The sequence below is a fragment of the Tachyglossus aculeatus genome, chromosome 15 (genome assembly GCF_015852505.1).
Source record: "Tachyglossus aculeatus isolate mTacAcu1 chromosome 15, mTacAcu1.pri, whole genome shotgun sequence".
NCBI lineage: Eukaryota > Metazoa > Chordata > Mammalia > Monotremata > Tachyglossidae > Tachyglossus > Tachyglossus aculeatus.
This window is the reverse complement of record NC_052080.1, coordinates 26,566,478-26,813,664: the sequence shown is the minus strand read 5'-3', so window position 1 is coordinate 26,813,664 and position 247,187 is coordinate 26,566,478. Positions and strand designations below refer to the sequence as shown.

Below are 247,187 nucleotides of genomic sequence, written 5' to 3'. Positions count from 1 at the left end.
ACAAATACCATCATTATTATTATTACCCCAGCCCTTAGAACAGCGCTTGGCACATAGTAAACGCTTAACAAATACCATCATTATTATTATTATTACTACCCCAGCCCTTAGAACAGTGCTTGACACATAGTAAGCGCTTAACAAATACCATCATTATTATTATTATTACTACCCCAGCGCTTAAAACAGTGCTTGGCACATAGTATGTGCTTAACAAACACCATTATTATTATTATTACTACCCTAGCGCTTAGAACAGTGCTTGGCACATAGTAAATGCTTAACAAATACCATCATTATTATTATTACTCCAGCCCTTAGAACAGTGCTTGGCACATAGTAAACACTTAACAAATACCATCATCATCATTATTATTACCCCAGCCCTTAGAACAGTGCTTGGCACATAGTAAGCGCTTAACAAATACCATCATTATTATTATTATTACCCCAGCCCTTAGAACAGTGCTTGGCACATAGTAAGCGCTTAACAAATACCATTATTATTATTATTATTACCCCAGCGCTTGGAACAGTGCTTGGCACATAGTAAGCGCTTAACAAATACCATCATTATTATTATTATTACCCCAGCGCTTAGAACAGCGCTTGGCCCATAGTAAGCCCTTAACAAATACCATCATTATTATTATTATTATTACCCCAGCGCTTAGAACAGTGCTTGGCCCATAGTAAGTGCTTAACAAATACTACCATTATTATTGTTATTATTGCCCCAGCGCTTAGAACAGTGCTTGGCACATAGTAAGCACTTAACAAATACCATTATTATTATTATTATTATTACCGCGGGTCCGTGGGGTGGAGGGACGCGTGGGGCCCGAGTTGGGGGGAGGAAGTCTGAGCCTCTCCCCTCCCCCGGCCGGCCAGATGCGGGGCTCCCCCTCCACTGCTTCTTTGCAGAGAAGAGCACTACTGAAAATGCAAACGAAGTTCATTTAAGTTTAATACTAATGAGACGGCCGTCCGGCTCCCTTCAGCGGATCGCAGCTGTCCCCATCCCCAGCGGCCCCGCGGCGGAGGCGGCCTCGGCCTTGGCCTTTCTGGGGCCGATTATTTACGGTTTCCCACAGTCTGACACCTTTCCTTTTAAAGAGGCAGAGCCAGGCCCTCGGTTGACCGCTGCAGCCCAGGCCCTCGATCACAGGCGCACCCCCTCTCCAGCTCTGGGACCCCCTCATCCCTGTCCCCCATACATACACACCTTCTCGATCCCCTTTCCCACCAAGTCACCCCCTTTCCCTTCCCAAGTTTGGCAACCAGGAAAGGGGCCGAGAGCCGCCCCGACGATCCAAGGGAGAACCGAGTGGAGCCGGGGAATGGCCAGGATGGGAAGGGAAAGAGAAATGGAGGCAGAAGAGGGGAAAGGGGAGGATGTGAACCACCTAGGGAGTCGTTGGACCGGAAAGAAGAAGAGGCACCTGCTGAGACCTCAGTACTAATTGGAAACCTGATGGCGCTGACCCCAACCCTGCCACCGTCTTGTCCCTTCGCCCCTCCCTCATTGTCCCCGTCCGGCTTTCCCTCCCCCGTCACTTGAGTTAGTGAGTGCTTCCAGTGGGCAGAACACTGTTCTAATCGCTTGGGAGAGTCCATTACAACAGAGTTGGAAGATCAATTCTTGGCCCATAACTAGCTTACGGTCGGGAGAGACAAAGAGAGAGAGAGACAGGGAGAGTGAGAGACAGACATTAATATAAGTGAATGAATTACAGATATGTTCATGAGTGTTGTGGGGTTGAGGGTGGGGTGAGATGAATACAGATCACAAGTGCAGATGACACAGAAGGGACCCAGCACTGTCCCTGTCCTGTCCCTTCCTCTTACCCAGCACTAACTCCCTTTCCCCCGCCTGCACTGCCAACGCCCTGCAGAACACTAATCTGGCCTGTGGCCTTCAGGAGGGCTTCAGAGGTCTTCAGAGGTCGAGGACTGCTGAGAGACAGTGGCAGCAGTCGGACCAGCCTGGCTTGCGGCAGTCAGGAATAAGGGCTGCTTTTTCTGAAGAACCAAGAGCTGATCGAAAGCTAACCCAGACACCATGGGGAACAAATCCAACCGAGTACCAAACAGTGCCTGGAGGTCATGGGGAGGGTGGGAACAGGCCTGTCCCTGTCGGCATGGACCGGTGGACAGAGTCTCACCAGCCGTAGTGGCATCTCCCAACAGTTGGGAGCCCAATGGACCACCCGTTAAGGCGGAAACCAGTCTTCTGTCTCACTCGCTCCTCATCCTCCCCAAAAAATGGCTGGGCCCTCTGGCCCTGCTCCCCCCCTCAAATTCCTGGGGTGGCCGTCGGGAGAGGCAGCCTGGTCAAGTGGTCAGCCCCCTCAGTCCATGTGCCCAGCCCTGGAGAAAAGAAGGGAAGAGCATTGACTTTCTAAGAAGACAGCAGGAAGCGAGGCAGTGATCCCACACTCATCAACAGACCCACTTCCCCGTTCTGCCACCTGTCAGCCAACCCGGCTGTGCCGAGTCCCTCTCCCCTTCCCAACGGGAGGTGAAGCCCAGAACTAATTCAATTCTCAGTAGCAACGTGGACCGCGATGCCCAACAATCGGGTGGAACTGCAGTCCAAACTTGATCCTGCCTTCTCCTCCGCACAGCAACGGGATCCTCCTCCTAGGGCCTAGAAACACCTATTGTTCCTCTCTGGGGAGTGAGGAACAGCCGTAGATAACGATAATAATTGCGGTATTTGTTATGCCCTATGTGCCAAACATTGTTCTAATCAGGTCCCACAAGGGGCTCAGAGTGTCAGTATTGAATCACCATTTTGCAGATGAGGGAAGTGAAACAGAGAGAAGGTAAGTGGCTTGGCCAAGGTAATGCAGCAGGTAAGTGGCCGAGTCAGGATTAGAATCAATCAATCAATCAGTCGTATTTATTGAGCGCTTACTATGTGCAGAGCACTGTACTAAGCGCTTGGGAAGTACAAATTTGCAACACATAGAGACAGTCCCTACCCAACAGTGGGCTCACAGTCTAAAAGGGGGAGACAGAGAACAGAACCAAACATACCAACAAAATAAAATAAATAGGATAGAAATGTACAAGTAAAATAAATAAATAAATAAATAGAGTAATAAATATGTACAACCATATATACATATATACAGGTGCTGTGGGGAAGGGAAGGAGGTAAGATGGGGGGATGGAGAGGGGGACGAGGGGGAGAGGAAGGAAGGGGCTCAGTCTGGGAAGGCCTCCTGGAGGAGGTGATCTCTCAGCAGGGCCTTGAAGGGAGGAAGAGAGCTAGCTTGGCGGATGGGCAGAGGGAGGGCATTCCAGGCCCGGGGGATGACGTGGGCCGGGGGTCGATGGTGGGGCAGGCGAGAACGAGGCCTAACGGTGAGGAGATTAGCGGCAGAGGAGCGGAGGGTGCGGGCTGGGCTGGAGAAGGAGAGAAGGGAGGTGAGGGAGGAGGGGGCGAGGGGATGGACAGCCTTGAAGCCCAGGGTGAGGAGTTTCTGCCTGATGCGCAGATTGATTGGTAGCCACTGGAGATTTTTGAGGAGGGGAGTGATATGCCCAGAGCGTTTCTGGACAAAGATAATCCGGGCAGCGGCATGAAGTATGGATTGAAGTGGAGAGAGACACGAGGATGGGAGATCAGAGAGAAGGCTGGTGCAGTAGTCCAGACGGGATAGGATGAGAGCTCTAGTCCTCTAGTCCCAGCCCCAGGTTCCTTTCACTAGGCCATGCAGTAATCATAGATTAGACAGGCAGAGGAGGCCCAGGCTGTCCCCAAGGCTCCAGGGTGCTCCCTTGCCCCAACAAACGGGTGGGAGATCAGGCTGCCCAAGGGCTCCTGATGCTCAGCCGATCCCGGGAGGGGTGGGAGCAGAGGACAGGGATTTCTTAAGGGCGCAGACCAAAGAGAGAGCTAGAGGGTCAGATGAAGCTTTATATATACACACATATATACATATATGCATAGAGAGAGAGAGAGAGAGAGAGAGAGCATTTATTAAGCACTTACTATGTGCAATGCACTGTTCTCAGCACTGGGGAGGTTACAAGGTGATCAGGTTGTCCCATAGGGGACTCGCAGTCTTCATCCCCATTTTACGGATGAGGGAACTGAGGCCCAGAGAAGTGACTTGCCCAGAGTCACACAGCTGACAAGTGGCAGAGCCGGGGTTTGAACCCACGACCTCTGACTCCAAAGCCCGGGCTCTTTCCACTGTGCCACGATTCAGTAAAAATGAAAACCGGACCGGTGAGGGGCAACGAGGGCAGTACCTGGATTCGGTTTGACGGCAGAGGAATGGACCAGATGACCTCACTGGACTGGCCAAGGGTCAGGCTGGCTAATGCCCCCGATTGGGAAGGGCTTTGGCAGCCCCCACCCCCCAAAAAAATGCCTCAGGGGGTATGCAAATGGCTCGGCTTATCCCCCACCCGGGAAAGGAAAGTCGGGGAGAAACCTCGCCTGGCCCCCACGCAGAACCAGTAGAAAGCAGCCGACTGAGGGAGGAGGGGGGTGGCTGCACCTCCCCCACCTGGAAAATCTTCCCCCCACGCGCTTCCAGCTGCTCCTGCTCTCTTCCCAGCCCCTCCCCTCCTCCACCAGGGCCGCTCAAAGTGCCAGCCCCATTGATGAGGACATCAATGCCAAGATGAAAGGAAGAATCAGCATGAGCGAGGGCAGGCCTAGGTGGGTGGGGGAGAGGGAGTGGGCGGACAGTCAGTGCCCAAGGCCCTGGATTTTACCCTGTGTCAGCTCAGGGAAACCACCCACTGAGCACGGGTGACCCCAGTCCCCTTATCCACCTCCTGCTCCCGGGGGGATGGACGGTGGGGAGTGGGCTATAATATATAATAACTGTGGCATTCGTTAAGCGCTTACTATGTGCCCGATGCTGTACTAAGCGCTAGGGTAGATGCAAACAAATCAGGTTGGACACCGTCCCTGTCCCATGTGGGACTCACAGTCTCACTCCCCATTTCACAAATGACTGAGGCCCAGAGAAGTGAAGTAACTTGCCCAAGGTCACAGCGCAGATAAGTGGCAGAGCCTGGATTCAAACCCATTAACCTTTTTACTTCCAGACCTGGGCTCTATGTTCTATGCCATGGTGCTTCTCTAATGAGCTAATGAGAAGCTGGGGGTTTGTTTCTCCTTAGCCAGGGGCTGGAGTGGGCCCGAGCCTGCCTATCTGACTCCTCCAGAGCTGTAAGCCCTCCCTGCAATCCCCACTTATCACCAACTCTGTCCCACAGGGAGCCTCTCACACTCCTCCCCAAAACCAGCTGCTCACAGAAGATGCTCATTACATACTGTGGCTGTATTACAGAGCTAAGGGCCTTCCCCAGCAGCTGGAAACCCAACCTGACGTTTGGAACCAGGTGGCCAGAGGTAGCTGATCTGAGCCCCTGCATCAACTTTCTTCCAGAAGCTGTGGGCAGAGATTAGAGGGGAGAGTGGGGCTGGCAGGAGGAGGAGAAGGGAGTAAAGGGAAAGCCAAGGGCCACAGGTCAGGGATTGGGCAGCCCCAACCCTGAAAAGATCCATGTCGCGGGGACCTCAGGGATTTTATTCAAATCTCCCTGCCGAGCCAAGGTTATAGGGCCGGGAAAGTCACTTCTGTAGGAACTTGCGGAGGACCCGTGGGGAAGTGATGGGCAGCGAGCAGGCGTTGTTTTCCCAGATGTAGGCCGTGGCCTCTCCTTCCCACTGGCTAAGCGACGTCAGGAAGGGAAGCTGGCGGAACAGAAAACCGGAGGATTTGCTGTTGGCCTGGATCAGCACCTGGGCGACCGGGGAGACAGAGAGAGTGGGGGTTAGTGTGGGGGAGAGCTGGAGGGGGTCAGTGAGGAGGGGTCCTCAGATCCGGAGAGCATTGGGGAATGGGCAGTGGTCTGAGGAGTCAGGTCAGGTCAGGGAGATGGAGGTGGCAGATGGAGCACAGGATGGAGGGGTGGCACTTTCCCTCTCCAGCCCTCCCCTCCTGCCCCCTTAGCCCTGCATTAATGCCGAGTGATTAATTGCCCATTCAGGTCGGATCGCAGCTTCATTAGTCATTGCTCTCCCTGCGGTCGGGTCTGGGGCCGGGAGCACAGCGCGCTACCGGATAACGAAGCTCTCGGCCCACCAGAGTGAGGGATGGGGACGATGGGGGGTCTGGGGCCGGGGAGGGAGAGGGGGCAGGGGGCTCCAGACTCACCTGATTGGGCACAAATACAGAGTGGACGGTGCGGAGAAGAGCCTGGGTATCCTGAGCCCGTGGGTCCCCACAGATGACCACCTGGTGGGAATTAGGGGAGAGCGGGGGGAGGGGGGGTTGATCAGCTCCCTCCTTGAGGCTGCCACAGTGGAGACCCCCTCTCTGCCCCAGCTTCTTCCCATTTCTCACCACCCAGCACCCACCTCTGCCCACCTGCTTGAGTGACTGTTGGTAGGCAGCCAGGACCCGGACCATCTCGGGCAGCGCCACGGGGGCCCGGAGGAGCCGGCCCGAAAAAGCCGCCAGCAACTGGGCACACTTGTCCTTCCAGTCTCTATGATCCGAGAAGCCCACTAGCCGCAGAAGGTTGCTGGCGGACACCGAGTTGGTGCTGGGTTCCGCCCCATCCTGGTCTGCGGGGAGGGAGGAGAGGGGAAGCCCCGGACCCTCAGGTTGAGGCCTCACCCCTTCTGATCAGCCCACCGGGGAGGGGGCATGGGTGTCTCTGGGTCTCCTCCTTCTACCCTTTGACTTCTTTCTTCCCAGAGCTGCCCCTGCCATCCCGCGCCATCCCCTGTCCTCTCAGTCATTAAAGGGAAAGTTGGGACACCCGTGGCGGGTGGAGGGCCCCTCTGAACCATCCCCTCTGGATCTTCTCACTACCACAACTCCCTCCCCGGTACCACCCGCAGGCCCCCGGCCTCCTGGCTGACCATCCTTGAAGCACAGGGGCAGGTAGGGGTCCTCGGGGTCACTGCAGAAGTAGCCTCCACTCTGCGGGTCCCAGAAGAGCCGGTCCTGTGTGCTCTGCAGCTGCAGGGCCCACTCCAGCCATGCTATGTCCCCCGAGGCCTCGTACACATCCAGCAGCGCCTGGATCACGCACGCGTAATCCTCCGGGAAGCCCCAGATGGGCTGGGAGCTGTGGGACCAGACAGGGGGTCCGCTGACGGAGGAACACCCCCAGGATCCTCCCCCCTGGAGTCCCCCAGGGAGAAGAGAGGAGGAGTGGGGAGAGGAGAAAGGAAAGAGAGAGGGGAAGGCTGGTCCCCAGGCTGTTCCGGATCCCCAGAGTTTGGAAGGCCAAGGGGGCTTCATCATCATCATCATCATCAATCGTATTTATTGAGCGCTTACTGTGTGCAGAGCACTGTACTAAGCACTTGGGAAGTACAAATTGGCAACATTAGAGAGAGTCCCTACCCAACAGTGGGCTCACAGTCTAAAAGGGGGAGACAAAATCAAACATACTAACAAAATAAAATAAATAGAATAGATATGTACAAGTAAAATAAATAAATAGAGTAATAAATATGTACAAACATATATACATATATACAGGTGCTGTGGGGAAGGGAAGGAGGTAAGATGGGGGATGGAGAGGGGGACGAGGGGGAGAGGAAGGAAGGGGCTCAGTCTGGGAAGGCCTCCTGGAGGAGGTGAGCTCTCAGTAGGGCCTTGAAGGGAGGAAGAGAGCTAGCTTGGCGGATGGGCAGAGGGAGGGCATTCCAGGCCCGGGGGATGACGTGGGCCGGGGGTCGATGGCGGGACAGGCGAGAATGAGGTACGGTGAGGAGATTAGCAGCAGAGGAGCGGAGGGTGTGGGGTGGGCTGTAGAAGGAGAGAAGGGAGGTGAGGTAGGAGGGGGTGAGGTGATGGACAGCCTTGAAGCCCAGGGTGAGGAGTTTCTGTCTGATGTGCAGATTGATTGGTAGCCACTGGAGAGTTTTGAGGAGGGCTTCATTTGCCCTGCTGGTCTTCAGCTTAGACAGGAGGGCCGGCAGGAGCCCAGGCCCCGCAATGGGCTCTGAGCCAAGCCCAGGAGCAGCCGAGGGGTCCCGGGGAGCCCACCCACCTTGCCTCTACGGCCTGGTCGTGGCCCACGTAGCAGCAGCGCAGCAGCCGGCCGCTGGCGGGGTCTGAGAGGTGTCGCTGCAGGAAAGTGGCGCCATTGATGGCCCGCTGAACCAGGTCCTCCTGGCCCAGAATGGCCCCCGCCTGCGCAAAGCCAGAGATCATGAGTCCTGCCGGGGAGCGGGGGAGAGAGAAGGCGGGGGTCCGATCAGCTGGGTCACGGCCCCATCCAGCCAGCCAGCCTCCAACTCGGGTCCCACCCCCGCACACTTCTCTGATCCCTTGCCCCCTGACTCCTGAGTAGCCCCGCTGCCCTCTGACCTTGGATTTGGGTATGGGGGGGGCGTGGCTCCCCGCTCCTTACTGAGAAGCTTCCACGCTGGAAGCTTCCTTAGCTTCCACGCTGAGAAGCAGCGTGGCTCAGTGGACAGAACACGGGCTTTGGAGTCAGAGGTCATCATCATCATCATCATCATCATCAATCGTATTTATTGAGCGCTTACTGTGTGCAGTGCACTGTACTAAGAGCTTGGGAAGTAGTGCTTTGCACATAGTAAGCACTTAACAAATGCCATTAGTATAGAGACAGTCCCTACCCAGCAGTGGGCTCACAGTCTAAAAGGGGGAGACAGAGAACAAAACCAAACATACTAACAAAATAAAATAAATAAAATAGATATGTACAAGTAAAATAAATAGAGTAATAAATATGTACAAACATATATACATATATACAGGTGCTGTGGGGAAGGGAAGGAGGTAAGATGGGGGGATGGAGAGGGGGTCCATGGGTCATGGAGCGAGGTCATGGGTTCAAATCCCGGCTCCACCAACTGTCAGCTGACTTGCCCAAAGTTAATCAATCAATCAATCGTATTTATTGAGCGCTTACTGTGTGCAGAGCACTGTACTAAGCAGCTTGGGAAGTACAAGTTGGCAACATATAGGGACAGTCCCTACCCAACAGTGGGCTCACAGTCTAGTTAAGTGACTTTAACTTCTCTGTGCCTCAGTTACCTCATCTATTAAATGGGGATTAAAACTGTGAACCCCCCGTGGGACAACCTGATCACCTTGTAACCTCCCCGGAGCTTAGAACAGTGCTTTGCATGTTGTAAGCGCTTAACAAATACCATCGTTGTTATTACTGACCGTTCCAGGCGGCCAGCATCTTGGTGTCCAGACGAGGCCGTGGCCGCTGGCTCCGGACTTCAAACAGGCACTTCTGCCCCGTGGCCAGCAAGGCCTGGAGGGGCTCCACGGCCAGGCCGAAGCGGGCGGCGGTCAGCTCCAGGGAGTAATGAGCAGTCAGCACGTTCTGCCCCTGCAGCTCCCCGTTAAGATCCTGAGACAGAATTGGGTTTCAGCTCCAGACCGGCCCACCCCTTGCAAACTCCCCCTCCCTCCTGGCCCGCCCTCGCCCTTCAATCAATCAATCAATCAATCGTATTTACTGAGCGCTTACTGTGTGCAGAGCACTGGACTAAGCGCTTGGGAAGTCCAAGTTGGCAACGTATAGAGACAGTCCCTACCCAACAGTGGGCTCACAGTCGAAAAGGGGGAGACAGAGAACAAAACCAAACGTATTAACAAAATAAAATAAATAGAATAGATATGTACAAGTAAAATAAATAAATAAATAGAGTAGCAAATATGTACAAACATATATCCATATATACAGGTGCTGTGGGGAAGGGAAGGAGGTAAGATGGGGGGATGGAGGGGGGACGAGGGGGAGAGGAAGGAGCGGGCTCAGTCTGGGAAGGCCTCCTGGAGGAGGTGAGCTCTCAGCAGGGCCTTGAAGGGAGGAAGAGAGCTAGCTTGGCTCCCCACCTTTACAATCAGTCAATCAATCAATCGTATTTATTGAGCGCTTACTGTGTGCAGAGCACTGTACTAAGCGCTTGGGAAGTACAAGTTGGCAACATATAGAGATGGTCCCTACCCAACAGTGGGCTCACAGTCTAGAAGGGGGAGACAGAGAACAAAACCAAACGTATTAACAAAATAAAATAAATAGAATAGATATGTACAAGTAAAATAAATGAATAAATAGAGTAATAAATGTATACAAATATATATATAGGTGCTGTGGGGAAGGGAAGGAGGGAAGACGGGGGGATGGAGAGGGGGACGAAGGGGAGAGGAAGGAGGGGGCTCAGTCTGGGAAGGCCTCCTGGAGGAGGTGAGCTCTCAGTAGGGTCTTCACCTGAGTAGGGCTAACATTTCCCGCTTCCTTCACTCCATAGTGGTGACCAATGATCTGGCCCAGAGTCAGGGGCTCGGTGGCATCCCCTACGGGCTCCGGCAGCAGCCGCTGGATCTCGGCCGCTGACCACACATAGAAGGCCCCTTCCTTACGCTGCGAGCTCCCTGCATCCGGGAACGAATCGGCGTCCTCTGCGCTAAAGAAGCCTCCAGACTGCGGAGGAGAGAGGGGCGAGGGGGCACCGGTCAGACTCGAGGAGAGAGAGAGATAGAGAGAGAGAGGGTGTACGCGAGGTGGGCAGCATGGAAGAGTTCAGGACAGCTGCACAGCTGCTTGGGTTGGGGGCCAGGAGAGCCAGGGGTCAGCATGATAGACAGAACCCCCTACACTTTTCATGGATGGCTTGGAGTCCCCAGCCCCCATGGCTGACCTCCACTATGCTCACCTTGTGGCTTAGATCCCTGGAGACATAGAGCAGGATGCCTTGGGCGACATCTGCGAAGAACTGGTCACCGGAGACCTGGGACGGGGGTGAAGCAAGGGGACGCATCAGGGCCTCGGTGTTCTGGAGTTGCAGGGCTTTGGGGACCAAGGGCCTGGAGCTGGGGGTCAGGGGTCAAGGGTCATGGTACCTGGAAAGCCTTGGCGTAGACCACGGCAAGCTGTCCCTGGTCGGACAGCATCTTCTCAAAGTGGGGCACGTTCCAGCCTTGGTCGGTGGAGTAGTGGTGGAAGCCCTGTGGGTCAAGGCCCCAGGCCAGGTCACTGTCCATCACCCACCCCCCAGCCCCAAGCCACCCCCGAGAGAATGGCCACAGGTCTCCTCTCCATCCACCACTTTCCCCGGGCCCCACCTGTCCGATGTGGTCCCGGATCCCGCCGTGGGCCACCATCTTGAGAGTGTGCAGGGCCATGTGCAGGGCCTGGGACCCCTCGGACAAGCCGCGGCGCTGGGCCCAGTAGCTCAGGAGGAAGGTGATGTTCACTGTGGGAAGGGGTCGGAGGGTCGGGGCCCGGCCCAGCGAGGGGGGTGCACCCGAGCGGGACGGGCCGGCAGTCCGAGCTGCCGGATCACTGACCTGGGCTGGGGAACTTGGGGGCGTTCCCAAAACCCCCGTACTCCTCGTCGTAGGCATCGGCCAGCTGGCGGAAGCAGTGGTCAGACACCTCTTCGGCCGGGGGCGGCTCCCCTCTGGCCCCGGCTGCCATTTTCAACCTAGCCTGAAGGGCCTCTGTGAGATGCTGGGCGTTCTCCAAGAGCGACGTCCGATTGTGCTTCCACTGGGGGACGACAGCCAGGGGACCTGAGTCCCGGGCCGGGATGCCTGGGACCCTCCAGCCCTTCCCTGGGGTCCGCCCGGATCCCGGCCTCTCCCAGGTCCCCTTACCCACCTGCTCCAAGACACGCAGCAGGATGGTTCGGAAGCCTATGTGGGACACGCCATCTTCGGGGGGGAAGTATGTGCCTCCCAAAAAGGGCTGGAGGCTGGGGGTCAGCCACACACTCATGGGCCAGCCCCCCCCGTTGCTGGTGGTCTGGAGGGGAGGGAAGAGCTTAGAACAGTGTTCAGTGCTTAGAACAGTGCTTGGCACATAGTAAGCGCTTAACAAATGCCATCATTATTATTATTAAGAGGAAGATGGGCAGGAGGGAGATGGAGGGGAGGAGGGAAAGGGAAAAGGGGGAAGAGGGTGGCCCTATTTCTCTCCATACCCCTGGCCTCCCACCACACAGCTGCCTCATCTATACGAGCTTGGCCACCACCCTCTTGACCAGCGGTGACTCCCAGTCCCTGTTTCCCGGGCTGCCACCGCCGCTCTGACCTGCACAAAGGCCATGTACACCTTGTCCACATCTGGGCGCTCCTCCCGGTCCACTTTGATGCTGACGAAGTGGTCGCTGAGGATGCGGCCGATCGCCGGGCACCGGAAACACTCTTCCTCCATCACGTGGCACCAGTGGCAGGAGGAGTAGCCGACTGCGCGGCCGGGGAGAAGTGGGGGACAGGCGGCGGCTGACCGCAGGGAAACCCCAGGCCCGCCAACCTCTTCTCCCCGACCCCCAGGGATTGGTGGACGCATGGAAGAGAGACCCCAGACCTCCCATCTGAGGAGGCGGCGACGGCAGCAGGGTGGGGAAGGAGGCCTCGATTTACCTGAGAGGAAGATCACCTTGTTTTCTTTCTTCGCCTTGTCAAAGGCCTCCTGACCCCACGGGAACCTGGGACAGAGAAGACTCCTGGGGGCTGACCCACCCAGGCCCGAAGGCCTCGGGCTGGGGTGGGGAGGGCCGTTGGCCCAGCGGTTGGGGAAATCCGGGCTACAGGGGGGCTACAGGGGGGCGAGAGGAGGGCTACGGGAGCCCACGGAGGGCCCAGCCAGCCGCTCACCAGTCCACCAGACTGTAGGCAAGCTGCAACAGGAAAGGTGACTTCTCGCGGCCCAGGCGGTTGGGGGGGCGGGGGCCTCTGGGCGACTGACCGCTCCCTTTGGTGGCCATGGTGGAAGGACCGCTCCTTCAGATATACGCTCCTGAGAGAGACGGGAATGAGAAACAAGGACCGGTCAACCCCTCAGGGTCTCTGTCGGAATCAATTGAGAGCCGGTGGGGATGCTCGTGTGCCCATGTGCGTGTCCGCTGTCGAGCTTCGGATGCCAGGTGGTGGGAAACGATGCAGCCCCTCCTCCTCAGATCCCTTCCCAATCCCCTCTCCTTCTCCACAATTTCCTCCTTCTATCTCCCAGGCCCCTCCCTCTTTATCCTAGCCCCCCCCACCCATCAGCTCCCTTCCCTATTACTCTATAGCTTCTCCATTCCACTACCCCAGCCCTCTTTTTTTAAAAATAGTAATTCTTAAGCGCCTACTCTGAACCAAGCACTGTTCTAAGTGCTGGGGTACATACAACTTAATCAGGTTAATCTCCCACAGAGGGCTCACAGTCTAACTAGAAAGGAAAAGGATTTAATCCCCATTTTAATAATAATAATAATTATGGTATTTGTTAAGTGTTTACTATATGCCAAGCACTGTTCTAAGTGCTGGGATAGATACAAGGTAATCAGGTTGTCCCACGTGGGGTTTACAGTCTTAATCCCCATTTTAATAATAATAATAATAATTATGGTATTCGTTAAGTGTTTACTATATGCCAAGCACTGTTCTAAGTGCTGAGATAGATACAAGGTAATCAGGTTGTCCCACGTGGGGTTTACAGTCTTAATCCCCATTTTAATAATAATAATAATAATTATGGTATTTGTTAAGTGTTTACTATATGCCAAGCACTGTTCTAAGTGCTGGGATAGATACAAGGTAATCAGGTTGTCCCACGTGGGGTTTACAGTCTTAATCCCCATTTTAGTAATAATAATAATTATGGTATTTGTTAAGTGCTTACTATATGCCAAGCACTGTTCTAAGTGCTGGGATAGATACAAGGTAATCAGGTTGTCCCACGTGGGGTTTACAGTCTTAATCCCCATTTTAATAATAATAATTATTATTATGGTATTTGTTAAGTGCTTACTATATGCCAAGCACTGTTCTAAGTGCTGGGATAGATACAAGGTAATCAGGCTGTCCCATGTGGGGTTTACAGTCTTAATCCCCATTTTAATACTAATAATAATAATTATGGTATTTCTTAAGTGCTTACTATATGCCAAGCACTGTTCTAAGTGTTGGGATAGATACAAGGTAATCAGGCTGTCCCATGTGGGGTTTACAGTCTTAATCCCCATTTTACAGATGAGGTAACCAAAGCCCAGAGAATAATAATGATAGCATTTATTAAGCGCTTACTATGCGCAAAGCACTGTTCCAAGCGCCGGGTAGGTTACAAGGTGATCAGGTTGTCCCACAGGGGGCTCGCAGTCTTAATCCCCATTTTACAGATGAGGTAACTGAGGCACAGAGAAGTGAAGTGACTTGCCCAAAGTCACACAACTGACAAGTGGCGGAGCTGGGATTTGAACCCATGACCTCTGACTCCAAAGCGCGGGCTGTTTCCACTGAGCCGCGCTACTTCTCAGCGTGAAGTTGAAGGGTGAAGAGAAGTTAAGCGACTTGCCCAAGGTCACCCAGCAGACACGTGGCAGAGTTGGGATGAGAACCCAGCTCCTCTAACTTCCATGTTCATGCCCCCTCCCCCTGAGACCACCCTGCCATCCTCCTTGATCCCAAATCCAGCAAGACCTCCTCCCAAACCATTGGCCGGTCCACTCTCCTGACTCCCACTAAAACTGGGAGAGCACTCACCTTCCTCAGCCCCCCACTGAGGCTCCGGCATCTGGTCCCCTTGGCCTTCTCTCCGGATCCCCAGCCTCTTGTCCAGCTCGGGAGGTGGGGAAGGGGAGTGAGATTGTGATGTGGAGCCGCCTCACAATGGATGGAACGTGCCCTGGCCCCTATTCTCCCTGAGCACAGCTACCCCTCAGGCCCCCCGCACCCCGAATGAAGTGGAGGGTGAGGCGGGTTGGTGGGGGGCCTTCCTCCTGGAAGGCAGAGGGAAGGGGGGCACTCCATGGTCTAACCAGAGTGGGATTCGGACGTATGGATGAGAAGGGGGCAGGCGACACATACAGTGATGCTGTCCAGGACAAGGAGAGAATTGAGTGACCCCGGGGTCGTGTGTGTGTATAGCGGTGGGCTGGCGCGGAGAAAGCAGAAATCCAGACACATCCAAAGGAGTGGACAGACCCAGAAAAATGGGAAGACAGAAGACAGAACCCAACAGAGAAGAAGGGGATGGGCGGGGCGGCGAGTCTTCTCATTGTCAGCTGTGTGACTTTGGGCAAGTCACTTGGGGACGAGGCCAATAATTATAATGATGGCATTTATTAAGTGCTTACTATGTGCAAAGCACTGTTCTAAGCGCTGGGGAGGTTACAATTAGATCAGGTTGTCCCACGGGGGGCTCACAGTCTTAATCCCCATTTTCCAGAAGAGGGAACTGAGGCACAGAGAAGTTAAGTGACTTGCCCAAAGTCACACAGCTAATTGGCAGAGTCGGAATTCGAACCCATGACCCCTGACTCCAAAGCCCGTGCTCTTTCCACTGAGCCACGCTGCTTCTTTAAGGAGGAGAAGTGAAGGGGATATGGCAGGGCAAGTCTCCCCCTGCTTTCCCCCTACCCTATTTTGCGGAGGAGTTTGGCGGAGCCCGACCAGAACGCTGTCGGTGGCTGTTGTTCTAGACTGTGAGCCCATTGTTGGGTAGGGTCCGTCTCTATATGTTGCCGATTTGTACTTCCCAAGCGCTTAGTACAGTACTCTGCACGCAGTAAGTGCTCAATAAATACTATTGAATGAATGAATGGACACACTACAGTGGGCGGGCTGCACCCCAGGCCTGTCCCTGCTTCGTCCATGTGAAGGCTCGGCTGTGTCCTGACCTATTCTCCCAGGACGCCGGTCCTCACTGACTAGTGACTTACTTCGAAGCCTCGGGACGGCACCGCCGTCTACAGAGAGAGTCATGCGGGAAAAGGGGACGGAGCGACCCCCGTCCCATGAGTACAGGGATCGGAGGCGGGGGTCCTCTGGAGGAGAAGCAGCGTGGCTCAGTGGAAAGAGCATGGGCTTTGGAGTCAGAAGTCATGGGTTCAAATCCTGGCTCCGCCCATTGTCAGCTGTGTGACTTTGGGCAAGTCACTTAACATGTACCTCATCTGGAAAATGGGGATTAATAATAATAATGATGGCATTTAAGCACTTACTGTTCTAAGCGCTGAGGAAGTTACAAGGTGAACAGGTTGTCCCACGGGGGGGGCTCACAGTCTTAATCCCCCTTTTCCAGCTGAGGGAACTGAGGCACAGAGACTTGCCCAAAGTCACGCAGCTGACAATTGGCAGAGCTAGGATTTGAACCCATGACCTCTCACTCCAAAGCCCGTGCCCTTTCCACTGAGCCATGCTGATTAAGACTATGAGCCCCATGTGGGACCACCTGATTAGCTTGTAGCTCCCCCAGCGCTTAGAACAGTGCTTGGCACATAGTAAGCGCTTAACAAATACCCAAATTATTATTATTATTATTATTAGCCTTTGTCTAGACACTCGGCCCAAGCCGGTGGTGTAGACGCGGGCCTGGTTGAAAGAGGGTTGATCGCCGGTCTCCGAGCGCCCTCCCGTGGCGACGACTGGGAGTGCAGACGGGGGGGAGTGGGGCGCGGCGGGGGGTCTTTAGGGGGGCACGGGCACCTGGAAAGGAGAGCACCACATAGCTCGTGGGGTCAGGGTAGAGCTCAATAAAGAATTTTCCTGACTAACCTCCCATTCCAGTTCACCTTGTGCACCACTGACTCTCCCGACTTGATTCCTGGTGATGTTTTCCCTCCTGCTCCCGCGCTAGAAACACACCGTGCATCTGCCATGTGGGACAACCTAATTGCCTTGTATCTACCCCAGCGCTTAGAACAGTGCTTGGCACTTAGTAAGCGCTTAATACCAACATTATTATTAGTAGTAGTAGGTGAACTTCTCTGCCTGTTAACTCTTAATGTAGCTCTTCGTACAGCGCTCTGCCCTTGGTAGGCCTCTAGTATCGCGCTGGGCCCACAGTAAGCGTCCAGAACATAGCAGCTACCCCAGCGCTGAGCACAGTGCTAGGCACACAGTAAACGCTGAATCAGTTTCACAGTTGATGAATGTGAGTCAGCCCGTCCCGTGGGCTTTTCATGTCAAAGGGCTGAGGCGTAACGTGGCAGTGGGCGTCCGCCCTGTCCCCTTCGGTGGGGGTGTGAGGGAGGCAGCTGTCCGGTAAGAAAGGCACAGCTATCCTCGCGGAGCACTGTTTATTATAGGCCTGTCAGTCAGTTTCGTCTTCAGGCTCCTCTGTGGCCACCCCCGCCGCCAGAACCGCCTTCCCCAGTGGGAAGCCTTGTCCGCGGGACCCAGCTGGGCGACTGAGGGCAGAGAGGTTGTAGCCAGGAGGGATTCTGGTCTGCTCCGAAGCAGCCGGGGGCCTCCGGTGACCCCGAGAGGACGTTCAACCCCTGCGGAGGAGGGGATGAGCCAGGTGTCCAGTGAACGGGAGCGGGCTGAGCCCCGGGGCGAGGCGCTGGGGAGTTTTGAGCCTTCCCCTTGCGGGTATCGCAGCCTTGGTTCTCCTCTGGCCCATACGGAGCCAGAGCCGGGCTGCCCAGGCAGTGTCCAGCACGAGGTCCCGGCCGCCTCTCCCTCACCTGGGGTTGAGTATGCCGGGATTCAGCCCAAGGGCAGGAGTCCTCTTCCTTCCCCAAACCCCACGGTAGGCCCAGAGGGCAGTGGCTGCCCTGGTGGAGGGCCCGCTGCCCGGGGGAGGGCCTGTGGCAGCGTGGAGAAGGGCGATAGACAAGATGCCCTTGAGCCGGGGTGGTGGGCTAGGCCGTGGGGAGAGGGGCTCTCAGAGGAAAGGGTTCAGGCCTGTCTGGGGCGCCGGGGGAGGTGGGGCCCCGGGTCCGGCGGTGGGGAGCAGGGGCTGGGGCAAGGCCTGGACCAGAGAAGGGAAGACGCCTGTGGAAGCCGGGAGGGCGCCCTGGAGAGGGACGCTGCTGAGCGGGAGAGGGAGCGAGGTGCTGTAAGTCATGGAGCCGGCGGGGTCCCCAGGGGCCAGGCTGGGGCCGGGGGACCCCGTCCGCAGTTGGTTCAGGGTAGGCCTGCCCGGCTCGCCCAAGCTGAAAGGGTTGGTGGGAGCCGGCATGCTGGGCCCTGTTGGGGAAGGAAGAGGAGCGTTGATGGAGGGTGAAGCCCCGGGCCTGTGGCCAGACGAGCAATAGAACGGGGGCGCAGGGGCGCGACTGGATGGAGAGAGCTGGGACTCGGGGGCGCGGAGATGGGGAAGGGGCACGGGGGTGGGCGGGAGATGGGGACTGGGTGGCCTGGGACCCTGGAGACTGGCGGCCCCCTTACCGGACAGAAATGGGTTTCGGGTCTTCGGGGTTTGCAGAGCCACCACAAGTGAGTCCAGGTTGACCAGGGAGGAAGCCGAGGATCCCAGGAAAGACTCCGGTGTCCGGCCCGATTGGGGGCCGCTGCCTGGCTGGGCCAGGGCGCTGGCCAGACCCGCTACGTCAAAGGCCCCGGGCTCCTCCCGGCCGTTCTGCTTGGGACCAGGAACTAGGTCCCCGAACAGGTCCAGATCTGAGGCAGGGAGAGGGCCGGAGGGGGTGGGGGAGAGGGGGTGTCACAGGCCGGGCAGGGCAGGTGCCGGGGTTCAGATCCCGACACTCCCCAGTCCCTCCTCCCCTTGGCTCGTTGTCCCTCTCTCTGTGAACCTGGGCTTCTGCCACCCGATTCTCAGTCCCCAGCGGGCCTGTTTCCGGGGCCGGATTAGCCGGTCACCACCGTTAGTGTGGGGGGCGAGGGGGTAGACTGGAAGCCCACTGTGGGCAGGGATTGTCTCTCTTTGTTGCTGTATTGTACTTTCCAAGCACTTCGTACAGTGCTGTGCACGGTACAGTAGGTGCTGAAGAAGCAGTGTGGCTTAGTGGAAAGATCACAGGCTTGGGAGTCAGAGGATGTGAGTTCTGATCTCAGCTCTGCCACTTATCTGCTTTGTGGCCTTGGGTAAATCACTTAACTTCTCTGTGCCTCAGTTACCTCATCTGTAAAATGAGGATTAAGACTGTGAGCCCCTTATGGGACAACGTGCATCTACTCCAGCACTTAGAACAGTGCTTGGCACATAGGACTGTGTGCTCTGCACACCGTAAGTGCTCAATAAATACGATTGAATGAATAGTAAGCACTTAACAAATGCCGTCATCGTTATGATTATTATTAATACTAATAATAGATAAGATTGAATGAATGAAAAATGAATGACACATTCCCACCCAAATCCCGTGGGTTCGGACTGGAATTAGCATCCGAACCCGGAGGTGAGGACCTGGATGGGTTAAGTCAGTCTGATTTCTAGTCCTTCCAACCCACCCGGGAGCAGGGGGACGGAGGAAGGGGAGTGAGTTGGGTCGGGGGCACATTCAGCTCCTCTGCCGGGGGAGCTTCAGGGTCAGCAGGAGGCCCGGGGTCGAGGTACGGGCTCCAGTGCACCATGCCCTGGGCCTCCCCAAAAAAGGAGATGCCCAAGGACTGCAGCTGTTGGCTGCTGGCCAGGACATTGGCTCCGCAGGGCAGACCCCTCGGTATACCGCGCTCAAGCTTACCCACAGGACTACCAGGACGCCCCGTGCTTTCCGGCCTCTCCCCGAGCTCTGTCAGGTCGGGAAGTTTGGTAAATAAGTCAGTGCCACCTGAGGGGTGGGAGAGAAGGGAAGCAGGGGGAGCAGAGAGACCGGGCCAAGGGGGTTAAGAGAGGAAAGAGGTGATTGGAGCAGGTAGGCAGGTGGGAGATGGGGGGGAGCCAGGGAAGAAATGGGGGGGGGGGTGCAGTTGAGGTGGGGAAGAGGAAAGACAGAAAGAGGGGAAGCGGGAAAACGAGCCACCCACCCTACTCCTATCCCAAGCAGGGGGGTGATCTCCCCCTGTCCCCACAGGACAGGTGACCAGAACTGGGATTTCCCCCACACTTTCCGCTCCATCCAAGCTGCTACCATGTTAATCCAAGCACTTAGCCTGTCCACCTTGATTACTGAATCAGTCATATTTATTGAGCACTTACAGTGAGCACTGCACTAAGCATTTGAGTGAGTACGGTATAACAGAGTTGATAGACATGTTTCCATCAGCCTCCTCACTGATCTCTCTGCCTCCTGCCTCTCCGCACTCCAGTCCATACTTCTCACTGCTGCCTGGATCGTTTTTCTACAAAACGATTCAGTCCACACTTCCCAACTCCTCATAAACCTCCAGCAGTTGCCCAGCCACCGGAGAAGGGGCTGAGAAGCAGCATGGTCTAGTGGATAAAGTCCAGGCCTGGAAATCGGAAGGACCTGGGTTCTAATCCTAACGCCACCACATGTCTGGTGTCTGACCTTGGGCAAGTCACTTCACGTCTTTGGGCCTCAGTTACTTCATCTATAAAGTGGGGATTAAGACTGTGAGCCCCATGTGGGACAGGGGCTGTGTCCAACCTGATTACCTTATATCTACCCCAGCACTTATTACAGTGCCTGGGATATCATAAGCACTAGACAAATACCATAAAGAAAATACACCTCATTAGAGAGAAACTCTTTACCATAGGCTTTAAAGCACTCTATCACCTTGCCTCCTCCTACCTTACTTTCCTGATTTCCTACTCTGATCCAGCCTGCACAGTTTGCTCCTCTAATGCTAATCTACTCACTCTACCTCTATCTCATTTCTCCCAGCACCAACCTCTCACCCACATCCTGCCTCTGCTCTGGAATACCCTCTCTCTTCGTTTTCCACAGATAGTCACTTTTCCCACCTTCAAATCCTTGTTAAAAGCACAGTTCCTTCCAGAAGTCATCCCCAACTAGACCAATCGATCAATCATATTTATTGAGAGAGCTCACTATGTGTAGTAAGTGCTTGGGAGACTACAACGTTACACTATAACGTGGAGGCACGTTCCCTGTCCACAACTAGCTTACAGTCTAGAGGGGCAGACAGACATTAATGTAAATAAATAAATTACTCATATGTACAAAAGCGCTGTGGGGCTGAGGGAGAGGTGAATGAAGGGAGCAAATACAGGTGGCAAGGTCAACTTAGAAGGGAGTGGGAGAAGGAGAAATGAGGGATTAGTCAGGGAAGCCCTCTTGGAGGAGTTGTGCCTTTGATAAGGCTTTGAAGATGGGGAGAGTAACTGTCTGTGAGATATCAATCAATCAATCATATTTACTGTGTTCAGGGCACTACACTAAGTGCTTGGGAGAATACAACACAACAGTATAAGAGACACATTCCCTGCCTACAACGAGTTTACAGTCAGAGCGGGAGACAGACTAATATAAATACAAAAATTACAGATATGTACATCAGTGCTGTGGGGCTGGAGGGGGTGATGAGTGGTGAATAAAAGGAGCAAGTCAGGATGACACAGAAAGGAGTGGGAGAGGAGGAAACGAGGGTTTAGTCAGGGAAGGCCTCTTGGAGGAGATGTGCCTTCCGTAGCGCACAGAGGGTGGACATGAAGAGGGAGGGTGTTTCAGGCTAAAGGCAGGATATAGGCGAGAGGTCAGCAGTATCACAGACAAGATCGAGGTGAGGTGAGTAGATTGGCATTAGAGTAGTGAAGTGTGTGGGCTGGTTTTTAGTAGAACAGTGAGGTAAGGTAGGAGGAGGGGTGGTGAGGTGATTGAGTGCTTTAAAGCCAATGGCAAGGAGTTTCTGTTTGATGCGGAGGTGGATGGGCAACCACTGGAGGTTCTTGAGGAGTGAGGTAATGTTTCCATATCGTTTTCATAGAAAGATGATTGGGGCAGCAGAGTGTAGTGTGGACTGGAGTAGGGCGAGACAGGAGGCAGGGAGGTCAGCAAGGAGACCGATAGAATAATCAAGATGGGATAGGACACGTGCTTGGATTAACGTGGCAGCAATTTGGATGGAGAGAAAAGGGTGAATTTTAGCAATATTGTGAAGGTTGAACCAGTACGATTTGGGATGTTGTGGAGGTTGAATGTGTGGGTTGAATGAGAGAGATGGGTTGAGGATAACGCGGAGGTTACAGGCTTGTGAGACAGAAAGGAATGTGATGCTCTCTACAATAACCCTCATTTCCTCTTATTCCACTCCCATCTGTGTCACCCTTGCACTTTGATTTGCATCCTTTATTCTCCCCTCCCTCAGCCCCACAACACGTATATAAATATCCCAAATTGTTTATATTTTAATGTCTGTCTCCCCCTCTAGAGTGGAAGCGCACTGTGGGTAGGGAACATGTCTACCAACTCTGTTAAACTGTACTCTCCCAAGTGCTCTGCACACAGTAAGTAGGATGGATGGATTGATTAATTGATTGGGGTGAGCTTTGTCCTTGTTCTGGCAGGGGCAGGACCCACAACTTACCAGGTGGGGAGGAGGGGTCCATCGCGGGACCCCAGAGGTCAGCTCTTGTACTTGAGGGCTTGTGCAGAGGGGAGGCTTTGGCCCAAGGGTCTGAGGGCAGGACACAGGGACGGCTCCAGGGCTCCGAGGAGGAGAGGGCAGGGGCCAGGCCCCAGGGCTCCCCCGAGGTCTGGCTGCCGGACAGGGCCATGTGGTTCAGGGGGCCCCTGGCCGAGGCTGGAGCCCAGGGATCAGTTGTCGGGCCCCAGGAACAGCCACTGGGCTCCAGAGTGGCCTTGAAACCTGGAATGACAGGAACATGGGTGTGACGCCAGGGTCTCGGAAGTTTGGGGGGGGGGGGTCAAAGTGCCCAGATCTCAAAGGAGAAGGGGTAAAAATGCCCAGATCATGGAAGAGGGGCACCCTCAGGACGGCATTGCCCTGTAACTCCCACAAATCTAGTGTCTAGAGGTTATAAGGGCTCAGGGTCCCAGAGTCCCCCAACCCGGGGACCCCAGTAGAAAGGACTCCCCACTGGCAGCAGAGCCGGGGGGCTGGAGAATAATGATAATAATAATAATAATAATAATAATGGTATTTGTTAAGCTCTTACTATGGGCCAGAACTGTATTAAGCTCCGGGGTGGATATGAGAAAATCAGGTTGGACAGAGTCCCTGTCCCTCATGGGGCTCAGAGTCTTAATCCCCATTTAACAGATGAGATAATGGAGGCCCAGAGAAGTGAAGTGACTTGCCCAGGGTCACAAAGCAGATAAGTGGCAGAGGCAGGATTAGAATCCAGGTCCTTCCGACTCCCAGGCCCGGACTCTATCCATCAAGCCAGGGAGCAGGCCGAGTGAGGTGAAGCCTGGGCTGGGAATGCGGTGGGACCTACCTGGGATGTCCCAGGGGTCAGCCGAGGTGTGCGTGGAGGGCGGGGCTGGTGGTGGACCAAAGACGTCCACCAGGTCCAGGATGGAGGACTGCAGGGGACAAAGAAGAGGATTAGCATGCCAATTTGGGAGGTGGGAGATGAGGAGATTCCCCCCCGGGAGGTGGGATCAGGGTCATTCTGTCATGGTGTTCAGCTGTCCCCAGCCTCTTCCCCTGGCCCCCAGCTCCCGGACGCCCACCGTCGCCCACCTGGTTGATCTTCAGCTCCTCCTCCTCCTCCTCCTCCTCCTCCTGGTCCCGGCATCCCCGGCTGGCACCATTTGGGAAAGGGGAGTCCTCATCTTGCCAGGCCCTCACTTCCTGCATCCAAGGGGGCAGGGAGGGAGGGTGAGGGTTGTGAGGGGAAAGAAGCCAGCCTAGAAGTCAGAGCCACCTCAGGAGGCGGGAGGGGGACTGAACTAAGCCCCTGCTGGGGCGGACTGGGGAGTCAGGCCCCGCCAGGGCCTGCAGTCGGGACGAGAGGCTGGGGGCCCGCTGCAGCGATGAGAGGAGCCAGCGGAGACACCGAGGAAAGCAGACAGCAGAAGAACCCTTGGGCACCTCCAGAAGCAGCAGCTGAAGCCAGCGTCCCAGCCCAAGCCCACGCTCTGTTTCGGTGCTCCAGTACCTTCTCGTGCTCCCGCTGGCTGAGGCGCAGTGCCAGCTGCAGCTGCAAATCCTCATCCCTGCTGGAGGCTGGAGGGACCGGCTGCTCCCGGTGGAGGAAAAGTGGGTGACGGAGGGGCTTCCGGGCCCCGGCCTAGGTCTGGTGGGGATTCTAGCTCGGGGGCATTTCCAGTCCCCCAGCAAGCACTCTAAGGCAGCCCCAAACTCATTGGGATAGTGATCTAAGCGTATCTCTCCCTGCCCACCCCCCCACTACTCTCCAGGGCATCTTACTGGTCTGGCAGGGATTCTAGCTCAGAGGTATTTTGCCCTATGAACCCCCCAGCCCCTGGCTGTCCAAGGCAGCCCAAGGCCTGCACTCAAGTTGCCTGCTGAGGGCATAGGAGGGGTTGGGCAGACCTAACCTGGGGAAATGCCTCACTAGGTTCTGCCTGATTGGGACCAGCCTGGTCTGCAGGAGAGAAGGAGCAGGGCAAGGGCCTTAAGTTGGGGTGGGGATGGGGGGCATAGGGCTCCAGGGTAGTCTGTAAACCGGAAATGACAGCACCGTGGGCCCGCTGCCACCCGGGCTGGGGAGATGATGCTCGGGTTTTAAAGAGGGATCCTTGGGCTGGTGTGTACTGCGGCTCCCACAGAGCTGGTGTGCAGCAGTGGTGAGGACCCAAAGGCCCAGTTTCTCCTGTCCCAGAGAATCTCCGGCAGACAGGACTCCTCTAGGTAGGGAAGGGCCTTGGGGGCTGGAGGAGGGGAAAAGCAGGTGGAATGAGGGTGAGAAGCCTGGGAGCCCCCATAGTCTAATGGTTAAGGGATCCACTTTTATCCCTTACTCGTAGAGGGTTTCCACTGGTTCTGAAGCCTTTCCGGGCTCCCCGGCACTCTGCCTGGGTTTCAGGAGGAGGAGGGGATTCCTAACAGGAGCAAACACGGTGGTGGCCCTCAGGAAGCTGTGGGGCAGCCCAAGGACAGCTGACACGCCAGTTGCCCAAGAGCCTGGAAGCAGGGAGGGAGTCCAGCCTCAGCCTGCCGGGGCTGCTCTGGGGGCTCGGGGTGTCTTTCCCTCTCAGGCAAGACCAAATAGCCAGTGGTCCGAGCCCAAGGGTGATGGGTGAGCCCAAGGTGCAGTCGGGGATTCAAGACCCGTGACACAGACCTAGGCCGGGTCCCTGATTAAGTTCAGGCAGGTAGCCTCTGGGCCAGTGCCCAGCATGGCCCAGTAGCCCCTGCCCTGGGGCCCCACCCCTCCTGGAGACCGGCCCCACCCTCACGACTGACCCCAATACCTTCTCAGCCTCCTCCCTGCTCATGGCCAAGGCCAACTGCAGCTGCAGCTCCTCCTCTCCGGTAGTCTGGGGTCTGGCTTGCTCCAGGTCAGAGGTCAAGCGCGGGGACGAAGATGTGGCTGGAACACGATGGGGGAAGGGATGAAATGCCTAGTTGCAGGGTGCGGGGGGCTTGTGGTACCGTGGGAGATGGGAGAGGGCAGGGGCTGAAGGGGATTCCCCTCTCAGCCAGAGAAACGAAAGGGAGAGGAAAGTCACTTAAGTTTGTTTGTGTGTATGAGCGGCGAGGTCTCTAGGCAGCAAGGGCCCGCTCCTTGTTCCCCTCCATTCGGGCCTCAACTCAGTAGCTTCAGACCATGCCCCCTCACTGGACTGAATTGGACAGATGAGGGGAGTAAAAGGTCTCGGCATCCCCCCTCGAGTCCCCCCAGTCTCCCCCTTCCCTGAGCACCTTCCCACCTCCCACCATGCCAAGACCCCAACTCACAGTTGTAGGAGGACGGGGACCCCCGGAGCCTGCCGAACTCATCCCCGTAACGGGAGGGCCGGCGGCCAGTGCCCAGCTGAGAGCTGCCGATGGCGGCTCCTTCCAGGGCGAGGCGCTCCTTGGTCTTGAGGGCGTGGGTCCGCTCTCGCTTCAGCCGCTCCTCGTCCTTGAGGAGTCCCACCACCTGCCTGACCTTCTCGCGCACGTTGACGCCCTGGTCTTTGCCGTCACGGTCCACGTACTGGAAGTCCTTGAGCGTCTGGATGGTGAACAGGTTCTCGCGGCTCTGGTGGGCCACCTTGTCCGAGCCCGTCTTGAGGAGATAGTCCAGTAGCGTCAGGGCCTTGTATACGTGCCGCCAGTTCTTGCCGCTGTCATTCAGCCGGCGCCAGATCATGCCCATGACCTCGGCAAAGGCCACCGTGTTAAAAGTCAAATCAGCAATTTCCGACATGAGGGAGCTGGGTGGACCCCAGGGGTCATTGCTGGTGGCTTCCCGCACCTTGATCTCCGCCTCAGAGTAATTGTGCACAAGATTCTTCACCTGGCGCCGCAGCGCCGAGGTGGTCGTCATGGCCCCTGACAGAGACGAAAATCCGTTGGTTACAGGGGGCCTGGGCTGAGGGTCACAGCGGACCCACGCACCACTTCGCCCTCCAGGCGAGTCTGCGGGAGAGAGTGGATCCCAGGCTTGATTCCCACCCTCTGATGACCCCGACCAGCCAGCTGGGATCCAACCCACCAATCTCCCATAGCACCAGGCCTGGGGTTGCCTCAGGGTGGGAGGCCTGTGTCCCAGGGGGGAGAAAACATCCTTAATCGACCGTGCTAGCCAACTGGCTGATCAACCCTGGCCACAATGCCCCCCGATCCTCAAACTTCTTCTTCTCCCTCCCCCCAACAACAAATGGGAGGTCTAAAATGCTAGGAGGGCACAGCCAATGCCAGCCTGGCAAGTTCCTTTCTGCCCGCCACCCAACCTCTTTCCCACCACCATGACCCCTCTTTGCTCCACACTGATGCCAGCCTGTCACCAGCTGCTGCCAACCTGTCACCAGTTGCTGCCTGCTTCTCCTCAGAAGTTGGGGCAGAGAAGCTGGAGGAAGCTGGACAGGCAGGGCAGGGCAGGGCAGGGGTCAGCCCTTCAGCATCAACAGTGTCTTCCTTCCTCCTCACCTTTCCACCCCACTTAGCCCCATACCCAGTTCTCCTCACCACTCCTAGGGAATCTCTGCGGGAACCTTGCTCTCCACTCGTCTCTGTGGCCCTGCCAGGCACCTGGGCGAGCCTCTCGTCCCCAGGCTCCAGTTGCCAGAGGGCTCGTAGGTGAGGCAGCCTGAGTGCCCTTGGGGCCCGGGTCCGGGGGAGGGAGTTCCAAACAGCCCAGATGAAGCTGTCTGCAGACTGGTGGCCAGATCGGAGGTTCTGGGACGGGTGGATCCCTCTGTTCCTTTTCCTCCTTCCCTCGAAGGTGACTCAGAGGTGGCCTGCCCTGGACTCCCAACCGGATGGCCGGGAGGGCGGATGGAGGAATCCGGATGGGAGAGAATTTCACATCCAGCCCGCCCCCAAACACACTCAACCCCCAGCACCTTGCATTCAAACCAGCAAAACCAGTCGGGCACCATAAACACAAATCTGGGAGCAGCCCAACCCCGAATGGGGACACCCTTCCCCGTCTTTTCCCCCTTCAATCTCCCCTTCACCACAGGCCCAAGCCATCGGTCCATACCACCAGGCCACTCCACCGGCCCTTGCCAAACGAGGGGTTTGATCCCAGGCTGAGTGGCTAATATGCTCTGTGATTCCTCTCCCTAAGCCTCTAAGTCTATGGCAGCCAGACGGGAGAGGGTGGGCACAGTCAATGGCAGGGGACCCTCCCACTCTTCCCCCAGACTTGTGCCCCCACGCAAGAGGTAAAAGTAGATCAGAGGGCTCCTCAAAGCCCCTGAACAACTCTAGGAAAAAATAAAGAGAGAGAGAGAGAGAGAGAGAGAGAGAGAGAGAGAGAGAGAGAGAGAGATGTGGAGAGAAAAGTGAACAGGAAGGAGAGAGGCTGGAAGAGAGGTGACAGAGAGAGAGCTGAGGGATGGAGGAAGGGAGTCATCTGGGAGTACTGCCAGTGGTTTTAAAAGCAAAGAGGTTTTTTTTATCGAACACAATATCCCCGGGAATAAAGAGGAGGGAAACAGAAACCGGGCAATGGATAAGGCAGCAGCGGCCGCACTAGACAGCTTGGTATGGAATTACTGCAGTGACCTTGAGACCGAGCTGTCAGGCGAGGAGAAGGGCACAGGGAAGCTGGGGCTTGGGCTCCTTGGGGGTAGAGAGAGGTGGTGAAAAGTGGGGTGGGAGTAGGAAAGATAGGAAGGGGAGGAAAAGGAATAGATAACTGGACAGGGCAGTGCAAAGTCCAGAATGGAAGAGAATCGAGGAAAGTGAGCGAGGCTGGAGGCCCAAGGGGGAGAAAGATGGGGAAGTGTGGGGGAGCAGGGGGCAAAGGAGCATTCCTCACAGTGACCCCTACAAAGGCCTGGGAACTGAGGGAGATAGAGGCTGAACATCAGGCGTGGGGACTCAAGACCTCTGGATGCCCATGAGAGGCATAGTCCAGACCCACTCCCTCCCCTTGAGCTGCCAAGGTCAGGAGGGGCCGGGAGAAGCCAGTCAGGCCCAGTGCGGTCCTGTGCTCTTGCTTACCTAGAAGCATCCATCCAGACCCCTCCTGAACCCCCACTCTCTGCTAAATTCCCCTCTCCCTGACCCGAGAAAGGGCCTCCTTCTCCTTTGCCAGAAACCCCCCAGTTTGTCCAGTGGAGACCACTGGATAGGGTCTAACGAAGATGGAGCCTGTGCTGAGAGAGAGGGAGGGAGAGAGGGGAGAGAAGGGGCAAGCTGGCATCCAGCCTTACCCGAGGGACCCTTGCTTGGGTGGGAAGCAATGGAGGCAGGGAGCAAAGAAGGGGGCAGAGGCCCCCAGCTCCCAACCAGTACCTGCGCCTTGCAAGGGGAAGGGGCACAGGAACCAACCACCACAGAGTGGGTGACCCTTGGCCTGGGCCCCAAGTGGCCGTCCTTCCATGCTGGAGGGAAGCGCTGCCTCGGCTACCTGGCCAGAGATGCTCTGACCTCCTGTCCTTCCCTCCGTCCCATCCTGGGCCCCTCCTGCCCATCCTCGCACCCCTGCCTCTCACCTTTCTGCTTGGGGAGGGAGGGAGAGCTAGTTTGGGGGATCCCCACCCCGACCCCCGTGCCCCTGTGGGAGGTGACGCATCTTACCTCTCTTTCCTCTGGGCCCGCAGCGTGAGGCTCTGCTCCAGGCCCAACTCCGGCTGCGTTACGGCTTCCTCGGTCCCTCCGGGGCAGACCCTCCTGGATCCCGCATCATGGTTGGGGGCAGGAGAGGAGAAGGAACTGGCTCCCGGGAGTCCTGAGATTGGGTGGGCGGCGGCAGGAACAGGAACAGCAACAGCAGCAGCAGCAGCAGCAGCCCCGGGCATCGGGCACCCGCACCGGCGCGCCGCACCGCACCGGTGGGTAAAGTTGCTCAGCTGGCTAGGCAGGTCTGCCTTGGCAGCAGCAGCAGCAGCAGCAGCTCAGTAATAGGACACAGGAGGAATCGGCCAGGCTCGTTAACCCGTTCCTGCCCGGCGGGCTGTTGAAAACCTTTGATTTTTGATGCCTGTTGTCCCAACAGCGGCACAGACTGTCTCCTTCCCTGCCTCCCTCCCTCATAATAGTGATAACCAAAATAATTATGGTATTTGTGAAGCGCTTACTCTGTGCCAAGCACTGTATTAAGAGCTGGGGTAGTTACAAGATGATCAGGACAGGCATAGTCCTTATTCCACATGGGGCTCACTATCTAAGTGGTATTTGCTTAGTGCTTATTATGGGCCAGGCACTGTGCAAAGCACTGAGACAGATAACAAGCAAATCAGGTTGGACACAGTCCATGTCCCACATGGCTCACAGTCTGAGGCACAGAGAAGTGAAGTGACATGCCCAAGGCCACACAGCTGACCAGTGTCAGAGCTGGGATTAGAATGCAGATCCTTCTGACTTCCAAGCCCGTTCTCTAACCATCAAGCCACTTGGGAGGCAGAACATTTTACAAATGAGGAAACTGAGGCACAGAGAAGATAAGTGTCTTACCCAAGGCCACACAGCAGGCAAGTGGCAGAACAGGGATAAGAACCAGGTCCTCTGACTTTCAATCCTGCGCTCTTTCCATTAGGCCTTGCTATTCCTTCCCTGCCACCCAATCGGCCCTACCTGCCTCTTACCTTCTCCCACTTCCTGCCAGCAACAGTGAGTGTCTCCTCGTCTCCCCCTTCACTTAAAGAATTTGGTGGGGAGCGCTAATTACCTACTCATCCCCACTCTGCAGGCCACTTGATCCTTGGGACAGAAAACCAAGTAATTGTTATGGTGGGGGAGGATGATGGTAATAGTTTAGTATTTCAGCTCTGTTCCTTTTGGCTAGGGTCTCCTGTCTCTTGGTCTTGGATTCTCTGGCTAGCTGGGAGAAAGTTGGAGTACTCCACTTCCTTTCTTAAGGGAGGCCATTCCTAAAGACATTCACTAGCTGGCAATTGAGGCAGGCTGGGGCCTGGTGCCTGGTTTGAAAGGCAGGAGTTGCTTAATTTGGAAGCCAAGTGGTGCAGGCTTGAGCCTTTGACTTTCAGCCTCATCATGGTTTCTTTCCGACTGCTTTTAGCGAGTCCTCCCTGAGCCCAGTCCCTGCTTCAGCTCCAAGGGGAAGAGCCAGGGAGAGGGCAGTTAGGCAGGGAGAGGGAAAGGATCCAGATCTGGGGGTCAAGCCTGCTGGATTTTATTCCAAAATAGTTATCTGGTCTGGGACAGGGCCTCCCACCCTTTCTGAACTTCAGTTTTCTGGCTGTAAAACTGTGGGGAGGGTGGATGTGGGGGTGGCTTGACACCTTTTCATGGCCTTTCATAAAGGCTGAAAGAAGAAACCTCCAGGCAAACATACTGCTAGAAAGCCAGAACTAGATGAGGACAGGAACCCAGGGCTTGGGGAGGCCCAGGAGCATTCAGAAAGTCTCCAGGGCCGGTGGCCTGAGGAGAGCGATTCCTACCTGGGACCTCTCGTTTCACGATTGCAAAGTCTCCGAGTCCTACCCAGAGGTCCCACCCCCAACCTAGGACTCCTGTTCTCACACCTTGAGGAGGCCCTGAAAACTGCTGTTTATTATTATTATTAACAGTGATGCCAGCAATATTATAATAATAATGTTGATAATAATCACACCTAGAAATTACATGGCAACTTTCTTCCCATGAACTCAAGGCTTTTCCCAGACATCATTTCATTCCACAGTGGTTGCATGAAGGAGGGAAGGAGGGAGAAAGGGGGGAAGAGAGAGGAGCACAGGCCAGGAACTGAGGCCCAAAACAGGGAGATGACTTGGCCCAGCCCACTGGGCCGGACAGAGCTGATGGGGGAGGTGGAGGAGAATGGGGCAGCACTCTCAAAAGACCAGGGTAATGGGGCCGGGAGGAAGATGTAGAGTTGCCTGTCGCCTTGCTGTTTTGGGAAATACAGACTGAGTTAGTTGAGAGCCCTGAAACCCTGGCAGCGTTATTAGTCTGTGTGTACTGGACAACAAGTCACAGACTCTAGAATAGAGTGGAGTGGAGAGGAAGGGAATGGAAGGCACTCGCCTCAAGTTGTTCAGGCTCAAAATCCTTCTTCACACACTCGATGTAATTTCTGAAGCCGTGGGCATTGATCCTTCATCTTCATCATTATTTGGTAACTGCCTACTATGTGGGGTACTATGCTGGACGCCTCGCAGAACAATTCTAATCTACACATGCAGAGTGCTGGGCTTAGTGTCAACTGCATGTAGAGCACTGTACTGGATTGCCTATTAAATGTAGAGCACCATAATGAGTACTCGGGGAGCATAGCGCTGTACTGGGAAACTGAGCATTCTCAATCGCAAAATGAAAACAGGAAGTCCCACAGCCCTGGCCTTAATTATATCGGGCTGGGAAGACTGGAGGAAGGGGCCAGGTAAGAGAATACTGAGTGACTCCTTCTCGAGTCACCCTTTTCAATCTCTCACCCACCCAGCAATCTTTCTATAAACGAGTTTTTCTGCTTGTCATCCCTGACATCATTCCCCCAGAGGCCTCTTCGTCCCCCTGTTTATGCATGGAGGAGGAGGGACTGCTGGTGGACCTCATGAGCTCAGAGAGGGTTGTGGAAGATGGGAGGATCCCACCAGGAACCTGACTGCAGAGAGAAAGAAAAAAGGAGGTGGGATAGAGAGAAAGATAATGGGGAGAGATGGGGGAAGATGGTGGGGGGGGAGGGAAAGGGGGAGGAGAGAGGGAGGAAGGAGGAGGGAGGAAAAGGGAGCGAGGGGGAAGGGAATGGGAGGGAAAGGGCAAAGAAAGAAAGGAGGGAAAGGAAGGAGGGAAAGGGGGAATGGGAAAGGGGGGAGGAAAAGGAAGAGGGAAAAGGAGGGGAGAAAAGGAGGGAGAAGTGCAGTATGCACAGTAGAAGCCGCAAGTTTATTTCTTTAAAAAGGTCTACTCAGAGTCAGAGGGCAGGTAGACTGGCAGGCAGGCAGAGAGAGGGTGGCAGCAGCTACTGCTGCCTGGCCGCTTTCCTCCTGATCTCTTCAGCCAGGAGCACCAAGTTATTCACCAGGGACTCCACCAGCCCGTAGACCTGAGAAGAGAAGAGAAAATGGCCACATCAAAGACGGACAACCGATATGGCCTGGGTACGAGGGGAATTAGCAGGGCTGCTGCCAGCCAGAGACACTCCACTGTGCTCCTGGGTAAGGGCTGCAGCCCAGACCACCTAGAACTTCCAAAGAATTGCTCTGCAAAGACGAAATGCTCACTTCTCCCTGATCCCTTTGGACCTCGGCCCAGGCAGGCGGAGACTTGGGAGGGCAAAGGGAAGCATGGAGAGGATAAAAGGCTGGGCAGCAGCCTGGACTACTTGGCTTCTCAGTCCCACCACTTCACTCCGGGGATGCAAAGGGGAAAAGACCCCTTTTCCAACCACAGGAGGAGGGGTTCCCTGAATGCCTCAGAACAGTTGAATCGGAAGATACTTCTGCAAACCTCGGCCCCCAGCAGGCCCACTCCTAACTCATTCCAGATCAACGGGAAAGGAGAGACAGCTCAGCCACCCTCTCCCTTAATTCACTCCAGTGTGGACCAACCCTCTGAAGTGGTGCCAGCACTCGCTGAGGATTTTCTTGGCTGAGATGCCCCCTCTCAAGCTAGACCACTCCCTGACCTTACTTAGCCTGCCCACCCTAGATTTGCTTTCCAACCTTCCTTGCCAGAAGACAATTTGCCTGGCTCACCGGGAGAAGACAAGTCCAGCAGAGGGATGGGAAGGCCCTGGGCAGAGGGAGGGAGAGAGGAGGGGAGGACAAGCAGAAGGAGACAAGGAGAACGGAGAAGCCCTTGGTGGCAGTAGGAAGCCCACCCTGCCTTCCGGCTTTACCTCCATGTAAAGCCTCTGTTGGTATTTCTTTTGCACCAGAGGGTCCACTGGCTCCAGGGGTGAGCTCACGTGCTCCGGGGTGATGACCCTTTCCTCCACAGGCATTTTCTCCTTTAACTCCCGGCTTAGGGATCTGGTATACCTTTTTTCTTCCTTTGCTTTAAGCTTCTTGCTGTTTGCTCGCTCCTGCTCAGATAGATGGGGAGAGGCTCCCAGGCCCCCGAGAAAGAACAGAACTCAGCATGGACGGTCTAATAGAGTCATCCAAGCCAGGGGCTTCAGCAACCCCCATCCCCACTTCCCCCCAAAGCAGTGGTACCTGACACCCCTCACACCCTATACAGCTGAGATCTCCTCAGCTCTGCTCTCATCCCATCGCATACCTCTTTCCCTGGTTTTGCCGTTCCCTTTCTGTCCTCTTTGTCCTTGCCAGTGGGGGTTCTCTTCTCTGGAGTCCCAGCTTTCCGCTCCTCTTTGCCACCTTTCCCTGATGCCTTTGAGTCAACTAGAGGAGAAAGCGACCCGGTGACCCCAAGCCCCCAGGGCTGCTTTGCTGGAGAGCACAGCATCAGCTCTGGACCAGCTCTGGACTAGCTCTTGTTGAAAAGCAGAGGGTCAGTTCTGGACCAGTTCTGGACCAGGTCTGACCCAGATCTCGGCAGGGGATCTTCTCTCCAGTGCAGCTGAGGTTGTCCGTTCATTTGATAAGAAATGTCTCTGAACCTGCATTGCGTGCTGAAGAGAGAGAAGCCACTTTCTACGTCAGGATGGCACAGCTGTCCTTGGGCTCAAAAGGGATCGATCACAAAGGAAAGAGCCCAGCCCCATCACTCACACGCACACACTCTCTCTCTCTCGCTTTCTCTCTCTCACATATGACCCTGGGGAGGAAGGAAATCTAAAGCTGCTTACTCAGAAACCTACTCTCAACATCTTCATCTAAGGACCCCGTATCCTCCTTTTGCCATCCCATTTTGATATTACATTTGCACTTGGAGAAACAGTAGAGTTATGCATGAACTTAGCATTCATTCATATGTTCATTCATTTATTCCTTAGTACTTACTGAAGGGCCACTGGATGCCTACAACTGTACTAGGAACTATGGAAAACAATAAAAGCCAAAGGAAAGTATGGTCCCTGACCTTAAGGAGCTTTTAGTCTAATAGGAGACAAAGGATGACCTCAAACACAGAACTGGGGAAAGAAAACCCCTACATTATAGACGGGATGCAGAGGAAATAGGAGACGAGCAGAATAAAGTTCCAGGACAGATGTACCCATACGCATTTATGTATTGCTGGGAAGGATTCATGGAAAATGTGGACCAGGATCCTTGACCAAATTCTGAAGAATGGTGGGAGGTTTGGTGAAGAAGAGGTGGTAGAGCATGCCAGGTTGGGGTGGAGCATAAGCCAAAATGCAGGGTGGAAAGCACTTATTGGGGGGACACAGTGAGCAAATGAGGCTGAGGGGGATGGCATCAGCAACTGTGGAGAGGGAAGGGGCCAGGAGAGAGAACTGGGGCCGAGCCCAGCTTCGGGATTTTCTCTAAAGCAGGGAGGTGACATGTTAGGACCAGCACTGACTGGTCTTGCCCCTTTGGGCAAGATGGACTGATTCAAGGAAGAGTCAGGCAGCAGAAGCCAAGCCTGGAGGCCGTCGTGTGCAGGAGCAGGGAGGTCTTGGTCCTGGAAAGTGGCCGAGGCCTAAAGTGATAGGGTTGGCCAAATGGGTGCAGCCAGCTCCACCAGCCAAAAGCGGCTCCACAGGGAATCCCCTTGGGAAAAGCTGGGAGGGAGGGAGAGGAAAGGCCGGGCATGAGGTAGGTGTGTTGGAAGGCATCTGACCTGGTTCCTCTGGCACTGCCAACTCTGCCATGAAAGTGTCCTTCTCCGGCATGCCCAGCAATGACCTCAGCCAGAGGTCCCGGCTCACCAGACCGTCTATCACCTCCCGCCAAAGCTGGAGACTGGAGGGAAACACCACATCCTCAGTGAGTGCGGGCCAGAGTGGGTGCAGTAGATATTCTTGCCTCCTTCCATCTCCTGAGCCTGGAGCCTGGCCACTGGCCCCATCTGTGCCCTGCAGTAGGGTCTTTCTGCTTTGGCCCCTCTAATTACCCTACGTTGTCACTCCTCCACTGCTCGAAAGAGCCGAAGGGGAAAAGGCTCCAGGGCCGCCTGAAGGGACCCCTCCAAAGGGGTCAGCGGGGCCCCGGCAGGTGACAGTTGCAGGGGCAGAGGGGCAGCCCAGCAGGCCCCTTCCTGAAACAAGCACTGTCATAGCCTGTAGCAAGGGAGAGACCCAGGGAGTCTTGGGCCTGAGTGGGGCTTGGGGAGAAGGGTCAGGGCTCTATCTCTGTGTCTCCTCTGGGCAGGTCGGGGGGTCATACCACATCTGGTGCAGCAGGTCCCACTGTGCCGGCTTCTGCTCCAAGCACAGCTCTAGGGCTCCCTTGTTGAGCCTCTTCAGGGCATCCTCGCGCTGATCCTCGGAGGACAGTCCCATTATCGCCTGATGTACACAGAACCACCATGAGTGCCGATGCCCCGGCGGGAGTGCAGATGCACGGAGGAACAAGCCGGCAGAACAGCTTGCGGGGCCGGCAGACCAGGGTGGCTAAACTGCCCCTCGCTGAGGCGGCTACCTGCCAAGCTTGGAACGGACTGGGGGAGGCTCCTGAAGAAGTAGGAGCTCACTCCCTGAGCTACATAATCAGCCAGGAGCCGCAGCAGGGCCTGGCAGCCTCCCTCTGGCAACCTGTGGCCAAGAGCAATGGGCTGACCCCTGCCACATAGGATTCCTAAACCACCCAGGAGCCTAATCTACTCCAGCAAGATTGATTTTGGACCATAGGTTCGTTCCCTGGCAGCTGCTGGGGAGTGGGGCCCAAGGTGGCACCACTCCTGCAGATGGGGACGTGGTTGAGGGGAGGGAATTAGGACTCTCGGGGCCTCCGTGCAGGGAGCTGGGAGGCTCGGGCACCATGGCTTGGTGGAGAGAGCGTGGCTTGGGAGTCAGAAGGACCTGGGTTCTAATCCTGACTCTGCCACGTGCTGTGTGATCTTGGGCAAGTCACTTAACTTTTCTGGGCCTCAGTTACCTCATCTGTAAAGTGGGGATTAAGAGTGTGAGCCACATATGGGACAGGGACTGAGTCCAAGCTGATAAACTGTATCTATCTCAGTGCTTAAAACACTGCTTGGCACATAGTAAGCACTTAACAAATACCATAATGATTATTATTATTATTATTAGCAGTGGCTTCCCTCTCCACCCCCAAATTCTCAGAAGACTGGCACCTGCTTGAAATCCTCAAAGCACAGGTTCCACTTAAGATGGGTGAGCTCCTCCTCCTCTCCTGTGCTCTTTGGGATCTCTCCCTCTGAAAAGCTCTTTGTCACCACTGTCTCCTCCCCGATGAAGGAACTCCTATGGCAGTGGACAATACTCTCAGAGTTCCTCTGCCAGTGGGCATCAACCAAGGAGCTCCTCTGCCAGTGGACTTCGGCCAAGGAGCTCCTCTGCCAGTGGACGTCTCCCAAGGAGGTCCTCTGCCAGTCAGTGAAGCCCACGGAGCTCCTCTGTAGGCGGATATTGTCCACAGAGCTCCTCTGCTGCTGCACGATCTCTTCCTCCAGACTCTTCTGGGGGACGATTTCTCCGAACGAGCTCTTCTGGAAGGAGAGCTCTTCTTCCTTAGAGCTTGCCTGGCCCGGGGGCTCCTCTTCCACTACCACTTCCTCCTCCTTGAGGGGTAGTGCCATGTACTGGTTCCAGAGTTCATGGAGGTCTCTCACCACCTGGTACTGATAGTGCAACTGTGGGAGCAGGAGCAGAAGGAAGCAAATGCAGAGACGAGGCCCCGGTTGTTGGAGTAACAACCAATGTTGCCCGAAACCTGTGCCTTCCGCGTTTTGACTCCTCCCAGCATCCTGCTCCCCAGACTGACCCCCTCACCACCTGACCCACAGGGGAGAATGCCTGGTTGGCCCTAATACCTGAGGGTTCTTGTAGCAGAACACATCTTCCTCAGTGAGATAGGCATCCACTGGGGATGGGGCTCGCTCAGGGGACCAGATGCCCCCCAGCAGTTCATTCAGCATCTCTTGCACAATGACGGTGGCCTCCTGGGTGGCCAGCTTGGCCTGGATTGGGCAAAAAAGCATCATCATAGTCTGCACAGTCCTCTGGCACCTGGGCCCACCTGGCCAAAAGTCATCCCTTCTCCAGCCCAGCCCGCATCCTCCGCTCCTCTGCCGCTAACCTCCTCACTGTGCCTCGTTCTCGCCTGTCCCACTGTTGACTCCCAGCCCACGTCCTCCCCCTGGCCTGGAATGCCCTCCCTCCACACATCCATCAAGCTAGCTCTCTTCCTCCCTTCAAAGCCCTACTGAGAACTCACCTCCTCCAGGAGGCCTTCCCAGACTGAGCCCCCTCCTTCCTTTCCCCCTCCTCCCCTTCCCCATCCCCCCGTCTTACCTCCTTCCCCTCCCCAAAGCACCTGTATATATGTATATATGTTTGTATATATTTATTATTCTATTTATTTTACTTGTACATATTTATTCTACTTATTTTATTTTGTTAATATGTTTTGTTTTGTTGTCTGTCTCCCCCTTCTAGACTGTGAGCCCACTGTTGGGTAGGGACTGTCTCTATATGTTGCCAACTTGTACTTCCCAAGCGCTTAGTAGAGTGCTCTGCACACAGTAAGCGCTCAATAAATACGATTGACTGAATGAATGAATCTCTGCTCAGTAACCCAAAAAGTGCCCAGGCCTCACTGTGAACCCCAGAGCCCCCGGGTTGGGCCGATGGGTGGCCAAGAGCTGTGTGGCAAGGTTGAGAGGGGGGCTTGGGGCTCACACAAGTTTTTCAGCCCACAAACCTCAGCCGGCATCCATCCACATCAGTGCCCTGCCATTAGTGGGAGCATCAGCTGCCTAACGAGAAACATCACCTCCTTCTAGCCCCAGCAGGGGCCTTCTCCATTTTCATTCAAACATTTCCTTTCTCTCATCTAGTTTCCTTTAAATTCAGTCCAATTTCTTTTTCAGGTTCAGGTGGAGCAGGTCCACATTGCCATACTTCCAGGTACCCGTCCTGTCCCCACTCTCCATCCATTCTCCTCCCCCTCATTCCATCCCCACCCTGCACTATCCCAGGGCAGGGCGATTGGAGCTTTTGGCCAAACAGGAGTGGTGATGGCTCATCTTGGAACATCCAAGCTTGTCCCTGAGCCGGGGAGAAGCAGATGTCAGGAAGAATGTTAGGGCAGTTGCCATGCTCCTAGTCATCACGGTCTTGTCCCGTTCCTAGAGCTCCATTCCTGGCCACTATTCTCCTGGGCACCATAATCCTGGACATCACACTCCCAGGCAGCCCACTCCCGGCCATCATGCCCCCAGTGCCGCACTCCAGAGCCCGCTCCCGTCCCCTCACCTCCAGCATCTCTCGGGCCTCAAACATAAGATCCTGGTATAGAGCAATCCCCCAGAGAGTGACCTGCAGTACAGCACCTCCCAACAGAGTGGGGTGGGTCCTAAACTCCCAAGACTCCTGGAAAATGCCGGCATTCGGAGACTTGAAGAGGAAGAGGAAGTCCTTGGTTTCTCCGGGCAGAATAACCCCTGAAAGGGAGAGATAGGCAGAGTCCAGGGACACTGGGCCCATAATTAGTTCCTTGGCCAAAGCCAGTGCTCCTCAATCCCCAATCTTTGCCTAATCACTAGAAATGCCATCCATCTTCCTTCCAGGCACTCTGCTGCCACCCCTCTGAGCTTGGAGACCACATTCTCGTTCAGCAGAGACTAATGGACTTTGGGAAAGAAAATTGCCTCTTTCCCCCGTTAAAGTGGAAGCTCCTTGTGGGCAGGGGCTGTGTCTTTTTGCTTCTTTTGACCTTTCCCGAAGTACAAAGCACACTCAATAAATACCACTACTCCTATTACAACAACTACTAATAATAATCTTTGGAGTCAGAAGTCATGGGTTCAAATCCCAGCTCCGCCACTTGTCAGCTGTGTGACTTTGGGCAAGTCAGTTAACTTCTCTGTGCCACAGTTACCTCATCTGTAAAATGGGGATTAGGACTGTGAGCCCCCCATGGGACAACCTGATCACCCTGTAGCCACCAAATGCTTAGAACAGTGCTTTGCACATAGTAAGCACTTAATAAATGTCATTATTATTATTATTATTAATAATAATAATAATCACATTCATGAAGTACTTGCCAAGCACTGTGGCCTATACTGGGATAAGGAAATACAAAATAATCAGATTAGAAGCAGTCTCTGCCCTACAAGGGGCTCACGGTCTTATAGGGAGGGAGTGACCGAAACCTCCCATTGTCACTGATGAGTTAACTGACACACCTGTGAAGAAGGTGACTAGCCCAAGGTCCTCCAGCATGCCGGTGGCAGACCCGGGACTAGAACTCGGGTCTCCTGATTCCAGCCTTGTGCTCCTTCCACTGGGCATACCGCCTATTCCTCCTCCCCTGCCTTCACAAGGCCTGGTGATAACCAGACCACGGCTTTCCCCATGGGTCTGGCCCAGAAGACGCACATAGCTCTACCTGACTTACCAGCCCTGGTGTTGAAATAAAACCGCTGCTGGTCGCTGTCCCTGAGGTTCTCGAATCTGTTGGGCTGGGACAGCCGCAGCCAGTCATACCACACAGCCGCAGTGCCATCGTTACTCACCGTCAGGGAAGAGGTCACTTTCTCACCAGCCAGGGCCTCGAAGGTGATCCGAGAAGCAATGCCAATCTGACCCTTAAAGGGGCAAAGAGAAAGCTCTTGCCACCACCCTCAGATGGCCTGGCAGTCCTGGGGGAGATGCTGCTAGGACAGCCCTCCAAGGGATTGAGTGTTGGGGGGTGGATCCGTGTGCTGGAAATTGGCTGCGTGCGGGCTCAACTGCCACCCGGGACAAGACAAGGGGACGAGAGGGAATGCAGCGGAGACAAATCGGGTTCTAAGGAAGGACTTTCTGACTCACACACTGGGACCAGGCCAATGGCCTCATTTCTCAGCCCACCGCCTCTTCAAGGGACCCCAAGTCACCTTGCCCGCGGTGCTGTTGACCCAGCGGGCCGGCTTCCCACAGAACCTTAAGGAAGGTCCAATCACGGGCACGGGAGTCACATCCTCGTGGGACTCCACAGGGTCTCTGGAAGGCAAAGGCAAACCAATCACGTTCTTTCTACGACTGCTACAATGTCACAACTCCTCCTCTAGGAAATGGGGAGCGGGGAAGTGGCCAGCCCCACTCTGACTCCAAAAGACTCAAGCCGATCTCCACCGGATCCCATCACGAGCCAGTGTTTCTGGAGGGAGGTTCTCAGGGTCGAACGATGGAAAACTCATCCTATATCCAAGTCCCCTCGGTATGGTCATCAATAGGATGGATGATAAAAATAGGAATGGTATCTTACTTGGCCTGGAATGGCCAGAAAAGTACCAGTGGGGTGCAAAGCAGGAGTCCTGAATGGACTCAACGCAGGGGCCGGGAGGGAAGATGAGCCAGCTGGCAAGATTGGAATGAGGCTGAATGCAGCAGGGGAAGTCTGCGCTGGGAATATCTTCCCCCCCACACCCACCCACTCCCATCAAAGCACTTACGAGCACACTCCTCCACAGGCGTCTCCATTGTCTTTTTCACACTCTGAGAAGCACTGTGTGGAAACTGATGAGAAAGACTGCCCTCTGCCAATCACTTCCAGCCTATCGATGTCCTTAACTCACGACAAGGAAGGGAAACATGAGCTTATCTGGAGAATCTTAACAAATCCATTTCTCAGTGCTGAGAAGGGCCAGGGCTCGAGGGGCTCTGGGGCCTTACCGGCTGGTGAAAATCGAGCTCTGCTAGGATCTGTCGCAGCTCCTGGCGACGGTAGGTCAAGAAGAGACTCTTATCCCACGAGTACCGGAACGAAGGCTCCTGCAGATTCTGCGATCCTGGAGAGCAAGCCATGCCCTCAGGGCTTGCGAACCAAACCCAGTTCTACCTACATCCCTGCCAGCCTCTCCTTCAAAGCCTCCATTTCTCCCCACATCACACTTCACACCTGCACGAGCACAGGCCATGATGATGATGGTACTTGTTAAGGGCTTACTGTGTGCAAAACACTGTTCTAAGTGAGGAAGAAGGCAGCCTCAGAGTCAGTAGGACAGTATTGGGGCTAAGATCCCCAAGACTCTGAATGCATGACACTACCTGGGTCAACTGACTCCAAGACCTTTCCCTCACTGGTGGTTTAAAGCTTCTGGGTGGCTGTCGGATGGTCTCTGACATCTCGTGCAAACAGACACTTACCGAGGACCGTCTGCCTCAGGACTGTCTCTCTCACCTGCCTCTGCCTGGATACTCAGGGGTTTCCCCACATGAGTGACTGGCTCTGGGTAACCCCGTTCCTTCTGAGTCTGCGTAATCACCATGCCTGTAAGTTCATCGCCAATATACTCAGGCTGGTTCCAGAATTCACTGCCCACGCGGTAGCCCTGGCAAAGAAGACAGATAATTACACCTTCCTTTGCAATTTGCCCCGGAGTTGGGAGGACAGAGATCAGAGAGTGCCCTGTTTGGTTATTCAGCATCCCTGGAAAGAAACAGGATGACAGGACTGGCTTTTTTCAGCAGGACACGCCTCCACCCCACTGTGGGCTTTGTTTTCCCCAAACCCCACAGTTTCTGGTCTGGAGTGGTGCTAGTGGTGGCCTAGAGCCCTACAGTCAGAGATGGTGCCCTTCTCATATTCCACTGTTCTAAGCCTTCACTTTCCACACCAGCCTGGAAGCATTAGGTGGCTCTCAATCCTCTGGATAAAGACGATGCACAGTTGTATCCCCCCGCTGACTGCTCCAGTCCCCAGTAGCTACATCCTTGCAGAGTTAAGCCAAGAGGCGGTCCCCAAAGGCTGAGAGGTCATCTTGTGGCAGAGATGGGCATGGGCCACCAGTCACGTTTGTGGCTAAAGGTGCCCCAGCCCAGCAGCTGGACCACCTGAGAATGGGGAGTGAAAGATTCAGAAAGGGCTTCTCACCTTTCCTGGATGCAGAGCAGGAAGGCAGCGGTCAATCAAGTCACGTTCTTCCTGGACACGTCTGTGATCCTCCGATATGGTCAGCAACAGCTCATTGGCTGGCTTTCCCAAGCGCTCTGGAGATTAACAAAATAGAGTCGCCCATCCTCCACCTCAGACTCTCGCTCCCCTCACCCCTCACAACCAGGCAAGACAGAAAACCGGCAACCTGAAGCTGACATGACCCTGAGAACTCGTGCCAAACTCACCAGAGCTGCCAGGTCTCGGCGATGGAGATTACCAGCTTGGTCAAACCTGGGCTCAGGGATTCGGGAGGGAAGCTGTGGGGCAGTGGGATTTTGGGAGAGCTCAAGGGATTGAGAGGGAAGCCCAAGAGGATGGGGGCAATGAGGCTCCGAAGTAGACCGCGGCTTGGGCCTGAAACCCTTCCCATTTTACGTACTACACAGGGCGTCCTGCTGCTTCCTCCTCAAAGCCATGTTGCGCTGCCAGTTCTGCAGAGCCCTGTGTTGAGTTGGGAGCGACCGGAACTCGGCCTTCTTCCCCCTTTTCGAGCTCATCTTCTCCGGGGTCAGGATTAGGCTGCCCAATGATGGGGGCTCAGAGATCATTTCTGCCAGCTGGGAAATGTAACAGAGGGAGGGGCTGGGCTTGCTAGCTGAGCTCACTTCAAGGATGACACTTGGCTAGGGACTGCCAGACACTGACTCTCTCCCGTCAGCCGCTGAGCCCGGAGTGGGGCTCTGGCTGGTTTCTGGTGGAGCGTGAAATATGGAGGCCTGACTCCATTCCATCTAGGGCGACTCCCCCTTGCTGCCTTCCCTCCTTCCCTTCCGAGGGTCCCTGCCCTAAAGGATTCAGAGGCCAATGGGAAAATGCACTTCTCAAGCTGGCCGCAGGCCAGATGTGTCTGGAGTTGAGCCTGACTTGTTGCCCTCCGCAGCAGGTTATCGAAGAGCAGCATTGGTCCCTTTGGGTGACAACTCGCACAACACACCTTTGTGTTTCCTCTGGCCAATGCTATTCTCTTGAAGTCCTGGAGACTTCCCAAAATGTTGTGGGGCTGGATCTGTCCGCTGCTGCTGCCGCTGTTGAAACTGGAAACTTCTGGCCCTGAAAGAAAGGAGAGCTGGCCCCAACCCCGCTGGACCCACGGCCGGGACAGCTGAGGGATGCGGACCCCAGCGGGCTTGCTGACATCGGACTCAAGGCCGACGCTCAAGAATGAGGAACCGGGAAGGAGAGGTCAGGCTGGAACTTGCCAGAATAAGCGGGAGGCTTGGTGGAGGCATCCAAAGCAGTAGGATAAGCCACTAAGTAGTGGGTCTTCCTTCCAGCCTCTTGGGGTCGGGGCTTCCGGATGAGAACTTGGCGAGTGACAGGAGCTTTCTCCTCCCCTGCACAAGGGCGTGGAGCGTGCAGCTGGGGAAATGCAATAAAAACTCCGGCTGAGGCCCAAATTGACGGGACTCCGCTCCTCCGGTCAGATCCCCTCCTGTAGGATTCCCTCTGGAACCTCCTGAGGCCAGAGAGGACACTGCCTCAAATCTGTCCTTCTGACCCTCCCAGGCAATGCGGGACACAAGAGCTGGGCTTCAGGGAAGCTCAGAGAGGGAAGAAAAGCAAGCCTTGGACAATATGCAGGTGGAAAGCCTGGTGCCCCCTACCCACCCGGGGAAGCAGCGGCAGTGGGGACAGTAGTGGCAGCAGCAAGAGCTCATCAGGGAGGATGGGGATCTGGGAATTAGAGATCCTAATAGCCTGAAAACAGTTCTTAAAACCCCTTAGTCTCTGCATGATTTCAAGCAACTGCTTCCTCATTGGGAAAACGGAGCGAATGTCTGCCTCTTTATCTCTTCACTAGGCTAGCGGGAGAAGGAATGAATGCGTAAAAACGCTTAAAGAATCATCCTCTAAATTTGAAAGATGCCACTGAGCATATACCTTACCTTTGCAAAGTCAAAGAAAAACTATTCTGGTCCAAATGAACTAGGCATGGAAGAAAAATGCCAGCCCTGCCTACAATGAGCTGGGGGGCAAGGCCCAGCCATGGGGCATGCTGCCCAGTTTTTCACCCACCTTTTTCAAGTCCTCCTCTTTAATGGCCAGCGCCTCGATTTCATCTCCTTGCAGGATGTTGCTGATGGGCTCAGGTACTTCTGGGATGGGCGGTGTGGGCAGCTCGGACACCTTGGTCCGCTTCTTCTCTGAAACACAAGAAAACATGCTGTGTCCTTGCCTGCTGCTGAGAGCTTTGCAGACACCAGACAGAATCATCAAGGGAGATCCGGTCCCACCCCCTGGGGAGCAGGTACGGCTCGGGCGGACAAAGTCGACACCCAGGCAACCCGCCTGGGGAAGGCGGGGGTTCGAGTACAGCAAACAAATTCTTCAAAGTTTCATTTTATTCCGACTGCTGATCTCTTTCTTTCACTCAAAGAAACCACTGCCCAAGAGAGACTGGGTGCGACGCTGTCTTTCTAACATCATTTAGCTCCTTCAACTCGCCTGCGCTTTCTCTGGCTTTGTCTGTGTTCTCTCCACAGGCCAGTATCACCTCCCTGCCCAGAGTACCTTTCTGCTGCTTTCTAATTAATGATGTGGTAGCAAACCAGCAAGGCCTGCAGCTTTGATCTAGGCCTCGGACTTAACGGATCTGAGAAGCAGTCTCCGTTACAAGGGGGCTTGTTAGTAGCTGATCCCACACAAGGTTGGAGGTAATCTCTAACTCCCAGGTACGGGTGGCCATTCATAGACGTCCCATCCCTTAAAAACCAAATAGAAGCAGAACTGATGGCCTGTGATAAAAACAATGAAAGCTGTAAAGAACATCTCCATTAAACTGTTAGTAGTGGAAAGAGCATGGGCTCAGGAGTCAGAGGATGTGGATTCTAACCCCAGCTCTGCCACATCTACTGTGTGACCTTGGGCTCAGTTACCTCGTCTGTAAAATGGGGATGAAGACTGTGAGCCCCATGAGGTACAGGGGACTCTGTCCAACCTGATTACCTTGCATCTACCCCAGTGCTTAGAACAGCACTTGACACATAATAAGCGCTCAACAAATACAATTATTATTATTAGATCTTTAAAGGAACCCTATTCTCAGCACTTCAAGAAAAGTGCTCGTGACTCAAACACCATTTGAGTAATCTAATTTTTCCCTGTGTGAAAACAAAAATCTGTACTAATTTATTCACAGTTCAATTTCCCAAAACTTAAATTGGGAAGGGTCTCACAGGGTCCTGTGCCCGGTTTTAGATCCAGAAGCCTTTAAAGGGCCCATTTACCAGATAATTTGACTTAGAAATGGCAAAGAAAAAAAAGTAGCCTGAGAAACTAGACAGGCAACTCCTAAATTCACTGCTTCCAGATACAGAGCACAGAGCTAGATCAGTTGACCTTGGCCTCCTGCTTGGTCACAGACAGGCCAAAAGAACTGTGGCACTGCAGAAGGGCCAATGCCATGATGGGGTAAGAATGAAGGGGGAATGAGGTGAGACATTGTCCCCCCAAATTTGGGCCCGTGGTCTGATCCCCCACATCTCATTGTAAAATGGAGGATGGCTGGAAGCTAGAGCAGCAAAGAGCTCCAGGCAATGGCTCTCTCCTGGCCTTGTCTTTGGGGAAAAATGGGGCCTTCTGGTGTCACCTGGAAATATATATATTTACACACATATACACACACATTCATTTGCACATCTTCCAGACCCTGTATGTCTCTGCCTCTCATCCTTCCCCCAACCTCATCCACTGGAAAGCCCCGCACCCCAACCTCCCCCTAAGCTTTCCCCAGGCTTGCCCCCATGGTCCTGGGTTGGTTTGGGGAACAGTTAAGGTGCTGGGGTCTTGTACAAACTCCTTCAGATGAAGTGAGTCAGTAGAACACCTAGTCAGTTGACCCCAAATGGCCAGAGACTATCAATTCCATGGGGGCAGGTTTGCGGGGGGTTCCCCTAGATCCTCAATGTGGACCCACACAAGACACCCCACACCCAATGCCCTTCCCCAACATCTTGAGCTCCTATGACTCGCCATGCCTCGTCTCCAAATTTGAGTTTCCTTAGAGGTTCTCTGCACCATGGATCACCTCGGGACACCTTGTTCTACTGACCCCCAGGTCCTCTCGGGACACTCCTTCTCTAGGGCCTTCGGGGGACCCCCCCCCCCCCGAACCCCACATCCCCCAGGATCTCCCCTTCCCCCTCCAGATCCTCCTAGAGGCTCCCCTCTCCCTTCCCCAGCCGCCCCAGTCATTCATTCACTCAATCGTATTGATTGAGCGCTTACTTGTGTGCAGAGCACTGTACTGAGCACTTGGGAAAGTACAATTCAGTAATAAAGAGAGACAATCCCTGCCCACAACAAGCTCACAGTCTAAAGGTGGGGGGGGGGGGGGGAGATAAACATCAATACAAGTAAACAAACATCAATCTAAATAAATAAAATGACAGATCTTATTATCATTTATCAGATTTATCATTTTATCATCATCACGTGAGAAGCAGCTTAGTGGAAAGAGCACAGGCTTTGAAGTCAGAGGTCGTGGACTCATTCATTCAATCGAATTTATTGAGCTCTTACTGTGCGCAGAGCACTTTACTAAGCGCTTGGGAAGTACAAATCGGCAACATATAAAGGCGGTCCCTACCCAACAGCGGGCTCTCAGTCTAGAAGTCTCTAATCCCGGCTCTGCCACTTTTCAGCTGTGTGACTTTGGGCAAGTCTATTAACTTCTCTGTGCCTCAGTTATCTTATCTGTAAAATGGGGATTAAGACTGTGAGCCCCACGTGGGACAATCTGATGACTCTGTATTTACCCCAGCACTTAGAATAGTGCGTGTCACATAGTAAGCGCTTAACAAATACCATCATTATTATTACTATTAGAAGCAGTGTGGCTCAGTGGAAAGAGCCCTGGCTTTGGAGTCAGAGGTCATGGATTCAAATCCCGGCTCCGCCAATTGCCAGCTGTGTGACTTTGGGCAAATCATTTAACTTCTTGGGGCCTCAGTTCCCTCATCTGCAAAATGGGGATTAAGACGGTGTGCCCCCCGTGGGACAACCTGATCACCTTGTAATCTACCCAGCGTTTAGAACAGTGCTTAGCACATAGTAAGTGCTTAATAAATGCCATTATTATTATTATTATTTAGTGCAGTGCCTGGAACACAGTAAGTGCTTAACAAATACCATCATTATTATTAGATATATACATGTGAGTGCTGCGGGGCTGGGAGAGCAAAGCGAGCGAGTCAGGGTGACGCGGATGGGAGTGGGAGATGAGGACAAGTGGGGCTTAGTCTGGGAAGGCCTCTTGGAGGAGATGGACCTTCAGGATGGCTTTGAAGGTGGTCGGGGGGAAGAGTCACTGTCTGGTGGATTGGAGGAGGGACAGAGGCTGGGGTCAGCGGTGAGACAGGCGAGATGGAGGCCCCTTCAGGGGCTGTCCTCGGGGATTCTCCTCAGAGCTAAGGGCCGTGCTTACCCGGGGGGGTTTTGGTTCGGGAGTCCCTTTTGATCAGCTTCATGGTGCCCCGGCTATGGCTGCTACTCCACCCCAAGAAGGCCTCGCAGGCGGTGCCCGGCAGAGGCCGTCACCATAGCAACTGGCCAGCAGGCCAAACTTCCACAGCGGCGGTTGAGGTCGCCACAGCCGGGAAAGGCTTGCAACCTGGGGGGGATGTCGTCACCAGTTCATTCATTCACTCAATCGCCTGTATTGAGCGCTTACTGTGGGCAGAGCACTGGACCAAGTGCTTGGGAAGGACAAGTCGGCCACAGATGGAGCTGGTCCCTACCCGACAACGGGCTCACAGTCTAGAAGGGGGAGACAGACAGCAAAACAAAACATGGAGGCAGGTGTCACAACCGTCAGAATAAATAGAATTATAGCTATATGCACATCATTAATAGAGTAGTAAATATGTACAAATAAAATAGAGTAATAAATCTGAAAGTGCTGTGGGGAGGGAAGGAGGTAGGGCCGGGGGGGGATGGGGAGGAGGAGAGGAAAAGGGGGGCTCAGTCGGGGAAGGCCTCCTGGAGGAGGGGAGCTCTCAGTAAGGCTTTGAAGGGAGGAAGGGAGCTAGTTTGGCGGATGTGTGGCGGGAGGGCGTTCCAGGCCAGGGGAAGGACGTGGGCCGGGGGTCGACAGGTGAGAACGAGGCACGGAGAGGAGGTTAGCGGCGGCAGAGGAGGGGAGGGTGCGGGCTGGGCTGGAGAAGGAGAGAAAGGAGGTGAGGTAGGAGTGGGTGAGGTGATGGAGAGCTTTAGGAGGTGACTTTGTGTGACATCATCCTCGAGGTCACTTAATACCCACCGCCTCGCTGGTAATGACCGAGCCATAGGTCATCACAGGGTGTCAGGACGGAGGGCACCGTCCCCTGTAGGCACTGGGCCGCCACCTGGAGAGTACCACCTTGTAACCTCCCCAGCTCTTAGAACGGTGCTTTGCACATAGTAAGCGCTTAATAAATGCCATCATCATCATTATTATTACCAACCGCTCACCACCATTACCCAGAGAGCCCGTAGGATGCAGCCAGCCCTACTGCACCAAGCCTTGCAAGGACCAAAACCTGGGCAGGGCCCGCGCCAGCAAAACCCCGTGCTCCACATGCCACCTATCACCGAGGTCATCCGGTTCCTCATTCCGGGAATATTCCCGACCCATCAGGGGCACAATCTGGAGTTCTGCCCCAGGCCACCTCTCCCTCAGCCCCAAGCCCACCCACACAGGGGCTTCTAAAATCCTTCCAGCATTGTCACCCTCCAGCTCTTCTCGTCTTGCGGGGCGGGGAATGGACCTCCAGCCTCCTGCGGCTAAAGCCACTGGCGGCTGCTAGCAAGCCCACATGGAACCCATCTCCAGCCGGGACACAGCAGGCCACACCCACAGAACGGTCAGAGGCAGCAGCTGGGGTGTTCTGAGGACACCGACATAAATTATTGCTCAACATCTTTATTTACCCCCAACAGCGGCCAGGGACAGCGGATGGCAGAGGCGTTACACTTTCCAGACACCAAACAACCCCCTTTCAACAAAACACATGTCGCTCCACCAGCCCTACTCCCACCCTCCCAAGTCCCAGGCCTGCCCAGGCCCCCGAGACCACCCGCCAAGAGGCCCGAGGGCCCCCAGGGCTAATACTCAGCCCAGAAGCAAACACCCCCTTGCACGCAGGTGAGCTGGGGAGATGAATATCTCTTGGTTCTGGCCAGGATCCCAGAAGCCAGGGAATGGACATAACAATGGATGCACAAGACCTGGGATGGGGAGAGGGGGAGCAGGGATGAGTTTGTCTGATGACACCCCATGAAAGTGGAGAGGGGTGGCTCGACGCTTAGGGGCACCCAACTCATTAAACAAAATGCCGAGAAGCAGGAGAAACCCCAGGCTGAGCAGGATATAGAATCCACCACTCTTCTCATGGATCAATCTCTCGGTGCAGGCAGAATGGAAAAAAGACCCTGCCGCCCACAAGGCAAATCCACTGGTAGATTCTACTTGTTCCCACTCTTCCCTGGCAGCCAAAGAGGTTTGGATTTTCACTGCCATTTCTGATGGTGCCAATAATCAAACTGGTTCAGTTGGGCCTCTCCGAAGCCCGCACTTTGGCCTGGAGTAGCAATGCCCTCAGCCGTCCCTGCTGAGTTGCAGACCACCACAAGCCTCCAGCCAAACGGCAGGGCCCAGGAACAGAAAACAGACAATGCCCATGCCTTGTGGCATCACTGGAGCATTAAACACACAGCTGCATTGGCCTGTGTTGCTACAAGTTTGGCCAGCCATGCCCACTCAGGCCCTCCAAACAATGCATGGGCCCGACTCGCTCCGGGCTGGGATTGCCCCCAAAGCACAGGCCTTAGGCCTCGGGGAGGAGAGCCCTCAGCATCTTCTCTCACTCTCACCACCACCCTGCTTCTGAAGAGACGTGGCATAAACAGCCAGGCCCCTCCCCAGAGGGAATTGAATTTCGGAAGGCTATGCCTCACTCTTGAGCCCCACACTGGGGTGGTCTGGGCCCTGGCCCCAGGATTGCTGGAGCTGATCGAGGAGAGGCAGCAGCAGAGAATCCAGCACAGCCAGGCCTTCCCAGGAACACCTCAACCCCCTGGGGAGGAAACAAAGGCATAGCATGAAGACCACCCACCCACCAGCCCTCCCACACCCAATGCCCCCACCCACCCACCAGCCCTCCCACACCCAATGCCCACCAAGCCTCCACTGATGCTCTCAAGATTCCCCCCTCCAAACCCCAACCTCCACCATCATCCTGACCTTCCCAACATCCCCGACCCCCATACCTTTCATCCAGGATCAGCAGCCCCTGGGCCTGCATCTGTTTCACTTCTTCGCAAGCTCCAAAAGCATCCCATAGGGTTAACTGGGGATCAAAGCGCAGCCAGTGCTAGGGAGGGGAAGAAGAAGTCGGCTTGAGTCGCGGGTCAGAGCCACCCACATTCATGGCAGGGTTTACTGTTGCATGGGTTTTGCGTAGAGTGCTGTGTGCGCTGCTATGGCACAGTGCCCGGCTACACTGGGAAGCTGAGTCTAGAGTTGGGGGAACAGAGCAGACTTAGCTCTACGCGGGAGGAGCAGGCAGACTGAGCCCTGAATACTGTTGGCTCGCTCCATTCCCCTAAGCCTAATACCACCAGCCAATCCCATTGGAATGATGCTACCCGCTTTGTGCTCTTAATTAGTACCATGGAGTTAAACAAAATCTAGTTTCCCACAGGAACAATGGGAAGGTGCCCCCAGTGTAACTGGTGGAAAAAAACCATATAGAACAATGACTGTGGGAAACAAAACTAACAATGCAAGAAAACCATGTCAACCAGAGTAATCTGGCATAGTCCTGGGAGGGAGGGAAGGAGGAGGCTTCACCATCCTACATTCAAATTCCACAGGAGGTGGCCTAAGTGTTATTAACAGGGTCAGTTGTGAACAAATGGCAGGAAACTTAGATCCCTCAAGTGTACCCCAAGATGGGGTTCTGATCCCCACCACGGAAGTCCCGGGTGAGACGGGTGCTCTGGTACCCGCTGAATGTTGTGCCGAGTGCTGGCACACAACCATTTTGGCCCAGCCCACGGCTGACATGTCCATTCAGGCCGAGGGCACGGAAGAACCGGGGAACCTCTTAGGAGTCACGCAACATCCTCTGTAACTGCCACCACAGCTGTGGCCTCCTCCAAGTCTAGCCATAAAGGTCCAGGGCTCCAGGCCAAACCTGGTCCTGGCTCAGGAATCACAGCTGGAGGAGGCAGCAGACAGAAGAGGCTCAACAGTGGCCAGGCATCTAGGAGGACGAGATCAGGTGAAATGGGCTGCGGGGCTCCCACCAATCATCATCATCAATCGTATTTATTGAGCGCTTACTATGTGCAGAGCACTGTACTAAGCACTTGGGAAGTACAAATTGGCAACATATAGAGACAGTCCCTACCCAACAGTGGGCTCACAGTCTAAAAGACAATGACACTGCTGCATGACCAATGACACTGGCCCCTAGACCACAGTGGATACGGGCTTGGCTTGGATCTGACCCAGGACAGCCAAGGACCCCAAAGGGGTTGACAAACTCATCCTTACCTGGTGAGTGAGTCCCACATCTGTGCGCAGCCCCAAAAACAAAACTTCCTCCAACCTGAAACAGAGAGCCCGATAAATTGCCCCAGAGAAGCCTAGGCTGAATCCCTGAGCTGGAAGCCCAGTCACCAGCCTGAAGGGCCTCACCCCACCCCAGAGCCCCCCCCAGCCCATGCTCCCGGGTCGGGGGTGAGGGGACACTCACAGCTCCAACTTGCTGAGGGGCACACGTTTCCGGGTGCCATGACCAAACGCCAGCACCTCTCTCATCCAGTTGTCGGGCTCCAGGGTCTGGATCCGAGCCTCCCTGCGGTCCCGCCCCGCCCCCTGAGGAACAAACCGGCCGTGGGCCCCTAGGACAGAGCAACTGGGTAGCACCGAAACACCCTCTGGCCCCGCCAGTCTCACCCCTGCCCCCCACTTCTGAAACCCTGGCCAGAAGACTCACCCGGACCGACTCCGATGTACTGACCACCCTGCCAGTAGGCCCAATTGTGACTACTCAGAGCACCCTGTGAGGGAGGAAGGGAGGGATGGAGTTGAAGAGGGAGGGAGCCTCTTCAAAAGCCATCTCCACCATGATTGGGTCAGCCCATTAGCCGCACTGAGCGCTTGTCTGATTTATTTAGCAATCATTCATTTATTTATGCATTATTTGTTTATTTTTATTACCACCAATTGAATCTTTCCCTTGTTGCCATGCCTACTGTCTGCCCCATCAGATTATAAACTTCTCAAGGACAGCAACCTAGTCTTCTATTATTACTGCACCCAATACAGTGCCCTGCATTCAGGCAGTGCCCAGTACAGCACTCTGCTTACAGCAGGCGCTCAATAAATGCTGATGAAAACATGAGAAGGAACCAAGGACCAGCCAGAGGAGGAGGTAGCTCTTGAGGGGAGAATAAGGAAATAAATAGGGTAGTTCAGAGGGCCTGGACCTCGACCACTGTGGAGAGGGGATTGGGGGTGGTGAGAGAAGGGGTCACTGAAGTACCTGGCAGTTGTGGGCTGCTGGGCTGGTACAGCCATGACCTAATAATGGCTAGCACATGGGACTGGGAGTCAGAAGGACCTGGCTTCCAATCTCAGTTCCTCCACTTGTCTGCTATGACCTTGGGCATATCCCTTAACTTCTCTATGCCTCAATTATCTCATCTGTAAAATAGGGATTAAGACTGTGAGACCCAGGTGGGACATGGACTGTGTCCAAATTGATTAGTTTGCAGCTATCCCAGCCCTCAGAACACAAAGAAAGCACTTAATACCATTAAAAAAAAAGAAAAGAAAAAGCCCAGCAGCTGTGACACCCCCCCCCACACACCCGCCCCCACCACAACACACCTGTTCTTTCTGGGGCAATACCTCTTCTTTTCTCTCTGCCCTACCCACCGCCACCTGCCCAGGTCTCCAGGTCTCCCTGCCAGATTCCCACATTTGCTCTCTGCCCAACTCACATTCCTGGCAAAATTGGAGACTTCATACTGGCGGAATTTCGCCTCCTGTAGGGCCTCCCGGGCTGTCTGGTACATCTCGGCGCTGACTTCGGGGGCTGGGGCCGGCAGGTCACCTCGCTGCACCTGGCGGAAAAGGGCAGTGCCCCGCTCCAGGGAGAGCTGGTAGAGGGAGAGGTGGTCATCACAGCACTGGAGCAGGTGTGTCAGCTGCCGCTGCCAGGCCACCACTGTCTGTTCTGGAAGTCCGAACATCAAGTCCAGCGATGTGCGGCCGGGGAACAGCCTCCGGGCCTCCTCCAGGGTCTGCAGGGCTTCGGCGGCCGTGTGGGTCCTCCCCAGGAGCCGCAGCTCGGCGTCGTCCAACGACTGACAGACAAGGGAGACGTAGTGGGAGGCCGGGGAGAGGCAGGGTGAGGGTAAGGGGGTAGGGAGAGGCAGTGGCAGGGGTGGGGAGAAGCAGCATGAAGGAGGGCAGGGTTGGGGCGAGAGGATGGAGAAGGTGTGGAGTGGCTGAGGAAAGGCTGGCCTGCAGGCAGCAGAGATGAGGCCCGGGAAGAGAAGATGGGAGTGGAGATAAGGGCAAAGAGGAGGAAAAGTCTACTGACCTGGACGCCAACAGACAGCCGGTTCACCCCCGAGGCCCGGAAGGCCTCCAGTCGCGAGGCTGCGGCGGAGGTGGGGTTCGCTTCCAGAGTGACCTCTGCGTCGGCCGGCACGTGAGCGGCCCGGGACACCGCTTCCAGGACGGCGGACACAGTGTGTGGACTGGCCAGACTGGGGGTGCCCCCTCCGAAGAACACCGAGGTGACCCTGCCGGTCGGGAGACAGACCGGGGACACGTGGGTCGGGGCTGGACTACCTCAATGAGCCGACGGCCCACCCTGGACCTTACGGTGTGCCTGGCTGTTAGGAAGGTAGACTAGACCTCCCGGAAGTCCCCCCAACCAGCCCAGCCTCCGTGACTCCCCACGTACCTCTTGACCTGGCTGAGGCGGAGTAGGGTCTGGGCCTCCCTGACCAGACAGCCCCTCATGGCCGCCTCATCCACACCCCGCGGGATGTACTTGTTGAAGTTGCAGTAACTGCAGCGCTTCTCGCAAAACGGCCACTGGAGACGAAGGGGCAGGTCCCGAAGGGACACAGCTCGTGAAGTGTCATTCATTCAATTGTATTTATTGAGCCCTTACTGCGTGCAGAGCACTGTACTAAGCGTCAAGACCCCTTTTCTCCAACCAGGGCCGGCTTGGGCCCCCGCCTTTCCCACCCAGCCCAGAGGTCTCTCCTTCCCAAACACCCCAGTGAGATGTTAAAGACGGGGATCGAATAATAATAATAATGGTATTTGTTAAGCTCTTATTATGTGCCAAGCACTGTTCTAAGCACTGGGGTAGATACAATAATAATAATGATGGTATTTAAGCGCTCACTATGTGCCAAGCATTGTTCTAAGGACTGGGGTAATAATAATAATAACATGGCATTTGTTAAGCGCTTACTATGTGCAAAGCACTGTTCTAAGCACTGGGGGGGTTACAAGGTGATCACGTTGTCCCACGTGGGGTCCACAGTCTTAATCCCCATTTTACAGGTTAGGTAACTGAGGCTCAGAGAAGTTAAGTGACTTGCCCAAGGTCACACAAGCAGACATGTGGGGGAGCTGGGATTAGAACCCATTCATTCATTCATTCATTCAATCGTATTCATTGAGCGCTTACTGTGTGCAGAGCACTGGACTAAGCGCTTGGGAAGTCCAAGTTGGCAACACCTAGAGACGGTCCCTACCCAACAGCAGGCTCACAGTCTAGAAGGGGGAGGCAGACAGAACAAAACATATTAACAAAAGAAAATAAATAAAATAAATTTGTACAAATAAAATAGAGTAATAAATCCGGACAAACGTGGCTCAGTGGAAAGAGCACGGGCTTTGGAGTCAGAGGTTCTGGGTTTGAATCCCGGCTCCGCTGCATGTCTGCTGTGTGACATTGGGCAAGTCACTTAACTTCTCTGAGCCTCAGTTCCCTCATCTGTAAAATGAGGATTAAGACTGTGAGCCCCACATGGGACAACCTGATCACCTTGTATCCCCCCAGCGCTTAGAACAGTGCTTTGCACATAGTAAGCGCTTAACAAATGTCATTATTATTATTATTATATACAGGGGCTGTGAGGAGAGGCGTGGGATACTGTCCCACGTGGGGCTCCCAGTCTCAATCCCCATTTGGCAGATGAGGAAGCTGAGGCCCAGAGAAGCGAACTGAGTCGCCCCAAGTCACACAGCTGACAAGGGGCGGAGTCGGGCCTAGAACCCACGACCTCTGACTGCCAAACGCGTGCTTATTCCCCCTTTTAGACTGTGAGTCCGCCGTTGGGTAGGGACTGCCTCTATATGTTGCCAACTTGGACTTCCCACAGTAAGCGCTCAATAAATACGATTGATGATTGATTGATTGATTAAACCACACCCCTTCCCTAAACGCAGTTGCCCTCCACCCCCCTGGAAGTCCGGCCCGGTGTCTTGGGGATTTGCACCCCAATTTGCAGGGCAGGGAGGGCCCCCCACCCACTCACGTGCACGTAGAGGGTGGCGCTGGAGTGGGCCCGGCCTGCAGACTGGGCCGTGGGGGTCTCCGGGCAGGTGGCATGGGCCACCCCCTCTGCCAAGCCCCGTCGCCCCCGGGCTACCAGGGCCCAGCAGCGGGCCGGGAGCCCCGAGGGGGCCAGGGCTGCAGGACGGATGGCGACCTCCCCTCCCGGCTCCTTCCCCGCCCCTTCTTCGTCCCGCCCCCCGGCCAAAGGGCAGTCTGGCCCCACCCTCCACCCAAACCGCATGGGACTCTGCTGACAGCGGATTTCATATCCTCGCCCCCTCAAGGGAGGAGAGAAAAGATATGTCCTCGCGTTTGTCAGTGCTTTGCACCTAGTAAGCGCTTCATAAACGCCATTATTATTATTATTGTCCTCAACCAGCCCTCCTCAGGCTTTGCGATGTGGAGCACAGCCATTCCACGCAATTTGCAATACGCATGGCCAATAATACGGCTTTGCACCTAGTAAGCGCTTAGTAAACGCCATTATTATTATTATTGTCCTCAACCAGCCCTCCTCAGGCTTTGCGATGTGGAGCACAGCCATTGCACGCAATCTGCAATACGCATGGCCAATAATACAGCTTTGCACATAATAAGCGCTTAATAAACCCCCCACCTTACCTCCTTCCCTTCCCCACAGCACCTGTATATATGTATATATGTTTGTACATATTTATTACTCTATTTATTTATTTATTTATTTTACTTGTACATATCTATTCTATTTTATTTTGTTAGTATGTTTGGTTTTGTTCTCTGTCTCCCCCCCTGTGAGGGATGGAACCCAGTGAAGTTTCCTCATGAGACCCCAGGAGGGAAGGCAGAAGCTATCTCCCCGGGCCAGGCCGGGTTACACCAGATACGACAAACCGGAAGGAGATAAAGGGAAAATAAAACAGCCACATTGCAGGACCTGTTTACAAAAAAACAGGACGCGGCTAACCGAAAAACAGGATGCAGGTTAAACCGCAAGGCCACTGTCAGCCTTGTACGTGAGCGCGTGTTGGGTGCTAGCTGCCGCGATTAAATTGTACGCCCTAAGTATCCAGACAATGGAGAAAGGGGATAGTCGGTGGGAGGAAGAGGATGCGTTAGGGCTATAAAAATCGGCTTCGTACAATCAACAAGCGCACTCCCCGGCTGATGCTGTTTGAGCGACGGGGGTAGTGCCCTTTCTCATGAGAAAGAATAAAGACTCTTTCTGATCCTGCCCCGGACTCTGATTTGGTGGGTAGAGGGAGCCGCTATCGCACACACCCTTTTAGACTGTGAGCCCACTGTTGGGTAGGGACTGTCTCTGTATGTTGCCAACTTGTGCTTCCCAAGCGCTTAGTACAGTGCTCTGCACACAGTAAGCGCTCAATAAATACGATTGATGATGATAAACGCCATTATTATTATTATTATTATTGTTGTCCTCAACCAGCCCTCCTCAGGCTTTGCATTGTGGAGCACAGCCATTCCATGCAATTTGCAATACGCATGGCCAATAAGCACGGCTTTGCACATAGTAAGCCCTTAATAAATGCCATTATTATTATTGTTGTTGTCCTCAACCAGCCCTCCTCAGGCTTTGCATTGTGGAGCACAGCCATTCCACGCAATTTGCAATACGCATGGCCAATAATACGGCTTTGCACAAAGTAAGTGCTTAGTAAATGCCATTATTATTATTATTGTCCTCAACCAACCCTCCTCGGGCTTTGCGATGTGGAGCACAGCCATTCCACGCAATTTGCAATATCCATGGCCAATAACACGGCTTTGCACATAGTAAGCGCTTAATAAACACCATTATTATTATTATTATTATTATTATTGTCCCAAACCAGCCCTCCTCAGGCTTTGCGATTTGGAGCGCAGCTATTCCATGCAATTTGCAATACACATGGCCAATAATACAGCTTTGCACATAGTAAGCGCTTAATAAGCGCCATTATTATTATTATTGTCCTCAACCAGCCCTCCTCAGGCTTTGCGATGTGGAGCACAGCCATTCCACGCAATTTGCAATACGCATGGCCAATAATACTGCTTTGCACATAGTAAGTGCTTAGTAAACGCCATTATTATTATTATTGTCCTCAACCAGCCCTCCTCAGGCTTTGCGATGTGGAGCACAGCCATTCCATGCAATTTGCAATACGCATGGCCAATAATACGGCTTTGCACCTAGTAAGCGCTTAATAAACGCATTATTATTATTATTATTATTATTATTATTATTATCCTCAACCAGCCCTCCTCAGGCTTTGCGTTGTGGAGCACAGCCATTCCACGCAATTTGCAATACGCATGGCCAATAACACGGCTTTGCACATAGTAAGCGCTTAATAAACACCATTATTATTATTATTATTGTTGTCCCGAACCAGCCCTCCTCAGACTTTGCGATTTGGAGCACAGCCATTCCACACAATTTGCAATATGCATGGCCAATAATACAGCTTTGCACACAGTAAGCGCTTAATAAACACTATTATTATTATTATTATTGTCCCGAACCAGCCCTCCTCAGGCTTTGCGATTTGGAGCACAGCCATTCCATGCAATTTGCAATACGCATGGCCAATAACACGGCTTTGCACATAGTAAGCACTTAATAAACGCCATTGTTATTATTATTGTCCTAAACCAGCCCCTCCTCAGGCTTTGCGATGTGGAGCACAGCCATTCCACGCAATTTGCAATGCGCATGGCCAATAATACGGCTTTGCACCTAGTAAGTGCTTCATAAACACCATTATTATCATTATTGTCCTCAACCAGCCCTCCTCAGGCTTTGCGATGTGGAGCACAGCCATTCAATGCAATTTGCAATACGCATGGCCAATAATATGGCTTTGCACCTAGTAAGCGCTTAATAAACGCCATTATTATTATTATTGTCCTGAACCAGCCCTCCTCAGGCTTTGCGATTTGGAGCACAGCCATTCCACGCAATTTGCAATACGCATGGCCAATAATATGGCTTTGCACATAATAAGCGCTTAATAAACGCCATTATTATTATTATTGTCCTCAACCAGCCCTCCTCAGGCTTTGCGATTTGGAGCACAGCCATTCCACGCAATTTGCAATACGCATGGCCAATGATATGGCGTTTTCAGGGACAATGTGTGGATCTGAAAGCCGGATGGTGAAAAAACAGGAGAGAAAGAACATCGGTGCTTTTGAAATGTGGTGTTGGAGAAGGCATTTGTGATTACCGTGGACTTCTCGAGGCAAGACAAACAAATGGATCTTCGGGCAAATTAGCCCAAAGTGGTCTTTAGAAGGCCAAATGACTCGACTTAGCATATTAGCATATATTAGCATTAGCAAATATTAGCATATTTGGGGCACATAATCATGAGGACTAATTCTCTGGAGAAAACACACACATGCAAGGAAAAGTTCAGGGAAAACGAGGAAGAGGCAGACCAGCAGCTAGATGCAAGCACTTAGTACAGTGCTCTGCACACAGTAAGCGCTCAATAAATATGATTGAATTAATGAATGATAGAGACCATAACAACGATAACAGAAGAACCATTAGAAATGTTGCAGATCGTGGGAGAGGACAGGATGTTGTGGAGAAAGTGTACCCGTGGAGTCGCTATGAATCGGAAACAACTCGATAGCACTTGATAATAATAATGAAAATAATTCCATGTTCGTGCTTTTGCAGACTTCAATCCTGACCTCCCCCAGCTACTAACTGTCCACGCTGAAGAATCCTCACCCTTCGCATCTGCAAGTTTCTCCACCCTTCATCTCTTCTTTCTTTCTGCCCTTCCTAAAGCACAGCCACCAGAACCAGGCATGGCCTATGGATGCGGGGAGAGGACAGTCTGGTGTCAGTCATTCAATCCTCAATCAATCAACCAATCATATTTATTGAGTCCTTACTCTGTGCAGAGCTCTGTACTAAGCGCTCAGGAGAGTACGCTACAATACAATGCCCTATCTGCCAGCTCCAGTCCGGAACTGATAAGACCTTATGTCCGGCATTTCTATTTCCAGCGCCCAGCCTTCTTCCACCTCAAGTTCTGCTGCCAACTCTCGTGCCTGTATTCACAGGACCCTGGAAGGGGGATAAAAGGACCTTGGAGCAAAGGGGGTGAGGGGTCAGGGGACTCCTCAGCAACACTAAATTTTGTGGATTTCTGTAATAATAATAATTGTGGTATTAGTTAAGCGCTTATGATGTGCCAGGCACCATACTAAGCACTGGCTGGATCCAAATCGGGTTGGACGCAGTCCCTGTCCCACTTGGGGCTCACAGTCTTAATCTCCATTTTACAGATGAGGGCACTGAGGCACAGAGAAGTTAAGCAGCCTGCCCAAGTCACACAGCAGACAAGTGGTGGAACCAAGACTAGAACCCAGGTCCTTCTGACTCCGAGGCCAGTGTTCTGTCCATTAGGCCATGTTGCTTCTCTGTGACATTATGTGGCATAAACTGCATCATCATTGCTGTTGCTGGAATGGAGAGGGGAAGGGAAGTAGACCACCCCTCTATAACCTGAGGCTAACTGGACAGATCTGTGTAGATTCCATCCAAGCGTTCTCAACCTCTACTCCGAGGGCCCAGCCTAGCACATTTTGCCTGGGACTGGTCCCAAATTTAGGATTCACCTTCACCCGGGGTGGGGAGGGAGTCTCCCAGGCCATCCCCTCTCCGGGAGGGAAGGAAGTCAGGGGATCTCCCCCCAACACACAATCGCTTCAGAAACCTCAGCAGCTAGTCCGAGGGGAAGCCCACCAGATAGATGTGAGAGCAAGCATCTTCCCAGTAAAGACAGGAGTGAGGGTGCAGGAGGTTAGGTTGATGCAGAGTTCACACCAAAGGAAAACCTTTAGGTAGGACCCCTCCAGTGACTGCGGGAGGGAGGGGCAGCGTTTATCTTGGGCCAGGAAGCCCAGGATCGGGGAGCACTGTGTTTCACACGTGGTTCTACGGTCAGCTCCACTGCCCTTTCCTGCTGCCTGACAAGAGCTGAAGGGAATGGATTTCTGGCCACAGGCCAAACCTGTTAGGGCTTAGCTAAACTGGGCAGGGGGCATGCCAGGCACATCCATCGCTTGGCACCGGGTCCTTCAATCCTCCAGGTTCTCCACCCCATCCCCTAGGGGCTGGGGCACAGACCCCTCTCTGGTTCCCAGGAGAATGGGCAGAAGTTTGAAGGGGAGAAGTGAGGAATGGCTGCCTGGAGAACCTACTGACCCCTCTGCTTCCACTCTGTGCTCTAGGAAGACCAACAAAATGGACCCCAGCCACTCCCCTTCACAGCTACCCCTGTTCCTACAAAGGTCTGACAAGTATAGGAGTGTCCCAGCCTGGCCTGGAGTTTTGAGTAAGGCCTGGGCTGGGGTGGGCTGGATGGGGGTGAGAGGGCGAGTTGGGGGAGATCTTTTCGCTTCCATCTCCCCTCCAGGTCCCCCAGCGGGCTTAGGTAGTTTCCTAGGGGATCCCGCCCTCTTCCCTGCCCCTCCGGCCCCTGTGCTGACCCAAGACAGGGGAAGCAGCATAGCCTAGTGGATAGAGTACAAGCTTGGGAATCAGGAGTTTGGATTCTAATCCTACCTCTGCCATGTGTCTGGTGTGTAACCTTGGGCAAGTCACAACTTCTATGCCTCAGTTCCTTCATCTGTAAAATGGGGGGTTAAGACTATGAGCCCCATGTGGTACGTGGTCTGTGTCCACCTTGATTAGCTTGCAGTAGAGAAGCAGCGTGGCTCAGTGGAAAGAGCCCGGGCTCTGGAGTCAGAGGTCATGAGTTCAAATTTGGGCTCCGCCAAGTGTCAGCTGTGTGACTTTGGGCAAGTCACAACTCTGTGCCTCAGTTACCTCATCTGTAAAATGGGGATGAAGACTGTGAGCCCCCCGTGGGACAACCTGATCACCTTGTGACCTCCCCAGCGCTTAGAACAGTGCCTGGCAATAGTAAGCGCTTAGCAAATACCATTGAAAAAAAAAGACTTCTTATTTCTTCCAGTCCTCTGAGATGCCTGTTCTCTAATCTGCTTTTGTGGTCAGAGCCTCCGGTAACTAACCCAGGGCCTGTGGGAGACCCCGTGGAGGACGCTGCCTGTCTCCTCCCATCTGGTTGGCAGGCCACAGCACCACACCCCTGACCCTCCAGGCTGGAAATGAACAGGATTCTGACCCCCTCCATGGAGGTGACCCTTCACCCAGAATCCATCCATCCTCCCTTCTCCCTGCTACACACCATTTTCTCCAGTCTTCAAGGAAGCATCCCCCTCCCTCCCTCCTTCAGCCCATGGCTTCTAAGGGAGGTCGCAGAGCTGGCCCCAGACAGCTCTTCAGGACAGTGAGACAGAGAAACTCGGGGCCACGCCTGTAAAACCAGAGGCCTACCCCCATCACCCCCATCAATGCATTTCTTCGCCCACCCCATCCCAAAATGTCAATAAATCCTGCAACAGGAGCTAAGCGATGCATGTTCCACTATGCTTTTCCACTTGTCTGCTGTGTGACCCTGGGCAAATCACTTAACTTCTCTGTGCCTCAGTTCCCTCACCTGTAAAATGGGGATTAAGACCGTGAGCCCCATATGGGATGGGGGACTGTGACCAATCTGATTAGCTTGTATCCACTCCAGTGCCTAGAACAGTGCTTGACACATAGTAAGCGCTTAACAAATACTATTATTATTATTATTATGTTCTTCCTCGGGTGAGAGAAAGGAAGGAGGAGGGGGACAAGTCGGAGGTCCTACAGCTAACCCCCTGCAGAGTTCGACTCCCACACCCACACTGAATCCTTCAGACACAAATCACCTTGTGCCCAGGGCAAGAGCCAGGTAACCAAGGAAACACAGCCCCAAGGAAGGGGACTTTCAGCAAGCTCCAAGACCGAAGTCTATATGATAATATAAATCCCATTTCCGAGGGGGCAGAGGGGCTTCCCTGGGGTCCTGGGAGGAGGGAGGAGCTGAGGACCAAGGACCACCTCTGGAGTAGCCTTTTCCTTCCCCCTCACTGGCTTCACAGCTTCAGGAGTTGTTCCATCTGCTCTCGTAGCTTGAACTTTTGGATCTGAAGGTGGGGGCGGGTGGAGAGGGAGGGAAGGGGACCGGGATGAGGAGGAATTGAGGTTGGAGGAGAGAAAGACAAGAAGATTAGAGGCTGCAGGAGTGGGCCAGAATCCCACCCGGCTGGATCCTACTCTCTTCAACCGGCCCCCAGTTCCTCTCCTGATTTGGGGCCTCTTATGCCTTGGGGAGCCACCGAGTGGGGGTTTCAGGGCCAGCCCCTGGCCCAGAGGAGGAGCCTGAGCTGCTTGGAGTCCCTAACCCCAGATCAGGATCTCAAAGCTTCCTCCACCACCCTACTTCCTCCCTCCTTTTTCCTGCAACGCGCGTCCCCACGCCCTCCCTCTTTGACTAATTCTCACCTTTCCGGAGACAGTGAGGGGGTAGTTTTCCACAAACACAATGTAACGGGGGATCTTGAAGTGGGAAATCTGTGGATCAGAACCCAGAGCCCAGAGGCTGGGGGTCAGGATCGGAGGGGAGTGGCTGACCCATGGCCCAAAATATACCCACCTGCAACCGGGGTACTTCTGCCTCAGCCCGGTCTGGGCTTCCTCTTAATAACAATAATAATAATAATAATAATAATAATAATAATAATGGTACTTGTTAAGCACTTACTATGTGCAAAGCACTGTCCTCTTCACCCCCAGTTCCCTGGCCTGGTCGCTCCTCCCCTCCCCACCCTCACCCACTGCAGGAATCAGAATCCCGGCAACCCGTGGACGAGCAAAGCTGGCAGTGGGTGGTCCAGCTTGTAGGGATTTGGGGGGTCAAAAGAAAAAGAGGGTGGTGGGAAGGGGAAGAGAGGAGGTGAATGCAGCCATTCCACCGTTGGGAGAGAGCAAGGGGCCCTACCTTCCCTTTGCAGAAAGCTTTAATCTCCTCGGCTGTACTCTGCTGCCCTTCTTTCAGGCGGAGGCAGGCACAGATTTCCTCTCCCATCCGTTGGTCCTTCACCCCGACCACCTGTGGGGGAATGAGGCCAGCCCAGGCCATCCGGGCCCCAACCCACCCTCAGTCAGCCCCCGGGCTGCCTCCCAACCCTCTCTGCGGTCGCGTTCCAGTCCGGCCTCCAGGCCTCCCCCTGTGCCCTCACAACCCCGAGGGCTCACCTGCACCTCCCGCACCTGAGGGTGCCGATGCAGGAAGTCTTCCAGCTCCACAGGGTAGATGTTCTCGCCTCCACGTATGATCATGTCCTTGTAGCGGCCCACGATCTTGCAGAACCCGTGCTCATCCAAGATGGCCATATCCCTGCAACGCCCTCTCCCCACTCAGAGGTGCCCCCCGGACCAGCCCAGAGCCACCCCCTCCCCTCGTCTTTCTCACAGGCTCCCACAGAGTCCGGCCTCCCCACCTCCCCACCCCAACTCTGTGCTTCCTTTGTCCTCCCACTCTCCTTCCACAGGCCAGGCCCTCACTCACCCAGTCCGGTACCACCCATCCTCAGTGATCGTCTCTTGGGTTTTCTGGGGGTCACCCCAGTAGCCGAGCATGACGCAGTAACCCCGGGTTTGCAGTTCTCCCGGCGTGCCCAGCGGCAGCACCTTGTCCGTCTCTGAGTCCACCACCCGAGCCTGGGGCAGGGTTGTGTCAGAGGATGGGCGGGGGCTGGGAGACCCCTACCTCGCCGGGGGTGAAGGGAAGCCTGAGTGGGTGGTCCTGGATGGTTGGGGGGAAGGGAAGGCCTGAAGGAGTGGTCCTGGGAAGTCGGGGTGGTCCCAGGGAAACGGGAGGGGTCCAGGGAAGCTCCCACGCCGGGATTTTGGAGGAGGGATGGGCTCCTGTGGTGGGGCTCTTTCCTAGGGGTTGGAAGGGGGCAGGTCTAACTCTCCTCCTCTTCAGGAGGGTAGATCCCTCCCGCCCCTGCCCGGCCCTTGAGAAGGCAGGTGGGTGAGAGGGGAAGGAGCAGCCAGTGCCGGTCTTCAAGGGAAGGGAAGAGGTGGGCGCTGAGGAGGAGAGAGGAGGGGGATGGGAAGGTGGAAATTTTGAGTAGGGAGGATGGGGAGGATGGGAAGTGGATGGGGATGGTGGCGTTGAGACATGCGGTGTCACTGATGGTGGTATAACGCCCCCTTGTGGTTTCGACACGACTCTCCCGGGGGCAATCGGAAGCAACGTGCGACTCAGAATGGGGGTCGCGGATCAATCAATCAATCAATCAATCGATCGTATTTATTGAGCGCTTACTGTGTGCAGAGCCCTGTACTAAGCACTTGGGAAGTCCAAGTTGGCAACATATAGAGACAGTCCCTACCCAACAGTGGGCTCACAGTCTAGAAGATGCCCGGGGCACCTCGTCCCTCCGTGAGGGAAGGGAGCCCTTGGAGAGGGGACCCTAGGGAGCGGGAGGAGAGGGGCAGGCAGATGTTAGCAGCAGTCAATGGCTCGAATTCCCTGCCCCTGTCTCGTCTCTGCCAATTGTCAGCTGTGTGACTTTGAGCAAGTCACTTCACTTCTCTGTGCCTCAGTTACCTCATCTGTAAAGTGGGGATTAAGTCTGTGAGCCCCACGTGGGACAACCTGATCACCTTGTAACCTCCCCAGCGCTTAGAACAGTGCTTTGCACATAGTAAGCGCTTAACAAATGCCATTATTATTATTATTAAAAGCCTGCAAAGAAAGGAGTTGAGCAGGGGCAGTGAAAAGGAGATGAAAGGCAGTGAGGGATCTACCTAGACGTCCCCAGGCCTCTGACTAGGGGACGGTGATGGTATTAAAGCAACAGCAGAACTCCCCTCTCTGACAAAGGCAGTTAGTCAGCCTCTGGCCTGGCCACGCCAGAAGGGAGGGACTACCCACATCTGCAGGAGAGGGAAGCCGCTAATATACTGTCCCACCCCCACCCCTACTCAAACCTCCAATGGTTATCTAGTCTTCTCAGCATGAAGCAGAAACTCCTGACCATGCCTTTAAGGTACTCAATCAGCTCTCTCCCCTTGGATTTACCTTCACTCCTCTCCTACTGTACCCCAGCTCATCTTGTGCCTCTTTCTTGTCTCTCCTGCTTCTGATCTGGTGCTCACAGCCTCTTTTCTGTCTGGCGGTCCCTCTGCTAGACTATATCTCTCCTTATCGTCAGAACACTTCTGAAATGGCAATTTCTCCACGAGACCTTCCACGATTAACTTCTCCTCTCTCTTGGTTTTTTCCTCTCCAACACTTTGCACCAACTCGCATTTAGGTGCATGCAGTCAACTAGAGCATTTTGGTACTTCTCTTTTCACTTAACCACTCACTGACCTCCCTGGCCACTCTCCACTTCTTCCATATGTATATAATTTGAGGCTGTCTCCCCAGTCGATTGTAAGTTCTTTGAGGGTGGGATCATATCTATTAATTCTACTGTACTCTCCCAAGTGCTTAGGACAGGGTCTGCACCCAGTGGAAGCTCAATAAAGACTACTGATGGATTGACTTTCCCCTCCATGGACACAGGGCTGCCCTTTCTTCTCTATAGCTATAACCCTATCTTTTCCCCTGCAGACTCTATGCCCAAGTGCTTTTTACTCTCCAGTTTGATCAGATTCCACTAACTGGTCCCAATTAGAAGTAGGACTATCTGGCCTACAACTCTTAGGCCTGCTATCCTTACCGAGTGGGGAGACTTTGCTCCAAAGGTTGAAAAAATCTTCACTGAAGGAGCAGAAGGCAGAAAAGGAAATTGAGCAGACAGAGCTAGAAGAGGCCAACGTCAACTTGAGGCTGTACGACCACAGATGCCATGAGCAAAAAGCAGAGAGATCAGTGCCCTGCCAGGAGGTTTAAACCATGGCAGGCTCCGGAGCAAGCCTAAGGCAACATTCACGTGGCTTTCATCATCAGCCATTCCGTGTCCACATCCGTCACCCAGGCGGCAAGTGAAAGAAGGTTTTCTGCCTTACAGACAAGCAGAGCCAGGATCTGAAAAAGACTCTCTGAAAAACTGTTGAGTGGTTTCCTGCATAGGGGTAAAGTGGGAAAAACAGCTGGAAGGTTACAGGGAAAGAGAAAAGGGCAGAAACGGGTGACCGTGACAGAAGAGGGAGAGATGTCAGTGTCAGGGACAAAGAGGAGACACATGCATATGCAGAGGTGACAAGGGTCAGAGATGAGAGGAGAGATGACCGTGAGAGTAACACAGGGAGAGATGTGAAGGTTTCTGAAAGGGACAGAGGGAAGAGATTCTAGTCTTATGCTCCTCATCTGGGCAAAGATTCCAAAAGCAGCATTGTAGGTTAGTGGATAGAGCATGAGCTCAGTAGGACCTGGGTTCTGATCCTGGCTCCACCACTTGGCTGCTGGGTGATCTTAGGCAAGTCACTTCACTTCTCTGTGCCTCAGTTCCCTCATCTGTAAAATGGGGATAAAGACCGTGAGCCCCCCGTGGGACAACCTGATCACCATGTAACCTCCCCAGCGCTTAGAACAGTGCTTTGCACATAGTAAGTGCTTAATAAATGCCATCATTATTATTGTTGTTGTTATTTAGTGTAGTGCCTGGAACACAGTAAGTGCTTAACAAATACCATTTTAAAAAAAGAGAGAGGAAGGTGGGTGTCCAGGAGTCAGCTAGGGGTACTGGAAACATAACACATTTCCATCACTCCACGTGAGGAGGATGTGATGGAAAAGTTAAGGAATGTTCTTCCCCAACATGAGGCTACTCTGGTAGAACAAGATCCCCAAGTTGGCCTGAGGAGACGTGGGACGGGAAGATTCAGCCGGGCACAAGCACAGGATGTCAGGAGAGGTGTGACACTACTCTTAAGCTTCCCAGCTTCCGCCTCTAATTGTGCTGCTCCGCACAAGACTGCGTGTCTCTCTGTGGTGGTGCAGCTTTACAAATGCGCGGAAAACATCAATGAGTAGCAAGGGTGCACGGAATTCTGCTAGGACCGGATAAAACAGTACCTTAGGAATATAGGATACATGTCTGTCTTCAAACCGAATAACCACCCCAGACCATTCTTGCCCACTTAGTCGATGGATACAACAACGCAATCTTCCCACAATCCCAAATTCTTCAGGAGCACAGCCCCACCATTCTAGCTAATCTGACCACACTGACCTCTCCCAGCTTTGCCCTGAGAAGGGTCTGTCGCCAAAGTAGGGGTGATGTTGCAGGAGCAACTTGGAGCCCCTACCCAACACCTGGCCCCAAGTTCTTGGCCCCAAGCTTTGGTCAGGCCTGCCTTACCCCCCGCCCCAAGTCTACCTTGTCCAACCTCATTTTGTTGGGCAGTGGCAAAGGAAGCCATGGGCCTGGCTAAGCAGGAAAGATTTCCTCTCTGAAGGACCGATTGAGTGGGATGAAGTTGGGCATCATGGGTGGGGCAAGGATGAGCAGATGTACTTTTGAGGAGGGGGCGGGATGAGGGTGGGGGACCTGAAGGGGGCAAGAAGAAAGAACAAGACAGGGAGAAGCTGGGAAGGAATTGAGAGGGACCTGGAGAGGAGAACTGGAGCGGGGAACTGAAGAGAGGAACTGGAGAGGAGCACATTGTGGAGGGAGCAGTCTGGGAGCTTTCTAAGGTGGAAAGAGACAACTCAGTGAGTGTTGCCATCTAGGGCTCAGGGTCCAGGGTCTCGGGTCTGACCTTGAAACCTGTTCACTCTCTAGGAAGCCTCTGGGTGGGCTGAGGACTAGGGTGCTGCCACTTCACTGTGAAGGGGCCAGGGGTCTCCTCTCAGGGCAGAGGACCTGATTGGGGGCAATGGGGGGTCTCACCTCAGTGTGCGGCAGGATCCTACCCACAAATTCGGTCTTCTGCTTCAAGTTATCTTGGGGAAAACCCATGAAGGTCACTGGACTGTTCTCCGTGGTGCCATACGCAACCTGCACGGGACAGGAGAGTCACGGATTGTCGGGGATGGGGTGGGGGGGTTGGGGGAGAGTCAGGAAGCATCAGTAAGGACTGGATGAATGGTTTGAGGAAAGGTGAAACTGGAGAGACCCCAGCACCAAACCAGTTCTCCTCTGGCTCCCTTCCCTCACTCCACTCCTACTACCCACCCCATCCCCAAACCCTCACACACAACGATAATAATAACAGTATTTGTTAAGCACTTACTACGTGCCAAGCACTGTTCTACACGCTGGAGTAGATACAAGGTAATCAGGTTGTCCCACGTGGGGCTCACAGTCTTAATCCCCATTTTACAGATGAACTGAGGCACAGAGAAGTTGAGTGACTTGCCCAAAATCACACAGCTGACAAGGGGCAGAGCCGGGATTAGAACCCACGACCTCTGACTCCCAAACCCGAGGTCTTTCCACTAAACCATACACACATTACCTCCCCGCAGCCCGTCCTCCCCAACAAAGCTCGTTGGCAAAAACTCCCGGAGTCAAGCAGAGGGGCCGGGGCAGCTCTGGAAAAGGGTCAGGGTTCCAGGTTTATGTAGCGTGGCTCAGTGGAAAGAAGTTGGGCTTGGGAATCAGAGGTCATGGGTTCTAACCCCGGCTCCGCCCCTTGTCAGCTGTGTGACTTTGGGCAAGTCACTTAACTTCTCTGCACCTCAGTTACCTCATCTGTAAAAGGGGGATTAAGACTGTGAGCCCCATGTGGGACAACCTGATTACCCTGTATCTCCCCCAGCGCTTGGAACAGTCCTTGGCACACAGTAAGCGCTTAACAAATACCAAATTATTAAGGGGGGGAGAGTGTGTGTATGTGTGTGTGTGTGTGGCAGGGCGTTCTCCGTTAATATTAATCTGCTTCCATTAGACAGTAAGAGGGACCAAACCCCTAGACTATAAAAACCAGAGATTCTTTGCCCTACCACGCCAACCGCTCCTCCCCCAGGACTTCCCGATCCGCCAGGCCAGCGGCGAGGCCAGAGAGCGAAAACATCAACAGCAGGGCCAACCAGGCACAAACAGCGGCCGGATGGGTATGTTCCGCGCGCTGTGTTTACCCCATGACCGCAGGGCCGGGGGTAGGGACGTGGGGCATGGGAGGAGGCGGCGGGGGAGGAGCGGGGCATCAGATCCCCCCCACACACACACCTAAGGCCCGAGGCCCGGACTGCGGGACTCCTGGGTCCCCTCTGGTCCCCACCCGACGGTGGCAGGGAAGACACCAGGCTCCTTGTCCGATGGAGGGTGGTTCTGGCACGGAGTGGACACAGCCAGGGCCTGGCCAGGTCGCTGGAGGACATTCCCTCTCCCTCTCAGCCCGCTCCTCCCTAGGGGGCCTGCCCAGCGGCCGGAGTCGTGGTCACCTCTCCCGAGTCCCTCCCTCCCACCCCCCAATCCTCTCCCCTCCCCCCGGACCTACCGCTCTCCCACCCTCAGGAATCCAGACGACACCACGGTGGACAGGAGGAATTATTAATAATAATAATAATGGTATTTGTTAAGGGCTTACTAGTACAGGCACTGTACTAAGCGCTGGGGTGGAAACAAGCAAATTGGGTTGAACACAGTCCCCATCCCACGCGGGACTCGAAGTCTCAATCCCCATTTGACAGATGAGGGAACTGAGGCCCAGAGAAGTGACTTGCCTAAGGTCACATAGCAGACAAGTGGAGGATCTGGATTAGAACCCATGACTCCCAAGCCCGTGCTCTATCTACTGTGGATGCGGGGAGTTTCCTGTCCAGCGTCCAGAGAGCTGACCCCGGCCGGCCCAGTTTAACCCCTCTAGCACTGGCCGAGGCGGGCCGGGAGAAGGAGATGGAGATCTCCATCTCCTTTTCCATCCCCGACGGACGAGCCCCCACCGAACCCCGACCGGTGGGCGGTCGGGCACCGAGCTGATACAAAGCGAGATACGGGTGTTATCTCCGCTGTAACGCTCAGCGGATACGCCTAACTCTGCCGGGTTGCGGTACGGAGAACCAGAGCCGGTTTCTGCACATTTAGGGAAGATTTACATGTGTGGGTGTGGATTTGTACAAGCAACTGCGGGGGCATACATGTGTGGGAAGGTGCGTGTTTGGATGTGGGTTTGTACAAGCCACTGTGGGGGGAAGGTGTGTGTTTGTGTGTGGGTTTATGATGGCATTTATTAAGCGCTTACTATGTGCAAAGCACTGTTCTAAGCACTGGGGAGGTTACAAGGTGATCAGGTTGTCCCACAAGGGGCTCACAGTGTTAATCCCCATTTTACAGATGAGGGAACTGAGGCACAGAGAAGTTAAGTGACTTGCCCAAATTCACACAGCTGAGTTAGCGGAGCCGGGATTTGAACTCATGACCTCTGACTCCAAAGCCCGGGCTCTTTCCACTGAGCCATGCCGGGTTTGTACAATCGACTGTGAGTACATATATGTGTGGAAATGTGCGTGTTTGTTTGTGGGGGGGTTAGGTTTGTACAAACGACTGTGGGTGCATATATGTGCGGGAAGGTGCGTGTTTGTGTGAGCGGGTGGGTGTGCAAGCGACTGTGGCTGCATATATGTGTGGGAGGGTGTGTGTTTGTGTGTGGGGGTCCGTCCACACCAACCCCAGAGCCGCTCTCACGCTTAGTCTGAGCCGCACAAGGGCCCCATTAAGAAGAAGCGAGGCCGAGGCAGGGCCGGTCAAGCAGCCAGGCCGTCCAGGCCGTCCCTGGCTCTCCGCCCCGCCTGGCCGTCTCCAAGGCGGCCGGGGGGTCCACGGCTTCCGGGGGACGAGGCTCCCGGGCCGGGGTGCAGGCTGCGGGTCAACCCTGGCCCGAACCGACGTCGAACGGATTGTCAGCTGTGTGACTTTGGGCAAGTCACTTCACTTCTCTGGGCCTCAGTTACCTCATCTGTAAAATGGGGATTGAGACTGTGAGCCCCGTGTGGGACAACCTGATCACCTCGTATCCGCCCCAGCGCTTCGAACAGTGCTTTGCACATAGTAAGCACTTAACAAGTAACATTATTTTTATTATTATTATTATTATTGGCCCGGGCCCCTGGCGTCTGGGCCCCCGGCATCCAGCCCGGGACTCCCGGGATTTGGCTGGGCCTTCCTCACTTCCCCCAAACCCTGGGCCAACACCAGTGGGAAGATGTCGGGCTTGGGAGTCCAAGGTCATGGGTTCTAATCCCGGCTCCGCCACACGTCTGCTGTGTGCCCTTGGGCGAGTCACTTCCCTGATCCTCAGTTCCCTCATCTGGAAAATGGGGATGAAGATGTGAGCCCCATTTGGGACAACCTGATCCCCTCCCCCAGTACTTAGAACGGTGCTTCGCACCTAGTAAGCGCTTAACAAATGCCATCTATTATTATTATTATTATTGTTATGATTAGTAACCCGGCTGCCCCCCGCCCTGAGGCCGGCCACAAGGCGAGGCTCTCTGGGCCCGGCCCTCGTCGCCCAGCTGCCCGGGGCGGCCGGCCCGGCCGGGGGTGCCCCCTGGGCCCCGGGCTGGAGGGGGTTAAGCCTTTCCTGCCCGGCCCCGGACGGTGCACGTAGGGAGCTGGCTCAGCCCGCCGTCTGCGGTCGGGGCGTCCGCCGCGGCCCCGGCATATAAGGGGCGAAGGGCGCCGCCGCCACAGGCGGGGGCACCACCAAGCAGGACTCGGCTCCCACGGCTTCTGCGTCCCGGCCCCCGCCATGGCCCGCCCGGTCCTCCTGCTGGGCCTGGCCCTGCTCGCCGGGCTGCTGCCCGCCCTGCCCGCCTGCCCCCCGGCCTGCCACTGCCACGGCGGGGACCTGCAGCACGTCATCTGCGACAACGTGGGCCTGCGCCGCCTGCCCAAGGTGTCCGAGAAGACGCGGCTGCTGAACGCTCAGCGCAACCACTTCCCCGTGCTGCCGGCCGGGGGGTTCCGGCCCGCCAAGGGGCTCGTGTCCCTGCACCTGCAGCACTGCCGGGTGCGGGAGGTGGCGGCGGGCGCCTTCCGAGGCCTCAAGAGCCTCGTCTACCTGTACCTGTCGCACAACGCCATCAGCGTGCTGCGTGCCGGCGCCTTCGACGACCTGACGGAGCTCACCTACCTCTACCTGGACCACAACGAGGTGGGCGAGCTGCCGCGCGGCCTGCTGGCCCCGCTGGCCAACCTGTTCATCCTGCAGCTGGGCTCCAACAAGCTGCGGGAGCTCCAGGCCGGGGCCTTCCAGGGCGCCAAGGACCTGCGCTGGCTCTACCTGACCGACAACGCGCTGGGCGCCATCCAGCCCGCCGCCCTGGCCGACGTGGAGAACCTCGCCGTCCTGCACCTGGACCGGAACCAGCTGGTCACCTACCCGGCCGCCGCGCTGGCCAAACTGCGCGTGGTGGAGGAGCTCAAGCTATCGCACAACCCGCTCAAGGCCATCCCGGACAGGGCATTCCAGTCTTTCGGCCGCTACCTGGAGACCCTCTCTCTGGACCACGCCAACCTGGAGAAGGTGGGAGCTTCCCTCGTCCCCCATGGCCCACCCAAAGAGACAAAGGATGGCTGCGGCCCCACTCTCTCCGGTGGGACCTTCTCTGCCCCTCCGCCGGCCTTGGTGACTCGGGCCGGCTACCCGAACCTGCCCACCTCCGCCCTTCTCCCTCCCTCCCTTCCCGGGTTTTTCCTTTCCTCCGGTGACACCTCCCTCCATAAAGAGAGGCTTGTTTATTGACGGAGCCTCCGCAGGGCTCTGGCCCAGACGGTCCCACAAAGAGTCCCTGTTCCCAACCGAGGGAGGGGGGGAAAGAGAGGCAGGGGGTGGGATGGGGCTCTGATGGAGATAATACGACAGGAAAAGCCCAAAGGCAGCCTGATTCGAGGGTCTGGAAAGGGATCTGATTAGAGAGCCCTCCCCAACAGCCACCTCCACCACAAGTCAGGACCCTCTAGAGAAGCTCCCTGAGGGTGGGAATCCTCTCTGCCCCTGGTCCCGGAAGACCCCAAACACACCTACTCGGCCTCTCCCGCTGGTGCTTGGGTGAGCGGGATGTGGGCCTGCCCACCCACGGGCCCGGGCTGGATGGGCCAGGTCCTTCTCCTCCGGCCAAGCAGAGACTTGGGGCTGAGGCCACCGGCAGTGAAGGAGGGGAGGGGGAGAAAGAGGAGGAGCTGGGGAGAGAGCAGATTGGCACTTTTCAGAGGAGTCCCTGGGGCTGCCACCCCTCTGGCTCGGCTGTGCCCACCTTGCGCGCCGCCTCGGCCCTGCCCTACCGCCCCCACCACGAATCGGGGTCGCATTCCCTTCCAGACCCTGGCGCCCTACCCAGGGGGCACGGTTGTGTTGCCAGGAGCTCGGACACTTGGAGATGCCCGGGTGGTAGGCTCGGGGCCAGCTGAGGGCCTGGGTGGTGCCTATGCCAGGCCAGAATTTAAAGGAATATGGGAAGGGGGGTGGGGAACTCTTGTCCCAGAATCTTCCCTCCCCAACCTCCACACCCCACCCCGACCTGGGGAGAAATGTCCTGGATCCCGGCTGCAGGGACCCACAAGTTACCTGGGGCAGGGTCCCCGCCAGGACCATGGATGTCCACCTTGGAACAACCGGGTGAGCCAGAAGCCACGGGGAGGTGGACCAGAGTTCCCAGGTCGGAGCACCAGGGAACTTTAGGCCACCTCAGGGACCCCGATTTCCCTATCTGGGGACCATGCAGCCTCTCAGCCCTGGAAGACCTTGCCCTCAACCCAGGCTGCAGAAAATACCTACCGGGCAGCTGGGCAGTCTCCGTTGGCCCCCCTGGCACCCAAAATCTACGGTGCCCTGGGTCCCTGCTCCCTGCCCCTTGGGCAGCAGGGTCTGGAGGGGCCTAGGGGCTGGGCGAGACCGAGTGACGTCCCCGGTTCTAGGACAGACCCCATCCAAAGCGTGGCACTGCCCACCCATCTCCCTGCCCCTGGCCCCTCATGCAGCACCCCGACTCTACCAAAGTAATAATAATAATGGTATCTGTTAAGCACTTACTAAGTGCCGAGCACTGCTCTAAGCGCTGAGGCAGATACAAAGAAATCAGGTTATCCCACATGGAAGTTAAGTGGCTTGCCCAAGGTCACACAGCAGACAAGTGGAGGAGTCAGGATCAAAACCCACGTCCTCTGCCTCACGAGCCCGTGCTCTTTCCACTAAGCCGTGCAAAATACACCCCCACAAGCCCTTCCTCTCGACTCCATCCCCAGGGTCGCCTGGGGTGGCAGGGGGAGAGGAAATGAAAGTAGGAGGGGGGAGGAGAATAGGAAGGGCATGGGTGTGGCGAGGGGAGGAGGGAGAAGGGGTTGGGGGAGGCGGGTTGGAGAGGGAGAGGATCCACTGTGGCTCCCTCGTGTCAGTTTTCAGACGGCGCCTTCCTGGGGGTGACTGCGCTGAAACACGCACATCTGGACCACAACCGGTTGAGCGAGCTCCCGGCCAGCTTCCCCTTCGACAAGCTGGAGACGCTCACCCTCAACGACAACCCCTGGAAATGCACCTGTCAGCTGCGGGGTCTCCGAAAGTAAGGCCCGGGGCTCCCCTCCGGGCCCCCTTCTCCCTTCTCCGAAGAGAAGACTCCCTTTCCCCGTTCCGCGCCCCCCCCGCGCCTCCTGTTCCGGCCAGGGACCAGGCCTGGGTTGGGGGAGCAAGGGGCGGAGAGGGTCCTGGTGCCCTCTCTCTGCCCCCAGAGAAGGAAGGACGGAGCCTCCGCCACCGGACGGAAGCCCAAGCAGGCCCCGGAAGCAGAGTGGCTCAGTGGAAAGATCCCGGGCTTGGGAGCCAGGGGTCATGGGTTCTAATCCTGACTCCGCCACTTGTCAGCCGTGTGACTTCGGGCAAGTCACTTCACTGGGCCTCAGTTTCTTCATCTGGAAAATGGGGATTAAGGCTGTGAGCCCCATGTGGGACAATCTTGATTACCCTGTATCCCCCCAGTGCTTAGAACAGTGCTGGGCACATAGTAAGCGCTTAACAAATACCAATATTATTATTATTATTACTACAACCCGCCTGCCTCCCCTCTACCCGCAGGTGGCTGGAGGCCAAGCCCTCGCGCCCCGGAGCCACCTGTGCGTCTCCGGCCAAGGTCCGAGGCCAGAGCATCGGCAACACCGCAGCCCTGCGCGGCTGCAGGTCCCCTTCCAAGCGGTCCAGGAAGGGCGGTCGCCATTAAGCAGGTGAGGGGGCTGGGGCGGGCTCTCCATCCTGACCCTCTCCCCTCGACCTGGGGACGGGGCCCCGGACAGGCCTGGATGGCTGCAAGCAGCGATCGGAGGAGACGTTTTTTCGTGACGCCTCTCTGGGCTCCTCTTCCGGGATGGCCTCCCTTCCTCTCTCCGGCTTTCCTCCCTCCCCACACGCCCTGACCCGCATCCTCTTCCTCCGGCAGGTCCGGCTCTACCCGGTCCAGGTGACCGGCCCTCGCCTCCGCCGGAGCCACTACTGATTCCTCCGGCTGCCGTCCCCCCCGGCCTCCTGCGCCCCAAGCACACTCAGCTATTTCCCGCGAGGAGCCCCACGGGCCGTCCCCAGCCTCCCCCGCCCGGGGAGGGGTTGCGGGGTTTTGGGGGGGTGGAGGGGGTCTTCGCTTTCTATCGCCTCCCCACACCGCCACAGGGAGGCCCTCCTTTTCGGGCACTGACGCTGCGAGCCGGAGTCAGCGCCCGAGCCAGCCCAGCCCAACAGGGACAGGAGGCCCCCAGAGTCCAGTGGCTCCGGGCCCATTCCTGCTCTCCCCCCAAATTAGAAAGGGGGCTTCACTCTCTCCCCCACCCCCACACTCTCACCAGGGCTGGGCTTCGCTGGCCAGCTCTGCCCACGGCCGTCCGGCGGTGGCTGGACACGCGGTCCAGCTGTGTACGTATGTGGGGGGTTTATACAGAATTGCTATTTTACTCTTCCTCCTCCGTCCCCGTGGGTTGCTTCCGCCACCGGCTGCCTCTCGCCGCGGCCCCTCCCTCCCTCCCCTCTCGGATTCGGGGATCCCAGTCGGTCCCCACATTCTGCAGGGCGAGAGGCCCCACCTGACAACCCCCCGCTATTAGTGGGAGGACGGGGCTTTCTGCAAACTCGGGGGCCCTTACCCTACACCCCGAGACTCACCACCATCTCGCTCATGTTCATCTTGCTGATGATGGCCTTGAGGAGCTCCGGGGGTGCTGGGGATCCCGCAATCATCCCTGGATCAGAAAGGGAGCCTGTGAGCACCCTCTCCCCTCCTGGTCTAGCCTTCCCCTCCTCTAACCCTCCTTCCCCCTCTCTATCCCTCCTCCTGGGAGGAGGGATGGAGACTCAGGGAGCCCTGGAAGTTGGAGGCTTTCCTATCAGCCTCGGGTCTGGCCCGGCCTGGAACTACCTAGCATGGAGGGGAAAGGGCTCCAAAAGGAGACTAGATCCCACCATTTCAGCTGCTCCCATAGGCCCCAGAGGGCGTGAACACAGCCAGAGTCATGCGGGTCCCCACTCAGAATGACACCACCGGTGCCCCCCAACTGTCCTTCCGAACCTCAAAGTCCGGGGTGAGCACAGCCCAGACCCGAGCGTGAAGCCGGCGACGGGACCTCGAATGTGCCAACCGTCTTTCACGGCAGCTTCCACTTGAGCGTGGCAGCGTGGGAGGCTTCTGCGTGGCATCGGGGCAGAGCAGGCTGGGTCAAACCACCCCACCCGGGGGAACCCCGACGCCGCTCACCGCCTCGCAAGGTGGAGAGGTCAAAGGAGGAGAAGTCAGGCTGGTTCAGCATGTCCACAAACATGGTTGGAGTCCCGTAGATAAACGTGGCCCTGTTGGGGCACGGCGGGGGAATCTCCGGGTCACAAGCAGGGAGGAGATAGACGGCCTACACCCCATCCCTCTCCTCCCAGCCACACCTTACCCACCCGGCACTACGGACCCTAGGGCACCATGCCCGGTGCCCCCTCTCCTCTGGACCTTGGTCTGGGGAGGGGGGCACCGTAAACACTAGGCAGGGGTGGGTACGGCGGGGTGCCCAACAGGTGCCCACCTCTCCCGGGTGATCGCCTCGAGCGCCTTCTTGCCCTGGAAGCTCGGAGAGGAAATGATCAGCGTGGTGCCAAGCACGATGGACATCACAGTTCCCCCGACCGAGCCCAGACAATGATACAAGGGACAGGGCAGGACCATCCGAGGCTCCTGGGGGCCAGACACAGAGACTCGAGGTAAGGGCCGGCCAGGAACGATGGGGGCCCGGGGGTCAGCGAGGGTCGGCCTTCCCCTCTGATTCTCCCCTTCCGCCCAGGGACCGCCGGCTGCCCCCGCCAGTTGTTTCCGCGACTCACCCCCGTGTGCAGGTTCAGACGTCTACCGAAGTTGTTGGCGTTGTTAACGATGTTGTGGTGGGACAAGGTGGCTCCCTTGGGGCTGCCGGTTGTTCCCTGAAAACACAAGGAACAATCCCAGCCTGGAAACCTTGGTTCCCCGCCACCATCCCACAGCCAGCCTGGTACCCTCCTTCCCCCCATCCTCCCCCACAGCCCAGCCTGGCACTTTCCTCATCCTTTGTCTCCCCAACACAGCTCAGCCTGGCATCCCTTGTCACATCTGAGTGGCCGAGCTAAGGACACAGATCCAGGTACTGCCATAGGAGCCACCTTTTATGTCTTCTCCCAAGCCTCTCCCCTCCATCAGAGCCCTCACAGAGTCCCCGGTGGAACCGATCCGGGGGACAATAGAGCCCAGCGGGCCAGAACCAGATGCCCTCATACCGAAGTGAACTGGATGTTGATGGGATCCTGACAGGACAGTGAGGACTGGACTTCTCTGAGCCGGGCCAGGGAGCTGCTGGCTCCAGCCTGCAGGACCTCATTCATCTGCAGGGCCCCGGGCTGCTGGGAGTCTAGGGTGATGACGGTCGTCAGTTCTGGGAGCCTGGGATGGAGGAAAGGATGGGAAATGTCTCCAAGACTCCAGGAAGCAAGGGGCAGCCTGGGAGACACTGCAGAGTGCAATCCAGGAGACGGCCTGGGGCAATAATAATAACAGTAATAATAATGATGGCATTTATTAAGCGCTTACTATGTGCAAAGCACTGTTCTAAGCGCTGGAAGGCTTAGACAAGGCCTACAGCTCCGCTCCTAGGGGAGACAAGCAATGGGATGCAGGAGGGGAGCCATGGTGAGGTTGGGGATGGGCATCTGGGGACACACAGAATAATAATGATGACATTTATTAAGCGCTTACTATGTGCAAAGCACTGTTCTAAGCGCTGGGGAGGTGACAAGGTGATCAGGTTGTCCCACGGGGGGCTCACAGTCAATCCCCATTTTACAGATGAGGTAACTGAGGCCCAGAGAAGTTAAGTGACTTGCCCAAAGTCACACAGAAGAGCCCTGCATACCCACTGTCTGACCGGTCTAGCCTGCAATAGCCCACAGCAGATTTGCGGGTCAGACTGGCGAAGAAAACTCTCTTTGCGGATGGGGGCCAGCGCAGGGCAGGCACTAAATGTTGGTCCCAGACAGGTCTTCATAGTTGGGGGGTGAGCAGCTGGCCTGGAACAGAAGGCCAGAATGGGGGGCTTCCTTACCTCTGGCTCTTCAACGCTCCTGGGCTCGCCCCCTGAAGCTCCGGGCAGACCTGCTGCAGGATCTCGAAGTAACGCTGTGTTTTGAAGCAGCTGGGGAACACCAGGGCCTTGCAGCCCACCTGTGGGAGGAGCACCCCCAACATCTCCGATGAGAGCTCCATTGTGTGGGCCACGGAAGGGCAGTTTCCCCATCTCCTTGGTGATGGCCAAAGCCCTACCCATCATCTGAACACCCCAACTCTTCTGGACCCCCAATTCCCTACAGCCCAATCCGTACCTCCTTCCCCATTCCCTAGGCCATGGCTAAGCCTGGGAGACAGGCAGGCAGAGATGTTGAGGGGAAGCTGAGGGACCCAGGGCATCTGAGGCTATGCAGACCCCAGACCTAAGTCCTGTCCCCTCCCTGGGTGTGGGTCTTGTTCCTCCAACCACCCACTCCCTGAGCCGCACCTTCTTAAGCACAAACTCCAGCTCCTGGGCCTGGTACCCTGGATTCACAGACACCTGGCAAGATGGGGAAATACACGGGGGTCAGACACCCAACCAGGAAGGGAGGGTCACTGGAGTCATGGAAACCCGGCGGGATGGGGCCGTGGGGGCTGGGTCACAGAAACTCGGGCAAGGCGGGGGTGTCACGGGAAGGTCGTGGACAGCCGGATGGGGTGTGTGTTTTTGGGTGGTGGGTCATGGGTGAGTCCCAAACACCTGGAAGGATTGCAGGGGGTATCACAGACACCCAGGCAGTCGGGGAGGGTTCAGAGAGTGAACCTGGGACACAAGACCATGGGGGAGTTAAGGACACCCGGGCAGGATGGCATCACGGCGGGGTCACAGACCCAGAGGGATCGCCCCTGGCTCAGCTGGACCTGGGCCAAGGCCACCTCTGTATCCAGGCCCACAGAGGTCAGAGCCCTCAGCGCAGAATTCCTACTCTGGCCCTGCCTCCTCCCAGAACCCACCCCACCGACACACAACACCCTGGGTTTCTTCCCAAGGCCCTGCCTTCTCCTCACCATTACGATGCCAGCCTGAGCAGTAGCTAGTTGCATGAGGATCCAGTCATAGGAGTTGGGACCCCATAGGCCCAATCGGTCTCCCTTGCTGAGCCCCAACTCCAGGAGCCCTGCGGCTGCATGATCAACCTGCAGCACAGACAAGGAACGAGTTTTAGGGGAGGGTTCCGGAGTCAGAGGCTGAAGTGGGGGCACAGGGTTATTCAGGATCAGAGGTCGGGCCTACCTCCTGCTTGAGCTGCATGAATGTCTTCCTGACGCCTTCTTGCATAACCACCACGGCCTCTCGGTCCGGGAATCTCTGGGCAGTATCGTCCAGGCACTGGCCCACCGTCTTGGAGAGGAGTTGGGAAGTGGTGGCTCCCTGGACGTAGCTGAGACCCCCTGGAGGGGGGGCCAGGCAGGCCTCGGGATCTGCAGCAGCCTGGCTGAGGGAGGGACATGTCCTGATCGGAAGAAAACACATTAGTCCCTAAGCCTCTTCAGCCGCGGAGACCGCCTGGGTACCCCCCACACACACCCACCAACCTCTGGGTTCAACAGCCACAGAAAACAGAGGGGTGGGAGGATGGTTCTTCACCTTCCTTCTCCACTCTCAAAGCTTCCATAAAGCTTTCATCCAAGCTCCCGCCCCTCCAATGTCCCAGTGAGATTGGAACGGCATTGCCTGGGACTTCTGGACCTCTGGACTCCAGACCAGGGTGGGGATCAGGACGTCCGATTTTAGGGGCCACTCCTATGCTCTCTGCACCACAACTGGCCCCTGATCCCCAGACTGGTACAGCCCAGTACAGTTCAGCACACAACCAGAATTCTACTTGGCTCTCCACATACAAGAGGAGCCCTGTACAGTGCTCTGTCCACAAAATAAATCCATCGATCAGTTGTATTTATTGAATGCTTACTGTGTGCCAAGCACTGTACTGAGCATTTGGGAAAGTACAATACAGTAGAGTTGGTAGGCATGAACCCTACCTGCAAGGAGCTTACAGTCTACAGGAGACATCCCGTACAGTGTGAAGCCAACAGGTCAGTTAATCATATTTATTGAGCGCTTACCGTGTGCAGAGTACCGTACCAATGCTCTGCAGATAACCTGAGTGTCTAAGTGCTCACTGACCGACTGTTCTGCCCAGCTCCTGATGTTTTATCCCCAGTGCCACTTAAATTCAGCCCTGACATGTATGTGGCTGAGAAACAAGGATGGGTGGAGCGAGAGAGCTCCAGGACGTGGAACCGGTTCAATCTTGTGCAGCTGGTGAGGGGTGGAGGGGGAGGAAGGGGAGAAGCAAGAGGTGTTTTGGAATTGGCCCAGGAGAGGGAAGGAGGAAGGAGAGAAGAACTGAAGGAGGAAGGAAGGGGGTATAGGAAGAAAGGAAGTACAGGGGGTACAGTAAGCCAGCCGCAGGGCTGGGAGGACAGTCTAGTAGCCCCAGGACCCTTCTCTTTAGGGTCTCCAAAGAACAGGGAACGAATCTTGCCCCTGGCTCACCTCGGGGACCAGTATCTGGGCTGCCTCATTGGATCTATCTGGTGACTGACCTTTAGATCTTTCGTCTCAGCAGCTGTCCTCTAGGACTTTCACATGGCTGTTCCCAGATGGGAGGACAGGGAGTGGCAGGGTAGGGCGAGCAAACAGAAGACAAAAGGAAGATGTCGGCTGGAACTTTCCACTCAGTTCCCCTCAGACCCCAGGAACTGGCCAGGCGTGTGGCAGGGGCTTCGGGGGGAGAGATGGAGCAATGGGGAGGTTAGGAACAGCCAGACGAGCAAGGGAAAGGAAGACTGGAAAGAGGAACAGAGGGGAGGAGGAGGCATAGGGTTGTCAGCCTACTGCCCTTCCCCTGACTGGTTGCAGTTGGGAGGGGGGCGTGGAGACCCTAGATGAGAGCCCCTAAACTATTCCTGCAGAGACAACTCCTCTCCAACCTTCAGGAACAGGGGTGGGGGCAGTTGGGAGAGCGGAGAAGCATAAGGGGAAGGGAGGGAAGGAGGGGAGCAGAGGGAGCAGAGGCAAATTCCATCTTCCCTTCTTCAAGGAAGTCAGAGGCCTGGGTTGACCCTGCCTTCCTGAATCAGGAAGCCTCAGGAGAAAGTTTAACTTTTGAGAAAAGTTTAACTTTTCTGTCCTAATCCTCCTCGACCTCTCAGCTGCCTTTGACACTGTGGACCACCCCCTTCTCAACACGCTATCTGACCTTGGCTTCACAGACTCCGTCCTCTCCTGGTTCTCCTCTTACCTCTCCGGTCGTTCTTTCTCAGTCTCTTTTGCAGGCTCCTCCTCCCCCTCCCATCCTCTTACTGTGGGGGTTCCCCAAGGTTCAGTGCTTGGTCCCCTTCTGTTCTCGATCTACACGCACTCCCTTGGTGACCTCATTTGCTCCCACGGCTTCAACTATCATCTCTACGCTGATGACACCCAGATCTACATCTCTGCCCCTGCTCTCTCCCCCTCCCTCCAGGCTCGCATCTCCTCCTGCCTTCAGGACATCTCCATCTGGATGTCTGCCCGCCACCTAAAGCTCAACATGTCGAAGACTGAACTCCTTGTCTTCCCTCCCAAACCTTGCACTCTCCCTGACTTTCCCATCTCTGTTGACGGCACTACCATCCTTCCCGTCTCACAAGCCCGCAACCTTGGTGTCATCCTCGACTCCGCTCTCTCATTCACCCCTCACATCCAAGCCGTCACCAAAACCTGCCGGTCTCAGCTCCGCAACATTGCCAAGATCCGCCCTTTCCTCTCCATCCCAACCGCTACCCTGCTCATTCAAGCTCTCATCCTATCCCGTCTGGACTACTGCATCTGTCTTCTCTCTGATCTCCCATCCTCGTGTCTCTTCCCACTTCAATCCATACTTCATGCCACTGCCCGGATTGTCTTTGTCCAGAAACGCTCTGGGCATATCACTCCCCTCCTCAAAAATCTCCAGTGGTTACCAATCAATCTGCGCATCAGGCAGAAACTCCTCACCCTGGGCTTCAAGGCTGTCCATCCATCACCTCGCCCCCTCCTACCTCACCTCCCTTCTCTCCTTCTACAGCCCAGCCCGCACCCTCCGCTCCTCGGCCACTAATCTCCTCACCGTACCTCGCTCTCGCCTGTCCCGCCATCGACCCCCGGCCCACGTCATCCCCCGGGCCTGGAATGCCCTCCCTCTGCCCCTCCGCCAAGCTAGCTCTCTTCCTCCCTTCAAGGCCCTGCTGAGAGCTCCCCTCCTCCAGGAGGCCTTCCCAGACTGAGCCCCTTCCTTCCTCTCCCCCTCGTCCCCCTCTCCATCCCCCCCATTTAACCTCCTTCCCTTCCCCACGGCACCTGTATATATGTATATATGTTTGTACATATTTATTACTCTATTTATTTATTTATTTATTTTATTTGTACATATCTATTCTATTTATTTTATTTTGTTAGTATGTTTGGTTTTGTTCTCTGTCTCCCCCTTTTAGACTGTGAGCCCACTGTTGGGTAGGGACTGTCTCTATATGTTGCCAATTTGTACTTCCCAAGCGCTTAGTACAGTGCTCTGCACATAGTAAGCGCTCAATAAATACGATTGATGATTGATGATGACACGGAGGGAAATTCGGAAGTGGGAGGCTCAGAGGGACCTAAATGGGAGAGCAAGACAGAAAAGGAGGAGACAGAGGAGAGAACAGGATAGAAGGGGATGAGGTAGAAGAGAGGGAGGAGGACATGGACAAATACCATGTTAAAATAGGTGAGGAGGGGCAGAGGAAAGAGCAGGACAGAAGGGGAGGAGACAGAGGAGGGAGAAGGACAGAAGAGGACCCTGCCGTCACTGCCCACCTGGCAATGCCAGCCTGGCATTACCCACTGAGCATTACCTTCCCGGCTCACCCATCCCGCACTCCCCTCCAGCATGGCCTATCTGACACTGCAGAGAAAATGCAATGGAGGTTGGAGTTGGGTGAGAGGTGAGGAGGGAGTGGAGACCCTCCTGCTGGCTCCCAAGTGTAGCCACCCCTGCCGTCCCCACACAGCGTGGCTCAGTGGAAAGAGCCCGGGCTTGGGAGTCAGAGGTCATGGGTTCTAATCCCGGCTCCGCCACTTGTCAGCTGTGTGACTTTGGGCAAGTCACTTAACTTCTCTGAGCCTCTGTTACCTCATCTGTAAAATGGGGATTAAGACTGTGAGCCCCCCATGGGACAACCTAATCACCTTGTAGCCCCCCCCAGCGCTTAGAACAGTGCTTCGCACATAGTAAGCACTTAACAAATGCCATTATTATTATTATTATTGTTACCAGGGAGTGCAGACGCTCCTGGGGTCTCCAAAGTGTCTATGCCTATACCGACACCATACCAATTAGTATAGATGCCCCTGGTGACCCCACACCAGGATGCGTAGATGCCCTTGCTGGCTGCAGATGGGAGGTGCCCCTGCCAGCTCCACTCTAAGTAGTGTAGACGCCCCTGCTGGCTCTACACCAGCGAGTTTAGATGCCCCTGACAACCCCACCTGAAAAAGTTCAGATGCTCTGCCGGCCCCACCCCAGGGAGTGTAGACACCTTTAAGGGCCACACACCAGGAAGTGTAGACGTCCCTACAGGCCCTACACCAGCGAGTGTAGACAGCCCTACAGGCCCCAAACCAGGTTCCTCTTTGCTCCACAGGAGCCAGCAGCCCGAAGGGCCAACCCCGAGTCCTTTGAAGGTGCAGACTTGAGTAGCCCCGAAAGTGGTGGGGGGCCCTGAGGACCGTTGGCTCAGACCAGCTTGGGGGGAAAGAGCGAGAGAGAGAAGCTGGGGCCTGTGGGGAGAAGGGGACCCGGGCGTCAGGGGCGTCTAGTGCTTGGCTCCAGCTCCGGACACCTCTGGCCTGCTTCTGTCCGGCCGGCCGCTCAGTGGAAGACTAGACTGTGAGCCCGTTGATGGGCAGGGACCGTCTCTATATGTTGTACTTCCCAAACGCTTAGTACAGTGCTCTGCACAGTAAGTGCTCAATAAATACGATCGAATGAATGAATGGAAGTGGGGCTGGATAGGAGACCGCGATGCTCCTGAGGGCTCCAAAGTGTCTAAGCCCATACCGACACCACACCGATTAGTATAGATGCCCCTGGTGACCCCACACCAGGGCGCGTAGATGCCCTTGCTGGCTGCATCATCATCATCATCATCAATCGTATTTAATGAGCGCTTACTATGTGCAGAGCACTGTACTAAGCGCTTGGGAAGTACAAATTGGCAACATATAGAGACAGTCCCTACCCAACAGTGGGCTCACAGTCTAAAAGGGGGGCTGCAGAGGGGAGGTGCCTGCCAGCTCCACTCTAAGTAGTGTAGACGCCCCTGCTGGCTCTACACCGGCGAGTTTAGACACCCCTGCCAACCCCACCTGAAAGAGTTTAGATGCTCTGCAGGCCCCACCCCAGGGAGTGCAGACACCTCTACGGGCCACACACCAGGAAGTGTAGACGTCCCTACAGGCCCTACACTCGCTGGTTCCCTCCCCCCTGTCCTCTTCCAGGGGGACAACGGCCCGGTTTTTGTTTTACCTAGAGGACGGGGGCAACTCTGAAGGATGTGTCCGGGCCCCCCACCCCCGGCAGCCCCCCACACCGGCGCCAACCCCCGGTACCTGAGGGGTCGGTGGCCCCGGAGCCCCAATCGCCCCCAGCCCCGGGACCCCAGGGTCCCCGCGGGCGGCCGCCCGAGCCATCGAAGCAGCGCCCCGGCCATGGGCTCCGTTCCTCTCGGCGTCCAGAACGTAGCCCCGGAGGGAACTTAAACGGTGGCCCTGGGGAGGGGCCTGCGGGGCGGTGGGGGGGCAGGGCATTAAGAGGGAGGGGCCTGCGGCCTCCACCTATAGGGGCCTTCCAGAGGACCCCGCCCCTCTCTTCTCCCCCCTCCCCAACTCGGGTTTCCCGTTATTGGGGGGTCGGACGGGATGGTTGCTGGTGGGGACACTACCTTTCGAAAGTGTTTGCATTGATTCCGGCCCCCGGGCGACCCCTCCCCACCCCCCTATTCTGTCCAGGACCGGTCCAACAGGGTCGAGAGACAGGCCAGGTCCAGGCGGGCAAGGGGCATCATCCTCTAAACCGTAAGCCCGTTGGTAGGTAGGGACCGTCTCTATATGTTGCCGGTTTGTACTTCCCGAGCGCTTAGTACAGTGCTCAATAAATACGATTGAAGGAATGAATCTTCGAGCCTGGAGGCTGGGAGCGCAGGGGATGCAGCCTGCGGGAGAGAGGGGAGGGGGAGAGAAAGGAATGGGACGGAGGATGGAGAGAGGGGGAAATGTGCATAGTTAAACTTTCTCCCCTGCACGCCCCTGACCCCACTCTGGGTCCTTCTGTTAGATTCGTGCGCATAGGGAGTTCACGTGCCTCTCCTTTCCCTGTGGGCTCCGTCGGTGGTTTTCCCGCCCCCGGTTCCCCTTCTCTCCCTCGCCCCACCGTTCCCGTCCCTCCTCCGGGTCTCAGGCACCAGGCCCTGGCTTGGCCCAGGGGTGGGGAAGGGGAGAGCAGTGGCCGGAGGAGCCGGTGGAAGAGGAAGGGGTGGACACAGAGGCCATTGTCTCTCCCCACTTCAGTCCATACTTCAATCTGCAGCCCGGATTATCTTTCTACAAAAACGTTCTGAGCATGTCACCCCACTCCTCAAAAATCCCCAGTGATTGCCTATCAATCTTCATATCAAGCAGAAATTTCTCACTACTGGCTTCAAAGCTCTCCATCACCTTGACCCCTCCTACCTCACCTCTCTTCTCTCCTTCTACACTACCATCCTTCCCGTCTCACAAGCCCGCAACCTTGGTGTCATCCTCGACTCCGCTCTCTCGTTCACCCCTCACATCCAAGCCGTCACCAAAACCAGCCGGTCTCAGCTCCGCAACATTGCCAAGATCCGCCCTTTCCTCTCCATCCAAACTGCTAACCTGCTCGTTCAAGCTCTTGTCCTATCCCGTCTGGACTACTGCATCAGCCTCCTCTCTGATCTCCCATCCTTGTGTCTCTTCCCACTTCAATCCATACTTCACGCCGCTGCCCGGATTGTCTTTGTCCAGAAACACTCTGGGCATGTTACTCCCCTCCTCAAAAATCTCCAGTGGCTACCAATCAATCTGCGCATCAGGCAGAAACTCCTCACCCTGGGCTTCAAGGCTGTCCATCACCTCGCCCCCTCCTACCTCACCTCCCTTCTCTCCTTCTCCAGCCCAGCCTGCACCATCCGCCGCTAATCTCCTCACCGTACCTCGCTCTCGCCTGTCCCGCCATCGACCCCCGGCCCACTTCATCCCCCGGGCCTGGAATGCCCTCCTTCTGCCCATCCGCCAAGCTAGCTCTCTTCCTCCCTTCAAGGCCCTACTGAGAGCTCACCTCCTCCAGGAGGCCTTCCCAGACTGAGCCCCTCCTTCCTCTCCCCCTCACCCCCCTCTCCATCCCCCCGTCTTACCTCTCTCCCTTCCCCACAGCACCTGTATATATGTATATATGTTTGTACATATTTATTACTCTATTTATTTATTTTACTTGTCTATACTATTCATTTTATTTTGTTAATAAAATATTTTATATTTTGTTCTCTGTCTCCCCCTTCTAGACTGTGAGCCCACTGTTGGGTAAAGACCGTCTCTATATGTTGCCAGCTTATACTTCCCAAGTGCTTAGTACAGTGCTCTGCACACAGTAAGCGCTCAATAAATACGATCGATTGATTGATTCTACAACCCATCCCGCACAGTCAGCTCCTCTGGTGCGGCTAATCTTCTCACTGGGCCTCGTTCACGCCTATCCCGCCATAGACCCCGGCCCATGTCCTCCCCTTAGCCTGGAACGCCCTACCTCCTCAAATCCGCCAAACAACCACACTTCCCCCCTTCAAAGCCCTACCGAGGACTCACCTCCTCCAGGAGGCCTTCCCAGACTAAGCCCCCCTTTTCCTCAGCTCCCCTCCCCTCCCCTTCGCTCCTACTCACTCCCTTTGCTCTACTCCTCCGCTCCTCGGCACTTGTGTTTATATGTACATATCTCTAATTCTATTTATTTATATTGATGCCTGTTTACTTGTTTTGCTGTCTGTCTAGGCTGTGAGGCCGGTGTGGGCAGGGACTGTCTCTATTGCTGAGTTGTACTTTCCAAGTGCTTAGTACAGTGCTCTGCACACAGTAAGTGCTCAATTAATACGACTGAATGAATGAATGAATTGAAAGTCGGGGGAGGAAGAATGGGGGGTGGAGAGGTAGTGCATAAGGAGAAAGGACGCTGAACCTCTAGCCTTCACCCTTCACTCTTTGCTCCAGACCGTGCTAAAAGGGAGAGAGCATGCCCCAGAGCAGTTTCACTTGAGAGGACAGGAAAAACGACTCCAGCTGGTCATCTTGCTCCGCCACCCTCCGTGACCTGAGGCCTGTGTCCGGCAGAACACAGGATTTTGGGCCAAGTGGGGTGGGGGGGAAGCAGGACAGAAGCACTTCTCCCACTGAGAAGCGAACAGTCCCCAAAACACAAACTGCCCAAGACCCCCAGATTCCCCGTGGAGGTGTCAAACCTCAGGCAACTCGGGACAGGACCTGGCAAGGCAATTTGGACTGAACTCAGCCGGGAGGTCAGAGGGCGGAGGGATCGGAACTTCTAACGTGCCACAGATTCTTCCTGCGTTGCAGTGAATGTGAAACCCGGGGGTGGGGGATGTGTTGGAAAATAATTTACGTAAGGACAAAGGGCACTCAAAGCTAATTTGCCCAAAAATCTGCTGGATACCTGATTTGGCCAGGGTGGACCCCAGCCTCTGCCTGACTTCTGTCCAGCAGAGTTGGAACCACAGCAACCTAGCTAAAAGGGAGAGGAGGTGGAGAGGAGGCTAAAAGGGAGGTGCAGGAAGTGCAGAGGAGAGTGGAGTGTTGGCTCTGAACCAAATAGAGACAGACGTGGAAGACCTTTCATCTCTCAACCATTTCCCTGCTCTCTTCAGTTCTGAGGGGTCCCGACGGAGCCCCCGAATCCCACCCCCTGTCTCTAAATAGGACATTGTCGCCTTTGGCTGTAGCTACCCTGGGCTGGAGGTGACTACAACAAGGAACAGGCAGCAGGCATAAGGAAGCAGTGAGTCCTAGTGAAAAGGGCACAGGACAAGTCACTTGGCTTCTCCGTCCCTCAGTTTCCTCATCTGTAAAATGGGGATTCAATACTTTATTCTCCCTCCTACTTAGACTGTGAGCCTCTGGAGGGACAAAGACCGTGTCTGACCTGGTTATCCCGCATCTACCCCCGACAATTAGTACAGCGCTGGCCAAATGGTAAGTGCTTAACAAATAGTATTATTATTATTATATTATTATTATTATTATTTGACCATCCCAGCCCCCATCTACCCCTGAGCCTAGCTTGGGCACGGTCAGCTGGAGGAGACTGACCAGGGTCAAGCTAGGGAGCAGAGGCCTCAATCTGCCTTCATTGTCCCAGTCAGTCAACAGGGTTTACCCAATAGTTACTCCTGCCCAAGGCTGAGCCATTCCAGAGCCCTTGTAAGGAGCCCAAGGTTTTTCTCTCAGTCCGCTGGAGAGTGGCCTCCAACTTTCCTGGGCCTAGTCCCAGGGGTTCTGGTTTGACTCCGAATCTATGTCCAATACCTCCCAGCCCTGGCCCCCTTCCCACCAGTGACCCTTCCTGCAGAGATTGATGGCCCTTCGGAAGAGGAGGGGGAGAGAAAAAAGGAAGGAAGAAGAGGGAAAGAAAGCAACGGGGGGAAGGAAGGAGGGAATGAGGTTAGGCTGGAAGGAAGCCGTGGAGGAGGAGGAGATGAGGCAAGAGGTGGGGAGAAGGTGATTGGGAGGGGGACGGGAGCAGTAGCTCCTTCTCCTGAGGACTACATGGCAGGAGATCAGCAGTGGGAAAAAGTTGGGTGAGGAGAGCCCACTGTTGGGTAGGGACTGTCTCTATATGTTGCCAACTTGTACTTCCCAAGCGCTTGGTACAGTGCTTTGCACACAGTAAGCGCTCAATAAATACGATTGATTGATTGAGAGAAGTATGACTTCCTGTGGTGGACTGGGGGTGGGGAAACTGAGAACAGATGTCCTGGGAAAGAGGAGGAATCCTGATCCCAAGCCCAGAATATGCCCAGGTAGGCTGCCCTGGGGGGACTTCCCCAAACCAAAGATGGGGGACATTTGGTTGGGGCCCCATGTCTGTGGTGGTCTGCTTAAAGTTTTGCAGGGAGACCCCAGAACAAGAGGTCCAGAATCCCCTGGGGTGGACCTGATTTTGTAACTCTCTGACCTTCTGGCTGCCTGGTCCAAGAGGCCACGGCGGGTCAACACCGGTCAGCCGACCTGCGGCTTAGCCTCAAGAAGCTCCTGTAGTCTCATCGAGGCAGTGGGGTCCTGCCGCAGCCCTGCCCACAGCTGGTTTAGTGTCCATGGGGCTGGGCTAGAGGAGAAGGTGTCCCCCGTCCTGGTGTCCCCTGTCTCCTGCCAGGAAGGAGGAAAAGAAAACAGCCTTGCCACCATTTCCATGTCAGAATAAACTGAACCGAACAATCCGACCTTCCTTAATAATGATGGCATTTGTTAAGCGCTTAACTCTGTGCCAATGTACTAAGCGCTGGGGTGGATCCAAGCGCATCGGGTTGGACACAGTCCCTGTCCCACGTGGGGCTCACAGTCTCAATCCTCATTTTACAGACGAGGTCACTGAGGCCCAGAGAAGCAAAGTGACTTGCCCAAGGCCACGCAGCAGAGAAGTGGCGGAGCTGGAATTAGAACCCATGACTTTCTGACACCCAGGCCCGGGTTCTAACCACTATGCAATGCTGCTTCTCATAAGTTTCCTTGCCCTGAAACTGATAGAAACGAACCGCGAACACCAGTGTGGGGGTAGAAAGCACATTGTGGCTTAGTGGCAAGAGCCCGGGCTTGGGAGTCAGAGGTCATGGGTTCTAATCCTGCCTCCGCCACTTGTCTGCTGGATGACCTCGGGCAAGTCTTCTATTTATTTTCTTTTGTTAATATGTTTTGTTGCCTGTCTCCTCCTCCTAGACTGTGAGCCCGCTGTTGGGTAGGGACCGTCTCTATACATTGCCAATTTGTACTTCCCAAGTGCTTAGTACAGTGCTCTGCACACAGTAAGTGCTCAATAAATACAATTGAATGAAAGTCACTTCACTTCTCTGTGCCTCAGTGGCCTCATCTGTAAAATGGAGATTAAGACTGTGAGCCCATATGGGACAACCTGATCACCCGGCACTTAGAACAGTGCTTCTCACACAGTAAGCGCTTAACAAATGCCATTTTTTATAGCATTTATTAAGTGCTTACTATGTGTAAAGCACTGTTCTAAGCGCTGCGGGGAGGTTACATGGTGATCAGGTTGTCCCACGGGGGGCTCGCAGTCTTAACCCCCATTTTACAGATGAGGGAACTGAGGCACAGAGAAGTTAAGTGACAACCAAAGTCACACAGCTGGTAATTGGCAGAGCTGGGATTTGAACACATGACCTCTGACTCCAAAGCCATTATTATCATTATTACTATCACAATAAGCGGAACCGAATGATCCGACCTTCCTTGCCCTGAAACTGATGGAAATGAACCGAGAACACCATTGTGGGGGTAATAATAATAATAATGATGGCATTTATTAAGCGCTTACTATGTGCAAAGCACTGTTCTAAGCGCTGGGGAGGTTACAAAGTGATCAGGTTGTCCCATGGGGGGCTCACAGTCTTCATCCCCATTTTAATAATAATAATAATAATAACGTTGGCATTTGTTAAGCGCTTACTATGTGCAAAGCACTGTTCTAAGCACTGGGGGGCGGGGTTACAAAGTGATCAGGTTGTCCCATGTGGGGTTCACAGTCTTAATCCCCATTTTACAGATGAGGTAACTGAGGCTCAGAGAAGTTAAGTGACTTGCCCAAGGTCACACAGCAGACATGTGGTGGAGTCGGAATTCGAACCCATGACCTCTGACTCCAAAGCCCGTGCTCTTTCCACTGAGCCACGCTGCTTCTCTACTGAGGCACAGAGAAGTTAAGTGACTTAATAATAATAATAATGATGATGGCGTTTGTTAAGCGCTTACTATGTGCAAAGCACTGTTCTAAGCGCTGGGGAGGTTACAAGGTGATCAGGTTGCCCCACGGGGGGCTCACAGTCTTCATCCCCATTTTCCAGATGAGGTAACTGGGGCCCAGAGAAGTGAAGTGACTCGCCCAAAGTCACCCAGCTGACAATTGGCGGAGCAGGGATTTGAACCCATGACCTCTGACTCCAAAGCCCGGGCTCTTTCCACTGAGCCACGCATGCCAAATTCGGGGGGAGGTGGCTCCCCTCCCCGGGTTTGCCCAAGCGGCCATAATAATAATAATAATGATGGCATTTATTAAACGCTTACTATGTGCAAAGCACTGTTCTAAGCGCTGGGGAATTTACAAGGTGACCAGGTTGTCCCACGTGGGGCTCACCGTCTTAGTCCCCATTTTACAGAGGAGGTAACTGAGGCCCAGAGAAGTGAAGTGAATTGCCCAAAGTCACACAGCTGACAAGTGGCAGAGCCGGGATTTGAACCGACGAACTCTGACTTCAAAGCCCGGGCTCTTTCCGCTGGGCCACGCTGCTTCCCAACTTCCCACGCGCTTAGTAATAGCATTTATTAAGCGCTTACTATGTGCAAAGCACTGTTCTAAGCGCTGGGGAGGTTACAAGGTGATCAGGTTGTCCCACGGGGGGCTCACAGTCTTAATCGGTGCTCACAGTCTCACAGTCTGTGCCTCAGTTACCTCATCTGTAAAATGGGGATTAAGACTGTGAGCCCCATGAGGGGCAACCTGATCACCTTGTATCCTTCCCAGTGCTTAGAACAGTGCTTTGCACATAGTAAGCGCTTAATAAATGCCATTATTATTATTATTATTATTATTATTAATCCCCATTTTTTTACAGCTGAGGTAACAGGCCCAGAGAAGTTAAGTGACTTGCCCAAAGTCACACAGCTGACAATTGGTGGAGCCGGGATCAGAACCCCTGAGCGCCGTACCAACTTGGGGGAGAAAAGGGCACATTTTCCGAGCCGCCGCCAGGCGACACGAAGGTCCTCCCGGCCCGTTGGGGGCGCGGCAGGTCCCCGCCGCCTCGTGGGCCGCGCCCGGGGAGGGGGCGCTCTGGCCCGCGCGGGCTCGCTGGCCGCGCGCGGGGGGCGCTCTGGCCCGCGCGGGCTCGTTGGCCCCGGAGGGAGACGTGGCCGAGGAAGGGGCGGAAGGCTTCTGGGGGGAGGTGGGCCTTGTCCGTCCATCCATCCATCCATCCACCCATCCATCCGCCCGCCATGGCCAAGAGCGGGGCCCGGGGGCCCAGCCTGCGGGACAAGATGGATGGCAACGAGCTGGACTTGAGCCTGAGCGACCTGAACGAGGTGCCCGTCAAGGAGCTGGTCAGTGCCCGGGTGATGGGGGGGCAACATCTAGACGACCCTACATGCTTGTCTGCCCCCCCCCATCTTACCTCCTTCCCTTCCCCACAGCACCTGTATATATGTTTGCCCATATTTATTACTCTATTTTACTTAATAATAATGATGATGGCATTTATTAAGCGCTCACTATGTGCAAAGCACTGTTCTAAGCGCTGGGGAGGTTCCAAGGTGATCAGGTTGTCCCGCGGGGGGCTCACGGTCTTAACCCCCCATTTTACAGAGGAGGGAACTGAGGCGCAGAGAAGTTAAGTGACTTGCCCAGAGTCACACAGCTGACAATGGGCCGAGCCGGGATTTGAACACATGACCTCTGACTCCAAAGCCCGGGCTCTTTCCCCTGAGCCACACTGCTTCTCTGTACATATCTATTCTATTTTGTTAGTATGTTTGGTTTTGTTCTCTGTCTCCCCCTTTTAGACTGTGAGCCCGCTGTTGGGTAGGGACTGTCTCTATATATGTTGCCAATTTGTACTTCCCAAGCGCTTAGTACAGTGCTCTGCACACAGTAAGCGCTCAATAAACACGATTGATTGATTAGTATAGTGCTCTGCACACAGTAATCGCTCAATAACTACGATTGAATGAATCAATGAATGAATGGGTCGATCAGCCCCGGCCGGACCCCACCCGGGAAGGGGCCGCAAGCCCCTGTCGTGCTGGGCCTTCTCCCTTGGAAAATCTCGTTTATTCGTCCACTTAATAATGGCATTTATTAAGCGCTTACTACGTGCAAAAGCCCTGTTCAAAGCGCACATCTTTGTGACCTTGGGCGAGTCATTTAACTTGTCTGGGCCTCAGTTCCCTGTTCTGGAAAATGGGGATGAAGACCGGGAGCCCCGCGTGAGACAACCTGATTACCTTGTATAATAATAATAATAATAATGGTAGCATTTATAAATGGGGATGAAGACCGGGAGCCCCGCGTGGGACAACCTGATTACCTTGTATAATACTAATAATAATGGCAGCATTTATTAAGCGCTATGTGCAAATTGCTGTTCTAATAATAATAATGGCATTTATCAAGTGCTTACTATGTACAAAGCACTGGGGAGGTTACAAGGTGATAGGTTGTCCCGCGGGGGGCTCACAGTCTTCATCCCCATTTTACAGATGAGGGAACTGAGGTACAGAGAAGTTAAGTGACTTGACCAAAGTCACACAGCCAGCAACTGCCTATTTACCCCAGCGCTTAGAATAGTGCTTGGCACATAGTAGGCGCTTAACAAAAACCATGATTATTATTATCATTCAGCCATTCAGTGGTATTTATTGAGCGCTTACTGTATGCAGAACACTGTACCAAACGCCTGGAAGAGCACAATATAACAATAAACAGACACATTCCTTGCCCACAGCGAACCCCTGCAAAGCCCAGGGCAAGGGCCAGGGCGGCTGAGAGCAGCCGAGAAGCACGGCTCTGCCCAAGCCCCCTTACCGTCCTGATGGGGGTCAAACCAGGACCAGGAGAGTGTCAGTGGGAACAGGCCCTGGGTATCCCCAGCTTGGAGCATGGAGCAGAGCTAGAGCCCACCCGGGACCTCAGACCATTCTGGAGAGCATGGCTCCCAAAGTATGGGGAGGGAGCGTGGGCTGGACCCTCTCAAATCTGGACTTTCTTACCTCAAAGTCTTCCTGAAGTCTCCTTCCATCTGGCGTAACGGGTGGCTTGGGCCGCTGCTCCTTACCACTGTCCCCTGCCACGCTGGCGCTCTGTTCCCACACCTGACCCGTGGCCTTCCTTCCTTTGGTCATCTCACCACTGGATGAACAGGTATCAGAACATAGGCGGCACACGCCTGAGTTTAAATCCTTTCTGCTCTCTTTCAGGCGGCCCTTCCGAAGGCTACCATCTTGGACCTGTCTTGTAACAAGCTCGCTTCCCTGCCGGTAAGAGCCCCACCCCTGGAGGCAATTAGTTGCCTGGCCACCCAACTCCCAATCAGGTTCACAGTGTGAGTGCCAGGTGGGCATTGTGTGGGTTTTCTTCCTCCACCACGGTGGCCACCCAAGCACATGGAGGCCATTAGCCTGCAGGCTGGGGGTGGGGGAACCAAGTGGGAGGATGCCTGGGTTGGGCCCTGCCTCCTCCTGCTGAGGTGGTGTCCATGGTGGGCTTTCCTAGCTCACCAGAAGAGGAGTTTATGAGATGCTCTGATGTCCCTGTTGGAAAGGGCTGCTAAGCAGCCCAGAGTCAGAGTCCCAGAGAGTACAGGGCGGATGTGGTGCCAGGAGCTCCCAGCAGTGGTGGTCTGAGGTGCCAGTGTCCTGTCCTGTTTTGGGGGCAGTCAGAGTTCTGTGGCCTGGTGCACCTGGTGAAGCTCGACCTAAGTAAGAACAAGCTCCAGCAGCTGCCCTCGGATTTCGGCCGCCTGGTCAACCTCCAGCACCTGGACCTCCTCAGTAACAAGCTGGTTACACTACCCGTCAGCTTTGCGCAGCTCAAGGTAACTGTGCCTGGGGGGGGGAGGGGGGTGTCCTTCTTTGGTCAAGGGTTGGCAGAGGCCTGGGGTTGGAGGGCCCCTTGGGCTCATCCGAGCCCAGAGGATGCTCCCTATCAGCCGGTCCACGCCAGGGGACAACACTGTGAACTTGGGGTGGGGGACTTAGAGACTCAGGCTCTCCATTCGTTTCCTCTACAGAGCCTGAAGTGGCTGGACCTGAAGGACAACCCCCTGGATCCCGTGCTGGCTAAAGTGGCCGGAGACTGCTTGGACGAGAAGCAGTGCAAGCAGAGTGCCGTCCGGGTAGGGGCCGGCCCCCGTTTCAGCCTGGGACGTCACCGGGGCCAGTGGGACCACGGCCTCCCAGCCTCGCTCATCCCAGCTCTCTGACAAGACCGGGAAGCGTCCAGTCAGGAATGGCTTCTGCCCAGTTCGCTCCCCGAGCCGCCTCTTCCTTCCCCCCGGCAGGTGCTGCAGCACATGAAGGCGGTGCAGGCTGACCAGGACCAGGAGAAGCAGCGCCGGCTGCAAGCGGAGCGAGGTAGGATCCACTCCTTCCCCTCTCCACGCCCAGACCACAGGCCTTCCCCACACCGTGTCCGTCAAGCCAGGGATCTGTACCCCAGCAGGGCCGACTTGCCGGGGAGGGTGGATTCCACATTTTGTCCATCCCCGGGGCCTCCCCACCCAAAGCAGCCAGGGTGGATATGTCTCTGCCAACAGGGCTGGCACCTCAGGGGGCAAGGCCCCACTGGCTTGGGGGTGGGAGCAGGGAGAGTTTAGAGAGGGGAGAGTGCCCACGGGGGCCCGTGCTGCTCCCCAGAGAGCGAGAAGAAGCGGGAGGCCCGTCAGCGAGCTCGGGAGGCTCAGGAGCGGGAGCGACGCAAGAAGGAGAAGGTGGAAGAGAAGGAGCGGCGGAGGCGGGAGTATGACGCCATGAAAGCCACCAAGCGGGAGCCCGAGAAGAAAGTCAAGAAGGAGCCGACCGAGACCCGACCGAGTGAGTGTGGGGGAAGGATCCGGGTCGGCGGCAGCAGGGTGTTGCTTAGAGTCCCCCAGGCTCCAGGAAGTGGGGAGTGGCTCAGGGCTTGGGGTGGCGAGTCCTGAGGGGCGGGCACCAGGGGGTACCAGGCAGCGCCAGGGATGGGCAGCTCAGGTCTGGGCCCAGGGACTCAACCGAACCGCCCCCATCTTTTCTAGAGCCTGCACCCGCCCCACGCCCGCCACGGCCTCCTCCCCCGCGGCCGTCCTGGCCCTGGGCCCTCCTGAAGGTCCTGCTGCTGGTGCTGCTGGGCGCCGCGGCGGCGCTGGCCCTGTGCCGGGGGACGGACCTTCAGCGCCAACCCCTCTGCATCAGCATGAGCACCGTCTTTGAGGAGGCCCTCCACGGCCTGCGCAGCCACGGTGTCCTGCAGCGGGTCCTGCAGCCCAGTGGCTCGCAGCAGTGACCGGGTCACCGGCCTCGGGGGAGCCAGGACGCCTGGGAATTGGCTGTGGGGTCGGCCCCCTCCGCCCCTGAAGCCCCTCACCTCGGCGGTCTGCAGGGTCCTGGCGGGCTTAGGGGGCCAACACTATTCCTTAGAGGGGTGGTGAGCTGGGCGGGGATGTACAGGCAGGGCTTGGGGAGGGGCCGGCAAGGGAGAAGTCCTTACCCTCAACCCACTCACAGGGCCGAGCAGGATAAAAGCTAGGTAGATTTCTGCTAAATGGGGAAGCCGTGCCCACTCTGCTGGTTTACACTTGAGAATCTTTGCCCTCAGTGACTGACACGATGGAGGGGGGAAGAGGAAGGTCCCCAACAGCTCCAGTCAAGATGAGCCCCTGGAGACTCAATTGCATCCCAGGGCTCAGCCTTGGCACTAACCAAGAGGGCACAGCTGCCAGCCTGAGCCCTGCTCCTGCCCTAGAACTCCCCTTCTCCAGCTGGAGCATCTGCTGCAGCGGCCCTGGCCAGCCTGAGCAACAGGGTCCCAACGTCCCCCTTCCATCCTGACCCGAGATGCGGGAAACACACTAAGAGCGAGATGCTGTGGGCACAATGAGATGGCACAAAATAGCTTGGTAGGGAGCAGGTTGTGCTGCTCTCCATCATCATCTCTGGCTAGGGGTTCCCAACTCCCACTGCAGACCCAAAGGGCCCTTTCCTGAAGCTGCCCCATAGTGAGCCCCTGCACCCTGGAGGCTCAAACCCTCACCTGGCTGGTAGCACAGGCAACACACCAAGCAGCAAGATCAAAATTTTATCACAGGAAGCCAGGCCCACTCTGGTGGGAGTTTACAGAGACCTTCCCGGGCCCCGGCCCACAACAGTCCACCTCGCCCCCATGGTCCTCACCCTAGCTGTCCGCGGACTCTTATTAAATGACTTGTAGTAAACCAATGAGCAGATCCTTGGGTCTACGGATTTCGTAGGGTTGGGGAGGGGGTGGCCACCGGTAGCAATGCGCCGCTATCTGCCTGTCCCCGCTTCCTCGGCTGGCCTGTCACTCCAGAATGTCCAGAGAGAGGTCAGGGTGCAGGGAGGTCATCTGAAGGTAGACGCGCCGGGATAACTCGGGGCCCAGGCAGCGGGCCGTGGCCGTGACCCCTACCCCTCGGCGCACCTGGATGCCAGCCAGCAGCTGCTGGCGTTCCTGGGTGGAGCTGCAGTTGCTGTAAGCCTAAGGGGGAGGGGAAGGACGACCCCCATCAGCCCACCACTCTCCAGGCCGGAGCCCAGAGCTGCCCGGTCCTGGCCCCGGGCTGATCCGGTGGGGCCCCGCGCTTACCTGAAGCAGGAGTCGGGGGGAGGGGTACGCAGCGACAATCGCGCTGGCCATGTCCAGGCTGACCCGGTTCAACTGCTGCAGCTGCCGCCTCCAGACCTGGCCGAGCCCAGTACCGGCCCGGTCCACCTTGACGCCTCCAGCCCAGGTGCTCTCCAGATAGAAGGAGAAACCCGTGCAGTCCCTCAGGCGCCTGGAGCGAGATGGGAAGACAGTCAGCAGAGCTGTACGCTCTGGGGCCCAGTGGCACAGATGGGCCGCCTAGATAACCGAAGGAGCGACTGGGGGGAAGGAAGAGAAGATGTGAAGTTGGGCTGGGGGGCCGGGGAACAGAATGGCCACGCCACACTCACTTGTAGGGGGCTTCAGCCACAGCCTTGGTGAACATGCAGGCGTAGTCAGCCAGCTCCTGCCAGCTCTCCAGGAGGCGGACCTGGACCTGGCCTTGCGCCTGCAGCTGCAGCTCCACCAAGGCCTGTGAGACCCAATGGCATGGGTGAGGTCGCCTGGCAAGCTGCAGGCCAGGCTGGCAGGAAGCCCAGGCTGCTCTTGGCCTCAGATGGGGCAGCTGCCCTTCCCGGCCTCATTCCCCTCCTCCCTCACGAGGTGTGGCTGGAGGCTGCCCCTCCTCACCTCTTCCACGGCCACTCGAGACAGGGAGGGGGCAGATGGGTCTTCCCGGGCCCCTCGCGGCCTCCGCCTTGCCTGGGTCGGAGCGCGGCTCCGAGGGCCTGGCTGTCGTCTGTGATGGGGAAGGGTGGGAAGGGAGCTCAGGATGGAGGAGAGTGACAGGGGAAGCTCTAAACCCCGGCTACCTCTGGGCAGGGCCCCAGACACCACCTCCAGCCTCCCACCTGTCCCGGGACACCCATGGGGCAAAAAGCCAAACCTGCAGAGCTTCTCCACGCCCACGACCGCCAGCGACAGAACTTTTCCCGGGGTCCTCACCATGGCATCGGCCACAAAGCTCTGGAGCGAGCCCTTCCCTTCCCTGTGGCCACTCTGCAGCACGGAGAGGAGGCCATGGTTAACCCTTTCACCCCAGTCCCAAGGACCTTCTCCTCAGGCAACCCAGTCAATAGAAGGAATTTATCGAGGGCTTACTGTGTACAGACCCCTGAACTAAACCCCCCCCCAACCCCGGGCCTATCTCGTCCCTTCCCAGGGGCCACAGTTCACCCTTTCAGTTCAGTCCCAAGAATCCTCTCCCCAACCGGCACACCTGCTCTGGGCTGTGGACCAACAGCATGAATTCTTCAGCCGGCAGGACGACCAGGACACCGGGCTCCTCGGTCCAACCGCCCTCTGCGACCTGCCACGGGACAAACAGCTGCCTCTCACTGCCCCAGGAAGACCTGGGCAATTCCACTTTACCTGTCTGACTCCCCCTGTGCAGCAAGACTCTTCCTTTCCAAAGGGAAACCCCAATCCCCAGGCACCCGGCATCCGTGATATGGAGCAGCCTGGGGCTCGGCCTGGACCCTGCAAAGATGCAGTTAGGTAGCCCGCGGAGCCCTAATATATGAGGAAACAAACGGTCCCATCAAGGCAGATGGGCGAAGGGGCACGGTACCCCTAGGCCTGTCCAACAGGGGTGTGGAGAGGGTGTCACGTTGTGCCCATTTGGGGCTAGTCAGGAAACGCTTCCTAACGGTGTGAAGCTTGGGTGTGTGGAGAGCGGGCAGATCATACAGGGAGGCAGTGCCTGCACTCCCAGCACAGCTCAGGCCAAAGAGTACCGGAAAGATGCAGGTCACAGAAGGAATGAAGTGAGTAGAGGGTGAGAGGCAGTGGGGAGGAGGAGGATGGAGAGGAGATTTAACAGAAGTCCCTCAGTGGCTTTGGAAAGTCAGGCCACAGGTAACTCACCAAAAGAAAAGAGAACGGGAAAAAACATCAGGGACATTCGGGGAACCCAATGAGGAAGTCTCCTTTCCCACACTGTGGGGTTCTGGGAGCCCTTCAGATGGAAATAGAGAACAAGAAGGGTCCCAGTGGGCAAGGGAGGGTGGGGGACCAGCAACAGGAAAAGCACGGTCACCTAGCAACGCCTCAGAGGGCTCACCTGGCCCAGCGCTGCTCTCCTCTTCCACGCCATGCTGCAGGGGATGGCCTGGCCCTCAATCTCACAGGCACATTCCATGGACTGCAAAGCGCTGAGGATCTGCCCGCCCCCTTCAAGCTGTAAAAGAGCTAAGGAAGAACGCATGAAAGCACAGTCGAGGCTGCAGCTGAGTTTGGGGCTGTGAGGGACAGGGGAGCTGTACCTGGGTCTAGCAGCACAGCGATGTGTTTAAGACACTCCTCCGGCCGCTGGGCTTTCAGAGACTGGGCCAGGGCCTTCCTCCGCTCCCGCTCCTGGGCTTCTTCCTGCCGCTTCAGCCTGGCCCTTCCTGCCACGTCTGGACCGCGCTTGACCCTCTTTGGCAGAGACGGGCACGCGGACCCCATCTCTAGGGACGACGACGGGCCTCTTTCGGCCGGGAAGGCAGACGGACGGCCTGCAAGGTGCCCAGTTGGGCCCTCGGCGTCATCCTCGCTTCCAGGCGAGCTAACCCTGGAAGGGAAAGCCGGCGCCTGGGGATGGCACTGCCCCTCGGTTCCGGCCGATGTGTCCCTACTGCCGGAGGTCTGCGGGGCTCCTCTGGTTTGGGAGCCCAGTGAGGACTGCGGTGTCTGCCGCTGCGCCTCGGGCAGGGGCCTGGGGGAAGTTCCCCGGCCCCAAACTTTGCCCTTGACTCTCTCGGCGAGAGGTATCAATTCCTCTTCAACCTCCTCCTCTTCGCTCCCACTACTAACTAAGACCAGCTCTTTAGAGAGGGCGATTTCTGCTGGGTCCTGAAGATCTGCTGGCCCAGCAGCGGTGGCTTTCGGCCTGAATGGAGGATGAGGATCCTCTGAGTCAGAGCTACTGAGCACCACCACCTTCTTCACTTCTTCACTCAGGAGCGCCGCGCTTTTTTCCGAAGGTGGCGGCGGTTGCTTCAGGAAGGTAAACGTGGGTGGCTCCTCCTCTGAGTCGCTCTCTCTGGAGGTGGGGGGAGGTTTCCGCGACCTCCTGGACCGAAGTTGCTTCGCCATTGTTTGCTGGGGAGGGAACACAACCGGTACGAGGAGGTGAGGTCGAGCGCCCTGCTTGCCTCTAAGCATTGTGAACCGTTTCGGCTGGTTCTGGGTAAAGTGTCACCAGGTTGAGCAGCGGGGCACTGTGGAGGAAGCACAGGCCTGAGGGTCTGAAGGACCTAGTTTCCCTTGCCCTTTCTGCTGTATGACCTTGGGCAAGTCACTTCACTGTGCCTCAGCTGTAAAATGGGGATTAATAATAATACTAATAACGGTATTTGTTAAGCTCTTACTATGTGCCAAGCACTGTTCTAAGCCCTGGGGTAGATAGATGGTAATCAGGTTGTCCCACATGGGGCTCACAGTCTTAATCCCCATTTTGCAGATGAGGTAACTGAGACACAGAGAAGTTAACTGACTTGCCCAAAGTCACACAGCTGACAAATGGCGGAACCGGGATTAGAACCCACGATCTCTGACTCCCAAACCCGGGCTCTTTCCACCAAGCCTAAAGAAGATTAAGATTAGAGAAGCAGCGTGGTTTAGTGGAAAGAGCATGGGCTTGGGAGTCAGAGGTCATGAGTTCTAATCCCTGCTCCGCCACTTGTCAGCTGCGTGACCTTGGGCAAGTCACTTCACTTCTCTGGGCCTCAGCTACCTGATCTGTAAAATGGGGATGAAGACTGTGAGCCCCACGTGGGACAACCTGATAATCTTGTATCCTCCCCAGCGCTTAGAACAGTGCTTTGCACATAGTAAGCGCTTAATAAATGCCATTATTATTATTATTAACAAATATCATAATTAACTAAGACTGTGAACCCCATGAGGGGCATGGACTGGGTCCAATCTGATTAACGTACATCTACCAGTGCCTGGCACTTAGTAAGCGCTTAACAAATACCATTATCAATTAATTAATTAAGACTGTGAGCCCCAAGAGCGGCATGGATTGGGTCCAATCTGATAAACGTACATGTACCCCATCTCTGAGTACAGTGCCTGGCACGTACTTAGTGCTTAACAAATACCATTATCAATTAAGACTGTGAGCCCCAAAAGGGGCATGGACTGGGTCCAATCTGATTAACGTACATCTACCCCATCTCTGAGTACAGCACCTGGCACATAGTAAGCGCTTAATAAATACCATTATCAATTAATTAAGACTGTGTGCCCCATTAGGGGCATGGACTGGGTCCAATCTGATTAACGTACACCTACCCCATCTCCGAATACAGCGCCTGGCACGTAGTCAGTGCTTAACAAATACCATTATCAATTAATTAAGATTGTGAGCCCCAGGAGGGGCATGGACTGGCTCCAATTCATTCAGTCGTATTTATTGAGCGCTTACTGTGTGCAGAACACTGTAATAAGCAACTGCAAAGTACAATAATGATAATAATGGCATTTATTAAACGCTCACTATGTGCAAAGCACAGTTCTAAGCACTGGGGAGGTTACAAGGTGATCAGGTTGTCCCACGGGGGGCTCACAGTCTTAGTCCCCATTTTACAGATGAGGGAACTGAGGCCCAGAGAAGTGAAGTAACTTGCCCAAAGTCACACGGCTGGCAATTGGCAGAGCCGGGCTTTGAACTCATGACCCCGGACTCTTTCCACTGAGCCTCGCTGCTTCTCTAGGCGGCAACATACAGAGAAGCAGCGTGGCTCAGTAGAAAGTGCACGGGCTTTGGAGTCAGAGATCATGGGTTCAAATCTCAACTCCACCAATTGTCAGCTGTGTGACTTTGGGTAAATCACTTCACTTCTCTGTGCCTCAGTTACCTCAACTGGAAAACGGGGATTAAGATTGTGAGCCCCCCTGTGGGACAACCTGATCACCTTGTAACCTCCCCAGCGCTTAGAACAGTGCTTTGCACATAGTAAGTGCTTAATAAATACCATCATTATTATTATTAGAGACGGTCCCTACCCAACAACGGGCTCCCAGTCTAATCTTGTACATCCCAAGCGCTTAGTACAGTGCTCTGCACACAGTTAGCGCTCAACAAATGCGACTGAATGAATGACTAATCTGATTAGCGTCCATCTACCCCATCTCCGAGTACAGTGCCTGGCACGTAGTGAGCGCTTAACAACTACCAAAGTTTGTGTGACTTTGGGCAAGTCACTTAACTTCTCTGGGCCACAGTTCCCTCATCTGTAAAAAGGGGGATGAAGACTGTGAGCCCCCCTGGGGCCAACCTGATCACCTTGTAACCTCCCCAGCGCTTGGAACAGTGCTTTGCACATAGTAAGCGCTCAATAAATACCATCATTATTATTATTAGAGACAGTCCCTACCCGACAACGGGCTCCCAGTCTAATCTTGTACTTCCCAAGCGCTTAGTACAGTGCTCTGCACACAGTTAGCGCTCAACAAATACGATTGAATGACTAATCTGATTAGCGTCCATCTACCCCATCTCCGAGTACAGTGCCTGGCACGTAGTGAGCGCTTAACAACTCCCAAAGTCTGTGTGACTTTGGGCAAGCCACTTAACTTCTCTGGGCCTCAGTTCCCTCATCAGTAAAAATGGGGATTAAGACTGTGAGCCCCCTGTGGGACAACTTGATCACCTTGTAACCTCCCCAGCGCTTGGAACAGTGCTTGGCACATAGTAAGCGCTTAATAAATGCCATCATTATTATGATTATTATCATAAAACCCCCAAAGAGAGAGGTAGAAAGATGGGGAGGGACTCCGTGATGGAGCCGCTCACCTCCGTGCTGGGCACTTTGGTGTCGGGGGAGGATGGGCCTGTGGGCAGCGGAGAGCGGTTCGGGGGTTTAGTACAGTGCTCTGCACACAGTAGGCGTTCAGTAAATACGATTGATTGATTGATCGATTGATCACGACGCCCCCGGGCCTTGCCACCGTCGTAAGGCCCCCTCACCTCAGGCCCGCCGCCTCAGGCCCGGGCTCGGCTGAGGAGAGGCCGCCCCCGGGGCACCGGAAGTCCCGCCCACCCCGCCGGAAGTGCTCCCCTCCCAACCTGGGCAGCCATGGCGACGCTGGCGCGACGAGGCCTAATGGCGGCCCGGCAGGCGGGTAAAAGGCTCCTGAGAGGAAGACGGAGCGGACCCAGGGAGGGCGGGCAGACAGGGGGAAACATGGCGCATTACATTCACCCTCAGTTGTTAATAGTAATAATGATTTTTCTTAAGCGCTCACTAGGTGCCAAGCACTGTCCTAAGCGCTGGCACCTGGGGCTCACAGTCTTAACCCCCATTTTCCAGATGAGGGAACTGAGGCACAGAGAATCGTAATAATGTTGGCGCCTGGGGCTCACAGTCTTAACCCCCGTTTTCCAGATGAGGGAACCGAGGCACAGAGAATCGTGATAATGTTGGCACCTGGGGCTCACAGTCTTAACCCCCATTTTCCAGATGAGGGAACTGAGGCACAGAGAATCGTGATAATGTTGGCACCTGGGGCTCACAGTCTTAACCCCCATTTTCCAGATGAGGGAGCTGAGGCACAGGGAATCGTAATAATGTTGGTATTAAGCGCTTACTGTGTGCCAAGCACTGTTTTAAGCGCTGGCACCTGGGGCTCACAGTCTTAACCCCCATTTTCCAGATGAGGGAACTGAGGCACAGAGAATCGTAATAATGTTGGTATTAAGCGCTCACTATGTGCCAAGCACTGTTCTAAGCGCTGGCACGTGGGGCGCGCAGTCTTAAGCCCCATTTTCCAGATGAGGGAACTGAGGCACAGAGAATCGTAATAATGTTGGTATTAAGCGCTTACTATGTGCCAAGCACTGTTCTAAGCGCTGGCACCTGGGGCTCACAGTCTTAACCCCCATTATCCAGGTGAGGGAACTGAGGCACAGAGAATCGTAATAATGTTGGTATTAAGCGCTTACTGTGTGCCAAGCACTGTTCTAAGCGCTGGCACCTGGGGCTCACAGTCTTAATCTCCATTTTCCAGATGAGGGAACTGAGGCACAGAGAATCATAAAAATGTTGGTATTTGTTAAGCACTTACTACGTGCCAAGCACTGTTCTAAGCGCTGGCACGTGGGGCTCACAGTCTTAATCCCCATTTACCAGGTGAGGGAACTGAGGCGCAGAGAATCATAATAATGCTGGTATTTCTTAAGCGCTTACTAGGTGCCAAGCACTGTTCTAAGCGCTGGCACGTGGGGCTGACAGTCTTAATCCCCATTTTCCAGATGAGGCAACTGAGGCACAGAGAGTAGTAATAATGTAGGTATTTCTTAAGCACTTACTATGTCCCAAGCACTGTTGTAAGCGCTGGCACGTGGGGCTCACAGTCTTAATCCCCATTTTCCAGATGAGGCAACTGAGGCACAGGGAATCATAATAATGCTGGTATTTGTTAAGCGCTTACTATGTGCCAAGCACTGTTCTAAGCACTGGGACAGATCCAAGGTGATCAGGTTGTCCCACGTGGGGCTCACAGTCTTAACCCCCATTTTCCAGATGAGGGAACTGAGGCACAGAGAATCATAATATTGTTGGTATTTGTTAAGTGCTTACTATGTGCCAAGCACTGTTCTAGGCTCTGGGATAGATCCAAGGTGATCAGGTCGTCCCACTTGGGGCTCACAGTCTTAATCCCCACTTTACAGATGAGGTAACCGAAGCACAGATAAGTTAAGCGACTTGCCCAAAGTCCCACAGCTGACAAGTGGCCGAGCAGGGATTAGAACCCACGACCTCTGATTCCCAAGCCCGTGCTCTTTCCGCTAAGCCACGCTGCTTCTCTAATTGTTGCTTTATTACGGTATTTGTTAGGCTCTTACCATGTGCCAGGCACACTGTACTAAGTGCAGGGGTCGATACAAGCAAATCAGGGTGGGCACAGCCCATGTCCCACATGGGGATCACAGTCTTAATCCCCACTTTACAGACGAGATAACTGAGGGAGAGAGAAGTGAAGCGACTTGACCAAGGTCACACAGCAGACAGTCGGCAGAGCCGGAGTCTTTCTGAGTCCCAGGCCTGTGTTCTTAACCTGCTTCTCAGAGTGGGGCTAGGCTACAATGGGACCATCAGAGGATGTTGAGATCACGCTGCGTTGGGAGCGGATAGATTCTCCAGGGGCGGGGGGCATGGACGAATGCTTCGGGAGTTTCCTTTGTTATCCCAAGAGCCAACCTAGTGGGATAGGGGGCCGGCCTCTTTGAATGGATTTCCTGAACTTCTTACGTCCCGTCCCCTCTCTCCATCGCCCCGCAGGGCTCATCCCGCCCCCGGCCTCGGTTTTGGCCGTGAGATTTGCATCCAAGAAGACGGGTGGAAGTTCCAAGAACCGTGGAGGAAAAGCTCGAGGCAAACACTTTGGCTTCAAAAAGTTGGATGGTGCGTCTCACCCCATGCTCCCGGGGACTCCACCCACCCGTCTGGTCCATTCCCAGGGAACGAGGGGGTACCTGGGCATCAAAGAGGTGGTCACACCTGCACTTCACTCTGGACACCAGCAAGGCCTGGGAAGGCTTGGAAGCTCGGGGCAAACCGGAGCCAGAGCCCAGTGAGCGGGATTGGAGCCGAACGGGGGGGGAAACGGAGGGGTACCCGGGGATTCAGGCTGAGGCTTCCCTAGCCCTTCATAGTAGCCATGCCCTCCACTGGGCCCAGACCACCCTCTCCCTCCCATTTCAGGTCAGTACGTCCACGCCGGCAACATCATCGCAACTCAGCGCACTTTTCGCTGGCACCCGGGAGCCCACGTGAGTCTCAGCCACCCGGCCTGGTGGGAGGGTGGCCCCACGCCTCTCTGCCCGTGGGCTCTGGGGAGCCTCGGTCTCCAGAGTCCCTCCTGGGTGGGCCCAGCCCACTGGGGTGTCCTCCCCTTGGTCCCCACTCGGACATCAGAGAGCCAAAGGCAGGAAAAGGCCAGAACCCTGGCCGAGACCCCAGGTTCACACCGTCCACCCCTGCCTCTGTCCTTGGGGCACCAGGACTGGCCTCTGGTGGCCGTGGGTACTCGGGGCTCAAGCGGGGCCCCCGGCTGACCTGTGTGTGTCCTGTGGATTCCAGGTGGGGCTGGGCAAGAACAAGAGCCTCTTTGCGCTGGAGGAAGGGACCGTGCGCTACACCAAAGAAGTGTACGTGCCCTCCCCCAGCAACACCGAGGCTGGGGACATCATCCGCCAGCTCCCCCAGGGCGCCGTGCTCTACAAGACCTTCGTCCACGTTGTTCCCGCCCAACCGGTGGGCACCTTCAAGCTGGTGACCATGCTCTGACGCTGTGGGCCGGGCATGAGTACCCACAGTTGGACCCTTGGACCCTGGGACGGGTTGGCGGGCTGAACGCCTGCAGTAAAGCCGGAATAAAGGAGATTCCACACAGTGGCACGAGTCAGGGATGGAGGGAGGGGATGGTTTCTGCACTCCTGCCTCGCTCCTGGAGGGGAGCAGAGGCACCTGGGCCAGGGGGCAGGGGAAGAGGGGTCCCAGGGCCCCCCAAGCTCTGTTGGAGGGAGGACAGGAACGGAGATCTGCCTGCAAAGTCCCAAGACCTCTTCCCAGGAGGTGTGGGGGGGGGGGGGCGGGGGGCAGCCGTCCGTGTGACTCCCATCCCCCTCGTCCGCCACACCCTCGTGATTGGACCGACGATGGCCAGGGGTAGGGATGGTGTGCTTGGAATGTCGGGGCGGGAGGGGGGTGTGCAGCTGCATAAGATGTCGCTGAGGTGGGGGACTGTTGGCTTCCTCTGCACCCAGCAAGGTGGGCCAGGGCCTACCTGGACAGACAACAAGCAAGGCTGCAACGTCTTCTCATCGTGGTTTATGTGTAAAGCCGGAGCCCCTTAAGGTGGGCTAAACCCGTGGGGTCCCACAGGCAGGCCCCCCAACCCCTGGCCTCTCCTCTTCTCGGTGGTCCTGGAGCTGCGGTGTTTCTTCCAGGGGTTGGAGCAGTTGATGAGGCTGGGGCCTGGGTCATCTCCACCCCATAGTTGCCTCAGGCCTAGAGTTCCTGGGTGCCCATTCCAGGGACTCTCCCGATTTGCCGTGGAGCTTAAGTGGGTCTCGGCTCCTGCAACCCGGCTTCCCCACTTAGACTGTAAGCCCCTTATGGGACAAGGCTTGTGTCCGACGTGATTATCTTATATCTACCCAGGTAGTTAGAAAAATATGGTACTTAGCACGTCTTAAGTGCTCAACAAATACCATTATTATTATTCCTGCCCTGCTCCCGGCTGACCTAGCGCTTCCCCTTTCCCACTGGGGCCGGAGGAGCAGAGTCGACAGCCCAGCTCCCAGTAACAGTCAGGGCTTGAGGTGGATGGGGCTGAGCCAGAGGGCAGCAACAGCAGCGGGCAGGAGGGGGAACTGGTCTTGCAGTGCTGGGCATTCCACCCCCGGGGAAGAGCCGGGTGAGGCCAGGGCCCCTACACCGCTGTGTTTCTGGGCCCTGGGAAGGCAACCGCACCCTGGCCCCCGACTTCAGCTCTCAGGGACTCTTCGTAGGTGGGGGGCATCTAGAGGCGAGAGAGAGCAGGGTGTGAACAACCCCAGGGGAATCATCCTGAGCAGCACCAAGACCTGTGGCAACCCTCCCCGCCCCCTTCACCTCCCCCAGCTTTGAAGAGTGGATCGGAGTTCTTGTCTCCACAGTCCCTCCTCTGGGTTTCCCGCTCCCTCTTCTCCCACAGCAGGAACAGTGGGCACGGGGTGGCCCTGTGTGCCTTCTCATAGGGGCGCAGAGAAGGGTCCTCTGCCCTCGTAAAGAGCAGAGGGCGGAAGAGTAAATGGGGAAGTGGCAGGGGATGCCATATACGTGCAGCACAGGAGGGGCAGAGAGGGGACTGGCCTAGCCTGAATCCACCCAGAGACCCTGGGCTAAGCGACAGATCTGGGGAGAATAGAGCCTGGGGGAGGGGAGGGGCAGGAGGTGTCACCTCTCCACGGGCCCACAGCCCAAAGCGCCGGGCTATTAGTTGGTGGATGTGCTGCTGGCGGTCCTTCTTGCGAATGCTCTCGTAGCTGGGCAGACGAGGGGGCTGCCACGGGCGGAGCTGGTAGCCATGAGGCGGCCCCACGCAGAACGGCTCATTGCCCTGGAAACAACCCCGAGACCAGCAGGGCGTCCTGGTCACCTAAGGGAACCTGCCCTGCCTGGGTTCCCCCAGTGGCTCAGGGCCCTCTGTTCTCCCACTCCTGGGGCCCTTATTCTGCCCCCCCCCCTTCACCCAGGGCCCTGACCAGTGCACTCACCTCCCCTCGGGGGGTCTCTGCAGTTCTGTCCGCGAGCTGGGCCCCAGTGTGGGACCCCCCCCAAATTCTGGTGGTGGCTGAAGTAGGGAGGGGGGCAGTCCTGTGGGGAGAGGGAGAATACCCAGGGTGAGAGCGTAGGCGGTGGACAGTTGACTAGTTTCCACAGGTCAGAGTCCAGTCTTAACTCTCATCCTCACCCAAAAGATTGCACCCTGCCCCCCCAAGCCTTCCCCGGCCTGTCTTATGGTTAGAAAGAAGGCCCCCACCAAGGGGAAGGGAATAGGGGATAGAGAAGAGGACCACGGTAGAGGTGTAAGAGACAACTAACTCCAGAAGCCTGGGCTCTGACCCTCCCCGCACCACGACTTTCATACTCATCTGAAGTCCCCAGCCCCACAACGGAAACCAGAGCCCTCCCTATGCTTCAGTCTGGGTTGGGACCCCAAAAGTCCAGGCCATTCCCCCCGCATCTGGGTGCCCGGAGGGGTGTGGGGGTGGCTTCATTTCCTGGTTAGCCTGGAGGCCCAACTGGGTGAGTCTACAATTCTCCCCAGCTGGAGAAGTCCCAAAATGAGGACCTCCAGGTGCACCCAGATCTGACTCCCACTTAACTATGGCTCCTTTCAACACCAAGAGCACCAACCCTGCACCGCCCCCATACTTGCCAGATCCTCTACATCAGGCCAGGAGGGGGTTGGGACTGGGCTAGTTGGAGGTTGGATGCACCTGAATGGGATGGCTTTGGGCACTGGCTGTTTGACTTCTCCCTCAAATTCCCCCTGTGATGCAGGCTAACTGAATTCCCAGTGGGGCTTGCTCCTGTCCCCCAGTCTTGGCTCCCCAAGGTAGGCTCTCCCCTCCTGCCTGGAGTGAGGCAGAAACTTCTGCAGCTGGGTCTGGGGTGGAGCTGGGCCATCCGGACAACCCCGGAGAGACAAGCAGTGAGGTCCCAGAAAGGGGAGGAGGAGGAGGATGTGGTGATAGAGGAGGCCAGGAATGTCCTCTGAGTTAACCCACACACTGGGCCTCGCTCTCTCTCTCCTACCTCGGTCCCCCCTTCACATTTGCCAGACAACAGCTCTCCCCATGTTCAAAGCCATGTAAGGCACATATCCTCCAGGAGGCCTTCCCCGATTAATTCTTCATCTTCCCCTATCTCCCCACTATATTACCTCAAGCGCTTATTTGCCATCTACATACTTGTGTACTCACAACCGAGGCATTTCTATATATCTTGAGTTTGCCACTCCATTTCTTGAGTAGTAACTTACGTACATACCCGCTCTTCCTTTTCCTCCTATCTTAAAGAATTTTAGTATCTGTCTCCTCTGCTTGATTATAAGCTATTAATTACTGTTCTCTCCCAACTGAGCGGTACAATGTTTCGCATTCAGTAGGCACTCAATAAATACTATCGCTTAATGGGTGTCCAGGGATTACAGGTCGGGACTCCTCGGGCCCCTGAGAGTTGGGGTAGGGAGCAGGGAGGAACTGGTTGCTGGGAAATGGGATGAAGGCAAACTCTCCCCGGGGCTCTCCCACTTCGAGCCACGTGAACTCCACAACTGGCATCATCATCAGGGGTACTTATTGAGCACTTAGTACGTGCACAGTACTGTACTACGTGCCTGGGTGAGTACAACACAGTTAGCAGAAAAGTTCTCTGCCCACAAAAAGATTAAAACCTAGCTAGAGGCAAAGAATGTCTCTAATTTTAGTGGTCCTCTCCCTGCCATCAACCACTTCCTACATTCCTCCTGCTCAGCCCCATCTCCCTCCAGCCCTTTGGGCTTGGAGGGGGGGGGGAGGGTGTGTGGAGGGGGAAGATGATACTCACATACTGACTGGGGTTCTGGAAGAAGCGGCAGGAGCACAGGAGTTGGCAGCACTGCGGGTCGCGCTGGTACAGGAGCAGAAGGAGCAGCAGGATGGCCACAATGAACACAAATAAGGAAACTACTGGAAAGCAAGGAACAGTCAGCAGCCGCAAGGGCCTCCTCAGGGCCCGAGGACCATGGCCCCGAGCTGACCCAAGCTGCTCCAGGGTTGCCCCTCTCCCCTTCCTCCGGCTCAGGATCTGCTTGCAACTGGGATCCCTAGGTGACAGACCTTGGCCAGACCCACCTCTCTCCCTTCTCTCTACCCCCCACCCCGCCAGCTGCTGCTCCTGACTGAGTCTGTCAGGGCCAGCCCAATGCCCTGGCCCAGACCAGTCCCATCCAGCCCCATCCAGCAGTAGCCATCTGATTTCCGGGACAGGGCTGAGCCCAGAGTTCTGCCTGTGGACACAGTTTGGTAGGCAGCAGGTGGAAAGGAGAGGGAAAGGGAAGGGAATGTAAGGAAGGAGAGGGAGGGGAGAGAGAGGGTAGGAAGGAGAGGCCTGGGGGGTCCATGCAGGGAGCCAAGGTGACAGAGATGGGCACCCCCTTACCGGACCCTAAACACAGCAGCCGGGTCTCACTTGTCCAACCCCGACAAGCCACCCCCAAGATGTCACCTTGCCAGCCCCCCCACCCAGGGAAAAAGCTGCAGAGACCCAGAATCTCAGAGGAGGCGGGGAAGGGAGGCAACCGGGGATTCCGGGACGACGATCCCCGCGGCTGCACCGAGCGGCCCACTGAAGAGAGAAGCAGGCACTCACCCGTGGCGATGACGATGGCCAGGATACTGCCGTCCATGAAGGCCCCGGGGCTGGCTGCAGAGGGGGGAGAGCTGGGAGGGGGCATGGGCCTTTCCTCCCACTTGCCAGCACGCTGGGTGGAAGAGGGGGCAGGGCCAGGCCCGTTCCCAGCCCAGAAGCTACAGCATCGACTATAGCAGATGGCTCCGGCCTACGCGCGGACTACCTTGGGCTTTGGTCGCCAGGCGTGGGGCTACCTGGGGCCCCCTCCTCCTGCTGCCCTCGGGGCGTCGCCTTTAAGAAGACCTGGGGGACTGCAGAAGCTGGGTTCGGTGCTCTCGGGTCTGCCCAGACTGGCCACGGCCCCAACTCCCAAAGGAAGCAACGTGGACCCTGCTTCACGTGGCCCCCTGCAGATCGAACCTCCGCCTGAAGGCCTCCTCTGCCCGCCTGGGCCACGCGGGACCCGGCCAAGGTAGCAGCTCCACAGCCTTCCCAGTTCTCCTGGGACTGGATCTTTGCCCCCTTGCTTCCCCCATCTCCCCCGCCCCACAGTATCCACGGTCCCTCCCCCAGCCCATTGGCCGGCGTCTCAGCCCCTATTGGCCCCAAGCGGACAGGAGGCCGGCTAACCCGACGGAGCGCGGGGCCTGCCGTCGCCTAGGAGATGGAGCACGCGGTGCAGATACAAAAGCAGCGGGCCCGACCTCCCATGGCCTATACTTTCTTTTTCCAATGAGATAATCGTACCGCCCGGCGCAGCCATTGCAAAAGCCCCCACGGGCCCCCCTCCCACCACTGGTCACTTCTGTCACATCGGGGGTCTGGAGAGGGACCTCAGGGCCAGCTTCCGCAGCCTCCACCCGCCAGGGGTTCGACTCCTCCTGGCCCCCGGCCCTGCGCCGGGCAGAGAGCCCTGGCTCTGGGTCCCAAGTCCAGTGGGAGTGGAAGAGGTGGAGTCCAAGGCCTCAAGGGAGGGAGAGGGCGAGCAAGCCCGCAGGCTCGTCAGCCCATGGGCCAAACGCCCTCTGGCCCGACCCTGGGGGCTCAGCTCAGGCTGGGGTCCGCCAGGAGTAGGGGCTTGAGGGAGAAGGCTGTCATCTAGGTGCTTATCAGCTTCAGCTGCCTCCAACCTGGTGGGGAGGTTTCAACATCCCTAGCAGAACGGGGCCAGAGGGGTGGGGCTTAGGACAGGAAACCAAGGACTCGGCCCTCCTAGCCCCCACCACTGACATCAGGGAGGACACAGATTCTCAGCTCTAGAGATAAAGATATATTTCTGCTTTTGCATATTCAAGAACTAAACCCCCTTCTCCAGTGCACAGGGGTCACGTCCCAGCCTCTCGCCGCTGTCGTGGCCCCTTTTAATGCCAAATGGACCATCTGCGGGGCTCGGGCCCCTGCCCCCAGCTCTGCCACCCAGGGACTGGCAAGACCCAGGGACCGGCCGAGGACGGCACCCGCATTTTTGCCTACTGCCCCGGACCACTAATGGGGTTGAGAGGGCACTCAGGGCCACGCTGCCCGCCCCGAAAGATCCTCGAGGACACTCACCTGATGCTGAAGGGACATGTTGGGATGAGATTGCCATGGAGGAGGGGTGAGATACCACCCCCGCTCCTGTCCTCTATTCTGGTGAGTGGGTGGTGTCACGGGAGGGAGACGCAAGGACCCCTTGTGCACCTCTCCATGCCCTCCCTTCTCAAGCAGCTGTGACAGCTCCCGGGGCCAGGGTCACGACCGGAGCCCGCGGTCCCCCAGATTCCACTGTCTGTTCTGCACCTCCTCCCCCAACTCCTGAGCCAGGCCCAGGGTCCCTGTGGGCTGATCTGCCTGGATCTCGCCCTTCTTCCCCAACCTCCCCAGTCAAACCAGGGACAGCTCGGGGAGGGTCTGGGGGTGGTGGCTTCGGGGTGGGCACCGTAGCCCTAGCCCGGTGTCCGGTATGCCCAACTTCAAGGAACAGGGGCAGACTCTGCCGGTGCACCCCCGGTGCCCGCTGGTTTGGCCTTCAGCTCCAGAGAGCCGTGGCCTCCGGCCGCCCACTCCTGAGCCCAGGCTTCAGCCCGCCAGAACCCAGCGGAGCCTAATCAGCTCTGGAGGCAGAAAGCCCCCGTCGCCCGTCCGTTCCCGCGCCATCCGTCTCTAAGGTGCTACACCCCGGGGCTCCGGGCCCCGCCCCCTGCTACCTGAGCCGGCCATCGGCTTTGACCGGACCCAGTTCGGACTTGGGGTCAGGGGACAGGGAGCTCCAACGGGTCCGGCTGCAGGGCTCCAGGGCGGGGCAGCCGGAGACGTCTGGGCCACACACGCCGGCCACCGACCAAAAGCCACCCAAGCTGCTGTCCGTCCAGTCCTCCAGAGCGGGACCGGCCAGCTCCGCCCGCCGCCGGGCAGCTTCCTCCGCCGGGCCGGGCCGGGGCAGGTTCAGGACGCTGTTCAGGCCTTGGAAGCTCTGCTCCATGTACTCGCTGTTAGGGGGGCCGGCGTGCAACCACCTCCCGTCATCTGGTGGGGAGGGTCTTCCTTCAGTTCCCACGCCAGCTGGGGAGCCCTCCACTCCCCGGCCCCCACCCCGGGGGTGCCACCCCCGTCCTCGTCCACTGCCAGGTTCCTGCCTGAGCTCAGGATGGGTGAGTCTCTCCATCTGCAAGTCCATCTCTCACCCCCTCCTCTCCCAAAAGCTGGGGAGGGAACCCCACTCCACCCCCCAGCAACAGGGAACTTTGTCGTCTCCCAGCCTGTCTCCGCAAACGTCTCCCAGCCTGTCTCCGCAAACGGAATCGGGTATCAGGGTGGGCCTTGAGCTGGGATTGGTCTCACAGAGGAGCCGAGGCGTAGCCTGACGGCAGCCCCTTGGAACCACAGAGCCAAGGAATAGGCGAACGACCTGGAGGCAAGCCTGCTTGGCCGCAGGGTGGGGGAGAGGGGAGCCCGGTTACCTTTCCTGAGAGGTAGTCTGTGGTTGAAAGTGAGAGGCAGCACCAGGAACTGCGTCTCGCCCAGGGGCTCCCAGAACTGCAGCAGGCGGACGGTCCAGGTCCCTGGCCGCAGGGGCCGGCGCAGGGGCGGCTTGTACTGCGTGAACTCGGCCTCCGTGTCCACCGTGATATCGTAGGAGGTGGCGATGACGTAGGCCGGATCGATCCAGACCAGTGTGACGGTCAGGTTGGGGCCCCGGGCCCAGTGCTGCACGGCCATCAGCTCGTCCAATGGTCCCAGCAGCCCCCCAAAGTTCCGGAATATCCGCTCCTTGGGGTCCCACTCGGTGCCCACCTGCCGGGAAGGAGGCGTTGGCATAGGTAGGCCGTGACCCTGCTGGGCAGCCCCACCCATGATACCACCAGGACTCCCAAACATCCACCTTACCCCCATCACACGGGCTGGGACCCCCTCAAACCCACATGAACACTCCCAGCATTCCTCGAACCCACAAGGCCTGAAGTTTTGAAGGGTGGGGGGGGAGAGAGAGAGAGATGACACAAAAAGCCGATCAGAGACCCCAGGAGAAACTCGAGAGACAAGTCTGAGGGATCCTGAGGAGAGGCACCCTTTATGTGATCACTAGGCGTCCTCTCCCAGGGAGGGAAGTCCTCTCCCAGGGAGAAAAGCCCTCTCCCAGGATCCGCCCCCGATCCGACCCAGGGCAATGGCCAGAGCTGGACAGACATGGCCCCCACAGCCAACAATCCGCCTGAACCAGGTGGATCCCCCCGTCCCCGGCTGTGCCCAGCTAGGGGCCTTGCCCACTCCACCCACCTCCAAGCTCTGCAGCCGGTTGGCCTGGCCGTTGTGCCCTGTTAGCTTCCTGGCTCCCTGGGGCATCAGCCACATCTCCAGGGATTCAGCCTGTCCCGACCCAAAGTGCTGCACCTCCTGGGTCACCAGGTAGCCCTGGAAACGGTCATCGTAGAAATACAGGTGCACTCTGGATGGAAAGTCCCGAGGCTCAAACCTAGGAGAGTTGGGGGAGACGAAAGGCTGTCAAGATTGGGCAGTGAGGGGAGTGGGGGGCCAGAGAGGAGGCAAGGGAAGTGAGGAGGAAAATGCCGGGGGTAAGGAGGGGCGAGGAAGAGCCAAAAAGGGGATGGGTGGGGGCAAAGAGATCACTGGGCCGGGAGGAGAGGGCCAGAGTCCCACCTGCAGAGCTGATCGGCAGGCTGGGGGCCAGGGCTGGTAAGGTGGCGCAGGCCAAGGCGGACGAAGGAAGTATAGGCAGTGAGGGCGACATCGCTGAGGCCCCCAAGCCCCTCTGCCCGGTCATAGACGTTCTCCCAATACGCCTTGAGGGCTGGCGTGCCGGGGGGGTAACTGCCGTACAGGTGAGAGTCCAGAATCTCCAGCACCTCCTGGTTCACCGTAGATTCGAACTTCCGGGCAAAGAAGGTGGGTCTGGACAGTTGCTGGAAGCAAGGGATGGATCCAGAGCACGGAGATAGCAGAGCACTGTACTAGGCTCCCTCTGGGGGCACAGTGCCTGGAGTCTACTGGGTCCAGAGCATTGTGCCGGGTGCCTATTGAGTGCTGCGCACTGTACCAGGTGTGTGCTGTGTGCAGGGGACTGTACTGGGTGCTACAGTGGGCCTCCACTAGGTATGCAGAGCACTCTACTGGGCGTCCACTGCGGGCAGAGCTGGTGGGGGGCGGGGGGGAGGAGCAAGGGGCGGAAGGGACAGAGGGAGGGGGCCGCTCACCTGCAACCGCAGAAAATCCTGTGGCTTGAAGTCATTGGGGGAGCAGCCGCACCAGTCCACAATGTGCTTGTACTGGCACTTGCAGCCCAGCTTGCGGTTCCAGTTGGTCACACGCAGGTTGTTGTCCACCAGCGTGTCACAGGCGTGGCTGTTCTCCAGGACCGTGTGGAAGAAGGACTGGGGCGGGAGGAGCGTGCAAGAGGGAAGACGAGTGAGCCACTGAGCCCGGACCCCCAGCTCCGTCCTCCCCTGCCCCCCGCCCCACCCCCCCTGGGGCCCCACCTCCGCCGGGAGGAGGGTGTAGGTGTAGAACTGGCGCAGCTGGGCCACGAGGGGGTCGCGGGTGTAGACCACATACTCCACGAAGCTGCGCGTCAGGGAGAACCAGTCGGAGCCCCCGTCCACCACGATGCCTTCGGGGATCTGCCGCTCCCCCAGACGCCACATGTGAGAGTCACATTCGTGGAACAGCCGGTCCAGGCCCTGTTTCTTGATGAACCTGTGGGGCGCGGGGGCGGGGCTCAGACTAGGAGCGTGGGGTCCTCCTCGGCACGGGGCCGGGACCCCCCCCAAGACACCACCAGATTCGCCCCCCGGCTGCCGTTCGGAGAGAGCAACGGCGGATGGAGGGAACAACGGCAGATGGGGTGCTGACGAGCCCATCTCCCCTGGGGAGAGGTCTGGTGGGGAGAGGGAGAGAGGACTTCCACGTCCTCACATTCCCAATGTCGGGGCCCTGCTTCACCTGCTGTTGTCCCGACCGTGTGACTTGAGGAAGTTCTTGTCTCGGTGCCTGGTCAGGAATGTTACCAGCTCATCATTGGTCCTGGGGGAGGAGAGACACACGTGGAAATTGGGGGGTGGGGATGGTCCTCTAGAACTCAAGAGTGGTCTGCTCCATACCTGGTGGGGTAATCAGTAGCGCTGAGGTTGATGTAATAGTCCCAGGCCCAGCCAGGGGCCTCCAGCAGGTCTCTCATGCTGCGCAGGTACATCTTCAGGAGGCTGGCCCCACCCCAGATGGTGACCATGCGCCAGGGGGTCACCCGCACGTTGGGATAGGCCTGGGCCAGCTCCACCACCTCCCGGTGCAGGTAGTTGGAGCGCTGCAGGGGGACAGAGATGAAGGGGGACATGTCCAACTACACTCCTCCAGAAGCCTCCCCACTCCCAGGGGCCTGGTCCAGGCCTGGGAACCAAGGCCCGATCCCACCACCCCCTGGCATTGACCTATCAGCCCCTCCCACCCAGACCACCCAGCACTCGCGGCCACCCCCGCCTGCACCACCGGTAAGTTTGCCCTGGATCTCCCCGCCAGACCGTACGACGTTGGGGTTGGCTGTGGCCGCGGCCATGACTGTGGGACTCTGAACAGCTCAGCCTGAGACACTCTGGCTCTATTTCCCACTGACCTCATCCAAGTGTTTCATCTTTCCATCACCACCTACTTCCTACCTTCTTAAATTGTGAGTTTTTGGGGGGGGACCAGGGACCCGATCTAAATATCAGCCCTGAATTTTCTCCCAGTGCGCTGTACAGTGGTCTGCATATCAAAGGCCCTCGGTAAACATCACTGAATTAATGAGCCTTAAATTCCTTGAGGGCAGGGTCCGTGTGTCTTGCTAAAGTTGTACTCTCCCAAACATTCGGTGCAGCGCCTAGCATGCAGCAGAGGCTTATACGTGGCCAGCTGAAAATGATGATGGAAGCGGTCCATCTCTCCTCCCACTCCCCATCCTTGTCCCCGCCCATCGTCCCGCTCCCCACCTTTGCCCACCCAGCCCGCACGCCCACCCACGGCACCTTGTCCACATGGATGTAAAAGTAGTGCTGCTGATGGTAGACGGCCTTGAGGAGGCGTTTGAGCTGGCGCGCAGCCCGGCCGTGCACGACCAGCATGTAGGCGATGCGCACGGGTGGCCCCTTGGGAGACGGCAGCTCCTGGGCCCGGCTCTCATCCCACTGGATGACCGGGCCCGTCTTCCCTGTGGGCAGAGTACAGCTCTCAGCCAGATCCTGGTCCCGGGTCACAAACGGGCAGCCAATCTGCCCCCAGGGACTGCATGTCGCATGCGTGGGTGTGGAGGTGTGGGTGTGCAGTCATGCGAGAGTGTGTGGGGATTCTAATGCCTCGAGGGACAACATCAGAGGGGACAAGCAGGGCGAACTTGGGGCTGGGGCCAAGGGTAACCCAGACCCCCAGAACTACAGCCTGAATCCCCCAAACCAACAGTCCTGTAGTCTCATTTGCTCCCCTGCCTCCAGGTCAGAACCTGGAACCAAACGTAAAATCCAGATCCACACACGTGCCCTCCAGGGTTCACCTTCCCCTAGCCGGGGTGGGGAATCCCTCTGACTGCTAGCACTTCAACCTCTTCCTCTGCTAAGCCCTGAATTGGAGTCTTTTCCTCGCCCCCACCCTGCCCCACCTATACCCACCCACCCACCACCAACCCCACGAGCCAGCAGCTGCTGCTTTGGGCAGAAGTGCCATGTGGTAGGGATCCTGCCCGGACACTCACCGGAGAGTTGACAGTGACGGGGCACCGCCCGGGGCATGAGGCCCCCCGCCTGGTGCAGACACACCACATTGGCAATCTCCTGCTGGCACTGCTTGGTGCTGGCCCGGGCCAGGGCCGAGAGGGCGTCTTTGCCCACGATCTCGCACTTGGGGGTGAAGCCGCTCTCGGTGGGCAGCGGGGCCCCCTCCACGCTACCCGTGTCCCCGTGCTGGAAGCCGCCCGCCAGCTGCGCGGCCCTGGCGCTGAGGTTCCGGCGGGCGGACGGCTCTGGTGCGGGCACAGAGGGGCGCCGCCCAACTCGGTGCTGGCTGGTCACCGCCCTCGCCAGCTTGGCCACGTGAACGCCGGGGTGTTCGGTGCGGCCCCGCCAGCGTCCGTGCTTCCGGCCCGCCCCGCCCCTGCGCCCGGCCGAGCTGTCCGGGTCCTTGGAGCCCAGGCCGGGGTCTGGCAGACGCGGCTTCCACTGGCGCCCCTTCTGCAAAGGAAAGCGGGCACCGGTCCGATCCTACCCACAAGCCACTGCGACAGGGTCAGTTTTTTTCTTTTAATGGCATTTATTAAGCGCTTACTATGTGCAAAGCACTGTTCTAAGCGCTGGGGAGGTTACAAGGTGATCAGGTTGTCCCACGGAGGGCTCACAATCTTAATCCCCATTTTCCAGGTGAGGTAACTGAGGCCCAGAGAAGTTAAGTGACTTGCCCAAAGTCACACAGCTGACAAGTGGCGGAGCCGGGATTTGAACCCATGACCTCTGACTCCAAAGCCCATGCCCTTTCCACTGAGCCATGCTGCTTGCCCCTCCTGCCCAGTTACCTCCTGCCCAGAAGTCCTGCATCTCAACCTGAGCACTCAGCCAAGCCTGTGGCCCAATCCTTGCAAGAGACTTTGTCCTTCTAAGCCACCAGTCCCCGGCTCAGCCTCTTCAAAAACACCAGCCCTCACGCTTTCAAAGCTTAGCCCCCTCCTTAGGAGGCCAGAGTGGGAGGGTTTAGGACACCCCGGCCTACAATACTAAGGAGCCAACACCCTCAAAGAAGACTAGCACAGCCACTTGGAATGGACAGAAAATTGGAGGCATCTGGTTGACAAAGCAAGATTTGGTGACCCTCCAACACTTGTATGGCAGGCGCCATTCCCTTGCCCCCAAAGGCCTCTGCATGCAGAGGTCAGAGCCAAATTGGCTGGGACCCCCGGGCTTGGGTCTGAAAGACTGGGTTCGAGGTGGGAGGTCAAGGAGCAGAAGCCCAGGCCCCGGTGTCTGGTTTGACCTCCTCGGCCCCCACCCTCTAAGCCCGCACTGGTCACTCAACCTGCAGAGGGAATGGGATAACCCGCCCTTCGCCGGTCAGGAGCCTGGAGTCCGGCTCTCCACATTGGGTGTGCCCCCTCTGTCCAGAGGCTTCTCATCTGCCCATCACCTCCCAGTTGCGTGGTCAAGAGTCCACTCCCTCTCCCGTAAGCTCCCACCCCACCACCAGTCACGGCAGGAACGTCCTCCCTAGAGAGCCGGGAAAGTGGACACTCTCCCCTGGAGGATCACTAGCCAAGCGAGAGGGCCTGCCCCAACCAGCCCTCCTAGGGGATGGGTTGGGGGGGGCGGAGCACAGCATCCTCCGCCTCACCACCCTGGCAGGCACGTGGGCACCTCCTTCCCCGGGTCCAGGGGCAGCCACTCAGCCTTGCCCCCAATCAATCAATCGTATTTACTGAGCGCTTACTATGGGCAGAGCACTGGACTAAGCGCTTGGGAAGTACAAGTTGGCAACGTATAGAGACAGTCCCTACCCAACAGTGGGCTCACAGTCGAAAAGCCCCCAGACTTACACAAGTCCGGCCCCCGGTTCCACGCCCCTGGGCCCACTTTCTCCCCACCTCCCTCCCTCCCTCCAGCCTCTCTGCAGCAAGGCTCCCTGTTCCTTCCCACCTGTAACCTGACCTTCCCGTTTCCCACCGGCTCCCACCTCCCTCGCCTCTTCTCCCAGTTCATCAGGCCCACCGCCTGGGCCGCCAAGATCTCCCCCTCTCCTGCCCCCATCCTTCTTCAGCCGTCGTCTAGGGGGTCTGGTCTCCCCCGACAAGGCCCCACGCCTTCCTGGGTATCGCTCCTTAATAATAATAATAATGATGATGGCACTCCCGACCTTCACCTCCCCCGGCTCCTCCTCCTCCTCCTCCTCCAGGCTGCTGAAGCTCCACACCACCAGGCCCTGCAGCAGCAGGATGGCCAAGGCCGTGGCGATGACCAGCCTGTAGCGCCGGGCCAGCTTCGGCAGCCGCGCACTCGCCATCTTCGCGCGCCCCCGCGCCGCTCCCGACGCCGCGCGCCGCGGCACCCCGGCCGCGGGGGCGCGCGCGCAGGGGAGCGCGTCGAGGGGGCGGGGCCGTCTCAGGCCCCGCCCCCCTCGCGGCGACAGCCAATGGCGGCCCCCGCCCCTCCAGGCCCCGCCCCCCGAGGGCCGTGAGGGGAGCCGAGGGCGGGAGGCCCTGTCATCATCAATCGTATTTATTGAGCGCTTACTGTGTGCGGAGCACTGTACTAAGCGCTCAATAAAATCAAATGTCATCAAATATTTATTTTATTTGTACAGATTTATTCTATTTCTTTTATTTGGTTAATATGTTCCCCAGACTGAGCCCCTTCCTTCCTCTCCCCCTCGTCCCCCTCTCCATCCCCCCCATCTCACCTCCTTCCCTTCCCCACAGCACCTGGATATATGGATATATGTTTGTACATATTTATTTTACTTGTACATATCATCATCATCATCAATCGTATTTATTGAGCGCTTACTATGCGCAGAGCACTGTACTAAGCGCTTGGGAAGTACAAATTGGCAACATATATAAATATCTATTCTATTTATTTTATTTTGGTAGTATGTTGGGCTTTGTTCTCTGTCTCCCCCTTTTAGACTGTGAGCCCGCTGTTGGGTAAGGACTGTGTCTATATGTTGCCAATTTGTACTTCCCAAGCGCTTAGTACAGTGCTCTGCACATAGTAAGCGCTCAATAAATACGATTGATGATGATGATGATGTTTTGTTTTGTCCCCTGTCTCCCCCTTCTAGCCTGTGAGCCCGCTGTTGGGTAGGGACCGTCTCTAGATGTTGCCAGCTTGGACTTCCCAAGCGCTTAGAACAGTGCTCCGCGCACAGTAAGCGCTCAATAAATACGATTGAAAAAAAAACCCCTCAATTCAACCGTATTTCCCGAGCGCAAAGCATTGTCCCAAGCGCTTCGGAGAGAGCCGCCCGGTAATAATGACGGCATTTTTATTATCACTTCTCCGGGCCTTAGTGACCTCATCTGTAAAATGGGGATTAAGCGCTCAATGAATACGATTGAATGAATGAATGAGAAGCAGCGTGGCTCAGTGACAAGAGCCCGGGTTTTGGAGTCAGAGGTCATGGGTTCAAATCCCGGCTCCGCCAATTGCCAGCTGTGTGACTTTGGGCAAGTCACTTCTCTGTGCCTCAGTTACCTCATCTGTAAAATGGGGATTAAGACTGTGAGCCCCACGTGGGGCAACTTGATCACCTTGTATCCCCCCCACCCAGCGCTTAGAACAGTGCTGTGCACATAGTAAGCGCTTAACAAATGCTATTACTACTACTAAAATGGAGATGAAGACTGTGAGTCCCCTGTGGGACAACCTGATTACCTTGTATCCTCCCCAGCGCTTAGAACAGTGCTTTGCACATATCAAGCGCTTAATAAATGCCATCATTATTATTATTACTACTGAGAAGCAGTGTGGTTCAGTGGAAAGAGCCCAGGCTTTGGAGTCAGAGATCATGGGTTCACCCCGGCTCCGCCAATTGTCAGCTGTGTGACTTTGGGCAAGTCACTTCACTTCTCTGGGCCTCAGTTACCTCATCTATAAAATGGGGACTAGAACTGTGAGCCCCACGTGGGACAAGCTGATTACCCTGTCTTTACCCGGGTGCTTGGCACATAGTAAGGGCTTAACAAATACCATCATTATTATTATTAGAGTGGAAAGAGCGTGGGACTGGGAACCAGAGGACCTGGGTTCTAATCCTGTCTCTGTCAAGTGTCTGCTGTGTGACCTTGGGCAAGTCTTTTCACTTCCCTCTAGTCTGTAAGCTTGTTGTGGGCGGGGAATATGTCTGTTATATTGTTATATTGTACTCTCCCAAGCGCTTAGTAAAGTGCTCTGCACACGATAAATGCAAGATAACTACATTTGACTGACTTCACTTCTCTAGACCTCAGTTACCTTATCTGTAAAATGGGGATTACTCAGTCATTCATTCAATCATATTTTTTGACTGCTTACTGTGTGCAAAGCACTGTACTAAGCACTTGGGAGAGTACAATTGCAGAGAAGCAGCGTGGCTCAGTGGAAAGAGCCTGGGTTTTGGAGTCAGAGGTCATGGGTTCAAACCCCGGCTCCGCCAACTGTCAGCTGTGTGACTTTGGGCAGGTTACTTAACTTCTCTGTGCCTCAGTTCGCTCATCTGTAAAATGGGGATGAAACTGTGAGCCTCCCGTGGGACAACCTGATCACCTTGCAACCTCCCCAGCGCTTAGAACAGTGCTTTGCACATAGTAAGAGCTTAATAAATGCCATTATTATTATTACAATATAACAATAAACAGACACATACCCTGCCTACAACGAGCTCACAGTCTAGAGGGGGAGACAGACATTATGACTAAATAAATAAATTACAGATATGTGCATAAGTGCTGAGGAGAGAGGGCATTCCAGGCCAGAGGCAGGATGTGGGTGAGAGATCGGCGGCGAGAAAGACGAGGTGGAGGTACAGTGAGAAGGTTAGCACTAGAGGTTTGAGGTGACGGGAGGACATCCAAGTAGAGATGTCTTGAAGGCAGGAAGAAATGCGAGACTGCAGAGATGGAGAAATATCAGGTTTGGAGATAGAGATTTTGGTGTCATCCGCATAGAAGTGATAATTGTAGCCATTCATTCAATCATATTTATTGAGCGCCTACTGTGTGCGGAGCCACGCGAGCAAATGAGTTCTCCAAGGAAGTGGGTGTAGATGGAGAATAGAACGTGGCTCAGTGGAAAGAGCCCGGGCTCTGGAGTCAGAGGTCATGGGTTCAAATCCCGGCTCTGCCAATTGTCAGCTGTGTGACTTTGGGCAAGTCACTTAACTTCTCTGTGCCTCAGTTCCTTCATCTGTAAAATGGGGATTAAGGCTGTGAGCCCCCCTTGGGACAACTTGATCACTTTGTAACATCCCCAGTGCTTAGAACAGTGCTTTGCACATATTAAGCGCTTAATAAATGCCACTTAAAAAAAAGGGGGACCCGCAACTGTTAAATTGTTATATTGTACTCTCCCAAGCACTTAATACAGTGCTCTGCACACTGTAAGTGCTCAATAAATATGATTGACTGACTGACCTTAAGTCAGCTGCCTAGCACAGAGCAAGCTGCAAATCTGACGTGGCCTGCCTGTCTGAAGGTAGCCTGGGAGATGTCATAGGAACAAAAAAGTCTGTATACCATTCCCCTTGAGAAAGAGGAAGCAGAGTGGAGTGGGTGGGGTGGGGGAGAGAGCGTTAAGGTGGGTAAAAGCCAAGGAACCACAAGACGGGAGTCTTGGTATCCCTCAAAGCTAAGGACTGTTTCTCTTACTTCTGCTAAATGTTCCCAAGACTTCAGCACAGCAGGAGCCCAGCAACAGCAGGCCTAGGTGCCCAGGACAGTGCTCTGCACACAGTATAATGTTCTGCCCAACTCACTGCAATAGGAGAGAAGCCCAAAAAGCCAAACTCCACAACCTGCCATCCCCCTCCATCCTCATTCTTTTTTTTCTTAATAATAATAATAATAATGGCATTTATTAAGCGCTTACTATGTGCAAAGCACTGTTCTAAGCGCTGGGGAGGTTACAAGGTGATCAGGTTGTCCCACAGGGGACTCACAGTCTTAATCCCCATTTACAGATGAGGTAACTGAGGCCCAGAGAAGTTAAGTGACTTGCCCAAAGTCACACAGCTGGCAATTGGCAGGGCCGGGATTCAAACCCATGACCTCCGACTCCAAAACCCGTGCTCTTTCCACTGAGCCATGCTGCTTCTTTTTAATGGTACTTAGTAGGTGCTTACTATGTGTCGGGCACTGTCTAAACACTGGGGTACATCAGGATGCCCACAGTCCCTGTCACTTATGAGGCTCACAGTCTTAATCCCATTTTACAGATGAGGTAACAGGCACAGAGAAGCTAAGTGATTTGCTTAAGGTCACACAGCAGACACGTGGGGGAGCTGGGAATAGAACCCAGGTTCGCTGAATCTCAGGTCCGGGCTCTTTCCACTAGCCATGCTGCTGCCCCTTCTCCTCCAGATTGTAGAATCCACCTGGATTAAGATTCAAGCCCAAATCCACCTAAGGTGCAGCAGCCTTCTCGTAAGGAAGTTGCTCCCAAGCCTGTTGGAGAGCTGGGGGCGACTGGACCTTCTTTATGGGTCAGCATCTCTGCAGGTTCAAGTTGAGCTGGCAGGAGTGATCAGCCTCCACTCGGACTTCGATCCAAGACAAAGTGAGGGAGGCAGCATGTCTTCTCACTCTCGTCCCTCTCTCTACCCCTCTGGCACAGAAGGGGGTGGCAGGACCTTATCCGGGTTGAGACGGAAGGTACTTTGACTCCCATTACCCAACGCCTTTATAGTTAGAGGACAAACTCCCTTTCTGGGTTGGAGTGACCCCCTGGGCTGGGCCAATGATTCCGCTCTCTCACTCTCAGTATCCCAGAGGAGGAAGTGGAGAGATCAAGGGTGGGAGGGGTGGCCTAAGGGTACCTCAAGAGCTGACTGGTGTCGGCCCCCTGGGCCCTGGTACCCTAGAAAACCGGGGAACAACCCCATCACACCCCAGAATAGCAGAACAAAGTCATTCAGCCAGTCCAAGCAGCAAGCAGTGTATTTGGCTGTCTGTGAGGGGAGGGGAAACAGGCCAGGGGATGGGGGGAATGGAGCCATGTTGGGGGTGGGAACAGGGGAACGGGAACAAGAAGGTTGTGGGGGGCGTGGGACATTAGGGAAGGGGGCTGAGGGAATGAGCAGGGGCTCACTCCTGCCTCTGGGTGCTATCTTTGGGGCAGCAGAGGCCGCTGGGCAACCTGGAAGGGGCAAGAAGGGGAGGCCAGTCTCCTCTGGGCCTGTCAAAAACTGCTTGAGGTGAGGGGCGGGTTAGGTCTGATGCCGCCGGACTCCCAGGCCGGAGAGGCTGGAGGCCGCGTGAATGAGAGAGGAAGCCAGGGAGTTATGGCAGGGTGTGGGCGCTGGACACTCCAGCGGCTGTAGGGTCTGGCAGGCTGTCTGTCTGGCTCCAGTGCCGGATCTCGGTGTAGCCCGTATCGGGGCTCTCGGCGCCGGCATCAGTTCCGACCGATTCGGGGCCCTTGGAGAGGCTGGTCAATGTGAGCTCGGCCCCCACACCTTGCGGCAGGGTCTGGAACAGAGTGGGGTATTCAGAGCGGGAGATGGGGATGGAAACGGTTGGGGGGGTGGCTAATGGCCTGGAGACAGGCGCCCAGGGGAGCAGGAACCACGGAAGGGACAGCTCTCCGTCCCCTCCCCTCCCCTCTCACTGCCCATTTTGGAGGAGTCCCTTATTCTGCATTCCAGCTTGCAACACATCCTGGGAGTGGCAGGTTGCCAATGGCTTTGCTGCACTGGCCAGTTTAGCCAGTCCACAGGTACCCGCAGGGCACTAATCAGTCTAGTCAGCCCACAGTCTCCAGCGGGGGACTGGTCAGTCTAGCCAGTCCATAGGCGCCTGCAGGGCATTGGACAGTCTAGCCAGCCCACTGGCACCCGTAAGGCACCCGATCAGTCTAGGTAGTCCACAGGTGCCCTCAGGGCAACAATCAGTCTCGCCAGCTAACGGGCACCCACAGATCACTGATCCTAAATGCCTAGTTCACGGTTCTGTCCTCAGCAGGCGGTCCTCATCTTCTCCTTCCTTCCCCTCCTCTTTCTCCTTCCCCTCGACACTTCTTTCTCCTTCTCCTAAAGAGTCGAAGGAGAGAGGAGGGGGCTACAGCGTAGTCTCCGGCCCCAGGTTTCCGTGGTTGGGTGGGCTCGTGGCCGGCCGGCCAGCCTGCCGGGGAACAGCATTCTCCCTTGGCTGGGGTTGATGCGACCTCTCCCCCAGTCTGGATGAGGTCTTCGGCCTTGGGAACTTCCTGAGAGAACATCAGCTGCTTCCTAGCGCCTCGGAGCCGCCAGGGCCTCTGAAAAGCCCAACCTTGGCGGCCCCGCACCCTTTTTCCTCTTCTGGCGTCAGGACAGGAGGGAGGAGGAAGAGAAGGGAAGGGCAGAGATTGGAGGGGGAAGGGAGAGGAGGGAAAAGGAGGAGGTCGTGCAGCAGATAAGTCCCAAGAGGCTCCACTTTCCTGACTCCCCCTGCCTCCGGAGATCTCGAAACAGCTCGGGGGTGTGTATGTGTGTGTGTGTGTGCGCCCTGAAAAGTTGCCCTTCCCCACATTGGGACCCGAGGCCGGGAGGGAGCCTTGAACCCTGGGCTTCGAAGCCCCATCCTCACGGCTCACAACCCACTCAAACAGACCTCAGTTCTGGGTCTGCAGGGTGCCATCCCCTGACCCCGCCTGAGGCAGGGGTTCGCTAATCATGTGGGCAAGCCACTTCACTTCTCTGTGCCTCAGTGACCTCATCTGTAAAAATAGGGATGAAGACTGTGAGCCCCACTTGGGACAACCTGATTACCTTGTATCTACCCCAGAGCTTAGAACGGGGCTTGGCACATAGTAAGCGCTTAACAAATACCATCATTATTATTATTAATTATTATTATTATGTGTCTTGGTCCCCTGATCCTTCTCCCTGAACAAAATGGCATGGAGAGTCCCCAGGTGCGCCCCAATCAGGCAGACCCCACCGCAGTGTTTCGGATTTGGCAGGTTCCTTTCTCCCAAGGAGCTCAGAACCCCTGCCCATCTTCACCTCAGTGTCCTGGAGGGATGTGAGGTGCTACAGGAGAAGGGCGTCACTCCATCTTATTGTGGAAAATGAGGCCCAGAGAAGGGGAGCCACCCATCACCCCCCCTCACCCCAGAGCACCCCAGAAACCTCCCCGCACAGGAAAACTTTGGGGCATCCCACTTACAGAATGTGTGAAGTGACTCCACAAGCTCCCTGTGGGCTCCGCGGCCTTCACTCCTAGGCTGGCTGAGAGAAACCAAGAAAGGAGCTAGTCAGAGCCCGGACTCGGAAAGGAGCGTGGGAAGAGGCGGGTGGGGCTCTCCGAGGCTCCCCGAAAGGAGGGAGGATCCCAAAAGGAAGAGGGAGGTCCAAGGGATGCAGAGTGGGAATCTAAGACGGGGTGGGGGGGGGGGGGTCTAAGAAGAAGGGAATTGGGGTCGGGGGGGGAGATTTCCGATTCAGAATCTCTCATCCCCATCGTCCTTCCACAAGGCACGACAAGCGGGATTAAACCGTGAGAGGATTTGGGGTCCCAACCCTGTTCCTGACCACTGGGAAGGGGTCATCACTTGTGGAAAAAAGTCCTGCCCTTCCTTTCACGGTGGTCAAGGAAAATGGAATCGATTTCACTGTTGTTGTTGTTTTTTTTGTCCAGAAATAATAATGGACAAAGCTTCGCCCGTCAGCGTCTAGGCCTTGTCCCCAGTCTTGGCCCCCAAGAGACCCCCGCCTCTGTCCCCAGCCTTGGCAGGCCCAACCCCAGTCCACAGGCCCCACAGGGTCATCCCAGTCTCACCTCTATTCCGGTTCTGGGCGAGGGTGACCAGCACGGTCACCGCCACACCCGCCAGCAGAAAAAGCCCCACAAAGCACGGAGTCAGGATTCGGAGGTTTGGGCCCTGAGACCTGGGAGCAGAGAGAGAATCCACCCGGCGGGACCCGCTGATCAGCACCGGTGTCACGGGGCGAACAGCCAGAGTCAGGCCTCGGCTGGAATCGGTCAATTTCGGCGTCCGGGATGGTGTCCGCCCAAGGAAAGGATGCGGAGTCGGGGGGCGACTGCTCCGACCCCCGGGAAGGGAGAGGGGAGAGGGGAAATAAATAAAGGCGAGGGTGGATATGGGAGAGGGGAGATGGCGAGGGTGCCCGGGAGAGGAATTAAGAAATAAGGTGAGGGGTGGGGGTACGAGGGAGGGAGAACATAAGGGCAAGGTGGGGGGAGTTCCCAGAAAGGGGAAGGGGAGGGAAAGGAGGTCTGGTCAGCACCTGGGCATGGGGTCGCTGGATCCAAGAGGAACTCGGGGCTCTTCCTTTGAAGTGACCCCCCGGGAAGCGGTAGAGTGTGCAGTTGGGTGGTCTCGGGTGGGCTTGGTCAACTCTGTTTTGGTCCCCCTGTGAGTGGGCGTGATGTGGTGTATCCTGCCCTTGCCGGGATTGGGGTCTCCAGGTTGGGAGGGGGAAAACGCTGTGGAGCAGAGGAGGAAAGCTAAGGAATTTGCTATTCCTGCTTCTCTGGAAGCAAGTTTCTCAGGAATCAGCTGGCTTGTTCGGGTGAGCTTGAGTCAAAGCACTTAGCACAGTGCTCTGCACACAGTAAGCGCTCTATGAATACTGAATTCTCACTGTGCCTCGGTGTCACCTGTCTCGCCACCAACCCCTAAACCACGTCCTGCCTCTGTCCTGGAACACCCTCCCTCCTCTAATCCGACAGCCACTCTTTCCTGCTTCCAAGCCTTATTGAAGGCACGTCTCCTCCAAGAGGCCTTCCCAGACTGAGCCCCACTTTTCCTCATCTCCCACTCCCTTCTACATCACCCTGACTTGCTCCCTTTGCTCTTCCCCTCTCCCAACCCTAAAGCACTCCTGTTCATATTTGTAATTTTATCGCTCCCTTTGCTCTTCTCCTCTCCCAACACCAAAGCACTTGTGTACATAGCTGTAACTTGATTTTACTTGCATTGATGTCTGTTTCCCCCACGCTAGACTGTGAGTTCGTTGTGGGCAGGGAATGTCACTGTTTACTGTCGTACTTTTCCAAGCGCTTAGTACAGTGCTCTGCACCCAGTAAGCGCTCAATAAATACGATTGATTGATTGAAACTGTTAGTTTCCCTGCCTCTCTGTCCCCTGTCTAACACTCTTTAAATTTCTGGAAGCATAACATCGTGTTGTCTACTCGTAGTTTATGTTCCCAAGTGCCCACAATAGGCACTCATTACAGCGCCCTGAATCGCCTCTGGTGGTGTATTTTCAGGGAATGCACGACGCCGGGCACACGAGGGCCGCAGGGCACAATTCTGGTAGAGGAAGGAGCGGCTTGTCCTCATCCGATCCGCCTGGCAGAGCCCAGGGAATCTCCGCAGGCCTCGCCGGAGACCACGACTTTCCCCGAAAGGGGAAGGCCGACAAAGGCTCTGAGGGGGTCCCGCCCTGGTGTCCAGCCCCCAGCCCCCAGCCTTACCTGATAAAACTGTCACGGTTACACGCAGCGTGTCATCGAAACCAAACTTTTCCACCCCGCACAGATAATGGCCAGCGTCCTGCATGGTGAGCTGCTTCATGGTGACAGTGAAGGCGCGGTCCTGATGGCTGTCTCTGATAGACATCAGGCCTTCGGTCGCCTCAACCTCTGACCCCGAGGTCTTCACCGACTGGGTGCAGAGGGTCAGAAAGACCCCGCCCACCCGGCACCAGTATTTGGGGGCGCTCTGCATCCCGTCTTTGTACATGCAGCGCACGGTCAGAGACCCCCCTTCCTGACCCTCGGCCTCCTCGGGGCCGGACAGGGCCTGTCCGCCTGCAACAGACCGGGAGAGAGGGGAGGTTAGCGGCTACCCCCAGCCAGTCCTCTGCCAGAGTTGGGGGTCGCAATCCATCTCTGCTGCCGTCCCCCACCCCCTCCCGTTCGTCCGGGAAGCAAATCCTGTCTGGATTTACGCAGGTTTCTGGCAAGGGTGGGGACTGGAGAGGGGATTGAGAGCTATTGGGATGGGTTGGGGGGGTGGGACTCCCGGGGAGGGGGTGGGGGGCGCGCAGGAAAGATGTTCTCAGGAATGGGCAGGGCCGGGTCTCTCGCGGTGGGGGACGAGGGGAAGGGGGGAAGGGGGAAGAGGAGAGGTTGGCCCCAGGATCAGGTGTGGGAAAAGGAAGTAGAATTATAGGATCTCTCCCAAATAATCACTCTTCCCCCCTTCAAAGCCCTACTGAAGGCACACCACCTCCAAGAGGCCTTCCCAGAGTAAGCCCCCTTTTTCTTCAGCTCCCTCTCCCTTTGCTCTTCTCCCCATCTCTCCACCCCACAGCACTTAGGTATGTACGTTTATATCTATAATTCTATTTATTTATATTGATGCTTGTTTACTTGCTTTGATGTGTGTCTCCTCCCCGCCCCCCCATACTGTAAGCCCAATGTGGGAAGGGATCGTCTCTCTTTATTGCTGAATTGTACTTTCCAAGAGCATAGTACAGTGCTCTGCATGCAGTAAGCACTCAATAAATAAGATTGAATGAATGAATGAATCTGGATTTCCGGATAACGCCTCGGGACCATCCAGCAGACAGGAATGGGGAGAGAATCGTCCTTCCACTGTCCTTCTCCTCTCTCTCCTCTCCCTCCCCTCACCTCGAGAAACTTTGCCAAGGTCACCAGTCTCTCCCCTGGGGGTCCCCAAACATCCTGGGGGAGGAGGGAACTCTAGAACTGGGGGTAACAGGGATGCAGATGGGGTTGTAGGAATAAGAGAGGGTATAAGTGGTGTCGGGATTGGGGGTTGGGAAAGTCAGGGAAATGGAAAGGGCAGGGGTTAGGGGCGGCCCAGTATCCCAGCAGAGATTCCTGTCTCACCTGGGAAAAGGATGCAGCCCCAAAAGAGGAGCCTCACTGCCCCGGTGCTTCCCATGATGCCACGAGCAGAGCAAGACTGAGGAAGGTCGCTCCGGTGTTCTGGCCTTCCGTAGCGGGGGTCGGGGGGCTGGTTGTCTGGGAAGCCCTCCACCCGGTTGCGACGCTTCCTCAGGGCAGAGGGGAGGGGGAGACTGAGGACGGGTAGGGGACGTGTCTCTAGCTCGGGTCCAGATGCCGCTTCGCTCTAGTCCAGCCTCCGCGAGGACCGGAAAGGGGCAGGCAGGCTACCGACGGGCAGTGTGGACGCTGACCCTGCCTTTATGCTGCTGAAGGCCCTCGGGGGAGATCCACAGACACTACGGCCCGCAGAGACCAGGAAACGGGTCACCTAGGGGCTGGGCCCGGGAGCCGGACCCGGGGGATGGAAAGGGGCTGGACCAGGACGCAGGGCAAGCAGAGTAAATCCCTAAGGGGTCTGGGAGAGCAGAGGGCCTGCAATGAGCAGATTCGAGTTGGGGGTTGTGGAGAACCAGGCCCGATGAGGTGAGCCGTCTAGAATATCTCAACCATTAGAGTGTGGGAGGGCAGGGACGGCATTGTCTACATTTTTTTCCTTGTTCCCTAGGTCCTAACTTGGCACTCTGCACAAGGTAGGTTCCCACTACAGGACTCAGCATAAAGTAGGCACCCAGGATAGCGCTCTGCCCACAGTAAAGGCTCAGTAAATACGGGGGAAAACGGCAGCGGTGGAATAGCTGTGATGGACGTGGAAGGAAGTCCACGTGAATCCCGTTTGGGAGAAATTAACACGGATTCCAAACGGGAAATCCCACAACAGAGCGAACCTCGACAGGAGGCTGAAGGTTGGCGGAACCTGGTGTGGGAATCTCAGGGCTCTTATCCAGGTGCATTATAGATAGCTTTACAATTGAATTATATTTTATCTACAATGTATTTACAATTATCTCTATGTAGATACATTATCTGGGCGTTCAATGACACAGAGACTTTGTTCTACCTGTTTGCCGCTCCTCCCCCGACCTCAGTCCAGCTCAATCTGCGGAGAGAGAGCTCCTTGCTCCATGCCCTTCTCGGCTGCTGGAGAGGCGGAGCAGGCAGAGAGTCGCACTTTTGCCAAGGCCCCCAGCAGCCCGGCCCTGGCGGGGATCTCCGGTCTCCCTTCCCACGCCTCCCTCCAGCAGCCCGGCCCTCTCGGAGACCACTCTGGTGCAGCCGCAGGGTCCGGAAGAGGGGGTCAAGATGGAACTGACCTAGCTCCTCCTGCAGCCTCTTGTGGACCGGAGGCTGCCCTTTCCTCCCTCTCCCTCCCCTGGCCGTGTGGAAGGCCAAAGGAAGCGGAGTGGGGGATGGACTGGGGGGCCACAGGATCCAGCGACCTCCCCTCCAGCCCCTCCCCACCTCAGAGAACACACGTGAGGTGGGGGGAGGGAGGGTGTCACACCCTCACCCTTTGGCCCAGTACAAGCCTGGGCTGTTGCCCCCCAACAGAACAATTGCAAATGTCCCTGTCCTCGGCCCCTGTTCCTGCTTCCCAGAGACCCCAGGAACAAAGGTTCTTCCTGTAGCAAATACTTCCTCCCCTGCTCCAAATAGTCTTTCAGCTATACCAGAACCGTGGAAGAATGCAAGCCCCATTCCACCCCCCTGGGACTCTTCCAGACTCTCTCCACTGCAGGGACGCCCAGAGCTCTCCACCCCAGCTCTGAGCCTCGACAAACTCAGCACGCTGAGATTGGAAGCAGCTGAGGCTAAAATCATGACAGATGATCCCCGACGTCTTTCCCAATCTTCTGCAGTCTCTTTCAATCTCCTGACTCGGTGGTTCTTTTAGTGTCTATTGCCACCCACTCCCTCACAACAACTCCCAGACTGTAAACTCCTTGAGGGCAGGGATTTTGTCTACTAACTTTATTGCACTCTCCCAAATGCTTAATACAGTGTTCCGAATATAGCAGGTAATGCAGAAACTCAGAAATGCAGAAGAGAAGTAAAGGCAGTGTATTACGTAAACAGCTCCTCTGCCGTGACCACACATGGGAAGGGATTTGCTTGGTTCACCATGACTTACTGCTCCCAGAGCCAGTCCGTTTGATTCCTTCTGGCATGGGTGGGAAGGGATGAGTGGGAGAGGAGAAGGGAGGGAAAGGCGAGAGGGAGGAAGGGGGAGGAGGGAAAGAAGGCTGGCACTAAGAATGGGTAAAAAAAATACCACACAGGTGACACAGAAGTAACCTTGACCACCTCCTCCCCGGCCTCCTCCCCACCCCGGATCCCAGCACTTATTCCTCTTCTGCAGGATCCCGTACTGCAGCACGGGCATGCGTGACCTGGGCTGGGGGGGACGGGGTGGCCTTGGTGGCAGGGACAGGGCAGTAGGGGTCCCGGGGTTCAGAGGGAGAGACCCGTCCTCCCCGGGGTGGCAGGCCTACTTGTAGGAAGCTTCAGTTGTTCATGATCCACCAGGAGGCTGAAACAGAGGAGAGGACGGGGATGGGGGGTCTCGAGACTTGTGTCAACTCCAATGCCCGTTGTCCCTGGCACCTTGCTCCCTGCCACCCACCCCCAACCTTCTGGATCTTCTCACATTCCCCGTCTGCTAGCTGGGCCCCGCTCGGAAGCTTTTCCTACTCTGGTCAGACCAAGGATCGCCCACCAGGGCTGGGGGCTACAGAAGACTGGTGGAAGGGCAGGTAGGGAGGTGGAAAAACAGCTAGAGAGGAGGTGAGAATGCACGGTAAAGAGAGGTAGAGCTATCCTGGGTGGGGTGGAACCCATGAACGGGGAAGCTGAAGGTTGTATAAAGAGGAGGGGAAGCAGCAAAAATGGGGTGTCAGGGGCAAGTCAGGGTGTTGGAGAGAAAGGAATGCAGACAGGGGGCAGAGAGTTGGTAGTGGGACAGGAGACAGGGAGTCTGGAGACAGAGAGTTGGTGTCTAAATAATAATAATAATAATAATAATAATAATACTAACTGAGGTATTTATTAAGCGCTTACTGTGTGCCAGGCACTGGACTAAGCGCTGAGGTGGATACAAGTAAATTGGGTTGGACACAGTCTCTGTCCCACATGGGGCTCACAGTCTCGAACCCCATTTTACAGATGAGGTAAGAGGCACAGAGAAGTCAAGTGACTTGCCCAGGGTCACACAGCAGACAAGCGGCAGAGCCGGGATTAGAACCCACGACCTTCTGACTCGTAGGCCCGTGCTCTATCCACTATGCCCTGCTGCTTCTCTGAAGCCAGAACCGACCCACCTGGGAAGAGCATGGTGGTCAGGATCTCCGGAGTCCGCAGGAGGTCAATGAGGATCCTCTGGAATGCCTTGCTGCAGTTGGTCCGTGAGTGACTGGATGAGCAGGTGACAGGGAGGTGGGGTGGGGGGCGGGCCTCACCTCGGGAAGTGCGGGCCCAGAGCATCCGCGGAGAAGGAAAGTCACCTCCTCCCAGCGGGAAGGCCCAGGAAACGGCCTCAATGCCCAAGCCCCCGACCCACCCCTACCCCCGGCTCCCCTGCGCTGAGAGCGCCGAGGCCAAGGCCCCACCTGCTCCAGGAGGATGCGTCCTGCCAGAACTCGTAGAGGAGGAAGCTGGACTCATCCGCCAGCCTCTGGGTTGACACTCTGGAGGTAGAAAAACAAATGGTGTGTTGGTTCAGGCCAGGAGCTTGGAGGAGGAGGAGGGACTCAGTCTGCGCCCCCTCTCACTCCAGGACCATTGTGTCCCCTCCTGCATCCCTGTGAACACGCACACCACTTCTGAGCTATAGGACCCGGTGGGAGGAGCCAAGCCGGAGGAAAGCTGGGTTCTGGAAATAAGCACACTGGACCGAAAAGCAGCCAGTGCCATGTCTGGACTGGACTGACCGGACGGCCACAGACTGCCATCGAGGTACAAGCCGGGCGACTGGTCATTCTCTCTCCCCCACCTGAAACCTGCCAAACCCTGCCTCCAAGCAGAGATCGCCACGCCTCCGGCCACACTCCGGGTGGGCCCAGCCAGGGGACTTACTGCAGGCAGCGGCTTTGGGCCGCGGTGATGTCAGTGTAGCAGCGCAGGGCCTGATGAAACTGCTTCAAACCCGCTGGGGCCACCGAGATCCTCCTCTGGACAACCAGGATGAGCTTCGGAGAGAGAGGCATAGAGACTCTGACTCGGGGGCCCAATCCAGTCTGGGCTCAAAGAGAAACACGTCCAGGGCCAAGGTGGTACTGCCCAACCCCTCTGGATCCTGGCATCCCAGAGGGTGGAGATGGGGAGGGGCCTCAATCTAGAGAAACCAGACAGCAAAGGTGGGTTTTCTTGAGAGGGGCTGAGAATCTCCTGAAGCTGTGCCCCCCGCCCCCAACTCATTGCCACTCTGTACTAGAGGGGTTTGGAGTCCTCCCTCTCTGACCGGACAGGACCCTAATGCATCAGCCCTTACCAACTCTGGTCAGGTTCTCTGACGGCTACAGCCGAGCGTCCGTGGAAAGGTTCGGGGGCCTGGACAATGACCAGTTTGCCCTCACCTGGACCCAAGCTCTGGGTCACTCGACGCTTCCGCTTCCCTAGACTAGGCCCTTGGGTGTAGACGTGCCTGCTAGCCACCCGGGAATGACAAAGGTGGATTGGGGGTGGAGCCTTCCCCGTCTTACTCGGCTCTTCCTTTTCCCCAGGGTCTTCAAGGAAAGGATTGGGTTGGGAAACAATTTACCAGATTTGTCTCTTTGCAAAGAGCTTCCCCTTTCGGCAGCTCCAACCTCCGGCTCTGCAATCGAAACCCAAAACAACGGCCAGTTATACACGGGGGTTCCATTCGACAGCAAACGGTGCTTATTTCCCACCCTCGAAAACACAAGCCAGTCCTGGAGCTGGGCCCCAGTTTCTTATCATTCATTCACTCAAATTTATTGAGCACTTACTGTGTGCAGAGCACTGTACTAAGCACTTGGGAAAGTACAGTACAACAATAAACAGACACATTCCCTGCCCACAACAAGCTTACAGTCTAGAGGGTGAGCTCTTCTTGCCCAACCTCACCCAGTTGGCTATCCCCACTCCCGGCCTGAGGCCATTATCATCAACCATATTTGCTGAGCTTCTACTGCATGCAAAGCACTGTACTAGGTGCCTACTGTGTACAGAAATAATAATAATAATGGCATTTATTAAGCGCTTACTATGTGCAAAGCACTGTTCTAAGCTCTGGGGAGGTTACAAGGTGATCAGGTTGTCCCATGGGGGGCTCACAGTCTTAATCCCCATTTTCCAGATGAGGTAACTGAGGCCCAGAGAAGTTAAGTGACTTGCCCAAAGTCACGCAGCTGACAGTTGGCAGAGCCGGGATTTGAGCCCATGATCTCTGACTCCAAAGCCCGGGCTCTTTCCACTGAGCCACGCTGCTTCTCATAGGTACCAGGCACCTACTGGGTGCAAAGTGCTGTACTGGGTACTCCTCTGGGCAGTGCACTGTGTTGGGTGCCTCGTGTGCACAGAGACGTACGGGCTACGGACTACCAAGTATCCTACAGTGAGCTGGAGTCCTTGTGGCTGAAGTCGAACCCTCCTTGAGCTCTGGGAGCTATGGGGCAGCCCCTCCCCACCAAACACACTCAGGACTTCGGGACTCCAGTTTCCAGCTGTTCAGAACCGAGCACAGAGGCCTGGACCGCAAGGGATCTGGACACACTGACCTGACACACCAACTCTGTTTGAGCTGCTTGGTTTAATGTTTTTAATTAGGATTAATTTCTTCGTTTCTTTTGAGGTTTTTTTTAAAGGCACCTTTTGTGTGGAAGTGCGGTCTCCACTCAGAATGCGAAGCCCCGGTGCCTGAATTGTCAGTCCTGAATCTACCCAAGCATACCAGCACAGGGCCCAACAAAAAGTCATCGTCACGATGGTCCATCATGGTGGGTTTTCATCACGTTCCCCCCGATTCCCACCATCACCACCACCACCATAATAACGGTACTGGCGCAAATGGCTTTGGGGTCCTACCAACATTCCCTTTAAACAGAGAAGCGGCATGGCCTAGTGGATAGGGCACGGAACCGGGAATCAGAAGGACCTGGGTTCTAATCCCACTTTCTTCCATTTTCCTGGTGTGTGACCTTAGGCAAGTCACTTCACTTATCTGTGCCTCAGTTCTCTCATCTATAAAATGGGATTACGACTGAGCCCTATGTAGGACATGGGCTGTGACTGACTTGGTTAATTTGTATCTACCCTAGAGCTTAGTACAGTGCCTGGCATACAGTAAGCGCTTAACAATACTATATTAAAATAAGGACGGATCCCAGACACCCGAGGGGTCTGCCTGACCTCTTGGAAATCACAAGGGTGCTGGGCTGGGAGGAGTGGGACCTCGGCCAAGGGGACTCAACGCGGGAATCCCCGCTGACCAGTCCCTTCCCGTCAGTGGCCTGCGAGCCTATGGCCCCACCTTCCACTCCAACTGGTCAATCAGCCGCTGTAGACGGAGGATCTGAGATGTCCACTGGCAACCGCCGTCCACAGAGGCCCCTGCAGCCCAGACAGGGGCAGCGAGGAGGTTGTTGATCCCTGGGTTCTGGGGGCAAGCTCTCCTCATTCCGGCCCACCTACAATGCCCCTTGCCAAGGAAAGGGGTGAGGCAGCGGCGCTGGACTCGCCTGGTTGGGTGGCGACCCAGTGTTCATCCCCAGCGTCCAAGGGATCTACCCTATTCCCGCCCTCTCTCCCTCAAGAGAAAAGCAGGGAAGTGAACCAGGTCTCCCCAACTCCCCCTGACACCTGCCAGCGAGGTCTTGGAGGAAGGGGCTGTGGGGCCCGGGCGGACGGTCTTCTGGGCTCGGCTCTCACTCCTCCTGCCAGGCCTCGGGCTGCTCGGGGCTGCCGGTGTCCCCACGTCCGCCCTGCAGGGGAACAGCCGGGTCCCTCAACTTCCCATCCCTCCCAAACCCTGACCCCTCCGGGGGGCTGTGGCGATCCGCCCCCAGCCCCGCGCTCCCCCTACCTCCCGCGGCCAGCCTGGCTCTCCACGCAATCGGAGGCGCACTCCAGAGACAGGTGCAAGGACTGTAGCTGGCTCGCCGTCTCCCGCAGCAAGAACCGGGTCATGAACTGGTTCACCTTGGGAGCCCACTCATATTCCTGGAGGGGCAGAGGAGGACAGGACTGGGCGGAAAGGGGCAAGGCAGCTGCCCAGCAGGAGGACACAAGCCAGTCTTGGCTTCTAAACTTGGGTTTTAATCCCGGCTCCACCGCTTGTTTGCCGTGTGACCTTGGACAAATCACTTCACTCGTCTGGGCTTCAGTTACCTCATCTGTAAAATGGGGATTGAGACTGAGAGCCACACGTAAGGCAGGGACTGTGTCCGACCCGATTTGCTTGTATCCATCCCAGGGCTTAGTATAGTGCCTGGCACATAGTAAGCCCTTAACAAATACCACAGTTATTATTATTAAGTCTTCTCCAAGATTGCCCAGTGATTCCATGGTGAGTGCTCTTAACAGAGGGAGAGAAATCCAGTGGATGGAAAAGAAGAAAAAAAATCCCTGGTCAAGGGAGGGGGAAGTAGGTCAAGAAATCTGGAGTCGGTTCAACTTCCGCGGACTGGCCTGCGGTCGTGAGAGACATCACGACCTACCCTGCCACCGACGAGATTAGTTGGCATCCTGGCCCTCCATGAGGTTGACAAGAGGCTGCTATTGCCTTTGAATCTCTGGCCAGAGAGTTCTGGCCAGGAAGACTAGAGCCAGGCACTGCTGCCCTACCTCACTGCACGTGGCAGACGTGGCCCTGAGTCACCTCCTCCACGACCCCGTGACCTGGAGTCTGGCTGGTTGGACACACTAAAGTGCCAATGGTTGGTCAAGACGGCAGGAGGGTGGATCTCCTGCAAGTGGCACTAGGCTGGTTGGCAGGGAGGGAGGGACGGAAGGGTCAGTCTCCCCAACTTGGCGTTTCACTGATTGACCGGGAAGGGAGGGGAGGGTTCCATGCACAATCGTTTCACTGATTGACAGTAAGGGACAGTAAAGCAGATGGTGTTTCACTGATTGACCAGAAGGTTATGGCGGGTTCCCTGCAGGTGGAATCTCAGTGACTGAATTGGGGGAAAGGAACATGTCTACAAACTCTGTTATATTGTATTCTCCCCCCGGACTGAGGCCCAAGCACTTAGTACAGTTCCTTGCACATGGTAAGTGCTCAATAAATATGATTGATTTATCTGACAGGAGGGACGGGTCCCCTGTACTTGGAGTTTCCCGGATTAACCCGAAGGACGGGGTGAATCTCCTGCATGTACTGTTTCGCTGAACCCTCGGAGGGAACTGAGGGGCTTTGCTAAATAAAGGCTGGGAAAAAAAATCTGAGCCCCAACACTGACCCCGTGGCTCCATGGGCACACAACACAAAGAGATTCAACATTCGTAGCCCTTAGAAGTCACCTCGCTTTTCTGTTCCTCAGTTACGTCATGGGAACTGGGACTGGACGAAGACAGGACGTGACCAGGGAAATGGGAATCAGTCAGGGAAGGGTGCTTATAGGGAGGAGAGGTTTCAGAAGTCTTTGGCAGTGGCCTGGCAGATATGTGGTGTCTGGGGCCCAGGGGAGTGAGTCTCAAGTAGGAAGAAGGGTGGGCACAGGGAGTTGAAGCCGGGGTAGTCTAAAGCAAGAGACAAGTTAGGAGGTTGCTTAGGTATACGGGAAAAGTAAGTGACTAAGTCGAATGGAGACAGCGGGGCAGGAGCCTGGAAGATCAGAGTGGGTGGCTAACAGTTTCTACTTGAGGTGGAGGGACCCAGTGTTTGAGGTGGGGGTGGAGCGTGTCCCCCAGCTTGGAGGGACTCCCAGCCCTGCTCCGCTTACCAGTTTGGTGGCATCCATGGCAGTGAGGACCGCCACGTTCAGCGCCTCCAGGGCCGAGAGGACGGATCTGAACTCCCCCAGGTGCTGAGAGAAATAATCTGCAGAGAGAGTGGGGAGAAGGCAGTTCCTCCCCTCTACCCCCCACCCCCGGCTGTCCCAGCCCTGGCCTGGGTCCCTCCCACTGGACTGAGGCCCATGTCCACCCCCACACTCCCCATGACATCACCTGCAATACGAATGATCAAAGCCCGCAGAGCTGGAGAGACCCTAAGGTGGCTACCCAAAATGGCATGGAAGGTTGGGACCCAGGAACCCAGGCTTCCTCGGCTGCTGGCCAGCCCCCGTCCGCTCAGCTCCCGCCCTGAGAATCTGCACCAAGACCTGTTCTTCTGCTGGGACCAGGCCCCAAGTGAGACCAGCGGGGCCACATCTCCCCTGACAAACAAATCCCCTCTCAGGTCTGGCTTGTGGAGGAGTCAGGGTCAGGCGGCGTTTGAGGGTGAAGCCCAGACCTCTCCCCGTCTTCAAAGCTGGAGCTACTGGGAAGCCCTGAGGGGCTGCCACCTCCCGCCACGACCCTCCTGGAGAGCAGGGTTCAAATCACAATCTGTGCAGCAACTTACCACAGAACTTCTCTGTTTCCAGACTGCTGGGGAGGAGAAAGGGAGGGGAAGAGACCACTAAGTGGGGTGGGGGTAGGGCTGGGCTGCACCCAGAAAACCACGGCTGCGGAACTAGCAGGGACCCTGCCGAGTGGCGGTTTTCCTCCTTCCCTCCAAGCGTCTCCACCCCACAGGCTTCTCCCTCTCCAGACCTTAAGCCACAAGTGCCTTCGCCTCCATCAGTCACAACTGGCACAAAACAAGGGTCCCAGGCAACCACCATCGGGGGTTTCTGACCCTGCAATTCGTCTGGCATTTGCGTTTCCCCCAGGAGAGCCCACGTGACCGATCTCATTTTGATCAATCAATCAATGGTATTTATTAAGCGCTTACTGTGTGCAAAGCACTGTACTAAGTGCTTGCATGGTTTACTTTCGCAACATCCCTGGGAAGGAAGGAGCACAGTGGAATCCTATCCCCTTTTTACAGATGAGCAAACTGAGGCCTAGAGAGGTTAGGTGACTCGTCCTAGGTCACTTAACAGCCAGTGACAGAGGTGGCGGGGGAGAGGGGGAGGGATGAAAGGAGCCTGAACCCTACTGCCCCATGGCTTCGCAGGGCGGGGAAAGGGAGAGAGAGGAGAATCTGTGCTCCACAGGAAGCTCCCTGCTCACACTTCCTGAAGCTGCATCTGTTCTTGAGCATTAATGAACTTAATTAGCCCCACGCTGGGAAGGAGGAAGATGATTTGACACTTCGCTCCTAGCAGACTGAGAGAAGGGCAGGAGGATGTCCAACATGCCGGGGCCTTTTCCTCCCTCCCCGGCTCCCTTGGGATGCGCGGCGGTCAGTGAGGTGCAGTGACAGAGGTCACCTGCCAGGTTGGTAGCCATTAAGGAGACCAGTTAGGTGTAAGGGTCCCCGTGGACCCCCGGAGACTTTCAGGGTAGGGACCCGCAGGGCTAGGGGGTGTTTCTGCTAGCCCTCAGGCCCTCGCCTGTCCCCATCCCCTTTCCTCCCCGACGGGCCCGGCCACCCCCTCCTTACTCTGGGCTTTGCTGAAGGACTCCGCTGAACAGCTCCCGCAACTCCTCAGAGCTGAGAATCCCATCCGCAAAATAGTTCTGGAACTCGTCGAAGGACAGCTTCCCGTCATCTGTGGGGTGACGGTGATCAGGAAGAGGGCTTGCGGGGAGGGGGGCAATGTTTTCTTTTGGGGAGGACCCCATCCGGGGGTGGCCGGCAGCTGGGCAGAGGCTGGTAGGGGGAATCTATCAATGGGTGATACTTATTGAGCGCTTATTTTGCATAAAGCATTACATTAAGCATTTAGGAGAGAATACCATCCAATAGAGTTGGTAGATGTGAGGCACATTTCCTGCAAGAAGCCTTCCCTGACTAATCCCTCCTTTCCTCTTCTCCCACTCCCTTCTGCATCACCCTGACTTGCTCCCTTTCTTCATCCCCAACTCTCAACTCCACAGCACTTAGGTATATAATCTGCAGTTTATTTCTTTATATTAATGTCTGTCTCCCCCCTACATTGTCAGCTCGTTGTGCTCTCCCAAGCGCTTAAGGCAGTGCTCTGCATACAGTAAGGGCTCAATACATAGGACTGACGGAGTGAGAAGAGCTGCAGCCTCTGCCCAGGATCCAGCTCTAGGCTGTGGGTGCCCAGCTCAGCTGTCAGACTCGGCTCCGTCTTTGGGGGGGCAGGGGTGGGCCGGGGATTGGGGCGCCCTCCCGGAAAAGGGAGAAACTGGTCCCCGGGGCGGGAGGGGCGGGGGTCTTGGGAATACTCACCGTCCTTGTCCGCCCGGCGGAAAATCTGAAAGGGGAAATAGAAAGAGTTTGACCCCCGTGTGCCGGCCGCCCCCCCAGAGCGTTCCCAGCTGGCTGCCCTTTGCCGGCCATCCCAGGCACACCAGTCCTCCCCGGGGGTCAGAACATGAGGTAGGGACAGAGGCTAGTTGGCTAGCAGTCCCCGCTGCTGCTGCCCACTCTAATATCCTCTTCTGGGTGGGGAGAACTCCCTCGTTCCTTCTCCCCCCAACCCCACCAGGTCCCAATGGCCATGAGCAGGCCACTCGCCCTTCCCTCAATCAATCAATCAATCAATCGTATTTATTGAGTGCTTACTATGTGCAGAGCACTGTTCTAAGCGCTTGGGAAGTACAAATTGGCAACACATAGAGACAGTCCCTACCCAACAGTGGGCTCACAGTCTAAAAGACTGTGGGGGTCTGTTGGGGTCCCTCCCAGTATCCGGGGGACCCAAGGGCACTGGGCCTGGTCCCTCCACAACCGCTAGACTCCCGGGCTCCCCTACCTTCTCCTCCCAGGTTTCTACAGACATCAATAGGTGGGATCGTCACCCAGGTCTCTGGATTTACCACACGCTAGCTTGGTGCCCGACTGAAGGGGGGTAGGGCGGCGGGCACCACCGGGCAGCGATTGTGAAGCACGCTCCTACACCGATCCGAGCCCGGCCGGGGACGGGGGGAGGGATGTGGGGAAAGAGTTTCTCTGGGCTTGAGGCTATGACAGACGCAGGGGCTGTAACCGGAGAACCGGCTTCAAGGGCAGTTGGTAGGCACCGGTGCGTGGCAGCCTCCGGGCAGGGCAGGGCAGACAGAGGGTGGATGGAGGGGGCAGGGGAGGGCAGGGTTGGCAGAAGGAGCAGAGCAGGTCAGGGCAGAGTGACCCAAGGCGACAGAGCAGGACAGGGCAAGCTGGGCAGGGCAGGGAGGGCAGAGCAAGCAAAGTCAAGCACAGCTGGACAGGGCAGGGCAAGGCAGGGCAGGGCACCACCTGACCGGCAGAAGACAAACTGAGCCCCTAATTTCACCATCTGCCGGCTGCAGAACCCAGACTCTGCTGTACTCAGTAGTTGCTTAATAAATACTGTTGCCACCAACTAGCTGTAGGAATAGTAGTAGCAATACTAGTAGTGATAGTATATAATAAGCACCCATTTGGGGCAGTGCACTGTACTACGTGCTGGGGACTTGGGAACAGGAATTTGGATTTGCACACTTTAGTCACCCCTCTCGCAGCACTTATGTGCAAATCCATGATTATTTATATTCATGTCTGCCTCCCCCTCTAGGACTGTAAACTTGATGAAGGTGGGGAATGCTAAGCACTTAGTACAGTGCTCTGCACATAGTAAGTGCTCAATAAATACGATTGAATGAATGAAAGAGTCTACCAACTCTGTTATATTGTGCTCTGCACTAAGTAAACACTGAATAAATATGATTGACTGATTCTCAGAGAAACTCCCCGGGGGTGGAGGTCATATTTGGAACTCCTTCCCCCTTCACATCCTGCAGACCATTTCCTCAAAACCCTCCTGAAATCACAATGCCTTCAGGAAGCCTTCCCTGATTAGTCTCATCACCCCCCACCCTAAATTCTCCTCCTACTGCCACTCCAGCACTTCAATGTCTCCTAAGCACTAGTGTACTCATGTCCTCTTCCCCTATAGCACTTCTGGCCATATCTTTATGCTCCACCGGTTTCCCCTAATAATAATAATAATAGTAATATTTATGGTGTTTGTTAAGCACTCACTATCTTCCAGGCAATGTACCAAGCACTGGGGTGGATAAAAGCAAATCGGGTTAGACACAGTCCCTGTCCCACGAGGGGGTCACAGCCTTAATCCCCATTTTACAGATGAGGGAACTGAGGCTCAGAGAAGTGAAGTGACTTGCCTAAGGTCGCAAAGCAGACAAGTGGCAGAGCTGGGATTAGAACCCATGACCTTCTGACTCTAGCCACTATACCATGCTGTAATTTATCTCAATGTTTAGACTGGAGGGTAGGGATTGTGTCTACTAACCCTATTGACTTTAGTGTGTAGTGCTGTGCACACTAGGTGCACAATCAATACCACTGACTGATTGTGTAATTGGCAAGCACTATGAAAATATTTCCGGAGAGAGCAATCTTAGCTTAGTTTGGCCCAGAGCCCAGCAACCATTCATTGTGGTCTGAGTTCAGGGGTGTCCCCTACCCCTGCCACTGCTGCCCAGCAGCCCCCTGAGCCGACCCCAGGCAGACCCCTGTCAGACCTCCAGCTGAGCCAGCAGCCTGGCGTGGGACAGAGAATGCAGTGTGGCTCAGTGGAAAAAGCCCGGGCTTGGGAGTCAGAGGTCATGGGTTCTAATCCCGACTCTGTCACTTGTCAGCCGTGTGACTTTGGGCAAGTCACTTCACTTCTCCTTGCCATAGTTCCTTCACCTGTAAAATGGGGATTAAGACTGTGAGCCCCATGTGGGACAACCTGATCACCTTGTATCCCCCCTGGCGCTTAGAACAGTGCTTTGCACATAGTAAGCCCTTAATAAATGCCATTATGATTATTATTACTATTATTAGGCTGCCAGCCCCTCTCCCAGCTCTGAGCCTAGGGTCAGTATTGCAGTTTCTGCCTTCTCCTTTGTGCCGAACCACCAGCCCTCCCGGTTGTCCTGCCGAGGAGGAGGGCTGTTTTCCCCCATTTCCTGGGCGTTAGGGAACCTGAGGCCCAGAGAGGTCAGGATCCTGGCTCAGGTGACCCAGTCTGCATGCAGGGGCAGGGGCAGGGGCAGGACCTGGCTATCCCGCCTGATCGTTGCCTTTCCTTTCCCTCGCAGCTACCGGCTCCCAGGCCACCTTCCTGTGTGCTCCAGATGGCACAGCGTCTCAGTGACTAAGGCCCCCCCCCCACCAGCTGGCCCCTTTGTTGTGCCCAGGACTGGTGCCAGCCAGGCTCCCAGCCCCTCCTCTGGGCACCCCCCTGAGAACGCTTCCGCCAGCAGGGACTAGACAGGCAATGCCTCCTGACTCCTGCTGGGCATCCGCTGGCCCTGCCAGAGGCAGGACTCACTTCTTCTCCTCCCCAGGGTGTAGGAGGTGTGCGGGGGCTGTGGACCACAGGTCTTCTGAAGCTCTTTTCTCTTCCCTCAACCCCCTGGGCTGCCTGTGTTCCCGCAGCTCCACTGAATTGGAACTGGAGGCATGGGGCTGACTGCGCTAGGCTCAGTCCCATCCCTAACTCCCCCTTCCCTCTCCCAAGAGGGGCAAAGTTTCCAACAGCTGCTGCAAACCCACCTATCCCCCAGGATCCCTGAAAACTCACATGCACCCGGCAGCCCCCCTACCCCTACCCCACTGATGCCAGCTTCCCCACTCCAAGCTTCCCCACTTTTTTCTTTTTATGGCATTCGTTAAGTCCTTATTGCGTGCCAGGCACTGTATGAACTGCTGGGGTAGATACAAGAAAACTGGGTCAGAGACAACCCCCGATCCACATGGGGCTAACAGTCTTAATCCCTATTGTACAGATGAGGTACCTGAGGTACAGAGAAGTCAAGTGACTTACCCAAGGTCACAGAACACAGTGAGTGGTAGAGCTGGGATTCAAATCCAGCAGCGTGGCTCAATGGAAAGAGCCCGGTTTTGGGAGCCAGAGGTCATGGGTTCAAATCCCGGCTCTGCCACTTGTCAGATGTGTGACTTTGGGCAAGTCACTTAACTTCTCTGGGCCTCAGTTCCCTCATCTGTAAAATGGGGATTAAGACTGTGAGCCCCCCATGGGACAACCTGATTGCTGCCTTGTATTTTCTCCAACACTTAGAACAGTGCTTAGCACATGGTAAGTGCTTAACAAATGCTATTATTATTATTATTATTATTATTATTATTATTATTATCATCATCCTAGACCCACACTCTTTTCACCTGGCTGCACTGCTTCTCTGTCCGGGGAGGTCACTCAGGGCCTTCGGATATGGTAATGCACAAGACCCCTGGGACATTTGGCCTGGGGCCTGGAACCAGGGCTTCATCCTGGTGATCCAATCAATCATTCAATCATATTTATTTAGCTCTTACTGTATGCAGAGCACTGTACTATGCGGTTGGGAGAGTACAATAGAATAGAGTTGGTAGACACATTCCCTGCACACAGTGAACTTTCAGTCTAGAGGGGGAGAAAGACATTAACATAAATAATTACTAATATGTACAAAGTGCTGCGGGGATGCAGGGGAGAGGGGGGTGGCGGGAATGATCCGTAAGCACTGAATAAACACTATCGTATGAAGCCCACTGCGGGACAGGGACTGTGTTTGACCCAACTGATTTGTACCTATCCCAGCGTTTAGAACAGTGTTTGACGGATAGTAAGTGCTTAACAAGTTCCATAAAACAAACAAAAAAGCTCCTCAAAATTGTAAGCTCATTGTGGGCAGGGAATGTTTCTGTTTACTGTTCTAATGTACTCTCCCAAGTGCTTAGTACAGTGCTCTGCACACAGTAAGGGCTTTAAAATGTGACAATGGATGAATAAAGGGAGAAAGTCAGGGGGATGTAGAAGGGAGTGGAAGAAAGGAAAAGAGGGCTTAGTCAGGAAAGGCCTCTTGGAGGAGATGTGTCTTCAATCCACTAGTTGGTATGCCCTGTGAGGGCAGGGATTGTGTCTACCGATTCTAATGTATTCTTTCAAACAATCTGTCAAGTGCTCTGTTTCTCAGTAGGTATTCATTAAATAAATGAGTGATTTTCCCACCCCCTGCCAGGAGCTGTTGGGGGGAACAGAGTGCCTGATGGCTGAGAGACCATGCCCGTGCAGGATGGGGGGGCAGAGGGAAGGACAGGAGAAGTGGGTGAGGAGGGAGCTGTAGTGTGGATCAAGTGCTGTAATGTGCAGCCTGGCCCAGCCCCACCTGGGAGGGAAAGGGGCCAGGGTAAGGACACTCACTGCAAGATGAGCTGGGAGAAGTGGGGAGGAGAGGGGATAGAAAGAGCTGGGAGGAGAATGTGGGGAAGGGGACAGGGGAGATCCAGAACACAGCAGAGGTGAGGGGACGAAAAGGGGAAGGAGAAGCAGGGGGCACAGAGAGGCGGGGGCCTGGGAGGAGTGGGGGTGGGTCTGCGGCAAGAGGCACAGAGGGGAATGCAAACCAGAAACAGAGGGAAAGGAAGCAGCGTGGCTCAGAGGAGAGCGCACAGGCTTTGAAGTCAGAGGTCATGGGTTCAAATCCCGGCTCCGCCAACTGTCAGCTGTGTGACTTTGGGCAAGTCACTTCACTTCTCTGGGCCTCAGTTACCTCATCTGTCAAATGGGGATTAAGACTGTGAGCCCCCCCCCCGTAGGCCAACCTGACCACCTTGTAACCTCCCCATCGCTTAGAACAGTGCTTTGCACATAGTAAGTGCTTAATAAATGCCATCATTTATTAAGTGCTTACCAATTAATATTTATTATTTATTAATTATTACTAATTATTAATAAATGCCATCATTTATTATTATTAAAGGAAGTCCAGAGGGAAAAGGGGAACCAAGGGGAAACCCAGCTCAGTAAGTCCTGGGGGTAGGGAATGAAGCTGACTCTTCCCAGTACTGGATTTTCCTACCCCTAGGAAAGCCTCTGAGCTGGAGAGACAGGAGAGAAGAGGGGAACTCCTGACTAGCCTAATCCGTTCCCTGGGCTCCCCCAGCAAGGCTGGCACAATCCCTCTCACCTGGCTCAGCACCGGGTCAGGAGACGGGTCATCCCAGAATGGGAGAAAAGGGCCAGTTCCTCAGTGGCAGCAGGAGCGGGGCTGGAAACCCAGACGCAGTGCCGGGCAAAGAGCTCAAGGCTCAGCAAATCCAAGTTTGGCCTCCTGGCTATTTAATGCAGAGCTGTGCGCTGGGCATCTATCAGGAGCAGGGTACTGTTCTGGGCACCTGCTGTGGGCAGAGCACCACCGTGGGTACTGCGGAACTTTTAAAAGAGGTGAGAGGACCTGCCTTCGGGGACCTTATTTTTCAGAGCCCTGCGTCCTTTCCTCGGCAGTATGGGGAGGATGAGGTGGAAGGGAACCTGGAATTAGTGGGGAGGAGGGGAAGAAGAGGGAGAGGAGGGAAAGAGGAGGAAGAGAAGGGCATAGAGAGAAAAAGAAAGAGAACGAGTAGGAAAGAGACAGGGGGCATAGGATAGAGGGAAGGAGGAAGAGGAGCAAATGGGCTCTGCAAGAAGAGGCTGAGATGGCTCCGTCCTCACACCCCTCTTCTCCCTTCCCAAGTAGAAGAACGCCTCCTCCTCCTCCTCTTCTTCTCCAGCCGTCCCTATCTCCTGGCCACGATCCATTACAAGCCAGCCACTGCCCACTCGGGTTTGCCCCCTCCTGACAGAAGGGTGAAGGGAATGAGGGACTTCTCCCCTCTGACCCGAGCCTATCCTGCTCATCGCCCTGGGGGGTTCTAAGACAATTCATTCAATCGTATTTATTGAGCGCTTACTCTGTGTAGAGCACTGTACTAAGCGCTTAGCACTGGACTAATAGCAGGGACAATAGCAGGGGCTGACACCGCCCCCCCCATCCCTCAGGCCAAACCTCCAATGCGGGCACACCCCCATGCCTACCCCCAAACTTTGCCCAAAGTGAGGGGAGCCTGCCCAAGGGGCACCCGCTTTGCCCCAACCCCCCAATCTCTCCCCCGAAGTTTCCGAGTTTCTCAGGTTCTTCCTACCCCCCGCCCCCATTCATTCATTCAATCGTATTTATTGAGCGCTTAATGTATGCAGGGCACTGTACTAAGCGCTTGGGAAGTGCAACAGAGAAGCAGCGTGGCTCATTGGAAAGAGCCTGGGATTTGGAGTCAGGGGTCATGGGTTCAAACCCAGCTCTGCCAATTGTCAGCTGTGTGACTTTGGGCAAGTCGCTTCACTTCTCCGTGCCTCAGTTCCCTCATCTGTAAAACGGGGATTAAGACTGTGAGCCCCCCCCCCCCCGTGGGACAACCTGATCACCTTGCAACCTCCCCAGCGCTTAGTATTATTATTATTATTACAACGGATAATAATCGTTATCGCGGAGGGACGGGGGAAGGAGCGATTTACTCACGTCCTGGAAGAGGGTGAGGCCTGCGGGCGGAGGGGGAGGAGGAGGAGAAGGGGGCGGCGGGGAGCTGAGGCGGGCTGGAGGCTTGGCACTGAGCAGGCACATAGTAAGCAGCTGGGCACAGGACATTGTCTTCGCCCCTGCACCCGACCTGGGCGAGCGGGGTCCGGGGAAAGAAGAGGGGGAGCGGGGAGAGGAGGAAGGAATTTGGTCCCCGAGGGCCGAGGGCCGCCGGCAGCGGGCACCCCGGCTTCAGCGCAGCCTGCCAGGGATAAGTTGGGCAGAGGATGCGGGCTCCGCCCATCACTGCCAGGGCAACGGCTGGGCACTCGCCGTCGCCTCCGCCCTCTGGCGGCCGGCCCTCCGCACTGCAGGCTCCGCCTAGGGCGGGCAGGACAGCTGGGCACTCGCCGTCGCCCTCTGGCGGCCGGCCCACCGCACTGCAGGTTCTGCCTAGGACAGCAGAGGGACAGTTGGGCATTCGCCGTCGCCCTCTGGCGGCTGGTCCTCCGCACTGCAGGCTCCACCTAGGGCGGGCAGAGGGACGGTTGGGCATTCGCCTCCGCCCTCTGGCGGCCGGCCCTCCGCACTGCAGGCTCCGCCTAGGGCGGGCAGGACAGCTGGGCACTCGCCGTCGCCCTCTGGCGGCCGGCCCACCGCACTGCAGGTTCTGCCTAGGACAGCAGAGGGACAGTTGGGCATTCGCCGTCGCCCTCTGGCGGCCGACCCTCCGCACTGCAGGCTCCACCTAGGGCGGGCAGAGGGAAGGTTGGGCATTCGCCTCCGCCCTCTGGCGGCCGGCCCTCCGCACTGCAGGCTCCACCTAGGGCGGGCAGGACAGCTGGGCACTCGCCGTCGCCCTCTGGCGGCCGGCCCACCGCACTGCAGGTTCTGCCTAGGACAGCAGAGGGACAGTTGGGCATTCGCCGTCGCCCTCTGGCGGCCGGCCCTCCGCACTGCAGGCTCCACCTAGGGCGGGCAGAGGGACGGTTGGGCATTCGCCGTCGCCCTCTGGCGGCCGACCCTCCACACTACAGGCTCCAACTAGGGCTGGCAGAGGGACAGTTGGGCATTTGGCGTCGCCCTCTGGCGGCCGGCCCTCCGCACTGCAGGCTCCGCCTAGGGCGGGCAGAGGGGCGGTTGGGCATTCGCCGTCGCCCTCTGGCTGCTGGCCCACCGCACTGCAGGTTCTGCCTAGGACGGCAGAGGGACAGTTGGGCATTCGCCGTCGCCCTCCGGCGGCCGGTCCTCCGCACTGCAGGCTCCGCCTAGGGCGGGCTGAGGGACGGTTGGGCATTCGGGGTCGCCCTCTGGCGGCCGACCCTCCGCACTGCAGGCTCCGCCTAGGGCGGGCAGAGGGACATTTGGGCATTCGGCGTCGCCCTCTGGCGGCCGGCCCTCCGCACTGCAGGCTCCGCCTAGGGCGGGCAGAGGGACGGTTGGGCATTCGGCGTCGCCCTCTGGCGGCCGGCCCTTCGCACTGCAGGCTCCGCTTTGGGCGGGCAGAGGGACGGTTGGGCATTCGGCGTCGCCCTCTGGCGGCCGGCCCACTGCACTGCAGGTTCTGCCTAGGACGGCAGAGGGACAGTTGGGCATTCGCCGTCGCCCTCTGGCGGCCGGCCCTTCGCACTGCAGGCTCCGCCTAGGGAGGGCAGAGGGACGGCTGGGCATTCGCCGTCGCCCTCTGGCGGCCGGCCCTCCGCACTGCAGGCCCCACCTAGGGCGGGCAGAGGGATGGTTGGGCATTCGCCGTCGCCCTCTGGCGGCCGACCCTCCGCACTGCAGGCTCCACCTAGGGCGGGCAGAGGGACGGTTGGGCATTTAGCGTCGCCCTCTGGCGGCCGGCCCATCTCACTGCAGGCTCTGCCTTGGACAGGCAGAGGGACGGTTGGGCATTCGCCGTCGCCCTCTGGCGGCCGACCCTCCGCACTACAGGCTGCGCCTAGGGCGGGCAGAGGGACGGTTGGGCATTCGCCGTCGCCCTCTGGCGGCCGGCCCACCGCACTGCAGGTTCTGCCTAGGACGGCAGAGGGACAGTTGGGCATTCGCCGTCGCCCTCCGGCGGCCAGTCCTCCGCACTGCAGGCTCCGCCTAGGGCGGGCAAAGGGACGGTTGGGCATTCTCCGTCGCCCTCTGGCGGCCGGCCCTCCGCACTGCAGGCTCCGCCTAGGGCGGGCAAAGGGACATTTGGGCATTCGGCGTCGCCCTCTGGCGGCCGGCCCTCCGCACTGCAGGCTCCGCCTAGGGCGGGCAAAGGGACGGTTGGGCATTCTCCGTCGCCCTCTGGCGGCCGGCCCTCCGCACTGCAGGCTCCACCTAAGGCGGGCAGAGGGACGGTTGGGCATTCGCCGTCGCCCTCTGGCGGCCGGCCCTCCGCACTGCAGGCTCCGCCTAGGGCGGGCAGAGGGACGGTTGGGCATTTAGCGTCGCCCTCTGGCGGCCGACCCTCCGCACTGCAGGCTCCACCTAGGGCGGGCAGGACAGCTGGGCACTAGCCGTCGCCCTCTGGCGGCCGGCCCTCCGCCCTACAGGCTCCTCCTAGGACGGGCAGAGGGACGGTTGGGCATTGATTCATTCAATCGTATGTATTGAGCGCTTACTGTGTGCAGAGCACTGTACTGAGCGTTTGGGAAGGGCAAGTCGGCAACATAGATGGTCCCTACCCAACAACGGGCTCACGGTCTAGAAGGGGGAGACAGACAGCAAAACAAAAGATAAATAGAATAGTAAATATGTACAAGTAAAATAAATAGAGTAATATATCTGTACAGAGTAATATATCTGTACGAAAGTAATATATCTGAACAAACGCATTCGCCGTCTCCCTCTGGCGGCCGGCCCTCCGCACTGCAGGCTCCACCTAGGGCGGGCAGGACAGCTGGGCACTCGCCGTCGCCCTCTGGTGGCCGACCCTCCGCACTACAGGCTCCGCCTAGGGCGGGCAGAGGGACGGTTGGGCATTCATTCATTCATTCATTCATTCAATCGTATTTATTGAGCGCTTACTGTGTGCAGAGCACTGTCCTAAGCGCTTGGGAAATACGAGTCGGCAACATAGAGAGACGGTCCCTACCCAACAACGGGCTCACGGTCTAGAAGGGGGAGACAGACAGCAAAACAAAAAAAAATAGAATAGTAAATATTGGGTAGGGACTGTCTCTATATGTTGCTGACTTGTACTTCCCAAGCGCTTAGTACAGTGCTCTGCACACAGTAAGCGCTCAATAAATACGATTGATTGATTGATGTACAAGTAAAATAAATAGAGTAATATATCTGTACAAAAGTAATATATCTGTACAAACGCATTCGCCGTCTCCCTCTGGCGGCCGGCCCTCCGCAATGCAGGCTCCACCTAGGGCGGGCAGAAGGACAGCTGTGCACTCGCCGTCGCCCTCTGGCGGCCGGCCCTCCGCACTGCAGGCTCTGCCTAGGAAGGGCAGAGGGACGGTTGGGCATTCATTCATTCATTCATTCATTCATTCATTCATTCAATCGTATTTATTGAGCGCTTACTGTGTGCAGAGCACTGTACTAAGCGCTTGGGAAGGACAAGTCTGCAACACAGAGAGACGGTCCCTACCCAACAATGGGCTCACAGTCTAGAAGGGGGAGACAGACAGCAAAACAAAACATGTGAACAGGTGTCATCAGGATAAATAGAAGCAAAGCTAGATGCACATCATTAACAAAATAAAATAAATAGAATAGTAAATATGTAAAAGTAAATAAATAGGGTAATATAGCTGTACAAAAGTAATCTATGTATGTACAAACGCATTCGCCTTCGCCCTCTGGCGGCCGGCCCACCTCACGGCAGGGCGGAGCATGACTGGTTCATTCATTCAATCGTATTTATTGAGCGCTTACTGTGTGCAGAGCCCTGGACTAAGCGCTTCATTCATTCATTCATTCAATCGTATTTATTATCAGTCAATCAATCAATCGTATTTATTGAGCACTTACTGTGTGCAGAGCACTGTACTAAGCGCTTGGGAAGTACAAGTTGGCAACATACAGAGACAGTCCCTACCCAACAGTGGGCTCATAGCCTAAACGGGGGAGACAGTGAACAAAACCAAACATACTAACAAAATAAAATAAATAGAATTGAGATGTACAAGTAAAATAAATAAATAAATAGGGGAAGAAGGGGGAGACAGACAACAAAACAAAACGTAGTAACAAAGTAAAATAAATAGAATATATACAAGTAAAATAAGTAGAGAAATACGTACAAACATATGTACATATATACAGGTGCTGTGGGGAGGGGAAGGGGAGAGGAAGGAGGGGGCTCAGTCTGGGAAGGCCTCCTGGAGGAGGCCAACTTGTATTTCCCAAGCGCTTTGTCCAGGGCTCTGCACACAGTAAGGGCTCAATAAATACGATTGAATGAATTAATGAATAGGAAGGAGGGGGCTCAATCTGGGAAGGCCTCCTGGTAGTTCCCAATCCCTTAGTCCAGTGCTCTGCACACAGTAAGCGCTCAATAAATACAATTGAATGAATGAATGAATGAGGTGAGCTCTCAGACAGACAGGGAGAGAAATATATAGAGAGAGAAAGAGAGAGAGAGAGAGAGAGAGAGAGAGAGAGAGCTTGAGAAGCAGCATGTCTCAGTGGAAGGAGCCCGGGCTTTGGAGTCAGAGGTCATGGATTCAAATCCCAGCTCCGCCATCTGCACACAGTAAGCGCTCAGTAAATACGATGGAATGCATTTGTCAGCTGTGTGACTTTGGGCAAGTCACTTAACTCCTCTGTGCCTCAGTTAGCTCATCTGTAAAATGGGGATGAAGATTGTGAAGCCCCCCCACAGGGCAACCTGATCACCTCGTAACCTCCTCAGCGCTTAGAACAGTACTTTGCACATAATAAATGCTTAATAAATGCCATCATTATTATTATTATGGATTCAAATCCCAGCTCCGCCATCTACACACAGTAAGTGCTCAATAAATACGATTGAATGAATCTGTCAGCTGTGTGACTTTGGGCAAGTTACTTAACTCCTCTGTGCCTCAGTTAGCTCATCTGTAAAATGGGGATGAAGATTGTGAGACCCCCACAGGGCAACCTGATCACCTTGTAACCTCCCCAGCGCTTAGAACAGTGCTTTGCACATGTTAAGTGCTTAATAAATGCCATTATTATTATTATGGATTCAAATCCCAGCTCCGCCATCTGCACACAGTAAGCGCTCAGTAAATACGATTGAATAAATCTGTCAGCTGTGTGACTTTGGGCAAGTCGCTTAACTCCTCTGTGCCTCAGCTAATCTGTAAAATGGGGATGAAGACTGTGAGCCCCCCGCGGGGCAACCTGATCACCTTGCAACCTCCCCAGCGCTTAGAACAGTGCTTTGCACATAGTAAGCGCTTAATAAATGCCATTCTTATTATTTCCAGCGCTTAGAATAGTGCTTTGCATGTAGTAAGTGCTTAATAAGCACCATCATTATTATTATTATTACAAATCGGCAACATATAGAGACGGTCCCTACCCAACAAGGGGCTCACAGTCTAGAAGGGGGAGACAGACAACAAAACGTGTAGACAGGCATCAAAATCATCAGAACAAATAGAATTATAGCTATATGCACATCATTAATAGAATAGTCAATATGTACAAGTAAAATTGTAATAAATCTGTACAAATATATACAAGTGCTGTGGGGAGGGGAAGGAGGTAGGGCAGGGGGGATGGGGAGGAGGAGAGGAAAAAGGGGGCTCAGTCTGGGAAGGCCTCCTGGAGGAGGGGAGCTCTCAGTTGGGCTTTGAAGGGAGGAAGAGAGCTAGCTTGGCGGATGTGTGGAGGGATTGGGGGCATTCCAGGACAGAAGGACGTGGGATGGGGGTCGACGGCGGGATAGGCAAGAAGGAGACTGCTTGGGAAACAGCTGGGCCCTGGCGGGTTGGGAAAACAGGCCGGCTTTATAGCCAAGCCCGGGAAGGGGGAAGGGGGAAGCGAGGATGGGGACAGGGTTGGCTCTGTTCAGCTCCACCTCTATTTCCTGTTCCCTAACCACAGCCTGCACCCGTTCTTCCTCCCAGCTGTCTTACTGAGAGAAGCAGTGTGGCTCGGTGGGAAGAGCCCGAGCTTGGGAGTCGGAGGTCAGGGGTTCTAATCCCGGCTCCGCCACTTGTCAGCTGCGTGACTCTGGGCAAGTCACTTCACTTCTCTGGGCCTCAGTTCCCTCATCTGGAAAATGGGGATGAAGGCTGTGAGCCCCACGTGGGACAGCCTTGATTACCTTGTATTCCCCCCCGTGCTTAGAACAGTGCTCGGCACATAGTAATCGCTTAATAAAAACCAACATTATTATTATTATTAGTTGTTGCCAACTTGTACTTCCCAAGCGCTTAGTACAGTGCTCTGCACACAGTAAGCGCTCAATAAATACGATTGATTGATTGATTATTACTGTGCAGCAATAATATAATGTTATATTATTATTAAGCAGCATGGCTCAGTGGAAAGAGCACGGGCTTTGGAGTCAGAGGTCATGGGTTTGAATCCCTACTCCGCCACATGTCTGCTGTGTGACCTTGGGCAAGTCACTTAACTTCTCTGAGCCTCAGTTACCTCATCTGTAAAATGGGGATTAAGACTGTGAGCCCCACGTGGGACTTGATCACCTTGTATCCCCCCCCCAGCACTCAGAACAGTGCTCTGCACATAGTAAGCGCTTAACAAATGCTATTATTATTATTATAATATTATTATTACTGTGCAGCAGCCGGGCAGCAGGGCTCAGGAGGACCGGGTAAGAGAGTGGATGGCTCAGTGCAACTCCTCATCACTACTGCAAAACAACTCTAGAGCTCAGAAGCAGCATGGCTCAGTGGAAAGAGCCCGGGCTTTGGAGTCAGACGTCATGGGTTCAAATCCCAGCTCCGCCAATTGTCAGCTGGGTGACTTTGGGCCAGTCACTTCACTTCTCTGGGCCTCAGTTCCCTCATCTGGAAAATGGGGATTAAGACTGTGAGCCCCCCGTGGGACAACCTGATCACCTTGTAACCTCCCCAGCGCTTAGAACGGTGCTCTGCACATAGTAACCGCACAATTAATGCCATTATTATTTTACTTTTTCCAAACGCTTCTTCCCCAGCGTCCCTACCAGCCTCAGGAGGGGTTGGACCCTCCTTCATGCAGGCCTTCATTCATTCATTCAATCGTACTTACTGAGCGCTTACTGTGTGCAGAGCACTGTACTAAGTGCTTGGGAAGTCCAAGTTGGCAACATCTAGAGACGGTCCCTACCCAACAGTGGGCTCACAGTCTAGAAGACTGTGAGACACGCCCTACAGAAGGGTGTGACAGAAACGAGGCACTGCCCCCCGGGGTCCTGTGGAAATGTTTATTAAACATAAGCACAATACAATACAGAGGTCATTAAATGGCAAATGAAAGTGCGTAGATTGAGTGGAACTGACTCTTCAAAGGCCGTGGGGAAAGCGGGACGGAGGGGGGAAGGGGAGAGAGGGCAGCGGGTACCCCCCCATCTTGGAAAGCACCAATCACACCTTCAACTTCTAGCTTCCACCACCCTTGGCTGTTGACAAGGGAGGGAAGACACCCCTCTTCCAAAGCTGGTTTCTAGCTCAGTGGTGCCTACTCTCCTACGATTGCTCCAGTGCCCTGTGGGGCAAGACAGCACAGGCAACGTAGCTCCCAGCCCAAAGGGTATTCATTCCTGGGACGCGGAATTGGGGTCACACTCACCTCTAAAGAAGGGGAGCAAGACGGTCAGCTCCTTGAGGGCAGGGACCACATCTACTTACTCTACTCTATTTTTCTAAGTGCTCAGTTCAGTGCTCTGCCCAGGGACGGCTCTCAATGAATACCATTAAATGATCGAATAAGCAGTCGACTCCTTCTTAAAGGTTTTGCCTTCCAGGACCGGGCTCGGTCTCTATCCCCGAGTGGAAGGACGGGGTCCTGGGTCTGCCAGCTAAAGCATTCTCATTTCGACTCTTTCTGGTTCCCACTCCCCCGCATCTCTTCTGACTATCCACACTTCCCCCGGCACATCTCTCTCCCACTTTCGGCCTCCTCCAATTCGATGCCAGCCTTACTCCCTTTGGCCTCCCTTCCCCCAGCCCCACCCAAAAAATAAGTGCTCGGTGACATCCCGCAGCCCACGTTCTCCACCTCTCAGTCCCCCCGACCCAGTGGCGAGGCAAGAGGAAGCTCCACCCTCTGACTTTTCCAGACTTGTGCTCGCCACGTCTGGGGCCTCAGCCCAACAGAGAGAAGGGAGAGTGGTGTGGGAGGAGTCTGCCAGCCTCAGTGGCCGGGGAAATGCTCCAGGAGGCTGCAGAACTCCCCCTGCCCCACCAAATTCTCTGACGCTGGCCCCGAAGGACAGCAGGGGAGAACCACGGGCAAACGGCCCTGCTCCCCACCACTCCCACGGCTGCTGGCGTTGGTACCCAGCCTGGCCCCAGCCACCAATGGAACCAGGAGGCATGCCCGCTGCTAACCAAAATAAATAAATAATAGTACAATGCTCCCGCCCACACATACACACCCACTCCATTAAAGCTTTGCAACGAGAAACCTTAAGATGGAAGTGCTCTATCTATGCAATTAGGATCTGAATTCTGCCCTGAACCAGACAGACGAAAGGCGGGGGGGAGGGGAAATAAATTAAGCAACTTCTGTCAGCAGGGGAGTCCCCCCGCTGAGCCCTGGGGTCCCAGACCTCTTCTGCGGGGTTGGGGGAGGTGGGAAGGGCACCCTGAAACAAGCCAGGCTCTTCCTACCCACACTGGCCCAGGGAGCTGGCCCTGTGCCTGAGCTATCAGTGCCCGTTCGGCCCCCTGCCCACCCTGAAACAGGACAACCTTACGCTTCCTGGAGCGGCCCCTGCCCCGAGGCCCAGCAGGCTGCCGGAGCCTGTCAGAAATCCAAGTGGGTGAAATCCCCAAAGTCACAGTCGAAGAGTTCTCGGACGCCCTCCCCGTCCTCCAGGCTGAAGTGGTAGTTTGGGGCCTGGGGCGGGGACAGACTGATGAACTCGTCGGGCAGGAGGTTGAAGTCTTCCTGCGCCTGTTCCAGGAGGCCGTCCACGGACACCAGCGGGGACAGGGCCTCCTCCTCCTCCTCCCCCGCTTCGGATCTCAGGGGCGCGGCAGGGCTCTGCTCAGACAGGAAGGGCTCTGGGGGCACAAAGAGGGAGGGGGTCTGATGGAAGGCCCCAAGAGGGAGAGGGCAGGGCAAGGCTGGGGGCTAAGAGGACAGAGAAAGGGACTGGGCACCAGAAAACGTGGGCTCCGGATCTATCTCCACCACTGGCCTGCTGTTGGGCCTGAGGTAAATCATTTGACCTCTCTGGGACCCCGTTTCCACCTCTGTAAAATGAGGATAAAGTACCTGCTCGCCCTCCCTCTTAAACTAAGCCCTGTGTCTAACCTGATTATCTTGTTTCTAAGCTGGCACTGAGCGAAGGGTTCAGCCCACAGTAAGCGTTTAATCCATCCCCCAATTATCGTAGTTAGGATGCCCAACTCCTACCGTAACGATTGTTGTGAGGACTCTCCGACGGCTGGCGTGCAGAGCTCGGCCCCAGCCCCCGCCCCAGGTGCCCCTCAGGAGGGGAGGCCCTCGTTCCCCCTCTGAGGGCCTGCCTGTGGAGGGACCCGGGCCCTGGAGGGAACCGGTTTGGGGTGGAGCTGGGGGGGCGTGAGGAGGGAGGGGGCGGGGTGCCGCAGCAAGGGAACAGGCGAGGCGTCCCAGTGGCCTCCGGGAACCACCCGCCCGCCGCGGGCACCCCGCACCTTGGACACTGGTCAGCAGCGGCAGGCCCGCGTCCCGCGGGGGCGTCAGGAGCCCGGAGGCTGCGGTGGCAGCGGTGGGGGCCTCGTCGGGAGCAGCTCTGAAGGGGCTCTTCACGGGGCTGCAGACCCCCGAGCTGTCCTCGGGGCATAGGAACACGTCAATGGGCCCTCTGGTGCTCTTCAGGGAGATATGCATGGCCTGTGGGGGGTGGGAAGCGGTGGGAAGCTGCAGGGGTGCCCGGCACCAGACTGTCCTGGACCGCGGTGCCCATGTCAGTCGCGGCGAAGAACCAACCCTCTGGAGCAGAGCTTCATCCCCAGGGGCAAGAAGAGGACAGGCTGGACCGCCCTCCCCCTCCCACAGCTCTGGGTTAGGAAGCAGATTTGCCCCCACAGGGGACACTGCAACCCACGACGACAACGGCTGAGGAATCCCCGGAAAGACCCCTGAGACCCGACGCCACCCCTCCCTGTTGGAGCCAAATCTCCCGGCATATAAGCGTCTACCGGGCCTGGCCAGGACTCTGCGCCAGCTCATCTCCCCGGACCCCCGACGGGTGGGTGCCCTTGCCCGTCCCTCCAGCGCCCCACAGGCAGTCACCTCGGCGGGATCCGCCACCTGCAGCTGGGTCTCCGGAGGAGCCTTGATGACCATCACCATCTGCTCCGCGGGGTCGGCCACGCTGCGCAGATCCTGGCAGGTCACGTAGGCCAAGGTGCCGGCGGGGTCAAGGATCGTGCCCCGGGGGCAGAGGGCCGAAGGCTTCCCTTTCCGCCTCCCACCCCACGGCGCTTCCGACGGTCCCTCCCTAGTCCTGAGGACCCCCCGCCCAAACCGCGTCAACCCGACGGCTCTCGGGCCAGGCGGGTGCCGAGTTGCGTCACTTCCCTCATCAGTAAAATGGGGATTAAGACTGTGAGCCCCACGTGGGACACGGACTGTGTCTAACCTGATTAGCTTCTATCTACTCCAGCGATTAGTAGAGTGCTTGGCACAGAGTAAGGGCTTAACAAATACCATTGAAGAAAAAAGGTGACACTCTGTGTGCTATCCTCCCCTTCCCATACCACTGGGTTGCTTGCTCTTTCAGTCCCCTTCTCCCCGCCTCTGTGCCCAAGGAGGATATTTTTGATTGTCAGCATCTTCGGTGAGCAGCTTGAGTTGCACGGTGCACGCCTGGATCAGGTTATCCAGCTGTTGCTCCGTCTCCTCGAGTTTCTGTAAGTCCCTGGACAGATCCTGGTACTCGCTGGGGCGGGGGCTGATGGACACGGGCTGCTTCCCCCTGCGGAGAGAAGCCGGGGGAGAGGCTGGGCCGCCCTGCTCCTGGCCAGACCACAGCGGGGCTCGCCCGGGTCCTCGGCCCACCCCGCTTCAGTCCCGTGTGTCTGCCAGTCCCTGCCGTCTGAAGAACTGATGGGAGGCCTCGAGCAGCCCACCCCCCGGCCTCTGCCCGGCCCCAGTCCCTGCTCCTCCTCCCCGGGGCCGGCTCGCCCCCCGACACGCTCCTCCCAGGGCCGGCAGACAGTGACCCATTAAGGGCCCGGGTTTGAGACAGTTGGAGTGGCCCGGGTGGCCGCCACCCGCGTGCGGCGACTTGTGGTCTCTCTGGAGGGGGCGGTCCACGGGCCTGCTACCTACAGCCACTGGATGTGGTTCTTGGACTTCTTGGTGATGAGGTGGACGCCCTCCAGGACATTGGTGATGTCGTAGATGCGCCGCTTCTGCACCTTGAGGATGTCGGCCGCCCAGTTGAGGTCCACCACCCCATCAGGGGACCGGCTCAGCAGCTCCAGGAAGCGCTTGGTGGTCAGGTTCAGCGACGTCTCGTAGCGAGACTTCTCCCCGGGGGACTTGGCACCTGGGGGCCGGCGGCGACTGGCGGTTAACGTTCCAGTTGGGTGGCCCAACTCGGCCCCCGAAGGGCACCCACCCAGCCCTGGGGAAGTTGAGGCCGACAGATTCCCCCGGCGGTCTGGGTATGGGATTCCCCTAAGCCCCCTCCCCTCCCGACGTGGGGCCGGGGGCCACGGGACCATCCGTGCGCAGCCCGGAGGAACTGAGCATAGGGGTGGCGGGAGAGCTGGGGGTTGGAGGCCAAGCCAGCTCCTTTTGAGGGGGCCTTCGTCCCCGCCCTCTCAGAGAGACAGCAGCTTCTCTCCCGCCTCTGACGTTTCTCCCTCACGAGACGACAAGGGATGTTGGCGGGAGACAGGAAGGACCTGCTGGGCGAGTGCAGCACTGCCCCCGCCAATGGCGCCAACCACAGCGCTTCCTTCCCGGCCCGCCCGGCTCCTGCCTGAGGCACCCCAATCACCCGCCCCACTCCCAGGCCAAACGGGCTCTGGAGTCTCCTCCCGGACCCTCGCGATTGCTGGGGTACAGAGAAGAAAAAGCCCCTCCCCACACCTGCCCGCCCTGTGCCAGACGCAGCTATCAGGGTTCAACGGCCCCAGTGGGTGGGTGGGGGCATCAGAGTGGATCCGGCCTTGGAGGTGGGAAACCCAGGGAGACCCAGAGCCAGGTGTCTGCTCGGGAGAGACCTTCCCGGCTGGGAGAACTGCATCCCGGTGAGAGAGGGGACTCCAGGAAAGTGGGGATAAATATAGCTGAGTGACTGATTGATTGACTGGGGAGACAATGAACGCCACCTGCTCCGTCCTCATCCTTCCTCTTGCTATCTGTCTCATACTTTAGATGCAGGCCCCCTTATCGCAGGGACCGCATCAATAAGCAGTAGTTATTGAGCCCTGACTGTGTGCAGGGCACTGTAGGAGAGCACTTTTTTTCATATTAACGTCTGTCTCCCCCTCTGGACCATAATTTCGTTGTGGGCAGGGAACATTTGTTACACTGGACTCTCTCAAGCGCTTAGTACGGTGCTTTGCATGCGGCGAGCGCTCAATAAATACGACTGAATGAAAGTACAACACAACAGAGTTGGTAGAAACGTTCCCTGCCCACAAGGAGCTTCCGGTCCAGAGTGGGAGACGGACATGAACATAAATAAATTACGGATACGTGCCTAAGTGCTGCGGGGCAAATATCAAGCGCTCAAAGGGTACGGATGACCTGCTTCTACCATATTCTTCCAAGATCTCAATACGGTGCTTCATTCCTAGAATTCCCAATGACTGACTGGGCCCCCAAACAGCAGATGCCCCGGGCAGGGACGGAGGAGCAGAGTGGTGGTCCGTCCCGCGGCACCCTGGTGGGAGAAGGCCAGAGGGTCAAGGAGGGTCGGGGCTGGCCAGCGGTGTTGTATACCTTTGCCGGTGCGCTTAGCTCGCCCTCGGGCTGGCTGGCCGGCCTCCGCGAGGTACTGGTGATCCCTTTCCAGATCCAACTTCCTCTTCACCTGTGGCGGAGAGAAGAAGGGTCCCCTGTGAGAGGGGAGACGGAGAGGTCCCTCCAGGCCCTGCTCCCCGGGCAGGGGGGTGGTGGCCAGGCCCTCTGAGAGGGGAGATGGTCCCGGCTGGACTCGGGGATGCCCAAGCTCGGATCCTACTCGGTCATCTGGTTGAACCGTGCCTCGGTTTCCCAGCCTCTGCCGCGGGCTGGGCCTGACCCACCCCCTCCGAAGCAGTCCTCGGAATTACCGGAATTACCAGGCTCCGACTCCTGGTGCCCAGCTTGAGGATGGGGGCCTCACGTCTCCCCCAACCCCTCTGGCTCGCTCCTCCCGGAAGGCAGAGGGGAACAAAGCCAACCAGGAGGAAGGGGAAGCATCGGCAGGAAGACAGGCTGAGAAGATGAGGGCATTCCGGGCAGGGAAGAGAAAGAAGGCCAAGAGGGGCTGTGACCAAAGTGAAGGAAGAGGTTGGAGAGAATTCTGAATTGTTGTTTACTAACCCTCAGCACCAGGGTGAAGCTTGAAGATGGCAAAAGTGAAAACGTTTCCTCACTCAGCAGGTGGCAAAGTGCATGGAACTCCCTACCGCAGGAAGTTGCGCAGCCGCAAAGAGCAGTAGGGGAAGCAACATGGCTTTAGTGGGTGGAACACGGGCTTGGGTTCTAATCACGGCTCCACCACATGTCTGCTGTGTGTCCTTGAGCAAGGCGCTTCACTTCTCTGTACCTCAGTTTCCTCATCTGGAAAATGGGATTAAGAGTGTGAGCCCCACGTGGGGCAGGTACTGTGTCCAACCCGATTAACCTGTATCTAACCCAGTGCTTAGAATAGTGCTTGGTACATAGTAAGTGCTTAACAAGTACTATAATTATTATTATTATTAAGAGCAGTTTAGATCCACACACGACTCCACCATCTGCCCTGGATCACCGTGGGGGGAGAGTCGGGTTGGGTGATGCGTGCCCAGCTCTGGGCTGGGTGGACTGCCAGCCAGTCAATTGTATTTATTGGGCGCTTACCGTGTGCAGAGCAGCACAGTAAGCACTTGGGCGAGCACCATACAACAGACACAGTCCTACTCAAAGGTCAACTGCCGGGAGGTCAGGGATGGGCTTCCCCGGTGGCCCGGCCAGAGGGAGAATTTCCACGGCAACGCAACAGGCCTGCATTCACAGCAGATCTCGGCCCTTCGTAACAGGGTTTAGTGACGTGTTTGGTGGCAGCTCACCACGGCCTCCCTGCCGCTGCTCACCGCTCAGTGGAAGACAGAGGATGGATTGATCAGATTAGGGACGGGACCGCTCCCCTCTGGAGGTGGCAGGGGGATGGACTCCCAGCGGGAAATAAAGAGCTTCAGGCTGGGAGCCCCCAGGGAACAGATGCCCTCTCCCCTGGGGTGGGCAGGATCCGGAGTGCCCCCTGCCCACGCAGCGTCTCTGGGAGAGAGGAGCCTCCCCATCCCCAACCTGATGCAAAAAACGGAATGACGGGAGCTTGGGGCTCCTGACAACCGATGTCGGGCGGCAGGGCTGACCGATCCTGACCAAGGATGGGGGCAGGACACTCTCAGGTCCATTTATTGACCAGAGACACGTCTAGGTTGGGGTACTGCCTGCTCAGAGGGGCGGCTTTCACTCCCACGCTGAGCTCCACAGAGAGAAGCAGCCGCCGACTCCATCCGCTCCCCTCACCTGCGTCGAGCCAGCGGGAGGGGAGACCCCACAGCTCGTGTCCCACCCGGAGGGAAGGAGAGAGGCCAACCCCCAAGGAACGGCGGCTCTGGTGGGGGGGATGGCGGGTGCCCTCCCACGACTGCCCGTGCTCTGGGCCGGGCCTGGAAAGAACAGCAAGCGCTCCCTGGCCGGGCTCCGCTCTGCTCTCAGCCCCTCTGAGGGAACGTTTCCGTTTGCTCGAGGAGAAAATAAAAGCAAAAGCAGATCGGTGCTCGGCGGCGAACTGGAACCGCAGCAGAGCCCTGATTGCGAGGAAGGGGTGGAGGTGGGGAGGGAGGCTTCTGTACCCAGGACAGTAGCGGGTGACACTTCCCCGCCCTCAGGTGGGGCTCCTGTTCCCAGTTGAAAAGTCACAAGAGCCCAGCACCGGCTCTGGGTTTCTGCTGGGCCTTGGGCCTATGGTTGGCTACCCCCGGCAAACCCACCCTATCTCATCCTCACAGTAGTAGGGAGGCCAGAATTCTTTCCCAGCTCTACCCCCGGCCTGCCCTGTAACCTGGGGCAAGTCATTTGACTTTTCTAGACCTGTTTCCTCCTCTGTTAAATGGACACGAGATCCCGCGCTCTCGCTCCCCGGGTCCCAGTTGGAACTGGGCCTGCACCTTTAACTGATTATATTTCCCCCAGTGCTTGGCTTCAGGGTAAGCACGTTATCATAACAGAATTAACTGGTTCAGCCCAGTGATCGGATCTCCTGGACACCCCCGCCACCCGTTCCATCAATCAATCAATCAATCAATCGTATTTATTGAGCGCTTACTGTGTGCAGAGCACTGGACTAAGCGCTTGGGAAGTACAAGTTGGCAACATATAGAGACAGTCCCTACCCAACAGTGGGCTCACAGTCTAAAAGGGGGAGACAGAGAACAAAACCAAACATACTAACAAAATAAAATAAATAGAATAGATATGTACAAGTAAAATAAATAGAGTAATAAATATGTACAAACATATGTACATATATACAGGTGCTGTGGGGGAGGGAAGGAGGTAAGATGGGGGGGATGGAGAGGGGGACGAAGGGGAGAGGAAGGAAGGGGCTCAGTCTGGGAAGGCGTCCTGGAGGAGGTGAGCTCTCAGCAGGGCCTTGAAGGGAGGAAGAGAGCTAGCTCGGCGGATGGGCAGAGGGAGGGCATTCCAGGCCCGGGGGAAGACGTGGGCCGGGGGTCGACGGCGGGACAGACGAGACCGAGGTCCAGTGAGGAGATTAGCGGCAGAGGAGCGGAGGGTGCGGGCTGGGCTGGAGAAGGAGAGAAGGGAGGTGAGGTAGGAGGGGGCGAGGTGATGGACAGCCTTGAAGCCCAGGGTGAGGAGTTTCTGCCTGATGTGCAGATTGATTGGTAGCCACTGGAGATTTTTGAGGAGGGGAGTAACACGCCCAGAGCGTTTCTGGACAAAGACAATCCGGGCAGCAGCATGAAGTATGGATTGAAGTGGGGAGAGACACGAGGATGGGAGATCAGAGAGAAGGCTGATGCAGTAGTCCGGACGGGATAGGATGAGAGCTTGAACGAGCAGGGTAGCGGTTTGGATGGAGAGGAAAGGGTGGATCTTGGCAATGTTGCGGAGCTGAGACCGGCAGGTTTTGGTGACGGCTTGGCTGTGAGGGGTGAACGAGAGAGCGGAATCGAGGATGACACCAAGGTTGCGGGCCTGTGAGACGGGAAGGATGGTAGTGCCGTCAGCAGAGATGGGAAAGTCAGGGAGAGGGCAGGGTTTGGGAGGGAAGACAAGGACCGGTTCCATCGACCCTGCCGCTCCCAAGGCCAGAGCGAGAGGGATTGCAGGGGTTTGCGTAGCCTAGTGGAAAGGACACGGACTTGAGAATCAGAAGGCCCGGGTTCTCATCCAGACTCAGGCCCTTGCCCGCTGTAAAACTTTAGGCAAGTCACCTAACTTCTCTGTGCCTCCGTTTCCTCATCTGTAAACCTGGAATGAATGGCGAACTTTCCCCAGTGCTTAGCACATAGTAAGTATTTATCAAATACCACTATTGCCATCGTTATCATTAATGATGATAATAATGTTAGTAACAACAAGGCCTCCAGACATTCCCCCTCCACAAGATTCCTGGCTCCGGGAAGAGGGAGATGGGGACGGAGACCCCAGTTCCAGAGTCAGCCCTGCCCGTTCATCTCGGGGGGAAAGCATCCTTTCGAGAGTGGCCTGCGGGAGCGAGGGGTCAGGGGTTCGGCTCCAGGTCTTTGGTCAGGCGGAGGCAGACGACAGCGATGGAGACGGAGGTGGGGAGGCCAGGTGCCCTGACGGTACCTCACCCTCTCTGGTTGGGGGGAAGGGGAGGCATTTCCGGAGACCGGCTCTGAAGCGAGGCAGGGCCCCACGGCTTCCCAACCAACCTCACCAACTGTCGGGGCGGCTGTGAGAGGGGCACTGCGAGGAAAGGGATCCGGGCCCCTCACGCCCATCTCTCTCCGGCAGACCCTAAGGCCTGCTGTCAGCGCACAGAGGAGCAGCCTGGCTCAGTGGAAAGACAGAAGGCTTGGGAGTCAGAGGTCGTGGGTTCTAATCCCGACTCGGCCACATGTCTGCCGTGTGACCTTGGGCAAATCCCTTAACTTCTCTGAGCCTCGATTTCCTCATCTGTAAAGTGGGGATTAATAATAATAATAATAATAATGATGATGGCATTTATTAAGTGCTCACTATGTTGAAAGCACTGTTCTAAGCGCTGGGGAGGTCACAAGGTGATCAGGTTGTCCCACTGGGGGCTCACAGTCTCCATCCCCGTTTTACAGATGAGGGAACTGCGGCCCAGAGAAGTGAAGCGACTTGCCCAAAGTCACCCAGCTGACAATTGGCAGAGCCGGGATTTAAACCCCGTGGCCTCTGACTCCAAAGCCCGGGTTCTTTCCACTGAGCCACACTGCTTCTCTAAGGCTGTGAGGGCCCCGTGGGACAACCTGGTCACCTCGTATCCTCCCCCCCGGCCAGACCCCGGAGCTTAGAACAGTGCTTTGCACATAGTAAGTCTTTAACAAATGTCATTATTAGACATTTGTTAGATTAGAGAAGCAGCATGGCTCAGTGGAAAGAGCCCAGGCTTTGGAGTCAGAGGTCATGGGTTCAAATTCCGGCTCCGCTGCTTGTCAGCTGGGCGACTTTGGGCAAGTCACTTCTCTGGGCCTCAGTTACCTCATCTGGAAAATGGAGATAATGATGGCATTGATTAAGCGCTTCCTATGTGCAAAGCACTGTTCTAAGCGCTGGGGAGGATACAAAGCGATTAGGTTGTCCCATGTGGGGCTCACAGACTTCACCCCCATTTTCCAGATGAGGGAACTGAGGCCCAGAGAAGCCAAGTAACTCGTCCAAAGTCACCCAGCCGACGAGTGGTGGAGCTGGGATTGGAACCCACGACCTCTGACTCCAAAGCCCGGGCTCCTTCCACTGGGCCACGCTGCTTCTCTAAGGGATGAAGGCTGTGAGCCCCCCGCCGTGGGGCAACCTGATCACCTTGGAACCTCCCCAGCGCTTAGAACAGTGCTTTGCACGTAGTAAGCGCTTAATAAATGCCGTTATTATTATCTGTAAAATGGGGATGAAGACTGTGAGCCCCCTGTGGGGCAACCTGATCACCTTGGAACCTCCCCAGCGCTTAGAACAGTGCTTGGCACATAGTAAGCGCTTAACAAATGCCATCCTTATTATTATAGGCACCCCCAACTCCTCGGAGGGGCACCTTTCAAGGAAGGAAGGGGGGGGGGGGCGTAACGGCCCCCCTCCGTGTCCCTGGAGGCGGAGGTGGAGCCGAGCCCCCCGCCGCCGTGTTTCACCAGGGCAGAGGGGGCGGGGTATTACCGGGGGGCGGCCCAGGGCGGGCCTCGGTCCGGCGGGCCCCGGCCGGGGGGCCTGGGGCGTGGCGAACAGCAGCAGCTCGGCCTCGCTGCCCACCTCGCCGGGGCCGGCGGGGCGGGGGGCGGCGTCGGCGTCCTGGGTGGAGATGATGACGATCTGCTGCTCCACCACCTGCAGCCCCCCGACCCCCAGGAGGGTCTCCAGCTCGGTCCGGGCGCCGTCCAGGGCCATGCTGGGGGGCGGGCTGGCTGGCGGGCTGGCGGGCTGGCTGGCTGGGGGGCTGGCCGGCCGGCTGGCTGGCTGGCTGGGGGGGCTTCAGGCCCCCATGGCTCCGGGCTCCGGGGGTCGTCGGGCCCCGCCGGCTTTCGGGAGGCCGGCCCAGCCCATGGCCCCCGGCCCGGTGGGGGGGTCGGTGCTGGGGGGCGCCGGGCCCATGGGACCCTCCTTCCCTCCTTCCCTCCCTCCCTCCCTCCTTCCCTTCCTCCGGGGCCGCCGCCGCCGCCGCCGCCCGAGCAGCCCGGACACTTTTTTAGGCGCCAAATCCTTTTTGCCGCGAAACGAGCACGAGCCGGCGAGCGGCGCGCCCATTGGCTGGCCGGCCCCCCATCGCTACCCGGCGACGCCGGCGAGCCACGCGCTGATTGGCCGCGGCAACGCGGCGGGCGGCGGGGGCCAATCAGCGCGCCCCGCGACCGGAAGCCCGCCCGCTACTCCCCCCCCCCTTTTTTTTTTTTTTCCCCTCCAGCCCGGCTGAGGACCCCGCGGAACTTTGCTTCTATAATAATAATGATGGTGTTTATTAGGCGCTTGACTATGTGCAAAGCCCTGTTCTGAGCGCTGGGGAGGTTTATTTATTTATTTTACTTGTACATATCCATTCTATTTATTTGATTTTGTTAGTACGTTTGGTTTTGTCCTCTCTCTCCCCCTTTTAGACTGTGAGCCCAATCAATCAATCGTATTTATTGTGCGCTTACTATGTGCAGAGCACTGTACTAAGCGCTTGGGAAGTACAAATTGGCAACACAATTTGTTGAGTAGGGGCCGTCTCTATATGTTGCCACTTTGTACTTCCCAAGCGCTTAGTACAGTGCTCTGCACATAGTAAGCGCTCAATAAATATGATTGATTGGTGGATTGATTACAAGGTGATCAGGTTGTCCCTCGGGGGGCTCACAGTCTTCATCCCCATTTTACAGCTGAGGGAACTGAGGCCCAGAGAAGTGACTTGCCCAAAGTCACACAGCTGACAATTGGTGGAGTCGGGATTTGAACCCATGACCTCCGGCTCCAAAGCCTGGGCTCTTTCCAGTGAGCCACGCTGCTTCTCTGTAATCAGTCAATCGTATTTATTGAGCGCTTACTGCGTGCAGGGCACTGGACTAAGCGCTTGGGAAGTACAAGTCGGCAACACATAGAGACGGGCCCTGCCCAACAGTGGGCTCACAGTCTAAAAATAAGAATAATGGCATTGATTCGGCGCTTATTATGTGCGGAGCACTGTCCCGCATTTGCTAAGCGCTTACTATGGGCCAAGCACGGAGGTCATAATAATGATGGTGCTTAGAACAGTGCTTGGCCCATAGTAAGCGCTTAACAAATACCATTATTATTATTATTATTTGAAGCGCTTACTATGTGCCAAGCACTGTTCTAAGTGCCATCATTATCATTACCTCCGTGCTTCACTTCTATAATAATAATAATGGCATTTGTTCAGCGCTGTGTGCCAAGCACTGTTCTAAGCACCAACATTATTATTACCTCCGTGCTTGGCACATAGTAAGCGCTTAACAAATGCAGGACAGTGCTTCGCACCTAATAAGCACTTAACAAATACCATTATTATCTGAAGCGCTTATTAGGTGTGAAGCACTGTTCTAAGCACATTTGTTAAGCTATTAATAATAATAATAATAATGGTATTTAAGTGCTTCCTATGAGCAAAGCACTGTTCTAAGCGCTGGGGAGGTTACAAGGTGATCAGGTTGTCCCTCGGGGGGCTCACAGTCTTCATCCGCATTTTACAGATGAGGGAACTGAGGCCCAGAGAAGTGACTTGGCCAAAGTCACACAGCTGACAATTGGTGGAGCCGGGATTTGAACCCATGACCTCCGGCTCCAAAGCCTGGGCTCTTTCCAGTGAGCCACGCTGCTTCTCTATAATCAATCGTATTTATTGAGTGCTTACTGTGTGCAGAGCACTGGACTAAGTGCTTGGGAAGTACAAGTCGGCAACACATAGAGACGGTCCCTACCCAACAGTGGGCTCACAGTCTAAAAATGTGAATAATGGCATTGATTCGGCGCTTATTATGTGCAGAGCACTGTCCCGCATTTGGTAAGCGCTTACTATGGGCCAAGCACGGAGGTCATAATAATGAGGGCGCTTAGAACAGTGCTTGGGCCATAGTAAGCGCTTCAAATAATAATAATAATGGTATTTGTTAAGCGCTTACTATGGGCCAAGCACAGAGGTCATAATAATGATGGCGCTTAGAACAGTACTTGGCACATAGTAAGCACTTCAAATAATAATAATAATGGTATTTGTTAAGCGCTTACTATGTGCCAAGCACGGAGGTAATAATAATGATGGTACTTAGAACAGTGCTTGGCACATAGTAAGCGCTTAACAAATACCATTATTATTATTATTTGAAGTGCTTACTATGTGCCAAGTACTGTTCTAAGCGCCATCATTATTATTACCTCCGTGCTTTACTTCTATAATAATAATAATGGCATTTGTTCAGCGCTGTGTGCCAAGCACTGTTCTAAGCACCATCATTATTATTACCTCCGTGCTTTACTTCTATAATAATAATAATGGCATTTGTTCAACGCTGTGTGCCAAGTGCTGTTCTAAGCACCAACATTATTATTACCTCCGTGCTTGGCACAAAGTAAGCGCTTAACAAATGCGGGACAGTGCTTCGCACCTAATAAGCGCTTAACAAATACCATTATTATTATTATTATTTGAAGCGCTTTATTAGGTGTGAAGCACTGTTCTAAGCACATTTGCTAAGCTATTAATAATAATAATGGTATTTAAGCGCTTCCTATGTGCAAAGCACTGTTCTAAGCGCTGGGGAGGTTACAAAGTGATCAGATTGTCCCACAGGGGGGCTCACAGTCTTCATCCCCATTTTACAGATGAGGGAACAGAGGCCCAGAGAAATTAAGTTACTTGCCCAAAGTCACACAGCTGACAGTTGGCAGAGCCGGGATTTGAACCCATGACCTCTGACTTCAAAGCCCGGGCTCTTTCCACTGAGCCACGCTGCTTGGGTCCAAGCTCACTTGTATCTACCCCAGGGCTTAGAACGGTGGTTCGCACATAGTGAGAAGAACCATATTACCAAGTCCAGTGCTACGATGGCATCTGAAGCACTTATTAGGTGCGAAGCACTGTTCTAAGCACATTTGTTAAGCTATTATTATTATTAATAATAATTAATAATGATGGTATTTGTTAAGTGCTTATTATGTGCCAAGCACTGTGCTAAGCGCTGGGGAGGTTACAAGGTGATCAGGTTGTCCCACGGGGGGCTCACAGTTTTAATCCCCATTTTACAGATGAGGCAGCTGAGCCCCAGAGAAGTTTTCGACAGTGAGCCCACTGTTGGGTAGGGATTGTCTCTATATGTTGCCAACTTGTACTTCCCAAGTGCTTAGTACAGTGCTCTGCACACAGTAAGCGCTCAATAAATACGATTGATTGATTGACTTGACACAGCTGACAGTTGGTGGAGCCGGGATTTGAACCCATGACCTCTGACTCCAAAGCCTGGGCTCTTTCCACTGAGCCACACTGTATTAGGTGCGAAACACTGTTCTAGGTACATTTGTTAAGCGCTTACAATGTGCCAAGCACTGAGGTAATAATAATGATGGCATTTATTAAGCACTTATTAGGTGCAAAGCACTATTCTAAGCGCTGGGGAGGATACAAGGTGATCAGGTTGTCGCACAGGGGGCTCACAGTCTTCTTCCCCACTTTACAAATGAGGTCACTGAGGTTCAGAGTAGTTAAGTGACTTGCCCAAGGTCACACAGCAGACATGTGGCGGAGCTGGGATTTGAACCCATGGCCTCGGACTCCCAAGCCCGGGCTCTTGCCGTAGGGCCACGCTGCTTCTCCAGCGTGTAGTTCCAAGGTAATTAGGTTGTCCCACGTGGGGCTCACAGTCTTCACCCCCATTTTACAGATGAGGTAACAGGCACAGAGAAGTGAAGTGACTCGCTCAAAGTCACACAGCGGACAAGTGGCAGGGCCGGGATTAGAACCCACGACCTCTGGCTCCCGAGCCCGGGCTCTTTTTGGTAAGCCACACTGCTTCTCCATCGCCCACCTCAGTCTAGGGGGGCCCCTTCACCTCAAAACCCACCTTCAGCCTAGGGGACCCATCAGCGCTTAGAACAGTGTTTTGCACATAGTAAGCGCTTAATAAATGCCATTATCATCATCATCATTCAATTTAAGTTCCTCCTTAGCCTAAGAAACCCTTTTTTGACCCCTCCCAACCCCACGCCTGTGGGACCTCTTCACCCCAGCACTCAGCCTCCCCTCAGCCCAGGATCTCCCTCAGGCTCTGAGGATTTAAAACCTCAGCCCTATCACCCCTTTCCAACCTGCAGATCTTCCTAGCCTAGAGAATCAATCAGTCAATAAATCAGTGGTATTTACTGAGCACTTAAAGAGTGCAAAATCCGGTGCTGAGTGCTTGGGAGAGAACAGAAGCAAGACACTCAGCCTGCCCTCAGACTTCACAATCTTAAAAAGGGGCACAGACAAAAACCATTTACAAGCAGGGTATGTAGGATGTAACAAAAGAGTTGAAACTCACCGTGATGAAATGGCAGAATAAATGAAGGTTCACATGAAAATCCAAATTAAAACAAATTTATACTGAGGAGAAGTAATAGGATTAAATATATAAGTGCTAAGGGGTGGTGGTTTGATGCAATTAGAGTGCGGTGAATTATTCAAGAGAGGCTTCCTGAAGGAAGGGGAATTTCAGGAGGGCTTGGAAGATGGGAAGAGATTGAGCTGTGGTCAGGAAGACTAGGAGGTGGGAGGCCACTTTGGGCCTGGGGTTGGTGAGAGTGAGGGGAGGCAAGCAAGAGGCAGGCGAGGTACGCAGTCAGAAGGTGAGCTGCTGGAAAAATGGGAAAAATAGTGTTATCACCAGTGGCTCAATGGGAATGTAGGGGCTAGTGGGTAGATGGTTTGATTTTTTTGTTACCTGTTCCGATATTATAGTTGGTGAGTTTGTTTTCTCGTGATAGTAAATGAATAATGAAAAAGAAAATATGTTCCAAAAACAATGCAACTGCATGATTAAATTTTCACCTCTTGGAGAAATGAGGTATGATGTTGGGAGGGTGGGGTGGCTGGGAAGCGAAGCTGCATCCCACCTTGATAGATGCATATGTGCTGGCTTGACCTCTCGGTACAGTCTTGGCAGTTGAGACCAAAAAGATACTCTGATTATCAAGGGACGTATCCCTCTGCGGTTCCTCGGATAGTGTGGAACTAGTCGCATAAGAAACAGGGAGTCAAAAAAATATCAACACCTTAGCTGGTGCAGAAAGCCCTTCTGTTTTCCCAAGTGTTGACGCTGGTTATCCCTGTTTATCGGGACAGTAATCCCTTCACAGGGCACCCATTTTGCCCTGCTGGGGTTCTAGGGGAAAGAGTGCGGCTCTGGAAACTGGCAAACCCGGGTTCTACTGCTGGCTGTGGAATCAAGGGAGTGACCGTTAGGGCCGTGCCGGCAGTGGGGAAGGTTTCTCACCCAAGAACCACCCCGTGGGGTCCGCGGGGTAGAAGGGCCCAGTGTGAATCCTGAAAAGTCACTGGCTAACAGGTGGGGTGAAGACCAAGACGACGGCGCCGGCCCAGCTCCCCACTGTGGCCCACCACCCTGGGAGGGGTGGTCAGGGGTCATCAAAGACTGGGCCCCGGCAGCAGGGCCTTTCCCACACTGGGAATATCTAGGCTCCAGTCCAGCGAGAAGCCACACCCGCAGCTTGGTTCTGTTTCCTGGGGGTAGCAGAGGCATGTAGAAGGGAGTGTCCCCTCCTGCTCTCCCTTCCCCAAATCCCCAGGCTGTCAGAGCACAGGGAAGCGCCCAGGCGGTCACTGGAGAGGCCTCACGCATCGACCCCTCTCTCCGGCACCACAAAGACAGCGTCGAGGAGCCCAGGGGTCTTCTCCATGGACGGAGGGTCAGCCGGATGCATGGAGAGCGCGCAAGTCACTCCAGGCTCCTCAGGAGAGAGAAGGCCCTCGAGAGGGCATTTCCCAGTGGGCCATTCCCACTGCTCACCTAGACTGTGGAGGCCGTCTGTCCTGCCCACCAGGCAAACCCCCACATCCCACAACACTGCCGTAGGGAACTTCCACCTATCAGAAGCCAAAAGACTACAAAGCAACCCCGTGGGCTACGGAAACGCGCTCTGGGAGCCCGAGACAACCAACGATACCACGTTGGCTGGTAGTGAAGAAGGGAGCGGGTCTGGACAAGGCACTGAGTGTTGGGCGGGGGGTGTTCTGGACAGCAGACAGTTGTCACGGGTTACAGTGTAGGCCCAAGTCCCGGAGGGAGGGAGGGCCATTCACAGAGCAGCCCAGAACACCGACAAGAGGATGTGGTTATGCCATGTGAGTACCAAGAAACAAACAAGCACACTTTGCTTTTTACCCTTTTCGGACAAGAACTCCCCGTGGTCCAGTTTTTGGGGGGTCTGGGCTGGGGGGAGAGGGGTTGGGGGGGTGCAGTGTTACTTCCCTGCAGGAGGGCTGCTCTTGTTATAGAGGAGGAAGTCGGATAGGTCATGCCAGACGTTGCTGTCGTCGTACAGGTAGGTCATGGAGGACTGGAGGGACGGCTGGAGGGTGGTCCGGTGGTACTCAAACAGCCAGAGCACAAGCCCCCACACCACAGCCGCAAACAGGGGGAAGGGGTCGCGCTTGGGCTCCGGGATGTAGCCCTGGTCCACGGCCAGCCGGGACAACCCGAACAGGACGCGTGACAGTAGGTACATGTTTATCTGCCAAGAGGAGAAAGCAGAGAGAGCCCTCAGAGAAGTCCACGCTGCCTGGGATCCTCCCCACTCCCGTTTCACTTGGGGACTTGCTGGGCGCCAACGCCGTTCCTGATACGGGGCTAAACACACAGTCTCTCTGTTGCCGTGGCTCACGGTCAGAGGGTGGGAGAGCTGGAGGGTCAGGGTCTTATCCCCCCACCCTTTCAGGTGCGGAAACTGAGAAGCGGAGGCCCGAGGTCATAGAGTGGGCTGGCGGCAAAACTACAGAAGCAGCGGGGCCAAGTGGAAAGAGCACAGGCTTGAACGTCAGGGGACCTGGGTTCTAAAACCCAGCTCTGCCATTTGCCTGCTGCCTGACCGCGGGGCAAGTCACTTCACTCTCCTGAGCCTCAGTTTCCTCAACCGCAAAATGGGGAGTAAACATCCATTCTCCTTAGGCTGAGCCCCATGTGGTCCAGGGACGTGTATCTACAGAGAAGCAGTGTGGCCTAGTGGATACAGCACGGCGCCGGGAGTCAGAAGGACCTGGGTTCTAATCCCCGCTCCGCCAGGTGTCTGCTGACCTCCTGCTTGCCAAATCCAACGGCTCATACTCTGTCCTAATCCTCCTCGACCTCTCAGCTGCCTTTGACACTGTGGACCACCCCCTTCTCCTCAACACGTTATCTGACCTTGGCTTCACAGACTCCGTCCTCTCCTGGTTCTCCTCTTATCTCTCCGGTCGTTCTTTCTCAGTCTCTTTTGCAGGCTCCTCCTCCCCCTCCCATCCTCTTACTGTGGGAGTTCCCCAAGGTTCAGTGCTTGGTCCCCTTCTGTTCTCAATCTACACTCACTCCCTTGGTGACCTCATTCGCTCCCACGGCTTCAACTATCACCTCTACGCTGATGACACCCAGATCTACATCTCTGCCCCTGCTCTCTCCCCCTCCCTCCAGGCTCGCATCTCCTCCTGCCTTCAGGACATCTCCATCTGGATGTCCGCCCGCCACCTAAAGCTCAACATGTCGAAGACTGAGCTCCTTGTCTTCCCTCCCAAACCTTGTCCTCTCCCTGACTTTCCCATCTCTGTTGACGGCACTACCATCCTTCCCGTCTCACAAGCCCGCAACCTTGGTGTCATCCTCGACTCCGCTCTCTCATTCACGCCTCACATCCAAGCCGTCACCAAAACCTGCCGGTCTCAGCTCCGCAACATTGCCAAGATCCGCCCTTTCCTCTCCATCCAAACCGCTACCCTGCTAATTCAAGCTCTCATCCTATCCCGTCTGGACTACTGCACTAGCCTTCTCTCTGATCTCCCATCCTCGTGTCTCTCTCCACTTCAATCCATACTTCATGCTGCTGCCCGGATTATCTTTGTCCAGAAACGCTCTGGACATATCACTCCCCTCCTCAAAAACCTCCAATGGCTACCGATCAATCTGCGCATCAGGCAGAAACTCCTCACCCTGGGCTTCAAGGCTCTCCATCACCTCGCCCCCTCCTACCTCACCTCCCTTCTCTCCTTCTACTGCCCAGCCCGCACCCTCCGCTCCTCCACCACTAATCTCCTCACTGTACCTCGCTCTCGCCTGTCCCGCCATCGACCCCTGGCCCACGTCATCCCCCGGGCCTGGAATGCCCTCCCTCTGCCCATCCGCCAAGCTAGCTCTCTTCCTCCCTTCAAGGCCCTGCTGAGAGCTCACCTCCTCCAGGAGGCCTTCCCAGATTGAGCCCCTTCTTTCCTCTCCCCCTCGTCCCCCTCTCCATCCCCCCGCCTTACCGCCTTCCCCTCCCCACAGCACCTGTATATATGTATATATGGTTGTACATATTTATTACTCTGTTTATTTATTTATTTATTTATTTTACTTGTACATTTCTATCCTACTTATTTTATTTTGTTGGTATGTTTGGTTCTGTTCTCTGTCTCCCCCTTTTAGACTGTGAGCCCACTATCGGGTAGGGACTGTCTCTATGTGATGCCAATTTGTACTTCCCAAGCGCTTAGTACAGTGCTCTGCACATAGTAAGCGCTCAATAAATACGATTGATTGATTGATTGATTGATTGCTGTGTGACCTAGGCCGAGTCACTTCACTTCTCTGTACCTCGGTCACCTCGTCCGCAAAATGGGGATTAAGACTTGTGAACCCCATGTGGGACACTCCGATTTACTCGTATCCACCCCAGCGCTTAGAACGGCCCCTGGCACTTCGTAAGCACTTAGCAAATATCACAATTATTATTCCCATTATTATGACCCCAGGGCTTAGAACAGGACTTGACACACCCCACCTCTCCTGCCCGGCCCTCAGCTGGACTGGCCCATCTGGGAGACCACTCCGCGGCAGGAAGGGGCCCTTGCCTCCGGAGGTGAGATCACGGACCGCTCACCTGACTGTTGATATTGTTGTTTGCTCCAAACACCAGCCAGCCCCCGACACAAGCTGCCAGGAAAGAGTGCAGCTGGGACTTCTGCCCCTGCATCCGAGACTGCAGGGCGCACAGCCCCTTGTACGTGAACACGAAGCACGCCAGGTTCCGGGAGTGTGTGTACGTGGCCTGGGCGATGGCTTTGAGCTTCTCGCGCAGGCTGCGGAGAGAGGACACGCCGTCACATCGGTTCTCTCGGGATCGGTTCACCGAGAGCCCAGAACAGGTCACCCTGGGGCCCAAACTGTGGTGCGGCTGTTACGCGTGAGTGAACCTGACACTGGAGCCGGGAACTCCAGCTCAGATTCTGGAGCTGCTGGCCTCGCCCCCGGCTGGGACCCGGAGCGACCGGTCCGGCGGACCGGGTTTCCAACATCCCTTTCCTGCTGCCATCCTAGGAAGCTGGGGGCAGACAGGGGGCTGTCAGTTGGACAAGGCTGCTCACAAGGAAGACTGCTTCCCCAGGACGGGGGTCGGCTTACGCTCTTATCGCCAAGCACTTGCCAGGACTCACACAGTGCAGTCCAAGAACACGTGCCCACAGATCAGCCACGCATGCCCGTACGTCACCCACCTACAGGTCACCCACGTGTATCCACCCCACCTCCACAAAGGCAGTTCCCTGACCCAGCCCCATCTGACATTTTGGGCCGACACCTGCAGATCCCCGTGAGTAAGGCCGTGTAAACGGTGCGTGCTCCTCACACTCTGCCATGTAAGTGGCTCTCCGTTATCTGGAGGTGACCTATCCACTTGGCGGATTATCCTTTATAGATTTGGGTGCTCTGATTAGCTCGGACTCTACACTTTCCCAGCTTTTCCATTAGATCACAGGCTGCCTGAGGATCTTCCAGAAGCCCAAGCGGATGCCCAGTTTATCGTGAGGACTGACCCTTCACCTCACCCCGAGCGCTCCCCAGGGTCTCCGGCTTTCACCGACTTGGCGTTGCCAGCGGAGATCAGAGCTGCTTCTCGATAGAGCGGAGGCTGTTTGTGGGCAGGAACGGTTTCCTTCTTGGGGTGGTATTTTCTCAAGCACCCACTGGGCACTCAATAAATTCCAGCGTGCTAATTTGGACTTGGCCGGCCTGCTGGCGGCTGCAACATCACCTGGCCCCACCCCTGCTGTTCTCGATCACTGCCGACACCGTCGGCGCTGGGCAGCCCCTTCCCTCCCGGACTCCAAGTTACGGTTGTGGCCAGGCTACCACGCCCGCCCACCCGCCCTACCACGAGGAAAATGAGAGACGGGCCGCAGGTACCTTCCACTCCTGAAGAGGAACGTCATCACCAACGCGTGAGGAGCTCTGATTTTGGCCCCGTAGCTAGGAGAAAAAAAAAATACATTACTGAAAACAGAAAGAGTTTTTTCTAGAGCTGACCTCTGGCTGTGCAGCTGAAGAGGTGAAGAACTCGTCGTGATGGGCATCTCATCATGGCCAGGCTGCTTTGTACTCCAGCTGTTCACCTCTGACTTCACTGAACACTCACTTAGGCTTCCCACCTCCCTCTCGGACCAGAGATGTCAGGATTTCCAAGTGAAAGAAAGTCCTATACGGCAAGATCTCTTGCCTCTTGATATGTTCTATAATGAAGAATAGGACAGCAAGGGACACCGGGCCTGTGTCCCAACTGCAGACAGGACCGAGGGTTCCGAGCTGGTGGCCGCAGCCCCACTCGCACACACAGGGGGATGGCAGAGAAAAATATCCGAATCACATCAAATAAGCGGCGACTCGAGAGAACACAGAGAACTGGTATAAAATGAGAAAGCAGAGACTTGGGGAACATTTACCAATAAGAGGGCATTTGTGAGATACGAAATTGTGGCCTATCGTACCGCTGGCTCCCCTTTCCTCTCACCCATTCCAGACCGACCTCACACAGAGGTACTAGGGAGTGCCATTAAGCCAAATCTTCCCGGCAGACTTGGAATCCAAGTTCATTCATTCAGTCGTATTTATTGAGCGCTTACTGTGTGCAGAGCACTGGACTAAGCGCTTGGGAAGTACAAGTTGGCAACATACCGAACCCGGTCCTTTCGTTTCTGCTGACCCGGTCGTTGCACTGATTTTGCCCCAGGCCACCAATGTCCCTGGCTGACTTTCAAGCCAAGCGGCAGGCAGGTCAATACAGTGCAGGAGGGAGTACAGCCAGATGTTCCATTAGTGGCTGAAGCTCACCTTGCCTGATCTCCCAATTACAAACAAACCAAGGTTCAGGACAACCAGCTCTCGCCTCCCATCCGCCTCGAGCCCTGGCCCTGCTTCGGGAGGGCCCGATGAGGCGGTGGCCAGGGAGGTATGAGGGATGGGGGGCATCTAGCAGCTCTCCCGCAGGTGATTAAAGTGCAAGACTGGACCAGCGGCTGACCTTAAGGACCACGACCTACAGGGGCTGAAAGGACAGTCCTTGAGGGGGTATCTACCAGTCCACTAGATTTTAAGCTCCATCAGGGCAGGGATCATGTCTGTCGACTCAATTTTAGTGTACTCTCCCAAGTGCTAGGAACGCACTCTGCACACAGGAAGCTAAGCACTCAGTAAATACCATTTATCGGTTCTAGTGGTGCCACTAATCCCCGCAAACGTTATCAAAATCAAACATCATCCAACCTCGGCTTCACTGACACTGTCCTCTCCTGGTTCTCCTCCTATCTCTCTAGCCGCTCATTCCCAATCTCTTTCACGGGGTCCTCTTCTGCCTCCCACCCCTAACTGTGGGTGTCTCTTACGGTTCCGTTCTGGGTCCCCTTCTACTCTTCAATCTACCCCCACTCCCCTGGAGAACTCATTTGCTCCCGTGGCTTCAACTACCACACCTACGCCACACCTACGCAGAGGATTCCCAAATCTCTATGTCCAGACCCGATCTCTCTCCCTCTCTGCAATAGTGCATTTCCTCCTGCCTTCAATACATCTTTACTCGGATGTCCTATCTTCACCTCAAACTTAACATGTCCGAAACAGAACTCATCTTCCCACCCAAACCCTGTCCTTCCCCTGGATTTCCCATCACTGTAGACGGCACCACCAACCTTCCTGTCTCACGAGCCCATAACCTTGGCATTATCCTCTCTCTCATTCAACCCACGCATTCAATCCACTGCAAAATCCTTTCGGGTTGACCTTCGTAACTTCGCTAAAATCCGCCCTTTTCTCTCCATCCAAACCCCCACCACATTAATTCAAGCACTTATCCTATCCCGCCTTGATTATTGTATCAGCCTCCTTACTGACCTCCCTGCCTCCTGTCTCCCCTCGCTCCGATCCAAATTTCACTCTGCTGCCCGGGGCCTTTTCTACAAACACATTCAGTCCATCTTTCCCCACTCCTCAAGACCCTCCAGTGGTCGCCCATCCATCTCCACATCAAACAGACACTCCTTACCATTGGCTTTAAAGCACTCAATAACTTTGCCCCCTCCTACCTCATCTCACTACTCTCCCCGCTTCAAAGCCTTAATGAAAGCACATCTCCTTCAAGTGGCCTTCCCTAAGCCCTCTTTTCCTTTTTTTCCACTCCCTTCTGCGTCACTCTGACTTGCTCCCTTTATTCTTCCCCCTTCTCAGTCCCGCAGCACTAATTTATGGTTATTAATGTCCCCACAATTTATTGTTATAAATAACAATTTATTGTTATAAAACTCCCCACAATTTATTGTTATTAATATAAGTCTCCTCCTATAGAATGTACGCTCATTGTTCACAGGAAATATCATAATAATAATAATGGCATTTATTAAGCGCTTACTTTGTGCAAACCACTGTTCTATGAGCTGGAGAGGTTACGAGGTGATCAGGTTGTCCCATGGGGGGCTCACGGTCTTCATCCCCATTTTACGGATGAGGTACCGAGGCACAGAGAAGTGAAGTGACTTGCCCAAAGTCACACAGGGATTTGAACCCATGACCTCTGACTCCAAAGCCCGGGCTCTTTCCACTGAGCCGCGCTGCTTCTCTTGCGGTACGGTGTATGCCTGTTACACTGTACTTTCCCAAGCTCTTAGTACAGTGACCTGCACACAGCAGGCGCTCAATACAATTGATTGCAGCAGCACGTATGTGTGCATGTATGAGCATGTCTCAGTGTGTGTGTATGTATGGAGGTGCACCTGGAAATGGGTTGTGCGCACAGTAATAATAATAACTATGGTATTTGCTAAGCATTATGTGCCAAGCACTATAATTGACCCTGGGATAGATGCAAGGTAATCATTTTCTTACGGGCCTCCCTCCCGCTCTGAGTAAGAAGGAGAACAGGTATTGAAACCCCACTTTTCAGGTGAGGGAACCGAGATCCAGAGAAGTTAAGTAACTCGCCCAAGGACACACAGCAGGTAAGTTGCAGAGCCGACCTTAGAACCCAGGTCCTTTGACCCCCACGCCCAGGCTCTTTCCGTGTCTGTGAGCAATGAGACTTCAACTCCCCACCCAGAAGAGCCAGTTCCTGGATCGGTCGGCGAAAGAATGGGAAGCAGCAGGGCCTAGAAGAGAAAGCACGAGTCTGGGAGTCAGGAGGACCTGGGTTCTAATTCCGCCACTTCCCTGCTGTGGGACCTTGGCCAAGTCACTTCACCTCAGTTACCTCACCTGTAAAATAGGGGCTGACACTGTGAGCCCTGCGAGGCACCGGGACTGTATCCAACCCGATTTGCTTGCATCCACCCCAGCGCTTAGTACAGTGCCTGGCACATTCATTCAGTCGTATTTATTGAGCGCTTACTGTGTGCAACGCACTGTATTAAGCGCTCGGGAAAGTACAGTACAGCAATAAAGAGAGGCAATCCCTGCCCACAACTGGCTCATAGGAAGTACTTAACAAATAGCACAATTATTATTATCATCTACCACGGCGCTTAAAACAGCGCTGAGAAACAGGATGGCGTAGTGGCCAGAGGCCGGGCCTGGGAGACAGAAGGGCCTGGGTTCTAATCCCGCCTCCTCCACGTGTCTGCTGTGGGACCTCAGCCAAGTCACTTCACTGGGCCTCAGTTCCCTCATCTGTAAAATGGGGATTGACGTTGTGCGTCCCAGGTGGGGCCGGGCCTGTGTCCAACCCGATTTGCTCGCATCCACCCCAGCGCTTAGTACAGTGCCTGGTGCAGAGTAAATGCTTAACGCTTAAGAGAAGCAGTGTGGCACAGTGGAAAGAGCACGGGCTTGGGAGTCAGAGGTCATGGGTTCTAATTCCGGCTCCGCCACTTGTTGGCTGCGTGACTTTGGGCAAGTCACTTAACTTCTCTGTGCCTCAGTTACCTTATTGGCAAAATGGCAGCGTGGCTTATTGGAAAGAACACAGGCTTGGGAGTTAGAGGTCAGGGGTTCTAATCCCAGCTCCACCGCTTCTCAGCTGTGTGACTTTGGGCAAGTCACTTAACTTCTCTGGACCTCAGTTCCCTCATCTGTAAAATGGGGATTGAGACTGTGAGCCCCACGTGGGACAATCTGATGACCTTGTATCCCCCCCACCGCTTAGAACAGTGCTTGGCACACAGTAGGCGCTTAACAAATACCAGCATTATTATTAAAACGGGGATGAAGACTGTGAGCCCCACGTGGGACCACCTGATCTGCCCATTGTCAGCTGGGTGACTTTGGGCAAGTCACTTCACTTCTCTAGAGAAGCAGCGTGGCTCAGTGGAAAGAGCATGGGCTCTGGAGTCAGAGGTCATGGGTTCGAATCCCAGCTCCGCCACATGTCTGCTGTGTGACCTTGGGAAAGTCACTTAACTTCTCTGAGCCTCAGTGACCTCATCTGTAAAATGGGGATTAAGATTGTGAGCCCCACGTGGGACAATTTGATCACCTTGTATTCCCCCCAGCGCTTAGAACAGTGCTTTGCACATAGTAAGCGCTTAACAAATCCCATCATTATTATTATTCTCTGGGCCTTCATCTGTAAAATGGGGATGAGGACTGTGAGCCCCCCGTGGGACAACCTGATCGCCTTGTAACCTCTCTAGTGCTTAGAATGGTGCTTGGCACATAGTAAGCGCTTAATAAATGCCATTCTATTGAATCTACCCTAGTGCTTTAGAACAGTGCTTGGCACATGGTAAGCGCTTAACAAATACCAGCATTATTATTAAAATGGGGATGAAGACTGTGAGCCCCCCGTGGGACAACCTGATCGCCTTGTCACCTCCCCAGTGCTTAGAACGGTGCTTGGCACATAGTAAGCGCTTAATAAATGCCATCATTATTATTGAATCTACCCCGGCGCTTTAGAACAGAGATTGGCACATGGTAAGCGCTTAACGAATACCAGCATTATTATTAAAATGGGGATGAAAAGTGAGCCTGCTGTTGGGTAGGGACCATCTCTATATGTTGCCAACTTGTACTTCCCAAGCACTTAGCACAGTAAGCGCTCAATAAATACGATTGAATGAATGAATGAGCCTCACGTGGGACAACCTGATCTGCCCACAGTCAGCTGGGTGACCTTGGGCAGGTCACTTCCCTTCTCTGGGCAGGGCATGGTGACTGCTGTGTTTCAGGGCACTGTACTGGCCACAGCCCCCCTGTACACAGAACCTCACATGCAAGCAAATACATACGCTCACATACAGACACACACATCATTCATTCATTCATTCAATCGTATTTATTGAGCACTTACTGTGTGCACAGCACTGTACTAAGCGCTTGGGAAGTACAAGTTGGCAACATATAGAGACGGTCCCTACCCAACAGTGGGGTCACAGTCTAGAAGTATTCACTGAGCGCTTACTGTGTGCACAGCACTGTACTAAGCGCTTGGCAAGTACAAGTCGGCAACATATAGAGACGGTCCCTACCCAACAGCGGGCTCACTCTTCATCCCCATTTTAATAATAATGCTGGTGTTTGTTAAGCGCTTACCATGTGCCAAGCACTGTTCTAAAACGCTGGGGTAGACACAATAATAATGATGGCATTTATTAAGCACTTACTATGTGCCAAGCACCGTTCTAAGCGCTGGGGAGGTTACAGGGCGATCAGGTTGTCCCACGGGGGGCCCACAGCCTTCATCCCCATTTTACAGATGAAGGCCCAGAGAAGTGAAGTGACTTGCCCAAAGTCACCCAGCAGACAATGGGCAGATCACGTTGTCCCATGTGAGGCTCACAGTCTTCATCTCCATTTTAATAATAATGCTGGCATTTGTTAAGCGCGTACCATGTGCCAAGCACCATTCTAAAACGCTGGGGTAGACTCAAGGGGGAGACAGAAAACAAAACAAAACATATTAACAAAATAAATAGAATAAATATGTACAAATAAATAAATATTCATATATTTATTTATTTACATCCCCATTTGTAAAATGGGGATGAAGACCTCCTCCAGGAGGCCATCCCAGACTGAGCCCCCTCCTTCCTCTCCTCCTCCTCCGCCTCTCCATCCCCCCACCTTACCTCCTTCCCTTCCCCACAGCACCTATATAGATGTATATATGTTTGTACGTATTTATTACTCTATTTATTTTACTTGTACATATTCTATTTATTTTATTTTGTTAATATGTTTTGTTTTGTTGTCTGTCTCCCCCTTCTAGACTGTGAGCCCACTGTTGGGTAGGGACCGTCTGTATATGTTGCCAACTTGGACTTCCCAAGTGCTTAGTACAGTGCTCTGCACACAGTAAGCGCTCAATAAGTACGACTGAATGAATGAATGAATAGACTGTGAGCCCCTCGTGGGACAACCTGATCGCCTGTAACCCTCCTAGTGCTTAGAACGGTGCTTGGCACATAGTAGGCCCTTAATAAATGTCATCGTTATTATTACTGTGCCTACCCTTGGCACATAGTAAGCGCTTAATCAATCAATCAATCACATTTATTGAGCGCTTACTGTGTGCAGAGCACTGTACTAAGCGCTTGGGAAGTCCAAGTTGGCAACATATAGAGACGGTCCCTACCCAACAGTGGGCTCACAGTCTAGAAGGGGGAGATGGACAACAAAACAAAACACATTCACAAAATAAAATAAATATAATAAATATGTACAAATAAAATAAATAAATTTTTATATATTTATTTATTTACATCCCAATCTGTAAAGTGGGGATGAAGACTGTGGGCCCCCCGTGGAACAACCTAATCGCCTTGTAACCCCCCTGGCGCTTAGAACGGTGCTTGGCACATAGTAGACTGTGCCCACTGTTGGGTAGGGACCGTCTCTATACGGTGCCAACTTGTACTTCCCAAGCGCTTAATCCAGTGCTCTTCTCACAGTAAGCGCTCAATAAATACGATTGATTGATTGATTGACAGTATTCATTCATTCACTCAATCGTATTTACTGAGCGCTTACTGTGTGCAGAGCACTGGACTAAGCGCTTGGGAAGTCCAAGTTGGCAACATACAGAGACGGTCCCTACCCACCAACGGGCTCACAGTCTAGAGGACTCATCTTTGTTCACAACCTTCTGCACCTTAGTGTATAGTGCATTTTTATCTATAGGTCCAGCATTAACGTACAGAGGCTGCGGCTCCTCTATTGAAACTGCAGGCAATTTGACATCACCGCAGCCCAACCTCTCATCCCCAACTGATCCAAACCCCTCTTGAACCTCTATTCCCTAGCCGCACGTCTTCCTGGGGTATTGGCTCTAAATAATATCATTTGACTCGACTTTTCTCCGCAAAAAAACCCTGCTCAGTGGCTTTCCCCTAATAGTAGGCCCTTAATAAATGCCACCGTTATTATTACTGTGTCTACCCTTGGCACATAGTGAGCGCTTAATAAATGCCGTCATATTGAGTCTTTAGAACAGTGCTTGGCACATGGTGAGCGCTTAGCAAATGCCAGCCTTATAGGAAGGGCTTGGCAAGCACGGCGGTTATTGGGGTGAGGATTGTTAGGATGGGTGGTGCCCTGCCCTCCCTTGCCCGGCCGCCCTCTGCTCACACCAATCCGTTCCGGAAGCCTTTGAGAAGGGCCAGGGCGGCCTGGTATCGCCGTTTCCTCAGCAGGACGTTGACGGCGAACAGCAGGGTCTGCAGATGCCCCCTGGCCGCCATGGCAACGGGGCACAAGAGGGCACAGCCGGGTACCACCCGGCAGGCCAGGCCGGGCGTAAGGCCCACTGGGCCGCCCTCCCAGCGCCGGCCCCCATTGGGCCCCTCGCCCGTCACTCCGGCGCCCACGGCCAATAGGAGGCGAGAGCCCACCGCACGGGCGGGAACCGCCCTATCATTGGCCGACGCGCGGACGGAGGGCGGGCCCCGCGCCCCGGCCTCAGCCAATCGCAGCGGACGCCCGCAGCGGCGGACGGATTGGCAGATTGGCAGGTGCCTAAGGGCCGCCCCTCTGGTCATTCATTCACTCATCCATCCATCCAATCCTATTTATTGAGCGCTTACTGTAGTGGGTACACCAGCCATCCATATTTATTAATAATAACATCATTCATCCATCCAATCGTATTTATTGAGCGCTTACTGAAGTGGGTACACCAGCCATCCATATTTATTAATAATAACGTCATTCATTCATCCATCCAATCATATTTATTGAGCGCTTACTGTACTGTGTACACCATCCATCCATATTTATTAATAATAACATCATTCATCCATCCAATCGTATTTATTGAGCGCTTACTGTACTGGGTACACCATCCATCCATATTTATTAATAATAACGTCATTCATCCATCCATCCAATCGTATTTATTGAGCGCTTACTGTACTGGGTACACCAGCCATCCATATTTATTAATAATAACGTCATTCATCCATCCATCCAATCGTATTTATTGAGCGCTTACTGTACTGGGTACACCAGCCATCCATATTTATTAATAATAATGTCATTCATTCATCCATCCATCCATTCAATCGTATTTATTGAGCGCTTACTGCACTGTGTACACCATCCATACATATTTATTAATAATAATAATGTCATTCATTCATCCATCCACTCATTCAATCATATTTATTGAGAGCTTACTGTACTGTGTACGCCATCCATCCATATTTATTAATAATAATGTCATTCATCCATCCATCCATATTTATTTTTAATATTACTCATTCATTCATCCATATTATTAATAGTAATAACTCATTCGTCCATATTTATTAATAATAATAATAATGTTGGTATTTGTTAAGCACTTACTATGGGCCAAGCACTGTTCTAAGCACTGGGGGGGGTTGATACAAGGTAATCAGGGTTGTCCCACATAATAATAATGATGGAATTTATTAAGCGCTTACTATGTGCAAAGCACTGTTCTAAGCGCTGGGGAGGTTACAAGGTGATCAGGTTGTCCCTTGTGGGGCTCACGGTCTTAATCCCCATTTTACAGATGAGGGAACTGAGGCCCAGAGAAGTGAAGTGACTTGCCCAAACCCCATGCTCGCCCCCGGTCCACCATCTGATGGAGAGGCAGAGGGAGGCAGACCGGGGCGGCTAGGCCTCATTTTCGGGTGGACCACAACTCCAACTCTCTCCCCTCGCCAATGGCCTGACGGGGACTCTGACAGATGCGCCTCATTTTGGGAAGTCCCCGTGGCTACCAAGCCAAGGTTCCCCACCCCCCTCCCTCGCCAACAGCCCGACGGGGGCCTCGACTGATGCCTCTCTTTTTTGGAAGTCCTCCGTGGCCACCGGGCCAACGTTTCCCCCCAGGGGACCAGTCAGATCCAGATGGCTAAGCCTCTTTCTTGGATGAAGGTCCCCGTGGCGACCGGGCCGGAGGCCCCGTTGGCCCACCGCTCCGTCGCCGGCCCTGCCAGTCCTGCCAGTCCTCTGGGCCACGGGGTTGGGAAATAAATCAATTTAGAAATGACCCGGCCTGGCTTCTCATTCATCTATCAGCGCTTAGAACGGGGCTTGGCACAGAGTAAGCCCTTAACAGATACCATCATTGTTATTAGCGGGGTTGGGAAATAAATCAATTTAGAAATGACCCGGCCCGGCCTCTTGTTCGCCTTTCAGCGCTTAGAACAGGGCTTGGCACATAGTAAGCGCTTAACAGATACCATCGTTATTATTAGGGCCGGGGCCCGCTAGGACCCGGGTGGGCCACCCGGTTCCCCCCCGCCCATCCATCGGTGCCCCTCGTTCGGCTTTGGGTCTAGGGTCCACTACGACCGGGGGGGTGGGGGGAAGGAGGAGACCCAGATGGCCCCCCTGTGTCCTCCAGACCCTCACTCGGTTTTAGGTCGGGGGTCCACTCGGACCGGGAGGAGACCCCGATGGGCCCCCCTTGTGTTCCCCCCAGACCCTAGATCGATTTTAGGTCGGGGGTCCATTCAGGGGGAAACCCGGCTGGGCCCCCCTTGTGTCTGGGCCCCCCTTGTGTCCCCCAGACCCTCCTTGGGACCCCCAGATTTAGGCCGGGGGTCCACTAGGACCAGCGGTGGGAGACCCAGACGGCCCCCCACTGTATCCCCTGGACCCTCACTCGGTTTTAGGTCGGGGGTCAACTAGGACCGGGGGTGGGAGAGCCAGACGGGCCCCCCTGTGTCCGGATTTAGGTCGGAGAAGTCACACAGTTGGCGGAGCCAGGATTTGAACCCATGTCCTCTGACTCCAAAGCCCAGGCTCTTTCCTACTGAGCCACGCTGCTTCCCTTTCTTCCCTTCCCATATTTAACTAACTGTATGCAAAGCGCTATACTAACAGCATGGGAGAGTACACAGTCCTCTCTGCTGTGTGACCTTGGGCGAGTCACTTAACTTTTCTGTGCCTCACAACTCACACAGAAGCAGCTGGCTAGAAAAGCAGTGCGGGCTCAGTGGAAAGAGCCCGGGATTGGGAGTCGGAGGTCATGGGTTCTAATCCCAGCTCTACCACTTGTCAGCTGTGCGACTTTGGGCAAGTCACTTAACTTCTCTGTGCCTCAGTAACCCCATCTGTAAAATGAGGATTAATGATTCCCAGGCCCATGCTTTTTCCCCTGGACCATGCCTACTGTTTGCGGAACACAGTACCGGATATCCATGGAGTATTTGGGATATATAATAGAAGTAGAATTATGGTCATTGATCATTTGTTTACTACATGCAGAGCACTGTACCAAGCACTTGGGAGAGCGTAATAGTGGACAAGATCCCTGACTTCTGGGAGGTCTTTAAAGCACTCCTTAGCTCTTCCTATTCGTTGTAATCCCCTATAGCAGCCTGGCCTACACACTTTATTCCTCTAATGCCAATCTACTGACTGTACCTCGTTCTCATCCATCTCGCCACCAACTCCTTGTCCATGTCCTCCCTTTATCCTGGAACTCTTTCAATCAATGATATTAACTACTGCACAGGCCCTCCAAGAAGCCTTCCCTGACTAAACCTTCATTTCCCCAAACTATTCTCCACCCCCTCTGTGTGGTCTATGCATTTGGATGTGTATTCCTTGAGTGCTTTGACCCTCATCTTTCCCCCAGTCCCGCAGCACGTATTCACATATCTTTTATACGGATAGTCATTAAGCTCTATCTTCCACTTATATTAAGCTCCTCATGTCTACCAACTTGACTGTATTGGACTCTCTCAAGCAGTTAGTACAGTGCTGTGCACACAGTAAGAACTCATTTAATAATCTTTGAACGATTGAGGTCTAACCCTCAAATAATTTACAATCTAACGAGAGAGAGGGGCAGAGGCAAAAAGGAAAACATAAACTAAATTAAAGAATAAACAAAGAAAAATGCTTGCAACTGCAAAGGCCAGTTGATGGGATGACCCGAGAGGGGAGGTGGGGTTTGTCTTAGGGAATGGGTCAGCGTTTTGGAATGCCTGGAAAAAACAACCCACATTTGCTGTAAGCAAGAGTGGGGCTGTGGCTGGCATAATGTGATTTATCCCTTTGACTGAACGCACCTGGAAGCAGATTCTAACTGCAGCTGCTCACGGGCCACCCCTCCCTGTTGGCACATTTTGGCTAAACCTGTTCTGAGAGTTGTTTCTCAAATATTGGCAAGGGCGAGGAGGTAATAATTGGGAAATTGGTTAAGCACTTACATTGATATACAGAGATGGTATTTGTTAAGTGCTTACTATATGTCAAGCACTGTTCTAAGTGGTGGGATAGATATGAGGTAATCAAGTTGGACACAGTCCCTGTCCCACGTGGGGCTCGCAGTCTCAACCCCCAAATTGCAGATGAGGTAACTGAGGCACAGAGGAGTGAAGTGACTTGCCTAAGGTCACACAGCGGATAAGTGGCAGAGTCAGGATTAGAACCCAGGTCCTTCCGACTACCAGGCCCATGGTCTTTCCACTAGGCCACACTGCTTCCCAAGCATTTGCTATGTGTAAGCACTGCGCTAAGCACTGGAATGGATGTAGTAAAATCAGATCAGACACAGTCCCTATAATAATGATGGCATTTATTAAGCGCTTACTACGTGCAAAGCACTGTTCTCTGGGGCGGCTACAAGGTGATCAGGTTGTCCCACGGGGGGCTCACAGTCTGCATCCCCATTTTCCAGATGAGGTCACTGAGGCCCAGAGAAGTGAAGCGACTTGCCCAAAGTCACACGGCTGACAATTGGCGGGGCCGGGATTTGAACCCCTGACCCCTGACTCCAAAGCCCAGGCTCTTTTCTCAGTCTAAGGGTGAATTTGAAGCCAAAGATGACTTAGTGTCACGACAGGGGTATGATTTGGATGACCAAAGTGATCTCTGATGTGGTCTGGGGGCTCTATCAAGCCTACCAAACTCCAGGAGGAGGGGCTGAATTATTCTGCTACATGGTGCCGTCTCCCCCATTCCGGTCATATGATGCAATCCCCAGGGCCCACACCCCACTTGCTCCCCGTCCCCCAAGAATTAAACTAAGGCGGCATCATACATTACAGATATACACGTGAGTTCCGAGGGCGGGGTGAATATCAAGAGTTTGAAGGGAACAACTTCTTGTGTACAAGCCAGAGTTGGCTTAAAAGACAAATCAAGGACCACCTTAATTCATGCCGTTAAAGTGGGATGTTACCATTCGCAACCATTTTCTCCAGCATCTGAGACAGTATCCAGGACAAAGTGATATTTGAGTGACCCATGCTTCAGAGAAAAATAAAACACAGAATCCAAAGTTGGTGGCTTCTTATTAACTCCCAACTCCTTCCTCCGGTTTCTCCACGTCCATCTTGCCTCTGGAGTGACATTCTTCTTCCCGGGTCCCGCCCTGTTTCACAAACTTCAGCCTTCTTGTTGTCCCCAAAGGGGCGAGTACTGGGGCAACATCTTGCTTGTGTGTCGGTGTGGGAGGCCGGTAGTTGGGCGGCATCATAATAATAAAAATGATGGCATTTGTTAAACGCTTACTATGCGCAAAGCACTGTTCTAAGCGCTGGATTACATTACAGATATACACCATAAGTGCTGAGGGGGATCAATCATATTGATTGAGTGCTTACTGTGTGCAGAGCACTGTACTAAGCACTCGGAGGAATACAATATAACAGAATTGGTAGACATACTCCCTGCCTACGAGTTTACAGTCTAGATGGGCAGACGGGCGTTAATAGAAAAAAACTACAGATATGGATATAGGTGCTATGAGGCTGTGGGTGGGTGAATAAAGGTGCGAATCAAAGTGCAAAGGTGATGCAGAAAGGAGTCGGGAAGTGGAAATGAGGGCTCAGTTGGGGAAGGCCTCAGAGATTCATTCATTCAATTGTATTTATTGAGGGCTGTGTGCAGAGCACTGTACTAAGCGCTTGGGAAGTACAAGTTGGCAACGTATAGAGACGGTCCCTACCTAACAATGGGCTCAAGAGGTGTGCTTTTAATAATAATAATGATGGTATTTGTTAATGTGCCAAGCACTGTTCTAAGCACTAGGGTAGATACAAGCTGATCAGGTTGCTCCACGTGGGGCTCCCAGTCTCAGTCCTCATTTTACAGATGAGGTAACTGAGGCACAGAGAAGTGAAGTGACTTGCCCCAAGTCACACAATTGACAAGTGGTGGAACAGGGATTAGAACCCACGACCTCTGACTCCCAAACCCGGGCTCTTTCCACTTAGCCACGCTGCTTCCTGCTCCCTGCTTTTAATAACGCTTTGAAGGTGGTGAGGCATTTATGATTTTCTGGTGGGGGCTCCTACACGCTCCCAGTCGCCAGCTCAGGCACACTGTGCTAAAAAGGTTCCCAAAATGAGCTCCCAACATATAGGATAAACCAGCCCCTCCCTCTCTCCCACATCTTCAAAGCCCTACTAAAACACACCTCCAGAATGTAAGCTCCTTGTGGGCAGGGAGCATGTCTACCAATTGTTAAATTCTAGACTGTGAGCCCATTGTTGGGTAGGGACCGTCTCTATATGTTTCCGACTTGGACTTCCCAAGCGCTTAGAACAGTGCTCTGCACACAGTAAGCGCTCAATAAATACGATTGAATAGTGTACTCTCCTAAATGGTTAGTACAGTGCCCTGCACACATAAAATGCTCAATATTCATTCATTCAACCAATCATATTTATTGAGTGACAATAAATCACAATTGCACAATTGCACCTCTACCTACCAAAGGAGAAGCAGCGTGGCTTAGTGGAAAATAATGATAATAATAATAATAATGATATTTGTTAAGCGCTTACTAGGTGCGAAGCACTGTTCTAAGCGCTGGGGAGGTTACGAGGTGGTCAGGTTGTCCCACGTGGGGCTCACAGTCTTCATCCCCCTTTGACAGATGAGGTAACTGAGGCACAGAAAAAGTTAAGTGACTTACCCAAAGTCACACAGCTGACAAGTGGCGGGGTCGGGATTAGAACTCATGACCTCTGACTGCCAAGCCCAGGTTCTGTCCACTGAGCCACGCTGCTGCAGTCCAGGGACTGAGTCTGACTTAATCCACTGGTACCTACACCAGTATTTAGAACAATGTTTGTCACAGAGCAAGCACTTAACAAATACTGAAAACAAAAATCAAAAAACCCAGGTGCCACTCTGGCCATCGCAGGGGGAGAAAAGGGACACTTGACGTTTGCCGGAAGGAAGCCCGGTTCCACCCTCACGGACACCTGTGCCACCGACCTACTGTTTCACCCCCTCTTAAATTCATAAAGCTTCTGCCCCTCGGGGACGGAGAACCCAAGGATGACCGTGCCCTTATCGGACACGCTGCACAGCCTTAGGAATCAGAGGTCGTGGGTTCTCATCCCGACTCTGACACTTGTCAGCTGTGTGACTCTGAGCAAGCCACTTAACTTCTCTGTGCCTCAGTTACCTCATCTGTAAAATGGGGATTAAGACTGTGAGCCCCACATGGGACAACCTGATCACCTTGTATCCTCCGCAGCGCTTAGAACAGTGCTTTGCACATAGTAAGCGCTTAACAAATGTCATCATTATTATTATTCTCTGTGCCTCAGTTACCTCGTCTGTAAAATGGGGATTAAGACTGTGAGCCCCACATGGGACAACCTGATCACCTTGTATCCTCCGCAGCGCTTAGAACAGTGCTTTGCACACAGTAAGCGCTTAACAAATGCCACTGTTATTATTATTATTATTCTCTGTGCCTCCGTTACCTCGTCTGTAAAATGGGGATTAAGACTGTGAGCCCCATTTGGGACAACCTGATAAACTTATATAATAATAATGGTATTTGTTAAGCGCTTACTACGTGCAAAGCACTGTTCTAAGGTGATCAGGTTGTCCCACGGTGGGGGCTTACAGTCTTAATCCCCATTTGACAGATGGGGTAACTGAGGACCAGAGAAGTTAAATGACTTGCCCAAAGTCACACAGCTGACAGTTGACGGAGTCGGGATTTGAACCCATGACCTCTGACTCCAAAGCCCATGCTCTTTCCACTGAGCCATGCAGCTATCTTCCCCCAGCGCTTAAAACAGTGCTTGGCACATATTAAGTGCTTAACAAATACTATTATTATTATTCCCAGACTAAGCCCCCCACTTTTCCTCTCCTTCTCCTCCTCCCCTCCCCATCACCCTTTCCCTCCCTCTGCCCTACCCCCAGCCCCTCCCCACAGCACTTGTATATATTTGCACATAGTTATTACTCTTTCATTTTATTTGTACATATTTATTACTCTATTTTATTAATGATATGTATGTAGCTATAATTCTGCTTTGCACATAGTAAGCGCTTAATATGTGCAGAGCACTGTTCTAAGCACTGGGGTAGATGCAAGGTGATCAGGTTGTCCCACGGGGGGCTCACAGTCTTGATCCCCATTTTCCAGATGAGGGAACTGAGGCACAGAGAAGTGAAGTGACTTGCCCAAAGCCACACAGCTGACAGAGCTGACACCTGTCTATTTGCTTTTGTTGTCTATCTCCCCCTTCTAGACTGTGAGCCCATTGTTGGGTAGGGACCGTCTCTATATGTTGCCGACTTGTACTTCCCAAGCGCTTAGTACAGTGCTCTGTACACAGTAAGCGCTCAATAAATACGACTGAATGAATGAATGAATAAATACGATTGAACATCCGCCAAGCTAGCTCTCTTCCTCCCTTCAAGGCCCAACTGAGAGCTCACCTCCTCCAGGAGGTCTTCCCAGACTGAGCCCCCTCCTTCCTCTCCCCCTCCTCTCCCTCTCCATCCCCCCCGTCTTACCTCCTTCCCTTCCCCACAGCACCTGTATTTATGTATATATGTTTGTATGTATTTATTACTCTATTTATTTTACTTGTACATATTTATTCTATTTATTTTATTTTGTTAATATGTTTTGTCGTCTGTCTTCCCCTTCTAGACTGTGAGCCCACTATTGGGTAGGGACCGTCTCTATATGTTGCCAACTTGTACTTCCCAAGTGCTTAGTACAGTGCTCTGCACACAGTAAGCGCCCAATAAATACGATTGAATGAATGAATGAATCCCCCCTCCTTACCTTCTTCCCCTCCCCACAGCACCTGTATATATGTTTGTACGAATTTATTACTCTATTTTATTTGTGCATATTTATTCTATTTATTTTATTTTGTTAATATGTTTGGTTTTGTTGTCTGTCTCCCCCTTCTAGACTGTGAGCCCACTGTTGGGTAGGGACCGTCTCTAGATGTTGCCAACTTGTACTTCCCAAGCGCTTAGTGCAGTGCTCTGCACACAATAAGCGCTCAATAAATACGATTGAATGAATGAATGAATTCCCCCCGCCTTACCTCCTTCCCCCCCCACAGCACCTGTATATATGTATAGATGTTTGTACGAATTTATTACTCTATTTATTTTATTTGTGCATATTTATTCTATTTTATTTTGTTAATATGTTTTATTTTGTTCTCTGCCTCCCCCTTCTAGACTGTGAGCCCGCTGTTGGGGAGGGACCGTCTCTATTCGTTGCCAACTTGTACTTCCCAAGCGCTTAGTCCAGTGCTCTGCACACAGTAAGCGCTCAATAAATACGATTGAATGAATGAATGAATATGATTTAATGAATGAATGAGGGAAGGGTTCAAGGCCGCCCTCCTGTGGCAGCGGCGGGGATAGCTCTCGCCTCCCGCGGGGGGTCTCTTGGACCTCGATTTATGAATGGGGTTGAAGGGTACAACACCTCCCCCGTGTGGCAATGGCGGGGATAGCCCTCCGCTCCCCGAGGGATCCCACCTACGAATGGGGGTGGAGTACGACACCGCCCCCGTGTGGATGCGGCGGGGATAGCACGTGGCTCCCGGAGGGCCGCTTGGACCTTTACCTAAGAATGGGGGGGTTGTTGGGTAGGGACCGTCTCTATAAGTTACCGGCGTGTACTTCCCAAGCGCTTAGTACAGTGCTCTGCACACAGTAAGTGCTCAATAAATACGATTGAACGAATGACTGAGTGAAGGGCACAACGCCGCCCTCATGTGGCAGCGGCGGGGATAGCTCTCGCCTCCCGCGGGGGGTCTCTTGGACCTCGATTTATGAATGGGGTTGAAGGGTGAAACACCGCCCCCGTGTGGCGGCGGCGGGGATAGCCCTCTGCTCCCCGAGGGATCTCACCTACGAATGGGGGTGGAGTTCGACACCGCCCCCGTGTGGATGCGGCGGGGATAGCACGCGGCTCCCGGAGGGCCGCTTGGACCTTTACCTAAGAATGGGGGGGTTGTTGGGTAGGGACCGTCTCTATAAGTTACCGGCGTGTACTTCCCAAGCGCTTAGTACAGTGCTCTGCACACAGTAAGTGCTCAATAAATACGATTGAACGAATGACTGAGTGAAGGGCACAACGCCGCCCTCATGTGGCAGCGGCGGGGATAGCTCTCGCCTCCCGCGGGGTCTCTTGGACCTCGATTTATGAATGGGGTTGAAGGGCGCAACACCGCCCCCGTGTGGCGGCGGCGGGGATAGCCCTCCGCTCCCCGAGGGATCCCACCTACGAATGGGGGGGTGGAGTCACCGCCCCCGTGTGGATGCGGCGGGGATAGCACGTGGCTCCCGGAGGGTCGCCTGGACCTTTACCTAATCAATCAATCAATCAATCGTATTTATTGAGCGCTTACTGTGCGCAGAGCACTGTACTAAGCGCTTGGGAAGTACAAGTTGGCAACACATAGAGACTAGTCCCTACCCAACAGTGGGCTCACAGGCTAGAAGGGGGAGACAGAGAACAAAACCAAGCATAATAACAAAATAAAATAAATAGAATAGATATGTACAAGTAAAATAAATACCTAAGAATGGGGGGGGTTGTTGGGTAGGGACCGTCTCTATATGTTACCGGCTTGTACTTCCCAAGCGCTTAGTACAGTGCCCTGCACACAGTAAGCGCTCAATAAATACGACTGAATGAATGAATGAATGAAGGGTGGTGGTGAAGAGTACAACAGCGCCACCGTGTGGCGGTGGCGGGGATATTCATTCAATCAATCAATCAATCAATCAATCGTATTTATTGAGCGCTTACTATGTGCAGAGCACTGTACTAAGCGCTTGGGAAGTACAAATTGGCATCACATAGAGACAGTCATTCCTTCCATCGTATTTATTGAGCGCTTACCGAGTGCAGAGCGCTGTACTAAGTGCTTGGGAAAGCAATAAAGAGGGGCAATCCCTACCCCCAATGGGCTTACAGTCTAGGGGGGATAACTCGCGGCTCCCCGAATCAATCAATCAATCAATCAATCGTATTTATTGGCACTTACTGTGTGCAGAGCACTGTACTAAGCGCTTGGGAAGTACAAGATGGCAACATATAGAGACGGTCCCTACCCAACAGTGGGCTCACAGTCTAAAAGAATGGTCGGTTGGAACTCCAAGCCCGGTGTGGGCAGGGATTGTCTCTCTTTATCGCTGAATTGTGATTTCCAAGCGCTGAGTGCAGTGGTCTGCACACAGTAAGCGCCCAATAAATACGATTAAATAAATAAAGGGGAATAATTTTTTTAATGGCATTTATTAAGCGCTTACTATGTGCAAAGCACCGTTCTAAGCGCTGGTGAGGTTACAAGGTGATCAGGTTGTCCCCCCGTGGGGCTCACAGTCAATCCCCATTTCACAGATGAGGTAGCTGAGGCACAGAGAAGTGAAGTGACTTGCCCAAGGTCACACAGCTGACAATGAGTGGAGGCGGGATTCGAACCCAGGACCTTGGACTCCAAAGCCCGGGCCCATTCCACTGAGCCACGCCGCTTCACGCCATTCCCCTTCTAGACTGTGAGCCCACTGTTGGGTAGGGGCCGTCTCTATATGTTACCAACTTGTACTTCCCAAGCGCTTAGTACAGTGCTCTGCACACGGTAAGCGCTCAATAAATAGGATTTGAATGAATGAATGAATGAATGGAGATCGAGAGATTATTTTATTAAATATTACTCTATTTATTTATTTATTTATTTATTTGTACATACCTATTCTATTTATTTTATTTTGTTAGTATGTTTGGTTCTGTTCTCTGTCTCCCCCTTTTAGACTGTGAGCCCACTGTTGGGTAGGGACTGTCTCTAGATGTTGCCAATTTGTACTTCCCAAGCGCTTAGTCCAGTGCTCTGCACATAGTAAGCGCTCCATAAATACGATTGATTGATTGATTGATTGAGAGAACAACACCGCCCCCGTGTGGCGGTGGCGGGGATAGCTCGCGGCTCCCCGAGAGGGCGGTTGGACCTGTAAGCCCGTTGTGGGCAGGGATTGTCTCTCTTTATGGCTGAATTGTCCTTCCCAAGCGCTTAGTACAGTGCTCTGCACACAGTAAGCGCTCAATAAATACGATTGATTGATCGATAAATACGATTGAATGACTGAAAGAGGGTCTAGAGGGCAACACCGCCCCCGTGTGGCGACGTCGGGGATAGCTCCCGGCTCCCCGAGGGGTCGCTTGGACCTCGACCAACCAATGGGGAGTGAATCAATCAATCAATCAATCGTATTTATTGAGTGCTTACTATGTGCAGAGCACTGTACTAAGCGCTTGGGAAGTACAAATTGGCATCACATAGAGACAGTCCCTACCCAACAGTGGGCTCACAGTCTAAAAGGGGGAGACAGAGTACAGAACCAAACATACCAACAAAATAAAATAAGTAGGATAGAAATGTACAAGTAAAATAAATAAATAAATAAATAGAGTAATAAATATGTACAACCATATATACATATATACAGGTGCTGTGGGGAAGGGAAGGAGGTAAGAGTGAAGAGTTTAGTACAGTGCTTGGCACATAGTAAGCGCTTAATAAATGCCAAAAAAAGGAGTACAACACCGTCCCCGTGTGGCAGCGGCGGGGATTGCTCGTGGCTCCCCGAGGGGTCGCTTTAACAATAATAATAAAGCAACGTGGCTCAGTGGAAAGAGCTCGGGATTTGGAGTCAGAGGTCGTGGGTTCAAATCCCGGCTCCGCCAACTGTCAGCTGTGTGACTTTGGGCAAGTCACTTAACTTCTCTGGGCCTCAGTTACCTCATCTGCAAAATGGAGATTAAAACTGTGAGCCCCCTGTGGGACAACCTGATCGCCTTGTAACCTCCCCAGCGCTTAGAACAGTGCTTGGCACATAGTAAGCGCCTAACAAATACCATCATTATTATTATTATTAACAATAATAATAATAATAATAACGATGACATTTATTAAGTGCTGGCTAATAATAATGCTGGTATTTGTTAGGCGCTTACTATGTGCCAAGCACTGTTCTAAGCACTGGTAAGATATAAGATAATCAGATTGTCCCACGTGGGGCTCACAGTCTTCATCCCCATTTTACAGGTGAGGTAACTGAGGCCCAGGGAAGTTAAATGAATTGCCTAAAGTCACGCAGCCGATAAGCGGCGGAGCGGGGATTCGAACCCATAACCTCTGACTTCCAAGCCCGTGCTCTTCATTCATTCAATCGTATTTATTGAGCGCTTACTGTGTGCAGAGCACTGTACTAAGCGCTTGGGACGTACAAGTTGGCAACATATAGAGACGGTCCCTACCCAACAGCGGGCTCACTATGTGCACAGCACTGTTCTAAGGCTGGGGAGGTTACAAGGTGATCAGGTGGTCCCACGGTGGGGGGGCTCACCGTCTTACTCCCCATTTTACAGATGAGGTAACTGAGGCCCAGAGAAGTGAAGTGACTTGCCCCAAGTCACACAGCTGACAATTGGCGGAGTGAGGATTCGAACCCACGACCTCTGACTCCAAAGCCTGTGCTCTTTCCACTGAGCCACGCTGCTTCTCTCCCACGCTTGGAGCTCTACCTACGAATGGGAGGCGGGGGTGAAGGGTACAACAACACTTCTTTGCGGCCGTGGCCACAGAGATAGCTCGTGGCTCCTCCAGAGGTCGGTCGGACCTCCAAGCCTGGCGCGTCTTGTGTATTATTGTACTTTCCCAAGCGCTCAGTACAGTGCTCTGCACATGATAAACATTCAATAACGTTTAGACTGTGAGCCCACTGTTGGGTAGGGACTGTCTCTGTATGTTGCCAACTTGTACTTCCCAATCTCTGCACACAGTAAGCGCTCAATAAATACGACTGATTGATTGATTGATTGAATAAATACAACTGAGTGAGCCCCTTCCTTCCTCTCCCCCTCGTCCCCCTCTCCATCCCCCCCATCTTACCTCCTTCCCTTCCCCACAGCACTTGTATATATGTATATATGCTTGTACATATTTATTACTCTATTTATTTATTTTACTTGTACATATCTCTTCTATTTATTTTATTTTGTTAGTATGTTTGGTTTTGTTCTCTGTCCCCCCTTTTAGACTGTGAGCCCACAGTTGGGTAGGGACTGTCTCTATATGTTGCCAATTTGTACTTCCCAAGCGCTTAGTCCAGTGCTCTGCACATAGTAAGCGCTCAATAAACACGATTGATGATGATGATGATGACTGTCTCTATATGTTGCCAACTTGTACTTCCCAAGCTCTGCACACAGTAAGCGCTCAATAAATACGATTGATTGATTGATTGATTGAATAAATACAACTGACTGACTGACGAAGCAGGCCAGGGGCAGAACAGGGACTAGAGGCCCAGCCCCATGCTCCCTCCACTAGGCAACACTGCCAGAAATGGAAGGTAAACCACCTGGCCTTTGTACCTTTCAGGCAGGGCAGAGAGTGTGGGGTGAGGAAGGAGGTGTGATGTGCCCCACCTGGGTGGCAGCCAGAGCGCGGCCAAGGCCCAGGTGGTGATGCCCAGTGGGCGGGGAGGTCCCACCCACGGCGGCAGCGAGCCGGGGCCGCCCTGCCACTTTGGCTTCTCTCAAGCTGCTCGTTTTCCCCAGTTGATATTCCCTCCCCATTTTTACTCCAGTACCCGCTCGCTCTCCCACTGTACCCCACCTCCTCTTCGGTTGGGCGGGAAACCGAGCCTCACCCATCAGTGGTACTTACTAAACGCCCGCTGTGGGCAGGGCGTGGTGACTGCTGTGTTTCAGGACACAGACCCCCACATGCAAGCAAATATACACGCTCATACCCAGACACACACATCAGGGGCACGCACCCGGGCACACGTTCATTCATTCAATCATATTTGTTGAGCGCTTACTGTGTGCAGAGCACTGTACTAAGCGCTTGGGAAGTACAAGTTGGCGACGTGGCGACACATCATCATAGCATAGCGGAAAAGCAGCGTGGCTCGGTGGAAAGAGCCCGGGCTTTGGCGTCAGAGGTCATGGGTTCAAATCCCTGCTCCGCCACTTAGCTGTGTGACTGTGGGCCAGTCACTTCACTTCTGTGTGCCTCAGTTCCCTCATCTGTAAATTGGGGATTAAGACCGTGAGCCCCACGTGGGACAACCTGATCACCTTGTAACCTCCGCAGCGCTTAGAACAGTGCTTTGCCCACAGTAAGAGCTTAGTAAATGCCATTATTATTATTATTATTATAGCACACACTGCCCAGAACCACGCCAAGCCTACTTACAATCTAGAGGGTCTCTGCGTGAACAGGCAGGGCATGGGGGAGGAGAAGGCGAGGAGAGGCGAGGAGCGGCGAGGGACGAAATTGGCCCACCCCAAGGGCCGGTAATTCTGATCATTCTCCGCGAAGGATTAAAGCTCTAATATTCAGGCACTGAGGGGGGCCGGAGGTGGGGCCTGCCCGGGCCTGGAGGACCTTGGTGGTCCTGTCCCGCGGAAGCCAGCTACTGAGCTCTGATCCGGGCAGCGGCCACATTGTTCTGCCCTCGAGGGGCTCAGGCGGGCCGTTCCGGGCACATTCCTCCCTCTGCTTGGGCCCCATCCATCAGTGCCAGGGCCGGCGGCCACCCCCTTCCCGCCCCGCACCAAGCTGCTGCTCCTCAGGCTGAGTTGGGGGTGGGCAAGGGGAAGGGGGAGGTTGGATTCCTTAGAATTAGCATCCACCGGCCCCTCCTGGGCCTGGGAGAAGGGGGAGGCGAGCTTAAGGGGCACCCGTCCCCCCTCCCTAAGCCTTGGCCCTGGAATTTCTGCCCGACTCTGTGGCTGGAAGGGCCGGGGGAGCCGGGACCCTGGTGTTCTGGGGCTAAACAGCCGCAACCTAAGCCTTCAACACCGACCCACCCCACGACTTCGACCCAACACCCCCTCCCCAATCTCAAATCTAAACCCTGCCCGAGCCCACCCCAAACCCAACCTCAAATCCAAACTCTCCCTGACGCAGACCCCCAACCTCAAAATCCTCAAAATCAAACCCTCACCGATCCAAACGCTCCTCAAACCCAAACCCTCCTCAACCTAAACCTCCCCAACCCAAAACCTCCTCACCCCAAATGGAAGCCCAAGATAAACCCTGACCCAAACCCAAACCCTCCCCAACTCAAACCCCATCCCTGATCGCAATCTCAACCTCAAGTCCAAATCCTAACTAGGAAGAGGCATAGCCTAGTGGGAAGAGCAGACTGAGCCCCTTCCTTCCTCTCCCCCTCGTCCTCCCCCTCCATCCCCCCATCTTACCTCCTTCCCCCCACAGCACCTGTATATATGTATATATGTATGTACATATTTATTACTCTATTTATTTATTTTACTTGTACATATCTATTCTATTTATTTTATTTTGTTAGTATGTTTGGTTTTGTTCTCTGTCTCCCCCTTTTAGACTGTGAGCCCACTGTTGGGTAGGGACTGTCTCTAGATGTTGCCAATTTGTACTTCCCAAGCGCTTAGTACAGTGCTCTGCACATAGTAAGCACTCAATAAATACGATTGATGATGATGATGATGATGAAGAGCACAGGCCTGGGGATCAGAGGACCTGCATTCTAATCCTGGCTTCGCCACTTAATAACCATCATAATAATAATGATGGTATTTGTTAAGCACTTGCTATGTGCCAAGCACTGTTTCAAGTGCTGGGGTAGATAGAACGTAATCAAGTCGTCCCACGTGGGGCTCACAGTCTTCATCCCCATTTTACAGATGAGGTAACTGAGGCACAGAGAAGTTAAGTGACTTGTCCAAAGTCACACAGCTGATAAGTGGCAAAGCTGGGATTAGAACCCACGACCCCTGACTCCCAAGCCCGTGCTCTTTCCACTAAGTCACGCTGCTTCTCTATGTGACCTTGGGCAAGCCACTTAACTTTCTGAGTCTCAGTTTCCTCATCGGTAAAATGGGATTCCCGTTCTCCCTCGTCCTTAGGCTGTGAGCCCCATGTGGACCAGGGATGGTGTCCAATCTGGTTAACTTGTATCTATCCAGTGGTTACTACAGTGGTTGTCACATAGTAAGCATTTAACAAATATCATAATTATGATCGTTACTGTTATTGTTAGCAATCAATCAATCAATCATATTTATTGAGTGCTTACTATAGGTAGAGTTTCAGAGAGTACGATACAACAGCGGTTTTAGTCATGTTCCCTTTCCACAAAGCACTAACAGTCTAGAGAGGGAGAAAGACATTAAAATAAATTACAGAGATGTACATAAGGGCTGTGGGGCTGAAGATGGGGCGACTATCAAGTGCTTTCAGTCAGAGGTCACGGGTTCAAATCCCGGCTCCGCCAACTGTCAGCTGTGTGATTTTGGGCAAGTCACTTAACTTCTCTGGGCCTCAGTTACCTCAGTTACCAGTGGATGGGCAGCTACTGGAGCTTCTTAAGGAGTGGGGAGCCTTGGCCTGGACGTTTCTTCAGAAAAACGATCCAGGCGTCCGGTGAAGTGAGGTTTGGAGTGGTGAGTGGCAGGAGGCAGGGAGGTCAGAGAGGAGGAGGATGCAGTAATCAAGACGGGATAAAACAAGTGCTTGGATCTGTGTAGTAGCAGCTTGGAAGGAAAGGAAAGGACAAATTTTAGCGACATTGTGAAGGCAGAACCGACAGGCTCTGGTGACAGACTGAATATTTGGGTTAAATTAGACTGTTCTCCCCCTTCTAGACTGTGAGCCCACTGTTGGGTAGGGACTGTCTCTATATGTTGCCAACTTGTACTTCCCAAGCGCTTAGTACAGTGCTCTGCACACGGTAAGCGCTCAATAAATACGATCGATTGACTGATTGATTAAATGAAAGCGATAACTCGAGGAGAACGCCAAGGGTGGGGCTTGTGAGACAGTCTGCCGCAAGATAAAGGGACAGATAAAGACTTAGGAAACCCAAAGTAGAAGACCCCCGGTGTACCCTCTGGGAGAGACTGCCAGACATTATGTTGCCAACTTGTACTTCCCAAGCGCTTAGTACAGTGCTCTGCACACAGTAAGCGCTCAGTAAATACGACTGGATGACTGAATGAATGATATCAGGTTCCAGACCGAACTGAAGGACTATTGAGTCGCCGACCTGTCCAACTTACCATAAGGCTGGAAGACCTTCTCCGTACCTTGAGAAGCAGCGTGGCTCAGTGGAAAGGGCACGGGCTTTGGAGTCAGAGGTCATGGGTTCGAATCCCAACTCCACCACATGTCTCCTGTGTGATCTTGGGCAAGTCACTTAAGTTCTCTGGGCCTCAGTCACCTCATCTGTAAAATGGGGATTAAGACTGTGAGCCCCACATGGGACAACCTGGTCACCCTGTATCCTCCCCAGCGCTTAGAACAGTGCTTTGCACATAGAAAGCGCTTAACAAATGCCACTTATTATTATTATTACCCCACTTCCACCTCTTGGAGCAGTTCTGTCAGTGTCAATTACAGGCCAGACTCAGTGTCAAGTAGCAGGGAAGGATCACAAGCAACCTTCGGTCTGCTGGCAGGCAATAGCCCTGCCCCTTCTTTAACCTTTGCCCTTCGTTAAATGCAGTTCTGCTCAGGGGAAGGGGCTGAGCGGTGTATGGAGGAGTTGACTTGACCGGTTTTAGGGCTCCCACCACTGACCACGCCAATGGGACTTTTGGCTGATGACTGTGGGGCTGAAGGAAGGTGAGGACAGGCAGGGCAGCTGGTTGGGAACCCTGGAAAAATGGGGTTTGTCCTGGGATCTGACCTTTGGGGGCTGGAGGTGACAGCAGGGATAATAGCCCCCTCCCTACGGAGGGGCAAGGGGGGGTGCTCTGGTCCCGGACTCCAGGGCTGTTTGTTGGTCAGTCAGTGGCATTTATTGAGCACTTTCTGTGTGCAGAGCACTGTAAGAAGTGCTTGACAGAGGACAATATAACAATAAACAGACCTATAACAGACCCTATCCATAACGAGCTTTCAGTCTACAGGCAGGGGGAAATGGTCATTAACTATAAATAAATAAATTACAGGTATGTACATAAGTGTTGTGGGGCTGGGAGGGGGGATGAAGTCAGGGCGACGCAGAAGGGAGGGGGAAAAGAGGAGAGGAGGGTTAGTTAGGGAAGGCCTCTTGGAGGAAGTGTGCCTTCAGTAAGGCTAGGAAGCGGGGGAGAGTCATTGCCCGCTGGATATGAGGAGGGAGAGTGTTTCAGGCCAGAGGCAGGACGTCCCTCGTCCCTCCCCGACTAGCCGTCGCCCTGGCCCATTATCTCTGTTCCAGAGAGCCCACGGAGCCAAACCAGCCAAGGAGCTGGTGGAAGCGAGCAGGTTTCTCCTTTCTCCATGGGGGCCGCAGCTGCTACTGTGGGGACAGGAGGAACGGGTGGGTTTTTGCTGGGGTGAGAGGCCTGCTCTGTTCCGCCCCATTTGGTGGGCTAAGCTGCCGGGCGGTGGGGCCTGGGGGTCGGTCTCTGCAGAACCAGGGGGCTGGTGATTTCCCCTCTCCCTGTCCGCCGGGGGGGCCCGGGGCCGAGATGGCCTTCCTGAGCGTGAGGGGCAGCTCTTTCCTTAACTCTTCCCGAAACTTTCTGAAACTCCACCAGAAATGGGCCAACAAGAGCTCATTCTTGCCTCCCCCCGGCCCCCTTTCTCTGCTTCTATGTCTCTCTCTCTCTCTGCGTCTCTTTCTCTCTCCGCTCCCGTCTCTGTCCCTCGCCGCTCCCCCCGCCCCCCCGGTCAGGAAGCCGGGGCGGGGGGATCATTTTACAGCGAGGTAGAGGCTGAGGTCTGGCCGGGGCGCGGGCCGCTGAGCTGTTCTTTCCACGTCATTTGTTTCCCGATGAGAGATCGGGGGCGTCTCCGGGCCTCGCCGTGCCTCGAGTGGCCCAGGGGCCGGGCCGGACAGGGTCGGGGGCGGTGGGAGTCCGGGCGCGGAGAACCCCACCCCCATCCCCATCCTGCTAGGAGCCCAAAGGGTTAAGCAGGTGTCCCGTGGCTCCTTTTAAACTGTTGCAGCTTTTCTCCGGCCCCAAACCAGCGGCCAACACCAGGACGGAGCGGCGAGGGCCTGGACGGGCACCGAGGCGCCTTTCTCTAGGGGGTGAAGGCCGAACAGCGCGGGACCCCAGAGATCCCCACTCCCCCTGACCTCCTGAGCCCTCCGGGGCCACAGACCCCCTTCTCTGACCCCCAGGCACAGATTCCCCATCTCCTCCCCATCCCCAAGCTCTCCCGCACAGGCTTTCCAGACCGCAAGGCCGTTGACCTCACGGGTCTGGGGTCAGGTGCATGACCCGCGCCTCCCGAGGCAGGGGGAGGGTCTCAGCCATGGCTCCCCCGGGCCCCTGGGGGCTGCGGGGCTGGGGGTCGAGGGAGGCTGTTGGGCTGATGCTGGGGCTGCTAGTCCTGCTGGTGTGGGCCCCGCGGCGGATCCAGTCTCTGCCCCTCGTCCGCTCCTCGCCCATGGGCATCTGCCCCAACGACGTGAATCCCAACCTGTGGGTGGACGCGCAGAGCACCTGCAAGAGAGAGTGCGTGGCCAATCGGGTAGGTGGGATGGAAAATAATAATAATAATGGTATTCGTTAAGCGCCTACTACGTGCCGAGCACGGTTCTAAGCGCTGGGGTAGATACAAGGTAATCAGGTTGTCCCACTTGGGGCTCACGTTTCTTAATCCCCATTTTACAGAGGAGGTAACTGAGGCACAGAGAAGCTAAGTGGCTTGCCCAGGGTCACGCAGCAGAGAAGTGGCAGAGCTGGGATTAGAACCCACACCCTCCAACTCCCGAGCCCGGATTCTTTCCACCAAGCCACGCTGCTTCTCCGTTTCCGGGGTGGGCCTCAGGGGCAGGGCAGGCCGGACTCCCCGTCGAGAGCCACCCGGGGTTCCTGGAAGGGGAAGATGGGGTTCGGTTCCACTGCGGGTCGCAGCCAGGGTCCTGCACCCTCCTGTAGCTGGGGTCGGGGGCGGTGAGGGGGATGGATGGAGGGTCCGGCCCCGGGGCACCCTCCCCTGGGAAAGGTCCTCTTGGAGGCCTGGGGAGGGAGGTCAAGGCCGGGCAAACTCAGCCCTCCTTCCTTTTTCCATCACTGGGGCCCTAGAAGGGAAACGCCCGAACCTTTGAGCCAGACTCCGGCCCCTAGAGCCCCTGAGTGGTGCTGGACCCTGATGTGGGGCAGTGAGGGGGCAGGGGTGCGGTTTCATGTGATCAGTTTTGTTCCCCTATCGGGCCATGCTGGACACAGGGAAGCGCCGGCCCCCGCCCGGCCGCTAAACTTTTCTCCCCCGACCCTTCCTGGACCGGACCGGCACCCCAGCGAGACCCGCCCCCAGCTCCCCATCTGGGACCAAACCGTTGTAGGTCCAAGGGGGCCGGGGCTGAGTCTGCCGGACTGGCCGGGGACCGGGGCCAGGGGGAGGGGGGCGGCTCCTCTCGGCGGCTTTTCCTCGTTTATGAGCTTTCTGGAGCCGGTCCCGGGGGCCCCGCAGGCCCCCACTGGGTTTAAGCTGAAAACACCAAGGTAAATCCGGGGCGTGCGGCTGAGAGAGCCCACCGCTGATTTTGAGGAATTAGAAGCGGGGCGGGAGAGTGGAGGAGGAGGACGGCGGATAAATAAATTCTACCTCCGCCCCTCCCTCTCGCAAAGGGCCCCCCAGGTGACCCCCATTAGAGCGCTCGACCTACCGGCGTCAACTGCCCCCGCCTGGCTCACCCCCCGCCCGCCACTGACTTCTCCCTCCGACGTTGCAGGAGTGCGAGACGTACGAGAAGTGCTGCCCCAACGTGTGCGGGAGCAAGAGCTGCGTGGCCGCCCGCTACCCGGACGTCCAGGGGAAGCGAGGCCCCGTGGGGCGGCCGGAGGCGGCCACGTGCGACGACTTCACGTGCCCGCAGCAGGGCTCCGAGTGCGACATCTGGGACGGGCAGCCCGTGTGCCGCTGCCGCGACCGCTGCGAGCGCCAGCCCAGCTTCACCTGCGCCTCGGACGGCCTCACCTACTACAACCGCTGCTACATGGACGCCGAGGCCTGCGCCAGGGGCGTCACGCTGACTGTGGTCACCTGCCATTACCACCTGACCTGGCCCAGCCTCAGCCCCAGCACGGGCCCCTTCCCTCCCCAGCCCACGGCCCGGCCCACCACGGCCCCCGCCCGGCCCACCGCGCCGGCCGGCGGGGGGACGGCCGAGGCCGGGGCGGCGGGAGTGCTGGCCCCGACCCTGCTGAGCCGCCCGACCCTCCAGGCGGTCCGGGTCGGGGAGACCGTGAGCTTCCTGTGCGACGTGTCCGGGCGGCCCCAGCCGGACATCACGTGGGAGAAGCAGCAGGCCGGGTGGGAGAACGTGGTCATGCGGCCCAACCACGTGCGGGGCAACGTGGCGGTCACCAACATCGCCCAGCTGGTCATCTACAACGCCCAGCCGCAGGACGCCGGCGTCTACACCTGCACGGCCCGCAACGGAGGCGGGCAGCTGCGGGCGGACTTCCCGCTGACCGTGCTGCGGGCGGAGCCGGCGGGCGCCGAGCTGGACCCCCGCCGCGCCGGCCTCCCCGCGGACGGCTGCCTGCGGGCGCCCGACGACCAGGACTGCGGCGGGGCCGAGCTGCCGGCGGGCTGGCACTACGACGCCGGCGCCCACGACTGCTTCCCCGCCGCCCCGGCCGCCTGCGACCGCCGCCGCTTCGCCAGCTACGAGGCCTGCGTGCAGGCCTGCGCCGGTGGGGACGTATGCGGCTTCCCGGCCCTGCAGGGCCCGTGCCGGGCCTACTCCCCACGCTGGGCCTACAGCGGCCGGGCCCGCCGATGCCGGACCTTCGTGTACGGCGGCTGCGGCGGCAACGGCAACAACTTCGAGAGCCGCGAGGCCTGCGAGCAGGTGTGCCCGTCCTCCCGGGGCCCGCGCTGCCAGGCCTGCCGCCCGCGCCCCAAGCTGGTCAGCAGCTTCTGCACCAGCGACTTCGTGCTGCTCGGCCGGGTCACCGAGCTGGCCGACGAGCCGGGCGCCCGGCGGGCCCTGGTGGCCGTGGACCAGGTGCTCAAGGACGACAAGATGGGGCTGCGCTTCCTGGGCCGGGAGCCCCTGGAGGTGACCCTGCTGCAGGCCGACCGCGCCTGCCCCTGCCCCAACGTGACCGCGGCCGCCGAGGCGCAGCTGCTGCTCATGGGCGACGTGCACGGGGGCATGGCCGTGCTGCAGCCCGACAGCTTCGTGGGCAGCGCCAGCGCGCGACGCGTCCGCAAGCTGCAGGACCTGCTGCACAAGAAGACGTGCCAACTGCTCAAGGAGGTCCTCGGCACGCACTAGCCGCGCCCCCCTCCCCTCCCCGCTCACCTCAGCCCCCCGGCCCGCCCCAGCCCTCCAACCTCCAGCGGAAGCACCCCACCCGGATACCACCAGGAGCCTCAGATGGACGGTCGGGTGCCGTCACACTGGGCGGCACTGGGCTGGCCGGAGTTGGGGGTCCGAATCCCCCCGGGCTCCTTCCACCTCAAGCTGGAGGTCGGCTTCTCCTGCAGGCGGGTGCCCTCCTACCTCCGGCCTGGGAGCCGAGGCCTAGGGCGGCGCTAGGGCCCGTAGCAGTAGCTGGAGGCACGATGGCAGGGGCCCTCTCCGCCTGCGGGGTGGGGAGGTTGGGGGCTGGGAGGACAGGGGCATCTGCATTTGGCAGAACGCGGCCCCAAAGCCGCGGCTGAAGCCAAGCAACCACCAGTCGCCCGGGCTTGGCCTCACGGCCTGAGTCCAGCCCTCAGGCCGGCCCGGGTAGGCTCGAGCGACCACTGTGTCCCCAGCCCTGGGGTTGGGGAGGGCAGCCTTGGGTCTTCAGTTTCTTCAGCTTAAGCCCGGCCCATGTGGGGTAGGTCTCGAGTAAGGGAAGCGCCACACACCCTGCGCCCTTGGCTGTCTTGCCCCAAGGCCTCCCCTCAACCCCCAAGCCCCCAACTCCATCCACCTCCCACACACCCGGCGGTGGCACGGCCCCCTTCGCCCCCAGCAGGGGCACAAAGAGGGGCCCATTGCCCACCTCTCACCCTTCCTGCAGCTGGTGGTGAGCTCTCTCAGCCCAATTTCCAACAAGACCTATCTTATCTCAAGTCACCACAGCTGCTGAATGGTTCTGTCAGCTCCCGAGTGGTCCTTATGGTCTTTCCAGCCTGGGCTACCACCCTTCCACCTCTTCCCCTCCCAGCCCCACCGAACACAAGAACATCCGCATACACACCTGTGAACTCCCCAGACTTCACACACCATCCGGTTTCCTCCAACGGACGGGGAGAGGGCAAAGCTTCTGGGTAGTCAAGCACGTTACCTAATTCCACCCAAGGGCCAATTCCCTCTCCCCCTCTCCTCCTTTCAGCGGCTGAATTTTCCTCTTTCTGAGAGGAACAAAACCCTCCGACATCTCCCCCACACTAGGAACCCCGAGAATCAACGGGGTCCTGGAAAAGGGACAGAGCCCTACTCGGAGATGGGGGGATAATAATGATAATAATGGTATTTGTTAAGCGCTTACAATGTGCCAAGCACTGTTCTAAGCGCTGGGGAGGTTACAAGGTGATCAGGTTGTCCCACGGCGGGCTCACAGTCTTAATCCCCATGTTACAGATGAGGGAACTGAGGCCTAGAGAAGTGAAGTGACTTGCCCAAAGTCACGCAGCTGACAATTGGCGGAGCTGGGGGAACGGATGGCAATGGGCATGAAATGGTGGGAGGCAGAGGACTACTAAAGGTTCCTCAGTGTCCAGTTCCGTGCGGGCTCCCGAAGGCTTCCCTGCTGTTTCCTGACCTGCTGGGGTGTAAGCTCCTTATGGGCAGGAAAAGTGTCTGCTAATTCTGTTGTGTCGTACTCTCCCAAGTGTACTCTCTCTGCACACGGTAAGTGCTCAATAAATGTGACTGATTGATTGAGAGAGGGGAAATAGATCCATGACAAAGGGCTCTCTGAGTTAACCAGGCAATTGTACTTATCGAGCGCTTACTGTGTGCAGAACGCCGTACTAAGCGCTTGGGAAAATACAACACAGGATAACGGACACATTCCCTGCCCACGACAAACTTACAGTCTAGAGGGGGAGGATGGAGAGTTGAGGTGGAGCAAGTCAGTCTGAAAGGTTAGAAGGGGATCTGATCCACACCCCTAATAATAATGAGTGGTTTTTGTTAAGTTCTTACTATAGGCTGAGCGCTGGGGTAGACATAAAATAATCAGATCCCGCAAGGGGCTCACAGTCTTAAAAGGAGGAGGCGGGGGACAGGTATCAAATCCCCATTTTACAGATGAGGGAACTGAGGCCCAGAGAAGTGAAGTGACCTGCCCAAAGTCCCACAGCAGACAAGTGGCGGAGCCGGGACTAGAACCCAGGTCCTCTGACTCCCAAGCCCGGATTCTTTCCACGAGGCCTCACTGCTTTCCCAGTAGAGCCCAGTTCGGTGCTCCACCCACGGTAGATCCTCAATAAATACCGAGGATGGCGGCAATGGTATGGATGACGATGTGAGGATGATGATGATATCGGACCAGAGGAATGGACCCGCGGAGACCGATGATGCTGAGACCAGAATGCCCTGTCGTTGTGGGACCAGTTCTCTGGAATGCAGAAGGAACCGGGAAGGGAGGGTGGAGCAGAGAGGCCATGGAGGATGGGTGTGGTCATAGCTGGGGCCTGGAAATCAGTGAAGGGAGGGGGTTGCCTCAAACTTAACATGCCCCAAACAGAACTCCTCATCTTCCCACCCAAACTGTGGCCTCCCCCTGTCATTTCCGTCACTCAAGACACCACCCCTTACCCTCCGTCTCACAAGCACGTGACTTGAACGTGTTTTTTATTATTATTACCCACTCTGTAGGATACTCTCTCATGTGCTTAAAACAGTGTTCTGCACACATTAAGCACACAATAAATACCACAGATTGATGGATTACCACCCAAACTGTGCCCTCCCCCTGTCATTTCCGTCACTCAAGACACCACCCCTACCCTCCGTCTCACAAGCACGTGACTTGAACGTGTTTTCTTATTATTATTACCCACTCTGTAGGATACTCTCTCACGTGCTTAAAACAGTGTTCTGCGCACACTGAGCACACAATAAATACCACAGATTGATTGATTACCCTTGACTCAACTCTCTCATTTAACCCACATAATCAATCTGTCATCAAATCCTGTACGACTTTCCTAGCATTTCTAAACTCGGCCTTTTCCTCCTTATCATCAGTGGTGTTTACTGAGCACATACAGTAAGCAGAGCACTGTTCCAAGCAGCATTTGGCAGTGTACAATACAACACAGTTGGTAGACAGGTTCCCTACCCACAATGAGTTTACAATCTAGACAGGGAGATGGACGTTAATATAAATAATCCCGCTCCATCACAATTCCTACTATGCTGATCCAAGCAACTATCATACTCCTCCTTGATTACTACATCAACCACCTTGGTGATCTCCCCGGCACCTGTCTCTCCCCACTTCGGGGTCATACTTCACCCTGATGCCTGGGATCGTTTTTCAAAAGAGAGTCACTTCAGTTCAGTCCAGTTCAGTTCAGTCCACCATTCCCCACTCCTCAATAACCTCCATGGTTGGCCATCCACCTCCACATCAAACAGAAACTCCTTACCACAGGCTTTAAAGCACTCAGTCACCTTTGCCCCTCCTACAACCCAGCCCACTCACTTTGGTCTTCTACTGCCAACCTACTCATTGTGCCTCAATCTCATCCTCCCCGCCGCCAACCCCTTGCCCATCTCCTCCCCCTTCATATACAACAATCCCCCACTCTCCCCACCTTCAAAATCGTATTAAAATCACATCTCCTCCAAGAAGCCTTCCCCAACTAAGTCTTCATTTCCCCTACTCCCTCTCCCTTCCGTTCTGCCTATGCACTTGGCCCTTAAAGCACTTGATAGTCACTCCACGCTCAGCCCCACTGCACTCAGGTATGCAACAGTAATTTATTTTTAATGTCTATCTCCCCCTCTGGACTGTAAGCTCAGTGTGAGCAGGGATTGGGACTGTTTATCATTGTATTGTACTCTCCCAAGCGCTCAGTACAGTGCTCGGAACGCAGTAAGCGCTTGATAAATACGGCTGAATGAATGAATACTGCGCTCTCCCGAGTGTTTGGTACGGTGCTTTGCACACAGTGAACGCTCAGTAAATACCATTGATTGATGACCTCAATAGGCCTCAATGCCCAGGCCCTGAAGATGGAAGCAGGGGTGATTGGCTGATTGCCCGGGCCTGCAGGCCAGCAGGGGATAGTGGTGGCCAACACTGCGCTACCTCCTGGCTAATAATAATAATAGTAATAATAATAAAAATAATGGTATTTATTAAACGCTTATTATGTGCAAAGCACTGTTCTAAGCGCTGGGGAGGTTACAAGGTGATCAGGTGGTCCCACAGGGGGCTCACAGTCTTAATCCCCATTTTCCAGATGAGGGAACTGAGGCCCAGAGAAGTGAAGTGACTTGCCCAAAGTCACACAGCTGCCAGTTGGCAGAGCTGGGATTTGAACCCATGACCTCTGACTCCAAAGCCCGGGCTCTTTCCACTGAGCCACCCTGGATGACCCCTCCCATTTGGCACAGAGGATTAAGAGGTGGGAGGAGGGCCAGCGGGGGACTTTCAAAGGAAGTGACCACGGGCCCAGTTCCGAGAGGTGGGCCTGCCCGACGTGCCACCTCTAGGCAGCCCTCCAGGCCTTCACTCAGAGAAGCAGCGTGGCTCAGTGGAAAGAGCCCGGGCCTCGGAGTCAGAGGTCATGCGTTCAAATCCCAGCTCCGCCAACTGGCAGCTGTGTGACTTTGGGAAAGTCACTTCACTTCTCTGGGCCTCAGTTCCCTCATCTGGAAAATGGGGATGAAGACTGGGAGCCCCACGTGGGACAACCTGATCACCTCATAACCTCCCCAGCGCTTAGAACAGTGCTTTGCACATAGTAAGCGCTTAACAAATGCCATTATTATTATTCACTCAGCATAGCATCTCATGCCCTTGGTCTCTGGGATCCCAGCCAGCCAACTGCCAGCCCCACCTTGGAACGGGAAAAGGGAGCAGGGAGCACCAGAAAAAGGCAGTAAAAGGGGGTGGGGGGCGATAGATCAGGTCTCTGGACCACTCGGCTTCTGTAGGAAAGGTTGAGCCACTATCTCGGCTTCTGGAGGCCACACTCCACACCTTCACCTATAGCTGTTGGCACTGGCCCTGAGACAGAAGGGGTTGGGATGTGTGGGAGTGGCACCCCCAGCCCAGTTTCATGGGGACAAGCCTACCTGCCCAACCCCATGGCACCTGCTTGGCTCCCGAACAACCCAGGGTGCTCGCTGTGGGCAGGGAACGGTTCTCTTTATCGTTCTAGTATACTCTCCCAAGCGCTTAGTACAGTGCTCTGCACACCGTAAGTGCTCAATAAATACAACTGACTGACTGACACACACCATTTCTGCTTCTTGCCCATGGGCTGTACTCTCGACCTCGCCATTTGGCATCCAGGACCCTCATGCTCCCCAGGACCGGTCCCTCTGGCAGGATCCCCCTTTCTACAAAGCCCCCAAATTTTCACCCTCCCCCCAGTCACGCTGCCTCCAAATGGAAATCGCCGGGATCAATCAGTGGCATCTATTGAGTGCGTACAGTGGGTGCAACGCTGCTCTTAGCACTTGGGAGAGTACCTACCGTCCGGCAGAATCGGTAGACTCCGCTGTTCCAGTGTCCGCCCCGGCCTCCTCCAGCATCCAAATCCAGCTCCGACACCGTGCGGGCGCGGGGAGGCCACGGGGGGCTCGATTCTCCGAGCGGCGGGGAGGGGCCCAGGTACATCGTCCTAGGCAAGCTGGGCCCAGCCTTTGTCACCCTCCACTGACTCAGTCTTGCGTGGGAGGAAACCCTGCGTGCCACTGAGCCCATTTCATAGGTGGAAAAACTAAGGCAGCGAGAGAGGCCCGAATGACTGGTCTGGAAGATCACTGACGCCCTTCCCTGGGGGTGAGTCAGAAGCTGAGGCCACAGTAGGAACCCAGACCTGACACGCTTCCACCCAAGCCCCGCAGGAGGTGAAGGGGTGGGGAAGATCCAGAATAGGGGTGTGGAGGGTGCTGGAGAGAAGAGCTCTCAGCCCCTAAACCCAATTTGGGAGCTCTCGAGTCCTAGAGGATTTCCCAGCCTTTTTCAGCTGGCCTAGGGAAGTTGGAGGCTGAAGGATCTCCTTCCAAGCAGGGCGATGGCTTCCTGCCCTTTTCTTTTGGAGGTTGACTTCCTGCACCCCTTACCCTCACAGCCTCCAGTCTTTCTTCAGGGCAGCCCCACCCCTGGCCAGCTGCTCAGTTGTGATCACACACATACACACACACAAACACACGTGATGAGTCTCATCCCCCACACACTCCTGCCCCACCCATTGCCCCGGGATGCCCAGTGGAAGCAGCAGGGTGGCAGGGCGAAGGTGGTGGTGTCCCTCCCCCAAACTCCAGGCCTCCTCTCTGAGAACCCAGCCCCCACATTCCCCTACAAAGCCCGGACTTGCTCCCTCCAGCTGAAGAAAATCCCCCATGGCCAGAGAAGCCTGGGGGCCAAGGCTCTGGGATCGAATCCTGCTGCCTCACGTTTAAGGAGCTTCGCTCTCGCAGATAGAGGAAACTTGGAGACATCCTAGATTGGGGGGTTCTGAGGAGGGGGAGGACAGTGGGGAGCAGACCCCTTCACCTCTCCCCAGGGCCCATTGGGCAGGGGGTGGACCAAGAGAGAAAAATCATGGATGTGGGGCAAGTTTGGGGATCGGTTGGGGGAGAGCGCTATTTTGCACACTTAATTTTTTTACGGCATTGGTTAATCACTTACTAGGAGCCAGGCACTGTACAAAGCGCTGGGGTAGATACAAGCTAATCAGGTTGGACAAAGCCCCTGTCCTACCTGGGGCTCACAGCCTTAAATCTTATTTTACAGATGAAGTAACAAGCCCAGAGAAGTAAGGTCACCCAGCAGACAATTGGCGGAGCAGGGATTCGAACCCACGTCCTTCTTAGTCCCAGATCCAGTCTTCTATCCACTAGGCCATGAAACTTCCAGCTCGGCCAGCTTCAACTCCCAAAAAGTGACTCATCCCTTCCAACCGTGCACGCCTTTGGTACAGGCCAAAGCCTTCAGCGCCCAGCTCCCTCCCGGGGTCTGGACTGGTCTGGACCCCTTGGCCCCAACTCTCCCCCCATCCCCTCTCCCCGACCAGTATGTTGGACCCTGTACTGGGGAGGGAAGGGCTCAACCCCAGCCAGCTCACTCCGGCCTCTCCCTTCCCGAGCTGGGCAGGGTGGCTTTAGGGGAAGCAGCGTGGCTCAATGGAAAGAGCCCGGGCTTTGGAGTCAGAAGGTCACGGGTTCAAATTCTGGCTCTGCCACTTGTCAGCTGTGTGACTTTGGGCAAGTCACTTAACTCCTCTGTGCCTCATTCATTCAATCGTATTTATTGAGCGCTTACTGTGTGCAGAGCACTGTACTAAGCGCTTGGGAAGTACAAGTTGGCAACATAGGGAGTCAGTTACCTCCTCTGTAAAATGGGGATGAAGACTGTGAGCCCCACGTGGGACAAGCTGATCACCTTGCATCCTCCCCAGCACTTAGAACAGTTCTTTGCACATAGTAAGCGCTTGACAAATGCCATCATTATTATTACCAGTCAATCAATCATATTTATTGAGCGCTCACTCTGTGCGGAGCACTATATTAAATTCATTCATTCACTCAAACGTATTTATTGAGCCCATTGCTGGGTAGGGACCGTCTGTATATCAATCAATCAATCAATCAATCGTATTTATTGAGCGCTTACTGTGTGCAGAGCACTGTACTAAGCGCTTGGGAAGTACAAGCTGGCAACATATAGAGACAGTCCCTACCCATCAGTGGGCTCACAGTCTAAAAGGGGGAGACAGAGAACAAAACCAAACACACTAACAAAATAAAATAAATAGAACAGATAGAATAGAATAAATACAACTGAATGAATGAATTGAGCGCTTCCTGTGTGTAGAGCACTGTACGAAGCACTTGGGAAGTACAAATCACAACATATAGAGACGGTCCCTATACAACGTTTTGTTGTCTGTCTCCCCCTTCTACACTGTGAGCCCGTTGTTGGGTAGGGACCGTCTCTCTATGTTGCCGATTTGTACTTCCCAAGCGCTTAGTACAGTGCTCTGCACACAGGAAGCGCTCAGTAAATACGATTGAATGAATGAATACGATATAACAATATAACAGACACATTCCCTGCCCACAACAAGCTTACAGTCTAGAGGGAGACAGACATTAATATAAATAAATTACAGGTATGTGTCTAAGCACTCCGGGGATGGGAAGGGGACAGGGAATGAAGGAAGATGTCTCCTCCATCGGGTCTGGCCCTTGACTCTGAGCCCCTTCCCTTCCCAGGAGAAACTCAGCCCCCATCCCACTTCTGGGTCAAAGACCACAATCCAAAGGCATCCTCCGTACAGGATGTTCGGCAGATCAGGGGGAGGACCACTGCAGGAGGAGAAGGGCAAGCCCCTTTGTCATTGACAGCAGCTGGGTGTGCTCCAGGGCCCCCCAACCCCACTTGTAGCCAATCGGTTTACAGAGCAAAGAGGGTGGGAGGTGGGGGCAAAGGACATTTAGGGAACTGGATTCCTGTCTGAGCTGCCGCTTCTCCCATCCCGCTCCTCCCCCAGTCTCCGAGCTGGCCTAGGGAGCACCGAGAGGTGGATTGTGGTAGGGGGGAGGCAGAAGCCCAGCTCCCTGGACCTCCCCAACAACCAGGGAACATTTTAGACTGTGAGCCCACCGTTGGGTAGGGACTGTCTCTATATGTTGCCATCTTGTACTTCCCAAGCGCTTAGTACAGTGCTCTGCACACAGTAAGCGCTCAATAAATGTGATTGATTGACCTGGAACCCCTGCAGAGAATTCCCCCCGCTGCCTGATTTCTGGCCTGGCCTCTTCAGGCCCGCAGACATCCGGGCCCCTGGAGCCTAAGCCAGACCACTGACCTCAAACAGGCCTGGGAGTTAGAGGGCATGGATTCTAGTCCTGGTTCTGCCACCTATCTGCTCTATGACCTTGGGCAAGTCACTGAACTTCTCTCTATCTCAGTTACCTCAGGTGTAAAATGGGGCAGAAGACTGTGAGCCCCATGTGAGCTCATTGTGGGCAGGGATTGTTTGTTTGTTAATGGCATTTATTGAGGGCTTACTATGTGCAAAGCACTGTTCTAAGCGCTGGGGAGGTTACAAGGTGATGAGGTTGTCTCACGGGGGGGCTCACAGTCTTAATCCCCATTTTACAGATGAGGCAACTGAGGCCCAGAGAAGTAACTTGCCCAAAGTCACACAGCTGACAATTAGCGGAGCCGGGATTTGAACCCATGACCTCTGACTCCAAAGCCCGGCCTCTTTTCACTGAGCCACGCTGCTTCTCTGTCATTGTCATTGTTTACAGTGCTGTGCACACAGTGAGCGCTCAATAAATACGACTGAATGAATGAATTGTTGTATTATACTTTCCCAAGTGCTTAGTACAGTGCTCTGCCCACAATAAGTGCTTAATAAATACGATTGAGTGAATGACGGGGGCTGAGTCCAACCTAATCAGCTATCCTAGAGCTTAGAACAGTGCTCGGTACACAGTAAATACTTCACATATACCACAACTATCATTATTGAGCGACGAAGAGAGCCGCAGGGTGGGGAAAAGAACAGGATCTATTTGTGATTTTCAGGAGTCAGAGGGGAAATAACCCCGCTTCTAGGAAGGGATAAGAAGGGGCCCGAGGCTCAGGCCAAGGCTCATGCTCACCATCGCGGACCGGCGACACGGTGTCTTCCAGGGGCCGAGGGGACTCCCGTCGTTGGCCCTCATGGCTCTGTGGGGTCCCTGAAGGGCCTGCCTCACCTTAAACGTCACGCCAATGTCACACCCGGAGAACCTGGCTACCACTAGCCCAGAAGGACAAGACCCCTGGGTAGCAGCATGGCCAGAAGGACCTGGGTTCTAGTCCCAGTCCCGCCACGTGTCTGCTGTGTGACCGTGGGCAAGACACTTCACTCGGCCTCAGTTATCTCATTTATAAAACGGGGATTAAGACTGTGAGCCCCGTGTGGGACGTGGAAAAGGCTTAACCAATACCATCATAATTATTATTATTTATTATTAACTCACCCCCACGGGTCGACACCTCTGTGGGGTTCGCTCAGACATCAGGGTTTCCCCGAGAACAGAAGCTGGAAGGGTCAACACTAGCGGGAGAGTCAGGGAAACTCGTGTCACAGTCCTGTCCTGCCAGGATGGAGATCTCAGTTCTATATAGCTGGAGGTCTGGGCCTCAGTTACCTCATCTGTAAAATGGGGATTAAGACTCTGAGCCCCTCGTGGGACAACCTGATCACCTTGCATGCCCCCCCCCCCCCCGATCTTAGAACAGTGCTTCGCACATAGTAAGCACTTACCAAACACCATCATCATTATTATTATTATTTTCTCATCACAGACATGGGCCCGGGAATCAGAAGGTCATGGGTTCTAATCCTGACTTCGCTACGTGTCTGCTGCATGACCACCAGCAAGTCACTTCTCTTCTCCGTGCCTCTGTTGCCTCATCTGTAAAATGGGGATTGAGGCTGTGAGCCCCATGTGGGACAGGGCCCGTGTCCAACCCGATCAGCTTGTATCCACCCCAACGTTTAGTACAAAGCCTGGTACGCAGTAAGTGTTTAACAAATACCATAGTTATTATTATTATTATTATCTCAGGCAGAGTGGGGAAGCTATAGCCAGGGGAACTAACCGTGGGAGCCTGGGCCCATCACAGCCAGAAAAATCCGGGTCCCTACTCGCAGTTGTTGCCCAGCACAGGCAGAGCCCGAAAGCAGCACATGCATTTAGTCCCAAAACAGGAAGGGCAGCGTGATCCGGGAAGTGTGAATTCAGCTTTGGGTTCCGACGACAGGCCTGCTGGTCTCCAGCCAAACACACACGCACACAAGAGAGGAGACATTATTCCAAGCGTGAGAGGGCATGTCCCTCCACCGCTGCAGCCTGGAAAGATCCCCTGCCTCCCCATCCTGCTCTCTGCAGCCTAGAGAGACCAGGGCCACCCCTCGGGGCTTGGGGAGGAAGGGAAACAGCCGCCGAGAACTGCGAGAGGGTATGCTGACAACCGCGATCAAATATAGCCACGACGGCACAGGGCGGTCTTTATATCGCAGCTCTAACTGACCCCGTTTGTCCAGCTCTTTCGGTGTCCAAAAACCAAGTCAAAGGCCCGTCCCCTTGGGCCGCTGCCCAATTTTGGCCTAATTATTTTTAAAGTCCCTCAGGAGGGCACAGACTGGAGGGAACAGAGCCGACTCTGAATGCTGTGGTTTTTTTCTAAAAATATTTTACACCTGTTCTCCATTCTGCACACTGATCATATTTCGCCCGTGAGGTAAAGGACTCATAACGCTGTGAGGAATGTGTCTTTCCTTCCAAGCCCTTAATATTTTTCCCTTCTGGATCGGGCCTCTCCACCTCCCTTGCACCTTCAGTAAAGGCTACAAGACCCTGATGAAACAGGCTTCCTCTTGAGTAGTTTATTTTTAAACAGGCGCTCCACAATCACTCCAGCTCTCTCCACAGCATTATGGTAAGCCAATTTAACAAACTCCCTACCTGCCACCCCCGGGGAACTCTCTCCCCGCCCCCTCGAGAAGAATGCCACTGACACTGTACACTCAATTTAAACCCACTTGCTGATGGTAGGAAAAAGACTGCTGAAATGTCTGTTTACTTCATCTGCTCCCAAGCCGGGATCCAAACACCAAGGCATTTAGGCGTCAGATGCGAATAGGACAGACTAGGGGGACATTGCTCGGGGAGGACGGGAGGGAGGGGAGATTTGACTTCATCAAATCAAATCGAGAAGCAGCGTGGCTCAGTGGAAAGAGGCTTTGGAGTCAGAGGTCATGGGTTCCAATTCCGGCTCCGCCAACTGTCAGCTGTGTGACTTCGGGCAAGTCACTTGACTTCTCTGTGCCTCAGTTAGCTGTAAAATGGGGATTAAAACTGTGAGTCCCCCGTGGGACAACCTGATCACCTTGTAACCTCCCCAGCACTCAGAACAGTGCTTTGCACATAGTAAGCGCTTAACAAATACCATTATTATTATTATTATTTTTATTATTATCCCCTGTGGGAGCCCATACAGCCGACTGACAGCAAGTTGTTCAGCTATGAATAATGAAATCTGCTTTTCAGATTTCCTCCCAGGTGAAAACAACCAGAATTGACCAAGGCCCACGTCCTATAGACGCGGTGATGGTGGAAGGCAGAAAGGCCCAGGGAAAGAGCGTGGGACTGTCCGTCCAGAGACAGCACTTCTAGTCTCCCCCTTAGACCGAGAGTCCCAGGAGACCAGGTCTGACCTGTTTATGTTGCATCTGCCCTAATGCTTAGCACAGTGCTCCACACATAGTAAACACTTAACAGATACCCCAATCCTGGCTCTGGAGCTGGTCTGTTGTGTGACCTTGGGTAAGTCACTTTACCTCTCTGAGCCACAGTTTCCTCCTAGGTAAAATGGGGATGACATAACCTTAAAGCTACTCTAACACTTGGCACGTAGTGAGGGGATTGAGAAATGCTGTCACCATTATTAGATCTGTATATCATCATTTAGGAAGGCCAATTTCTCCTCTCTAGAGAGGGACACAGGGAGACTGTAAGCCTGTGGTAAGCAGGGAATATGCCACCAACTCTGTTACATTGTACTCTCCCAAGCACTTCCTCTGCACACAGTAGGCTTTCAACAAGTACCAATGATTGATCGATAGGAAAAGCGGGAAAAATGACGGATTTGTGACCTGCACAGAGCCCAGCTGGCTTCCCAACTGCATCGCCGACTTCACGATGAACGAAACTGATGGACAAGGATTCATTATTTCAGGAGGATTTTGCCTTTGGTCCGTCGAACGTACCGCCCGGTTCCTAAAAAGTCCAGAGGAGGCCGAAAAATTCAAGGAAAACATAGTGGGAATCATGGAACCGGTGAGATCTCTCCTGGGCCGTTTTGAAAATGAGGCTTCCCGGTCTACCTGTGAAAATTGGAGAGAGGCAAATAGACCGAGGACTCCAAAATACGGGGCGTGCCGACCGCTTCCGTCGTAGTATGGCTTCATCTTGGTGCAGCCTTCAAACATAGCGTTTACTTTCAGAAAAGCACAAGCTTCACCCGTGCCTTTCTCAAAAGCTCCGGGATCCTGGGGCTGCAACGTTACTTGGGGAAGCTCATTTGATCCCCCTCAGTTCCTGCTTGAACCTTAAGTTCACTGTCCAGCTACTTGCCTGTGTCAAAAGAGGAATTAACACCCACGTCTCCCTTGAGATGTCGGTGGAAAACCACTGGAGAACCAACTACGCCCGCCTTCACAACTGCCTCTTGAACTCCAGCCTTTGGTGACAAATAAGCACAGTGCTTAGGCCATAGTAGGCGTGCTGTCGGTACTACTGTTGGATTGACTAGGATGGCTCAGGAATGGATTTGGAGAAATACCAGCCTTGAAAACCCTGCAAACCCTACAAGGTCCCAAGCAGACGGTTGCCTTGGGCTCAAGCCGTGACCTTCGGAACTTGTCTGACCAAGAGATACCATCTTGTTAAGGCTAAAACAATATATTATATTGTTATATTGTAGTCTCCCAAATGCTTGGTACACTGCTCTGCACACAGTAAGCGCTCAATAAACAAGATTCGCTGACCGACCGACTTTGCCAAAATGCATTGCCTAAGCACGGCCGTTAGCTCAGTTAACCTCGAGAAACTGAGCAAATCACAAAGCCTGGACGGAACCCCCCCCTTGCCTGCCAACTGAAGCCTCCATCTCCTCCGATTAGATGGTCAGCTCCTTGTGGGCAGGGATCGTATACTCTTTACTCTCCCAAGCCCTAACGCCACTATTCTGCAAAGGGAAGGCACCCATTCATTCATTCATTCATATTTATTGAGCACTTAATTTTTTTTTTCCAATGGCATTCGTTAATCGCTTACTATGTGTCAAGCACTGTTCTAAGCCCTGGGGCAGATACAAGCGAATTGGGTTGGACACCGCCCCTGTCCCACGTGGGGCCCGTAGTTTTAATCCTCATTTTACAGATGAGGTCACTGGGGCCCAGAGATGCGAAGCGGCTCGCCCAAGGTCATGCAGAAGACGAGTGGCAGAGTCAGGATTAGAACCCAGATCTTTCCGGCTCTTGCTCCTTCTGTGTACAAAACTCTGTACTAAGTGCTTGGGAGAGTACAACACAAGAATAAGCAGACACGTTCCCTGCCCACGGTGCCACTGACTGAATGGAGTTTATTTCAGGGGTCCGGGACGGAGCTAGAATCTGCTCAGAAACAACTCATCCCTGGGGATAAGCTAGGGTCAAACCAACCTCAGGCCTTTCTCCCACGACAAGCTTCAGGGACCGGTGTACAGATGCTTTCCTTCAATTCCCGGATGGTTAAACGACCGACTTCCAATCAGAATCTACTCCCGTTTCAAAGGGGTCTCGGGCTGCCCATCTCCAAATTGGCTAAAACACGCTGGCCAGGGATCTGGGACCGGACCCCCCAACGCCTTTGGCCTAGGTATTCACTTGAGCTCGTTGTGGGCAGGGAATGTGTCTACTGTTGTACTGTGCTCTCCCAAGTGCTTAGTACAGTGCTCTGCGCTAAGTGCTCAATAAATGACTGACTGACTTCAGACGTGACATAAACCGTGAACGACGTGGGCGGATCTCAACTCCACCCCCCCGCCCCACCGGCTGTGAGCCCAACAGGGACGCGTCCTCGGGTAGAACAATAATCGGCTGTATTTGGGCCCAGCCCGCCCGCATGAGTGGGTTTTAATAAGGCCTGCTTTTCCTCGGCAAACCGGCTCTGCCCCTTATCTGATCTTGCCCTCCTAGCTGTCAGCCTGCTTCTGACAAAAGCCCGCGTTCCAGCCCAGCGGGGCTAGACGTCGGCCGCACGATGCCTCTGCTATTTTCCGTTTGGAAGGGAAAGGGCTGCGTTTGGGGTGCCGTGACCAAAGGCGATGATGGCGTCTCAAGGACCCAACCGTGGCCAGAAAACACATTTTTCTCTTCCAGAGGTACCGCCTCATCACCACCATCAATCGTATTTATTGAGCGCTTACTGTGGGCAGAGCACTGTACTAAGCGCTTGGGAAGTCCAAGTTGGCAACATATAGAGACAGTCCCTACCCAACAGTGGGCTCACAGTCTAAAAGGGGAAGACAGAGAACAAAACCAAACATACTAACAAAATAAAATAGATTAGATATGTACAAATAAAATAGAGTAATAAATATGTACAAACATATATACATATATACAGGTACATATACAGGTATATATACATATATACAGCCTCCTTGAGTTGGTTCAAAATGACCGCGGCCTCTGGGATGGGGAAGGTGAAATCCGCTGACCCGCGGCCTAGTGACCCTTTAAGAGTCCCCAGGGGAGCGGCAGAGACACCTCGGCCTAAAGTGAGAAGCAGCATGGCTCAGGGGAAAAGAGCCCGGGCTTTGGAGTCAGAAGTCATGGGTTCAAATCCCAACTCCACCACTTGTCAGCTGTGTGACTTTGGGCAAGTCATTTAACTTCTCTGGGCCTCAGTTCCCTCATCTGTAAAATGGGGATTAAGACTGTAAGCCCCCTGTGGGACAACCTCATCACCTTGTATCCCCCCAGCGCTTAGAACAGCGCTTTGCACAAAGTAAGCGCTTAATAAATGCCATCATTGTTATTATTGTTATTTAGAGATTGGAACACGGCAGCTTGGCCTAGTGGAGAGAGCACGGGCCTGGGATTCAGAAGGACCCGGGGTCTAAACTCGGCTCCGCCGCTTGTCTGCTGCGTGACCTTGGGCAAGCCACTTCACTTCTCGGTGCCTCCGTTTCCTCACGTGTAAAACGCGGATCACCACTGTGAGCCCCACTTGGGACAGGGACTGTGTCCAACCCAATTTGTTTGTTTCCACCCCAGCGCTTAGTACAGTGCCTGGCACGTAAACAAATACCATAATTATTATTAAAGAAGCGGCGTGACCTAGTGGATAGAGCACGGGCCTGGGAATCAGAAAGACCTGGGTTCTAAGCCCAGCTCCGCCACTCGTCTGCTCTGTCACCTTGGGTGAGTCACTTCATTTCTCTGCGCCTCAGTTACCTCATCTGTAAAATGGGGATTAAGACCGTGAGCCCCAGAGGGGACAGGGACTGTGTCCAACCTGATCATCTGGTATCTACTCCGGCACTTAGTAGTTCCTGGCATATGGTAAGCGCTTAACAGATACCATACTACTACTACTAATTATTATCATTATTCTTTGATTCAGTGCTCCGTGATGAGGTAAGACATCTCAGCAGAGGACAAAAATTGCCTTCCGATCCCTCCCGGGGGAGACGGCCCGGTTTGGGAGCAGCCCGGGGCTCCCGCCTCCAGCTCTGACCCGATCGTAAAGTGGGCCACAAAACCACCTTCAGCCTGCATCACCACTTGACTCGCTCCCGGCCCGGCCGGGCCCTGGAATCTGCCCGGTCGCATTCCGTCCGTCCCCCGGCGGATACCCGGGCGTTAAACAGTGACTGATCTACTTGGCATTCAGAGGCCGCTGCGGTATAAATAGCCACCACGGTAGGTCCGGGGAGGGGACGGACCTATTAGATCACCAAATCCTCCCCCTGCCAAAACAAAACACAGTCGCAGGCCGAGGGCCTAGCCCTTCTCCTTAGCCAAAGGCCGAATGGGCGGGGGGAAAACAATTCACAATTCAACACGACCTCTTTGAGAGCTCCAGAAGTGTCGTCTAAAAACTTTTCCGCGTCAGGGGCGGAAGCCGGATTCGAAGACAGCGCGCTGTCTCGAAGCGTTCAGGGCGTCCATCTGGGAGACCTGGAATCCTCAAAGGAAGCAGCCTTTTTAACCTCTGCCGTGGATTAATCGATCCTTTAGAAATGGCTCTCCTGTTTAGGGGCCACGGCATAAAAATGAAGCCTTGATTCCTTTCTACAGATAAGCCTCTTTCCCAAACAAACCGACGTTTTTTTTTCTTCCCCAAGCAATTGATTGATTCACGGGGGCAGAGAATGCAAAACAATTTGAATCGGTCGGTTGCTTGGAAACAGCCTTAGTTTTTAAAAATGAAAACCAACCGGGTCTGAACTAATATGCTGATTCCTTTTCCCCGTGCTCTGGGAGCAGTGCTTCGCCCAAAGCGCTTAAGAAATGTCATAAACAATAATAATATCCTTGAGTTACGGGCCAGACGAACAAGTGTGTCGCAATATAATTCTCCCAAGGTTATCAATGGGGATGTTTTTAGAACTGGAAAAATGGGAAGAAAGATCCAAGATGCGGTTCACCCCCAAACCCTCAATCTCACAAGGCATTAATATTGCTGGCTTACACTGACTACAAGTTGGCCGCACGTAAATTTCCATTCCTTCTTGCTCCCACCCCCAGAAGCTCAAGAGGGTTTTTTTTAAAACGCTATTTGTTAAGCGCTTACTATGTGCCAGGCACCGTACTAAGCACTAGGGTACAAAGATGAGTTGGACACAGTTCATGTCCCAGATGGGGCTCCCAGTCTCAGGCTCCATTTTACAGAGGAGGAAACTGAGGCACAGAGAAGTGGACTGATTTGCCCAAGGTCACAGTGACAAGGGTGAAGCTGGAATTAGAACCCAGGTTCTTCCCTCAGGCCCACGCTCTATCCACTAGGCCACACTGCTTCTCCGGCCCAGGTAAGGGACACCAACAACAATCTTACGTTTCGGTTGGCCCGAGTTTAGAGCCCCTCGCCCGCTCGAGAAGAGGCCCACCTGAGTCTGCCAGGCTCGCTACTCGCTTTCCCGAGACAGAGAGACGTCACTCTAACCTCCAGAGCTCCGGGACAAGAGTATTTCCAGAAGCTAGGCCCGAGGACTAGTTTGGGACGAGATCATTTCGGTGGTCGCTGAATCATTTCAGACAAGGAACAGATGACTGCAGCTAGTCAAAAGGAGTTGTTATCTAGAACTGGTTTGTCTGTCCTGCCCAGGAACCTCAAAACCACTTTAGCCCTTCAAATGTTTTGAGGAAGCAATAAGGAGGGCTTAAGTCTTTGCCCACCAGAGCAAGGCTTGTCTCATCAGACCTCATCACAACACTCAAGTCCGATCGGGTGGGCTGCCGAAATTTCAGCATTATTGGGAGACCATTTGCCTATCAGACGCCAGCGTGATTTCAAACCCAACATCGGGGCTGATTTAGGGCCCAGAGTGGAAACTCATGTTTCTGCAGCTTTACTCAAGTAAGAACGTGACACATCGAGACCACCCCCCTCAACTGAACCTATTGCCCGTTTAAACCAGTCCCACCATCAAGTGTCATCGGCAAACCGGCCCAGCCCCATTTTCTAAGTTACTAATCCCTCCTGCGGAAATAGGCGGCCGACTCGGGCTCCTGGAGAACCCAGGAGCTCCAATACACTCACATCCCTATTAGCCGTGAGCAGCCGTGGTCACCTGGGCTCTTGGCTAGCTGTCCCGTCACGTCACAGCCGCCACGTCACGGGCATTCTCGTGAACCGACTCGTCTTGAAGCCGGCACGAAGTCGTCCCCGGATCCGGCTGCCGAGGCCGCTGGGGACAGGAATAGTCCGAGGAGGGCGGATGAGAATCCTGACCGGGCTAGGCCGGGCCGGGCGACGAGCGGGGAAAAACGCTCTGCCCGTCTCCCCCCTCCCCGCCTTGCCAGAACTCGCTGCACGGCCCGGGGTTCAACATTCACTTTCCACCGCCCCCCTCGCAAAAAATGAGTCAGACCTCTCCATCACCGGCATTTACAGCACTGATACTGCAAGGCTCACCTCTCCAGCACCACGTTTTAAAAAAAAAAAAAAACCACAGGAGCAAGTTCATTTTAAAGGATTTTAATACAAACTTAATATAAACTATTTCAGTCCCTCTTAACATGTAAGACACTGACTCAAAATACTTTTATACCGTTTTTTTCAAGTATTGCACAATGTAGGTACAAAATTAATATTTACGATTACATTTTCTTCCATAATATATAGCAAAAATCTTTAACCTTTTTAACAGAAAATACAATTTTGTGTTGTTTTTTTTAAAAAGCAAATATTCGTACATTTTCATTCCAACACTCAGGAATATTCTGTACACAATCTTTTAGAATAGTTGATGTCTTTAAGATGGATATTTTACAATTTCAGTAAAAAAAAATACAACATGAAGCTGCTGCAGCTGTCACAGATCACTGTAGTAAAAAGATATAAATGCAATACCATGTCGTAGAAACAATATATATACTCTGATATTTTACAAACTTTGTACTAAATTAAATTATACAATTAGAAAAGACCAATAAACCCACTTATTAGTGCCAATTTTTTATAAAAAAAAATCAGCCGTGTCCTTGCTATATCTTAAATACTGTAAGAGGCCGTATTCGAGAGTATATCTTAAAATGTACAGTCAGTATAAAATAACTTTGTGCTTGGTTGGCAAATGAAAAGTGATGCAAGTCGTGTTTACGAACCAAGCCTGAATGGATCCAAACTACAAGCTGTTTTCTTTGTTTTTTGTTGTTTTTTTTTTTAAAAAAGAAAAAAGAAAAAAAAAAAATCTCAAGGGGGAGAGAAATACCCACCCTGGGCACATGCGATTCAACTCTTAGGACAACTCTTTTTGTTTTCTTGTGTATGTGGGGGTTTGTATTTTCTCCGTCGGTCGGTCGGTCGGTTTGTTTATTATTAGTTAGCCATGACGGGCTGGAATTGCTGGTTAGAATACTGCATGTTATTTAAACTAAAATTCAAGCCATCCACAAAAGACTTCTCGTTGAGGCCTCCGTAGGCCGCAAACATATCAAAGGCATTGCTGTATTGGAGCAGCGGGCTGAGGCTGAGGGGGCCGTCGCCGGGGAACATTCCACCGGTGCCACCTTGACCCTGCACGGTGGGGAAAACAAACTCCTTCGCGTTGGGAGAAAGAGCGGAGGTCTTCTGCGGCGGCGGCGACGACGATGCCGGAGGGGGCGGCGGCTGGCTCCCCAGGCCGAGCCCGTAGAGAGAGTGCACTGAGGAAGAAATGGCTTTCTGCTTCAAGAGGTCACTGACATTCAAGCCGAGGTTGGTGGGAGAAGTGCGGGCCACCTTGTTGCTGCGGCCGCTGTTCTTCATTTTGGTCGAGCCGAACTTGGTGGCGGCGAAAGTGGCGGTCGTGAAGGTTAAAGGCTGGGCGGCGCGGGGCATGAAGGTGGGGCTGACGGCGGCCGAGTGGCCGAAGGGAGGGGAGGGGGAGCTGGGCCCGGAGGAGGCCGGGTCGCTGATGGGCATGAAGACCTGGGCCTCCGGGTTAAAGCTGTTCTTGATCTCCTTATCCAACTCGCACCCGTTCTCGTTGTTATCGTCCACATAGAGCACCTTCACCGGTCCCTTCTCCCCGATCTGGTAGGAAACCTCGAACGGGTCGATCCAGACGCTCAGGTCCTGAGGCAGGTTGCCCCGGACGTCGTCGATGTCCAAGCCGCTCTCTTTCGAGGCCTGCTCGATCACCGGGTCCACCTTCTCCCCTACGTGGATGCACCGGAACCCCGACCCCTTGTATGGCTTTTCGGGGTACCAGTGCCCTTCATACTTCTTCTTGAGAAGCCGCTCGAGCTCTTCACCAAAAATGTTGACCCGTCGCCTGGGAAGTTTGTTGTATAAATAGGAAATGATAAAATTTAGTGCTACTTGGATCTCAAGCTGCATAGCTGCTGTGCCACAAGGTTCAGTGTGGGTTTCAAACCCCTCCCCCCCGGCCCACCCTCTCCAGAAACGAGACCGGGTTGAGTCTGTGGCGGAGGAACAAAATTTCATTCAAAGTGCTGGTACCGGTAGGCTATTATCCTTCACGTTGAGCGGTCTTGTTCCTTGAGGAAGAAAAACAAAAACAAAACAAAACAAAAGCAAACATCCAAATCAGGCGGGTGCAAGCTAAGTCCCAAGGCCCCACTCCATGTCCCCATATTCCCCTGCAGCAGACCCACAAGAGTCTTTTTGCCTTTCGGCAGCAACCGGGGGAACGGAAAGTTTGTAAAGCGCAACCGACCCGAGGTGAGAGACGCACACTGGGGAACGGTTTACAGAAGTTCAAGTCACAAACCGCCCCCGGGCCCAAGCTGGGGGGCTCTCCCGACTTTTCCCCGGCCCCTTCCGAGTGCTAGTTTGACAGCCGGGGCGGCGTGAGGTGACTAGGCCCGGGCACCCTCCCTGTTGCTGGGCATTTGGGGAAAAAAAAAAACAAAACCCTCCACCGTGGCGGGGTGGGGGATGGAGGCCCTGACTCTCTGACTGCCTCTTTTCGCAAAGCCCATCATCCTGGGCCACGGAAGAGACTCCGGGATCTGGACGGATCGGTGTTTCCTCTACCTCGCTCTTCCGAACTCTTGACGAGGACCTTTCACTAGAAACCGAACCCAACACAGGGTAAAGAGACGGCGGTTTGGCTGGGGCGGAATTGGCCCTTTTCCATCCTGCTGGCTGAAGAGAACTCTCTGGATTCCACACTTCATTAGGTTCGGTGCCTTACCTTTATTTTAGTACCAAAATACCTAAGCATTTGGAAGGAACCGTACAGAGCGACTTCTGTCCCCGGGGCCCGTGGTGAAGGGGACCGGGACCGGGTGCTGTGCTCAAATGAGGGGCGGCACCACCTGTTAGAGGGCATGTGCCGCAAGGGACTCATGGAGAATCGGCATGGCTCAGTGGAAAGAGCCCGGGCTTTGGAGTCAGAGGTCATGGGTTCAAATCCTGGCTCCGCCACTTTTCAGCTGTGTGACTTTGGGCAAGTCACTTCACTTCTCTGCTCCTCAGTGACCTCATCTGGAAAATGGGGATTAAGACTGTGAGCCCCCCGTGGGACAACCTGATCACCTTGTAACCTCCCCAGCGCTTAGAACAGTGCTTTGCACATAGTAAGTGCTTAATAAATGCCATTATTATTATTATTTAATCGTATTTATTGAGCGCTTCCTGTGTGCAGAGCACTCTACTAAGCGCTGGATGGATGGATGAAAAGGGATGGATCTGCAGTGGACGGGGGCGCGATCCAAAGTGACTAGGGGCTGGGAAGGGGGGGCGAAAGTCATTCAGTCATATTTATTGAGCGCTTACCGTGTGCAGAGCACTGGACTAAGGGCCTGGGAACATACGGAGACGGTCCCTGCCCAACCACAGGCTCACAGTCCAGAAGACTACAACCCAACTGGGAGAATCTGGCCAATGCATCCCTTCGGATGGGAGGCCGGCCACGGCCCATTTCCAAATTCTGTTTTTTTCCAAGGGCTGCCGTTTGTTTTACCCCGATGCCCCCCCCCCCCTGCTCCAACTCTCTCCCTCCCCGCCCTCCCTCCCGATAAGGCAACGGGCCTGGGAATCCGGGCGACGGGGCGACCTTTAAACGTTGCTGGATCAGCGCGGGGTGGGGATAAGGAAAGATCAAGGGCAAACAGAAGATAGGTCCCCGACGGGAGCCCGTTTCCTCCGGCCCGGTGGGGGGGTGGAAAAAGGGCCTTTCGAGACGGGTTGGGTTTCATCCATCCGTTGCGGCAATGGCCGGGGTGGGTGGGGGGCCCTGCGGGCCAGGCCGCTGGGCAGGCACCATTTTGAGGCTCGGCCGTCTTCAACAGCGCTTGGCGCAGGGTGAGCGCTTCATCAGCGCAGCGCTCTGCGCACAGTAGGCGCTCAATAAATACGATTTCTAAACTGCGAGCCCGTTGTCGGGCAGGGACCGTCTCTATATGTTGCCAACTTGTACTCCGCAAGCGCTTAATACAGTGCTCTGCGCACAGTAAGCGCTCAATAAATACCATTTCTAGACTGCGAGCCCGTTGTTGGGTGGGGATTATCTCCAAATCTGTTGCCGACTTGTTCTTCCCAGGCGCTTAGTCCAGTGCTGTGCGCACAGTAAGCGCACAATAAATACCATTTCTAGACTGCGAGCCCGTTGTTGGGTGGGGACTGTCTCCAAATCTGTTGCTGACTTCGACTTCCCAGGCGCTTAGTGCAGTGCTCTGAGCACAGTAAGCGCTCAATAAATACCATTTCCAGACTGCGAGCCCGTTGTTGGGTGGGGATTATCTCCAAATCTGTTGCCGACCTGTACTTCCCAGGCGCTTAGTGCAGTGCTCTGCGCACTGTAAGCGCTCAATAAATACCATTTCTAGACTGCGAGCCCTTTGTCGTTGGTGGGGGGGGGATTGTGTCCAAATCTGTTGCCGACTTCTACTTCCCAGGCGCTTAGTGCAGTGCTCCGCGCACAGTAAGCGCTCAATAAACACCATTTCTAGACTGCGAGCCCATTGCTGGGGGTGGGGGGGGATTGGGTCCAAATCTGTTGCCGACTTGGCCTTCCCAGGCGCTTAGTGCAGTGCTCCGCGCACTGTAAGCGCTCAATAAACACCATTTCTAGACTGCGAGCCCATTGCTGGGGGGGGGGGGGGGGGGGGATTGTGTCCAAATCTGTTGCCGACTTGGCCTTCCCAGGCGCTTAGCGCAGTGCTCTGCGCACAGTAAGCGCTCAATAAACACCATTTCTAGACTGCGAGCCCATTGCTGGGGGGGTGGGGGAGGATTGTGTCCAAATCTGTTGCCGATTTGGACTTCCCAGGCGCTTAGTGCAGTGCACTGCGCACAGTAAGCGCTCAATAAACACCATTTCTAGACTGCGAGCCCCTTGTTGGGGGGGGGGATTGGGTCCAAATCTGTTGCCGACTTGGCCTTCCCAGGCGCTTAGCGCAGTGCTCTGCGCACAGTAAGCGCTCAATAAACACCACTTCTAGACTGCGAGCCCCTTGTTGTGGGGGGGGATTGGGTCCAAATCTGTTGCCGACTTGGCCTTCCCAGGCGCTTAGCGCAGTGCTCTGCGCACAGTAAGCGTTTACTAAACACCATTTCTAGACTGCGAGCCCCTTGTTGTGGGGGGGGGGATTGGGTCCAAATCTGTTGCCGACTTGGACTGCCCAGGCGCTTAGTGCAGTGCTCTGCGCCAAGTAAGCGCTCACTAGATACGATTGATTGATTGCTTGTAAGCGCTCGATCAATAGGACTGAATTGAATGAACAGATGCCATCAGCAGCAGCAGCATCACCGTCACCCCCACCCCCCACCCCCGGCTCAGCTACTCACCGGGCCTCGGGAGGGCCGTCGGGCTGTCGGTCGGGGAGGAGGGGGTGAGGCCCAAACCGGCGGAGGCCGTGCGTGAGTGAGCGGAGATGGGTGCGGTGATGGCGGCCTCCAGTCCCCCCGGCCCCGACTGCCCCGCTGCGCGCCGGACCCCAGCTCCGCTCCTTCTGCCGCGGCGCGCGCCCCGGCCCCCGCTTTTATACCGCCCGCCCCGCCCCGGGCGCGCGCGCGCGCGGCCTACGTCACCACGCTCCCTCGCCCGCCATTGGCCGAGCCCGCCCTGCCAATCAGCGCGGGGCCCCGGCCGCCCGGGCGGCCCCGCCCCCTAGCGCCCCGGCCTCGCCAATGAGGCGGCGGCCCCGCTCCCCTGGCGGAAGCCGATTGGGCGCGGCGGCTGTCCATCAGGCGGGGAGCCCCGCCCCCGCGGATTGCGGGGCCGCCAGCGCGTCAAGGGGGGGCGCCCCCCTCGTCAGCGTTCAATCGTATTTATTGAGCGCTTACGGTGTGCGGAGCACTGTGCTAAGCGCTTGGGAAGAACATGGTCCCTACGCAACAGCGGGCTCACGGTCTAGAAGGGGGAGACAGACAGCGCAACAAAACGTATAAACCAAATAAAATAAATAGAGTAATAAATATGTACAAACATTCATTCAGTCGTATTGATTGAGCGCTTACGGTGTGCGGAGCGCTGTGCTAAGCGCTTGGGAAGGACACGTTAGCAACAGAGACGGTCCCTACGCAACAGCGGGCTCACGGTCTAGAAGGGGGAGACAGACAACGCAACAAAACGTATACACCAAATAAAATAAATAAGTATGTACAAGTAAAATCAATAGAGTAATAAATATGTACAAACATTCATTCAATCGTATTGATTGAGCGCTTACGGTGTGCGGAGCGCTGTGCTAAGCGCTTGGGAAGGACACGTTAGCAACATAGACGGTCCCTACCCAACAGCGGGCTCACGGTCTAGAAAGGGGGAGACAGACAACACAACATAAACGTAGAAACCAAATAAAATAAATAGAATAAGTAGGTACAAGGAAAATAAATAGGGTAATAAAGGTGTATAAACATTCTTTCAATCGTATTGATTGAGCGCTTACTGTGTGCGGAGCGCTGTGCTAAGCGCTTGGGCAGGACAAGTTAGCAACATAGACGATCAATCAATCAATCAATCGTATTTATTGAGCGTTTACTGTGTGCGGAGCACTGTAGTAAGCGCTTCGGAAGGACAAGTTAACATAGAGAGACGGTCCCTACCCAACAGCGGGCTCACGGTCTAGAAGGGGGAGACAGACAACACAACATAAACGTAGAAACCAAATAAAATAAATAGAAATATGTACAAGTAAAATCAATAGAGTAATAAATACGTACAAACGTTCATTCAATCGTATTGACTGAGCGCTTACTGTGTGCGGAGCACTGTGCTAAGCGCTTGGGAAGGACAAGACTGTGAGCCCACTGTTGGGTAGGGACTGTCTCTATGTTGCCAACTTGTACTTCCCAAGCGCTTAGTACAGTGCTCTGCACGCAGTAAGCGCTCAATAAATACGATTGATGATGATGATGATGATGATATGTTGCCAACTTGTACTGCCCAAGCGCTTAGTACAGTGCTCTGCACACAGTAAGCGCTCAATAAATACGATTGATTGATTGATTGACAAGTTAGCAACATATACAGACGGTCCCTACCCAACAGCGGGCTCACGGTCTAGAAGGGGGAGACGGACAACACAACATAAACGTATAAACCAAATAAAATAAATAGAATAAATATGCACAAGGAAAATAAATAGAGTAATAAATATGTACAAACATTCATTCATTCAATCGTATTGATTGAGCGCTTACTGTGTGCGGAACACTGTACTAAGCGCTTGGGAAGTACAAGTTGGCAACATATAGGGCCGGTCCCTACCCAACAGCGGGCTCACGGTCTAGAAGGGGGAGACAGACAACACAACATAAACGTATAAACCAAATAAAATAAATAGAATAAATATGTACAAGGAAAATAAATAGAGTAATAAATATGTACAAATATATATACAGGTGCTGTGGGGAGGGGAAGGAGGTAAGGCGGGGGGGGGGGGGATGGGGAGGGGGAGGAGGGGGAGAGGAACCGTCCCATCTGCCATTAACGGCCTGGTGGGGATGGGGCCATTCAACCGTCGACTCAGAGGGTCCCCTCCCCCGCGAATAATAACAATAATAATAGCATTTATTAAAGGCTTACTATGTGCAAAGCACTGTTCTAAGCGCTGGGGAGGTTACGACTTAATCAGGTTGTTCCACGGGGGGGCTCACAGTCTTAATCCCCATTTTACAGATGAGGGAACTGGGGAGCAGAGAAGTTGTGACTTAATAATAATAGTAATAATGGCATTTATTAAGCGCTTACTATGTGCAAAGCACTGTTCTAAGCTCTGGGGAGGTTACGAGATAATAATGATGGCATTTGTTAAGCGCTTACTATGTGCAGAGCACTGTTCTAAGCACTGGGGGGATACAAGGTGATCAAGTTGTCCCACATGGAGCTCACAGTCTTAATCCCCATTTTACAGATGAGGTATCTGAGGCTCAGAGAAGTTAAGTGATTTGCCCAAGGTCACACAGCAGACATTTGGTGGAGTTGGGATGCGAACCCATGACTTCTGACTCCAAGCCCATGCTCTTTCCACTGAGCCACGCTGCTTCTCTACGAGATGATCAGGTTGTCCCACGGGGGGCTCACAGTCTTAGTCCCCATTTTCCAGATGAGGGAACTAAGGGACAGAGAAGTTAAATGACTTAATATTAATAATAATAACATTTATTACGCTCTTACTATGTGCAAAGCACTGTTCTAAGCGCTGGGGAGGTTACGAGATCAATCAATCAATCGTATTTATTGAGCGCTTACTGAGTGCAGAGCACTGTACTAAGCGCTTGGGAAGTACAAGTTGGCAACATTTAGAGACGGTCCCTACCCAACAGTGGGCTGAGGCACAGAGAAGTTAAGTGACTTAATATTAATAATAATGGCATTTATTAAGTGCTTACTATGTGCAAAGCACTGTTCTAAGCGCTTGGGAGGTTACGAGATGATCAGGTTGTTCCACGGGGGGGCTCACAGTCTTAATCCCCATTTTCTAGATGAGGGAACTGAGGCACAGAGAAGTTGTGACTTAATAATAATAATAATGGCATTTATTAAGCACTTACTATGTGCAAAGCACTAAGCGCTGGGGAGGTTACGAGATCAATCAATCATATTTATTGAGCGCTTACTGTGTGCAGAGCACTGTACTAACCGCTTGGGAAGTACAAGTTGGCAACATATAGACGGTGCCTACCCAACAGTGGGCTCACTGAGACACAGAGAAGTGACTTAATATTAATAATAATGGCATTTATTAAGCTCTTACTATGGCAAAGCACTGTTCTAAGCGCTGGGGAAGTTACGAGATGATCAGGATGTCTCACGGTGGGCTCACAGTCTTAATCCCCATTTTCCAGATGAGGTCACTGAGGCCCAGAGAATCAATCAATCAATCAATTGTATTTATTGGGCGCTTACTGTGTGCAGAGCACTGGACTAAGCGCTTGGGAAGTCCAAGTTGGCAACATATCAATCAATCAATCGTATTTATTGGGCGCTTACTGTGTGCAGAGCACTGTACTAAGCGCTTGGGAAGTACAAGTTAGCAACATATAGGGACAGTTCCTACCCAACAGTGGGCTCACAGTCTAAAAGGGGGAGGCAGAGAACAAAACGGAACATACTAACAAAATAAAATAGAGTAGATATGTATAAGTAAAATAAATAGAGTAATAAATATGTACAAACATATATACATATATACAGGTGCTGTGGGGAAGGGAAGGAGGTAAGATGGGGGGATGGAGAGGGGGACGAGACAGTCCCTACCCAACAGTGGGCTCACAGTCTAAAAGGGGGAGACAGAACAAAACGAAACATACGAACAAAATAAAATAGAATAGATATGTACAAGTAAAATAAATAGAGTAATAAATATGTACAAACATATATACATATATACAGGTGCTATGGGGAAGGGAAGGAGGTAAGATGGGGGGGATGGAGAGGGGGAAGAGACAGTCCCTACCCAACAGTGGGCTCACAGTCTAGAAGGGGGAGGCAGAGAACAAAACGAAACATACCAACAAAATAAAATAGAATAGATATGTACAAGTAAAATAAATAGAGTAATAAATATGTACAAACATATATACATATATACAGGTGCTGTGGGGAAGGGAAGGAGGTAAGATGGGGGGGATGGAGAGGGGGACGACACAGTCCCTACCCAACAGTGGGCTCACGGTCTAAAAGGGGGAGACAGAGAACAAAACGAAACATACTAACAAAATAAAATAGAATAGATATGTACAAGTAAAATAAATAGAGTAATAAATATGTACAAACATATATACATATATACAGGTGCTGTGGGGAAGGGAAGGAGGTAAGATGGGGGGGATGGAAAGGGGGACAAGACAGTCCCTACCCAACAGTGGGCTCACAGTCTAAAAGGGGGAGACAGAGAACAAAACCAAACATATTAACAAAATAAAATAAATATGTACAAGTAAAATAAATAGATAGAGTAATAAACATGTACAAACATATATACAGGTGCCCCAAGTCACACAGCTGGCAGTTGGTGGAGCCGGGATTTGAACCCATGACCTCTGACGCCAAAGCCCGGGCCCTTTCCCACCGAGCCACGCTGCTTCTCTGTGATGATAATAATGGCATCTGTGCGGCGCTTACTACGTGCCAAACACTGTGGTGAGCGCTAGGCTGTCCCACGGGGGGGGCTCACAGTCTCGGACAGGGAGTCCAACGGGGTTGGGGATGGCGTCGCCAAGATGCCCGTTCCCCTCAGCTTGGGGCCTGTCCTGTGTGTGTGTGTGAGGAGGGAGGGAGGGAGGAGGGATGGAGGGGGCGTTCCCCTCAGCCCCAACGACATGGACGCCCCTCTCCCTCCCTGCTAAAAATATTACTCACAGGTAGCAACGAGGTCCGATTGGCCGCGCGCCTTCCTTAGCAACCAGACAATTGGTTGTTTGGTATCCAAGGGGGAGACGGCAGGCTCCATCTTGGAAAAGGAAAAGAGAGAGAGGGAGGGGGACGAGAAGCCCTGTGAAGGAAAACCAATCAGTCAGTCAATCAATCAATCAGTCGTATTTACTGAGCGCTTACAGTGTGCAGAGCACTGGACTAAGCGTTTGGGAAGTACAAGTCGGCAACATATAGAGACAATCAATCAATCAATCGTATTGATTGAGCGCTTACTGTGTGCAGAGCACTGGACTAAGCGCTTGGGAAGTACAAGTCGGCAACATATAGAGACAATCAATCAATCAATCGTATTGATTGAGCGCTTACTGTATGCAGAGCACTGGACTAAGCGCTTGGGAAGTACAAGTCGGCAACATATAGAGACAATCAATCAATCGTATTGATTGAGCGCTTACAGTGTGCAGAACACTGGACTAAGCGCTTGGGAAGTACAAGTCAGCAATATATAGAGACAATCAATCAATCGTATTGATTGAGCGCTTACTGTGTGCAGAGCACTGTACTAAGCGTTTGGGAAGTACTAGTCGGCAACATATAGAGACAATCAATCAATCAATCGTATTGATTGAGCGCTTACTGTGTGCAGAGCACTGGACTAAGCGTTTGGGAAGTACTAGTCGGCAACATATAGAGACAATCAATCAATCAATCGTATTGATTGAGCGCTTACTGTGTGCAGAGCACTGGACTAAGCGCTTGGGAAGTACAAGTTGGCAACATATAGAGACAATCAATCAATCAATCGTATTGATTGAGCGCTTACAGTGTGCAGAGCACTGGACTAAGCGCTTGGGAAGTACAAGTCGGCAATATATAGAGACAATCAATCAATCAATCGTACTGATTGAGCGCTTACTGTGTGCAGAGCACTGGACTAAGCGCTTGGGAAGCACAAGTCGGCAACACATAGAGGCAGTCCCTACCCAACAGCGGGCTCACGGGCTAGAAGGGGGAGACGGAGAACAAAACCAAACATAGTAACAAAATAAAATAAATAGAATAGATAGGTACAAGTAAGATAAATAGAGTAATAAATATGTACAAACATATATACATATAAAGGCCCCTCTCTCCTTCCCTTCGTGTCGGCCCCCTTTCTCCCCTCTGGGGAGAAGCTTCCTCTCCATCTGCTTGCCCAAGGCTCGTTAATGGTGGCCAAACCGTAGGTCCCCCCCCTCCAGGAAGTCGGGCCTTGGGGCTGTGGTGACGACGGCAGCAGCTATTGCGTGGCCGCCCCCCGCCCCGTGGCGGCCTTTAATCCCCGGCCTGGGCCTCCTCCCCCTTCTAATAATAATAATAATAATGTTGGTATTTGTTAAGCGCTGACTATCAATCAATCAATCAATCGTATTTATTGAGCGCTTACTGTGTGCAGAGCACTGTACTAATCAATCAATCGTATTGAGCGCTTACTGTGTGCAGAGCACTGTACTAAGCGCTTGGGAAGTCCAAGTTGGCAACATATAGAGACAGTCCCTACCCAACAGTGGGCTCACAGTCTAGTAATAATAATGATGGCATTTGTTTAGCGCTTACTATGTGCCAAGCACTGTGCTAAGCGCTGGGGTAGATACAAGGTGATCAGGTTGGCCCACGTGGGGCTCACAGTCTCCATCCCCATTTGACAGATGAGGGAACTGAGGCCCAGAGAAGTGAAGTGACTCGCCCAAAATCACACAGCTGACAAGCGGCGGGGCCGGGATTTGAACCCATGACCTCCGACTTCTAGACTGTGAGCCCACTGTTGGGTAGGGACCGTCTCTATATGCTGCCAACTTGGACTTCCCAAGTGCTTAGTACAGTGCTCTGTGCTCAATAAATACGATTGATTGATCATATTTATGGAGCGGTTACTGTGTGCGGAGCACTGTACTAAGCGCTTCGGAAGTCCAAGTTGGCAACATATAGAGACGGTCCCTACTCAACAACGGGTTCACGGTCTAGGAGGGGGAGACAGACACCAAAACAAAGCATGTGAACAGGTGTTAAGTCATCAGAATAAATAGAAGTAAAGCTAGATGCACATCATTAACAAAATAAAATAAATAGAATAGTATGTACAAGTAAAATAAATAGAGTAATAAATCTGTACAAGCATATATACAGGTGCTGTGGGGAGGGGAAGGGAGCTGGGGTAGATACAAGGTAATCAGGCTGTCCCACACTGGGGCTCACAATCTTAATCCCCATTCTACAGATGATGGAACTGAGGCACAGAGAAGTGAAGTGACTTGCCCAGAGTCACACAGCTGACAAGTGGTGGAGCCAGAATTCGAAGCCATGACCTCTGACTGCCAGCCTTGCGCTCTTTGCTTTCCAGCCTTCCACCCCTCCATGTCCCAAACAGACCAGTAATAATAATAATAATAATGATGGCATTTGTTTAGCGCTCACTATGTGCAAAGCACTGTTCTAAGCACTGGGGGGGATACAAGGTGATCAGGTCGTCCCACGCGGGGCTCACAGTCTTAAACCCCTTTTCACAGATGAGGTAACTGAGGCTCCGAGAAGTGAAGTGACTTGCTCAAGGTCACACAGCAGACATGTGGCGGAGCAGGGATTCGAACCCATGACCTCTGACTCCAAAGCCCATGCTCTTTCCACTGAGCCACGCTGCTTCTCCAAGTAGACTGTAAGCTTCTCGCAGGCAGGGTATGTGTCTGCCTGTTGTATTGTCCTCACCCGAGCGCTTAATACAGTGCCCTGCACAAAGCACATGCTTAATAAATACAAATCCCAGCTCTGCCACTTGTCTGCTGTGTGACCCTGGGCAAGTCACTTCACATCTCTGTGCCTTCCTTACCTCCTCTGTAGAAAGAGGATTGAGGCTGTGAGCCCGATGAGGGACAGGAACTGTGTCCAACCCGACTTGCTTATATCCCTCCCCTGCACTTAGTACAGTGCCTGACACAAAGTAAGTGCACAACAAACACCACAATTATTATTATCATTATTATTATTTCGAATGAATGAATAAATGAACGACCTGTAATCCTCCCACTAGGCCAGGCCTCTTAAGCAGCATAGGCTAGTAGAGAGAATCAGGAGGACCTGGGTTCTAATCTCAGCTCTGCCACTTGTCTGCTGTGTGACCTTGGGCAAGTCACTTAACTTCCCTGTACCTCAGTTACCTCATCTGTAAAATGGGGGTGAAGACTGTGAACCCCACAAGGACTGTGTCCAACCCAATCTGCTTGTATCTACCCCAGTACTTGACATATAATGATCGCTTAACAAATATCATCGTCATCATCATTATTATATTATTTCCACACTACTTTTTTGCTCTTCCTCGAGACTTGCCCCAAAGTATAATGCGGCTTTTTAAGAATACTACTACATTGAATACCAGGGTTCCTTACTGGATAGATCAGAGGACTTGAGTTCTGATGCCGGCTCTGCCATTTACCTGCGGTGCGACCCTGGGCAAGACACAACTTCTCTGTGCCTCAGTTTCCTCACCTTTAAAATAGGGATAAAATATTCTCTCTCTCCCTCAAACTGGAACTCCCATGCGGGCCAGGGACTGAATCCAATCTGATTATTTTGTATCTACCCGACTGCTTCGTGCAGTGTTTGGTACACACGGGAAAAGTGTTTAACAAATGCCACATTTTTTTGCTATTTCAAGTCTCTTCTTCCCACTCCCTTAAATTTTTCACAATATAAATTATACCCCAAAGTAGCACCCTAATCGTCTTTTGAAAAAGGCTTGTCAAAAGAAACAATTATACCTTCAGGAAAGGCAGACCTAATTTTTTTTATCCTCAAGTTTTGGTACTGTTGGCCCATGTCAAAACCTGGGCTTTGTGAAATGATCCTGTTCTCCCTCCTAGATCGTGAGCCTTGTGGGGGACAAGGACGACATCCCATTGGATTATCTCGACTGTACCCCAGTGCTTAGCAATATTATTTGATCAATATTATGATTATTTGTGTGGCTAGCTGTGTTTGGCCACTTCAAGCCTATGGAGAGGAATCCAAGTACCGAGGGATGAAAGCATTTGAGGAGTATTAGGGGTGGGAGCTAAAAATATTAGGAGGAGAAAGGACTTCTTATCTCATACTTAATCTAGATTGTGAACTCTTCAAGGGCAAAAACCACTTGTTTTTTCCACACACTGTAACTGCAAACCGAAGTGATTCTAGTATGGGGCTTTGCACCAGAAGGGAGTTCATTAGTTACTGATTAATTACTAGGATTTTAAAGTCTGTAGTCAAACAATTCACCAACCACGCTTGGTTTTGTACCCTTTATTCACCCCAGCCTCAACCCCACAGCACCTGTGTACTGAGCTTTAAATAATTTATTCATATTAATGTCTCCCGCTCTCGACCACAAACTTGCTGTGGGCAGGGAACGGATCTACCGGTTCTGTTGTACTGTACTCTCCAAAGCGTCTAGAGCAGTGCTCTGCACCCAGTAAGCACTCAGTGAATACAATTGATTGATTGTGGCTCCGTTGTTCAGTTTTATAACCAAGTGGTTTCTGAAGGTCTCGAAGCAGAGTGGCCTGGTGGAGAGAGTACTGGCGCCGTCGCTTGTCTGCTGTGTGACCTTGAGCAAGTCACTTCCCCTCTCTGGACTTCATTTGTCTCATGTGCAAAATGGGGATTCGATACCTATTCTCCCTCCTACTTAGACTGTGAGCCCCCTGTGTGACCTGATGATCTCGCACCTACCCCAGCACTTTGTACTTGACACACAGTAAGCACTTAACAAATAACACAATTACTGGAGAAGCAGTGTGGCCTAGTGGAAAGAGCACAGGTCTAGGTGTCAGAGGACCTGGGTTTTAATCCTGGCTGCTCCACTGTCAGCTGGGTGACTTCGGTCAAGTCACTTCGCTTCCTCTGCGCCTCGGTTCCACCATCTGTAAAATGGGGATTAAGACAGCGAGCCCTATGTGGTACAGGGACTGTGTCCAACCCGATTACCTTGTATCTATCCCAGGGCTTAGTACAGTGCCTGGCACCTAGGAAGTGCTTAACAGATAACATTAAAAAAAAATCGGGTTCAAATACGATGTTTCTAATACTAAACACACAGGTAAAGTGAACTCTCTGGTTCGAATAACATAAAGAAAATCAAGGCGGGGTTCAAACACGGTGCTTCTAATATTAAAATGAACTGGTTCTAGGTTAGAAATTCAATGTAAGGAAGCGTGAAGGTAGATGCAGTCCGCTGAGCTTTGCCAGGTGGAGAGCTGGACCCAGGTTTGGCACTTGAAAGAATGCCCCAGGGAACTCACTACTATAGAACATCGATTTAAGTGCCCCAGTAAATGGAAATGGATTGGCTGTCATCGCTCCTGGTCTTTGTTTTTGACAGAAAGTGGACAAGACGGCCCCCAACGCTTACTAAAATATTATCCCTCACGGTGGTTGAAAGATGGGTGGGGACGTGGTGTTGCCTACCACTGTGGAGCTCTCAGAGAGACCTGTGGACCGCAACCATTCTCCCACCCGTCCTGATGATGATGATGGCATTTGTTAGGAGCTTACTATGTGCGAAGCACTGTTCTAAGCGCTGGACTGGGGGCGGGGGGCTGGAGGAGACACCGGGCAGGAGAGGCGCGGGCTGAACCATCAGCACTGCTGGCCAAAGGCCCAAGTCGGGAGGTGGAGTGGGGGGGACGACTCTTTCTTCAAATCATCGATCCCCTGGGGAACCTCAGGAAGGAGTACCAAGCGCCAGCTCTGCCCCAGTCCTCTACTCCGATCCGGCCCTCCCAGAGGCACCGGATTGAGCTCTCCTAGGGAGGACCAAGCTGGAGAAGGCACAGAGAAGGGCCACCAGGATGGACGGGGGGTTAGAGCAACTTCTGTATGAGGAGACGTCGAAAGAGGCAGGCCTCTTGGGGCCGGAAAGGCGACGGAGGATGTCGGTAAAGTCTTCAAAATCGGAAAGGTGGTGGTCGGGGAGAACAAGGGCTTGCTGTTGGCTGGGATGACGGGCAACAACTAAAGCTTGAAAGTGGTGCTTTGAAAACAAATAAAAGGAAACACCTTTTCACACAGCAGATGGCCGGCAGATGGAATTTGTTACCACAAGAAGTTGTGCAGCAGGAAAATAGCAGCAGGTTCCAGAGGGTTTTGGACAGATCCATGGGAGGGAGTTTTGGCTGGGTCACTGGGGGAGAGTTGGGGACGGAGATGGGGAGTCGGGAGTGTTGGATGATCCGTGTTGGGGTCACTGAGGGACAGTCAAGGGTGGAGAGGGGAGAGTCGGGGGCGTTGGATGGTCCGTGCTGGGTCACTGGGGGAGGCAGGGGTGTTGGATTGTCCATGCGGGGTCGTTGGAGAAGAGCCAGCGACGGAGAGGGGAGAATCAGGGGCGTTGGATGGTCCGGGCTGGGAGACTGGAGAAGAGCCGGCAATGGAGAGGGGAGGGTGTTGATGGTTTGTCCTGGGGCTACTAGAGAGCGAAGGGTCGAGTCGGGAGCTCAGAGGGTGGGAGCGGTCCGCAGGGCTCTGGAATGGGACAACGTCTCACTGGTCGCAGGACTGGCTCCGCTCTGTCCTCAGACTCACCGGCCGTGTCAGCCAGAATTACCGGATGAGCAGGGCCTTGGCGAAGGCCCCGGGGGAGCCGCTGGCCCAACTGGAGGTGGGAGGAGGCGGGGGGTGGCCTCTCCTCAGGAATGGGCCGAGCGACAAGAGGCCGACTGGTCTGCGCCAAGCCCAGGGGGACCCCTGGCATCCTGCCCAGTTGGGGGCACCCACAGATCTCTCTCTGTTAGGGGACAGCTGACGGGTTTCCCACCGGTCTT

At 54.7% G+C, this 247,187-nt stretch overlaps 17 protein-coding genes across 23 annotated transcripts; 4 read left to right on the top strand and 13 right to left on the bottom strand.

Moving 5' to 3' along the window:
• Window positions 1-5,547: 5,547 nt before the first annotated feature.
• Window positions 5,548-14,568, bottom strand: SPATA20 (spermatogenesis associated 20). Of its 2 annotated transcripts, XM_038757284.1 has the most exons (16): window positions 14,514-14,568; window positions 12,645-12,786; window positions 12,411-12,475; window positions 12,079-12,233; window positions 11,647-11,790; window positions 11,334-11,535; window positions 11,109-11,239; window positions 10,887-10,991; window positions 10,700-10,774; window positions 10,255-10,467; window positions 9,198-9,390; window positions 8,047-8,215; window positions 6,905-7,113; window positions 6,405-6,604; window positions 6,192-6,272; window positions 5,606-5,776 (listed from the first exon to the last, which is right to left on the bottom strand). In XM_038757284.1, exons 2-16 carry the CDS (start codon window positions 12,752-12,754, stop codon window positions 5,606-5,608), a joined length of 2,223 nt encoding a protein of 740 aa, XP_038613212.1. In that variant the 5' UTR covers window positions 12,755-12,786; window positions 14,514-14,568. The 2 variants fall into 2 exon arrangements, with proteins under 2 accessions (XP_038613213.1, XP_038613212.1); XM_038757285.1 differs by lacking the exon at window positions 14,514-14,568 and having other exon boundaries at window positions 5,548-5,776; window positions 12,645-12,754.
• Window positions 14,569-17,349: 2,781 nt separating this feature from the next.
• EPN3 (epsin 3) lies at window positions 17,350-28,845 on the bottom strand. The gene is made up of 10 exons (XM_038757325.1): window positions 28,758-28,845; window positions 25,479-26,057; window positions 24,992-25,110; window positions 23,713-23,793; window positions 23,295-23,405; window positions 23,047-23,134; window positions 22,173-22,454; window positions 19,403-19,489; window positions 18,147-18,377; window positions 17,350-17,945 (listed from the first exon to the last, which is right to left on the bottom strand). The coding sequence occupies exons 2-10, from the start codon at window positions 26,050-26,052 to the stop codon at window positions 17,641-17,643; spliced, it is 1,878 nt and encodes a 625-aa protein (XP_038613253.1). The 5' UTR covers window positions 26,053-26,057; window positions 28,758-28,845; the 3' UTR covers window positions 17,350-17,640.
• Window positions 28,846-32,005: 3,160 nt separating this feature from the next.
• On the bottom strand, window positions 32,006-47,635 carry LOC119937693 (MYCBP associated protein). The gene is made up of 19 exons (XM_038757276.1): window positions 47,523-47,635; window positions 44,114-44,241; window positions 43,297-43,456; window positions 43,032-43,147; window positions 42,477-42,654; window positions 42,035-42,150; window positions 41,342-41,492; window positions 40,834-40,949; window positions 40,614-40,726; window positions 40,056-40,161; window positions 39,575-39,764; window positions 38,428-38,615; window positions 36,984-37,130; window positions 36,285-36,803; window positions 35,375-35,496; window positions 34,830-34,951; window positions 33,363-33,484; window positions 32,980-33,165; window positions 32,006-32,184 (listed from the first exon to the last, which is right to left on the bottom strand). The coding sequence occupies exons 1-19, from the start codon at window positions 47,563-47,565 to the stop codon at window positions 32,101-32,103; spliced, it is 2,907 nt and encodes a 968-aa protein (XP_038613204.1). The 5' UTR covers window positions 47,566-47,635; the 3' UTR covers window positions 32,006-32,100.
• Window positions 47,636-48,978: 1,343 nt separating this feature from the next.
• On the bottom strand, window positions 48,979-55,918 carry RSAD1 (radical S-adenosyl methionine domain containing 1). Its single transcript, XM_038757155.1, has 9 exons — window positions 55,658-55,918; window positions 54,064-54,197; window positions 53,695-53,899; window positions 53,090-53,455; window positions 52,081-52,144; window positions 51,838-51,985; window positions 51,636-51,690; window positions 50,345-50,448; window positions 48,979-50,151 (listed from the first exon to the last, which is right to left on the bottom strand). The coding sequence occupies exons 1-9, from the start codon at window positions 55,916-55,918 to the stop codon at window positions 50,022-50,024; spliced, it is 1,467 nt and encodes a 488-aa protein (XP_038613083.1). The 3' UTR covers window positions 48,979-50,021.
• Window positions 55,919-62,311: 6,393 nt separating this feature from the next.
• On the bottom strand, window positions 62,312-85,788 carry ACSF2 (acyl-CoA synthetase family member 2). The gene is made up of 16 exons (XM_038757272.1): window positions 85,687-85,788; window positions 80,308-80,527; window positions 80,082-80,210; window positions 79,519-79,572; window positions 79,069-79,187; window positions 78,248-78,410; window positions 77,822-77,917; window positions 77,527-77,675; window positions 77,214-77,305; window positions 76,625-76,701; window positions 68,431-68,538; window positions 64,146-64,297; window positions 63,833-63,974; window positions 63,576-63,686; window positions 63,080-63,148; window positions 62,312-62,721 (listed from the first exon to the last, which is right to left on the bottom strand). The coding sequence occupies exons 1-16, from the start codon at window positions 85,785-85,787 to the stop codon at window positions 62,671-62,673; spliced, it is 1,833 nt and encodes a 610-aa protein (XP_038613200.1). The 5' UTR covers window position 85,788; the 3' UTR covers window positions 62,312-62,670.
• On the top strand, window positions 72,138-76,403 carry CHAD (chondroadherin). Its single transcript, XM_038757273.1, has 4 exons — window positions 72,138-73,012; window positions 74,881-75,044; window positions 75,554-75,699; window positions 75,912-76,403. The coding sequence occupies exons 1-3, from the start codon at window positions 72,236-72,238 to the stop codon at window positions 75,693-75,695; spliced, it is 1,083 nt and encodes a 360-aa protein (XP_038613201.1). The 5' UTR covers window positions 72,138-72,235; the 3' UTR covers window positions 75,696-75,699; window positions 75,912-76,403.
• A 7,495-nt stretch (window positions 85,789-93,283) lies between the features above and the next one.
• LRRC59 (leucine rich repeat containing 59) lies at window positions 93,284-98,349 on the top strand. Its single transcript, XM_038757264.1, has 7 exons — window positions 93,284-93,483; window positions 95,356-95,415; window positions 95,814-95,972; window positions 96,168-96,272; window positions 96,438-96,510; window positions 96,793-96,969; window positions 97,170-98,349. The coding sequence occupies exons 1-7, from the start codon at window positions 93,379-93,381 to the stop codon at window positions 97,415-97,417; spliced, it is 927 nt and encodes a 308-aa protein (XP_038613192.1). The 5' UTR covers window positions 93,284-93,378; the 3' UTR covers window positions 97,418-98,349.
• Window positions 98,197-104,733, bottom strand: EME1 (essential meiotic structure-specific endonuclease 1). Of its 2 annotated transcripts, none has more exons than XM_038757263.1 (9): window positions 104,700-104,733; window positions 101,002-101,821; window positions 100,800-100,927; window positions 99,957-100,046; window positions 99,624-99,736; window positions 99,368-99,476; window positions 99,088-99,209; window positions 98,738-98,927; window positions 98,197-98,629 (listed from the first exon to the last, which is right to left on the bottom strand). In XM_038757263.1, exons 2-9 carry the CDS (start codon window positions 101,813-101,815, stop codon window positions 98,453-98,455), a joined length of 1,743 nt encoding a protein of 580 aa, XP_038613191.1. In that variant the 5' UTR covers window positions 101,816-101,821; window positions 104,700-104,733; the 3' UTR covers window positions 98,197-98,452. The 2 variants fall into 2 exon arrangements, with proteins under 2 accessions (XP_038613191.1, XP_038613190.1); XM_038757262.1 differs by lacking the exon at window positions 104,700-104,733 and adding an exon at window positions 104,526-104,646.
• Window positions 104,734-104,790: 57 nt separating this feature from the next.
• Window positions 104,791-108,129, top strand: MRPL27 (mitochondrial ribosomal protein L27). The gene is made up of 4 exons (XM_038757345.1): window positions 104,791-104,854; window positions 107,014-107,136; window positions 107,437-107,504; window positions 107,815-108,129. Exons 1-4 carry the CDS (start codon window positions 104,809-104,811, stop codon window positions 108,019-108,021), a joined length of 444 nt encoding a protein of 147 aa, XP_038613273.1. The 5' UTR covers window positions 104,791-104,808; the 3' UTR covers window positions 108,022-108,129.
• Window positions 108,130-108,549: 420 nt separating this feature from the next.
• LOC119937606 lies at window positions 108,550-112,720 on the bottom strand. The gene is made up of 6 exons (XM_038757154.1): window positions 112,636-112,720; window positions 112,167-112,273; window positions 111,832-111,950; window positions 109,995-110,094; window positions 109,679-109,837; window positions 108,550-109,258 (listed from the first exon to the last, which is right to left on the bottom strand). The coding sequence occupies exons 1-6, from the start codon at window positions 112,718-112,720 to the stop codon at window positions 109,169-109,171; spliced, it is 660 nt and encodes a 219-aa protein (XP_038613082.1). The 3' UTR covers window positions 108,550-109,168.
• Window positions 112,721-113,182: 462 nt separating this feature from the next.
• XYLT2 (xylosyltransferase 2) lies at window positions 113,183-122,118 on the bottom strand. The gene is made up of 11 exons (XM_038757400.1): window positions 121,972-122,118; window positions 119,831-120,305; window positions 119,112-119,293; window positions 118,212-118,414; window positions 118,054-118,134; window positions 117,591-117,807; window positions 117,309-117,485; window positions 116,755-117,017; window positions 116,374-116,569; window positions 115,557-115,890; window positions 113,183-115,122 (listed from the first exon to the last, which is right to left on the bottom strand). Exons 1-11 carry the CDS (start codon window positions 122,116-122,118, stop codon window positions 114,800-114,802), a joined length of 2,598 nt encoding a protein of 865 aa, XP_038613328.1. The 3' UTR covers window positions 113,183-114,799.
• A 4,612-nt stretch (window positions 122,119-126,730) lies between these two features.
• LOC119937712 (CMRF35-like molecule 9) lies at window positions 126,731-133,188 on the bottom strand. 2 transcript variants are annotated; one of them, XM_038757300.1, is made up of 6 exons: window positions 132,616-133,188; window positions 131,233-131,568; window positions 130,039-130,237; window positions 129,569-129,831; window positions 128,957-129,018; window positions 126,731-127,279 (listed from the first exon to the last, which is right to left on the bottom strand). In XM_038757300.1, exons 1-6 carry the CDS (start codon window positions 132,668-132,670, stop codon window positions 127,091-127,093), a joined length of 1,104 nt encoding a protein of 367 aa, XP_038613228.1. In that variant the 5' UTR covers window positions 132,671-133,188; the 3' UTR covers window positions 126,731-127,090. The 2 variants fall into 2 exon arrangements, with proteins under 2 accessions (XP_038613228.1, XP_038613229.1); XM_038757301.1 differs by having other exon boundaries at window positions 129,569-129,678.
• Window positions 133,189-133,450: 262 nt separating this feature from the next.
• Window positions 133,451-151,266, bottom strand: NECAB3 (N-terminal EF-hand calcium binding protein 3). Of its 4 annotated transcripts, none has more exons than XM_038757302.1 (14): window positions 150,961-151,266; window positions 143,879-143,903; window positions 143,123-143,231; window positions 142,097-142,122; window positions 141,474-141,571; window positions 139,613-139,749; window positions 139,390-139,511; window positions 139,061-139,140; window positions 137,330-137,383; window positions 136,645-136,757; window positions 136,179-136,256; window positions 135,891-135,982; window positions 135,066-135,103; window positions 133,451-134,822 (listed from the first exon to the last, which is right to left on the bottom strand). In XM_038757302.1, exons 1-13 carry the CDS (start codon window positions 151,084-151,086, stop codon window positions 135,078-135,080), a joined length of 1,086 nt encoding a protein of 361 aa, XP_038613230.1. In that variant the 5' UTR covers window positions 151,087-151,266; the 3' UTR covers window positions 133,451-134,822; window positions 135,066-135,077. The 4 variants fall into 4 exon arrangements, with proteins under 4 accessions (XP_038613230.1, XP_038613231.1, XP_038613232.1 ...); XM_038757303.1 differs by having other exon boundaries at window positions 133,451-134,734; XM_038757304.1 differs by having other exon boundaries at window positions 133,451-134,731.
• A 7,818-nt stretch (window positions 151,267-159,084) lies between these two features.
• E2F1 (E2F transcription factor 1) lies at window positions 159,085-169,872 on the bottom strand. The gene is given in 8 exon segments (XM_038757153.1): window positions 159,085-160,146; window positions 160,747-160,938; window positions 161,341-161,455; window positions 161,867-161,989; window positions 162,105-162,128; window positions 162,367-162,601; window positions 164,008-164,098; window positions 169,645-169,872. Coding segments are annotated over 8 exon segments (1,293 nt in total). The 3' UTR covers window positions 159,085-159,861.
• Window positions 169,873-174,534: 4,662 nt separating this feature from the next.
• On the bottom strand, window positions 174,535-188,192 carry PXMP4 (peroxisomal membrane protein 4). The gene is made up of 4 exons (XM_038757401.1): window positions 188,016-188,192; window positions 180,378-180,440; window positions 179,077-179,275; window positions 174,535-176,703 (listed from the first exon to the last, which is right to left on the bottom strand). The coding sequence occupies exons 1-4, from the start codon at window positions 188,126-188,128 to the stop codon at window positions 176,434-176,436; spliced, it is 645 nt and encodes a 214-aa protein (XP_038613329.1). The 5' UTR covers window positions 188,129-188,192; the 3' UTR covers window positions 174,535-176,433.
• A 20,282-nt stretch (window positions 188,193-208,474) lies between these two features.
• Window positions 208,475-211,394, top strand: WFIKKN2 (WAP, follistatin/kazal, immunoglobulin, kunitz and netrin domain containing 2). Its single transcript, XM_038757420.1, has 2 exons — window positions 208,475-208,633; window positions 209,841-211,394. Exons 1-2 carry the CDS (start codon window positions 208,475-208,477, stop codon window positions 211,392-211,394), a joined length of 1,713 nt encoding a protein of 570 aa, XP_038613348.1.
• A 19,352-nt stretch (window positions 211,395-230,746) lies between these two features.
• On the bottom strand, window positions 230,747-235,462 carry TOB1 (transducer of ERBB2, 1). The gene is made up of 2 exons (XM_038757460.1): window positions 235,320-235,462; window positions 230,747-232,063 (listed from the first exon to the last, which is right to left on the bottom strand). Exon 2 carries the CDS (start codon window positions 232,008-232,010, stop codon window positions 230,901-230,903), a length of 1,110 nt encoding a protein of 369 aa, XP_038613388.1. The 5' UTR covers window positions 232,011-232,063; window positions 235,320-235,462; the 3' UTR covers window positions 230,747-230,900.
• Window positions 235,463-247,187: the final 11,725 nt, after the last annotated feature.

Bases quoted from the DNA above. Each gene is read 5' to 3' on its own strand.
- SPATA20 (XM_038757284.1), bottom strand. From the start codon at position 12,754: ATGGCCACCAAAGGGAGCGGTCAGTCGCCCAGAGGCCCCCGCCCCCCC. The intron at 12,476-12,644 runs GTGAGCGGCTGG...TCTCTGTCCCAG, and splicing joins GCCTACAGTCTGGTGGACTG to GTTCCCGTGGGGTCAGGAGG. The intron at 12,234-12,410 runs GTAAATCGAGGC...CCGGCCGCGCAG, and splicing joins CAAGGTGATCTTCCTCTCAG to TCGGCTACTCCTCCTGCCAC.
- EPN3 (XM_038757325.1), bottom strand. From the start codon at position 26,052: ATGACGACCACCTCGGCGCTGCGGCGCCAGGTGAAGAATCTTGTGCAC. The intron at 23,794-24,991 runs GTATTGGGGTCA...CACCGGGAGCAG, and splicing joins GCAGGGAGGAGGCTGAGAAG to CCGGTCCCTCCAGCCTCCAG. The intron at 18,378-19,402 runs GTAAGCTTGAGC...TCCCTGCCTCAG, and splicing joins GCGTCCTGGTAGTCCTGTGG to ATCTGGACCTGTTCGGGGAC.
- LOC119937693 (XM_038757276.1), bottom strand. From the start codon at position 47,565: ATGAAGCTGATCAAAAGGGACTCCCGAACCAAAACCCCCCCGG. The intron at 40,950-41,341 runs GTGAGAGAGACA...CTTGCTCTCCAG, and splicing joins GAGTATCCAGGCAGAGGCAG to GATCGCAGAATCTGCAGGAG. The intron at 39,765-40,055 runs GTGACTTGGGGT...TGCCCCTTTAAG, and splicing joins TCAACAGCACCGCGGGCAAG to GGTCAGATTGGCATTGCTTC.
- RSAD1 (XM_038757155.1), bottom strand. From the start codon at position 55,918: ATGCGGTTTGGGTGGAGGGTGGGGCCAGACTGCCCTTTGGCCGGGGGG. The intron at 54,198-55,657 runs GTGAGTGGGTGG...CTTCGTCTCCAG, and splicing joins GCGCCACCCTCTACGTGCAC to TGGCCGTTTTGCGAGAAGCG. The intron at 53,900-54,063 runs GTACGTGGGGAG...CCCGACCGGCAG, and splicing joins CGCCTCAGCCAGGTCAAGAG to GGTCACCTCGGTGTTCTTCG.
- CHAD (XM_038757273.1), top strand. From the start codon at position 72,236: ATGGCCCGCCCGGTCCTCCTGCTGGGCCTGGCCCTGCTCGCCGGGCTG. The intron at 73,013-74,880 runs GTGGGAGCTTCC...CCCTCGTGTCAG, and splicing joins ACCACGCCAACCTGGAGAAG to TTTTCAGACGGCGCCTTCCT. The intron at 75,045-75,553 runs GTAAGGCCCGGG...CTCTACCCGCAG, and splicing joins CAGCTGCGGGGTCTCCGAAA to GTGGCTGGAGGCCAAGCCCT.
- ACSF2 (XM_038757272.1), bottom strand. From the start codon at position 85,787: ATGGCCGGGGCGCTGCTTCGATGGCTCGGGCGGCCGCCCGCGGGGACC. The intron at 80,211-80,307 runs GTAGGCCCGACC...TCTGTGCTGCAG, and splicing joins TCATGCAGCTCAAGCAGGAG to GTTGATCATGCAGCCGCAGG. The intron at 63,149-63,575 runs GTAGGGCCCCTT...TCTGATCCACAG, and splicing joins AAGCTTTCTGCAAAGGGAAG to ATTTCCCACTTCAAGATCCC.
- LRRC59 (XM_038757264.1), top strand. From the start codon at position 93,379: ATGGCCAAGAGCGGGGCCCGGGGGCCCAGCCTGCGGGACAAGATGGAT. The intron at 95,416-95,813 runs GTAAGAGCCCCA...TTTTGGGGGCAG, and splicing joins ACAAGCTCGCTTCCCTGCCG to TCAGAGTTCTGTGGCCTGGT. The intron at 95,973-96,167 runs GTAACTGTGCCT...TTTCCTCTACAG, and splicing joins TCAGCTTTGCGCAGCTCAAG to AGCCTGAAGTGGCTGGACCT.
- EME1 (XM_038757263.1), bottom strand. From the start codon at position 101,815: ATGGCGAAGCAACTTCGGTCCAGGAGGTCGCGGAAACCTCCCCCCACC. The intron at 99,737-99,956 runs GTGTGCCGGTTG...TCCGTGCTGCAG, and splicing joins TGGTCCACAGCCCAGAGCAG to AGTGGCCACAGGGAAGGGAA. The intron at 99,477-99,623 runs GTTTGGCTTTTT...TCCCCATCACAG, and splicing joins GGCGTGGAGAAGCTCTGCAG to ACGACAGCCAGGCCCTCGGA.
- MRPL27 (XM_038757345.1), top strand. From the start codon at position 104,809: ATGGCGACGCTGGCGCGACGAGGCCTAATGGCGGCCCGGCAGGCGG. The intron at 104,855-107,013 runs GTAAAAGGCTCC...ATCGCCCCGCAG, and splicing joins AATGGCGGCCCGGCAGGCGG to GGCTCATCCCGCCCCCGGCC. The intron at 107,505-107,814 runs GTGAGTCTCAGC...TGTGGATTCCAG, and splicing joins GCTGGCACCCGGGAGCCCAC to GTGGGGCTGGGCAAGAACAA.
- LOC119937606 (XM_038757154.1), bottom strand. From the start codon at position 112,720: ATGCCCCCTCCCAGCTCTCCCCCCTCTGCAGCCAGCCCCGGGGCCTTC. The intron at 111,951-112,166 runs GTCAGGAGCAGC...GCTTTCCAGTAG, and splicing joins GGCTGGCCCTGACAGACTCA to TTTCCTTATTTGTGTTCATT. The intron at 110,095-111,831 runs GTGAGTATCATC...CTCTCCCCACAG, and splicing joins TCCAGAACCCCAGTCAGTAT to GACTGCCCCCCTCCCTACTT.
- XYLT2 (XM_038757400.1), bottom strand. From the start codon at position 122,118: ATGGCGAGTGCGCGGCTGCCGAAGCTGGCCCGGCGCTACAGGCTGGTC. The intron at 119,294-119,830 runs GTGAGTGTCCGG...CTCTGCCCACAG, and splicing joins CCGTCACTGTCAACTCTCCG to GGAAGACGGGCCCGGTCATC. The intron at 117,486-117,590 runs GTGGGGCCCCAG...CTCCCGCCCCAG, and splicing joins ACACCCTCCTCCCGGCGGAG to TCCTTCTTCCACACGGTCCT.
- LOC119937712 (XM_038757300.1), bottom strand. From the start codon at position 132,670: ATGGGAAGCACCGGGGCAGTGAGGCTCCTCTTTTGGGGCTGCATCCTT. The intron at 129,019-129,568 runs GTGAGACTGGGA...GGTTTCTCTCAG, and splicing joins CGCCCAGAACCGGAATAGAG to CCAGCCTAGGAGTGAAGGCC. The intron at 127,280-128,956 runs GTAAGTGGGATG...ACTCTGTTCCAG, and splicing joins GGAGTCACTTCACACATTCT to ACCCTGCCGCAAGGTGTGGG.
- NECAB3 (XM_038757302.1), bottom strand. From the start codon at position 151,086: ATGTCCTGTGCCCAGCTGCTTACTATGTGCCTGCTCAGTGCCAAGCCT. The intron at 143,904-150,960 runs GTGAGTAAATCG...TTCCCCTTTCAG, and splicing joins GCCTCACCCTCTTCCAGGAC to ATTTTCCGCCGGGCGGACAA. The intron at 141,572-142,096 runs GTAAGTTGCTGC...CTCTCTCTGCAG, and splicing joins GGAAACAGAGAAGTTCTGTG to ATTATTTCTCTCAGCACCTG.
- PXMP4 (XM_038757401.1), bottom strand. From the start codon at position 188,128: ATGGCGGCCAGGGGGCATCTGCAGACCCTGCTGTTCGCCGTCAACGTC. The intron at 179,276-180,377 runs GTACCTGCGGCC...CTCTCTCCGCAG, and splicing joins TTCCTCTTCAGGAGTGGAAG to CCTGCGCGAGAAGCTCAAAG. The intron at 176,704-179,076 runs GTGAGCGGTCCG...TCCTCTTGGCAG, and splicing joins ACAACAATATCAACAGTCAG to ATAAACATGTACCTACTGTC.
- WFIKKN2 (XM_038757420.1), top strand. From the start codon at position 208,475: ATGCTGGGGCTGCTAGTCCTGCTGGTGTGGGCCCCGCGGCGGATCCAG. The intron at 208,634-209,840 runs GTAGGTGGGATG...CCGACGTTGCAG, and splicing joins GAGAGTGCGTGGCCAATCGG to GAGTGCGAGACGTACGAGAA.
- TOB1 (XM_038757460.1), bottom strand. From the start codon at position 232,010: ATGAAATTTTGTTCCTCCGCCACAGACTCAACCCGGTCTCGTTTCTGG.